This window comes from Antedon bifida, chromosome 7 (genome assembly GCF_963402885.1).
Source record: "Antedon bifida chromosome 7, ecAntBifi1.1, whole genome shotgun sequence".
NCBI lineage: Eukaryota > Metazoa > Echinodermata > Crinoidea > Comatulida > Antedonidae > Antedon > Antedon bifida.
In genome coordinates this window covers 17,845,394-18,071,397 of record NC_136232.1, presented here as the reverse complement: position 1 = coordinate 18,071,397, position 226,004 = coordinate 17,845,394, and the positions used below count along the sequence as shown (strand labels likewise).

General features: G+C 33.0%; 15 protein-coding genes and 1 long non-coding RNA gene across 22 annotated transcripts; 9 read left to right on the top strand and 7 right to left on the bottom strand.

Annotated features, from left to right (window-relative positions):
* Positions 1-15,139: 15,139 nt before the first annotated feature.
* LOC144847686 (cytochrome c oxidase copper chaperone-like) lies at positions 15,140-18,514 on the bottom strand. Of its 2 annotated transcripts, none has more exons than XM_078704173.1 (3): positions 18,319-18,514; positions 16,119-16,217; positions 15,140-15,818 (listed from the first exon to the last, which is right to left on the bottom strand). In XM_078704173.1, the coding sequence occupies exons 1-2, from the start codon at positions 18,420-18,422 to the stop codon at positions 16,133-16,135; spliced, it is 189 nt and encodes a 62-aa protein (XP_078560299.1). In that variant the 5' UTR covers positions 18,423-18,514; the 3' UTR covers positions 15,140-15,818; positions 16,119-16,132. The 2 variants fall into 2 exon arrangements, with proteins under 2 accessions (XP_078560299.1, XP_078560298.1); XM_078704172.1 differs by having other exon boundaries at positions 15,140-15,805; positions 18,319-18,513.
* Positions 18,515-18,774: 260 nt separating this feature from the next.
* Positions 18,775-24,334, top strand: LOC144848650 (transcription initiation factor TFIID subunit 13-like). Its single transcript, XM_078705487.1, has 6 exons — positions 18,775-18,826; positions 18,885-18,969; positions 21,054-21,147; positions 21,540-21,637; positions 22,925-23,093; positions 23,923-24,334. The coding sequence occupies exons 2-5, from the start codon at positions 18,931-18,933 to the stop codon at positions 23,087-23,089; spliced, it is 396 nt and encodes a 131-aa protein (XP_078561613.1). The 5' UTR covers positions 18,775-18,826; positions 18,885-18,930; the 3' UTR covers positions 23,090-23,093; positions 23,923-24,334.
* On the bottom strand, positions 24,215-42,505 carry LOC144848626 (uncharacterized protein C6orf118-like). Its single transcript, XM_078705444.1, has 7 exons — positions 42,402-42,505; positions 36,671-37,365; positions 35,605-35,730; positions 31,352-31,539; positions 26,933-27,239; positions 25,021-25,082; positions 24,215-24,733 (listed from the first exon to the last, which is right to left on the bottom strand). The coding sequence occupies exons 2-7, from the start codon at positions 37,346-37,348 to the stop codon at positions 24,667-24,669; spliced, it is 1,428 nt and encodes a 475-aa protein (XP_078561570.1). The 5' UTR covers positions 37,349-37,365; positions 42,402-42,505; the 3' UTR covers positions 24,215-24,666.
* On the top strand, positions 24,755-139,279 carry LOC144848956 (uncharacterized). The gene is made up of 8 exons (XM_078705909.1): positions 24,755-24,766; positions 136,885-136,962; positions 137,158-137,442; positions 137,606-137,654; positions 137,927-138,094; positions 138,332-138,535; positions 138,700-138,873; positions 139,087-139,279. Exons 2-8 carry the CDS (start codon positions 136,932-136,934, stop codon positions 139,277-139,279), a joined length of 1,104 nt encoding a protein of 367 aa, XP_078562035.1. The 5' UTR covers positions 24,755-24,766; positions 136,885-136,931.
* Positions 47,820-58,648, top strand: LOC144847560 (organic cation transporter protein-like). The gene is made up of 10 exons (XM_078703982.1): positions 47,820-48,341; positions 49,483-49,586; positions 52,435-52,589; positions 53,016-53,184; positions 53,785-53,920; positions 54,264-54,358; positions 54,568-54,776; positions 55,515-55,623; positions 56,514-56,723; positions 57,206-58,648. Exons 1-10 carry the CDS (start codon positions 47,928-47,930, stop codon positions 57,312-57,314), a joined length of 1,710 nt encoding a protein of 569 aa, XP_078560108.1. The 5' UTR covers positions 47,820-47,927; the 3' UTR covers positions 57,315-58,648.
* Positions 63,487-83,922, top strand: LOC144848621 (organic cation transporter protein-like). Its single transcript, XM_078705439.1, has 10 exons — positions 63,487-63,891; positions 70,996-71,099; positions 71,226-71,380; positions 77,647-77,815; positions 78,656-78,791; positions 79,949-80,031; positions 80,309-80,517; positions 81,473-81,581; positions 82,158-82,373; positions 82,722-83,922. The coding sequence occupies exons 1-10, from the start codon at positions 63,505-63,507 to the stop codon at positions 82,801-82,803; spliced, it is 1,650 nt and encodes a 549-aa protein (XP_078561565.1). The 5' UTR covers positions 63,487-63,504; the 3' UTR covers positions 82,804-83,922.
* Positions 88,170-108,979, bottom strand: LOC144848622 (organic cation transporter protein-like). Its single transcript, XM_078705440.1, has 11 exons — positions 108,952-108,979; positions 98,301-98,686; positions 97,734-97,837; positions 97,339-97,493; positions 96,832-97,000; positions 95,948-96,077; positions 95,442-95,530; positions 94,008-94,216; positions 90,199-90,307; positions 89,848-90,057; positions 88,170-89,179 (listed from the first exon to the last, which is right to left on the bottom strand). Exons 2-11 carry the CDS (start codon positions 98,670-98,672, stop codon positions 89,089-89,091), a joined length of 1,638 nt encoding a protein of 545 aa, XP_078561566.1. The 5' UTR covers positions 98,673-98,686; positions 108,952-108,979; the 3' UTR covers positions 88,170-89,088.
* LOC144848638 (organic cation transporter protein-like) lies at positions 111,612-122,784 on the bottom strand. Of its 2 annotated transcripts, XM_078705460.1 has the most exons (7): positions 122,687-122,784; positions 122,185-122,314; positions 121,797-121,882; positions 118,518-118,726; positions 114,431-114,539; positions 113,886-114,095; positions 111,612-112,199 (listed from the first exon to the last, which is right to left on the bottom strand). In XM_078705460.1, exons 1-7 carry the CDS (start codon positions 122,779-122,781, stop codon positions 112,085-112,087), a joined length of 954 nt encoding a protein of 317 aa, XP_078561586.1. In that variant the 5' UTR covers positions 122,782-122,784; the 3' UTR covers positions 111,612-112,084. The 2 variants fall into 2 exon arrangements, with proteins under 2 accessions (XP_078561586.1, XP_078561588.1); XM_078705462.1 differs by lacking the exon at positions 113,886-114,095.
* Positions 129,268-130,925, bottom strand: LOC144848957 (organic cation transporter protein-like). The gene is made up of 3 exons (XM_078705910.1): positions 130,509-130,925; positions 130,214-130,317; positions 129,268-129,322 (listed from the first exon to the last, which is right to left on the bottom strand). The coding sequence occupies exons 1-3, from the start codon at positions 130,923-130,925 to the stop codon at positions 129,268-129,270; spliced, it is 576 nt and encodes a 191-aa protein (XP_078562036.1).
* Positions 139,280-139,574: 295 nt separating the features above from the next.
* Positions 139,575-140,259, top strand: LOC144847745 (uncharacterized). Its single transcript, XR_013613781.1, has 3 exons — positions 139,575-139,645; positions 139,857-140,030; positions 140,211-140,259. It is a non-coding gene; the product is annotated as an uncharacterized LOC144847745 (long non-coding RNA).
* Positions 140,260-140,314: 55 nt separating this feature from the next.
* LOC144848955 (uncharacterized) lies at positions 140,315-150,124 on the top strand. The gene is made up of 27 exons (XM_078705908.1): positions 140,315-140,336; positions 140,515-140,896; positions 141,284-141,370; positions 141,482-141,532; positions 141,746-141,820; positions 141,928-141,963; positions 142,076-142,238; positions 143,927-144,252; positions 144,419-144,502; positions 144,621-144,704; positions 144,814-144,897; positions 145,016-145,099; positions 145,317-145,415; positions 145,942-146,049; positions 146,206-146,289; positions 146,535-146,651; positions 146,797-146,913; positions 147,100-147,360; positions 147,482-147,791; positions 147,916-148,041; positions 148,230-148,375; positions 148,648-148,727; positions 148,824-148,948; positions 149,084-149,236; positions 149,360-149,437; positions 149,627-149,721; positions 149,913-150,124. Exons 1-27 carry the CDS (start codon positions 140,315-140,317, stop codon positions 149,971-149,973), a joined length of 3,438 nt encoding a protein of 1,145 aa, XP_078562034.1. The 3' UTR covers positions 149,974-150,124.
* An 8,560-nt stretch (positions 150,125-158,684) lies between these two features.
* On the top strand, positions 158,685-165,655 carry LOC144848631 (uncharacterized). Its single transcript, XM_078705451.1, has 5 exons — positions 158,685-158,766; positions 163,661-164,181; positions 164,535-164,573; positions 164,688-164,747; positions 165,023-165,655. The coding sequence occupies exons 2-5, from the start codon at positions 163,674-163,676 to the stop codon at positions 165,649-165,651; spliced, it is 1,236 nt and encodes a 411-aa protein (XP_078561577.1). The 5' UTR covers positions 158,685-158,766; positions 163,661-163,673; the 3' UTR covers positions 165,652-165,655.
* Positions 165,656-174,183: 8,528 nt separating this feature from the next.
* On the bottom strand, positions 174,184-189,585 carry LOC144848624 (organic cation transporter protein-like). Its single transcript, XM_078705442.1, has 12 exons — positions 189,547-189,585; positions 189,068-189,130; positions 188,594-188,942; positions 178,683-178,786; positions 178,036-178,190; positions 177,611-177,779; positions 177,196-177,328; positions 176,811-176,896; positions 176,038-176,246; positions 175,526-175,634; positions 175,138-175,335; positions 174,184-174,784 (listed from the first exon to the last, which is right to left on the bottom strand). Exons 3-12 carry the CDS (start codon positions 188,933-188,935, stop codon positions 174,724-174,726), a joined length of 1,566 nt encoding a protein of 521 aa, XP_078561568.1. The 5' UTR covers positions 188,936-188,942; positions 189,068-189,130; positions 189,547-189,585; the 3' UTR covers positions 174,184-174,723.
* Positions 189,586-191,119: 1,534 nt separating this feature from the next.
* On the top strand, positions 191,120-198,263 carry LOC144848643 (transcription initiation factor TFIID subunit 12-like). Of its 4 annotated transcripts, XR_013613893.1 has the most exons (8): positions 191,120-191,274; positions 192,086-192,239; positions 193,487-193,579; positions 193,849-194,061; positions 195,494-195,571; positions 195,808-195,922; positions 196,520-196,708; positions 196,751-198,263. XR_013613893.1 is itself a non-coding variant. In XM_078705467.1 (7 exons), exons 2-7 carry the CDS (start codon positions 192,117-192,119, stop codon positions 196,642-196,644), a joined length of 747 nt encoding a protein of 248 aa, XP_078561593.1. In that variant the 5' UTR covers positions 191,120-191,274; positions 192,086-192,116; the 3' UTR covers positions 196,645-198,263. The 4 variants fall into 4 exon arrangements, 3 of the variants coding, with proteins under 3 accessions (XP_078561593.1, XP_078561594.1, XP_078561595.1); XM_078705467.1 differs by having other exon boundaries at positions 196,520-198,263; XM_078705468.1 differs by having other exon boundaries at positions 191,176-191,267; positions 196,520-198,263.
* A 766-nt stretch (positions 198,264-199,029) lies between these two features.
* LOC144847376 (lysine-specific histone demethylase 1A-like) lies at positions 199,030-215,739 on the bottom strand. Its single transcript, XM_078703677.1, has 16 exons — positions 215,543-215,739; positions 211,242-211,543; positions 210,332-210,473; positions 209,843-209,976; positions 207,751-207,829; positions 207,404-207,496; positions 207,064-207,252; positions 206,604-206,698; positions 205,934-206,085; positions 205,490-205,580; positions 204,566-204,700; positions 204,137-204,210; positions 202,404-202,651; positions 201,885-202,069; positions 200,552-200,794; positions 199,030-200,065 (listed from the first exon to the last, which is right to left on the bottom strand). Exons 2-16 carry the CDS (start codon positions 211,524-211,526, stop codon positions 199,754-199,756), a joined length of 2,457 nt encoding a protein of 818 aa, XP_078559803.1. The 5' UTR covers positions 211,527-211,543; positions 215,543-215,739; the 3' UTR covers positions 199,030-199,753.
* Positions 215,740-216,016: 277 nt separating this feature from the next.
* On the top strand, positions 216,017-225,051 carry LOC144848620 (uncharacterized). Of its 2 annotated transcripts, none has more exons than XM_078705437.1 (6): positions 216,017-216,144; positions 218,682-219,161; positions 220,037-220,177; positions 220,533-221,006; positions 221,640-222,060; positions 222,668-225,051. In XM_078705437.1, the coding sequence occupies exons 1-6, from the start codon at positions 216,085-216,087 to the stop codon at positions 222,769-222,771; spliced, it is 1,680 nt and encodes a 559-aa protein (XP_078561563.1). In that variant the 5' UTR covers positions 216,017-216,084; the 3' UTR covers positions 222,772-225,051. The 2 variants fall into 2 exon arrangements, with proteins under 2 accessions (XP_078561563.1, XP_078561562.1); XM_078705436.1 differs by having other exon boundaries at positions 220,031-220,177.
* Positions 225,052-226,004: the final 953 nt, after the last annotated feature.

Genomic DNA, 226,004 nt, shown 5'->3' with positions numbered 1-226,004 from the left:
ACAGACAAACTCTTCTGCTATTCTCTGGTCTGGTTCATCGTCAGAAGCCAGTCTACTGAAGAATTCAATCAATGTTCCTTCTGTGAACCACCAAAACACGGTACACAACACATGAACTATCGGAGTACTGCATTACCAAATGTTCATTTTATTTGAAGGTTTTTCGATCAAAGTTTATTATTAGTTCGTCGAAAAAGATCCGTACAGTATTTAGGAAGGATTTATTTAAATTTACATTATGTAATATTTGTTATTAAGTGTGATGGAAACAGTTTCTCTAGCCTATTAAACAGTGTGTAAGCATCTATTTTTAAAAAAATTTTCGGAGCAAAACCCTCCCCCGCTCGGTGCTACGCACCTCGTTTGCCACTTTCGTGGCCACCCCCTGTCAGATCCTAGATCCGCCACTGACAGTATCAATTAACTCAGTGTATAATGTTCCTATCAAACCTTAATATAAAAGTATAGTATACTCCTTTTTTAAGTTATCCTACAGTATTTCAAATTAATTACGCTCTCTCGGGATCAATGACAACCACAGTGAAGTGCCAGTACCGATATAAGCCTATATCGAATTATTTTACCCCAGGCTTTACTCACCTAAACTATACTGTGCGGTTATTGGCTAGAATTAAACCAGGCCGTCTGTAGACGAAACACAAACCCAGCTCAGGTTCTACAGTTAGTATAGTGTTTAGTTTGATTACAAATACTTACGTATTGTCATCAAGATACCCCTACTTCTTTGATCTTGACGCCGCATATTAAATTGTTGAATAGTATCTTAAATAAGCCAGTGTCCACAGGGTCGCCTTTTCGGAGGTGTCTGGCGGGACATTATACGGCGGATAATTTGTCTGGCAATGCACTTTTTATACTTAGTAGAGTATGTTTGTTAATTCTAAGTTGATTTTATTTGGTATCTCCAAAACATGATCTAGCCCAAATTTAGTGACCCCTTAGGGCGTGTCTGGCGGGGCTAATACAGTGGATAATTTGTCTGGCATGGGTCATTATGTACTCTGTTAAATGTACCTAGTCATTTAGGCCTAAACATAGTTTTATGTGGTATTTTCCATATTTATTTTTGCCCAATTATATTACAGTGTAACAGGGGGAAACTTTCGGGGGTGTCTGGCGGGACATAAACGGCGGATAATTTGTCTGGCAATGCACTTTTTATAGTTAGTAGAGTATGTTTGTTAATTCTAAGTTGATTTTATTTGGTATCTCCAAAACATGATCTAGCCCAAATTTAGGACCCCTTAGGGCGTGTCTGGCGGGGCTAATACAGTGGATAATTTGTCTGGCAGGGGTCATTCTGTACTCTGTTAAATGTACCTAGTCATTTAAACTTGGTTTCGTGTGGTACTTTCCATATTATTTTGGCCCAATTATATCACGGCGTTAACAGGGGGAAACTTTCGGGGGTGTCTGGCGGGACATATACGGCGGATAATTTGTCTGGCAATGTACTTTTTATACTTAGTAGAGTATGTTTGTTAATTTTAAGTTGATTTTATTTGGTATCTCCAAAACATGATCTAGCCCAAATTTAGTGACCCTTTTGGGCGTGTCTGGCGGGGCTAATACAGTGGATAATTTGTCTGGCAATGCACTTTTTATACTTAGTAGAGTATGTTTGTTAATTCTAAGTTGCTTTTATGTGGTATTTCCAAAACATGATCTAGCCCATTTTTCTGACCCTTATTTGGTGCTCCAGGGGGCACACCCAGCAGGGGGACCCCGGCAGACGTCCATATATTGATATATTGTGTTACGTAATAAATATTCCTGTACTCGAATATTGGTACCTTGTTCGCTTGATCGAAATGCGCTTGGCTGCCGGTCTGTAATATCGTGTTGTATAAACATGTAGTAGCCTATATATATAGTCTTCTGTTGTAGGCTAGCTTCAAAATAGCTAGCTTTCATTGTCTCTCAGGACCGTCCAATTACACGGGAAAATAATGTATTGAAATTTTTTGAATGAGGTTAAATAAACACTATTTTGTATTTTAATAAACATGTAATATCCTATTTTATTGAATTTTACAATATCGATATACATAATAATAATATATTACTAAAAACCGTAATTCTATGTAATGTCGAAAAATTGCCGGACTGAGTCGCAATTTGTTTATTTCGTTCGTGGCTAAAAACGAATTTTCGGCAATGTTTTAGACCCTATATTTTGAAAACTGCAAGTCGGATTTTCATAATTCTTTTTTTATTATAATATTGATACAAAATACTATAAACAGGCAATGTATAAATTGTTTAAAAAATTAATTTTATCCCTAGAGTATGTTGTAGAGAAATAACGCCCCTACCTTGGAATATGTAGGCCGACAGTACTAGGCCTATAGTTTATGATTATTATTTTTGTTTTGTAGAGTAGGACATACTATATTCACATTACACAAAATGTTTACTACTGATTGCTAAACAAAAATAATTGATTATCATAATTACTGAAGAAAGAACAATAATTTAAGCTGTTACGTCAAAAAGTCGAGCGGCGTTTTTGTAAGAAATATTTCTTGTTGTAAATTGCTGACAAAGAGTATTTGATGATAAGAAACAAAGATTGGTATTTAATTGTTTGGAAATTATAAATGCCGCTATAATTTTTTAAAGATGAAAAATAAAATGTTTTTGTTTATATGCTACCTCGTTCTTCTTGTTATCTTTTAATTAGACTAATGTTTGGTACTAAATGGTGCCATGAGAACAAACTTTAAACAATATCGTATTGTTGATAACATAGTACATTGTGGTTTTCTTATTATGTATGCCTGTAGATGACAGCATGAGGTCTGTCAGCCCTGGTTCATCTTAGTGAGTAACACATGTTGTCATTCCCTGATGATGTTCTTCGACTAGCCAATCTTTCTATTCCTCTTTTGTGAGACAGCAGTTTATGAGCACTTTGTAAATGCTCAGTATTGTTATTTTTATTCAGTCAATGATATTAATCATGGAGGAAATAATCTACAGTATTAATAATTATATTGTTTGGAGGTTTCTATATCAAAAGTCAATATACGATATAAAGTTTTCATATATCACAATATGCAGTTCTGAAAAGGCTTTAGGAGAAGCTCAACAGCTCTTTTCAGAATTACATACTAGCGCTAGTAAAAGTGTTGTTCCAAATAAATATTATTATTATGTAATTCTGAAAATCCGTGTTGCATACTATTAGCAGGGTAGTACTACATACATTATTTATCAAAATTAATAAAATGTTAAAAACAAATCAAAGAAAAACGCAAGCAATTATATAGCAAAAACAATACGATAGTAATTTGTACTACCTCTAAAAAGGGCACCTTGTAACCTTTAAGAGTGGGGGGGTGGGGGTGTCCGGAAACAAAAATTGATTTTTATAAAGAATATAAATTTCCTTATTATAAGTTAATATAACTATTATATTGAAAATCAATACTTGATTTAAATAGAGTTCTTTCAAATCCAAACATATTATTGTTTGAGAGCTTCGAGCTTGTCAACGAAACGGATTTCCTTTTGGACCAACAATAAATCTGTATTCTGTTTTCTGTATTCTGTATATTAATTATTAGGCCAAAAAAAAAAAAATATTGTGTTGGCCACGTTTTGGGTAAATCCTAAAAATGGGTAGGTCGGTAGGAAAAGTTTTTTTGTTTTTTGTTTTTTTTCAGACCAAAAATGTGTTGCCGGCAAAATAATAAACAATTTACACAATTGATACAAAAAGACTTTTAAACACTTTTCATCGCACCCTAGGCTCACGCTAGCTATAATTGTTTCAACAAAAGTTTAAAAAAGGTTTATTAAATAAACGTAGGCCTAGCTTTTTGAGGTAAAAATGCTTAGGCTGCTAGCCCTAGCTACCATTTTTAAAGCCAACAACAAATACAATCAAGATCGAAATAAACTATTTCCGTGTTAATGCTACATTACGCAAGTTAACATATTATTCTAGATGAAAAATATTGAGTTTTATATTGTTTTATCCATACGTAATTACACTGGCATTAAATATATAACATTAAAATGTAGGCCGTTTTATGAGCCATATTTCGCCGATTTCTTATTGCGGGGAAATTCCCCACCAGCGGCATCGATCGATCGAGGCTAGAGGTCCGGCTAGAAGCCTAGCGTGCATGCCGGAACGGATGGATTATCGCTATATAAATAACAAGTTTGAACAAAAGAGCTTACGACAATCTTAGGTACATTTTTATTAAACGTATATAGGCCTACTTGCTTGGCAAGCCCATGCCTTTTAAATCATTTAACAAGTCCGTAATCGGATCGTAGTACTGTACAGTAAAACCAAAAAACACCGCATCAACAACCAACGATCTGTTGTTCTTTTGCTGCAGATCAACATTGGTAGAGTCCATTAATTATGAGGGTGTTTAAAAATGTGATAACTATTAAAAACCTGTCTCAACCACTGTGTAATCAAAGTGTTTATTTTAATTTAAACTTGGATCCCCCAAAAACTAATAATCGCGTATTCCGGTTATCACGTGATTGATTCACGGTTGGTTGCACGCTTCTTTTTTACACGTCCGGCGGAGGTGAAATATGTTTACCAATTTGGCAAATAAGACAATATTTTTTCACCATTTGGTTTCAAAATTGCCGTTTGGCTAAAAAAAAAAAAAAAAAGAGCCGACCTTCATTTTCGGCAGTTTAGGGTCGATCGGGCGTGGCCAACACAATCATTTTTTTTTTTTGGCCTTATTAGGCCTACTATATACTAATACTATACTCTACCGCGAAATTTGAAAGACGATGCAAGCTTGTGCACAATATGTGATAATAAGGGCAGCCCTGACTAGGCCTAACTATTATAGGCTAGCTACCTACCTACCTAGGTGGTGAATACCCTCTAGTCCTAATTAGGACTTGCCCAAAATTTAGCTTATCGACGTATAAGTAGAAACTAATACAATATGGCTATTCTATAGCTAGGCCTATTCCGGATAGCCATATAGGCCTAGGTATATTATTATTACAGGTCCTGGCGTGGCATGGTATTGGTAGATTTGATGTGACGCAGTAGCTCAATACAATACTACTACAACTGGCCTATTAATGTATGTAGCTTATAGGGCTATATGCCTACAATATATTATACTATCTAGCTAGCTAGGCTGATGGGTCTTGTTATAAGTTTACACGTCCCAAAATGAAATAAAATGTAGAACTCATCATGTAAATCTATGTATCTTACTGACCTGTTGAGTTGTACAGTGTTTAGCTCTTCATTATTCATCTAGCGTGTGTAGCGTTCCGCGCTCTCTGGCACTCGACGATAGGAGCCGGACGACACATCAACGCCGTATTTATTATATACCGTAAATCTTCTAATAGCCTGGGTGCAGAACAATTAATATACACATTTGCGGGAAAAAAGTATAGGAAAAATTGTTTTGGGTTTTTCTGATAGAGTATACCATATAGAATGTCAGAAAAAAATTCCCATCCCAGGGTCTTGGGGAAAATTTTTTACGGCACTTTTAAATTTTGGCCTATAGGCCTATAACACACACAAATTCCTATTAACACACACAAATACCTATATATAGGGGATAGGGAAAATCAATTAACAGTTTTTGTTACTTGCAGTTGTGTTTTAATGATTAAAATTAGTAGAGGCTTACTTTAATAACTTTAATTCCTATACTTTTTTCCCGCAAAATTTAAGCATCAGCATCCCTCGACTCCGATTGTTCATTTTTGCTATGTTTGTAAACCGTATGCACAATGAATGTCTATAGTTATCAATTAATAATTATATGTAATTTAATTTGATTTTTGAAGCTCAACCGAATAAAAGAGAATCAAAAGACTATGATGTTGATGATGCATGACAGGCAAGCTGTAAAATTTGTACAAGGGTACGGTGGTAGATGAGACACAACTTGTCGTTTTATTTGTATGTTCGATTACACTAAGATCAATTTACAGTAATATAATTATGTTAGCTTGTGTTATATCTGAAGATAATTTTTTTAGTGATTTGTTGCCTAGGCCTTATGTGAAACTGAACATATTTTTCAGAATTTGAATTTTAAAACGTTTCAGAATTTGAATACTTCCCGTTGCGGATGATGGACGATGTGAGTACATAAGATTTAATTTGTAATAATTGTCTTTCCTCCATATAAAGTTGCAATCTTTAATATATTTTTTAAAGCAAACTTTCGTTATATATTTAATAAAAATGTTTTTACACTAACGTCGACAATCTGTATCTTTAAATTTTATCTAAAAAGGCCCTAATCTAACGAAGGTTTGTACATTTTACTTAAAGTACAGTGATAATTCTCGCATGGGACTCGAACCCAACTAGCATGTTGTGCATAACCCCTAGCTATGGAGATCAAGGGTTGGAATCCAACCCATGGTCTCCAGATCACTACCCTGGCGTTCATACCCGAGAATTATCAATGTACTTTAGTATAATGTACAAACATAGTCAGAGTAGTAGGGCAAGCTGACCAATTACACGGCTTCCTGACACACTGGGCTGCTACACAGTAGTTACAATACATACAATTATCATTAATTATACCGTATTCTATATTAACTTATTTGTATATTGGTTGATCATAATTATGTCCGGAGACAGTAGGCCTACTGCGAAATCGCCATCATGTCCTCACCCTCCTTCTCTATCTTCCGAAGAGGATTCTGATAATAGTGGTTGGTTATTTTTGCTTTATCAAGTATAGCAATTGCAAGCTATTTATTTGCAATTTATGGCTATATCAAGTATAGCAATTGCACAGCTATTTCCTTGCTATCTATTGCTATGACCAATCCTGCGCCTTAGTGATCGATTGGAAACAATTTACACATGTGACCTACAAGGATTTTATAAATACTTTTTAAAAACATTCCTAATGTGTTCGTTGTAAAGTTCTTGGAATATAAACACCGACACTGGCTGAAAGCAACAACAATCATGAAATTGGACTTAAATTTCCTCGAACTGGTCGTGTCCAAGGAGGAGTGCAAAACGCTCTCAGTATTTATGGATTTGGCAGGGATAATGTGGCGATGGCCGAGGGAAAGAGACGGGCGCTTAGAAGTGAGTAAATTTACAGTGTCTTTTGTTAAGAAAGCTGCAATCCCTTCCAAGCCCCACCTGTGAAAACTTTATGTTTTAATGTTTCTTTAAAACAACTCGTCTGTTGCAGCACTATATGAGGCCTACTGTATCATTGTAATGCGTCTTATGCATAGCTAATAATTAAACACTGTAAATAAAAACAAAAAACAACATTCGGGATTTAACCGTCGTATTGTTTTTATTTCAGCTCACATATTCAAACGCTGCCAAGATATACAACTAGAACAAAGGGAGCAAGTGTGGACCGAAATTGTTAAAACACCGGTTCCCCGTCATATCACCGAAGTTAAGCAACGTTGGGCCCGGTTGCGTTCTGGATGGGAGACCGTCTAGAAATAGCGGCGGGTGCTGTAGGCCTATACCGGAGAGTGATGGTGTAATGGTAATATCGGACTGGTATGTGATAGGCATGGGTTCGAGGTTATCTGTACCATACTAATTGCATCCTTAGGCAAGATGCTTTACTCTCATTGCTTCGTCCTTCGGATGGGATGTAAAGCCGTTGGTCCCGTGTACTTAACAGTGCACGTTAAAGAACTTGGTACACTATTCGAAAAAGAGTAGGGGATCGTCTCCCGGTGTGCTGATCTGGTAGGCGCTGCACTGCTGGCTGCCGTGGGTCCGTGGAGGGCCTAATCCGAATTTCCTCAGTTTCCAGTTAAACTTGAGGACCAGTAATAATACATTTAACATTAACATTTAACATTAAGAGCGATAAACAATAATAAATATACGCTCAAGTATTGATGACGAGATGTGTGTATTATAAATAAAAAATAATTCATTTAAAATGCAATAGGCCTATGTCGACTTCTGATTTTTTATCACAGCGAGAATCCCGAAAAAAACGATCGGGATTCCCGCCGGGATCCAGCCCGAATCCCGATGGGAAGTATCACAAATACCAGCGGGACATTGCCGGGAATCCCAATCAGTTTTTTAAAAATTCAATTCATGAAAAAAAATTACTGAAATAGGTGAAAAACTTTTTTGATTAGCACCTCTCACTAGTCTAGTTGGCCCAGAAATGACACCATACACGAAAAACAAATGATAAAAATTGCAAGCGAGCAGTGTGGTCGCATTAATTCTTGGAAGTCCGTAATGGAAATGGAGCTCAAAGTCGTATTCACTGAATAAGTCGAAGGTAGTCGGTGACGAGATGAGCGGATCGTCTGGATGGACGCCGTTTACGCAAGTTTAGGCGATGATAAAATTGCATCGATGTAGGCCTAATGAAAATTGCGTCGATGAAATGAAAATTGCGTCGAAGTGATGAAAATTGCGTCGATGAATATAGTATCGATGTAATGAAAATTGCGTCGATGTGATGAACATTGCGTCGATGAAAATTGCGTCAGTGTGATGAAAATTGCGTCGGTGAAACTTGCGTCGATGAAAACTGCATCGACGAAAACTGTTACGCGAAATTTGGGCCGGGGCCAAAACTTTTGGCGTTTTGGCGTTGAAACAGCCGCTAAAACAGGTCCGGCTAGGCCAAAATTGGTCCGGCCTTCAAAATCGCTCATTTATCCTTAAAAATGTCATAAGAAGCCTGGAAAAAGTCCAAATGGTTGAAGTAAACTATGCTTAGAGTAAATATACTAAATATTACCGTAAAATCGAAAAGAAATTATCGAAACGGAGAGATTAAAAATGGTTAGCGTAGTAAAAAATGACTTTTCATTCATTGTATTCATATATTTTGATTAAATAAGGTTTGATTATATATTCTCACATATTTCCTAATTTTATCGTTTCAAATTAATACATTTTCAGTATATCACCGGGCCGTTTACAATTTGTTTTTAATAATATATAACTTTAACTTGCACTGAAGGGTTTAAAAAAGAGGGTTCTCATATAATTTTTTTTTTTTTGAATATTCCATTTTAATCCATTTTGAGTTTTGTTTGATTTTGATAACGTCATCATACCAATGATGTGTGTTTCGTAATTTCACATATGCTACACTGTACTGTATATATTGTATATGACACATACTAGGCACAACTCAGCACTATAATAAGCGTATGCATCAGCTCATAGGATGACATACATCGACGTTTTGCCATCGTATTTTAACGTACTGCATCTGTTTTAAAATGAAATGTCAGTAAAATTATAAAATGATCACCTATTTATTCTTCAAAGTGAGGAATTAAATTTTAGTTATTTTTTGTCTGCATACATATTACAAAATTTAGATTTCAGAAACACTCATGGTTTCAGCCGATACGATAGTAAATGAACACTTTTGTTGTTTTTTTAATTAATGAGGACTACTGAGCCTGCCTTTCCGCCAAAAAAAAAAAATTAAAAAAAAATGTTTTCACTTATATTTATAAAAAGAAAAAACAAACGGTTATATTAAACCAAAAACCCATTGGCTGTTGGTACAGTTTTTGCAGGAAATCAAAATTGTTTTGATCCATTTTTGGTCAAAGTGAATAACTATTATGGAACATTACCATTTTTTCAGCGGACAATACATCATCAATACATCAACAAATGTCCCTCCTAAAACTTTAGGTTTTTTCAAAATTATTTCGCATTTAAAAATAGCTAGATTGTGTCGTTAATATGATTAAGTTTCGCCAATACTACTATGCGCCATCTATTTCGAGTACAGTAGGCCTATAATCATCTACATGATAATGCAAAATTACATTTTATATACAGTATACTTTGTGTAACTGCATAAAGTACTTAATATTTTGTATATCATTTATACGATACAATAGTAATACGTCGCATTTATAGAAATATGAATAGAAAAAAATGAATTTACCATTTGTGCCGTTGCTTGGGTAGAGAGGCTATAAACCCAGGGGAGCCCGGGGCCTCCCTTTTCACCAAGACATAAAAATATGAAGTGATCGTAGAAGAATGAAATAGAAAGAAACAAGATATTAAAATAACAGCATGGGATGATAATATAAATGAAAACCGTAAGGTTAGGGCCCACGCACGGTGCAAGTCCAAGCTCCTTATATCTTGGCTCTGTGTGCATGCAAGACGCATCATACCAAAAACTTGCATATTATTTTTATTTGACAAAACAGATTTGTGTGTTATAGCACGTCCTTTTAATGAGAGAAGTCATGAGAGTTGTTTTCTCTAAAAATTTTCTCCTAGAAATGTTCGACATCGCACAAAAAGTTATTTATAAATTTGTATACATATGTGATGCGTTTCTTTTTTGTTATATGCATGATGTATACTTTTATAAGAACCTTTAATGTACATGTATGTGTATTCATATTTATTCAGTTTTATATTTTTTTTTAAACTTATTATATTTTGTTGTTTTATTTATTTTTTACTTTTTATAGGCCTATATATTTTTTTTTTCTTAGGTGACCATCTGTTACGAGCTATGCTCTTATTGGTCTTCCCTTCGTTCACAATGCTTCTTATTTTATCACCTGTTTTATTTTTTGTGTTCGATAAATAAATTGAAACTTGAAAGTTGAAGATATTTGGCTTAATTTCACAATGTTGAAGACCTTGTACATCATACCGATTGTCAGTAAATTCACTTACAAAAATGACAGCATGTGAATCCAAAGCTCGCAGTTAGCTTCATCTGCGTAATTGTTCACAAGAGCAGTGTTTAAGGGCGTTTAAATATTTGCGGGCGAGATAGTTGCGTATTGGATGGTATGGTCTGCGGATGTACTTACGTTCCGATGTGTCAAGTAACCCCTCCTCTTGTTTTTCAACGTCCAAAACTGGCTCAAAATTAGCACAAACATTAATTTGAAAGATACACATTTCTTTCCGAAATTTCAGCATCACTATTTGTTAATGGGCAATACTTCAGCCATTAAAAATGTGGTTGATTCTTTCTTGTGCCATATTTGCTGTAGATGTAGACAATAGTTTTCGTCATTGTTGCAATTCTAAAATTTCCAACTCGGAGCCCCATGTTCCATCTTTAGACATAGCTGTATCACTTATGTATTTTTCGAATCATCTGCTGTCGATGTCTTCAAAGATACGTCTGTTTTTGGACATAAACTCTAAAATATGGTCCCTCACAATCATGGTGACTTTGGACACCAACAAGAACGTAACTAAGCGCTATAAAGAGGCAGTTCCCGTCTCCGCGCATCCTGGCTGTTTTCGTGGGTTTTGCTGCCTTGTTCATTTCTCTTTGATTTGTATTCACGTCTTGTATGATATTTTTAACGACGATTCCAAACAAAATGATTTTTCTGCTTGCCAATGTGCATCTACTGGGTAAAAAGGGTTTGTTGAACTAGCCTCGTAAGAACCACAGAATATCACATCATCTAATTGTTGATTAAGATGCTTGTCCTGTCTAACGTTTTGAGAGGGTCCCTCTTCCTTATATTTCTCAGCATTGTGGTGTTCCATTGATTCATTTGCAGCTTTTTCGGGCAGATTATTTGACAATTTCCTCTTTTTAAAAGGCAGGTTGCTTCCATTGACGATTAGTGGCGAAACGGATGGTGAAGTACTGCCGGACTTTTGAGTGTTGGGGTAATCATGTTTTGATGAAGAAGTTGGTGGAAAGATATATGGCTTCAGAAGTTTGATAACACTGTCGTCATATAGCCCTATCAGAGAATATGACCCCTTTCCCAGTTTTGAAGTAATTTTGTATGGACCTAACCATTTATTTTCCAGTTTTCCTCCCTTCCTTTTTTTCCTTCGCAGATCTTTCATCAATACATATGTTCCGCATTCGAATCCAGTTGGTCGTGCATGCCTTCTGTCATAATTGATTTTCTGTCTTTTCTGGGCCGTTTCGATGTTTAATTTTGCCTCTTGCGACACTTCTCTTCGTTTTCCATTAAGGAATCATCGTGAATCGGCGAGGTTGCCGTGTTATATGCCGTCAGATTTTCATTTGATGTTTTTCTATCCATAGTTACATCTATTGGAAGAACAGCCTTCCTGTTGAACATCAGTTCGAAGGGTGGTGAAGTGTGTAGATTCATGTTGAGATGTGTTGTAGGCAAACACACACGTGTCCAAGTATGTGTCCCATGAGGCTTGTTTCTCTTTCACAAATTTCACCAACATATTTTGCAGGGTTTGGTTAAATCGTTCGTCCAGTCCGTTTGCCTGTAGAGAAGAATGTGTTATAAAATTACTGTAGCTTGGGCTTTAAATACCCTCATTGCAAGTATATTCTGGTTGATTACTTACATTTGTTTGAATTCAAAACAACGTTGATGTAATAATAGTAAAGGTGATAAAGATAATTAAAACTCCTGCCTTCCTACCTGGTGATGATATGGAGTGGTGAGGCGGTGCTCGATGCCCAATTTTGTCATAAGCTCATCATTAAGTTTATTGTCGAACTCTCCACCCTGATCCGTTGTCAGAACCTTCGGTAAACCCATTCTCATAAAAATCTATGGATCTATTTTAGCTGAAACAGACAAACACAAAAAACGGTGACGGTCTAGAAATACTAACAAGAAAAAAAAGAATACAGTAACTATAGAGACTTGAGGCAAGTCTAAGACCAATGGTTACGGATATTTTTGTACACTGCCGCTGTATTGCAAGGAAATGATAAAGTAAAGACTAGACATGAAACTCGTCAAGTTGACGAGTTAGTTATCCGCACGAGAAACGCCACGTGCACGTCATACGACGTTGGAATATTGCACACAGAAAAAGATTATGGCATTATGACCTGAACTGAAGAATATGATATGTTGTTATTGCTGAATTCTGTTATTTTGTGTCATATAGTATACACAGTATAATCTGTTACCATATTACATACAGTGTAGAATAGGTGAAATTACGGGACTCGCTATTATGTTGACGGTTTCGAAATGAAACGCGAAGGTAGCAATTTCGGAAGGAAATTATCTCAGCAACAAAATATTAACGTTTAGAAGAAATTTAAATACGTGAAATATTGATGCGCGCTCTTTTAAATATAATGAACTATGACGCAAAAGATGAAACGACTTTTTAAAGTCAAGTGGTCATATAATGACGTCACAACATCCGATTGGCAATATGTTCACATGAATTCGTATCTACAATCCAATAGCTTCCAGAAAACTTTTTAATCGTGATTATCACATTTATTCTTACGAGCTATTACAGATAAAAATTTACTGTAAAGATGAAATTAATGACCCACGTAATTTAAATTTTTAGGCATGATGACGTCATAAAAATTAAAATATTTTTATCTCATGCGAAAGATAGTTGATTGAACTAGACAATATTAAAATGTCGGAGAAAAAGGAATACAGATAAGCGTGATGCGCTCCATTGAATGTGATGAGCAATAACGAAAGAGACAAAAATCCTATATTTTACATTCGTGTGGCCATACGATGTTTTTTTAGCCTTATTGATGCATGATCCGATATCTACAACTCATCAACTTCTAGATTTTGTAATAAAAATAAACGGTTCACGGTTTACTTTAGAAACTATGACTGTTTAAAAAAAGACATTATTTTGACGATTTTTTAAGCTTTTTCATAAAAAACGCGCGCGAATTGTCTAATTCAACGTGTTCGTATGGCGTTATTTAAACTGGAAAAGGTCTAAATTGTTTTCAAAATTACTAGGAAAGGCTTGAAAAATATAATTCGCGCGGAAATTTTTGACATTCTCAAAATGTCATGATCAGCGTAGAAATTAATTTTGCGCATTTTGAAATTTTAAATGCGCGTGCACGCGTAACTTATTGTGAAACATGCCATTTTTAATCCATAGAAAATTTGACCTTGACATGACTTAGATTTTCACCAAGTGTCAAAAAAAAATGACGCTTGGTTTTTAATCTATGATCAATCATTAAAAATCATAAAATCGCGCGTAAGTCACGTTGCGCAACTCTGACGTCATTAAAAAAAAGTGCACAACTTCACGTAAATGGCCACATGTTGTCAAAGTTATGAAATGTTATGTTTACACATTTTTAGAGAAACGCGATGCACAAAAATAGCGAGAAAGAAAGAAGAACGTATACAGAAAAAAAATATTGATCCAATACAATCACAAGGAGTTATCCGCTACTAAGCGGATAACTAATAATAAAACGAACCTTAAAGAGGATGGTAGCAACTGTTCCGGCGCATTTATTTGGTGCAGGGATTGCTTCTACCCACTTAGTGAAGTAATCGCTCAATGTCAAAATGTAAGCGTTGTCGTTTGATGACAGTGGTAATGGTCCGACAAAATCCACCCCTACATGGTACCAAGGGCTTTTGACAGGTATTGGATGCAACTCTGGTCTTGTTACTGTAATTTTAACGATTCATCTTTTGACATGTATCACAGCTAGCAATCTGAAATAACATAATGTTTATTTGAAATAGAGATACCCCATTCAGATCAGGGGCATATCCAGAAAATTTTAAAAGGTTTTTGTGAATGTATAAGTTTTATCCGAGTACTTTGCGAGTCTGGTGCCTCTTTCTTTCTTGGTTGGAGTATTTTAAATGGGGTCGAGGGTCAATTGTTGTATTTCCGGTAATTTTTTCGTAAAATGTTTCATTAGAGCAAATATAAATATGTACATTCTGAATAAGTTTTTGAAAAAATCAACTCTCTAGCCATAGTCGTTTTTTATATATAAGAACCTGTAATTTCACCCCCTAATTTGCATACTTTGAGGGTAAAACAAAGTCTCTACAGACATTTTAGTTTCATTATATATGAAATATTGAGAAATGGGGTCGAGAGTCAAATGTCATACTTCCGGTAAATTTTTTGTAAAATGTTTCATTGGAGTAAATATAAATATATACATTTTGAATAAATCAGTGAAAAAATCAACTCTCTTGGACTAGTAGTTTTTGAGATATGGTAACCCTGTAATTTCACCCTAATTTGCATATTTAAGCTAATTTGCATATCATCGGGATGAGTGACAGAGGTGTGATGCTCAGATTTTGATCTCCTCATCATATGTGACCATTTAAAAAAGAAAAATCTGTGTTTGCAATTTGTTTCACTCAAAATGATAGATTGACTAGCCTAGTGTTAGTAGTAATAAAATAAACTGTTTATTAACACAATACTAATTTACATTATTTGCATACAATTTGCATATCTAAACTATTTATTTCCACTACCTCATCTATCGACAAATCAAAGGATTTAGTACGGGACAGCCAACATACTGTACTGAATCTGTTTAGATAAGTGAAACTAGTGCTGTGTCTGAGCTTTTTAATTCCCATAAAGCAAGATAACACACAGCTAGGGACTCCAACACTTTCACTGCAAATCAATTTGTTTCAACATCATGACCAGAATCAAAATGCTCTATTTGAATAAGCTTTGAGGGCCTGAAACACCCCTGTTAATCAATTGAGACCAAAGATTATTTATGAAAGGTCTTAACCTTAGCTGCAGATTGCATATAAGACGTTTTAGTTTAGTGTCTACAAGCTACATTTCAATTAAATTATAAATATTTATGACTTTAAATAAAACAGCGGCCTCATTGAAGAAAATTGTCTAAACTCCATGTACTATTTATTGCTTTGTCATGATGTGCCATCTTCAATTCTAAATATTGAATGTTGTTTTTCATAAAATCAATACAGTTAGTTGATATTCAGCTTGCCAAGTCCCATGGTTTCGTCACTACGAGCAGAGCATCGATCATCTATTTCTGCTTCATGGCCTTCAAACACTCAGTATCTGAAAGAGAATCCTGTTTATTAATGAATAATGTGATTTAGGTACAGTAGCCCGGGAGGAGGGGGTGGAAGGAGAGATGCAGCCGACACTTCAATACATGAGGAACTTGTGCTACCCGTTTTTCTGAAAACAGGGGGATTACCAAGTCAAGTCCCCTATTCAAAAATTGTAATTTGGAACCACCACCAACCAAATCGAGTTTGAGATATAGAATCATAATGGTTTGCCTCACTTTTTGAAACTTAATAGTAAAACCTCTGGAAAACCACCTAGTGTATGTACTGTATGTCAAAAAGAAGTGAGTATACAATACCTTATTCATTTATATCAAATCTTAAATCCCAATTGCCTCATACATTCTTTATGTGCTTCTATTAAACTGGAACAGTTTTCTTCGCCTTTCTCCATTATACTACAATTCAATATCAATATATCCTTATTTAGAAGGTAAATAAAGTATTAACACACATTGTCAAGGATAATTAAACAATAAAAATGTTTTCAGATAAAATTTTGATTCAGCTTATTACTAAAAAAAAAAAGGGGGGGGGGTGGGGAAAAATAATTATGATGCTAGTCAAGTTGCCCCATCGCAAAGTCGCCCCATCGCAAAGTCGCCCCGACAAAGTAGCCCCATCGCAAAGTCGCCCCAATGCAAAGTCGCCCCAACGCAAAGTCGCCTCAACACAAAGTCGCCCCATCACAAAGTCGCAAAACATTAAAATAGTTTACAAGTGCGTAAAATGTCGCAATGATACACAAAATAACACGGAACATGTAGGTGCATAAAAGGGGAAGCCACGCCATGTAGTCTCAGGTCACACAATCGGCACGCTCCCATCAGAGAGGAAGCCCCCGACTAATCACTCTGCGTTCGCACTAATGTGCCAGATCACCAGAGTGAAACCCCCGTAATTACTCCGCCGTTGTTGCACTACAACCCCACCGGAGTCACTCTTTTACGATGATATCAGTCGCGTACGAAATTTTGGTCGTGATAAAATGATGTTACGATCTAGATTATTTTTACTTTGGTCGATGAATATTTATTATTATTATTATATTAATAATTGAATTTTTATTTTACAGATCTATGATGAGAAAGATGTGTGCCTTAAAAAGACAATTTGTAAACATAGTTTAAAGCCCCCTTCCCTACATTTTTTAGATCTAATTTAAGATCACAAACTATATTTAATGTAAAAATAATACTATATGGTCCTATTGCGATAACTTTTTTCGTCTTTAAACGGTTAAAAATGTGAAAAATAAGTCGATTCTAATAATTATAGCGGCCCGCTATAAATCCCAAAATGCATTGCGCGCGGATTGATATTTTTGTTTTTCACCTGTAATTCGCCCACTTTTCGATCGATCGTGAGGCCAAAACAAATGGAAGACTCCTAACTTTTCAGCGAAAATACCGGGTTTTCCCCAATTTGTATCAACGGAGTCTGGCAAAAATAGAAAGACAATTAATGCAGCAACTATACAACGTCAGGCTAGGTATATAGCTAGCGTACGATGTTCGTACGTTACCGATGTTTACCAGCTAGGCCTACAAAACTAAGCCTAGCTAGGCTAGGCCTAAGACCATCCACGAGAGGTCGATCGCCGCGAGCTACTTAGGTAGTGCATTGTTTCTCACTTTTTATCATAATTTACCATAAAACGTACATTTAAGACAAGGAATGACATGGTTTAATGTTTTTAAAGTGATATATATGTATTATTTTCCAAAAAACGTCCAAAATTGCAGGGAAGGGGTCTTTAAGATTATAGTATTATTCTGCATAATGTCATTTAACAGTACATAATTATTTAAATATGAAATATTTTATAGGGAACGTAGGCTACGTCTGTGTCTTTTATTTTATATGCAACAAATTACGTAAAACAATTTATTTATAAACATTCAGTTTACTATTACTTAGTATTAGTATTACGATGAACATTTGATTATAAGCCTGGAAAGGCAATCCTATCATTATCCATTATAAAATTACATCATATCACCACTATATGTTGTAAATGATGAAATCGTGACGGATATGACGAACCTCAAAAATCATGTGACGGAAATAACTTTAAGATACTGGCCGTCATCTCCGTCACAGCGAAACATTGGGAAATGTTTTACTCCGTTAAAACCTGTAAAATAAAAATTAAAACACAAATTATGTATATAATACTTAATAGGATAAACATTATAATCTATACGACATTTAGCACGACCAAAGTAACAACACGATCGATATCAAACGCAACCGATATGAATGATATACCGAAATAAAACCGTGGGCGACTTTGCGATGGGCGACTTTGCGATGGGGTGACTTTGCGATGGGTCGACCTGACTGGATCCCGTTTAGGCCTAGTATTATCAAGTTAGGCCTAGGGAGCCAGCTTTATACTAGCTAGGCTACATCCAGGAGGCCTGGACCTCTGTCTGGGGTAGGGTAGGCTATTTATTGTTCAGAGACTGAGAGAGAAACTAAAAACAGATGACTTACCAAGCATCTCTGGCTTTTTTAGTTTCCGGACAAGCACAACATGGCTTTAATTTTGGTTTGTTCTCTTTTGTTCTTTCAGTATCTTTATTACATGTATCTGGCATTTTTTGTGCGTTATAAATCAAGTTGTTGTCCTTCACTTTATGCAGGGTAGGTTTAGTCAAAAAGATACTACAGTACACTGCACCACCACAGTCAGAGTGTCACACGTGAAACCTTGAGGGCAGCACAGTAAATTAATTACGTAATATAAATTATCAAAGATCTTAAAGCCAACTTTTCTTTTTTACATTAACATATTATTAAAACTGTGACTAGGCCTATGTTTTGTGTAATACGCAGGAAAAAATACCTCAATATATATTAAATTTATATAATTTTTTTAATGATGTGATTATAAATAAATTGTAATGGATATTTTGAAAAGAATTTGCAGCTAGCATCATCAGAGAGCAAACTGTGTCGGTGGATAGGGCCGGGGGAAGAGAGTCTCCAGGCGCGCCACACACACACATTTTGGAAAGCAGGCTACTAGCCTACCTAGGCCCTACTACACGAACCACACAAAATTATCAATTTGAAATACAACTATTTAAAAATACATATATAAGCATGAATAATACTGCCACTGGTGGAGATACGTTAAGTGAAGTAAGTTGGGATTGCTCCATCGTATCGCTTATCGGATTAATTATAATATTAGTACCGCTAGGCCTAGAGGCTAGGTTTAGGCCTAGCTAGGCCTCCTACTAATACTAGGCTAGTACTAGCCTAGGCCTGGCCTAGTTTTAGGCTTTTAACTAGCTAGGGTAGGCTAGGTATAGTCTAGAGTTATTTTAGGCCTGTATGTTATCTACAGTAGGCTAGCTAGACAAGAGTAAACAGAAGACCAGACGGCCTGCCTGTGTCTAGGCCTATGGGCTAGCTAGCTTCTTTATGATGGGCCTGATCGTCTTATTTATTAGGCCTATATTATGTTGGGCCCGATTGTCTTTCTTAAACCGTTGGGCCCGATAGCCAAGGCATATGACCGGTTGGGCCGCCGACAAGTTGAGCAGCCGGTGATTTCTATGAAACGCCCAGTGCGTCGTTTACGACATTTCGCGTAGTGATTACAGTAAATACTACTAGGGCCTACGTGTATGTAGTACATTAAGTTCATGGCCTTTAGGTTTATTGTGTTATAAAAGTAATAATTTAATTGTTTTTAATCTTTTTTAAGATTGTTGTCTCTCAGGACTAATGAAGTATTGACATTCTTCGAATGAGGTTAAATAAATATTATTTTTTAATTATTTACTAATCATTTAATATCATATTTTATTGAATTTTACAATGTTAATACACAAAATATTTTACTAAAAAACATGATTTTATGTAATTATTTTACCAAAAAATAGCGTAGTTCATACAACTGCCGACTGGGGAGACAGCATGTTTATGTCGTTTTTGGCTAAAAACAATTTTCGCCGATGTTTTAGATACTTATATTTCGGAAACTATTTATAAGTTTATTAATATGGATGATATTTCCGAAATAAAAAGAAATTGAATTGAATAAGTCAGATTTTCATAATTATTTCTTTAATTGTAATATTTAATAATATTTATATTAAAAACCGTGATATTAACTTTTGAATATATATCGTTATCCCTAATATAAATAGAACTATATTAAAAAGAAACGAGTACCGGCGAAAGTTACTATTTGGCATTTCATAGAAAATAATGTTTTTCTGGCGGCGGCTGAACTTGGCCTAATCCCCCTTGAAAAGGACATATTTTTTCTATTGATTTTTCTACTTTATCATGATAAGCCTTGTTCATACTGCGAATATAGGTTCTCTTAACATCTTCATGGGTAAGAGACTTGGTAACAGGTTCTGTATGATCCACGGAATTTAAATTTTTTCGACCAAACCTTAATTCTGTTTTCAAAACATGCCCGATAAACAATGTTACACACTGGCTTCTATTGTACTGACTGACAGAGGCAGCAATTATCTGGTTTTATTCAATCATGACTTGATAATTAATGGTGGCTTTTCACATTTTCAAATTTTGCAAGCAGTAGGTACTTTTAGGCCTCAAGTTTAGTGCATGTTGCAGGCACTGCTGGTCTGGACTATATGTATTATGACTGACTGTCAGTAGGTCTAAGACAGTAGCCTACGCCAACCCTAGGCCTGGTTTTAGAGTACCAGTATACCAGTCATCGGCACTTGCCTAATAAAGTCCAAATGTCTCTTTACTTTTTTTTCTGAACAGTGAATAATAATAAATAAAAAAGTTTGGAAACTACTGTAGGCTAGGCCTACTGCAGCACTATATTATTGACATCTTGGACTCGACAAACACAGTGAAAAAAATTGATGACAATCATGTCGTTGATTGGCCAGAATCCAAAATTATTATGCGATATTTTGACAAATAGAATCTGTTTCTCATTCGCCCATCCTGCTCCTAGTTCTGTTTAAATGGTCATAAGAAATAACATAGATTCTATTTTGTTTGTCTTACTGTATAACTATTTTTATGAAGGACAATCACATCACAAAAAGTAACAAATAGATCTTTTAAATTGATGATTTTACAGAAGTTTTTCTCTAGAATTGGTATAATGTTTTTGTTTCTATGGAGCAGCAAAAGAAAAACTGTAATAGAGGGCTAAAAACTCCATTTATTGGTGAAAGTCATGTTTAATTTCTTTAAAATCATGTGTTTTTATTTTACAGACAGAAAAAGAAGGAACAGGTGTAGAAACAGAACAAAGTGGTGAAAGTTCAACTGAATCACAAGATAAGAAGAAGAGAATGTTCTCAAAAGAATGTGAGTTGACATCAATTATCAGTCAGTCAGCAACACAGAATATTAAATTTATGGCCAACGTCTGTCGCGAATGTCAGTTAGTCATACATTCACATGTAATGGATGAAACACCTTGATTGGTTGGTCCTATCATTGATCAAGTGCTTCTGTAATCCAGTGCCCACCTTGACCAGAGCCAATACATCTATTCATACTATCATCATCATGCTATTAATAATTAAATAGCTCCATGGTCTGAGGTAGATACTATATTCAGGAGCTGCCATTTTTCAAAAAAAAATATGCTCTTACTCTGTGGTACAAGAATTGGGGGTGCAGAACCTAAATAAAACTTAAAACATAAAATAAATTGATATATTCATTCAATATTGACTTTATTGTTTGCATTTCAGTACGGTGCATGATGTACGGGTTTGGAGATGATCAGAATCCATACACAGAATCTGTTGATTTACTTGATGACCTTGTCATGGAATTTATAACAGAGATGGTATGTGTAACCCTTCTTGTTCCAAAAAGATAATAAAACTCGGATTCCAAATGAATTTATATTTGTTCCGGAGTTTACTCCAATTGATGTTTATTCTGAAACCTACATACATGTATACAACATAACTAACATACATCGATTAAAACAATACAATACGGTATTAAAATTCCTATTAAAACAGGTATTTCTTGGAATATCTTTAATACAAATGTATCCTTTAACATACTAGATCAAGAGTGTAATAACATTTCTAACTAGAGGGTACTCCGAGAGTACAAACCTCCGCCTACTGTAAAATTCTCCTACATAAAATTCCCCCTGAGAATGTTTTTTTTTTTACATTTTGTTTTATTAGTTTTAATAAGTGTAAATAGGCTAACTGCACACTACAAAGTTGTGGATGAGAGTTTGGTGTAATGGTTATGTATCCAGCCTCTCACAGTTGAGATCGCTGGTTCAAGTCCTGCTGAGGTTTTTTTTTTTATTATTATATCGTGGACCTTGATCTTTGACCCTGACCCTTCAAAATTTAACCACAATTATATAATGAGTCATTGATCATTGTGGCTAAGTTTGGTGACAATCGGATAAAAACTGTGGTCTCTAGGCAGTAAAATAGTTTTTTGTTAGTTGTGACCTTGACCTATGACCTTTTCCCCTCAAATTCGAACTCATCCGAGCTGTTGGGGCATAGATCATTGTGGCCAAATTTGGTGAGAATCGGATAAAAACTGTGGCCTCCAGGCTGTTCACAGACAGACAGACACACACACACACACACACACACACAAACATACAGGGGTGAAAACATAACCTCCTTGGCAGAGGTAACAAGTGTACATAATACCCTATGAGTCATCATTCATTCATAAGAAATGCTAGCATACACTAGGGTGTATGTCTTTAACAATTTGAATTTTATATTTATTGTTTTTATAATAAGTGATTTTTAATTGTAATTTTGTTTTAATTTTTTGATTGTATGTTCTACATTTCTGAATGTCTTTTATTTTTGTATATTGCATTTTATTTTTCTGAGTGAAACGCTTTTGTTAAACTTCAATCTTTCGTTTGATTGCAATAAAGTTCTATTCGTATTCGTATTCGTATAGGGTCTAATTTCACTTAAACGTTCACCCTGTTAATATATATTGGACTATGAGTTGACATAGGGTTGTCGGTCATCACAATCAAAAGCTCACTACTACACTGTATTTAAACATGATGAAAAACATCACCAGAAAACTAGTGATTGATACTGCACTTTAATTTCTCTCTACTTTTCAGACTCATAAAGCAATGGAGGTTGGAAGACGAGGTAAAGTTCAAGTGGAAGACATTGTGTTCCTAATACGTAAAGATTCTAGAAAGTATTCTAGGGTTAGGGACCTTCTTACCATGAACGAAGAGTTAAAGAAAGCCAGGAAGGCGTTTGATGAAGCAATCTATTGAAGAAGTAAGTATAGTAGCTTCTTCCAAAACCACAATCAAGAAGACACCAGCTGTAGCAACAGTACAAAAAAAAGGTTAACTCAAATTTGAAATAGCTACTCCTACAGATTTCTATGGATTTTGTTTGTGGTCCTCTCTCTTGTCACGTTTTTTAATATCCTATTCAGGACAGGTTTTGTTAAATTATCACGCTGCTCGGTGACAACTATGCATACAGAGTAGATTTTTAAAAATTTTTCAACACTACTCATCATACTAAAAAAAATTAATAATCTTTACTAAAATATTGTTTTCCTCCTATATTTCATAATTTAGACATATTTTGTATGTTCATACTGTTTAATTCTAAGCAAGAGGGGAATAAGAAATAAATATTGAACCCAGAAAGTTTACACTGAATTGTCTGAATCTGTCCAAGAAAAAAATGTAAACATTCTTTATTGTTGCAAACAAGTTTTTCATTCTAATATGTAATTTGGTGATGGCTAAAATTTAAAATAATTGAATTAAAAAGAATACTTATAAGAATACTTATATACCTGTAGATTAAAATTCACAATGAAAGTTAAGAGATTTTAGTTATAGTACTGTAGTTATTAATTGGATGGAATTGATTGCTATATAAATGGTATTATAATATTATTTTTTAAACCATATTTTATCTACTCTCTACTATATCGTGTAGAATTTGTAGAAAAAAACCTTAAAAATCAATGCAATGTATTTTTTAAAACAACATTTTTTAAAGGTTTTTGTTGACTTTTACATTTTGCGGTTCTACAACATTCCTCTCTCATTGCCCTTTTAAATATTAATATATTCTCTTCTCACAGCTGATGGTCCTACCAAGTTAGTGTACAGATGTCATGAAACCATACAGTAAAACAAATCGAATATCAGATCTTGTACTGTATATCTCAGCTGGCCTGAAGTTGAAGTACTGTGATCCATACAATTCTCAAGTCATGTGCGGTTGTTGTTTTCTACCAACAAGTACTTTTATGACATTATCAGTTATGTTGACAATACATCTTTAAACTGGTGAATATTTATAGCAAGCATTTTCTAAAAACCATTATGAGGGAAGGGAGGGTGACACGATTACAAAAAAAATACTAGATAATATTAGGGTTAAAACAATATTAATTTATTTGTAGAAATGTACAGAATAAGAATGCAGGGAAATGAGAAGACATGACATGGATTTCATAATACAATATCTTAAAATAAATTTGGCATTAGCAATGCATTGTTGCATGCTTTATTCTTCTGTATATATGCTTTGTGATTTGTGATATATTACAGCCCCAGTTCAAAATACAGTATAGCCCTGAACGAAATCGATCGATATAGATATAGTTATTATTAAAACATGAACATGTTTGTGAACAGAAGACTCAAATTATTGTAGTGTTAACATGGATTTTAAAATAAATTCGGTATTGTCAATGTTTAATTCCAAAAGGGGATAGCCCTGAACTCCTGGTCATCAATATTGATACAGTTTATAATTAAACATGGACATTTGAACAAATTTTGTGTATATAAAAATTGATGTTCATTCTCAACCGATTATGTCATCTGGGCGTAGAATCATCATCATCTAAAGGTACAGAGAGTGTGTTGATTGCTTTCCACACTTGTCTGAAAATATAATTAAAATACATTATAATATTACTATGCATTTTGAATCCATGGCACTTTGCCATTGATGATAAATAGAAAATTCCGAATGTTACTATGGTGTCTTCATGTGTGATAGAGGGCGAAATTTCGATTAACCTAGAACATTTTACACAGGTTGGTATTTGGCAGTGTAAATACATTCATTAATGGGTGGTGAAATAAAATTTATACAGGGTTTTTTTTTGCGCTTGGCGATGTAACAAGGGTATTAGACAAAAATTATGAACTTAACAGAAGATAATTACCTGCATTCTGAATCTTCTATTTTGGTTTTTTCCATGACTTTTTCAATATCTATTTCAAGTTGCTAAGAAGTAAAGAAGAGATTTTTTATGAAATATACATTTTTCCCCTAATTTTCAACAAACTAAAACTAATTTTGCACAATACCAAAATCTAATTCCAAATGTAACATGGTGTTTTAAGAAATTACAAATTTTATGTAATTTACTTTAAATTATCATTATTTAATTAATCTATTAAAAGCATTATTGTAGTTGATTGAGTCATAATGAAGTTATAGTTAACACAATTGGTCAATAACTGACTTCTTTAATTGGAAGTTTGTATCCTCTAATAATTACACGATTATTGTAATTGTTAATTACTTATTTGCCTGTCATAAAATGTAAAAGGAACCCTGAGGACAATAAAGACAAGTAACTTGGACGCCATTACGGCTGACAATTTTTTGAAATTAACTAAAAAATAATTGGTTATCCGCACTTGGCGGATAACCCCTTGTTATTGTCAGGATCTTTTTTTTTTTTTTTTTTTTTTTCTATATTCTTCTTTCTTTCCACGAATTTTGTTCGCAGCGTATCTCAAATTCTGGCTAACATAAGATTGTATAACTTTGTCATAAGATTGACCTGCAGCTGTAGATGTGCAAGAAACTTTTTTTTATGAATTTTGAGTCACACAGCGTAAGTTACGCGCGATTTTATGAATTTCAATGATTGATCATAGATTAAAAACCAAAAGTCATTTTGTATTGAAACTTGGTGAAAATTTAAGTCATATCAAGCGCAAACTTTCTATGGATTAAAAATGGCAGGTTGCGCAGAAAGTTACACGCGCATGCGCGTTTAAAATTTCAAATTGCGAAAAATCCATTTCTAATCAACTTTCTACGCGTTTCATGTCATTTTGAGCATTTCAAAAATTCCCACGCGTGCGCAATATTTTTACGCGCACGTAGGGCAAAAACATGTTTTTTTTGCTTGATTTTTGTTTTTTCAGCCTTTTCTAGTAATTTTACCAACTTTCAAACAATTTCGACTTAAAATCACGTCATACGAGCACGTAGAATTGAACAATTTGCGCGCGTTTTTGATAAACAATTTCAAAAATTTGTCAAAATTATACCTTTTTTTAAACAGTCATAGATTCTAAACTACATGGTCAATTTTATTTTTTTTTACATATTCTGAAAGTAGATGAGTTGTAGATATAGAATCATGCATCCATTTGGCTAACCGGACATTGTGACGTCATTGTATGGCCACTCCAATATCAAATATAGGATTTTTGTCTCTTTCGTCATAGCTCATCACATTTAATTGAGCGCATCTCTACTTATCCATATTCCATTTTCCTCAATTTTGTAATATTGTCTAGGTCAATCAATTATCTTTTACATGATTTACCATTTTTAAAATTGTGATGACGTCATCATGTTCAAAAGCGTCAATAACTTTGGTCACTTATTTTCACCTATTCTGAACTGTATGTAGTACGTATACAGTATATAGTGTATACCGTATATACTTTGACGTGAAGCAAAATAGAGGGCGCACTAACATTTTTTTCAATAGCATAATCGTTTTTTCTGCGCGCAATATTCTAACGTATGACGTGCGCGTGGCTTTTGCGCTGCGGATAACCTAACTCGTCCGTAGTGACGAGTTCAAATCTAGTTAAATTTTATTATATTGTACTAAAATAATTGTTTAAAAAGCACTAATTATAATCACCCATAGAATAAGCAATATTTGTTGTTACAAATGTATGCTTGAATGGCGTCTATGGGATTACATGGAGCTTAGTGTTGTAAAATAGGACCTAGCAATTTATTCATCTATCTTGTACAGTATAGCTGCACTATAAAACTAAACTAAACTTTTGTTTGAAAAACGCCATGGCCTGTCTATTTACCTGAATAGTTTTTTCAAGGTATTCATTAGTACTGAGAACCTTTAATACAGCAATTTCCATCTCTTTCACTCCATGTTCCAGATGTTTACACACAGCACTTGGCACATAGTCACTTTGAATCTGACTTCTGGTCTCTTTCATGTCTTCTACCAGTTCCAGAATACCAACATGTAATGCTGCTATCTGATCCTCGAAGCTCTTTAGTGTTAAGTCTTTACTTTTTGGTTCATCTCGCTGGAGTGGTTTTGAATTTGGTATGGGCTCCGTTTCCAAGTTCTCTCTTTCAGTTTGAACAGACATTCGTAATCTAAAAATAAAATATCTGGAAACTGAATAGGGGATCATTAGAGCAAATTAAATAAATCATGTAGTAAGTTGAAAAATACACTGTGCATTTGAATTTTTGAATTTTGAATTTGCTAAAGGATTGAGGTAGGTTTGTAGGTGTTAAAATTGATAAACATTTAATTTGGATCAATAATAATTACGTTAAAAAAAATAATAGAAAGAAAGCAGGTATTTTATTCAACTGTTATCCACAAATGTATTAATTTTATTTAATATTTATTCAACCAAGTATTGCATGGAATAGAAGTCTGGGGTAGCACTTATAAAACATATTTACAACCTATTTATATTATTCAAAAGATGTGTATGCGATGTATTACTTTTTCTGATTGTATGACTGCGTCATCTCCATTATTTAAATATTTGAGATGTACATAGATTATACGAATTATGTTTTGTTTTCTCCAACTTAATTGGTGAATAAAGAATAATAGAATATATTAATATAATCAGATTTAGAAACTGAAAAACCATTGATGCTACTTCTTTTCATATTGGTGGTTAGAAACCTTTTAGTCAAATAAGGTACTTATTTACCATAAAATAAAATCTAAAAGCTACTTTCACATCGCACCTGAATTCGGCCCTGCAAAAAATATTGTTGAAAATGGGTTCAGTGGTAAAGCATAGGATTGCTCGATGTGAAAAAAAAGCACGCTCGCGATTTTTTTGTAAGGAATCCGGGTACAAGCTTTATGAACATATGGTTTAACTTAAGCTGGCAAATTCGATCATCTAGACATATTGTAGTTGACTGATTTGGTGACCAGGCTTGTACAATGAGCTCCTAACCTAACCCTACTGTACAATCAGAATTAAGTATTATTATAATATAATGTGAACTTTTCAATGGACAAAAATATGGTAAAAAGCATGAGATGTCTAGTTTAATTAATGGAAGCATCACTACAGTGATAATGAAACTAAGTGTTGTATAGTACACTAAACTTCTTCCTCATATAATAACAATTAATAATTTGCAATGATTATTATCAGCCAATGGGATAACAACACGAAAGTATTAACTCATAAATAATTTATGAACACTTTCGTGTTGTTTTCCCATTGCCAGATGATGATCCTGATTAAAACAGAACAACTGCATTATTGTCTAGTAACCGTATGCATCTGAATTCACCTTTTAACCTAGTACAGTAGTATCATGTAATGCAGAGTTAAAAACGGGGTAAATAAAAGTATTTTAATTTAGACACTTTCTTTGCAATTGTTGACATTTTGTAAAATAATACATATTTATTTAAAAAACATTAACCCAGGTCATTCCTTTTAAATGTATGTTCATATGGTTAAATTTGATAAAAAGAGAAAAACAATGTACCCTACTCAGAAATAGTTTGCGTTGGCCGTGCTCTACCAGGAGTGCCAAAGCCTACTGTGGTATCTTTTAGGCTCTACTCCCAGCCTAGTCTTGGAGTCTTCTGTAATCATTATATCACAGAAATAGAAAGGTATAAATATCTTGGTGTTATATCACGTTGGTATACAGATTCAGACAATATCAATGAAGTAATCAAAAAGGGAAGTAGGATTATACTATTATATAAACACATTAGGCATAGAACATTAATTCTACACCATATACTGGTGATATACTGAAATTTAATTAATTACTTTGAAACGATAAGATGAGGAAATCTGTGAGAATGAGAAAATCAAAGATTTATTATGTAAATTTGATTTAGGAAATAATTTAAATCCAGAAAGTCAATGGTTTCAGAGTTTTACACATGCCAACTCTCTAGAAAATATTAAGGAATGGTTTTAGAAGGTGCAAAAACAAAGTCAACCGAATATTTGAAATATAAACATGAACCTAAAGCAGACACATACATGTTTGATGATGAATTTTTATTCCATAAGTTTAAGTTTAAAGCAAGATCTAACTCTCTTGATTTAGATTAGATGGTAGAAAAAATACATGGTCAGAAAATGAGTCTGGTTTTTGCAAGCTATGCAACAATCAGGTCATTGAAACTACAAACTACAGACCACTTTCTACTTGAATGTTCAAACCTTAAAAACATAAGAGATACACATTTTAACTTACTGAAAAATGATTTATTGTATTGTGGTTATGATACATTTTGGGAAAATTTTGTGGTGGTAGTGGTACAATCGAATACCAACATCATTTTTTGTCATTGATGACATTTATTTAGAATTTCCATTTGAGAGAATAGGTGAAATTGTTGACTATCACTTTACAATACTTAACTGCTGCATGGAGACATAGAAAGACTACACTTAATATATAATAATAAATATAAATATTTACCCCCCAAAATATAATCTACTAACTTTTATTTTACCATTTATTTAATTAATTAATTAAAGACAATTTTTTCCCTTTTCACAATTGACTATTGCAACAAAAGTGGGTTCCTCACAGAAGCAAAAAAAATCATTATCAGCCACTTGAAATAATAGAATTTACTTGCATCCTACTGGGTTGAATTTTGTACAGGTGTGGACAACACATTGCACAACTTTCTTCTCCCCTAAGGGTCCCTGTATGTCGAGGGCTGCCACCAAATGGTGTCTGACCACAGTGATAGGGGCGGCTTGAAACAGTTTGGGGTAACCCCCTACTTTTCCGAAAGATGAACTGTACTGGGTTCTTTAAAGGCACTAACCAGATGTGTACACTGGACCTCCAGTTTTAAGTCCTTATCCGAGAAGACTTGTTCTACAAACAGAACAATGGTTGAGAATTGCCTTGAACCCAATTATTATAGTTTGCGGCGCCCTGCTTTAACCGCTCTGCCACTCAATGCGCCAACATACATTGTATGCAGAGAGAAGAACTGGCTGTCATTATGGAGGAATCTAGAAATAGTTTGGGTATAGTATGGATTTATTTTTACAACAAATGTAGTTTCTGATATAGAAGATGACCAAAAAAATGTAGGGATAGTGTTCTTGAATTAAAAAGTATATTTCTTTTATAGAGCAAGTGATTTGATTAGATAATTGGTTAAGGGATAATTGTGGTTGGTCTTGGCAGGTTTATCAGATCATTTTACTGCTTATATTATTGCGTTTTTTTTCCACATAAAAGTGGTCTCTATATTCAACTCGGTTTCAATTCAGTCCAGTTAAATCATGAGAAGATGTTTTTAAACCTCTCAGTTTGACATTTAGAGGTTTTGCATTTAGTGTAATTTGTTAACTTAATAACAGACTTGTCATCACTAATATAAATAAGATTATTTGATTTTTGTTTTTCAGACCGTGTGTGTTAAGGTACAGTAGTTGGCAAAATAAAAACTATACTGCAAATTTTGATAAAGATCAAATTAAATTTTGAAGATTCCGACATGTCTGATTTCCCTTGCATGTGCCACATATTCATAAAGCATAGGAGTATATTGTGGGGAATAGTATATAAAATTACATCGGGAGAACTGATGATAAGACCTTTTGTTTGAAATTAAGTGAAACCCAATAGCCGAGTTGTTGTGAGTAAGCTGGCAGGACTCTACTGTAGGCTATCTGTGTCCCGTTAGGACCGGGATGTGCCCATGTTGCAAGCCGTAAAACGTCTGTTGTGGAAGTTAGTTTCAAAAGATGTTTAAACTAAATAATGTATTAATTATACCAATTAGGATGGTATTTGAATAAACACCCAATACCTCCCCAATAAAACATCACTAGAATAATAATCTCCCCCCCCCCCCCACCATCTAATAAACGGCCATCCACATTTTAGTATTACACACAATATTTTATTATTTATAACACAAAATTTTATACTATTTGTAGTAAAATTCATCGGACGGTTATCTACAATTTACCAAGCATTTGTTATTCTTTTTTATATTTTTCATATACTGAAAATAAATTAGTTTCATAATTATTATTAGTTTTGACTAGCAGGATGTCATTTTTTCATTCTTCATAAAATTAAAAATGATAAACTGAAGGGCCCTATTTTTAGCCTCATTAACGATAAAGTAACATTTTCAAAAAGTGTACAGGGTTAGGTGTTTATCATTATTATGCTAATAAAGGCAATACTGTACATTTGAAACGTTTACAACTACACTGTACCTTTCGTTTTCTTCTAAGAGTTCTTTGGCTCGGAGTTCAATTTGCTGTACAGTGCTTTGCTCGTTCTTAACTTGGCCTGGAACAGATGTACCACTTGCAGCTAATCCCCGCACTTGGTTATAAAGTAATTGACTCTGTTGCTGTGGCTGTGTGTCTAACAGTGATCCAATATACACATCATATTCATTCTAAATCGTAAGACAAATTTAATTTTAATCAACTAATTGAACTGAGTTGTACAGTACAGTACTGTATGTTATAGTATGAGTTTCAACTGTAATAAAAAACGTGAGCTACAGTATCAATCAACATTCATATTCATCTTTATTGCAATCAATATATTAAAATATAAGATTGGATATTTACAATTCATTTTAAAAAGCAAAAAATATATAAATATAAAAAAGTACCGTAAAAAAAGTCACAAACAGCATACCCAACCGTGCAAGAAAAAGGCAAAGGCAAACATCAGACATACTGTAGACTTGGGGGTAATACAGTATGGTGGCAGGTAGGTTTAAAAACAAATGTGTAAATACTATACTAAAGGATGCGTCGATCCTTCCCCCTTAGCAATGCCAACTGAAAAAAATTTCATTTTTTGCAGTATCTAAATTATTAATGTTTCAAAGAAAAGACTTCCTTTGTCATGTTGTTCTTAGCAGTATTGCTGTTTGTGTTAAGAAATTAACATTTCGGATAGAGATTACTGTAGAGTAGCCAATTTCTGTCCCTGATCATTGTATGTTTTATAATTAAAAGAAATTTAATTTAAAAAGTACAATTTAGGTGCAACTAGCGATTGTCACATTTTCGAATTCACTGATGATAAATCTATAGTACTATAGTAGGCAAAATTACAAAAAATGACTAAAGTAACTATAAACAGGTCGATGGTCTTTAAATGGTGTCATGAGAATGATCTTGTGTTGAATGTAAATAAAACGAAAGAAATGCATATTGATTTCAGACAAACAAAAATGAAAAGTTCCCACTAAATATCCAAGGCAAAGAAGTTGAAATTGTTAAATGTTACAATGTTAGGTGTTCACTTTGCAGCAGCAGATGACCTTAAGTGGAATGAACATCTAGAAAAATCTCGAAATATTTCTTTCTGATGCTGATACAATTTGGTATTGTATGGTATATTGTGGTACAATGGCTGTTCCAATGAAGATAAAAACAAGTTACGGTACACATGCTTAAAAAATCATAAGCAACCATTCTATTGGTACTTTGTATGCTGAACGTTGACTCCAAACCACAACATTGATAACAAATGATCCGTGTTGGAGGGGGATAGTTTCACTATGTAGTTTAAGTTTTATTTATTTATTGTTAGCCAAAACCGTTCAATTAATTTCAATGTAAATGTTTTTTATTTACAAATGACAAAAATAAATTTACTTACTAAAGATTTAAGTGATTAACACAAATTTCCAAATTGTGTACACACCAATAATGTATGCTGTAGTCTGTATTAATTAACTAATGGCAAATGCACAACTCTCTCATACAATCAATCAAAAACAACACAATACTAATTCATTCTTCAGACTCAACTGTGCAAAAATTGAAGTAAAAAAATAAACTGATGAAATTGAAAGTGATGGAAAGTGAAGTGTACGTATTGTACTCGCTGAACTCAAGAGTTTAATTGTTTGTACACTCATTCTTGGGTTAAATGGTATTGGTACATGCTCATACACATTCATTTCTTGTCTTCAAATGCATTCAATTATTGCTACTTAATAATTAATTAATTACTACACACAGAACCATAAAATATATTTATATATATATAAACAGCATTAATTAAAATAATTAATATTTAATTAACAAATATTACTATCTGTAGTAAATTTTTCAGTGTGTAAGTAATAATATAATATATTGTTTCTCATTTTCTAATTAAGCTATTATTAGTATTGAAACAGATAAATCATACATTCAACACAAATTCTACAGTACTTTGGAAACCACTGCAGTGATAAAAATGTAAATTTTAATACTTTAAACAAAATGAAGAATTACCATAGTCAAGTTCTTAAGCAATGTTCATTATTAAAATCATACAAAATACGTCCAACAACACAGAGATTTGCAATAGAGGATACTAAAAATTAATTTTAATGCTAGCTTTTTCTACTTCAAGTAGATAAATTGGAACCTAATGTATGTAGGATTTTAATACAATTCAGTGCTTTGAACAGACTGTTTTTAGTGGTCATTAAAGATAATGGAAACTAAATCAGGCTACTTAGTATACTTTACTGTGTTTATATCAAAAATATGAAAGAAAACATTCATTACAAAAGGGAAAGTTGATTAACTAAAACCATACAGCAACCATGTAAACCAGCTCAGAATTAGTATATTTCAAGTACAATGAAGAAAATAATACAAATTACAGTGAAAATTACTGTGAACAGAATTATAAAGAAATTATAAAGATTGGCAGTTTCGCGGGAAAGTGTCCCCTTGTCCAACTTATGTGCTCCCCATTTTAATGTGTTACCCGATAATGATCTGCATAGAATACTGTATGATTTGATGCAATTTGTTACCCAGTGTACTCCTGATTGTGCTTAAACCCAATGTGCTATTCATTTGAAATAATGCGGTATCCACTTGAAAGAATGTGCGACCCGATAATCTGTATAGAATAATGTACAGTACAGTACTATATCCATTTGTTGGTGATACCTACAGTAATGTGCTATCCATTTGAAAGAATGTGCTATTTAGTTTAAAGTGCTACCCGATAATGTACAGTACAATATGTTATCCATTTGATCGCACTACCCGATGTGCTATCCACTTGCCGTATTCGAGGAATCCCGTATGTCATCAATGTGTGAGATGGATTTCAACAAAAAAGACTTACTAGAAAGAAACTAGACTACAAATACAACTCTTAAAAAAAAAACTAGGCTACAAACTATATGTATTCTAACAAATGAAATAAATAAATGCACCTTGTAATTGTATTTAAACATAGGGACTACGATCCCGTCTCCTTTTCGTCCTAACTAAATCCATTCACGCATTCATTCAAGCTAAAAAGTAGCGTGGGACATCAAGGCACTATTTTATTCATTTCGGCAATAAACATAAAATAATAATTACAAAAACATAGAAATATATATATATATGAAGTACAAGACACAAAGCCGAGGAGAGACAAAAGCATTAAACAAAACGCTGTCACCAGTAAGGTGTGTCTCTCCAACTCATTCATAATATATACAAGGCTGACGAGACTGGACAAGTTTAATGCTGAAAACCCCATAACTCCTAACAAATTCAGTAAACAAGAGGAGCTGTGTCTTTTTTTATTAGCAAGTTAGGGTTATTTTCAACCGACTAATCACAATCAATTTTTCCTCCATGTGGTTATTTAATCTCCAATACAAAGCAATGCCTTCATCTCCATCAGGAGGCCTTTTTTATTTTCGTAACAACACAAGAGCCTAGGGGAAATGTTTTTTACTACAAAATAAAAACAATAGAAACAGAAATTTGGCTGTACTATATTTTTTTAAAATAAATGCTGAGGTATGCTTTATTTACAGCAAACTATGTCATTTTGTCCTAATTTTGTAGGGTTGAGATCTGCAGTCACACAATGCATGATGCAATGCATCATTTTGATGATGGTAATAATAATAATAATAATAATAAATTCTTTATTTTTGCAATGGAAAAAACTTCTTCCATGAGGTTGTATAACATTGTAACACACAGTATTGTAATAAAAATTAAAATCAAGGTTAAAATAAAAAAAGCAAAAATATAAAGTTAGTAAATTAGACAACAACACAAGAACACATTTTTAAAATAGTTTAACGCTATTATTGTTTAGGTTTATTCCACAGCCAATATGTTAAACCATAGAGATATTATTGTGATTATTATATTATTGTTCACTATAATATCTCTATGTTAAAAACTTATTTTGTTATCTTCTGTATTTGGCTTGGGTAGGTAAAGGTCATTTGATGACCTTGTGTTGTATTGTATTCACTCTGTCTTTGTAAAAACATATTTCTTAAATAATGTGAATGAGTTAGTTAATTCATTATTTCATAATAATAACATTTTCATTGAAAATAAGCTTACCTCCAAGACTAGGCCATTTAAGTTCCTCACATGCTTGTGTACTGGAATCATATTTTGTTTTTTGTTATAATGATCAAATACTAATTACTAAAAAATGAAAATGAGAAATTTTTCAATGGGCCTTCTCTTACCTTAATAGTTTTTAATATTTTTGAAAATGTTGGCGTATCCTGAATCAAGTCATCCCATACGTTACTATGAATCTGAAGACGATGAAAATTGACAGAGTTTGTTACAATTCCCAGCTCACATAATTGCTGAAAAGAAAACAGATATATGATTCGCATCTTTTATAATTCAGTAAAACTATAGAGGGTGCTATTTAGCATTTTATGGTTATCATCATTAAGTCAAGTAGTAATGTGCAGAACTAACAATGTTAAATTGGATAATCATCGAATGAATGCTTTCTAACACATGAAGGTCAACATCAAGTAGTATATTATTATACTATTTGTTTAAATATCAATAACCAAATTGATTTTTCATTTATCTATACTTAATAAAAGTAGTACTGTAAAACCATTATTTTTTCAATAAGCAATTCAACCTAAATCACTAATTGTTATAGTGTATGAATCATAGTAGAGTAGTAAACAACACGGACAATAAATGTAAAGCTGTAAATGGGAACAAGTGTACTCCCACTTGATGCTGATCTTGCCTACAATTTCGCTGGCTGGCAGTATAAAACATAATATATAAAAATGATTATTCAGATAATAGTTACTGTATATAGCATAAGATAAGATACTAGTTACTGTACAACTTGACATTCTGCTCTGCATCAAGCATTATTGCTTACTATGACCTGGTTCAAGTTGATTACAATCAATTTTAGGTGGAAGAAATGGGTTAAGGAGATCTTTACAGATGAATTGAAGGAGGAAATAGAATTGTCTTTTTTGAAAAGGAACATTGTTAAATTGAGTGAAATCATAGAGTAGGTTTGAGGAGCAGTCATGACAAATAATATTATCGAAAAGGAATTCACAGAGAGGAAGACTCTATTCTAAGAGCAGTAAGAATATTCAATATCCGGTTGGATAGGTTTACAACATATTATGTTTTATAACACACCTGATTCATTCAACTTCATTCATTATTTGTATATTTGTCACCATTTCCTTTACTAAATTTAAAAACTGGGTCTTGAGAATAAAAAGTGATAACCACTTTTGTCTAGGCCTAATGTACCTCATGCAGTTTTCTTTCAAGATGCTGCACAGCTTGCCTTCCTGATAGTATGTCTTTCTCATGCATCTCAGCTTTCCTCAAAATTGTGTTATCAAATTCTCTCATTTTTTCAAACTGATCTTTCTTGGTAATAGCACCTAAGTGTGTTGTCACAAACTGCCGTTTTTCATACTTTTCTCTCCGCTCATTTTGAATCAAGGAATGTTCAGAAAACTGGGATTTTCTATGATCAAGGTTTCCGCTACTTGGTAGCATTAGGTCAGGCACCTCAAGTTCTTCAATAAACATGTTATCACTAATGTATGATGCCATAGAGTTTGGTCTTAGTCTGCTGGCAGTTGCCTTTTCTCTATTTTTAGAAGGAGACTTTGATTTTTTCTTTGTTGAAATGTTTGGTAAAGGAAGACTACCAGATGTACCAACACTAAAGTCGTACAATGCCTTTGACATATTTTTCTCTTTCTCTGCCGACGTTCCTGGAGATGGAAGTTTGCTAGGTTGACGTAGTAAAAGTACATCCTCGGAATAACTTTGCCATGGCTTGTGTGTTGCGATTTCTTTCGGTTTCTGTAATCGATTATGATTTAAATGTCCTGAACAAATTATGTCGATGTCATTTTTCTGGGCAATACAGAAACTTTCAAGCATATCATGAAGTTGCCTATCGTTTGATGACATTATCAATAAGTTTGAACCTATAAATAAATAAAAATAAATCAATATTCAGGATTTGAGAGAATCCATTAGCGTCATTTTAGTTAGTGTCTGATAAATACAGGTGTGTAATGACTTGACCTACACGTTCTCCGAATTTCAGGAGGTTTACATATTGATTTGACACGTTTATAACGAAATTGACGCATTTTATTAATCGTAACATACCTTGCATAATCAACATTTCAATGTTTACCAGAGGTGTGTCATGCATTCTAGCAACTAAACGGATGTAATTATGTATTCGCTTGCTCCCCCCTCTAGGAAGTGTAGACGATGGTTCTCGGAATGATAATGACTCGGGTAAAAAGGTTTTAGAATGACGTTCTACTTGTACGTTTTCTGTCGGTTATCCTTATTGAAAATGCTTGACATTCGTAAAACTAAACCTACTCTGTTTCACAGTGTCTTACTCTTAGATGATTAATAACATTTTAAAGTATAGTGTTTATTGTTTGATAAGGCCCTTATAGGGCAGAGGTGGGGAGGCGGAGTACATTTGAGGGAGGTGCTTATTCGAGGAATATGTTTAATTTAGTTTTAATAATATGGTAAAACATTTATAATCAAAACAAATAAATAAATAAATGAAGTTTATATTATCAATATCATCTAGAGACAGTTTCTCAAAATGTAGACATTTTCACTATAGGTCTATATGCCATTATCATCGAACACATAAGGGAAGCAGTTCCTGGAAGGAGAAAAACAACTGCTAACTCTACTGTGTTAATGATTAAGGTGTATGATTTTTTGGAAATTGGTTAGCAAAACTACATTTTAGGTGTAATTAGTATTATTAATATTAGCATGACCGGGCTAGTAGGCCTATTATAATGGAGATTTACAAACGATACACTTTGTCTATATAGGCAGCCTAAGGCTTAGGCCTAGTAGTAGAGTAGTAGGCCTAGTATCGGGCCCAACGATTAAGGCGATCGGGCCAAACGAATAAAGAAATGTGCCCGATCAGGTCCTACTAAACACCACTCGCAACCACGTCCTACCACTCGCTACAACGCGCAACCAATATTAATTAAAGTACATTTGGCTTATTTATTGTCTTATTATCTATAAAAACCTATTTTTATGCACAAAATGGTACTTTTATACTAAAAAAAACCTCGTTAAACCGTTGTACTATATAACATCGATAGAAACTGCGTCATTGTGCGTGAATTGTTGAATGGGACTATTGCGTCAACTATAGAAACTCAATTCCATTGGGGTGCCTTCTTCAGCAATGTAATAATTTGCATGAGAGTGTTTTTGATAGTGATGAACAATTATACTGATTTTTTTTTACTTTCTTATTATTATTATTATGTTGACATATTTTGTATTTGGAAACATAAAATCTTTTAATAACAAGTCAAAAAAAAATTCTTTTTTTTATTTCTTCAAAATATTACATCTAAAGAAATAAAATAATGGTTAAGTGACATAAACGTTATGAAAAACATTGGAATAATTAATGGCTGGCACTTGACACAAGCCCTCTATATTCTGAGTTGTTATTTCTTGCGCGAGTACTGTGTACACATGTACATCATCGTGGACGATGTTGACACGTTGAATGACGATTGTTTTTCCGTCGTTTTTTGACTAATTTGACGTTTATGTGTATAAAAATAGGTTTTTATTGACAATAAATAAGCCAAATGTACTTTAATATGAATTTCGGTTGCGAGTGGTTGCGCGTTGTAGCGAGTGGTAGGACGTGGTTTGCGAGTGGTGTTTAGTAGGACCCGCCCGATCTCTATGTATGTTGCCCCGACCGTCTGTTTACTTTATAATAGGCCTATACCTTAGGCTAGCCTTGCCTCTACTAGTCTACAATAACTAGGGTCTAGCAGGCGTACAGGCCTACGCCTAGCTACTAGGCCCCTGGTTAGGCTAGACCCCCATCCTGAATAGGCCTAGCCTAGGCCTACTAGAGGCCAGGGTTGGCATTTATCAATATTTGCTTAAATCTTTGCTTAAGCTGAAATATTTAAGAAGTGCTTAAGCAAATAACTTAATCTTATTTATCAAACCGTCTTAGCAATGTCTTAGCAGAAAAATTGTCTTAGGTAAATTTTACTTTGCACATGCGCAAAATTAAACTCTAGAGGGCAGCAAATTATGTCTTAAGACGAAAAATTCTTGCTTACGCATGCGTATTAGCTTTTTTCTCTTAGCGATGGCGGCGCTATAACATTTTATCTCCGTATTTTCACTCCCAACAAGAGAGGGCGCATTCTGGCTACTATTGTTTTTATTACTTGAAATAGAGAAAGAGCACAACAGTCGGAAATACATACGAAAATCATTCGCTCTAAACTTAAATCAAATCAACATTTATTTATTTTTATCAATGACAGCGACCCTTGGCAGCCGATACAGTTTTCTAAAAGTTAGTCAATTGGGTCGTACCTATCCCGAAAATATTAGTTTTGCTCGTCCAATTTCTAGGCCATCTTTATGAAGATCGATATCATAATTTTAGCGTCCGTAGTACAGCGGAAAACGCACTAGCGTAGCCTTTCCGAATGTTCAATGTTCCGGCCTAGCGCGCTCGCGTTGTCAAAAAAGAATGTTTCTGTTGCAGAAATGAGATAAGACGAAATTTTTCATCTTAAGGCAGGGTGTTGTTCGTCTTAAGATTTAAGACAAAATGAAGCAAATTTTTTTGCATAGATATATTGATAAATCTGACTTAGGCAAAATCAAGGATTTAAGGCAAAGTTAAGACGATTTTTTTGCTAAGCAAGTTTGATAAATCCGGCCCCAGGCCTTTAGCCTACTACTACTGGTGTCAGATGAAATCGGTCGCGCTTGAAATCGGTCGCGTTTGAAATCGGTCGCGATAAAATCAACTTCCGGTATTTTGTATGGCGTGCCACTAGAGCTATACTTTTGATGATATCGGTCGCATTTGAAATCGGTCGCGCTATTTTGTATGGATCGAGCGGGATGCATGCTAGAGCGGGATATACATTTTTCGTTTATATAGATTTAATTGATATTTTTTAGGAACTAGATTATTTATGTGGATATTTTTTACTCGGTTAATAAGTATTTTTTATCCATCATTAAATAAATTTTTTTTTTGTATTTCACAGGTCTCGGAGAAGGACTGTGTCTTTTCAAAATGGCCATTTCTAAACACGTTTAAATATTATATTTTATATAATAATTCCTCTATATGTACTGTAATTAATATATTATATAGAGAATATACGTATGTCGTGTCTTTTATTATGCAAACAATTACGTATGGTTTTAGGATATTAATAAAATATATATGCCGTTATAAATCAATCTACCGGCCTACAGTAGGACTATGATGTACAATGATAGATGTGAGAATAATAATATATGGATAATAAAGGTGGACACGATTCTCAAAGAGGTAGTCTGCACTGATATTTAAACATTTAGATTTACGAACGGCGTATGAATGTGAGACACTTAGTTGCACTTACTTAATTATTTACATTAAATGATTATTATAAATGAAGAAATAAAAGATATTCAAATTAAAATCTACAGTAGGCCTATTGCCGACGTATATACGTAAATTATATATAAATCATACTGTCAAATTACAGAAACAGTGCTTTATTCGGAATTATTATGGATTATTATTGCCTCCTTAGATTTCCACGTGTCTTGATCTTCTTACCTATGTTTTAAATGTATTTCGATTTTAAAGGCTAAATAAAGAATGAATGAATGAACATGATCTCATAATCACGTCGAGCATCTAGCTCATTGGATCGTTTCACAAAAACACATGCAGGAGGCCTATAGGGCGCCTATAGACGTTTCAAACGTATGGTTATCAGTAAATAGACGTCATCTTTACTTCGCCATGGACAACGATCGTACGTGTTTTGTCCATGATTTAACACTAACAAGTGCGTGTTTTTTAAAAAGGGGAAACCCCGTCAGCAAAATAACGTTTTGTTAGGGGAAAAAGCTGCACGATCATAGAAGGCGCATCTCCACAATATGGCTTATTCGGGGGTTTATTTCAGTAACTCGCCTTTTAACCATCCGCATATAATGATCATTTTACTAAACTATTTTAAACATTAGAAATAAAAATATACACGTGATTTGCCTCAACAATAATCATTATACACTTAATATTATCCTACATATAAATATAGAAATAAAATAGAAATAAAAATAAGGTGATCGAATAGTATGTTGTTAACGACATGGATATGATATAATCTGCCACAGTATGCATAAGTATAAAAATGGATACGCTGGCTTTGCGGGCTATATTGTAAAAATTATTGTTTTTAAATAAATTGTTCTCTTTTACGTAATTGTTTGCATAATAAAAGACACGACAGACGTATTTTCTCTATATAATAATATATTAATTACAGTACATATAAATAGAGGTAAATTATTATATTCCTAATATAACATTATGCCTAATATAATATTTAAAAGTGTTTTAGAAATGGCCATTTTGAAAAGACACGTCCAGTCCTTCTCCGAGACCTGTGAAATACAAAAAAAAAAAAAATTAATGATTGATAATAAATATTTATTAACCAAGTAAAAAATATCCACATAAATAATCTAGTTCCTAAAAAATATTAATTAAATCTATATAAACGAAACATGTATATCCTGCTCTAGCAATAGCATGCATCCCGCTCGATCCATACAAAATAGCGCGACCGATTTCAAACGCGACCGATATCATCAAAAGTATAGCTCTAGCGGCGCGCCATACAAAATACCGGAAGTTGATTTTATCGCGACCGATTTCAAACGCGACCGATTTCAGACGCGACCGATTTCATCGTAAACCCTACTACTAGGCCTAGCCTAGCTAGCTAGGGCTAGGCCTACTAGCCTAGGCTAGGCCTAGCTAGAATAGAGAGGGTATGATAAATTATCAATAATATATAGTATAACCTAGTATAGCTCTACTTCATTGTTTTTAATAAATAACTATAGCCTAAGTCTACAAAAATAACATTTTGTTTTAAAATCACGTTATTCTTACGTTAAAAAAGTTTGTCACTTGGTTACCACTAATAATTAATATAAACCAAACAGAGCCATATATATGGCTCTGAAACCAAAGATTGTATAGCGCCGCCAAAGAATATATATATCACAAGAATGAGTATTCCGCGATTTTTGCATGAGAAATTTGTAACAGAGAGCTCCAGAGAGTGATGCCCGCCCTCATAAGGGCGGATGTATACATACTAAATAAGACTTGATTTAATAGATATTATACATGTCACATTACATAGAATTATGATAATATATTTTGCAATTGTAAACTATTTTATAATACATATTTATTAACAAACTAGTGTACATTCACTTTTACAGACAATCATTTACTAACATGCTAAATTAGTTCACAAAAAAGGCCTAACACAGCAACACCAAAAATCAACGAATCGTTACTCAGCACGACCTATTCTTTACCATTGCCGCGTACTACTCTACGCCCGGTAAATTAAGTATTGTTTTTATGATATAAATTAGTATAAAATACATGTTATTAATAGGATAAAATGTTAAATGTCATTAACATTTATTTGTTTTACCAGAAACAAGTTAAATATAGGAATATTGAACTATCCTTTGTGAAAACGCGTAAACACCAACACGCCCGGTCACGCTATCTTAGAGCCCGGTTGATAAAGCGAACTGTTTATACGGCAGTTTTTACTAAATAAATTGCATAAAACGAACAATTAAATATCCAAATAGCATTTAACATTATGTTGGCATGTAGTTGAAAACATTTTTTATCATGAAAATACTACCGGTGGTCCAGCCTTTGATTAGTGAAACCGTCACAAAAAGTTGTATACATCCCAGATACATCCTCACTTATGGCGGCGCCCTACCACATGGACAATATTACTGTTACAGGGAAAATCGCGGATTACTCATTCTTGTGATTTATATTCTTTGGCGCCGCATAGTGGGAGCCCAGAAGTTTTTGTTTAGCAATTTGAGTACAAAAGGTTTGGAGGTGTGGAGTATGTATATGGTATGGGACCCAGAAATAAAAAAAAAAAATTGGATTTAATTAGCATTTCAAGTACATGGACCAAACCAATTCTAAAATGTTCTCTGACCTATCATGAATCAATATCCATAATTCTTAAGTGACCATTCCTGTGCTAATTAAGAACGCCTTTAATTAGTGCTAATTAGACATTTAATTAATCAACGAAATTCACATCACATATACTTATGAGCATACTGATTAAGGATTCATCATTCTTAAGTTTAAAATCCGGGACCAAAGCCACTTAAGAATGGGTCAAAGGTCAAAATAATTTAATTAAATTTTAATTAATATTTTAAGTACATCGACTAAACCAATTTAAAAATGTTCACTGCCCTATCAGGAATCAAGATCTATAAATTCTTAACTTAAGAACGCCCTTAAATAGTGCTAATTAGACATTTAATTATTATTTAAAAGTACATCAACGAGATTCACACCACACACACTTTTGAACATACTGATTAAGGATTCATCATTCTTAAGTTTGAAATCCGGGGCCAAAGCCACTTAAGAATGGGTCAAAACCGTTTAAGAATGGGTTAAAGGTCAAAATAATAAAAAAAATCAGGTTTATTCGTATATAGAGTAGCCTACATTGAAAACAAACAAATTATTCTAAAATGTTCTCTGATCTAATGTTCTATCAGGAATCAAAATCCTTAATTCTTAGATGACCATTCCTGTGCTAATTTAACCTAAGAAAGACTTATATTGTGCCACTAATGAATAAATGATTTACAAAAGTCTTTGTAGAAAAGTCCCATTCTATAGAATGTACAGTGTCCAGATTTATAGATAAATCAATTATTTCAGTCGTATTTCAGTCTAGTAAGTAGTAGATCTAAGTATTGGACAAACTTAGTGGAACATTGGGAAAGCACCACTGTATGATTGCAAAACAAGAGAACAAGAGATAAGAGTCTAAGAGTAAGCTCAAGTGTAGCAGGGATCTAATTTAATGGGTTGAATTTTATTAGCAATCAAACCTGGATTTACATAGTGAGGATACACTCTGACGGCAATTTCGCTTCCCTTTTGTAATCAAGCTGGAAATTTAAAACGTCTGAAAGTTCAATGTTTAGTGTACTTTACTTACAGCATTGTAAGTGCCTAAATAATAGATTCTGTTCTATGAAAGATATACCAACATCTTCCATCCACTATAAGCATATGTCGATGTCTGGTGCTGATGATGCATGAATATACATTATTTCCGCAGACCAATACTTTATATTATTCAGAAAGCTTTCCTTTTCCAGTGTATCAATTAGACTTGTTAATGTGTTGAATCTCTATCAGAATCTCTACTGATTTGGATAGATCCTTGTTGCCACGCTGATCCGTACATGTTTATCAGACGCCATGTCATCTCTTGCTATTTCTTGAAGCAGCTTCATCATTGCTAGTGCAATGAGGTCTACTGGAATGTGACTGGAATAATTGATTTCTATGTTCTCCAGATAATGAATTTACCTTAATCCATCATCTTTCCACTATCAGCAGTTCATCAAAATTCTCAGAGCCATATTCTTAGAATTAATGTTCTTTGCCTGTTGTGTTAATATTTTATATATATGGCTCTGAACATTCTGTCATGTTGCATGCTAGGTTGGCTCTGGTTTTACCGAAAGCCACTTCGCCGACAGACTACTGGTCGACAGACTATTCACCGACCGGACATTTTGCCGACAGGACATTTGGCCGAAAGGACATTCGCTTACAGGACATTTCGCCGACAGGACATTTCGTCGAAAACTATTTTGCCGACAGAAAATTGGCCGACAGACAATTGACTGACAGACACTCGACCGACAAGTCATTTTTCCGACAGGCATTTGGCCGACAAGGTTTTCTGACATTTATACCGTTGGCCGACATACAACTAATCGGCAGACAATACTCACAGGTTACATTTTGCCGACAGGATACTTTGCCGACAATATTTATGGTCATAATCAATACACTAATTATAAATATGAGTTTTGAACTGAATTTAAAACGTTTTACATGTTACGAACACCGAAAAATAATACACAATTTCTGGCACATGCAGACCTAATTAACCTTTACAAATTAATATTTATTGTATTCTCCCAAGCGGGCTAATTATTCCACAACTAAAATCAGATTTATATTACCGTATTTATTCGAATAAACACTCCGTTTTGAATAAACAATCCTCGCAAAAATGTTGAAATAAACGCTTAAACATTCATTTTATTCGTCGAATAAACACCCCTCCACACAATATTGTATTAGGCCTATAACACATTTCTATTTGTAGTAGTAGAATTTATTTACTTTTACAATTTACAAAGCAAAACTTATTTTCTCATTTCTTAAGATTACTTGGGTTGTATTTGTTTATTAAGGGGGAATTTGTCTAATTTCACCATTATTATTACACCCCAACAAATAAAGCCTCCCTCGAATAAACGCCTCCCTAAAAACTCTCTGAACAATAAACGCCCGAACGTTTATTCGAATAAATACAGTATAATTTCATACCTTATTTCCGAGTGGCGGATCAATGCATTTTAAATGGAAAGACTATTGTAAAGTAATAGTAAGTTCTAATGTCGGCTAATTGTCTGTCGGCGAAATAGTTTTCGACGAAATGTCCTGTCGGCAAAATGTCCTGTCAGCTATATTAATGTCGAAATGTCCTGTCGGCCAATTGTCTTATCGGTGAAATTTTCATCTTTCACCGAATGAAATTATTTTCTACCATGGCATTTCATCATATAAAACGTTCATTATCAAAACAAAAAGAGGAAATGTTAATATTTCGGAAGAAGGCCTAATTCGTAGGCCTGCATAGTACTTGCTTTTTCGTACTTCAGAGTACGGACGGCACACAATTTGCAAATAAACATAAGTTATAGTGTCAAATGTTATGTATTTATGTTTTTTTTTATATGCAAGAAAATGTATTGACGGTGACGGATACATTGTGTACTATGTCGCACGGTATATTAGACGTTCATTCAATTCTTTGCGTATCATGGATAGAAAATTAGTTTGTTCATGTTTAAAGATATCTACGGAATATCGAAGATGCAGATGTATTTTAAAATGCTGTGAGTATTATCGGCTAATGAATCTAAATACGCTCATAATAGAAGGGCCAATAACAAGCACAAAGTACAATCACTCTTTGTTTAAATCTAAAAAAAAGTGTAATCAATGATGCAACAGAAATGAATGTTGGTTTGTCATGTCGCGTGAAAAGTGTTGGCTAAGTTGAACAATCATCTAACGCGTTTAAATTATTATTATAAACAATTATTATTGAAGCATCCGTGCATTAACATCCATCAAACAGTGTGTAAAACGTTCGGAAACACCCCTATTCGGGAAATTTCATAATCGTCTAATAATTATCTCTAAATTTAATTAACTACTTAAACACAGTTACAAAAGGTGGTTAAACTCAGTACAGAAAGTAGGGATTGCTGACACTTTCTTGGGCATTATTGTTCCCATTAATATTATTATAGAATTATACGTTTGAGAGCGAGGGAAGAGGGCGCACACTCTAATTATAAGATTGTATTCCGCGCAATATCAATATTTAATTTAACAAGTAGAACCGTGTAACCACTGCCATCTGATCATTGAAAATGACTAAAAGGTACTGTAGGCCTACATGGCGAGGATATTATGATTTAGAAAAGACATACATTATCTGTCTTAATTAGGCTTAATTTTAGTTTGTAATTGATGAATTATGCGTTTTTAACCTGTTGATTAATCTGCCATATTCGTTTTTTATTTGCGTGTATTCAGCTTTTATTTACATGTATTGTAACTATATCAAGTGAGCCACAGGTGAAATAGGTTAAAAAACGGCCGATTTGGAGGTTTTAAATTGGGTTAGGTTGAATTACAAATATTTGTTTTAAATGCTTTTGCTGCAGCTGGTAAAGCCTACGTACATTTCTGTAGAATGGGGATGACATGAACTGACATTATGATGCTGCCTACCGCTCCATAATCAACGCCAACCTTTGTGTAATTAGGATGCATTTGTCTTATTGAATAAGATAAAGGTTTACCAGTAATTAATAAGAGCAATGTACTAGGCCTACCTAGCATGATTACTTATAAAGGTAGGCCTGTTGCAGCATTTAAATGTACATTATGAAAATATAATATTATGTAGTAGGCCTACATTATCATAATGTCTTTAATAGGACACGCATGTACTCAGCTGACACATCGTTTACCATTGCTGGTATGTGACACACAAGCATAAATTCGTATAGGCCTACACATACTAGGCATGGCACTATAGCCTAACAATGCTGCAGTATTATATTCAATACTGTACCGATAATTAATATAGACAGTGATGATGGTAAAGTATCAGACGACGAACATATTCTATACCCTGTGGCGAAAGTGGAACAGTCCATTTACTCAACAAAGTTTAGAAATTTGTTGGCCAGCAGGCAGTGAGTTAAAAAAAACTGAACATAATCGCCAGCCATGAAGTTTGATGATGTACTAACCCATCTAGGAGATTTTGGGCTCTATCAAAAGCGTACATATTTATTAGTTTGTTTGATAACAATACCATGTGCCTGGCATCAACTTGTACAGGTTTTTCTGGCAGCAGAAACGGACCACTGGTGTTCTGTAAGCGATTTTAAAAGTATTAACTGCTCGACTTTATCTTGGGACCTCACCAGTGCAGAGTGTGATGAAAGAAAGAAGAAATTTACGATACCACCTGCAGCTGATGATGATGATACCGATGATACACATAACTGCTACCGTTATTCCAATGCTACCGTTGAGTCTTTCTTGTCTGGAGACGTCTCGACCTCCGATTGGCCACTTGAAGCTTGTGAAAGTTGGGATTATGACACTTCGCAATACAAGACCACCATTATCCATGAGGTAATTTTTATTTTAGGCTTATTTTATTGAATATAAGTGTAATTGAATGAACAATAAGAACATTACATAGCCATCATAATCTTTAAAAAATACTTACAATAATATTCCTAAATGCCACCTGGTAGAATTAAAGATGCATTGTCTCCCAAAAACATGAAAAATGAAGATTAATTAAATTAGACTTTGAATAGGTTATTTTTAGTTTTAACAAATTTAATCCTTTTCATAAAAAAAAACGGGAAAAAAATAATGTTTTCTCATATAAAATGACAAAATAAATGGTCAAATTCAACCAAAAACCCATTGGCTGGCAGCCAAATTGACTATTTTTTTGGTTAAAATTACAGTTTTTCAGGTAAATACATTTTTTTTAGATTCAATTTTAGTTGAAGTTGGTAACTATTATGTGACGTTAAAATGGCATATTCAACTACAAAAATTTTAAAAAGTATTTTTTCAGGGGACAATACATCTTTAAATGAATGGGGAAAAGCCTATTAGAATTATTATGGAGGAAGTAATAAAGTAAACTTTCCTCATGGAACTATTATGTGTAACTAAGTTTACACCTTACGAACATGAATACATGAGAATTCATATGAAATTGGTCCCGATCGATATTAATCAATTTATAGCAATATTTGCTGAAAGTGAAATATGAAGACAACAATAAGTTGTATGGACTATAATAAAAAGAACTGAGTTAAAAACACTTTAAATCTTTTCATTTTTCCATTATCATTGTAGTTGTAAATTTATGAGACTATATAGTTATAGTTGTAAATTTATAAGAGACTAGTTTTTAATGTATTCCATAATAATATTATTTTACTAATTGTGAAGTAAGATTGTAGATTAAAGTTTTAACTTTAACTAAGGTTAAACTTGCTATGAAGACTAATTTTCTGAAAATCATCCTTCTAAATTCTTATTAAGCATACTATTAGTGTCAAAAGTACATGTTAGGGCCTAGTTATTGACTACCTATAACTGAATGACCTTGACAAATGCAGACTTATAGATCTCAATTAGCCTAACTAGGGTACGTACAAAGAAAACAAACGTATTCACGTGTTTGGTATAAAAGTCTATACCTACTTCATTTACCGTATACTAACTACATTTCTATTATTTTGTGTAGTGGGACTTGGTTTGCAATGACAAAACAAAACCAGCCGTTTCACAGTCGGTCTTCTTTGGCGGTGTTCTATTTGGGTCATTTTTCTTTGGTGTATTGGCTGATTGGTAAGTACCACCTCCGTTATCATCATCATCATCATCATCATTGTCACCATCATCAACATCTACATCAATAACAATCATCACTCACTACGCACAATATCATTTCTGCGAGTACTCTCTTTGGCCAACCAGGGTTGTTGTTTGCAAATCTACTTTCATTTGATTCTATTATTTAAAGTATATAGAATTAGAGTCGAGTGGCCGAACTGTTTATGGAGCACAGCAAACCATATCCATAAATCGAAAGAGGTCCAAGGATCTTCTCGACACCAAGTTGACTAAACTAGGTCATGTGCACTGTAAACAAGCCATGCATCTTCTTTATCTTCTAGTTGTTTGTGGTTGTGTAGGATGAGTGCCATTACGTGAGATCGACATAAAAGTATTCCTAGGTGAAAAGAAAGTTGTTCTCTTAAGATGTCATTATAGGCCTATAACAATTATATATGTGAATTATGGCTCAACTCTTTTAAATATATTCAACGCAATATTTTTCTTTTTAAACGTACACGATAAACGAGCCTGGATAAACACACGTCACACGTAGGCCCATTGAACGGCTTCATGTAAATATGTTTAACAATAATAATAATGCGAAATAAATTCTGATTATATAGTAACTATACCGTTTTATAGCACACACAAAACACACACTGCATTGACCTTTTTGTTACCTCTTAAGCAAATGATGTAAAACGCGGACTCTAATGTGAATCGGAAAGTATATAATGATAACATTGATATTTTTACCATAATATATAAGCGTCGCAGGCGCTAAACACACTTGATAACATCAACATATGTTTGATCAATTAAACGTAGCATTATCAAGGCCTACCCTCGGTAGCTGGTATTGCAAGGGATCCGAATGCATGCCTTCTTAAATGTAATAACTTTATAATCTTGCAAAGAGTTTCTATTTTAAAGTACTTATCCGTGCATTTTGACGTAAGCGCCTCTTCATTGCCTATGGGGAGAAACAAACTGCGGTTGGCTGGGTGTAGATTGTGGAATCGATATTTTGTTGTTGTTGAATAGGGTCATTTTAGTGTCACACATTTACTTTTACAAACAATTGGATCGAGAAAATGTATAAAAATAGTGATAAAACCGTAATATAAAGTATTTATTTTCATCCATTAGGCATACATATAGGTCTAGGCCTATGTATTATGATTTTTATTGTGAAGGATAATGAATTAAGTCACTTATAATAATGGTTATCCTATCCTCTAAAAACTTGCCTATAAATATATTTTAAAAAGTAACAAAACAACAACAACAAATTATCGAATGTTCGAATTCTGAAGACGCATATTTATTGTGAATGTTTACTCAAATGCACAAACTTGGACTGAAATCATCTATGTTAGTAACTCATGTAACATGACCTCATAACATTTACGTGTATTAAATTCGGTGTTTTCAGGATTTCCGTTTTGAAGATATGATTAACAAGGCCATATACATGGCTGCAGTCGCGTGCTCAAGTTATTGTTTACCGACCGACTTACCAACCGACCGACATAGTGAGCTGTAGAGTCGCGTTGGACGTGACTAAATTCCCAGATTATACAAACTGGTACACGTACGTATCACGCGTCCCCATGGAAATGTTAAGCTTCATGATGATGACGTTTTCGAGATGAAGATTCTGACAAAAAATGTTAAAAGTAGTTACGTATAAATATTAAGGCAATGTGATGGTAAATATCATACAAAATACAAAATACTATTAAATTAACAAATGTTATGTAGGCTTATTAGTTTTTCCTCCTTTTGCTGTTATGTTATGTCCCTGTCCTTACGTCCTGTATTTTGAATCCTATTTTTTTTAAATTTTAGTCCGTATTACCTGTGTCTGTAAACAGGTTCGCCCGTCACAAGATTTGTATCTTCTTGGGCACTGCCTACTTCCTTTTATTTATATCTGTATACTTTTTTTTTATCATCAATTGACTTGTTATATATTTTACTGGAGTTTGTTATGTTTACCTCATTTTCTTGAAGGAAGAAATAAATGTTAAGTTGAATTGAATTGAATAGTTACGTTTCAACCAATTGAAGGAATCACGATCAAAAGCACTTGAATCTCGGGAAATTACTTGTTTCCGATTTAATTGAATGTCATAAAATCATTTTTAGTACCGTCAGTAAATTGTATAGTTCGCTTCAAATTTGGCACGTTTTCACAAAAAACACAAAATAGCCTAACCGTCTTCCAAGAATATACAGTGCGGATGAAATCAGGAAGTTAGGCCTATATTAACTATCAGTACATTTTAATATGTATACTCACACACCTAAAAATAGTGTTAGGAGAGAGTTAATAGAAATGAGAAAATGGATTGTGTCACAAACGAAGCGAATAGAATCGAATAGATATTGAGTTGTTTTGTTTCCCTTTTCGTGTTTAATGTTTCAATAGTGGATTGTACGCCACGGGTTCCTGCCCGTTGTCACATGGCCTTTTGCCACCAGACATTTAAGGAAAAAAACAAACGCGGCAATTTCGGTCGCAAATAAAAATGATATGTCAGTACATTAAATTATACTGAAATAGAAATAAAGGTGAGTGAATCTCACATGTTAATTAAGAGAGAATATCAGATATACTGTACTTTATGCGATGGCCGGTTTGGTTAGAACTTGGATTTTGGCTAAAAATCACATTTGGATTTCTACTACGACATTTGACATTTTCGTTTTTAGAATGCTGAAAGTAAAAAAATTGAATATGCTATCCGAAGGTGAGTATACTAAATGCCAAATAACAAAATATAAATATGCTCTTGATGATAAACTTAAATATAGAAAAGAGATATTCACTCACAAGTGTTTATTATTCTAGGATTGGTCGAAAGCCGACGTTAATCATATCAATAGTAATTCAGTGTACCTTTGGACTTGCAGCAGCATTTTCCCCTTCTTTGACTGTTTTTATCTGCCTCCGTTTCGTAGTAGCTGCTGCCAACTATGGGGTCTTCTTGATGGCATTTATAATAGGTAAGTCTTGACCTGGCGGGTTAGGAGTATATTTGGTCAAGTCATTATTAATGGTTAGGAATACTACTTACTTAATAATGCACTAGGTCATGTGTTGATATTACTTTCATGTTATTACAAACATACAGCCGTGTGTTTTGAATATTTTAATTAGGCCTATCATTCTATTATTTTGGCAGTAGGCCTAAATAAATATGTCTATTACAACGCTTGAATTCATACATTTTGATAATCGGAACACGAGGAAAGACTATTAACCTAAGAACGTTTCCAAATAAAAAATTGTTAAAATAATGCTGTCAATCAAATATAGCCATGGAGGAACATGTTGCCAACATATTAACTGTTATATTTAAATTATGGCTTATTTAAATTTTTGTACAATGTATACTAAATTACTAAAGATTTTACGGTTTTTCTGACAAGGGACGGAATTGGTAGGTCCTTCGAGGAGGACGTTTGCTGGAATTGCGATAGAGTTTTTCTGGGCTTTTGGATACATGTTTCTAGCTGCGATTGCCTATTTTATACGAAAATGGAAAACGTTGGCTCTCGTTATATCACTGCCGGGCTTCTTATCCATTGCACTTTATCCGTAAGTGTTTTAAATTGAATACAGGATTTTCTCCAATTAAACATCCATTTGACAAATTTAAAACATAATATGCGCATGATTTTGTTTGTCTCTTCTCCAGCTTCATGGTAATAAATGTATTTAAGACTGACGACCAGACAGTGTATTAATGTAAACAAAAATGAGATTTAATATTCAATTGTCTTTTACTTCCCCATAGGCCCATATACATGCAAATGGAGAATATTGTTTTAAAGATCTGTGCTATGCATAGCAACGATCTTATATATTCATAATATTATATTTATATTATATGTTATAATCTTTTCAGCATGTTTAAAACAAAAATTTAAAATAAATTAGAAAACTTCTGCATTTTGCATATTATCAGAAAAAATGAATGATGTTTTACCACGAAAGAGCGAAAGATAGAGAGATAAACGGCAAAAGGAGACAATTTAAAAATAAATGGCGTAACTGTATACTATTTTAAACGGCGACGTATTACAATAAGTGGAACAGGCTCATAAAAGACAAACATAATAAAAATAACAATAATTACAGAGTTAATTAATTGCTCTGTTAATGATAATACTTGTATTATTGCTAATATTTTTACAGTGTTATTCCTGAGTCTGTTAGATGGCTTCTAAGTCAGAAGAAGGTCGAGGAGGCAGCAGAAATTATCAATAAAGCTGCAAAAGTTAATAAAGTTAAACTTCCAGATGGGATATTTGATGAAAAGAATTTTGGAAAGGTCAATTAAACATTTTCTTTTTATTTAATTTTTATAGCAAAAAAAACTGTGTAAGTAAGGATGACTTACAGTTAAGGGAAATGACGAGGACGAAAAATGTCTGTTAGTGTCTATGGCATATCTAGCAACAATTGAATTTGAAAATACCTCGTAAATTATACAATATCTTTTCTTTGTATGTATGTATATCTCAATTTATCTTGTCCGTGTGTAATATAAACGGGCATGCAAGTGTGAACTGTGTGTTGGCCTCTTGACATCAACCTCCGTAAATCCAGTGTATTGCTGTTCTCGTTCTCGGAAAGCATAATTATCTAATAATTTGTATTGTTACTCATTACAGGAGCCAAATAGCGAATCTCCAAAGCGAGCGACTGCAATTGATCTGTTTAGGACCTCAAAAATGCGCTTAAAAACAATTAATCTCTTATTTAACTGGTAAGTATTTTGTCATTTGTTATTTGTGAAAAATACAGAAATAAATAAAAATGTATATGATTCAGCTGTTTAAAAATAGTAATTTACAGTTTATACTTGCCCCAAGTCTGTAGTTAATATCTATTTTATATTATATATTAGTCAACTAGTCGATGTGTTGATTTGTGTCAAAAAACTAACTCATTTACTTATTTCGTTCTTTTTAAAAGGTTCGTCAACAGCATGGTATACTATGGACTGTCTCTGAGTACGTCTAACCTCGGTGTTGATGATTACATTGCTTTTCTTTTGTCTGGTGCCATTGAAATCCCAGCCTATGCTCTCAGCATATTTGCTATTGACTACTGGGGTCGAAGATGGAACTTATGCGGTACTTTGGTACTCGGTGGAGTAGCTTGCCTCCTTACTATTCTAATGCGTAAGTTTAATAAAGGCGGAGAAATTAGAGAAAAATAGAGATAATTACATGACACACTATATATAAATAAATTAAAGAACATCTAAGCTATTATTAGGCATGTGATAAGGATGAATTTATGATGTAGTTAATTGTGATGCATAGTACCTGGCTACATTTTAAAGACGCTTATTCATGAGTTGAAAGATTGACTGCTCTATTTAACGAAGTGGATTCATTATTATTCATTTGTTTTATAACACACCTACTGTTCTAAATTAAACTTTTATTCAATTAATCCATCTTGAATAATCGCCCAAGGCTATGACAGGAAGCTGGGCCATTCAAAAAGGCATTATGTCAACAGCATTGTGTGGCGAAAAGTATCGGAATTTGTACGAAAAGCTGAACGTTCATTAGTGCAAAATAATGAACGGCGCGTGATGCGTAATTAAACAATCAAATTGTAAAAGTAGGATGGATACTTAGTGTTTGTTACATTAATATTATTATGACTATTATTGAAGAAGATGTCCGACGACCAAACATCATTTTGCACATGTGTCAATATTGAGACATGTGTCCACGGCAAAGGGTTTGATGGTCTCTAGGTCCAGGCGAAGACCTCATCGCTTGATTTGACCTAGGTTGGTCGTCGATATGATTGCAATGGTAGTGCTGCTAATGATAGTATGGTATGACTACAATAGAAACCTAATAAATTGCATTAATAAACAATGTATGTATACATTTTTTCAGCATTAGGTGCATGGCGCATCACAGTGGCTATGATTGGCAAATTTGGTATCACCGCTTCTTTTGGAATTGTATACATCTACTCAGCAGAAATATACCCAACTCCTGTTAGGTGATACTTTACTTAATTACAAACAACATTTTCCATAGAATGTGATATATATGAACACAACAGAAACTAATTAAAATGAATAATCTGACAATGGTAGATATAACTTTACCTCAGCTCATGAATTTATGTATATTCCACCAGATTAGAATAAATTATGGAATCCATTCAAATCCTTTATTTTGGATTCTCTGGTACATAAAAAAATTACACAATCATGTATACAGAAATAAACTGTACTGACTAATAAAAATAAGAGAGGATGCATTTCCAACTTTGAGCATCTTTGAATTATAAGACACTATATCTACTATCGTTGACTTAAGTCTACACATCAGGCCACATATACCGATTTTCTTAAACATGTATAAAAAGACGCTGGCACTACAATATCAAGGCCTTCACAAAAACATTCTTAACACATCACTGTAGCATACAATATATCACAAGGTACCTTGATTATTTTCCGATTATAGTTGCACCTTATGATTGTACCACAATATATATTTACAAAGTATTTCTAAATAAAACACATATCACATCGTCAGAACACATGCTACATTTTCTGACCAATGAGTGGCACTGATACACAAATGTCTATATTGCCGCTTTATATCATCCAATGAATTAACATGATATGATACAGTATGAATTGATATGCGTGGTTTAAAGAACATTGTAAGTAATGTAAACAATATTTAAAACTGGCATTTTAAAGATATAACAAAACATCCCCGTTCATAATTCCTTAACGTACAGTAATGTAGGCCTATAGAATTAAAAGCTCGTAGTACTATCGATAAAATAGTTGTTACTCTAGAATATACAAAGAATATTAAATAGCAATAAGTTGATTAAAAATGTCAATCTTTTATTTATGCTTTTGATTACAGGAGTGCAGGTATAGGTATTTCGTCAGTCGCAGCGAGAATCGGTGGTATTCTTTCGCCGTTTGTCTTAGAATTTGAAAGCCTGTATGAGCATCTTCCTCTGATAATATTTGGTAGCCTATCTATTGCTGCTGGTTTGCTGGTACTGTTTCTTCCTGAAACCAATGGCAGACAGCTTCCTGAAACGATGGAAGATGGTGAACATTTTACAAGGTAAAATGGTAATTTATTATTACGAAAGGAATTATTGTTGCTGATGATTGTGATGAATCAAATTATTAATAATATATATTTCCAAATACAATCATGATATTCCACAATTTATTATTTTGAAAACGAAACATTTGAAATAATGATGATTATTTCTATATTTAATGATATATCTGCAGATGTTTATTATTCGTTTTTTCTGTTTGGGCGTTAGTATAAGATTTCGATCCCTTAAACAGTTCCTATTATTGTATTATTTATATATTCAGCTGTAAATATTGATGATGTCGATGGCAATAGTGGAATATAGAGGATGATGATTTTTGGTAATCTATGGGGAGAGTATTAACAATTAGGAAGTTTATTATGGTTATAATATATAGATTTTATGTTTTGTGGAATTGTAAGTAAGTAAAAAACTTATGTTCTGAAGTTTAAAGTTGAATTTATCCTTAACTGTCTTCATACTGTTCTAATTTTAATAGAACAATCAATGGAATGTTGAATAATATTATGACTACGCCGTCAGATGTAAAACTGGAAATCAAATCTGGAGAAGAGAACGAGGCATATAAAACAGAAGAAAAGGCGTAAACAAAATTAAAAGATACATCATTAATTTTTTATATCAAAATATTACATTGAATTGTATGTAATAATTTGTAAAATTATAATTTATCTTGATAAATGAGATAATTTATGAATAAATACATTGCATGTAAGATAAAATGGTCTTCGTTATAAGAAATATATAATAATATTTTCTTTGGTGGGATTTTTTTAGATAAAATAAAACCTGATTAGTAACCTGATTTTATAATTATAAAAATATGTACTATTTTTAGTTGTAATTTGTTTAGTTTCTTTGATTTATATTGACATTTTTTAATATATCGTCGTTATTTTTCAAAACCTCTATGTCCATTAAAATAAAAAGATTATGTACTATAATTTGTGTAATTCCATAAATATGAATTAAAATACGGATCTTTAAAATAGTTTGGACACAATACAAATCAAACTACACTACCTGGTTCTATAGCATACACATTTGTACACGTAATAATACTTCAATAACTGGTTCGTATCCGTATACGGGGATAAAATCCATGTATTACATATTCTGTGTTGCTTGACATCAATACCGTACGTGATACTGATTTTCGAAGCGTTTCGACACACGTTTAAAAAGATGCATTGTCCCTCAAAAACATGAACAATGAAGATTTTAAAAAAAGACTTTGAATAGGCCATTCCATACTGTTTAATAAGTTGATCCATAAATTCCGTAGAAAAAAATGTTTTCACTTATAAAAAGACAAAATAAACGGTTAAATTCAACCAAAAACCCATTGACTTACAATCCATTTGAATATTTTTGCGTTAAATAGGCTAAATATTATTTTCAGTTAAATAATTTTTTTTCGATCTAATTTTTGGTCAAAGTGAATTACTATTATTCATTCTTTCATTCAATAGTATGCAGGCCACTGGAAATTGAAATGGCATATTCAACAAAACATTAAAATATTTTTTTCAGGGGGACAATATCTTTAAGATTTATTCGTTGAATTAAGTTTTAAGCGTGGCATAGATCACATTTTACCAGCAAAAAATGAATTATTCAAGAAAATCTTAGTATAAAAATGTTTTAAGAAAACGAGTAAAAAAGTAAAATATGTTGGCTAAACATTGGCCGGGGCTATATGAGCCGATGGACCTAGATTAAACCTGCCTCCTACATAGTTGTAGTCCTCTAACGGTACCTAAGATGATTTTGCCCAAATGAAAAAATAGACCAGTCACTACATCAAAATATCGTCAGGATTATTCTTATAAAAAAATGTGTATACTTTCTTTTGCTATTTAGTAATCCTGGTACTGATTATTGTTTTTCATTTTATCAATGATTGAGTAATTAAGTATCAATTTAGAATGTTACATAGTGCTTTCTCTTGAAAACTAATAAAACACCTTGTTTATGTTGCCACAAAATGTTTTATTCCGTATTGTCTTCGTTTTTTCTATTTTTGAATACTATTTTTGTAGGTAAGGTAGGTAAAATGTGTTCCATCTCCATAATAGACATTTATACAAACGTTCAAACACACATACTAATTAGTTATAAAGATAGATCACAGTTAATAACTAATAAAGGAATACCTAAAATTATTACACATCAAAAAGTAGGGTAATACATTTAGTTAGAAATGTGTAAGAGAAATGTTTTAAGGTTCATAAAAAAGAAATTAGTACTACAACTTTCTATAATGAATTTTATTCAATGTGGACACCATTTCAGAAGTCTCATATTAATAGAATTGAAAGTATACAAATGAACCCTAGACCTAACCCTAACCTTACATGATACAGGCACCACATGTGATACACATTAGATGCTGTATTACCAATAGTCTTACACTTCGGAAATAGATAGTATTATATGTGGAGATACAGCACTGGGAATCGATGTTTCGAAAGTAAGGTTCCTGGGACACATCTTATTTTTATAAATTGAAAGTGCTATAATTATTATCTATTGAAGACTTATTTAAATTATATAAACTTTTATTAGTGTTGAAAGGTTACTTTCCTCATTCGTTCAATGAGTATATTCAAATTAGTGAAAGATGTCCGGGTAGGCTTTTACGTTGGATTTCGAAAGGCAATACTTGTCATAATTCTGTATTTGTTTCCTTTCCTAGGAGCAAAATACCAAATGACATAAAAGTTTCACAAATAATTTCAGTATTTAGGACTGCTCTAACAAATCACTTTATTCATGTTATGTGTAGTTTTATTTGTATTAAAATTGTTTAATTTCTTGTATAGGCCTAAGGTTTTATTTTAACTGTTTGTATTGCATGGAGTGAGTGCAGAATCTGTTCGGGCTTTAGCCTATTCGCGCTCCTGGTTATTTTTGGAATACAAGAAAGTGAATTTATTTTCTTCAAAGACTTCAAACTCGAATTGAAGAAATATGGAAATATAGTATTTATTATCATTTATATTTTATTTCTACAAAGTAACGTAATTAGTTTCTTTATTTTAAAAAGGAAAATATATTTTTAACGTAGATGGAGGAACATAGTATTTTAAAAACAATTCTTAATTGAGCTAAATTGTATTAAATAAATATTAAGACATCTGGTAAATATTAACCAAGTGTGAAATTCCTACTACACATCCTAATGTTCAGTATGTCACCAGTCGGCTTATTATAATTTCTTCTAAGCCTATAAATACATAAATTTGCAAGCGTAGATAACTTTTAAACCGGCCGGTGATATACTGTAAGTTGAATAATTTAAATTTAAACTGCTAAAATGAAGACATCTGTTAGGATGATAAAACGCCGCGGCAACCAAGATTCGAATGAATATTCAATAATAAATGTTATACGCATAGGCTATACATTTGCCTGCGGATTTATGTATTTTGGTGGCATCTGTGACATGTACCTAGGAAGGAAGGAAATAAAAACAAGGTCATGGTCAAGGTCATGCGCGTTAAATCGCGCGTTAAAAATTTAAAAAGCTCAAAATCTAGTTTTAATCAATTTAGAGCATGAATTAGGCCATTTGCGGGTTTCAAAAAATTACTGCACAAAAACGTAATTCTTAGAGATCGTAAAAAAATAAAATTATTTGTAAAAATCACATTCTACTCACAATCCTTAGTACATTCACCAATTTCGAGTCCATTCCGACTTAAAATAATGCTATACGAGCACGTTAAAAATGACAAAATGCGCACATTAATTTTAAAAAAGTGCTGAAAATGGTAAAAAATAGGCTTTTTTAAAAATGAAAATAACTCTTGAGAATGCACGATGATCCCCAATTTTTTTTATTATTCGGGAAGCTATTGGGTTGTAGATAAGAATTCATGTACACATTTTACGTACAAAATGTTGTGACGTCATCAAATGGCCACTTGAATTTAAAAATTAGGATTTTTTATTTTTTTTTGTAGAGTATAACATTCAATAGAGCTTAGGCCTATCTCCGTTATTTGAGCCCGATTTTCACTCACATTTCAGTATGTGCTTGCTATATTAATTATCTTTATCATGAGTTGCCATCATTTTATTTTAATGACGTCATCACGCGTAAAAACTTGAATAACGTAGGTTGTGTAATTTGACCTTCAGCGTATATTTGAATATCTCACAGCTTTTAAGAATTAATGGTGACCTTGATGATTATAATTGATTATGAAAGCTGATGAAATGTAGATATGAATTCGTATACAAATTAAGCCCATCGGATGTTGTGACATTATCATATGGCCAGTTGAAGCTAAAAAGTAGTTTTTAAATTTCTTTAGTCAAAGTTATACAAATTTCAAAGAGCGCTCAAATTTTCTTCCAATTGTTATATTTTATTGCTCAATTCAAGTTTATTTTGATAATGTCATCATACCAAAAAAATAGAACATGATGTGTGTCCGTACTTTCATCAATGCTACACTGTATATAGATATACAGTATATACTGTACATAATGTATATGGCATATAATAGGCACAACTCAGCACTATAAGCGTATAATGCATCAGGTCATAGGATGGCATACATCAACATTTTCCGATCGTTTGTTAACGTACGTGCATGTTTTGAACATTTTTATTTCAGTAAAATGATAAAAATGATCACCTATAATTCGTCAAAGTGACGAATTAAATTCTAGTTCTATTTTGTTTCTGTTTTTGAGGAAAACCAACTTAAATCGATATTTTGGTGTAACAAGATTACCCAAATAGTTGGTTGCTACTTTGCTGCCACCAAAAACTGGAGTAAAAAAACCATTTTATTAAAAGTTGGGTATTGTAACCCGAAAAACATAGTTTTCCCTGGCCAAGGAAACATCCACTTTCCCAAAGGGGGAAATCAAAGTTTACTCTACTAATTGGTGGAAGCCTGATGCCAGCCACTTTATGGGGTAAACTAAGCACATATTTTTTACAGTGTTCAAACTCGATTGAATAGTGACTCTTTAACACTCTCGGCGTAGTACGTCGGATCAGCACTAGTCCCTTAATTGTACGCACGCAAATGAGGCAATGAGGCTGGTGAATAGAGGGTGGAGAGAGTAAGAGTAGAAAACAAAGAAGATAGCTCGGTAGATATAAACAATTTTGGAATGGAACTAAAAAAACAAATTAAGGTGGTTAATATTAAAACTTAAATTTAGGTAGTCAATCGAATAATTTTACCGATCTGGGAGTATGTTCCTAATGTTAAGTCCAACAGGTTTTATCGTACAACTGAGGGACTAGTGCTGTTCCGCCGTACCACGCCGAGAATGTTAAAGAGTCGCTATACAATTGGGTTTGAACTATACCATGGAAGCCCCAGTGGTCTAATGGTTAGGACATTTGCATATCAAGCAGAAGGTTCCGGGTTTGAGTCTCGGTTGAGACTTTTTCTCATTCTCACAAATTTCCTCATCTTATCGTTTCAAATTAATTAATTAATTTTCAGTATATCACCACCGGGCGGTTTAGAATTTATTCAGTTCCTGTGACGTTTATTGGCTGTTTTACTTTATCGTTTTGATTTAGCTTTTCGCTTTTTTTTGTATCACCATTGAGATCCAGCCACTGATACCCACAGCATTGTCATTTTTTCAGTAATTTGCCTTTGGATATATATATATATATATATAAATCTAAAGGCAAATTACTGAAAAAATGTCAGTGGCTGGATCTCAATAGAGATACAAAAAAAAAGCGAAAAGCTAAATCAAAACGATAATGTAAAACAGCCAGAAAAATTAGCAGAGCTTTCGGGCAACACTAACCCTTCATCAGTGCAAGTGAAGGAATTTGGATAACGTCATAGCATAAATATATATATATTATATTCCTCATCTTATCGTTTTAAATTAATTAAATTTCAGTATATCACCGAACGGTTTAGAATTCATGTTCTGTGCCTGATGTGTTCCGTATTTTTTGTTAGAATTAATTCTGTGGGTTGAAATTTAAATATTATTTAGCACTACGAAATAATTATTTGAATAGATCAGAATGTTGGTTATTAAAATCCTTGTGATGATATCAATGTCAATAATATAAAGTGTACTGCTAACTAATCTATTCATTGTTTAAATCTGGACACATTTTCGAAATACGCAGAACAATACCATACGGAAAGAAACGTTGTTCGGTCACTGTAGAGAGAAAGTGCAAGTCATATACTCGCCTTATTTATTTTGAAGTAAGGGCTTTTCTATTTTGATATGCAGGGATCCTTTGATGCCTAATTTAAATTGGAGACTTAGCGAATGAATGATTTAAAAGCACTTTTTTTAGTTCTGTAGTTTCGAAACATTACAATTTACCAACCAGAGTTGTTAAACATTATTATAATGGAGACCAAAAGCAAGATATTTCAACAAACTCTTTTACAAAACATTGAGGGACTGTGCAGTAACAGTAATAATGAGGTGTATATTATTATTTTGTTTGAAAGTTTGCATGGTGAAATCAAATGTTGATATAACGTCTACGGTACACCACGTATATTATTTCTGAAGAGAAACTCAACAGTTCTTTTCAGAACTAATATAAGTGGTGTACATTATTATTATAACATTATTTAAATGTTATATATACCAAGTAAAATAACATTGATTCAATATTTGAAGTAGTACCTACAATGTCTACCCTATTTGAAATAATGAACTATTCCATAGAAAATACCAACGTTTGTTATTAGCATAGCAGGCAGTGTGTTAGTCTCTCCTAGTAGTAATCTCGTTCGGATGTTTTAAGTAAACATGAAGTTTGACGATTTAGTTAAGTATGTTGGAGAGTTTGGTTTCTATCAGAAAGCGATAATCGCTACTATGTGTTTGACTAATATTCCTGCCGCTTTTCATCAAATGGGTCAAATATTTTTTGCCGCAAATGTTGATTTTTGGTGTACAACATCAGAATTTGAAAATCTAGACTGTCCGTTTTCGTGGAATTTGACCAAACAGCAATGTGAAAAGGAAAAATTGTTGTTTATAATGCCAACGGAAGGAGAAGACTGTCTACGATTTACGAATACAACAACAGAATCATTTTTAGCCGGAGATAAACCAACAGGTAACTGGCCCATTAGCCGATGTGAGCATTGGGATTATGATAGGACAGATTACAAATCAACTATTATTCAAGAGGTAAGGTGGCGGTATGTTATTGTTTAGGTCTACGATAAAACGGAATGCATTTAAACTTGGTTTCTATTAATGATTATTCTATTGCTTGTGGTTGTTCGTGTGTTGCGTCCCGTATGAAATGTTAGCGCAATTAGTAAAGATCAGTATTTTACAAAAATTGATCTGAGTAAAGGATATTTGCAAATACCAATGGCTCCTGATTTTAAACATTTGACTGCGTTTGTAATACATGAAGGAGGACTGTTTGAGTTCAACATGATGCCTTTGGCCTAGTGAACGCTGCTGCTACTTTTAGCCGGGTAATGCATAAATTGTTAAAAGGTATAACGAAGGTTCATAATTACATAGATGATATCCTCATACGCGCTGAGACTTGGGAGGAACATATGGGAAAAGTCGCGGAGGTATTTGAATGGTTAAAATGCAAAAAGAAAAAGTAAAGGCAATTGGAAATGCAATGAGGCCGAATGAATGAATGAAAGAATGAACATCTCAACCTGGGCAACCTTTTCATAGAATTTTATAGTGTTTTTATAGAGGTTTTATAGAATAGATAGAATGTCAGATAGAGGTTATAGAGATTTAGAGTGTATATAGAATTTATTATTCAAAGTGATGTTTTATTGGAGTGGCGTTTATTCAAATAAATACCATCCTAATAATTAAAACATTATTTAATTTAAACATCTTTTGAAACTAACTTCCGCGACAGAGTGGGCCGTTTCGGCCAAAGATCCCGTCAATAAAACTCGGCTATCGGGATTTCACTCAATCTCCCTATGTAATTTTATAATACTATTCCCCACAATATATTCCGATGCTTTATAGCGTATATTTAATTTGATCTTTATTAATTTGCAGTATAATTTTTACTGTACCTTCACACGCGCGGTCTGTTCCGAAAATAAACAAAAAACTAAAATGGCTATAACGGCCAACTTAGTTGAAACCAGGTTGTTGCAAGGTGAACTCATCGTGAACCCGGAAATTACTTCGATTCGCGTAAAATTGAAATTGAGTTGAAAATCTACCGATGAAATCAGACATTTTCTTCCTAAGATAGTAATATGGAACAATATCGTACTAGTGAAAACTAATGTTATCGAATTTACATTTCACGATACATCTGAGATAGATTAGGCAGAGATTTGTACCGAAGTGTTTCCATTGTGCTCGCCTGTGTCAGAATTAACCATAATTTATATATAGATACTTATATTCAATTGTTTTACGGTGAGGTGATATTGACATATGGTATTATTGTATGGGGTGCGGAAAAATATGAACCGCCTTCTTTTGCCTCAGAAAAGAAAGCTCTTTCATCATCCCTCTTCTCAGATCTTTGTGAAAACGGGCACATTTAATATATTTGATTTGTATAAAAACAGTGTTTTAAATTTTATGTTTAAGTACCAAAAAGGACAACTTCCAAAATGTTTAAATTCTTTATTCAGTTTATTTGATACTTATCATACATATGACACTCGAAATAAAGGCAAAATATGGGTCAGCAAAGTATAGCATATAGAGGACTTAAGCTATGTAATCAACTTATTAGAAATATGAGAGAGAGTAAAAATATATCAATATTTAAAAAACTATTACTAAATAAATGCATTAATAGTTATAAAGAAACAATATATCTTTGTGAAAACATTTGTAAAAAAAAACTTAGACATATATCACATATTCATCATCTTGTATCTTTATCGTTTCAAATTAATTAATCACATTTCAGTATATATTCTGTGATGCATAACATATATTATAGTACGTTGTATTTTCCTTAATAATTTATAATTTACTACATGAAAACATTTTTGTAATGTATTTGTAAATTTATATTTTAAGTTAGGGTGCCATAGATTAAAAACTTTGCTTGCTTGTGGTTATCCTGTTTTTCACACTTTATTGTACTTTATTTCCTTTTTTTTATGTATTTTATGACTTTTGTGTGAAAAATAAAGAATACTCAATCAATCAATCAAACTATAACGCTGCTCACTCTCCTCTCCCTCTGTTGGAAGAATGTCTGCGCTACTCCGCAGTCTACACGAAACATTCTTATTTAAAGAATTTGCTCATTACCACAATTAATAGTGATCACCTGTTAGATTATTCCATTATTCTGTGACAATTAACCACCCTCTTTAAGTTCAATTTCCCGACATTTAACTCACATTTTGTTTGTGTGTTTTCCTTTTACAATACATATACTATACGTGACATAAATACTATTACTTGCACAAATTCACATTTACAATAACATGTACTTCTTGGATTGAATGTAAGTATATATTACCAATTATAAACCCATCCAATGTAATCGTAAATAAAGCGACTTCTCTTAATCATGTCTACTCATGTAGTCCGCACCCACATTGTCCTTCCCTTTTATAACTTTTTGTAATTGTTTAAGTTTTCATTAATTGAATAAATGTGAAATGAAATGAAATGAAACTTGAATCCGAACCCGAAAAGGTTGCAAAGCTATTACAATTCTGCAATTTGCCACTCGAGAATTATGTTGTTAATGGTTGATGATCGGTTTCAATTATAAATTTCTTTCAATATAGATTGAACACTCCAAACGACAGCTTTATTTAGCCTTATTTGTTTTTTACTCGCGTAAGCAACTGGAAATACGTCTCCTCCAGTCTCTTGTAGTAATGTCGCTCCCACCCCTACATTGGATGCGTCTGTTCTTAAAATAAACGTTTTGTTAATTTCAGGTAATTGTAATATTTGTGAGCTACATAACTTTTATTTTATAATGAATGGAATGATTCGTCTAACTCAGCATTCCAATTAATAACATTCGGTCTACCCTTCTTAGTACAATCAGACAGAGGGACGGCAATAGTTGCAAAGTTATCAATAAATTTACTATATACTAACTAACTAGCCCAAAAAATGATCGCACTTGTTAGTTGTTAGTCGGCCTCACTGCATTTTCAATTGTCTTTACCTTTTCTACCCTTGATATTATCACTCCCATTCTCAACTTTTCCTGCACCTCTTTTCACATCCACTCTCAAGTTATATGGGATAAGGTATGGTGAAACTATGAACTGGTTTTTATTCATTAACCACTATCTCCCGAGGTGAGTATGCTCTGGTTTATCTGTCAAAACTTCACGGTATTTGTTAAGCATAATCAAAACTTTTTTTTTTAAAATTTTGGATTAATTTTAACATCACTCACACTTTCACCTTCTCTTGGTGGACCCAACTCAAGCAAATCGTCATTGACATAATCTTTCAACTCAGAAGCATCTACAAAGAATGAACTTTGCTCTTCTTCAATTACTAAAGTGCATGCAATATCATATACGCTTTGACAACATGCCATAGGAATTGGTCTACCCTTATATTGTTTTAACATATGGAGGATTTATGACACATATTTACTTTATAGTTTAACTCATTTACCTTTCCAATCACAGGGAATGGTTCCTTATAAATCATTAAAAGTTTATTATTGTCGGTTAAAAGCAATACTTATACCTCGTCATTTACTTATTGATAAGGTTTATAATGATTCGCTGCACGTGTGAGGTTTTCACGGGCCAATTCACACGTTCGCTATACTCCGTTCTGGTTAGTAATGGATCAATATATCTATCCCAATCAGTTCTTCGCACATTATTTTTCAACATGAGCTTTAACGTTCCATTAAACTTTTCTACTAACCCGTTGCACATTGCATGATATGACGTGGTCTTTACACTTACGAACCCGTATCGGCAAGTATTTGGGAATCCTAATCTAGAATACATTGATACGAGCATTTCTGCTACCGTTACCGTATCAATATTCTCAATAGGTATAGCTTCCGGATATCGTAGGCTATATCTACCAACAACAGAATATATCGTATATATATGTCCACTTGTAGTCATGGGTTTGATTGGCTTTGAAATGGTTCCTCCATTCTAGGCATTTTACCCACGGCTGCCCTTTCCTTTAGGTACAGTTCACTGGCATATGTCGCACGACGACGTACATCGGATTGCAACCTAGGCCATTTTTTTAAATGTTGTTATTGGTTTTCTCAACCCCTAGGTGACCGCCTAATACAGATTCATGGGCCAACTGAAAAACTACCCCTCTAAGAGTTTTAGGAACAACTTTTTGTCTTACTAAATTACCAAATTCCACACTAGGAGACACACATTTTCATTATTGTCATTAAATATGTATTTAAAGTAATTTCCATTTCTAGTAATTTGTTTATGACTTTGCCAAATCTCAAACTTTTCCCAATGTAGAGTCATTATACTGGTCCATTTTTTTCAGGATTATTCGGATCCCTTACCCCTGTAACATTTCCAATAATTAAACCAAATACATGATTTTCCACACAAATCGCCTTTACCGGTCCTGACAAAAATGGGGTATTAATATTAGCTATAGGGAAACGTCTTACCATTTCATCCATCAATACACAAGTACTAAATTCCCCGTTAGTTGTTCAGGTTTCGCAAAGGATCGTTTCACCACGACACTACTACACCCAGAGTCACGCAAAACTTCGGTAATATTATTTTCTACTAAATCTTTCCACACAGGCATACCCGGTTTACTTCCATATGCTGCTGTTAGAATAGGCAATTTACGACGGCAGTTAAGAATCCATTTTCATAGCATGTTCAAAATGGGAATGAGGTCCCTCACAACCATACACGCATGACTAAAATCAGCCCTATAGCTATTGTCCCACAAAAATAACTCACTCAGGCTCACGCGAACCTGGTTGCTGACCAACTGATTATAACGAGGTTTTGCACGCCCAGCTGGTACCCCAAAATGTTGACCATGCTTTGTTACATACTTCTTACCCTTATTTGTTGTATTTAGAATCTAAATAGATTCCTGTCATTTGAATCAGATTGAATAAAAGGTAGACTTATACATATGAATACATTGAAACAGTAACATTTTTTTATAATATATTTACATTGCAAAACAATTATATATATTTGATTTTCAAAAAATTATATATACATTATAAAATGTTATATTTATTTGAATTTGTATAAACCTACTCTATTAGTAATTATGTCAACGAACGACCAAACAAAGGCAGAGATACCATACTATTTAACGTACTATTGCACGCTATGTGACCCACAATCCAATCAAATGACAGAAATGTATTTAGTTGTTATATTATGTATTAGCACAATTAACCAGTAGAATACTACCTAGAAACAAACAACAATACATCAAATAAGTTGGACACAATTTCCATATATATGTTTATATACTTTTATTGTGTCTTGAGTTACAAATTACTGTACTTATAAATAATTACGATGTATTTTATAAGAATGATGGTACAACGTATAAAATAGAATATTTTGAGTTAAGTTATATGTTAAACAATAACTGTCAATGCAATATTTGATTGATTTATGATTTGAAAATATAATGTTTGCTACATACTCTTCTATAGGCCTAAACGTGAACATTTTAAGCTACAGATCTGATTTGGTTCAATATGCACGCGCACACACACACACGCACCCACACACCCACACACATACATAATTTAAATGTTTAACAGATATACAACAACAAAAATAAATTGTTTTTAAATAGTGAAATATAGACTTTCTCAGTAGTTCAAGCTGCTGTTACCATCTAGTATTGTCTCCAGAAAATGAAAAACAGTGCAAAGAAAAGTTGATGGGTTTTCGGTGGATACTTTAATATAGTGCCAAAAAAATCTTTAAAAAAATGGGTTTGTTTAGTTTTACTGTATGTACGATCGATTAACAAATCTTTAAAAATCCTTTAATGTCTTTTTTTCTCTTTTGTGGCGCAAACACCACTTTTATTCACATTCATAATTATTATCTCATGTCATTACATAACATCATTATTATGTTTTTTTAAATTTTTGTTAATTCCTAATGTTACAATTCATCAGTAACATTTTTACATTTTTGAATTCCGTATTACCCTTTTTTCATTAATGTTCTTATATTTTTCTATACACCTTTATTTTCATTTTTGTATTCATTTCAGAACCCGGATTATACAACCTATTTATATACATTATATATATAAGATAAAACAAATAAAAATCATAATAGATCAGTACTTACCAACTTCTTTTCTTGCATTATATTATTTATGTTCATTATCAGTTGTATATTTACAGTATTATGCTACTCTGTATTTTGCTTTATTATTTGTGGAAATAAATATTATTATTATTATTATAAATGTGTTACCTGTAACTCGTATCACAGTAATTCCTTTTCTGATAAATCGAAATTATATTAGCATGATAGTATGTCTTACAGCTACCCATTATTCTATACTTGTTTCTTTATTGTTATATGTTTCACATTCAATGTTATATAGCATATTGCTTTTAAATGATCTCAATAAAGATTTACCCACTGGCTTATTTAATGCTGATAATATTTGAAGGCTTCAAATGTGTAAATATAATCTACTAGCTTATCTCCCGTTCCTAGTATTAATTGCTTAAATGATATATTATTGTGGTTTAAACTTAAAAAGCATTTTCCTCTAAAATTTTTGAATAAATCTATAACATCTTATAATTGAATTGTGCTAATTTCTTATCCTTCATTTTAAATACTTTCCGTAACCAAGTAACTTTTAATATTAATGATTGATTGATTGATTGGGGTTTGGATGTTTACTTTCAGTTATTAGAAAAGTGTTTGCCCATTATAGGTAACTATCACAAGTTTGTAAAATGACAATAAACACAATGAAGTAACTCTGTGTGTATGTTAAATTCAAGTTATTCAAGTCAACTTACGTATATATCATTATCTGGTAAAATGTTTTGCCTCACCGTTTATTTTTTTTAATGTATGTACAAAAACAATATAATGAAATATCTATCCCCTACTGATGAGAAATTTATTTTGAAAAGCAACACACACACACCCACACAGAATCTCGAGAAATATCAAGGATCAATAATATTATTGGAATGTATGATGTTGTATTGAAATGTTTGCCTGGCCTTTAAGATCACGTGGCGTTATTATGTCATTCGTTTACTTTACTGATCAAAACCGATTATTTATTGTTTCTTTCTTTCTTCTCAATTAGTGGGATTTGGTCTGTGAGGATAAAACTATACCTGCCATTGCTCAGTCTATTTTCTTTACAGCCGTTTTAGTCGGATCGATGGTTGTTGGTTCTTTGTCTGACAGGTAGGCCTATGACACGTAGCACCAAAATAGATATAATGAAATAATACCGAGAAAGGCATAAGTTTTTCGAGGTATTAAACATAATAATAATATATATTTATGCAATATTTTCGTTTGTTTTACTAGATATGGACGAAAACCAATGTGTTTCATAACAATTCTAGTACAGTGTATTGCTGGATTTGCTGTTGCATTTTCTCCCAATTTGATTACGTATCTGTGTCTGCGATGTGTTGTAGCGGCTTGTAATTTTGGAATGTTCACTTTGTGCTATATCATCGGTGAGTCCGTAAAATATGTGTTATGCTTACTTAGACTATTTTTTGAATCAATACGAGACATTTGCTTATATTTAAAATACATTAGTACATTATGCATAAACTTGCTTGGGACATCATGATATTGGAAAGATGAACATGAGCTACACACCTATCATAACATCTGTATTACAACCACTTTTTTTAAAGAGCAAACCAAAGTATCATGGAAAATCCCAGATCTCATCGATGGCATCAGCTTGATTTGATTATAACTAGGCGGTCGTCATTAAATAACTAGAAGCTATCGCAAAGTGCGTCTTCAACTTTGTATTAAAAGATATCAATTTCAGGTGGTTGATTATGTATCAACCTTGGACCAGCTCTTCTAAACCTTCCGGATCAAGATGCTACAGCCAAATAGAACACCACGAAAGAAGCAATTTACAATACAGCTACAGTATTTCTACCTCTTGAAAGAAAGAACTACAGTAGCCACGACTACCAAGTTATTGAACCAGCAATTGAGGCTAATAATGTTTAGCATACAAAATATTTCCAACTACTTGTGATGCCACACAGCGCATTGCCGGACAGTGTGCAAACATTTATATCTTGAAGATTGCTGAATCTGGTAACATCTGTCGTATTGTCGTGGTACGTGAGACCATGCCCGGATTAATTTGGAAGTTCTCTCCCCGGGTATCAAGCGTGCGAGGCTTGGCTCAAATGAATGCAATATCAAGACCAACAGAAAGACAACAAGTTGTTGATTGCCGTTACCATACCATTTATTGTGTACGAATCAACGTTACTCAGAAAATAAAGAGAACGAAGGAAAAAGCCCTGCAAATATACAAACAAGCGTTACATAATTTCAATAACAATCGGTTTATAACTTCACTTTACCACTGTATTACCAATAATCAATAATAATCAGTTTATAACTTCACTTTACCACTGTATTACCACTATACTTAAACACACTGTGTACAAACTGGTTATCATTAAGAACAATACAATCAATTAAACGTCATTACAAATGATCAATACCTGAATCAACTTGAATGATGTATTTACTAATAAGAACGAAAGATCGTACAGCAATCAACCATTTCTCTATAAATTGAAGTAAAGATTTGAGAACATTATTTGCTTTATTTAAGTTGTATGCATGCAATTTCGTATAATAAATTAACAGGCAATGATCCGTCTATCGTGTAATATAATTCGTTTTACTACTTACAATGGTAACTTCAACAACGGCTTAATAATACAACACGGTAACGAAAATCACATCTTCCTGTGTTTGCAACAAAAGCTTTTCTGACGCGCAGACAGAAAAACCAGGTAGTTAAACAAAACATCACCTATATGCAAATGCGCCAAACACAATGCTCGCAAAACAACTAGCAGCAAGACACTTATATGCAAATACGCAGAACGCACACGAACAACAACTGATCCATGACAGTATTTACAACGGTATCAAGAAAGCAGTAGGAAACTTTTTAAGAATAAGCGTGACTGCAATAGCTATAGAGGAATTTCTCTTTTGAACATCGTTTGAAATCCTAAACAGGCTACAGATACTTATCATAATGTGGTTTCAGGGCTGGAAGATCAACGACTGACATGATATTTTCGGCAGATGCAAGTTAGAGAAAAGTAGAACACAAGGTCAACCATTTTACATCAACTAAGGCTTTCGATCTTGTCAGAAATGGCATATTCAAGTTCTACAAAAGATTGAATGTCCTCCAAAAACTACTCAGTATGTTGATCTCTTTCCATGCCAACATGAAGGTATCCTTTCTATATCAACAGTGTTGTCAATCATGGCTGTGTCTTACACTTTTTTGGAATATTCTTCTCAATACTATAATTCAATCACCATCATGGCTAAACTAGCAAAGCAAGTATGGGAAAACAAAATTCTTTCTCAACATACACACATATCCGAGTTTATCAGGGCTGTGTTCTTAGCTCTTTAATTTACGGAAGCGAGACCTGGACTACTTACATGAGACAAGAACGCGTCGGAATAAACTCTCTGCTAAGGCACGTGTTTGGCATCCTTCCCTCCAGCTCAAGAGAGATCTGAAGGCGTATAATGTATTCCTCCAGATAGGTGGGAGACATAGACGGAAACCCTAAATGTCTGGCGTCAAGCGGTTAGACGTGGTATTGCAGAGGCTGCTTTGAGGAGATGCCAGTTCGTAGAGGAGAAGAGAGATAGATGGAAACGTACATCAATATTTGACAGCTCATTTTTACCGCCATCGATCGGTTAAGGAATGATCTGATTTATATCTACTAGATGGTACGCTCGCTTCGCTCGCGTACCATCTAGGTCGTGCCCACAGATGGTTCTCGAATACATAGTAATCTCAGCGTTAAAAAAACTGGCGACTTCAAATGTACATGCAGGACAATAATACATGTCGTTTACAGGAACGAATAAATAGACACGTTGATTTATGTACTCAACTAAAATTAGCACCCCGGGAATTACTTCCGAAAAAGAAACTTGTCATAAAATAAGAAACAAACTGAATTTGTGTTTTGTATGTAACATTAGGGTTGAAGGATGGGTGCAAAGACGAACAATTTTTAAATATATTCTTTATCGATTTAGTAACGAAATATTAATTGTTTTCATGTTTTACAAATAATATACCACTAAACACAGTAAAACATTTCGATTTAATACTTTGTTGAAACTGTCACCGTCATAGTCGATTGAAATAGTACAGTACATGTAACGATACATCACTAATACGACGTTTATATTTTTTTGTACAGTAGTTACATTATTAATTAATACAAACGTTCAGAAGGAACTGTCAGTAATAAAGTACACCTCTATTCGGGGCAAATCGTAAATTCGCTTTAATCGTCAATAAATAATTATCTAACTCAACTTAATTAGTAGGCCCAATGGTCAATTGTTTCTTAGAGCCAATTCATACTTAAAGATGTATTGTCCCTTTGACTAATTCCAAAAAAATAAAAAATAACAGATTTCGAAAAAAGGTGGGTCATTTTGAAGTATCTTAATAGTTATTAACTATCACCAAGAATTTTTCGAAAAAAAAAATCATTTAACTGAAATACAGACGTTTTTTTGTTAAAAAAATAACTTTGACTTCCAGTCAAAGTTTTCGATCAAAACATATCCCATAATGAAACGCGCTTGTTTGGCTACTCTGTATGCATAATCATAAAACTTCCTCACGATCTGTGTGAAAATACCTTCTCAACCGTGACGAGTTGTAAACAATCCTAATTAGCATATGCATAATGCGTACTTGTGGTTTGAAATCTTTGTTTACTTTCGTTGGCGACGATTTTCCAGATGAAATGTAATCAAACTAATTTACCTGTTAATTACGTAAACTTGTTGCTTTTGGCTGGAATTTTCGACTTAAAGTGAATAACTTTAATATTACTTTGATATTGCCAATTTAAATTTAGAATACTTTGACCTTCATTTTTTTGTGTTTCAAGGGACAATACATCTTTAAGTTGTTTTCTAACCACCAAAGTTTTTCTGCGTTTAGGGCATGTGATCCTTCGTACTGTAGGCCTGTCCTCTACTGACTTTACAACGCTACTCATGCCAGTGAGGGGGAGGGTGGTGGTGTGGATGGTGGTGCAATGATAAAGTTGATTGTACATAATAGACGGCGACTGGAAAGGCTAGCTCATTATGCGTTAAAAAAAAAGATTCCACAGATTGGAAAAAAATGGATCGAATTTCTGTTATGACTGTACTTGTCTTTACGACGCCTGAGGGAATAGACACTTGTGGAACAGAGATTGGAATGTTCCATTTATCGCAGATCAAAACATTTGTATAAACGTATATTAAATCTATCAAAATAGTATTTTTAAAAGAAAATCGGCCTGTCTTCAACATTATGATGCTGTACTCGAGCTGTTCAACCGGTTTTCAGCTATTAAAAATAATTATCGTAGGAGGAGATAGGAAAATGCGAAGCATCCTCGCAGTTGGACATCCATTAGTCAGTGTATACCACGATCGGAAAACACCCCTATTTGGGGCAAATCGTTGAACCTAAATTCGTTTTAATCGTCAATAACTAATTATCTAACTCAATTTAATTAGTAAACATGGTTACATCAGATGGTTAAAATCAGTACCAAAAGTACGAACCAACTTTATATACCATCAAGTAAAAATTCTAGAAATAAAGCGCGATTTACCGAATTTTGCCCTTACGTAAATTTATATATAGATGCATGGTGTATACAAATTATGGGCATTATTTCAATATGAAAATAATGGTACACATTACGATTTCTCGTTCGAATTAAATTAATAATTAGTTGATTTTCAGTATATCATCGGATGTTTAGATTTTTTAAAATTCTTACGATGGTTATAGTCCATGCATCATGCTGTAACTCTCGTAGCGTCTTGTGGTGGTGTATACAAGAAAATTACGACAAGGTTATTAACTTCGCAATCAATTGATTGCGGTTCAAACTGAAAATATAATAAATAGGCATAATAAAGTGAAGAAACTAGACCCTAAATACAGTAATAGTCGGGTTGAATTAGATAAATGGAGTACTATGCCTGGTACAAAACCTATAAACTAAGGAGATTAAATCCAAAACAACAAACTGGCCTGTCCGGTGTGCATGGGTATATCAGGGAGGAGTGGTCATTTCACTCTTCTCTGGGTATACTGCCTGCAATAAACTGAAAAACAAGCTCATGGGAACATAAAGAAAATGAAATGTGCATAATGTCTCAGGTGTGGTACTAAATAAAGAAAGAAATAAGTAATAATTATAAGTAATACATAAGACTCCTTATCCGTTCCCATGGATATTTCATGTGGAGTTCCACAGGGTAGCATATTGGGTCCTTTGCTTTTTTTATGTTTTATAAACGATATGGTTGTAAGTATCGACCCTGAATGCAAATTGCTGTTATATGCTGATGACAGTGCAATTGTTTTTTGGCACAAAGATCCGACTGTCGTCGCTGATAAACTTAGTAAAGCTCTTGATTCATGTAGAGTATGGCTTGTCGATAACAAACTATCTATCAATATCAGTAAAACTGAATCTATCATCTTTTGTACCCAAAAAAGGCTTCAACGTTTACGATCTTTCAATATTATTTCTCATGGCCTTACTTTAACGGGTTCAAAATCAGTAAAATATTTAGGTATAGAACTTGATAGTTCTGCCTCTTGTAACAACATCGCCAAAAGTGTAATAAAAAAGGCGAATAGTAGATTAAGGTATTTATATCGTCAGGCTAGTTGCTTGGACAAAAATACGAAAAAACTGTTATGCTCTGCCTTAATTCAATGCTTGTTTGATTATTGTGCTTCGACTTGGTATGAAGGTATTGACAAAGTTTTGAAGCAAAAACTACAGACCACTCAGAACAAATTTGTACGTTTTATTTACGGTTTCGGACCACGATCTCATATTGGTCAGAAGGAGTTATCAGACATTGGCTTGCTTAAGGTGGAAAGTAGAGTAAGATTTCTCAGGCTTTGTAATGTTCATAAAATTGTCAATAACAATGCAGCTCCATATCTATCTGAACATTTCTCACGGACATCCACAATCCACACACATAACACACGCCAACGTAATGTTAATCTGGTTTTACCTCTACTTAAAGGAAACAAACAGTCTCATTCTACTTTTTTCTTCTCTGCTATCAAAGACTGGAACGCTCTTCCATCTAACTTAAAATTAATTTCCAACATAACTACCTTCAAATCTCATATTAAAAAACATTTTGAACGCAATATTTAATATTTATAACAATTTTGATAACTATATGGTCTTGATGACGTGCAATCTTCTCATTACTTGTTTGTTTTCTCTTTAAATTTTTCTGTTTTACTGGGCTTTATTTTTTATGTATATATATATATATATTTTTTATAAATGTTGTATTTTTTATTGTTTGTTATGTGCAATTTGGACCCCATTGGAAATGGGCTGGTTTTTCCGGCCTAATGGGTGTTCCTGATGCTCGTTATTTTGTCTTTAGTCTGCTTGTTATTTTAATGTTGAGCATCAAATAAATTCAATCAATCAATCAATCAGTATTGGGGTAACGACTCTGAGAGAAAAACGTGCTTATAGACGACCAAAGTTGTTGACCTAATGTTTACTTCCACTTAAAGGTATAGATGTTGTGAAATTTGCAAAACGACAAAATGGATTTTACACGAGTTTTAAATCATTCAAAATAAATGTTTTCTTGCTTGCATAATTTTGTTTCATAGGTACTGAATGGGTAGGACCAAGTTACAGAAAAGCCGTTGCTATTTACACATCAATAATGTGGGCAACAGGCTACATGATGCTTGCTTTGTTTGCTTACTTCTTTACAAACTGGAGAACATTGGCAATGGTGACTTCTCTGTCAGGTGGACTATTATTGATACTTTATCCGTAAGTAGTAGCCTTCTAAAATATCTTGGAAACACAATTTAAACGAATATTATGTTATTAAAAAAGACAGAGAGGAATAGCGTCGCACATGTCTTCAACATTAATAAGGCTTTCCGGCCGCTTATGATATTAGATACTGTAAACGTGCAATCCAAACGTCAGAATTTTGATTAATTAATTAATTCGTTTTGAATTGATATTTTCAAAATATTATGAAATAGCAAACATTTTGTAGTTTCCATGTTTCAAGAAAGTTCACCCTCGACCTAATGGTAGCTATCCCATAATCATCATGATTGGTTTGGCAGGAATATCCGCCTAAGGCCTAATCTTGAGAGTTGGCTATCTTTATCATTGAGACTAATACATTTTCTTGCATTAAGTCTACACATCTCTGAATTCATAAAAGGATTTGAAGCTGGCACGACTGTTGGGTAAAACAAACTTATACCCGCATCAAATATATGACTAAACCAATCCAATCAATGACAAGTATATTCATATTTTATAACTATAACATTTGTCAAGACGGAGGTTGTTTATCTGTTTGTTAGAAAGATTACGTCAACACTACTAAATGCATTGTGACAAATTTTCATCATCTGCGCAATATAGATACGTGAATTTCACAACCGGAAATCATACACCATTAGGGCTCAATACACTGCGGCATATAATTATCTCAAGCACGTACGTTTTAGACTATTTTAAACATTTCATAAATTCCATAAATTCACATTTTTCGACCTAATAATCATCACGATTGTAGATCAGTTTTCTCGTTTCACCAATGGCGCAGGTTGGCATTCTCTGATTTCTCTCGTTATTCTTTAATTCTAGATTTATACCTGAATCGGCAAGATGGTTGATGACCCAAGGTCGTATCGACGAAGCGTTGAGGGCGATAGAGAAAGCAGCAAAAGTAAATGGGAAGAAATTGCCTGATTTGATATACGATAAACACAATTTTACCGTTGTATGTATTAAAATATTTAATGTTGCTCAGTAGTTAATTCTACAAATTTAGTACACAGTCAATAAAGAGCTATTCATTAAAAAAAAACCAAAAGATTAAACGTAAACTGCTAATATTAAATCTACTTTTTTTGTTTTTGGAATTTTATTCACTAATTACCGTCTCTACAGTATATAGAATCGAAACTATATTATAAGAGATATTGATGTAATAATAATAATAACTAGAATTTAATTCGTCACTTTGACGAATTATAGGTGATCATTTTTTTAATTTTAATGAAATTAACATCTCTTAAACATGCATGTACGTTAACATACGATTGTAAAAAGTTGATGTACACCATCCTATGACATGATGCATATACGCTTATAGTGCTGAGTTGTACCTATTATGTGTCATATATATTATTATTATTATATTATACTATATTCATATACACTGTAGCATAGGTGAAACATTCTTATTTGATTGTGAAAGTTTATCCTCCATAAGAAATTTTTTGTTTTAATAAATTGAAAATGGACTTAATGAATACTATTTGGACATTTGTATTATTGGTTCAACATACCTACTACTAGATAACATAGGCTTATATGATTTTTACCAAGATAAAACAATTATCCACATTTTGTACAATGAATAATAAATCATTTTTAATGAAAGCTATGGCACATAGGAGAGAAACATTGAAAAAAAACCCATTTCTACCTCTTAATGAGTTTATTTTTATATATTTGATTTTTAACAATCCGTAGAATGTGAACTTCTTAAACATATGGTAATTGTGAATCGTTATTAACTTTTTGTATCTATATAATTATTACTATGTATTATTTTTGTAAACATTTTGTATGGGTCGATCCCAGTTACAAAAATGTTACTCCGTTCTAAAGGAGTAATCACTGAATATTATTATTCCTCAACGTATCCTTATTCAAAAAGCTAAAACTATTACAATTTAATGATAATTACAAAGTTTTTAACTTATTTACGGTTTTATTAGCATCTCTCATAATAATATTTATTATTTCTATTTATCTTGACCGTATTGAAATAAATTGTGCTGTCGCACAACGAAATAGAAAAACAAACATTAATCTGGGAAAAGTGGTAGTAATGTACGTTTACTAAAAGATATTAATTACTTTCTATAGGCTGAAGATGAGAGTGGTACCATATTAGACCTGTTCAAGACGCCAAACATGAGAAAAAAGACGCTTATAATGATGTATAACTGGTAATAATAATTTTTAGACTTTTCAAACTGTTTTGTAAGTAACAGTGATTTTATTTGTTATTGTTAAAAAATCACACTTGTGCCCGAGTAAGTAAACTAAACTTTGCAGTAGCCTGTTCTTATCATTGAACCTATAATTCACAACAGTAATGCGAAGGCTACATTAATCCCATATTATATGTGTTTAAGGTTTACACACAAGCTGAAAATTGTCAAGTGGTAAAACTACTGTACAACCAGGTAAGGCAAAATTCATTAATTGTTGTTTAAATTACAGGTTTGTTGTTTCTTGTGTTTACTATGGGCTGTCACTTAGTACATCGACGCTTGGAGTTAATGATTACATTGCGTTTTGGATATCTGGCATTGTAGAAATACCAGCCTGTTTACTTTGTATGTTTGTTGTTGACAAATTTGGGAGGAGGTGGAGCCTATGTTTTACTATGCTAATTGGTGGCGTGGCCTGTATTTTGACTATTTGGACACGTGAGTTTTTAAAACAATTTTGTATATTCATAATAATTAATGGATTATAGTGTAAAGTCGTTTATGCAAAAATACAATATGGTAACATTATTATGCCAACAATATTTTGTATTGGTGTATCTATATATATACGTAAGGGCAAAATTCGTGGTATATAAAGTTGGTTCGTACTTTCACTACTGATTTTAACCACCTGATGTAACCCTGTTTACTAATTAAATTGAGTTAGATAATTAGTTATTGACAATTAAAACGAATTTTAAGTTCAACGATTTGCCCCCAAATAGTGGTGTTTTCCGATCGTGGCATACATTGTCTAATGAATGTCCATCTTGAAAAATACCCGCACACAATAATACGAGGATGCTTCGCATTTACCTATCTCTTCCTCCTACGATACTTATTTTTACTAGCTGAAAACCGGTTGAACAGCTCGAGTACATCATCATAATGTTGAAGACAGACCGATTTTCTTAAAAAAATACTATTTTGATAGAATATACGTTTATACAAATGTATTGATTCCAATAATTTGTACTCATTTTGTGACAAGTTTCTCTTTCGGAAGTAATTCCCAGGGTGCTAATTTTAGTTGACTACATAAATCAGCATCTGTCTATTGTTTCTGTAAACGACAATGTATTATAGTCATCCTGTACGTACATTTGAAATCGCCAGTTTGTTTACGCTGAAATTACTGTGTATACGAGAACCATCTGTGGGCACGACCTAGATATAGTCTACAATATTATTTATGATGCCAGAATTCACGTGTTCAATGAGACAATATCTCTCTGATTTTGTAGATATGATACTGGAAAGATATAACATTTATTAAATGTAGATACAGTGAAGCTAGCTCATAATAATTGAAAATTGACATGCGCTATAACTCATTTTCGAAACAAAATATAACCAATAATATTTGTTTGTTTGTTGTCTCTTTCTTCACAAGCAACTGGATTATGGAAGATCACAACAGCTATGATTGGTAAATTTAGTGTGACGTTTGCATTTGCTTTAATTTATCTGTTTGCAGCCGAAATATTCCCAACTCCAGTCAGGTAATAAAGAATACCAAATTTGCCATTCATTATTGATCGATACTGAACATGTTGTTTAGATTTAACTTACCAATATTACTTGCAATTTCATTTTGATTATCATGATTTTAATTAGTATAATAATAATGTAATGCTAATGATAATGCTAATAATAATGATAATGATATTCATAGAGACTATAATAATCGTCTTAAAGATGTATTGTCCCCCAAAATCATGAAAAATAAAGATTTTTAAAATCGGACTTTGAATAGGCCATTTTGCAGTTTTATTGAAGTTGTTCACTTCCATAAGAAAAAAAACGGGGGAAAAAATTATTTCACCTATAAAAAGACAAAATAAACGGTTAAATTACCCAAAAACTCATTGTCTTCCAGACAATTTGACCATGTTTTGCTTTAAATTACATTTTTCTCAGGTAAATACATTTTTTTCAGACCCAATTTTTTGTGAGAGTGAATAACTATTATGTGACATTAAAATAACATATTCAACAAAAAAATTAAAAAAAATATTTTTTTGGGGGACAATATATCTTTAACCAAGACAACTATTAAATATTTAACACATTTTTAGGGCCATTGGTGTTGGTGTTTCATCCACCTCAGCAATTTTCGGAGGAATTATTGCCCCGTTACTACTTGAATTAAGTGTGCTATGGGAACCACTTCATCTTTTATGTTTTGGGAGTCTGTCTATCACTGCCGGAATATTCACATTAATTTTACCAGAAACCAATGGAAAACAGCTTCCAGAGACTTTAGAAGAAGGAGAAAACTTTGGAAAATCAAAGTACGTGATATTATAGTGCACATTTAAAAAATGTGAACTACAATCTGGTCTCCAAATCGTGAGATTTTTAAAGAACCAATTGACACCAAACATTTACCATTCTTCTCGTCTATCAGATGATTTTAATTCAAGACCGATACCACGTTTATGAATGTAAAAACGTGAGATTGAAGATTTCTGTTAACAACGTTATACTCTTCCGGTACTGGATTATAGAGAATTAACTAAGCAATCAAATACCAAAGTACTACTTTCAAAACAGTGTTGTTGTTCTATTACTTATTTACACGTTTATGTTTTTTACAAACAATATAATAGTTAACGGATCTCCTTTTGTTTCTCTTACAGAAAGTCGGCTTGTGTCATTTCTTATAATGAACGGGAAGAAAGTGTAGACGAAGAATTGCTTGAACTCAAACCATCCGTTTAAACCATTATTAGTTGTTGTAAACGTACTGGTTCCTATTAAACTGTGGCGTAATTATTCTTATTATCAACACATCCAATATTATTCACCTGCTGTATAATTTCCACATTAACGGGTTAAGGTAAAATTATTAATAAACTTAGTATTAACTAATTGAAATGGTATTTCCTAATATAAGAAAATCATTGAATATAATTATCAAATAAAGATATATAGGCCTATATATATTCATATATTTGAAGACCATTGATTGGTAAAATCAGATGTGATTCTTATTGTAGAAGCAATTAGTAATAATATTACTTATAGCATATTATATAACGCCTAAATAAATTCCTGTTATTTGATTGGACGGTTGTGGGTCACATGGCGTGCAATATTAAACGATAGTTTAATTGTAGTTTTTTCATGTACGAAAAAAAAAATCTTGTCGCGTTTGGATAATACTTTGTTTTATACAATTGCTTTTGAAATACAACAGTGCCACCTATTTTGTACTTTCGCCGCGATTTGAATGTTATGCCTGGTTTTTCGCGATGGAAGTACATTTTCTGGATAGATATATAGGCTTATGTACTAATTTAGATCAAAAAGGCATTTAAATTAGCTTTAGATCGTTTGTAGACTTTTGATTAATTAATAGAACATCTCTACAAGACGTGGAATCTTTGGAAATAACATAATTAGCCTAGATGAGTTTTATTTTTTTGTCGAAGTTTTGCTTTTCAGCCTAGCTAGGCCTGTTAGTATTAGGCTAGGCCTAGCCTAAGCGTTTTAGAATATCTGTATCTTGTTGCCATAGTAACGGCCATTTTTTAAATTACAGTATTTTCTTGCAATTTTTCCTAGTATTGCACTGTAAACGTTGATTTCAAAAGCTTTTACACGGATTGTTGAAATTTAATTTTTTAATACAAGATGATGAAAAGCAACACATTTTTGGAATGGACCCTACCATTTATTTTCAATAGGGGTGTTCTTACTTGTTGTAAAAAATCAATCCAATTTTTGTTTGGAGCTTCACAACGTCTATGGTAACACTTGAATTGCGTTGTTCTTGATTATATATATTATATGGACCTTGTGTGAATGAATAAAAGGCAAAAAACTTTGGGGAATATATTTTTGTTATACTGATGTTGTCACAAAAGTTTGTGTTTACTTCTGATTTCAGGATTTGTTATTTGCAAAGTAATGGTATAAAATTGAACTGAATTCAAATTGAATCAATTAAAAGCAAAATGTAGAGCAGACATTACTCTATACATTGATATGAATAAATGTTTGAGCATTTTTTACTAAACCCTACCCAAAATTGTTTAATAATCTAGAACTCAGTGTTTAATTGTTATTCATAGCTATAAACATGTACATAAAGATGCTTAAATGAATCAGAGTTTATGCCTATCATATATTAATATGAGAATTTTATATATTTTTAAAATAATAGTCTTAGCATATTTTAAAATAATATTTACATGTTTTAGATGTTTTCTATTTTTCATTATTTAAAAAAACATAACCTTATGTCCTTATATGACGTCATTAATTATCTGATTACAAATAAAGAGACATTGCTCTATACAAGGAAACTGCATGTGGTCAGGGCGTTCGAAACGTACAAGTAGCCTACGTTTATTATTATTATTCACTTTTATTTCAAATATCAAAAATCGACCAAAATTACAACTCGTGGCTAAGAGCCAAATTGCGTGTAAAAATACATGTCATAGTAAAACTATATATATAAAAAATTTATAAAAAAAAAACAAAAACAAATAAGGGAAGAGCAATCGCAAGCTCGAAGGGGGGATAATTAAGAATTTCAAGCTATCAAAAATGTTGTCAAATCTATAAGTGTTCGTCCCTTATGATACCAGAATAAGATCGTTTGGCACCTGGATTGTATCTCAGAATTGGAGTGATATTTATAGCTGCATTTATACACAGAGTAAAGTTGATGCTTTCTATTACAACCTGATCACTGCTATTAATAAGTTTTTCCCGTTAAACAATATTAAAACGCACAATACTGATAAACCTTGGCTTACTCAAAATATCAGAAATCTTATTTCTGAACGCCAAAAAGCGTTTAAATCCAATAACTTATCCCATTGGAATGCTTGCAGAAACAAAGTCAAGAGGGAAATCATTATAGCTAAAGTAAAATGTAATGCTGATAGAGTTAGACAACTGACCCAGAGTAAATGGCACCAACAGGTCAGAGTTATGACAGACACTAAGAAAATTGATCTCAATATACCAGTTCCTGAAATTTCTCCATTGGACCATAAATCTATCGCTAATGTCATCAATGACTTGTTTACTAACATTAGTGCTCACATCCCTATTCTAAATAAAACTCAACTTCCCGCATTCCTTCCCTCTGACAAACCTGCACCTAAACTTTTTCCTTGGGATATTTATACAAAATTAAGATCCATTAAAGAAAACAAGGCCTGCGGACCAGATTTGGTCCCACCCAAAATTGTTAAATTATTTGCCATGGAGTTTAGTGAACCACTTTGTGATATACTCAACTGTTCTTTTTCTGAAGGCATTGTTCCTTCTCAGTGGAAAAAGGTAGTTGTAGTCCCTGTGCCCAATGTTCAGCCTCCTACTATTGACAAACTCAGACCTATCTCCATTACTTCTGTGTTTGCCAAAGTAGCTGAGGAGTTTATCACTGACTGGATCTTGCAAGATATAAGTACAGAAATCTATGTTAACCAGTTTGGAAATGTTAAGGGTTTGTCTACTGCTCATTACCTGACCCACTTGGTGCATTATCTCTGTCAAGGTGCTAAGAATAAGCACAATGTTGGTACCATGGTTCTTACTGATTTCTCCAAGGCCTGTGATCTTATCGACCATACCATCCTTGTTAATAAGATCATTGATATTGATAAACGTTTCCCTTTAAAATCGCTTATTTTCAGTCTTTTCAAAATGCGATTATCTTTTAGAATACTGATCGAAAATGTATTATTACATTACAGTATAGTCTTTAAAATGGCTTGAAGAACAAAATGTTGGCATTGTGTTTCTGCAAGAAACCCATTTTGACAATAATATTATAAGGCAAGACACACACAAAGGTGAAGCCTATCACAGCTTTGGAACAACACATAGTAAAGGAGTGTCTATCTTGTTTACGTCTAGTTTAAATGTTAAGGATATTAAACACAAATTTACAGACGAAGAAGGTAGAATACTAATTTTTTAAGCTTCAGTTATAATGAAGTATTCCATTTTTGCGCGAGTAATCAGTTCAATTACATGGTCTTTATGGGTTCCAAATGACAGCCGATCTTCTTCCGTTTGAGATTTCTTCCAGCGACGTTCCAGACGACGACAAAGACGTCTAGCTTCGTGAATGTCATTGTTATACCATGGTAGTGTTCGTCTTACGTGTAATTACAGGACAGAGCTCTTCGAATGGCTTATACGAAACAAAGCAATCTACGAGAATATTTACCTCATTATTCTCCGAAAAATTATTGAAGTTGTGGATTAGCGATAATTTTAATTGCTCGTGGTCAAGTTTTGCTATTTACATTTAATAGTACACACAACAACGTGATGATCCGAGTATTATAATTCTTTTAAATATGACATCCAGCCAAACCCAATGGAAATTAATTTCTACTGAGCTGTGGAAGTTTTGAATAAATTTAACTGAATGCTTTGAAAAGTAAAACTATTGGCGGCGTATGTCATTCCCGCTCACGATTTATTTCTCAACCTTTTAAGCCTTGGTACCCTCTTCTCCTCTCTCTCCCCGCTGTCATCAATATGGATCCTTTACAGCGAATCTTAACAGACCTGATCTTGGATTCAGTTAGTGGGGGAAAAAGCTAGCATGTAGAGGTCCGGTACGCGGTCAAGCTACCAAGCGGTGGGAATGACATACGCCGCAAATAGTTTGACTTTTTAAAGCATTCAATTCAATTCATTCAAAACATTTTATCCAAAACATTTCATTCAAAACATTTCATTCAAAACATTTCATTCAAAACATTTAATTCGAAACATTTCGTTCAAAACATTTCATTCAAAACATTTCATTCAAAATATTTTATTCAAAACATTTCATTAAAAAAAAACATTCGATTTAAAGCATTTCATTCAAAACATTTCATTCATATCGCATCATTCAATTCATATCGATGCATTTCATGCATATCTCGCGTAATAAAATTCACATCATCGAAATGTTGCGTAAACGGCGTTCCATAAATTTGTTTAAAATGGAGCTGTGTTAGCCAACAGAAGAAAAAAGAACAAATTAAACGTCGAAGTCAGTCAGGGATCACGTGCGAATAAGACTGGAATGTTAGAGGTGGGCTAGCAATAACATAGCAAAGCCTTAAACCGGTGATCCTCAATACACACAGGCTAGCAGAAACGTCGAAACAACAACCAGTTAAAAATCATTTAAAACGGCAGTAAAAATTCCACAAAATAAATTACACGATCACTGAAGACAATACAATTAAAATCACAAGAAATCGACAAAAATTGATATAAAATTGTTTTGTCCAAGCTGCCCACCTCGAGCGCTCCTATACATGTTTGTTTGGAAAGTAATACCAATATTTTGAAAAGAGAGACAATATTACTAGATGGTTCTCGAAAACACATAGTAATTTCAGCATAAAAAACCTGGCGACTTTAAATGTACGCAGGACTATAACACGTTTACAGAAACGAATAAAAAGACACGGTGATTCGTAGGTAGTAGCACCCTTGGAATTACTTCCGAAAGAAAACTTGTCACAAAATGAGTCCAAAATTTAAGTCAAATTTAAACTAACCCAATTTGTATTTTGTATGTAAAATTAGGGTTGAGGCCCGGGTTGTGGGATAGGAAAGAGGATGGGTGCAAAGAGGAACAATTTTTAAAAATATATTCTTTTATTTTATTTATTTTTTTTTATTTATTCGGTATAAAAAAATTATTCAAATAAATACGGGCCTAATTAGTATTAATCATTGACTATAATCATCGGCGCCTAAACTTCTTGTAACATTATGATTGACATCCGCGACAAAGTGGACCGTTTAGGCTTAAGAAACACATTTTAAACGGCTTTTAACATGGGCCGAATCATCCGGGTCTTAACGGGACGCGCTAACGGGACAAAGATAGCGCGCAGACCTAAACAAAGATATTCGGCCACCCGGTTTATTATGCGGCTATCGGCCCGATAACAAATAATAGGCATTATATATCATCAGTTCTCTCGATGCAGTATAATTTTGATTTTTTGCTAACTTCACGAAAATAAACAAAACAGCAAACATAATATACCTAGGCCTACTAATTGCATTGTAGTACATTTGAAATAAAGAAATAGTCAAATATATTTAGATTTCATATTTAATGTAATAGATCCCAAATCACAACAATAGTTTAAATATGTACGACAATCAGATTATATATACGACTATAAAAATCCTATTAAAAATGGCTGACTTTCACTCAAGAAAAAGTAATTAGCCTATGGTTATAAGAAGAACAATAGTACTGTTTTGAAAGAATTACGATAGAGATCATGTAGGCTTGAGATGCTACTAAATAATTCTTTTATGGAAAAAGTGAAAGGTATTTAGACATTGCATAATACTGATTGAAATAAAAAATTAAGTTACCATTTTAGCCAAAGTGTACACAAACTAGCAATATAAAATAATACTCAAACATGTTGGTAACATATTTTAACAGTATGTACTGTTAATAACCTAAGTCTATTAAAAAAAAACACTTACTATTATATAACACACTCAAAGTATATTTTATATATTTATCAAAATCAGTAAAATGATTGTTAGAAAAGTATCAATTGAGGAGGCAACTGGAATGACGCCTAATGATTTTAAAATAGTTTAAATTTTCGTTTAATTTCAATTATGAAAATATGAACAATTAATTACTATTACAGTAGCTAGAACAATCTAAACACGTTTACAGACATTTCTACAGGCTAGCATTTTAATAACCTAATTACATTTACAAAATATTAATATTTGTGTAGCTGTGATTATTGCTATTTCAAATTAAATCTTCAATTTTACAGATCTTTTATAGCTATCAATAATTTAACTTGTCAAATAGTGCAAGAAGGTGTCCACAACTGCGTAGAATACGTATGCTAACAATCATTTTAAGTATGGAAAGGATGAATTTCACAGAATTCTTCGGATTGCATAATTGGTAAATTGTATTCTTTATATTATTATTATTATTATTATTATTAATTAATTAGGATTTATTAGAAATTGGGTTCAAACTACCAACTTCTCATCGACTTCGTCATCATCAGCTGCAACTTTCAGCTCGTGTGCGTCTCCATTCGATTTATTTTGTCTTGGCTTTCTGAAAAAATTAAAATTAAAAATTTAAATCAGGATATTAAATAACTAATAGAAAATTAAAGTCGGTAAATTTTAATTAATAAGCTCCAAATGTTTTTTTGCTACTCGGAGATTGCGGCAATTAACAAACTCATAGAATAATAAATAAAGACGCATACAAAATAAGTCCCAAATGTTTTTTCGTAATTAATAGTGTTTAAAATGTGAAGAAAGCAAGATGACGATTCACAATCATGAAACAGATATTTCTTAAATAGACGGCGTACAATTAATAGTTTATTTTGACAAAAATACTCGTACCAATAAAAAAATACTGAGAATTAAGGTTGTCAAGTTTTGTGTGGAAAATCTTCAAAAATTAGTAAAGTCCTTAAAACGCATCTGGTTTCTAATGAATTATTCTGCATTCACGCTTTCCGTTTCACGGAGCGACGGGAGGTGACACCGTGTTGTGTTAATAAAAAATTGTATACAGTATTGAACGGCATCGTTTCCGTTCCGTGAATGTAGCTGAACTCTTTACCCGATGTTTAAAGCGCTTTGATCAATCCTCTTTTGGAAAATGGTAATAATGAATTGTGAGAATAATGACCGCCGAGCGTACAATCAAACACTGTATCAATGATTCTATGGTTTATCTTTTCAATACTTAATCATAATGATACTTACTTTCCAAATGCCTCTCCTTCTTCAATTGTTTCTGGTAAATTAGTACCCATTGTTTCTGGTAATAATAATCCAAGAAGTCCTGCAGTAACCGACAGAGAACTGAATAATACTAGTGGTAGCGGTTCCCATATGTCCGAGATCACAAGTGCTAAAGGTGAAATGACGCTTCCTAGTCGACCTGACATAGAGGCTAAGCCCATTCCAGCGCTCCTAAAAAAATAAGTTATATCTCCTTAGAAATCAAACATGACATCATCTTGATTTTTGTCGGATTTTGGATGACTGATTTAAAGATATTCATTATTTAATATTAAAGAATAATTGTAATGTGGTATCTAAAAATACATTTACCTAACAGGAGTTGGAAACAGCTCAGCCGAGTAGACGTAAACAACGCCAAAAGCAGCAGTAAGTGCAAATTTTCCGGACATTGCAACAGTCACTCGATATACACCCGGGGCTATAGAAATAGGTACGAAGAGTATGAATAACGATTAGTTATAAGTGGAATTAATATAATTTGTGTTTAGAATAAAGTTACATTACCTATCTAAACATACAGGTAAGAATTTATAATGAGAAATCATTTAACGTTTCACTATTTTTAGATTAAAAAAAAAATGCTATATGCAAGGTACCGCATATGAAGTTTAGTCACGGCGAGTGAATTGGGCGACATTTTCACATCATTTTTCATAAATGTTATCAATTACTCCAGGTATATTAATTGTCATCACCATCGGTGATAGTTTCACACAATAATCATTGGCATAAATTAATAAAATAATGATGGCAGAAGTGCAGGTGGGAGGCGGGATTTCACTTGGCTGACCAAGCCTTCGTACCGCGTTGGGTAAGATAAAAAATGAGAATAAGAGGTAGAGTAAGAGAAACAAGGCCATATACTAGGCTGCAGTCGCGTGCTCAAGTTAGTGTTTACCGACCGACTGACCAACCAACCGACCGACCGACCAACCGACCGACATAGTGAGCTGTAGAGTCGCGTTACACGTGACTAAATACAAAAAAGAAAAGGGAGAAATAAATGGAAAATAATAAACAAGTCAAAAATTAGTTAGATTGCATCAATTTGTAGGCCTTATATTCGTCGTCCGTTGAGAGCGCATATCATAAATACGCTACTCGTTCGCAGTTAATGTCTTGTAATCTAGCCTGATGCGTTCCAATTTCCTTATATTGTTATGAAAATTCTAGTGTTTTGGTGATTTCTAAAATATTATGAACATTATTTGTTTTTATTTAAAGCAGAAATCCTGGTTACTAGGCTGTTGATAAACACGACAAAATCAAATGTCATTCATCTCCATTTAAAAAAGGCAATAAATCTCTTATTGAGAACTACCGCCCTATCGCTATACTTTTCAACTTTGCAAACATTTTTGAGCGTGCAGGTTTTGATAAAGTATATAAATTCTTTGTGGAAAATAAACTTCTTACTCAATTCCAATCTGGTTTTACACCAGGTGACTCGACAACGTATCAACTTCTCTATACATTTATTAGAGCTTTAGGTTTAAAGAAAGAAGTAATCTCGGTAATTTTTGATATTTCCGAAGTCTTCGATATAGTTTGGCATAATGGGATCATATACAAATTAAATCAATATGGAATTATTGGTACTCTTCTAAAATTGGTTTAAAATTACTCACGCGAACAACGTGTTATTATTGAAGGAACTACTAGTCCTTGGGTGACCATTACAGTAGGAGTATCCCAAAGATCTGTTTTGGGTCCATTTTTATTTATTGTATTCATAAAATAATGATATGGTTGATAATATCAAATCTAATATTATATTTATTATTATTATTAGATGATACTTCGTTATATGATATTTGTACATATCGTAATATTTCAGAATTAAACAATTAAATGGTGATCTTAATGTAATTTAAAATTGGGCATAAAATGGAAAGTAACATTCAAAAGCTATAATTTTTAAATGTAAACATTTCTTATGTTACTGCCCTTATTATAATACACAATAAGATGTTCTACTTGTAAGCGCTAACTCAATTATTATCAAAGAGTTTTCTTTAACGTAATATTTTAAATTTTTAAGTGAAATTTTTATTTTTAGATCCGATCTTCTTTCGACTTGTGAAAATGCTTTATTGTTTTATTATGTAAAACAATTTCCTGTTAATTTTGAAAGATTTGATTGATGTTTCTGTTTTTGTATTTTTTGTATTTATATTCAGCGAGAGCCTCTCTCGTTCGGACAGGTTGGGTCACGTGACCAGTATGCTATTATTAACTGTCAGTTATTATAATTATTCCTTTCTATTTATTATATTGTATTGAACACTTTTCCAACACTTTACCAATACTGTAGAGGATTACCTATTAAACGTTACAGTTCTACAGGCTGACTACTAACTTTTCATTCTGTCTGTCATTCTACCAACCGAACCGAACAAAATATAACAGCACTTACAGACTTTTCTACAGGTCTACTGAATTTCCATTTTCAGTGGAAAATGTCAATAAGATTTTATTTATAACATTTAACTAGGACAAATAACGGTAACCATCAACTAGCTCGCTTCCAACGAATTGTCCCACTGTCCCTGGTTTTCAAAATTTTTAATAACTAGATGGTCGTGCCCACAGATGGTTCTCGAATACATAGTAATTTCAGTGTAAACTGGCGATTTCAAATGTACGTACCGCATGACTATAAAACATTGTCTTTTACAGAAACAAATAAATAGACACAATGATTTATGAACTCAACCAAAATTAGCATCCCTGCGAATGACTTCCAAAAGAGAAACTTGTCACAAAATGAGTCCAAATGTTTGATTTGGACTCATTTAAACAAACCCAATTTGTGTTTTGTATCTAACATTAGGGTTGAAGGTTGGGGATGAGGATAGATACAAAGAGGAACAATTTTTAAATATATTCTTTATATTAAATTATTCTTTAGATTTCTTTATTATCCACTAAGTAACGAAATATTTTTTTTATAGGCCTATAAATAATATACCACTAAATAGAGTAAACTATTTCCGATTTAATAAACTGTTTAATTATTTATTCTTTTTGCCTGTCTTCAACATTATGATACTGTACTCGAGCTGTTCAACCGGTTTCAGCCATTAAAAACAATTATCGTAGGAGGAGATAGGAAAATGCGAATCATCCTCGTATTATTGTATGCGGGTATTTTTTAAGATGGACATGCATTAGACAGTGTATACCACGATCGGAAAACACCCCTATTTGGGGCAAATCGTTGAACCTAAATTCGTTTTAATTGTCAATAACTAATTATCGAACTCAATTTAATTAGTAAACAGGGTTACATCAGGTGGTTAAAATCAGTATCGAAAGTACGAACCAACTTTATATACCATCGAGTAAACATTCTAGAAATAACGCGCGATTTACCGAATTTTGCCCTTACGTAAATGTATATATAGATAACAAATGAATTAATTTTGGAAACTAATTTGGAAATTAAATTTTGGAAACTAAACTAAGTTTACGTGAACTGGACGGAGTACTTATCTTAAGATAAACAAGTTCATATACATAGCTGCAGTCGCGTGCTCAAATTTGAGTTAGTGTTTACCGACCAACCGACAGACCAACTGACCGACCGACCGCCCAACCGACATAGTGAGCTGTAGTTTTCAAATAATGAATAAGATCACCGCACGCAATGTTGTAGTCTGATTTTGTGTATGTCATGTAGGCTATAGGTTAGTAAGAGAAATAAAAAAACACCAGAAATAAAAGGTTAATTCCCCAGGGTCACCATTCTACGCCTTGCTTACTCTTGGACACTGTTGTTGACCATCACTATGTACAAGCATATGCTCGGTTTATTGTAAGGTAACAGAGTACATTTGTTGTAAAAATAATATATACAATAATGTTTTCGTCTTTAAAGGTTAAAAATGTGAAAAATAAGTAGATTCTAATAATGTAGGCGACCCGGCGCTATAAAAACCGGCATCATAGGGATTGATATTTTTGTCTTGCTTCTATGTGTTGCACCAACTAAGTTTGGTGCGGTAATTGACAATATAAAAATAACTGTTACGCGGCTGCTGAAGTGCATATGAATTGATTATACAATAGAGTTGTCATTATATTTCAAAATGTATCAAAATATAACGTTGACTCACCAATAAAAACAGTTAGAAAACAGCATGCTCCACCAAACAAGATAACAAAAGCCAGTATTGGACGCCTTCCAAAGCGATCAATAGCAAATATACTAAAAATACGAGCGGGAATCTCGACTAGTCCAGACAACATAAATGCAACATAAGGGTCAATGCCAAGGTCAGCAGTGCTCAGCGAAAGACCAAAGTAGACCATGACAACAACAAACCTGAATAAAAGAATAAATAATATGTCACTTATTTATTGTTATGACCATTTCAACAAAAGACCCGTGGCCGCGTATCTTCACTAAACACACTTGTTTCCATTAAATCAAGACAAAACTCTTTCATTATTTTCCCCTTGTCACACAGATGAAAAATAAAGATTAAAACAATTCAGACATTTTGCAGTTTTAATCCACTTCCATAGTGAAAAACTATATACAGTATATGATTTTACTTATAAAAAGTTCTTTGTCTGACATACAATTTGGCATTTTATCCTTTAACTTACAGGAGTATTCTTTTCAGGTCATTTTTTTTCGATCCAAGTTTTTGTTTTGGTTAGCATGTGCATATTATCTCATTCATGCTTTAAACTTTGTTTTAATACTATAAATGACAATTTTCTTGTAACCAAATTATCATATTTTTTACACTCCTCCCCAACACCGGCTTCCCCTCCCTCTGTTTTTTCCAATATAATGCAAATAGAAAAGTGATTGAACAATAGAGATTTATGTGATTGCAGTTTTTCAATTAATATTTTTCCGCTTCAGTATTTTTCCTTTCCTTTCCCCTTACGATAAATATTTTCTTAGCCGAAGTGTGAATGGTGAATACAGCAACAGGAAACTGTTTGAGTTAGATCAAAGCAATCAAACAACAGGATGCTGAGTTCGCCTTGCCAATGACGGAAATTTTACCAGGCGTTTGATCTTATGTCTTGCTGCGACAAATATCAACAGTAACTGTAATATGTAGATACAGTATTCTCCAAAGCTCGGTGTCTGTTAACCAAACATTTGAGGAAGCCAGTTGTCCAATCAAAAGGTTTAGGGTCGTGGAACTGATGATGCCATCCGGAGCTCAGCATCTTGTTGTTAGATTATATTGGTTAGATGTGTACAGCAGCAGCCATGCAGCCATATGACCAAATCAATGTTGGTATAGGATCAAACCACTTTGGTTGTGAAGATGGCGAATAATTCTTGTTCAACCTTTAGAACATTCCTGGTACCAGATCACTCTTTGGTTAAGGTACGCTTTGACACTAATATTTATTTGTTCCTAAAGCTCATTGTTATCAGTTGAATGTCATATACTGTATGTTAGAGATACAAATGCTGCTTGGTTTTCGGCCGTTGTGACCATTAAATCACATTGAATGTAATAAAATTACCATATTTTAATATTTTGAGAATATATAATAATTTACATATTGTAACTTACCAATTGTACATAACGTTGAGCGTTTTTTTGCGAAGGTTAGGAGTACGAAATAAATCAAGTGCTGTGTATTTTCTCTCTGATTTTTCTTCCTATATAGATTTATAAGAATGATTAGTTTATGCCTAAATCTATTATTTATCACTGACAGGAACTATGAGTATATATGAAAGCTACAGTATTATTAGCCATTATGGCCTATATATATGCAAATAATTATAAACAGGAAAACATGAACTGTAAGTAAATGTAAAATGGAATGGAAATTTAATATGAAAACATTTTACTTTTAATAAAAAAAATAAATAGTACAGTAGACAGTATAATGAACACAAACATTGATTGTCGACATAAATTTATCCAAATAATACACTAGTAAATGATTATTTAATAAAACTCTATTTCTATTAATTCTCAAATTAGTTATTGAGACAGGGATGGAGGATGCACATACCTCGCATAAGAACTTCAGTATGGCGATCTCAATGTATTGATATGATAATGTTTACCTCGAGTTTTTCATCAAACGGATGTTCAGGAATGGTAACTTTACTAGCACGAGCAGCTCTGTGTATTATAGCTTCGGCTTTTGCAACTTCTCCTTGTGAAAGCAACCATCTTACTGACTCTGGCAGGAAGCTGGTAATATTTAAAATAATCATAATTGTATTTATCTTAAATGTATTTATCGAAGTTAAATTTCGTTAGTATAACATACAAAGGGATGGATTAAGGAAACGTGCTGATATTTTTTTTATCAAAGATGAGTAAATCATTCGATGTTGAAATCACAATCAGGCCTATTAATTCAAAGTGTTATAGAAATAATACCAGTGTTTTTGGCAATGTTTTCTGGTGCTAATACAGGTACCTGTATTCTATAAAGTTGGCTTCATTGTGATATTACAATGGCTGATAATGATCTGTTCAATGCATTAATCGCAGTAATTTAACTGTAGTATAATGCTATTATAAAGTAATAATAAGCCTAGTTCTATTATATCGTTACACTGATTTACCGACGTCGCCTAACATTCACTGTGATAGGTATGTAATAAAATAAACATCGACATAAAGTAGGCCTCCTGTTCAAGGTTTCTTTACCCTAATAATCGGTGGTTATTTCTAGTTTTGTTGCTTATGATTTTAATTCTGTTTATTTTGAGATGTAATGAGACAAATTCTTTTTACTTCTAATTTAATTTCTTAAAAAAAGTAGTCAAGAATGTTTCGTTATTTATGTTCTTGTTCAATGATTAAAAAAATGTATTATTGACTTATTGCATTGATACATTATATATCACACTAAAAGTACCGTTAGATAATTGATTGCTTATCAGTAATGAATAATTAGCGATATAGCGATATAATGATTAATTGAATAAATATTTACGGCATGTATATAACAGCCACAGCCGTAGGCACTGACAGCACAATCTGTAGCTTTCTCCAATCACGGATCAAGTACCCTAAAAATGCCAAAAGCATGATGCCAAGACCCCAGTAAATTGGAACAACATTTCCAGCAACATTTCTCCATTTCAAACCAACGAGTTCAGTTGCTATATGTAAGATACAAAAAGTAAAATAGATTGTTAGAATGTCCATAAACCTGACGTGTAAGAACGAAGATATAATGTGTTGAATCCTTTAAATGTACACTCTATACACACTCTATGCTGTAATAATGTAAGAAATCAATTTTTTATTTTTAGAAAACAAGTTGATCTGAGTTTCTAGAAACATGTCAACATTTAATACCCTCGTTAATAAATGATGGTTTTAAACCCCCACTTTTTGACGAATTACTTTTAATATTTTCGAATGAATTTTCATTTACCCACGTGTCTCGACACGCTTTGGAACATGGAGTTAATGGAAAGCGAGTTGAAAATCTTACCGAAGACAAATGTTATAAGGTATATGCCCATGCTCGCAGTGGCGATAAGAAATCGAAGGCAGACATAAGCAGCAAACGATTGAACAAATGCTGTTATCAGACCAAGAGAAGACTGTAACACTGCACATATGATCAATGTTGGTTTACGACCAATTCTGTTAAATAAATGAAATAATTAATGTTTTCTGTACAGAAAATATGAAAGGTGCTAGTTCCTTAAAAAACATTCAAACGAAGTTGGAAGTTCTTATAAAGCAAATTTATTATCAAAGGGTAAATCAATAAATCTTAATGAGACTAATGGTTGTGTGTCTTTTAGATAGTAAATCAATCATGTATATCATTATGTTTGATTATTCAATAATAAAAGGGTAAATAAAATGTAGAATAAATACCTATCTGCTACAGATCCAAAGAAAATCGAGCCAACCAGTAGACCAAAGAAATATACAGACTGCGCAAGTGCAGCACTTCTCTTGTGTTTGCATACTAATGTAAACTGGATAAAACAGTTTATTTATCAGGAATGTATAAATAGAAAGAACAAAAAATAATATCTGCAATCATGATAAATCTTATCGTACATTCAGACGCTAGGGTATATGTAACCAAAGATATAAGTAGAAACTGCTTCACTTAAAACAAATGTACAAACATTTTTTCAATGCTAACGTGAATAAGTTAGTTACATATTATAACCAATCAATTCAGATATTGTATTGTTAATGTATTGTATTATAATTATACGTGGTATAAAATAGGATAATCACTTTTAGAATTATGCTGGCATATTGGCTGTAAAAACATAAAATGTAGCGAAATGAAAAGACGTAATATTATCAGGGTAGAGTAAATGTGTGTAATTTCACTCTTCCCTGATATTACATTACTGTATGTTTATCCCCGATAAATACATACTAGTTAATAGGACATATGGTGGAAAGGTATAAACTTCAACTTACGTCTTCCTGTATTGTATTAGTATACTGAGAATGATCAAATTCGTAGCCATTAGTACATTCCTCCAGAGGAGCATCTTCTGTAACATTGAAGTAAGAAACATATTGCATACAATTATGTTCATTCCCGGCTGTATCTTCATCATCCACAGGAACACTGAAGCTTGAGTTCTGCAATTGGCATTCAGCTAGAGTAGTACAGTTTGTAGTGAGGGTGTCCGGAGGAGCACACCAATGGTCAGAGGCACCGCCTAAGAAGACCTGGCCAAGATGGTGGAAAGCTACGGAAAAGGCCAACATACAGTACCAGTGGTACACCCATAACTGATACGGACTGAACTCTCCAATTCGCGCCAAAACGTCATCTAGCTTCATTGTTTCTTAAAGTACTGAAAAAAAATGATACATAATTTGAGTCTGAAAAAACAATTTATCATTTTTATACTTTAGTGAAATTTACCACAACTAGATGGTACGCTCGCTTCGCTCGCGTACCATCTAGGTCGTGCCCACAGATGGTTCTCGAATACATAGTAATTTCAGCGTTAACAAATTGGCGACTTCAAATGTACATGCAGGACAATATAATACATGTCGTTTACAGGAACGAATAAATAGACACGGTGATTTATGTACTCAACTAAAATTAGCACCCTGGGAATTACTTCCGAAAGAGAAACAATTGTCAATTGTTTTGAAACAAACTGAATTTGTGTTTTGTATGCAACATGAGGGTTGAGGGATGGGGAAGAGGATGGGTGCAAAGACGAACAATTTTTAAATATATTCTTTATCCATTTAGTAACGAAATATTAATTGTTTTCATGTTTTACAAATAATATACCACTAAACCATGGAGGTACAGTACATGTAACGATACATCACTAATACGACGTTTATATTTTTTGTACAGTAATTACATTATTAATTAATATAAACGTTCAGAAGGAACTGTCAGTAATAAAGTAAACACCTCTATTCGGGGAAAATCGTAAATTCGCTTTGATCGTCAATAAATAATTATCTAACTTAACTTAATTATTAGTAGGTCTAATGGTTTTCAATTGTTTCTTAGAGCCAATTCATACTTAAGTTGGTTCCTAACCACCAAAGTTGTTCTGCGTTTAGGGCATGTGATCCTTTGTACTGTAGGCCTGTCCTCTACTGGCTTTACAACGCTACTCATGCCAGTGAGGGGAGGGTGGTGGTTTAACTGCAATAATAAAGATGATTGTACATAATAGACGGCGACTGGAAAGGCTAGCTCATTAATATCCGTTTAAAAAAATACCTATATCCAACCTCTGCAGCACAGATTGGATAAAATGGATCGAATTTCTGTTATGACTGTACAGTACTTTACGACGGCTGAGGGAATAGACACTTGTGGAACAGAGATTGGAATGTTCCATTTATCGCAGATCAAAACAGTTGTATAATCGTATATTAAATCTATCAAAATATTATTTTTTTAAGAAAATCGGCCTGTCTTCAACATTATGATGGTGTACTCTAGCTGTTCAACCGGTTTTCAGCTATTAAAAACAATTATCGTAGGAGGATATAGGAAAATGCGAAGCCTCCTCGCATTTTTGTGGCGGGTATTTTTCAAGATGGACATCCATTAGACAGTGTATACCACGATCGGAAAACACCCCTATTTGGGGCAAATCGTTGAACCTAAATTCGTTTTAATCGTCAATAACTAATTATCTAACTTAATTTAATTAGTAAACAGGGTTGCATCAGGTGGTTAAAATCAGTACCGAAAGTACGAACCAACTTTATATACCATCGAGTAAACATTCTAGAAGTAAGGCGCGATTTACCGAATTTTGCCCTTACGTAAATTTATATATAGATGTGGCATGTAGAAAGGATATGTAACAAAGGACCGAAACCACGAAATAATGTTATCTGTTTGTCCATGTCACTCTCAATACCTAAAACAAATGACCAGAATGAATCAGTAGATACTGCAGTAATGAATAATTAATGAGCTGTTATATTGTTACATCGTAATTATTAGAATTATTAATACAACATGTTGAAAATATTTAAAATGAATTTTTTAGTCCTAAGTTAATTATTTAATATTTTAACTGACCACACCATTCTAATGATTAATTATTCATAAAGATATTCTCATTGAAAACAAATAATAAAAAAACATCATTAAAATTATTCCTATAAAAATACAAATGGAAAAATATAATAATAATATAATATTATACTGTAGTTGCAAGTTGCCATCTACTAGAGCATTGCGTCTCTACAGTGCAGTATTTGTTTGAAGTAGAATACAATTCCTTTCCTTTAAAAAGAATGCAACTACTTGTTGGCATAAACAATAACGCCAATATAACAGAATTTTGGATTTAAAAAAAAAATTATACATCGATGATTATGAATATTGTCACGATGTTGTTAGAAGTTGCATCGATGATATGAATTTTTTCGCCATATGAATGAATTTTTTCCCGTAAATTAATAGACCTACCTAATGATAAATGAATAATGTTTACTATTATTATATGAAAAAAATAACAAAATGACTCTGTGACATGGTGTATATGTAATATCTAAAGAAACGAATAAGACACGCGGTACTGTGTAACACATAGTAATAGTGTCAGGCCGCAGTATATTTAAATAAATGAATATTGCAATGGTTATTGCTGTTATCAGTAAAGTACAAGTAATCGAATCACGAGGTTAATGCATTCTGCAATAAGGTCTAACAAGTATCACTATCCTACCGTATGCTAATAAATAATGTGTGTTTTATTTACAAAAAAGTAAAATTGGAACAGATATTCTTTATCTACTCAGTAACGAAATATTGTTTTCATGTTTTATAGGCCTATAAATAATGTACCACTTGATACAGTAACACATTTGCGATTTAATACTTTGTTAAAACTGTCACTGTCATAGTCGATTGAAATAGCATAGTACATGTAACGAGTCACCACTACAACGTTTATATTTTATGTAATTATTAATTAATACAAACGTTGAGAAGCAAGAAAGTACGGACCAACTTTATATACCATCGAGTAAACATTCTACAAGTAACGCGCGATTTACAGAATTTTGCCCTTACGTAAATGTATGTAGATTCATTGTTCCAGGTATGCAGCTAAAGTTAATTGGCGGATTAAATACACATGCCTAACCTATATTATCTAAATATGTAAAGTGCATAGACAGTTTATCGACTCTCAGTATGTGGACATGGTCGTAATTGGATTTTGTAAATATTAATATTTTGTAATATATTACTATCTACTTTTTCATACAGGATATGCGGTATGATTTTTGATCATCTATATAATGTTAATACTTTGAGAAGAATAAAGAAATAAATGTTATTTTAAATCAAATTGAACAATTCGTTTGGTGGTTGCGAAATTGTCTACATCTTCGTCGAAGAAGTACATGTTTTAAATATGGAAACTCAATTTACTAATGGTTAGGCCTTTATAACGTTCTAATGTTCATACATATCATCTGACAATATGTAGATAATTGTGTGCGTGTACATGTACCCATACCATGCTGTCTCATTGGACTTCACCCTACTTCATATATGTATGCAAATATATATATATATGGCTTTGTTTGTAATAATGCTGTTAGTCTATTGTTAGCTGAGTTAATTCATCTAAAATGTGGATTTACATTAGCTAAATATATAAATGATATTGCTGGATGTTGAAGATGAATTCTATTTTCCGTTAATTTGCCCATTATACATAAAATTCAGAAAATAATTAATCCCGTAATTTTACTATACATATATCCGTCTATTAATAAATTATGTTTACTCATGTCAAATATTAGTTTATCAAACGTATAATCTAAATGTATATTTTGAAAGAACACATCACTATTTACCAATAATCTAACAAACTTGTCAAAAAATGAGTCCATTTTTTTATTTGGACTCATTTAAACAAACCCAATTTGTGTTTTGTATGTAACATTAGGGTTGAGGGATGGGGAAGAGGATGGGTACAAAGAAGAACAATGTTTAAATATATTCTTTATCTACTCAGTAACGCAATATTTTTTTTCATGTTTTATAGGCCTATTAATTAATAATATACCACTTGATACAGTAACACATTTGCGATTTAATACTTTGTTAAAACTGTCACTGTCATTTTCGATTGAAATAGCATAGTACATGTAACGATTCACCACTACAACGTTTATATTTTATGTAATTATTAATTAATACAAACGTTGAGAAGCAAGAAAATACGAACCAACTTTTTATACCATCGAGTAAACATTCTACAAGTAACGCGCGATTTACCAAATTTTGCCCTTACGTAAATGTATATATAGGCCTAGATTCATTGTTCCAGGTATGCAGCTAGAGTTAATTGTCGGATAAAATCTATGTAAATTGTAAAGTGCATAGACAGTTCATCGACTCTCAGTATGTGGACATGGTCGTAATTGGATTTTGTAAATATTAATATTTTGTAATAATATTACTATCTACTTTGTCTAAGTACTCTCACTTGCGAAGGGCTAGGGCTAGTGTTGCCTGAAAGCTCTGCTACTTTTTCAGGCTGTTTTACTTTATCGTTTTGATTCAGCTTTTTGTATCCCCATTCAGATCCAGCCACTGATACCCACAGCAATAATTTGAATTAGAATTAATTAGAACGGTGTTATTATTATTGTTATAATTAAAGATACATTTTCTTGCGTATACAACAAACAATTGTATTAAGTAGTAGGTCTAGATGAATATTTAACTAATTGAATATAATATGCAATCAAGCAGGAGCTTGTTGTTCAAATGAAGTGAAACAACGTTTACGATACACAAGCAGTGTACCGGTACCGGTATGTCATTTCCTATCAGTAAACAAATTGCCTGAATATGGTTATATTACATATCAGATGTGACATTTATTCTTCATTTCACTTCATTAGAGGAACAATTTATAGGATTATCATCAGATAAGGGTAACATAATTAGTGTCGTGTACGATGCGTACGATATTACATCGATGTGTTCCATTAAAGGTTTTAAAATATTGTAAACACTTTCGGCCTACATCTTTTGTTTAAAAATTCTAAGTAATTAAACCTCGCAAATAAATAAAAAAGTATATGATATCGACAGTGTCGACAGTGTACAAAGTACAGAAGTGGGGTAAATATACGTTATCACTTTTAATCAGATATCACAACATTTACCAGTATTATAGACTGATACAAAGTTGCGAACGCTGATAAGGAGATGGGAAGCATGTCGATTATCGTACGGTATCATGAGCGACAAAACATACTGCAGTTGCGTTTCTTGTAATGACGGTATAGTAGTACCTATAAACTACATATAAATCTATAATTATACTATGAAAATACCCGATGATCAAGTTCGAACCAAGGAGAGTTACATGGAAAGTTGAAGAACTGTCCTGGCTGATGTTCATAATGTTTTTGAACTTAAGAGGGTCAGGCTAATGTTTGGTATCTGGAGAGGCTACAGTATCGCATATTATGGGATGTCAGCTATATAGACGTGATACTGCTTGATGTTTATTTTCGCTAGAAATGATACCCCTCGTGTATTGGGTGTGAATAGATGATATGCATTCGCTGCTTCCTATTAAGTTGAATGCAAATCATTCTAGGTTTAGTAATTACATAAAATGGATATAGTCTTAAAAGCGCATTGTAAACTGATATGAGTGGCTTCTCTAGCAAAAAAGATTATGAAATAATAACAAGGAGTAGCGATACAATGAATGTAACCAAATCTGCGCCACATAGTATGTATTTATGAATAGTATACTGTCTACAATCATACATATGCATAGGCCTTTGTATGATCGTAGAAAGCCAACACAAATGAAACAATATGCCTGTTTATCCTTTAGGTCACAGGAGTTGTAAGTGGCTTCCTGAATATGATGGTATCTGTAATATGTGTAAGAATGGTTTAGAAGACATTCAACATTTTTTTATTCACATGTAACCAACTCAATGGCATAAGGATTGAAGAATATACCAAATTAGAATATATGTTAATCGATATCAATCATTTAGATGTATGGGAAAATTTTATCTCTGGTGACCTGAACACCAAATTAAATCTTGTATTAGGTGGAACTGATAACTACTATCATTATATGTATGACGTCGATTCCATTAAAGGAGCTTGGGCACACAGATGTATTGTTCTAGGCGAGTAATGTTCATATCAATCAAACTAAATGATTGATATCTATCTCATTATAGTGTTAGGTCTACATTGTTGTTGCCCAATTCATTTTATATTGTACAGTTCCTACCTATTCTATATGTTTATTTCTTGTAATTTTGTATTTTTAGGTGTCAGTGGGTTTCCTGCTGCTGTAGTGTTAATTATCAATGGTATTGTAGTTACTGTAGTTGAATTGTTGACCTACGTCGACTTTTTATTGTAATTGTTATTTTCTATATCATGTTTTTTTTTTTGTATATTTCTTTTGGATGCACCTTCCATTTGGTCGAGTGCCACTGTTGTAAAAGTGTAATCTCCAAATAAATTATTATTATTATTTCTTAACTTGACTAATGTATTTGCAAATTATGTAACCTAGTTATCGACATTACTGAAATAGTCAAACAAATAGTTAAACATTACTCGCCATCTTGAATAAGATTTAGCTGCCAAAATGGCGTCTAAATACTCCCCCTTTCTTCAATTTGTTCGTTATGCAATCCATATAGGCCTACCCGGGGTACCAAAATGACCGCAATGTACTGGAAACTAAAGCAAAAAATTCTCCGGGTGCGGGGAAGGTATTGTATTATAGCCTTGAAGGGTAGTAAACTACTGGAATAAGGTGGCGTAAGGTACATAAAGATCTCTTGAGCGGATATTTCGTCTAGTAACATAAAGTTCACAGAGTCGCATATTAAGAAAGTACCAGCCTGTCTTACTGCATAGCAAATGATTATGTACATGACTACTTAACACTGATTAAGTCACATCTTAATTATAGCAATTTGAATTAAATATTTAAACATTTTCTTACCTTACACAATACCTCCTCTCGGTATCGTCTCATAAAACAAAATAAACGACACGCTTGATTTGTTTTTATACAGACAGTGCCTTGATCGTTTTATGTCAATGCGTTGCAACGCTGTTCAAATATTATATTGATAATGAGACAAAAGATAATAATTCAAGAGATAAAAGATTATTACGCCTTGAAAATGGGAACTGGAAAAGTAATAAACATTCACTTTCGTGAACACAATTTTTAATTCTATTGAATATTGTTAGTTTCATTTCAATCAATCAATCAATCAATCAATCAGATTTATATAGCGCCAGTATCCATAATAATGTACTACTACTCTTTTTCCCAAGTAACAAAGATATTATGTTATGTTATGAATGAATTAACCTGAGTATTATTAATTTTATTTGTAGTTTGCAAATTGCTTATTGTTTTTGATAAGGAAGATTGAATTAACATAGGCGTATTCGATAATTTAGAGGCTAATAATTATAATAACATACTATTTTAATTGAGATATTTAATTAGCAAATAAAGATTAGCTATGACCTACATTTTAAAGGCTTTCGATTGTATGTGAGATAATACTAAATATTGATACTTCTGTTTTACACAAGATGAAGACGGAAAACAAAAAAAGAAAGACCAATTCATATCTCTTATAATATATTAAGGATTGATTTGGAACAGAATATTTCTAAAATTGTTGCTGTATTTAAAAAATGGGATGCAGCGGTGACGTGGTGATGAACCCATTCTTCGTAGACATGTATTTATATTTAAACACCTGCTACTGCAAATGTATTTAATATCCACCGTAGGCCAATCTGATTAGATTAACCTATATTGCAATCCATTGTGTAAAAGTGATCGCCATGGTATGTAATTATTGGTATGTTACGATCCATGAGATGTCTCAGTGTGGTATACGTTTTATATATTTTTTTAATGACAATGAAACATATAATATGCCAATTGATAATTTTATAATTTGTATAATGTTATAACCTACATTTCCGTTATAAACCTCAACATTTGTTTCATCACAACGCTTCGTGTTTTAATATATAATATATATATATATATATATACACACAAGAGGCAAAGAACATTAATTCTAAACCGCCCGGTGATATACTGAAATTTAATTAATTAATTTGAAACGATAAAGATGAGGAAATCTGTGAGAATGAGAAAAATGCTTCCTATTAAGTTGAATGCAAATCATTCTAGGTTTAGTAATTACATAAAATGGATATAGTCTTAAAAGCGCATTGTAAACTGATATGAGTGGCTTCTCTAGCAAAAAAGATTATGAAATAATAACAAGGAGTAGCGATACAATGAATGTAACCAAATCTGCGCCACATAGTATGTATTTATGAATAGTATACTGTCTACAATCATACATATGCATAGGCCTTTGTATGATCGTAGAAAGCCAACACAAATGAAACAATATGCCTGTTTATCCTTTAGGTCACAGGAGTTGTAAGTGGCTTCCTGAATATGATGGTATCTGTAATATGTGTAAGAAAATGAGAAAAAGTCGCCCCAACCGAGACTCGAACTCGGACCGCCTGCTTGATATGCAGATGTCCTAACCATTAGACCACTGGGGCTTTCATGGTATTGTTCGAACTCGATTGGATAACGACTCTTTAACATTCTCGGCGTGGTACGGCGGAACAGCACTAGTCCTCAGTTGTACGCACGCGCAACAGAGATCAAATTGATACGCCCTCATCTTTCAGTATTTTTATTCACGAGGCGGGATCTCCGAAGAGATACTTTTATATATATAAACACAAGAGGCAAAGAACATTAATTCTAAACCGCCCGGTGATATACTGAAATTTAATGAATTAATTTGAAACGATAAAGATGAGGAAATCTGTGAGAATGAGAAAAAGTCGCCCCAACCGAGACTCGAACTCGGACCGCCTGCTTGATATGCAGATGTCCTAACCATTAGACCACTGGAGCTTTCATGGTATTGTTCGAACTCGATTGGATAACGACTCTTTAACATTCTCGGCGTGGTACGGCGGAACAGCACTAGTCCTCAGTTGTACGCACGCGCAACAGAGATCAAATTGATACGCCCTCATCTTTCAGTATTTTTATTCACGAGGCGGGATCTCCGAAGAGATACTTTTATATATATAAACACAAGAGGCAAAGAACATTAATTCTAAACCGCCCGGTGATATACTGAAATTTAATTAATTAATTTGAAACGATAAAGATGAGGAAATCTGTGAGAATGAGAAAAAGTCGCCCCAACCGAGACTCGAACTCGGACCGCCTGCTTGATATGCAGATGTCCTAACCATTAGACCACTGGGGCTTTCATGGTATTGTTCGAACTCGATTGGATAACGACTCTTTAACATTCTCGGCGTGGTACGGCGGAACAGCACTAGTCCTCAGTTGTACGCACGCGCAACAGAGATCAAATTGATACGCCCTCATCTTTCAGTATTTTTATTCACGAGGCGGGATCTCCGAAGAGATACTTTTATATATATAAACACAAGAGGCAAAGAACATTAATTCTAAACCGCCCGGTGATATACTGAAATTTAATTAATTAATTTGAAACGATAAAGATGAGGAAATCTGTGAGAATGAGAAAAAGTCGCCCCAACCGAGACTCGAACTCGGACCGCCTGCTTGATATGCAGATGTCCTAACCATTAGACCACTGGGGCTTTCATGGTATTGTTCGAACTCGATTGGATAACGAATCTATATATATATATATATATATATTATATAATTTAAGACCTAAAACTATCGGATCGAAAATTCTGTGTTTCATGAATAAAGCAGCTTATCCTCGACTTTCACACAAATTACTTTTAATTAAAAACAAAAAAATAACACCTCAGCTTACGTCTTTTGCTGGAAAATTGTTTTCTTGTAACCAACACTATGCATGCCTGTTAAACGTTAGTAGAATAAAACATACCATCATATGGATTTTATCTAGATCTATAAATATACATAGTAGATACATGAACGCTTGTAGACGGCAAGCCTATCATGCCGATGATTAATGTCGATAATGTTCAATTCAGATTCAAATCTTTAACTGTTTTTTTTCTTAAATCTTTGAGTTTGACATTGTTCTATATTTATTCTGTAGCTTGTAATACTAGTAGGCCTAAAGTCCGGTTTTATAGTATAAAACTGACTTCAAATAACGAGAGGCAAGCCATGATTCAACGTTTCGATCCTTATTTGATCATCATCAGGAATTTGATTTTAAAAACAATTATTTCAATAGAATATAAGTTGCCGCCATGCATGACGCGGAGTCTGTCTGTACACAATTAGGGAGATACGGACTGTAAACGACCTCTTCCAAATAAGGAAATGATAATACGATGGAAAATGATTTGTTGTATGCAGCAGGCATATTTCAGTAATGAAAACTGTATGTAACGTATATAATACATGATGTATTTACGATATTCAACAACGTTCGATGATGTTGTTGAAGATTTTGAATAAAAAATACACATATTAATTAAAGGTTATCATCAAAATGATATCTAACTTATATTTATAACTGTCTAAACAAGTATAAGAACAGATTGACTTACTGCAATGTCCCGTGCCAATGTCGTCGAGTATCCTTATCGACATCGCCTCAATAATGAGGCACGTTACGCTTGACATGTTTTATACACACAGTGTGTGTCTTACGTATTATGTGACCTGTCTACATCTACAATTACAATAATAATATTATAATAATTTATTCGGAAATTACACCTATACCTTTTAAACAGCGGCCCTCTTCGTGGAGAAAGGTTTTTCCATAGTGACTACACCAACTAACAGTGCTACATTTATTAGTAACCAATAAATAGTAGCATTTTAAACTTGGACAAAATGAAAATTGAAATATGACATTCAGTGCTAAACGATAAAACATGTTCCAAGGTAACTTCATTCCCTCCTAAATTGATTACAATTCATTTTCAATTCTCATTCTCATTAAAGAGAGATATCCAAAAACCTGTTGGTATAGATGTTAAATGTTTGTGAGTAGGCCTATCATAGGCCTTCTAGTTAATCATTCAGCAAGTCATACATAATGATCTATAATAGAATATTATGCAATGTTTGCGTTTAATAAACTTTAGTTAAACAAGATTATTTTACTATTATGTTTTACTATTTAAGAATGCACAGTTTTATTTGTACATGTTCTGATCTTCATAGTAAATATTTATTATTTATAAATTAGAGGGTCGGGTAAATTTTGTTTGTGTTATAATAATGTTATTATAATCCAATCTTTATTTTTAAGCGGAGGCTCGTTCACAAACAAAATCTGTTCTTCCATAAATGAAATACAATTATCCTAATTTCTTAAAAAAGAAGAATATTAAAGTAGGAAATAATTATACATAAAGCATTAAAGATATATTGTCTTCTTTAGTCATTTTGTACATTAAAGATATATTGTCCCCCTACATTTTTTTTTGTGTTAAATATACCATTTTAATATCACATAATAGTTATTCACTTTGACCAAAAACTTGATCCAAAAAAAAACCATTTTACACCAAAAAAATGTAATTAAAGCAAAATATACCAAAATTGTCTGGAAGACAATGGTTTTTGGTTGAAATTAACCATTTCTTTTGTCTTTTTATAAGTGAAATAAATATTTTTGAGGATTTTTTTTCTACAGAAGTGAATAACTTTATTAAAACTGTGAACTTGCCTATTCAAAATCTGATTTTATTAATCTTTATTTGTTCATGTTTTTGGGGGACAATACATCTTTAAGAGTTTTCTATTTGCCTCTGTATTCGAATAATATACTTTATTTTTACTGATTATTTTTGCTCTCCTAATTTGAAGCACTTGTTTTAGTTTATTATCAAGTTTGTTTTTATTGTATGTGCCCCACATTACATTACAGATAATAGGTACTTTAATAAATAAAGCTTACGTTAAAATAAGTTTTTTCGCGGTAAAACATGAACATAAATACGATACGGATAGTATTTATTGTCATTTAAACAACATGGTAACAATTGAATTTGATTTTTTTAATTCAACATGCAAAATAGACATAGATAATTTAATTATAAAACATCATAACCAGTGATCCTTTAAACTTAATAGGGACTTTTCGATCCACCGAAACACAATCGAATATCCCCACATGCAATGTGTATGCCCGCCCTTGGTAAACAAATTGAAATGCGCATGCGTGTTTGTTAAAAACTTTTCTAAAACCTTATTCTAATTTATTTATTAATTCGAATAAGTACACTTAAAGGCCAGGGTGCGGGCAAAAAATTTCTATTGATCATACATTCCAATAAACATCGATTTATAGTTTCCCATATGTTTCATAATTTTTGGGATTGTATTTGTGTTACGCGAGCTTGCTGAAAATAAGCACTTCTTATCAGTGGGGGATACTTCAAATTACACAGTAAATTCTTTTGTACACAAATGTTGTAAATAGAGAGGCATTTTAAAGATGTATTGTCCTTTTGACTAATTCCAACAATTTTTTTACAAATATATTTCGAAAAAAAGTGGGTCATGTTGAAGTATCATAATAGTTATTAACTTTCACCAAAAATTAGTCAAAAAAAAAAATAATTTAACCGAAATACAGACATTTTTTGGTTCAAAAAATAACTTTGACTTCCAGTCAAAGTTTTCGATCAAAACATATCTCATAATGCAACGCGCTTGTTTGGCTACTCTGTATGCATAATCATAAAACTTCCTCGCGATCTGTGTGAGAACACCTTCTCAACCGTGACGAATTGTAAACAATCCTAATTAGCATCATGCATAATGCATACTCATGGTTTGAAATCTTTGTTTACTTTCGCTCGTGACGATTTTCCAGACGAAATGTAATAAAATTAATTTACCTGTTAATTACGTAAACTTGTTGTTTTTGGCTCGAATTTTCGACTTAAAGTGAATAACTTTAATATTACTTTGATATGGTCAATTTAAATTTAGAATATTTTTTTTTTCATTTTTTGTGTTTCAAGGGACAATACATCTTTAAATAAACTATGAAAAATAAACGGTTTGGTAAAAAATGTTATCAGATGACTAAATATAGGTAATACGTTTCTAGTATTTTTTATTCAACTTCAGAGTTTTATTTTCATGCTATACCAAACATTATCCACCATATATCCACCATCTGTTTTCACCTTCTAGGGAGTCACCAGACATGTTATTACATTAGGTTACAAAATTATGTAATACAATAAGTAAACAAATGTATAATTATTTAATGAAGTAAAAAGGTTGGAAACCAACATTTCTAATAAAATGGCAATCATACTTTAATACTAACATTGATGAAAATTTACCTGGGAAAAGTAAATTAATTAGAGAAATCAAACTCAAACGAATGTAATATACGTTAAGTTATTACATAGGATAATTCCAACGAGAAATAAGTTATGTATATGGAAAAGTGTAAACACATGTTCACATTGGGAAGATTGATGAAGATTTTTATCAGTAGTAAAATATAATGAATTTGAAAAGTTCTATTTTATTACATTGAAGACAAGCAAACAATTTCGACATTTGTTTCAAGATTGAAGCAGGTTTCTGTTAATTTTTTCAAACTTAACTTAACATAAATTATTTAAAATTGCATAAAACGGCAGTCTGTTCATGGTTCATCCATGGTAAATTTGTGTAACAACGTTGAGTTTACTTGTCAAGCCTTCAATTTAAGTTATCATCAAACGGCAATTGTATTTCAGATTCTTCGTCTTCATTCTTATCATCTCTAGTTTGCAATTCGTGTGAGTATCCACTGGACTTGGTCCTCTTTGTCTTTCTGTACAGAATAATAGGTTTACAGCAGAAACAACTCATAAGAACTATTTATTATATTATTATATATTATTATTATTATTACACAGAAGTGAAAATATTGAAATTAAGTATGCACTGTGTTAGAATCTGTTTCGAGATAATTTATTTAAGAAATGTTATCAAAGCTAGTGGTATCAGCAGACTCAAATAAAAGCAAAGCTAGAAACCAAACGATCTACTGCAGTGGCATTGCACTTTGGCATAATCACTCACCACTGTATGTGCACAAATTTCATGAGCCCATTCATGTGTATGGGCCGATGAGACTTTGGCCAAACTCATGTATAGACATACGTATAATTTTCACAACACATATACGAATACGTTTGAATCTATATATATATTTTTTTTCATTTGGGCAAAATCATTAGAGGGCTAATGTAATCTGAATTTTCTTGTATAATTTATGTTTAAATTCTGCTGGTAAAATGTGATCTGTGTCGCGTTTAACAATTTACGAATACATCTTAAACGTGTGAAATGCATTCCACACGTCGAAACGCAATAAAAAAAACGGCGTCACCTACGGTATTTACGTCACGCTACACATAAAATGTGACGTATTGTAGTACGCGAGTTTTATCTTAAACTGCTTAATTATTGCTTACTTTGGTGGGATAATTCACCATACTTCACCCGGTTAAATAACTAAGCCTGAGCTAAACATACCAACAATAATGATGCTATTACTGTATAATCATAGATGAAATATATTTTATAAATTTTATTTTATATATTTTTCTAAATTTAGGTTTGTTTTTAAATAATAATAAAAATAATTGAACACCAACATTCCAGTTGGTGTATTGTAGGCACGTCGGTACTTCTATTATTTTTACCCATTCCAATGTATTTCTGAATTCTGAATGATTGCTTTCAACATTCAATTGCTTCGATCATGGCAAAACAGTAGAACCTCTATTGAGGGGACACTTTCGGGACCAACCAAGTTTTCGCAAGACTAAAATACTAAAAATCGATCTGAACTTAAGAAATTGAGAGGAATTTTTACTAATGAAACTGTCAAGGCAGAAAAGGTATAATAATTCTTTAAAAAAGTATAATTACATTAATATTTTTGTATTAAAATGATTTAAATTATTATTTTTTGTTTAGTCTTTTTGTTGTTTTTTGTGATGGAAACAAAATTGTCCTCTTAATAAAACATTTAAATATATTTAATATATTGTCCCCCTAAAAAAATACCTTTTTTTTTCAATTTTTTTTTAATATGCCATTTCAATGTCACATAATAGTTATTCACTTTGACCAAAAACTGGATCGAAAAATAAATTATTTACCGGAAGAAATGTAATTTAAAGCAAAACATACTTAAATTGTCTACAGACCATGGTTTTAGGTTAACATTTCTTTTGTCTTTTAATAAGTGAAATAATTAATTGTTTTTGTTGTTTTTTTTATAGAAATGAAAAACTTTATTAAAACTGCAAAATTGCCTATTTAAAGTTAAAAATCTTCATTTTTCATGTTTTTGGGGGACAATACATCTTTAAATTAGCTTCCATTATTATTATTTATTTATCATTCGTCCGTCCGTTTGCATTTATTTAATTTATTAACAATTTTGTTTTTAAATTTAATTTTGTTGTTTATAAGTTGGCTTGTTTAATATTTTAGACCTACTTACTTTCCGAAATGTTCCCCTTCTTCAATTGTTTCTGGAAGGCTAATGCCTTTTGTTTCTGGTAGTAACAACCCCAGGAGACCTGCTGTAACTGAGAGAGAGCTAAACAACACTAATGGTAGAGGTTTCCATATTTCCGATATCACAAGTGCCATGGGCGAAATTATGCTTCCCATTCGCCCTGCCATTGAAGCTAGGCCCATCGCAGTGGTTCTATGTAATACAATATAAACAGTGTACATTTTTCCTGCTTACACTACTTTGTAAGCAAAATGATAGATGTGAAAAAATAAAGATGATGAATTGTTTTCTAAGGTATTTTCAGTTTAAATCAGATTGGTTAAAAAATACATTACAGTAACAATAACACTATAATGTAATAACTTACATGCATGCATTGTTCACATTGTGTCACGAGGTGTACACTTAAAACAGCACTTAGACAATCTGTTGTTATGCACATTTAAAGCAAATAAAAGTGATAATAGCAATGGTAATGGTAATGAAAATGATAATAAGACTGACATAAAAATCAGTAAAACCAATACCTTAGAGGAGTTGGAAACAATTCGGCTGAGTAAACATAAACAATACTGAAGGCAGCAGTGAATGAAAATTTACCACCCATAGCAACCATAACACGATACATTCCAGGTTCTATAACAAAGAATAAATTAAAACATCAAATAAAGCTGCGTCACTCTGACGAATAAACAATATTGATTCTATCAAGTCAGTCGTTGTGCGTTTCTTTAGTCAATTACAGTATCTAGGCAAATTATCATATGCACATTTCGTCAATAGTTCTACTGAGATTTATAGAATATCCCAATGGTTAGGGACATAATGTAACATAATTTATTTTGCTGTAGGTGCTCTCTAAGACCCATCTGAACAACTCAAAAATGGGAAGACAAATTGTTAATTTGCATATAACTAAAATTTCCGTTTTCTCTAAATTTTACCCAAATATCAGTATTAAAGCATCTGATTTTGACAAATATTTGTTCAACCAAAGTCATTAAAACATATTTTTTGCAAGAAAATATCACTGGAAATGTTTAAACCTACTATTAAAAATTACAAATGACAAACATACTTCAAAATGGCCGCCACTTTTCTCAAAGGGAAAAGTTTGAGAAAGATGTATAGTTCTTAAACCTGATTTATTAGAAGAAAAAAAACCTGCATTTCAGTGAAACCTTATAGTCAGACCATTTAGGTATACCAAAAGATTATGATAATTGAATTGATTCGTTGGCACTATAAATAAGCAAAAAAAACAGCTCCTTCTTTGATTTCAGAGGCATACTTCCAACCATGATCTTCATTTTCCAACTAAGTTAACCTATCACACTTGCTGATCGCAGTAAAAGGTTAAGTCTTTTGTAGTAGATGAAAGAACCTTCAGTTTGGCATGAGGCAACAATGAACAAATACAACATGAGACAGATAAAATAATAATAAAATCATCACTTCTTTGTACAATACACTCATCTTGCCTCACCTCTTCTATTGCAACACTGTCTGGGCAGCAACAGATTCAAAGCATCAAACTCTTTGTCCATGGCTCAGTACTGAAACAACTAAACTTGACAGACTATTCAAACTCCAAAAGAAGGCAGTCCGTATTATGTACCCAATCAAATTATCTTTCACATACTAAACCGCTTTTCCATGATCTAAACACCCTAAATATCTTTGACATAAACAAATTACAGACAGCCCTTTTCATGTATCGACTTTCCAATAACACACTTCCTAATACCTTAAAATGATTTTTTTTAAAAAAATAACGAGCTTTACAAATATAATACCCGAAATTCAAACAAATACGTCATCACATTTAAATCAAAATACAAAAAAATAGCTAATATCAAAATACAAATCAACTTAATATTTCACCCAAAATTTTGACCTATTTGAAACACCTCTTTTACCCTTATTTATTTGTTTGTTTGTCTTGTCTTCGTCCATACTTTGTCTCTTGCGTAGTGTATGTACCGTCTGTAACACCTGTTTGTCTCTGTCTATGAACATTGATCCAAATTTGTTTTTATAACTTTTTTCCTGGTGGAACCTGTCTTAAAGCTCTTTGAGCTTATTTAAGATTCTCCAGATACAAGGCATTAACTATTAATTTGATTCATATTTTGTCAACATACTTTGAATTTTGCTATGTGTAAATAAAATGAATGAATGAATGAATGAATAAGAAACAGATCCACACCATCAAGCAGCTATGCCAAGGTCAGCAATACAGTACTGGTTCAGTTGATTGTTGGCGAATACTCACATCAGTTTACACAAAGGCTGTCTCTTTTCCCCTAAATTCTTTAATATCTTCTTCGAACGCAATACTGCATGAATAAAGCTCTTGCAAAACACCAGGGTACATTCAGTATCGGAGGAAATGTCAGTTCCTTTAGCATCGATTGGATTAGATGACAGTGAAGAGGAACTTGCCCTGACGTTGAACCTAGACAGTAACACACTCAAGGTGTGGCATAGAATAAACAAAGGTCATGACAAATCGCGAAAGGCCAATCTCAAAGTCTTGAGACAGTGAATATCTTGGTTCAACCATCAAAGGAGAGTGCTCAAGAACAGAAAGAAGGAATTTTAAGAGCGCCACAACCAACAATGCAGTCGCAAATCTACAAATTATTTGGAGATAAAAAAAAATTAGGTGACTCTACTCGAGTCTTGGACATTACAGCCGAACTACAATAACCTGGCATCACATACCGCATGTCACCAATGCTGCTGTGTACCCTTAAATTGCATATTTCAATAGATTTCCATATTTCATCCTAATTAGCTCCGCCAGAATGACGAGAGGTTATGTTGTCGATCGCGCGTGTTTATTTCTATAGTAGTTAGTTAGAAGGGTTAATCACACGTTTTTGCCAGATCTTTACCAAATTGAAACCACAGATAGATATGTGGTCGTGAACAACGCTCAATTACATTTTGGTTGCAAACCGAACCAGGATCGTAATTCAGAACCACGTTTTTATATTATTTATGCCGTACGCCAAAAACAAGACGGATCTTTACCACAATTAAACCACTATACAGATATTATAATGTGATCACGGAAGACAATCTGGACAACTTTTTATTATATTTAATTATTTTAAGCCATACGTCAAAACTACAAGACGGATCTTTATCACGATTCTTTTTTTACTCCTAAGGTTGCAACTCTCTGAGTGACCTTCTAGTTTCCAAGGTGTGATTTGTGGAATTCCATCTCTTTATCATATACGTGCTTGATACTTGCTGGCTTGATGTTAATGTTATAGAGACTAAAATGAAGTATCTCTACCTAGAGTAGTAATTAAACCTGTTTATTTTGAACAATTAGAGGGGAAATAACTCTCTACAACTAGCGGTTGGCGTTCTATGGATACCCTATTTTTAACCCTTAATTTGCATATTTCAGCTGAGCCAATTTACATATATGTTCCAAAGGTATGACCGAGGTGTGATTTGTGAAAATCCATAGAGACTAAAATGAAGTTTCTACCTATAGTAGTTATGGAAATATATAAATCCTGTGAAAATTACCTCTTTGAAAATAAGGTCAGAGGTTATTTCCTGTCATTTTTTTGAAAAAAATATTCCATAAGAAGGAATATATATATAATATGTTCTGAACAATTTAGTAAAAAATTAACTCTCTACAATTAGCGGCTGGCGTTCTATGGGTACCCTATATTTTTACCCTTAATTTGCATATTTCAGCTAATTTGCATATGTTTTTAATGTGTGACCGAGGTGTGATTTGTAGAATGTCATCTCCACACATATGTGTTCAATTTGTTTCAAAGAAGCTTTGTTTGCAATTTGTCTGACTTTAAATGCTAGATTGCCTGACTATACATAATATATAGAAAATACTGTAGATAACCTAATTTCTTCAACTCCTTTTTTTCTCCATTTTTTATATGTTGTTCTGATAGGTCTTTAGAGACATTTACCACAAAAAAATTATGGTCTAATTTTGTCTAGGTATACCCATTTGTTTAATCGCAGGCAAACGCGACTCTACAGCTCACTATCGGTCGGTTGGTCGGTAAACAAATTTGCTACATTGACCGGAATAAATCGAGTTTGAACAATATCAATGGTTTAATGGTTAGGACCTTTGCATATATCAAGCAGAAGGTTCCGGCTTCGAATCTCGGTTGGGGCTTTTTCTCATTCTCACAGATTTCCTCATCTTTATCGTTTTAATTAATTAAATTTCAGTATATCACCGGGCGGTTTAGAATTCATGTTATGTGCCTGATATATATCTATTTCAAAATACTAGGTGGAATAATAATAATAATAGTTCATTCTTATATAGCGCATATAAGCAAGCTCTCAATGCGCTGAACATTATTACCCCAGTCATTTCCTGATCAAACCTATGTAAACATACTCCCATATTATGCAGCTAGTAATCTGCGCAAAGTTGTGTCTTGATCTAACCGGGTTCCCAATTATACACCTGGGTTGAGAGAGGCAAACGTAAGTAAAGTATCTTGCCTAAGGATACAAGCAATGCGGCGAGAGTTGGATTCGAACCTCGGTCTAACGATCAGTAGTCGAACTTCCAACACACAGCGCCACACTGAAACTCACCAATAAAAACCGTAATCAAGCAACATGCCCCTCCAGACAATATTACAATAGCCAACATCGGACGCCTTCCAAAGCGATCTATGGAAAAAATACTAAAGATACGAGCAGGAATCTCAACCAGGCCAGACAGCATGAATGCAATGTAAGGGTCAATCCCTAGACCATCAGTGCTCAAGGAAAGACCGTAAAACACCATTACCACCACAAACCTGTAAATAAATAAACAATGTAATCAAGTTTAATTACAAAGGAAAAGTAAGATTTCGTTCATACAATTGTATATAAATATTTGTTTTTTTTCGGGTTTATTAGGCTCTCTGTAGAGCGATACTCTATTGTCAAGAATTTCATTATTTTCTAATTTTTTGTGTCTCGCAGATCTCTGAAACGACGAAAGCAGTTATGTTTTAACTTGACCAGCAGATGCACGCATATGCAAAGATTGTATAGCGCCGATACGCGGCGCAAGATAGGTAACTGTTGCCAAGCTCCTATCTTATAATACTACGCGCCCTATAGATCAATGGACGCCATTCGGGCGGACAAAATACCACATGTTATAGAGGGGTGTCTAGAAAACTCAAGATATATCTGAGTTTTCTAGATCTAGAAAACTCAGATATATCTTGAGCCTACATTTTAACGGTAACGTGCACTGTATTTTCTTTATGATTTAAGCCGTAGGCCGCTTCTAAACGTACACAGTAATCAGAGTTCTGAGTTTTCTAGATCTAGAAAACTCAGATATATCTAAGATCTGAGTTTTCTAGATCTGAGTTTTCTAGACACCCATCTATAACCAATGTATTTTGTCCGCCCGAATGGCGTCCATTGATTTATAGTTTTATAAGATAGGAGCTTGGCAACAGTTATTTGCCTTGCGCCGCGTAGCGACGCTATACAAACTTATAAATATATCTGAGATCTGGTTAATCAAAAACCAAAATGAATAACTGTGGCTCACCAAAATGGAAATTGAAAAATTTAGGCCTAATTAAATGATCTGGTTTGAAGATACGATATTTTAAAAATCTATTTTGACAAACCAAAATTAGTTACTGACCTGACTGACAGTTTCAGTGCTTTACTTTCTTCAGAGTGATGACCATATTGCTAAGCAAAACGCTCACCAATAACGCTTAATAAGATGGTCGTCACTCTGAAGAAAGTGCTCGTGAAATGAGCATTGAAACTGTCAGTCAGGTCAGTAACTAATTTTGGTTTGTCAAACTTGATTTTTAAAATAAATTTTAATTTAAATACATTAAAAAAACTTAAAAAGTCGATCCATCAATCAAATGTGCAGATTTTATCAATGGTGATCTACAAAATGACACTGTAATGTGAGCTGTAACCTTTTTTTGTTTGTAGCCAACCAGATACAAGAATCACTACAGCATCAAATAGTAGTAAGACGTCAATAAATAGAAAATCAGGTAAAATTAAAACAATCAATTAGTGCTTTCTGTTTGCTAATCTACTAAATCTATTGAAAGCAAAGATTGTATAGCGGCGCAAGATAGATAACTGTTGCCAAGCTCCTATCTTATAACACTACGGATATATGAACATAGGTTATAGAGCCTTCTGTTTTGATTTAAAATGTAAATGGTTTAAATTTTGCGGTCCGCCTCGAAGTATCTGTGGTTAACCACCTTGAGGTTTGCTTCATGGAAAAGGGAAGAAATTATGTAAACAAAGTAAAATAAAAGATTCTTTCAGATACTAACACACATTCCGATTAAGTATGTGTGTTTACATTGACATGCTTGGTTAGACAACTTCGTTCTTTGACCAAAACATCGTATGATATTGCCTTGACAACGACTTATTCCGGTTCAAATTTGTCCACCGGAATGGCTTCCATGGATTACAAACGTCTCACGCAATTAATTTATCTATACAATCTTTGGTATTACGTAGTTGTGCACCTGACTTTGGTTTAATGAAAATATGATCGCGTAGCGTAACTACGCGCGATTTTCTGAAATTCTTAAATTGAATAAATTTAAAGCTAATAGCTCTTTTAAATAAAACTTGACACACGTATGCTTCATGTCAAGGGTCATCTTCCTGTATCAACATTTTGAAGATGGGTATTTTATCAGGTACGCGCGCTTTTGAAAGTTTAAAATGCTCAAAATCAATTTCTAATCATTAGAAATTTCAGGACATTTTAAGCATTTCACAATTTAAAAAAATGTTCGCGTTGCGCGCGCCCTTTGCGCACACAGTATGTACGCAAATTAGAACGACCGTTTTTGCACTTGATTTTTGTTCTTAAAGCTCTGTCTACACTATCCAACTTTATGTGAAAAAAAAGTGATGTGCCCATATATGGACACGATGATGTCATCACATATTTGGACATATCACTACCATATTTGGGCACATAATACGCCGTCTAAAACGTACGTCTTTCTTCTTCGAAACGGCTCACTGTGTTGCGGAAGTTAGTTTCACAATATGTTTACACTAAATAATGTATTCATTATACCAATTAGGATGGTATGTATTCGAATAAACGCCTCCCCAATAAAACCATAATATAAATGATATAATTAAGCACCCATTTGTAGTAGAATTCATGGGACTGTTACCTTACCAAGCATTTGTTATTCTTTTTTTAACACTTTTCATTGATTTTATTTGATTATAAATGTTACCATATTATTAAAATAAAAAAAGTAAGCGTATCCCTCGAATAAGCACCTCCCTCAAATGAACTCCGCCTCCCCACCTCCATAAGGGCCCTACCAAAACAACAAACACTATACTTTAACATTTTATTAATCATCTAAGACACTGTGAAACAGAGTAGGTTTAGTTTTACGAATACCAAGCATTTCAATAATGGTAACCGACAGAAAACGTCCAAACCAGAACGTCTTTTCGTCATTCGGGTAAGAACTTAAAACTGGAGGATAAGTTTGGCCATGTGTACTTTAAATAACCTAGGAATCTTTCGGAAGATTAGGGGTGTACTAGTCTATCTTATCCCCCTCACCACCCTCTTGTTGTGGACAGACGAATAAGAGTCGCTTAGTGGCAACTGTGCGAAATGAATTGTCTTTGTGTGTCATTTACACATGTCTACAATTCAACACAGTTAGACTGCAAAAGACACGTTGTTTATCAAAATTTATATTTCACATTCGTTCGTTAATAAATTATGGATCGATTTTACATCCGATTCGTTTACAATGTCAATTCACGATAACAGGACTGTTGTCTCTAGGCGCACGATACTGTAAGTGAATCGGGTGAATGACTACTAACCAGTTATACATTACATTGATTGTCTTTTTACGTAAGTTAGGAGTGCGAAATAAATCCAACGCTGTATATTTTCGCTCTTTTTTCATCTGGAAAATAAAAAGTTTTTGTTTTTAAGATAAAGCAAAAACCTGATACAGTACAGTGCAATACATCCGTTCATGACAAGAATTAATGTGAGCCGCATATGTAGGCCTACATAGAATACTGAAGATCGGTAACTATTCCTGAGGTTTTGGGGGTTACAGTAGTGCAGTAGCATTGTTTGTTGCTTATCTTTAAAATAGGCCTACACAAAGTGTATTAAACTACTTTCACATTTTTCCCGTTTTACGGAACGGAAGACGCCTACGACGACGCCGACGATGTAGCTTTAGTGTTAGATGTGTACCTGTATCTTATCACCAAACGGATGCTCTGCAATTGTAATTTTACTAGCACGTGCGAATTTGTGTACAATTTTCTCAGCCTTTGTGACCTCACCTTGTGAGAGCAACCACCTTGCAGACTCTGGTAGGAAACTAAAATATGAAGAAAAAAAGTATTATATTAATTATTTTCGAAACACCATAGGGCCTACCTTAAAATAAAACACAGCATAAAAAAATCATTTTTCTTCAAATAAGTTAATATGTCAGAATTGCAGTAAATGTTTTTATTAAAACAAAAAATGCATATATTTTTGGCAAATAATGTGTCAAGCAAAAACTAAATTTGACATGTACTTTCTAGAAGACTGTTTACATTTTAACGTTTTAAATTCTATTCTACTTTTTGTATTAGTATTTATCTATCCATATAGTATGGTAATTAAAACAGATTACAGTTACTGTAGGACAAAACAAAATGTTTCATCGACATTTATAAGAAGAATATTAATCTAAAAAACTGACGGCATATATAGAGCTGCTACTCCAGTTGGCACAGAGAGAACTATCTGTAACTTTCTCCAGTCACGGACAAGATAGCCAAACAAGGCTAGTACCATGATTCCCAAACTCCAGTATATAGGCATCACGTTTCCAGCAACATTTCTCCATTTTAAACCAACCAATTCGGTTGCTATAATATAAGATTTAAAGCAAAATTATTCAAGATCAAAATTAAATGTAAGAAAGTGATTTTATATTAATAATTACGCCATATAAGGCCCTGAATACAGTAGAACATTATTCTACCGCACATAATATTCTATAAAATGTTTAAAAAAAGCTAACCAGGCCATAGTAAGCCCTTTTCAATATTGTTAAAACGTAAAATAGTTCATTTCATTGCCCAAATAATATTTTCATAATATTTGTTTTATGTTAGCAAGTTATATGTATTTATTTTACTGTACAATGAACTGATATATGTATATGTACAGTAATGTGCCATATAAGGATACATAAATGAAATTAAAAATGAATATTCCTTTATATTTGTTAAGTAATACCAGAAACTGAATATGAAATTATGATATATCTCAATCCTAATTCTCCATCACAATTAAAGTAAATGAGATACACAGTTAAGCAGTCTAGTTGATTTATTTTCTAAATCTTTAAAGAATAAAAAACAGAAAATAGGCTATATAACACAATATCACGGTAGAGTATAACGTACCCATCACAAAAGATACTAGATATATTCCTATGGTTGCCGTGGCAATGATAAATCGTAGAATACAGTATGCGGTAAAAGATTGGATAAATGATAACGCTAAACCAAATGAAGACTGCATCACAGCACAGATGATTAATGTAGGTTTACGACCAATCCTATAAATAATGAATTGAATTGGTTGGATTAATATGTTTAACAAAAGTGCCATTGTATTAATAGAAATAATCGTATAATACATTTGGCAAGTGAAATTAAAGAAAATAACTACTTTTGTTCTAATGACATACCAGAAAATATTTCTTTTGATCTCCAAGCAGTTACCGAAAACTAAGCTCATTGTCAGTAAATAAGGCAACTGGTAGTGCCATATGATTCCATCAAAATTACTAAAAAAAGGGAAACACGCCAGTGTTTCCTTTATTATTTAAGGCTGGTGATCGGAGAAATCCAAAGAATTACGGCCCGATTTCTGTGTTAAATGTTATCTCTAAAATAGACGAAAGAGCTGTATTTGACCAAATACATCATTATCTTATTTAATATAAATAATCTTTTAAACAGCAATCAGTCAGGATTCAAAAGAAATTACTCCACATCTAGGCCTATAGGAAACAAATATTACTAAATGGTTTAATGAAATTGATAAAGGTAATCTAATTGGCCTGCGTATGCTTGACTGTAAATAGCTTTTGATAATGTAGATCATCATTATATTCTTCAACAAATTAAAAATGTAAAATTTAAGTAAATATTGTATTAAGTTGTTTAAGAGTTACCTACTGTAAGTGATCGAACTCAGACTACTTGTATACATGGTATCAAATCTGATCCATTATTGGACCACTTGCTTTCATGATATATATTAATGACCTGCCAAATTGTATTTCTCACTGTAGTGTAAATGTGTTGATGATACTGCAATCTATTATTCCTCAAATTCACTTGATGATATAACTGTATGTTTAATAGTGATTTATCAAAACATAAACAATTGGCTTGAGAGCAACAAACTTAGTATTAATGTTAAAAAGTCCGAATTTATGTAAATTGGATAGGTTATAATGTTAACATTAATGGTATTGAATTATCTAGGGTAGACAATTGTAAATATCTTGGTGTCTATTATGTTAGCTTGAACTGGAATATATGCCTACTGTACACCCAAACTGTTTATTCCCCCTAAGTATCAGGTTATTGTAAATTTTAAAAACTTAGTTGGATTTGTAATATTTTAGGCCTGTGCAATAATTAGTAATAAGAATAAAATATCATCTTTTGCCTTTTTTTTCAAAATGGCCGCAAATATATATAAAGTATATAAAAACTTCCGTATTTTTAGTTAGTTTAGTTAAAAATGTCTCTGGCGGGATTCTGGTGGGTGAAAATCTGTGATAATACCATATATGGGTCTGTGGTCTTGTGGTATGATACTCGCCCTATAAGCATGAGGTCGCAGGTTCGAATCCCGCCAGAGACATTTTTTCATACAACTAAAAATACGGAACTTTCGCCACTGAGCTATGCTCGACGCGATTATAAGATCATGTTGCGAATATGAGCACTGTTTCTATAATTTGACAGTATGATTTATACATAATTTACACAGTGCTACGCAACACAATTGATTTACGTATACACGATATTATTTTAAAAACCGTTGCGTACTAAAGTTGGAATTTATTCTGACTAGTTAAGCGTCCACTGATTATGAGGGTTTGTTGTATGAGAGAATGTATCTGGTTGGTGAAAATCTGTGATAATACCATATATGGCTCTGTGGTATAGTGGTATGAAGCGAGAGGTCGCACGTTCCAATCCCAACAGAGACATTTTTCATACAACTAAAAATACGGAACTTTCGCCGATGAGCTATGCTCGACGCGATTATCAGATCATGTTTAACTGATCTCCCTTCATACATTCAGGACTCCACGGACTTTATCCGCAAAATTAACCAAATTCAAAATTTACCTAATAATTCTATTCTGGCTACATTAGATGTTTCATCGTTGTATACTAATATCCCTCACGAAGAAGGAGCCGACGCATGCATTTTAAATTACAAACAAATTCCAGGCAAAGCTAATTTACGAGAACTGGTCATGTTGATTTTAACCAACAACAATTCTTATTTTTGAAAATGACCATCAACTCCAACTTCATGGCGCAGCGATGGGCACAAAAAAGGCGCCATCTTTAGCAAAATTTTTTATGGGACAATTTGAGGCCAATTTTATGTGCCTCCAACCTAATAAACCACTTGTTTGGTTTAGGTACATCTTCATGAACTGGACCCATAGTGAAGATAATCTGGACTCTTTTCTTCTGAATATTAATTCAGCCCACCCAACTATCAAATTTACAGCTACTGCTCCCTAGCAGTTGTTATCCCCGACATCGACACTGTACTAAAAATATACCGTACAGTCAAGCATTACGTATCAGACGTATCCGTTCTTCTGATTTAGATTTTCAGAATCGTACAGAAGAACTAACCGGAAATCTCCGGAATAGAAATTACAAAAAGGAATACATCGAAACTGCTATAAAGAAATATATTCCTCGATTCCAAACTCTGACGTACAAACCACGTCAGCCAAATTCGACCAGAGTGTCATTGGTCACAACCTATCACCCCAGGTTGCCTCCATTACGGGCTATTATTGAGAAACATATGCCCATTCTACAGTCCACAGAACGTCTCAGGACTGTTTTTCCGAAACCACCCATGATTGCATTTGGTAGACCTCTCAGATCCAAATTTAAGAGTGAAATTAATTCTCATGATAGCCAAAATTTGGGCAGATCTTGCAAAACTTGTTCATTGGTTGACTCTACTGTACTCTCCGTATGAGAATGACAACACAGATCAGCTATCAAAACATTAAAGCTTGATCAACCTGTAGCCAAATATTTTAATTCAGCTGGTCACTCGATTGCAAATTTCAGAGTTATTGCAATAGACCACGATGTCAAAATGGAGCGACAAAACTTACAAAGACAAAGAAAACTACTGGGAATTACTACTTGAAACCACAAAACCTTTTGGACTTAACATTTGGGACATACTCCCAGATCGGTTAAATCCGTTGACTACATAAATTTAAGTTTCAATATTAACCACCATTTAAGCTGTTTTCTAAAGTTCTATTCCAAAATGGTTTATATCTACCAAGCTATATTCTTTGTTTTCTACCCTTACTCTCTCCACCCTCTATTCATCCGAAAGCTTTGCTAACTTCTCTGGCTGTTTTACTTTTTTGGTATCTCCATTGAGATCCAGCCAATGATACCCACAGCATTGTCATTTTTTCAGTAATTTGCCTTTGGATTTATATAATTATTATATCTATGTACATTTTGCATGACATAGATATTTTTGAATCAATCTGGTTACTGTTTGGGGCAACTTACAGGATAAAGTTGCTGTCAATGATATTTTTGTGCACCCCAATGTGTAACAGCTGCAATGCAAAAGGAATTAGCCGTGTGGCTCTTGACACGAATAACACCATTTTTTAGTGGTCACTTTGGGCTACTGTCTCAGACAACTTACAGAATAAAGTTGCTGTCATTGCTGTTTTAACATTCTATACACATATGTGAACAATGTCCGACAACTTTTATCCGTGTGGCTTTTCACATAATTAAATCCATGTTTACCTCTCTTACTTGGTGTCCCCAGGGTAAATTTACAGGATAGGACCCGGCAACAATATTGATTATTGAACCTTGGCCACATATCTACATAATCAGCCCATCAGACCTTTTGTGGCTTTTCACATGAATAAATCTTCTGGGCGCCCGGTCTATTGTGGTCAGCATGTCGTGTTCACAAGACTATTAGCATACAAGCTGTAGTGATTAGTTGATCCAAGAGCTCGCGTCTTAACCCAACAGCGTTATGAATCACGACGACATTTGACGAAACTTCTTGACTCGTCGGTGCAATCTGAGTTAATCCCGACGAGACGAGTCGTCTTGAGATAGCGTCTGGCGTAGTTTTTAGGTCGTCGGTAGAACATTGAAAACGTTTAACTTTCTCCCGACTAGTTGACTCGTCGGGCCTCGTCGCACGACGCTGTCTTAGTAGACCTAAAGCCTGGTTTCCTGTCGACGTAAGAACACCAGTTTTGTTACGACTACGACGATTTATCGCAAGAAAGTGGGTTTTTACAGGGAACCGATCGAGTAGATTGTTACGCGAAAACGACGTGTCTGACGGTAGTATCGCGGCCGTATAACTGTTGAACAGGAAATCGCTAATATAACGTCTGATACGTTTTTACGACGATTCATCCCGCATTTATAGGAAACCAATGATTTTGTACATTTTGGATGTTTTCCCTCGCGATTATTAGCCTACGACACTCCCAAAAGTTGGATTTAAGTCAACTTTCGGGAGTAAAGTTGCATTAGACCCTGCTGTGGGTGCTGGTCAACTCGTACCCAAATAATTGATCAACTCGTACCCACTATGACTCACCCGTACTCAAACCAACCCGTACCTAATTATTTGGCTACCGTAGTTGGCATGGGTACGGGTTGACCTGTAGGCCTACTGTATTCCCTGCTGTTATTATAATTACAGCGAACCATGATGATAGAATGAATGTGCCTGCTAGAGAGTCAGTGCTGTAGAGAGTATGCTAGCTCATCATAAACAATATTCAAAATTTCGCTCGAAATATTCCTGCAAAATACATCTCAGATGACATCATCATCGTTGTGACGGCCCGTGTCTACCAGTGGGTTTTTCACGCTGCTGCTCTAGCCCGCTACGTCCCATTAGGACTACTCAATCAGAAGCTAAAGCAAGCAGCAGTTATAGTATCTAAGGACGACAGAAATGCGAAAATGTAAACTCCACTATAATTTATAGATTCCAGCTGTTAGACCCAAAAACGTCTGGGAAAAGAGTCTATTAGGACATGTCATGCTAAAATTACAAATCCCAAGGCATTTCTTGTATTTATAAGTCCCATTTGACTATAATACTGACTTTTGACTGTAATTCACTGTCAGATATTCATTGAATTATTATCAAAACAGTCCATTAAAGTTTGTGTTTGTAATAGGATACTTCACACTTGAAATATCTAGGGTGATGAAGTGACCCCCAGACTTGACCTTAGCAATAAAATTAACTAAAGTGACAGAAATTGAGTATTCACTTCTGTAACCAAAAAATAAAATTTATTCACATATAAAAAGAGAAAAGAAACCCAAAAACCATTGTCTGACAGACAATTTAAGTATTTGTTGCTTTAAATTACATTTTTTCAGGTAAAATAACTATTATGTGACAATAAAATGACACATTCAAAAACAAATTTGAAATAAAAAATAATAAGCGAGCAGCGTTTTTTGTAAGAAATATTTCTTGTTCAACTTTTCGTATCAGTCGTAACAACTGGCTTTTACAGTTACGTAAAAGTTACTTACGTAGCCTGTTAATATCGCTGTTTACTTTGCAAACCAACACGGCCCAAATACGGTCGCTAATTCTGACGTTTGTGTTTGGGCCAACTTTGCGTAACAGGTAAATTAGATGCGACGCAAAATTGTTGTTTGATTTTGGAGATAAAGTCATTGATTTTAGTACCGAGCAAGTTCATACAACTTCTACAGCAAAAACGTAACTTTGAAAAGTAATCTAGATAAATCGATACGATGAAGGCAGGATAGAAAAAGCTCATGCTCATCTACTACTGTATATGATAATTAGTCGAATATCTTCCACGGTTTCAGATGATAACATAATTTATTGAATATACATTAATTTAAATCGGTGGCATACGCTCATACTCACAAGAATAACAAACGGATACAGTGGGATCATGCCCGGGAACAATAAAATAATAATAATTCAAGACGCACCGATGACTGACAAGCCGATTCGGTCCCCTGCCTTTAAAACCCCACTGCATTTTGGATAAATATAACATAAAAATTTAAATACAAATTTATAAAACGGAAATCAATAACTGAAATCGTTACATACACATCATTTATAAGCTGTCTGTAGTTGTAGAGTGTTAAGAATTCGTTTTTTCACAAGCTAATTTGAATATTGCTGGAAATGGATATTGTGTCTTTAAGTTAAGTTACCACAAGTATAGTTTGATTGAGGTATGCTAAAATGATTATGTTAAGAAATGAATACGCTAAGAAATTAATACGCTAAGTGAATGTGTTAAGAACTTAACATTTACGGAGATGTACTGTATATATTAAGTTATGAATATTATGAAATGAATATATTTTTAGTAATAAAAGAAAAAAAACCAAAATTTTTTTTTGGTACAAATATCGAGCTGGAAGACATAATAATCCTTACTATAATCAACTATGTACATGAGGCCTAGACCTGTAAAGAGTATCAATGTCTACATACAAATAATATTAGTGAGTTTTTTCAAAACCATGCATGTAGAGCTAGATGCATACAGTAGAATCTCTTCTTTGGGGACACCCTCTATTCAGGAGACACTTTCCCACGAAACAAAAGCGGATAATTATATTGAGCGGACGAGGACACCTTCGCGTGTGTCAAATGCTTGATTTACCCCTATTAAGGGGACAATATTGTGTTTTTTATACTAAACAACACAATAAAAAAAATTCATTTAGGCAGAGTCGCGAGGCATATGGTACAATTGCAATTTGGGAGGAAGGCCAGGAGAAAAGAGACGTTGTGTACAAAATGCCGGAAATCACGACTTGGTAATATGTTGAGAAACGTGCAAAGAATCATGTTTAAAGTCACATCTAATCGTTACTCTAATGTAATAAAATACAATTAAAAAATGTACCTGTCTGCTACTGATCCCATAACCACTGAACCGACCAATAGTCCAAAGAAGTATATTGACTGCGCAAATGCCACTTTGGTCTTGCCTTTACACACTAATGAAAACTGAAAATGTAATGTAAATTTGACAAATTTGATATTTGATAAATAAGTAGTTATAATAAGTTATACTTATTTTATCCATGGTTGGACTTTCCAAAAATATCTGGAGTGATATTAATATTGTATAAGCCTCTAATTTATAGTTTATAGTTTATAGTAAAATATTAAATTAATCAAAACATTTTTATACTTACGTCTTCTTGAATTGTACTGGTGTACCGAGAATGATCAAACTCATAACTGTTGGCACATTCTACAAGCGGCGTATCTTCGGTTATATTAACGTATGAAACATACTGTATACAGTTGCTTTCATTAATCGATGTACTTAGATCGTCGGCGGGAATTTTGAAGCTAAAATGTTGATACTGGCATCCATAGTTTGTTGAGTCACTGCAATTCGTATTTTCGGGAATAGCACACCAATGATCAGACACACCTCCAAGAAAGACTTGACCAAGGTGGTGAAAAGCGACGGAGAAATTCAGCATACAGTACCAATGGTAAACCCATAACTGATACGGACCAAACTCCCCAATCGTTGCTAACACGTCATCGAGCTTCATTTCCGGAAAGATGTTCTTTTCCGTACTTGAAAGTCTGAAAAACATTATTCTATTTTAATGTTTGGTTACGGTACATTTTACAAGTTTGTAGAGATATTTGTAGATATTTTTCTGTTTGTAAACCATTTATTATTTAGAAATACTTTATTATTACTTGTACCATAACTTACCGTGTACAAACTGGAGATGTAAAGTATAGAATACCTAATATAAAATGATACACACAGAGAGACATACATGTACAGGCTCTTTCTACAGTCTCACAACACTGTTCTGAACTGGTCAACTCCTGTGCGTATAAGACGGTGTCTATGAATGGAGTACGTCTGTATCACCTAAGGATCAACATTTTTCTCTGCAATCATATCGTTGTGTAGAAACATAAGAGTTTATTATAGATTAACTACACAACAGCCCTTTTTTCTAACAAACAGGCACTTGGCAAGTTGTTGACGTTGAAAATCAAGAGCTGACGGCGTCAATCATAAATAATGTAACTAAAGGATGAAGTTTTTTTAGGAATGAAATCCAAACAACAGTACTTGGATAAAATATGACATTATGTCAAGAGTCTTTGCATACTTATAAAATAACAATAATATTTGTTAGTATAAACATTTTTTAGTTAATTTAGATTAACTAAAAATGCAAAGGGGTTATAGAGAAGGTAGTTCTGAATATGTATTAATGCTATCCAAATTGGTCGCGTAATTTTACGTCTCCTTCGCAAACCGCTGAATAGTACATGCTCACATTTGGCACATATTGCTTTCCTGAATTATAGGCCTAAGTATAGGTTATATATAGATAAACACTAAAAAAGGGCAAAAACAGTAATTGGGCGTCTAAGTGACAATGTTTCGCGAGTTGTTACGTCACGTATCAACTACGCAACCTCCTCTGTTGTGTACCTCAATGGCCGGATCTACAAATCTCATGCCGGGCCGGGCCTTTAAATAAAAACAATGTTTAGTCTCGGAAACCGGCCAACCGTATCGACTGACTGTATCAATTGATCGCATCGTTGGAGTTTTAATTAATTAAACGTATCTCTGGAACATAATGTATTTCGTAGTTCACGGTTTGATCAGTGAGTAAAACTCATGGTCATTGATATCAATGAATCAATAAAAAGTATCTTTAAAGCAACAAAACAAAATAGATCACAATTTAATTACAAAAGTAAATAACAGAGCTCCTACAAAAAAATGATACGATACGATAAGCAGCTGTAGTTTTATTATTCCTATATTTCACATTATTCTTATATAAATTACCAATAATTCAATTATTCATATTTTATCATTGAAATGTTGCCGACTGATTGAAAGAGTTCAACATGTATTTCATTGTCCCTCTCATCTACTTCTTGCCCTCGTATTCATAAGTCTTAACACAATAATGTTCCATATCCAGTATTGCTTTCATTTTTCAGCTTACATATTATTTCAAAGTGAAAGAATACTTCGTGTATAATGAAATCAATGGCCGTAAATAGTTCCGAATTTTATTCTTAATACAATATGTTTTTTTTAACAAATAATTTGAGTACTTTTATCAGGGAAGAGTGAGCTTTTGTTATACTTACTCCTCCCATGCGAATTAGTATATAACCACATACTAAGCTACAGTAGTAATACTAAATATCGTAAGTTTAAAATTATAAATTTTACGCGATCTTGTCAAATACCAAACGCCCATTAGCCTGCATCGTTTAGATATTCAATATTGAACTTGACTTTGTGAGGTGTTTCTCGAATGATTGTAAAATCAAAACTGGATAAAAGTCTGATGTAGGCCTAGTAGTTATAGTATATCTGTACTACGGCGACCCGAGACACGACTTAGGCCTACTACGACTTTTAGTTGGAGAAGATGGAAACAATTTTGTTATGAAAGAGTTGTACGTGAATGTTTATGAAAAGAGTGTTACATACTTAAAATAACAATAATGTTTGTTTGTATAAACATGTTTGAGTTTTATTGGATCTTTATGGACTTTGTCGATGTTCGTTTGTCTTGTTTTTTATGTATTCCAGTCTGTAAATGGCCGGCCGATTAATGAAAACAACAAATTAAACACCAAACTGGACATAGCAATGAAAGGAAAAAACATCACTGAAAAGCAAGTTCTACAAGTAAGTGATATTATTTGTAGGGTTTTCTTCAAGAAATGTAAAACAAAATACACACTATTCTAGTTTTTATAAGCAAAATTAATTATTTTTTTTCGGTGAAAGTGAATAACTATAACTACAAAATGGTCTATTCAAAATTTGATTTTATTTTTCATGTTAAAACTTTAAAGATGTATTGTCCTTTAAAACACAAAAAAATGAAGGTCAAAATATTCTAAATTTAAATTGGCCATTCTAATATTAAAGTTATTCACTTTAAGTCGAAAATTCGAGCCAAAAACAAAAATTTTACGTAATTAACAGCTAAATTAATTTGATTACATTTCATCTTGAAAATCGTCGCGGGCGAAAGTAAACAAAGATTTCAAACCATGAGTATACATTATGCATGATGCTAATTAGGATTGTTTACAACTCGTCACGGTTGAGAAGGTGTTTTCACACAGATCGCGAGGAAGTTTTATGATTATGCATACGGAGTAGCCAAATGAGTGCGTTGCATTATGAGATATTGTTTTGATCGAAAACTTTGACTGGAAGTCAAAGTTATTTTTTGAACCAAAAGACGTCTGTATTTCAGTTAAATGATTTTTGTTTCTACTAATTTTTGGTGAAAGTTAATAACTATTATGATACTTCAAAATGATCCACTTTTTTTTCGAAATCTTTTTTTTTTTTGGAATTTGACAAAGGGAAAATACATCTTTAACTTAAATACATTCATATAAATGTGTGTAGTGCCATGCCACATTTAGCTAAACAATACAACATAGGGCAGCAAGAATTGTTTGTAATTTAAAATGGCGTAAATTTGCTAAAAACTGCCAATTGGATGTCTTTGAGCAAAAGAACTCAATTTGAAAATTTACTACTTTTTTTTTAAATCTTAAGGGAGAGTACGGCAACTTATTTAAACAATTTTGTAAAACCAAATACTTTTCAGTAACAAATTTCGTCATGGAAACTCAAATCTGTACGTTCCAAAACCGCATACCGAAAAAAAAAATTAATTTCGATATGTCAATAAGTCAATTTAAACGAACGTAAAGGCTCTCTTAAAATTACATAATTAATAAGCATAGTCCTCTGAATTATAATTAAAATGCAATATATTTATTTTTTTTAAACATATTATTTTATCCTAATCTTATTAAGATATTTTAAGTCGGTATTTTGATTTTTATCAATTTTACTTTGCCTTTTATTGGTGTCTACAATTATAATTTGTTGTTTTTTTGTTTTTCTTGAACTTATTGAAAAAGCACACATTTTGCAATATATTAATGATCGAACACGCCTTGTACTATACTGTGTTTTATATTATGTATATATTTTTACTGTTATATTTTTCATATCGAGTATAAATAAAACCATTTGAAATTTATATTACTTGTAGGCCTACAACTGGAGATGCAAAATATACAAAGTAAAAGCAATACTGTATAAAATGATACACAGAGAGAGCGAATGCGCCAGATGGCATACATATTCAATGGTCAACTCCTGTGACTGTGTATAAGATGGTCTATGAATGTATTGTATCACTAAAGGATCAACATTTTTATCTGCAATCATATCGTTGTGTAGAAACATCAGAGTTTGGAGTATGGAGTTTTGTCTTCTTTTATATTATATATATATATGCAGATCTACCGCCATTTATTATAATGATGGTCCGAGTGACTTGACAAGTTGTTGACGTTCAAAATCGGCGTCAATCATAAAATAATATAACGAAAGGATTTGCTTTTTTAGGAATGAAATCCAAACAACAGTACCTGTATAATTATAGATACAAAATTGTAATTTGAAATTTTAATAATTATCTATATACAGTATTTTAGAGTGTTTTTAAACACTTTATTTTTATATACTAGTATTTGTAAATTGCGAACAATACACAGTCTTTTCTTTACACTAAACGCGCTGCAGACAATAAAGGCCACTTATAGAATCACTGGTTACGATGCTTTATATTGTATTTATATGTGTATTTTATTGAATTCAACCAATCAAATTTCATTTTTACATGTTGTTAAATGACAATTATCGTATAGTATCGTATTATAATAATAGCTAGTGTAATTTGAATATTTATGAGCGTCCAAGGAAATAATGCCGTTGTGCAGCAGATATTGAACGGCAATTGGCTAAAAGTTATGTACGCGTGCGCTCTCTGTTGTTAGGTATCGAGGTGATACATGGCAACTTGGCCGGCCAACTAGGCAACCGACTTCACACAACAAAAATTGCGATCTAGTAAGTTGAGTTTTGTGTTTTCTCCCGCTTTATTTGTGATTATTTCTTCGAATATTTAACTTGAATTGCATTTAAAAGTTATAATATAATATGTTGGCATTTGGGATTTATATATATATATTTATATTACCATTTAAGCAGTAGGCCTACTGTATTTTTTAAAATTCAATCACAAAAACGAATTTTAAAATAGGCCTAGCCTAGGCCTAGGCCTGGCCCTAGCTAGTAGGCCTAGGCCTACCTAGGCCTATAGGCTATGTGTGTCTAGAGACTAGCCTAGGCTAGGCCTAGTACTAGATAGTAGGCCTACCTCTAGGCCCTAGGCTAGGCTAGGCTAGAATGGCAATGTGTTTTATGTCTGTCTGGCTCTGGCACAAAAGCTACATATTATTCTCTGTATCTTATTATTAGCTAGGCCTAATTAAGCTAGCTAGGCCCTAGCCTAGGCCTAGCTAGGCCTAGGCCTACCCTAGCTAGGCTAGTAGGCAGGCTACACACCCAGGCCTAGCTAGCCTATTTAGGCCTAGGCCCTAGCTAGCCCTAGGGCTAGGCCCACCCAAAAAAGGCTAGGCCTACTAGGCTAGCCTAGTTATAAGTACTACTAGCCTACTAGGCCTAGTAGTATGCCTAGCTAGGCTAAGCCTATTACTTTAGTCCGAGAGTCTCTTGTTAGTTTATTTAGGCCTAACATATAGGCCCTAGCCTAAACTAGGCTAGCTAGGCTAGGCCCTAGCTAGCTAGTCTTTACTCTTAGCCCTAGTTAGAGGCATGGCCCTACTACTAGCCTAGGCCCTATTTCTACTACTTAAACTTACTAAAGCATATTATAGGACTCTAGAGCCTGAGGCCTAGCTAGGCCTCTAGTCTAGTAGTAGGCTAGTAGGCCATCATAAAAAGACCTAGCCTTACTACTAGGCTAGCCCTACCCCCTCTAGCTAGTATAGGCCTATTAGGCTGCACCTATAATAAATTACTACTACTAGGCCCTAGCTAGTAGATGCCTGGTAGTAGGCATAGGCCTAGTTATGCCTTCTATCTTGCATAGGCTGTGCCTATATTCCCCTACTACTAAAGTAGTAAGTCTGGCGAGTGGGGCCTACCACTAACTAACTGGCTATGGCCTACTAATTAAGCGGCTACTACTACTAGCAGGGCCTAGCCCAAGTTTATATTATATTTCATAGCTAGGCCTACCACAGTGCCTAGCTAGGCTAGGCCTAGTTAGGAATGGCGTAGTACTAGTAGTTACTATAGAGTCACTCGCTATGCTAGGCCCGAGACATTGTTGTCTTGGCCTTGAACATCACCTTGAGGCTAAGCCTTATATACTAGGCCTACTAGCCTAGTTAGACCCAGAAGCCTTGCAATAATTGATTAAAAGGTCTACTACTGGGCATAGGCCTAGATTAAGAAAGGTTAATAATACCATAGGCTTCTATTCTAGTCCTAGAAATCATGATCCTTCCTGTAAATTAAAAATAATGTAAGCCTAAAAAACTCTTACCTAGTCATAGAGAGTGACTATATTAATATTATTGGTCTCTAGTCTTACTGTCGCCAAACTCTTGTCTTCTTAAATAACCATTTGATCTTCTTTTCAATTTCAGATTTAGACTTTACTTATATTGTACTTTAATTATCTGACTTATATTCAATGATGACTTCATCTAGGCTTAATGCAGAGTGTAAGTTATTTATTTTTATTAATACTGTAATAAGAGTAATGCTTTTAAAATGTTTTAACAACTGATTAATGATGAACAGAATTTATTAAAACAAAAATATTTTAGGCCTATTATTATAAGACAATATTTCTTTTAATTGAAGTAAACAAAACAAAAAAAATTGAAAACTGCAAAAATAAATGTATTGATTGACAGATGTGACATCACATTATGATGATGATCAAAAAAGCATCAATGATAGCTCGCTATCTGATGCAATTGCTGATATTCTCGATTTCTATGATGATGATGATGATAATGATGAGAACATACCAACAAACAACTCCTTCAAGAAGTCTTTAACATCAGGACAAATGAAGGAACCTGATATTGATGTCAAATATCCAATCTCTCCGAAAACTGACATTACTGACAAAGGCGAAGAAACATCTTATTCGGATGATGCTTCGGAAGATGGAGATGGAACCCCACCCATGCCAGGTTTGTTTTGGAAACATAGTAAATTATTTAGATAAGCTGCTTCTTTGATAACACGTTTCTTTATTTTCTAATACTTAATCTTATTTTGGAAATTTTAACAATAATTATATTTTAAAGGTGTAAAACTCTAACTTTAACTAACAGCAGATATTTCACTTTTTAGATATATATCTGAGCAGTGAATCTCTAAGTTTGAAAATGACATTTGAAAGGTATTCAGGAATATCAGATATCATCACTATCATCATCATCATCATCATCATCATCATCAACAACAATAATTATCACTTTCTTCACAATTAACAGTTTATAAAACCATTGTCACCATTATTACTATTTGCTTAATCAACTTTTACACAGTAAAAATGTAATGGTATCAATACAACATGAATGTATTACATATATAATATACAGATATTTATCAGTATTAAATGGTATATTCAAATGGTAATATGATGACATTCTTATTATAATATGATGGCAGGAATAACATCACACACAGTGATGAGTACTATTACAATGATGACTTTGAGGATTTTGATGACTCTGCCAGCACTGCAACTGACTACAACATCCCATCAATCTGTAGTTCTGCCTGTCCCAGCACCCATGACTTTTCAATTGATGATGATGATGATCTTCTTGCCATGGGGTTAGTATATTTAAATAATTTCATTTGGATCCTAATATTCTAGGAGAGAATTTTTCTTTTTTGTTGATCCAATAGATTGAAAAGGAATAAAAATAGTGCTTACAATACATCATTTCGCAATATCAAGTTTTGTGAAATAAGATTAATGTTTTTTTTTTCACATTTCTATTTAACACCAGCCTTAATATTTTTCCTGCAATTGGATTCCATGAAAAACGACTTATTTCTAATTTTCAGACATGTGGATTATTGGGAAGATGTTACTTGCAACCATGTAGCCCAGCCTGCTGCTGAGTTTAATTCTGCTACCCATGTCATCAAAGACCAAACAGCAACTGAGGCTATTAATGATGTTGACAACTACACACCAGATGTTGTTTCTAAAGCCATTGATACTCCAGTAACTGAAGATATTTCAGTTGTCGATGACAATCATTTAGGGTTAGTTGAAATAAATTGAAAATTAAAAACAATACAATGTGTCAAAATAAACATTGTTTAAAAGATGATATAAAGCTTATTATTTTTTTAAAGAAATGCTAATTATTTATAAGATGATTTTCTCATTCAATATTCTGAATACAAGACTTATTCTTAATTTTCAGACATGCTGATTATTTGGAAGATGTCCAGCCTTCTTACAATGCTACTACCCATACCATCAAGGACCAAGCAACAACAGAGCCTGCTAATGACAACCACACACCAGATGTTGTTTCTAATGCCATTGACTCTCCTGTAACTGAAGATATTTCAGTTGCCGATGACAATCAGTTGGGGTTAGTTGAAACAAATTGAAATCTGAAAAAAAACATTACAAAAAAAAAAACACAGAATAGGAACATTGCCTAACTATAATACATTTGTCAAAATAAACATTGTTTGAAAGTTGATATAAAGCTTATTATTATTTTTTTAAAGGAATGCTAATTATTTAGAAAATGATTTTCTCATTCAATATTCTGAATACAAGACTTATTCTTAATTTTCAGACATGCTGATTATTGGGAAGATGTCCAGCCTTCTTACAATGCTACTACCCATACCATCAAGGACCAAGCAACAGCAGAGGTTACTAATGACAACCACACACCAGATGTTGTTTCTATTGCAATTGACACTCCTGTAACTGAAGATATTTCAGTTGCCGATGACAATCAGTTGGGGTTAGTTGAAACAAATTGAAATAAAAAAAAAAAACAATACAAAAAAAGCACAGAATAGGAACATTGCCTAACTATAATACATTTGTCAAAATAAACATTGTTTGAAAGTTGATATAAAGCTTATTATTATTTTTTTAAAGGAATGCTAATTATTTAGAAAATGATTTTCTCATTCAATATTCTGAATACAAGACTTATTCTTAATTTTCAGACATGCTGATTATTGGGAAGATGTCCAGCCTTCTTACAATGCTACTACCCATACCATCAAGGACCAAGCAACAGCAGAGGTTACTAATGACAACCACACACCAGATGTTGTTTCTATTGCAATTGACACTCCTGTAACTGAAGATATTTCAGTTGCCGATGACAATCAGTTGGGGTTAGTTGAAACAAATTGAAATAAAAAAAAAAAACAATACAAAAAAAGCACAGAATAGGAACATTGCCTAATTATAATACATTTGTCAAAATAAACATTGTTTGAAAGTTGATATAAAGCTTATTATTATTTTTTTAAAGGAATGCTAATTATTTAGAAGATGATTTTCACTTTCAATATTCTGAATACAAGACTTATTCTTAATTTCCAGACATGCTGATTATTGGGAAGATGTCCAGCCTGCTTACAATGCTACTACCAATACCATCAAGGACCAAGCAACAACAGAGGCTGCTAATGACAACCACACACCAGATGTTGTTTCTTATTCCCTTGACACTCCAGTGACTGAAGATATTTCAGTTGCCGATGACAATCAGTTGGGGTTAGTTGAAACAAATTGAAATCGAAAAAAAAAAAAATACAAAAAAAGCACAGAATAGGAACATTGCCTAATTATAATACATTTGTCAAAATAAACATTGTTTGAAAGTTGATATAAAGCTTATTATTATTTTTTAAAGGAATGCAAATTATTTAATATGATTTTCACTTCAATTTTCAGACATGCTGATTATTGGGAAGATGTCCAGCCTGCTTACAATGCTGCTACCCATGCCATCAAGGACCAAATAGCAACTAAGGCTTCTAAAGAGAACCACTCACCAGATGCTGATGAAATTCTGTTGGGGTTAGTTGAAAAATAAAACACCAATATCAAAAAACAGAACAAGCAATGATGCATATTTTGAAATAGGTTTCTGTTGCTGAACAATATTGTTGTAGTAATGCTCATTATTCATTGTTTTACAGGAATGCTGATTATCTAGAGGATGTTGTTGTTTTCTTCAATAATACATCCTCATTAGTCTTACCAACTAATACAGGTCAAAATGCCTTACAGGGTAATGGTGACATTGGACACAAAGACAAGACACGTACCTTCCATGTCTTTAACACACCAACATCAGCCTCTGAGACCAGTATTGGTGAGGAAATAATAGTATACACTGCTAATGAAGATGACAATAAGTTTTCAGTTCCAAATAAAGTTGATTGTCAACAAAAAGTAATTCTTCCAAAAGACAAGATCTTTATTGAAGCATCTGCTGATGAACCCTCAATGAAAAGTTCTCTAGAAACTTTTGTGAATGAAGAGATTCTTATTGATGACATTGACCGCAATGAGCTGACACCAACTACTAGCTCATTAAACATCACTAAAGATAAATCAACATCAATATCTGAGACACCAACTACTAGCTCATTCAATATCACTAAAGATAAATCAACATCAATATCTGAGACACCAACTACTAGCTCATTCAACATCACTAAAGATAAATCAACATCAATATCTGAGACACCAACTACTAGCTCATTCAACATCACTAAAGATAAATCAACATCAGTATCTGAGACACCAACTACTAGCTCATTCAACATCGCTAAAGATAAATCAATATCTGAGACACCAACTACTAGCTCATTCAACATCACTAAAGATAAATCAACATCAGTATCTGAGACACCAACTACTAGCTCATTCAACATCACTAAAGATAAATCAATATCTGAGACACCAACTACTAGCTCATTCAACGTCGCTAAAGATAAATCAACATCAATATCTGAGACCAGTTCCATTTCTGAGGAGATTGTATCTGAAGCCAGTGATAATGAATATTTATCCATTAATGTCAGCCATTTAGAGGAATTATGTCTGTAAGTAAAACAACCATAAAAGTCTGAGAACTTTTAGATCTTACATTCTTTCACAAAAAACATTCAATAACACAGAAAAGTATTATAATTGAAACTCATTTTATTTTCTAGAAAGAGCACTTCATCTAACAGATTGATTGAAATTCAACCTGAAACTGTCATGTAAGTATAAATAAGTGCACTTTTTAGAAATATTATTCACTTTCGTGGCATCACAACCAATGCATGTAACTATTTATCTTCTAACATATGTTTGCATTTAAATCTAATTATGTTATTTTGTACCTCACCGAAAATGTTAATTATATTTTTGTATGGTAACAGTTTATCATTAAAAATAATAATTAACCAATGTATTTATTCTATTATCTTCAGCATTAAGACAGATACAATCACATTGGACGATTACCAACTTCTTGAAGAACATAGCATAACACCCACATCTGTTTTGTATGTAATATTGTTACTACTCTGAAAATGTTAGGTTATCTGGAAATTGTTATGAAGGAATGCATGCTTTTTCCTTTTCTATTAATCTAACTGTAATCTTTTTACAGAGATGATGACACCTGCCTATTCTCATCACCATTGAGGTTTGTTTGCAATTACCATATATTACATTATGCATATATGTACTTATCATTGTGAACTGGGTTAATACTGGATTTATAAACATTATTTTAATTACATAGACTTGTTTTTCAGTGTTGAATCATATATTCAGGATGATATTGATATCACAAACAAGACTGATCATGTGGCAGCTGCCATCAAACAAGTTGTATCACAGATCTTTGATGACAAAGACCATCTTAGTTCATCATCACTAAAGTTTGATTCTACTTCAGATGATGAAAATCTCTTTGAGGTATACTTTTTAAATGTTTAAACTTTTTTAAACTACCATTTTATTGTAAAAAAAAATATATTTAATTTATCATTCATTATCAATTGATTAGTGAAGTAACTTAATTCCTTGCGTTCAACAATCAAAATTAAATTGTAGTGGGTGGCTAAGATACTTGCCTTCAAATCCCAAGTTTCACGAAGTGACTCAAGATTCTTTTAACTAAACTCCCTAAGCCTCAATGAATTTATAAGCATGATAGATTACAAAATAGTTTATCCTGTGTAACTGTTGGGTTGGTCGCTGTTGCATTTTTGTAAAATAAAAAAACCTAGTAGGAATCGTATTGTAATTGTTTTGTAGGTATTATCAGCTTATTAAGTACCTATTATCAAAAAAAATTAAGTTAAAATGAATAATTTCTATTTATTAGGATCTTAAAAATTTGAAATATGAAAATATAAAATAATTGATTGTATTCATTTATTATAACAATGTAATTGACAGCCTCAACGAAGAAGTAAAACACCATATTAGGTAGGATCCTGTCTTAAAGTGCATGTCAAACTCATTTAGTTGTGTGCTGTTTTAAAACATGCTTTTGTTCACAAAACATTTAACATTGTTATTCTTTATTTCACTATTGAATGTTCTAATAATATTTTTAAATGCTATTTTACCGAGTCTCAACGGTATAAAAAAAGCCTCGGTAGTTTTAGATTTAAACTTGCCTTAAAATACAACATCAGTCAGTTAATTGTAATGTATTATAGTTTGCCTTTTGTGTTCTCACTTAAACTAATAAAGAGCAATACTATTTTTAGCACTAACATGTTGCCTTACTGAACATAATTACATTGTTTAGGCCACTTAGCCTACTACTGATTTTTCTGTTGAATTGTTATTTGTGTTAATATGGTTTTTCATTGTACTTTGTGTAATACTTTTTATTGTTTTAATTTATAACTGGATGTTGGTGTATGTAATATATGTTTTGTAAATTTTAAAAAGTGTTGCTGCTTTAATCAACTAACAAAGATAATGATGACGCAACGACTCCAATGCTTATGAAATGAGCACCATGCAATGATTGAATATGATGACAAAGATAAAACTGATAATGTTGACAAATACATTATAACTGTATAACGTTAATCCCATGATTGTAATTGTAGCTTTTGCGTCAGGGAGTTGAGTAATTAGATGTTTTGCCCTACTCTGACGTAATTTGTACTTTATACTAAGTACATTTGAGAATACTTGCGAAAAAATTCGCAAGTAGTTCTCGGATGGGATTCGAACCCACGACCTCCAGATCACTAGCCTGGCGTTCATACCTCTAGACCACCAAGCTTGCGCTGATGGCTAGTGGTTAGATTCGAGCCAAAGTAAGCAGCGGGTACTGCACCAACAGGATTGTAATTGTAGCTTTTGCGTCAGGGAGTTGAGTAATTAGATGTTTTGCCCTACTCTGACGTAAAGCTCTACTCTGACGTAAAGTTAATCCCATGTTAATGCATTTATCAACTTATATAATATCAGAATATTAAAGAATGAAACATTATGAAATAAAAGTTTAGAAATATTTTGTCAACATTGACTTGTAAAGATACCTGTAGCCTAACTGACGGTAGAATGGAGTAGTAGAAATTCTAGATAACTTTATTATTTTAATTAACTAATTCATTTTTATTTGATCTTATAAACAGGATACTGTTTCAATCCAGGACGATCGATCCTACCTACAAAATCTAATACAAGACTTGACCACTGAATGTGAACATCTGCTTAAAGACAACGAAAGCTTCAGCAAGGAAATCAAAGCTTTGCGATCAAAGTTCCACCAGTTAATATTGGAGAAAGAAAAAATCACACAAGATTGCAATGATGATTTATATGATTATTCTGAAGCAGTGAAAGAAAAAGAAGAAATAATTGAAGAACTGAATAAGGATGTACAGTGGTGTACAGATGAATCCAATGCCTATAAGGAAAAGAATGATACATTGCAAGCTGAAATACAACAGTTAAAAAAGTAAACAACTATTTATAGTTACCTTTTGTTACCATGTTGTACAAAAACGATATTTATTCTGTACAATGTATGTTCACTTTGACTTAATTATAGTTTATTTTTCCAATGACTTATCAGGTAGTCAATTAGTTGATGTATTTTTAATTTAGTAATATTTGTTTTTAAGGACTTTAGACAAACAGAAAATAACAGAAGAAAAGCTTTGTGAAGATAAAACTTCACTCAATACCAAAGCTAAGGTGTTAGAAAGGTGACTTATTTATTTTGTAATTGTATTGTTGTTTGGAATACTTAATGCCTAATAATTTACCAGAATTAAATAAAATAATGATTATCAATCACTAAAATTTATTTTTATTTTGTATTAGCGATATTGATGAAAAGAAAATCATGGTAGAAAGACTTTGTGAAGACAACGATTTCCTCAAAGATAAAGCAGAGTTGTTGCAAAGGTAAGATTTAAAATTTAGTAATAAACAAGATGACACGTATATTCATTAACATAATTAATACATAAAAAATTACAAGATTTTGTGATAATAGTAACTTTTGTTCAATTAGGACTTTGAATCAACACAAATTTAAAGAAGAAAAACTTAGTGAAGAGAATGTTTCCCTAAAAGACAAAACTGAGGTGTTACAAAGGTGAGATTGAAAATCAATTTAATAACATTAACTTTTATAATAGATATTTCTTAAATTGTGATTATCATGGAAACATAATGTAATTATGGTCTCTTAATAGTAACTTTTGTTCAATTAGGACTTTGGATCAACACAAACTTAAAGAAGAAAAACTTAGTGAACAGAATGTTTCCCTGAAAGCCAAAACTGAGGTGTTACAAAGGTGAGATTTAAAATCATATTAATAACATGAACTTGCTATGAAATAGCTATTTCTCAAATTGTGATTATTATTGAAATGGTCTCCTACTAGTACTTTTATTTTATAAATTACCAACTCTAAAAACAATAGAATATCTGTTAAGTACAATGGCATCTATTCAATACAATTACAACATTTTTAATAACAATTTTTATTTTTGTTTGTTACGATTTTTTAGCATGGTTGATGAGCACAAAACAGCTGCAGAACGATTTATTACTGAAAATAAAGCTCTCAAACAAGAACTTGAGAAAGTAAAATCATCAGAAAAAAAAAAGTATGTGGTTTTCTTAAAATTAAATATAATTATTTAAGATGCATTTTCTCAAACAAAACAACATGAAAAAGATTGTTAAAATCATACTTTGAACATGCCATTTTGCAGTTTTGATAAAGTTATTTAATTTAAAAACAAAAAGAACAAAAATAATGATTTCACTTATAAAAAACAAAATAAACAGTTAACTTTTTTTTTATCTTTCGTGGGAATCACCCACCTTTATTGTAATTTCTTCTCAGTTAACTTTAATAAAAAACTTTCTGACAGACAATTTGACTATTTTTTTGCTTTAACCCTAGAGTTTATTCAGGTGATTCAATTTTTTTTTCATTCCAAATTGGTTAAATGGAATAACTAATTCCATTATAATGAAATATTGAAAAAAGAATTGTAAACAATTATTTTTTAGAGGACAATATCTTTAATTTAATGAATTCATTAGTGGGAATTGTTTTTCAAAATATTTTTCTTGTTAAATCTAATGAAATATACATAAAAAAATTGTTGTATTTTATTAACATAGAAATAAAGTGTCTCTAATGATGGATGAGCTGATTAATGAAAACAACAAATTAAAAACTGAACTGGACATAGCAACGAAAGAAACAAAAAACACTGAAAATCTCTACAAGTACGTGATATATTTTTGGGTTTTTTTAAATCATTCCTTAATTTAAATAAAATCATATAAATCAAAGTTTATGTTATTATTTTAGTGCCATGCTGTATTAAACTATATTTTCATTAACATAAACTGTTGTGATAATTGTAACTTTTATTTCAACAGGACTTTGGATCAACATAGAATTAAAGAAGAAAAACTTAGTGAAGAGAACTTATCCCTGAAAGACGACATTGAGGTGTTACAAAGGTGAGATTGGAAATCAAATTAATAACTTTTATAATAGCTATTTCTTAATTTTTGATAATTATTACAATATTGAAATGGTCTATTAATTGTATATCAATTAACACTTTAACTCTCTTATTAAAAAGTTATTATATCCATCATCAATGTATTGGTAACTATTATGGTAGAAATGTTTTTATTTATGAAAATGTCAATATCATTAAAACATAAATGTTAATATTTTTTAATGTTAACATTAATTATAGCGACTTGGATGAATTGGTTTGGAAGCACAAAGAGTTGGAAGAATACAACCTATTTATGGAAGACATTTTTAATGAGAGTGACAGAGATGCAGTTTTGTGTAGAAAAAATAGTGAAACGTAAGGAATTCTAATTCATTTTTTATAACTTAAACCTCAGACACATCTCTACTCTGAATTATTGGGATATTTAAAGTACGCATTGATGAACACCAAAAAAACAAAAAAAAGTATATTTTTATAAAATGTATATATTTCTTTATAGTATCATTGCTAAATTGGAGACAGAGAATATTCGTTTAAGTGATCAATTTCAGCGTTTGCAATCTCAATCACGAAAAGAAAGAAAAACACATGATGTATTTGGCACCCGCAAACTAAAGTAAGTGTTAATTTTTTTTTTGTAAGGTTATTTTTAAATTTCCATCAAGTTCTAGTATCTTTATGAGAAACGTCTTACTGCTTTGATTTTCAGAGTTGATTGCATGCTGCTTTCACATGTGAAGAATCTACATTGGTGCATATAATATTTCGCTCAGTTGCTAAGTGATTTGTTTTCTTTTCTCAGAGCTATTCAAGACCTTGAACGTAAACTACTTGATTTGAGATATAAGAACAAGACTCTTAAGCAACAACTTACTGATGAGAGCTTTAAGAATGATGCCTTACAATCTACATTTGACGTGTTAGACATCCAAATCCACAATCACAGAATGAAAAGTGAGGAATTGGCTGAGGAGCTGGATAGAGCTTCAGAAGAGAATGATGATCTTCAACAAGAGTTGGTACAAGTAAAAAAACTCTTGCAAAATGCCACCAACAACCAGCTGTAAGTAGAAATGTTGTGTTTGATAAGTATTTAGTACTCGAATTAAATGCAAATGTGAGCATCTTGTACAGTATGTAGGCTATGTTTATCTTAAGGCATAACTTTTTCAATTGTTTTTTAGTTTCTTCCAACCCATGGCAGTACATAACAAGAAGCTAATGTTTCAGAACGCATCTTTGCAAGACAGCCATCTGGGATTGCCTACCAACACCATTGGCATTGATCACATCGCATTTGAAAATTCGCCACCAGATTTATACTCCAGCACAACGAATGCACTCAAAAGAACATCAAACAATGTTAATATTGCAACACTGAAAGTTGTTGAAAGCTTTGATGGAATCAGTAGCAATAGTAGTGTTATTAGCAGCACAGATGACAGAAACTCCAGCTTGCCGACAACTAACCATAACATGACACCATCACATGAGGTAAGCATTACCTTTTCGGTTTAAGTTCTTAGTAATGGAATGCCTATGTACATGTAGAAAAATGCATACAATGTATATTAATTGTTATTTATGAAGTGTTATAGTTTAACAACTTATGTTACAGACCTATGTAAACAGACAATGGCAAGAAAATATGACATCAATGTTTGGGGAGCAAAACAAACAAATGACTTTATTTAAACAGCAAGTCATGGATGACATTGTTGACCTAAAGAGACAAGTAGCAGAGGTTTGTGCTATAATGTGTGATTAGTGTTACTGTAATCTATTGTATTAATGAATACATTTCCATCCCACTCAATCACTGCCCATTAATATGCCAATTTATAGACACCTTTACTGTAACATATGTAGCTACAGTAGGTCTAATGAATTATTATTTTGGAGTTTGTACTTAAAAACACTCATTCTTTGTAGAGCATTCCAACCAACAAAACTAATTATGTAGACAACAACAACACTGAAAAATCAGAAAAATTAACAATCCTAAAAAGAAAAGTTAAAACATTGAAACATCAATTATTGGAACAGAACAAGACAAATGCAAGAAATGTAGCTTTAAGGTGTGTTTTTTAAATTATTATTTTTAAATAGGCCTACTCTTCTGTGGTGTGAGGGGTCTATGCTGCCGAAGAATAATTTACAAACATAAAAATCACAGATGTCAATTGTATAATGTTAATGTAGAATAATAACCTGCCGCCTACAAGATTGAAAGTTTGGAAATCTCCATTTCTGGGATTATTTTTCTTAATATTAAAGTTACTGTATTCTAATTACTGTTTATGTTCAAATTCAGTTTAAAACACCCATGCTATTTTTAATCTCAAAATAGTGTACAAAAGGACGGCAAAATTGAATGTTTAACTGGAATAGTGGAAGCAATTACAGCTACGAACCAGAAGCTGATGGAAGGTAGTTTTGGCTATAAAGTCTGTAAATAAAGTAATTAAATTCACTTAATACACTTACTTCTTCAATAATTTCATTTATTTTTTAACTTGTTTATAGAAAACAATGCCTGGAAAGCTTTAAAATATAAAAACATGATTTCTGCCGGAGACACAAAGCTTCAAAACAAAACAGAAACATCAAAGAAAATTGGAGATTCCAGCAATAGGCCTACTATTTCAGATGTAAGTGTGTAACAATTGAAATATGATTACATTCAAGGGCATTAACATATTCATTATTAACATTTGGAAATGCGAAATAAATGTGTATTTATTATATCTACACAAATTTTTTGTTTTTTCTTCTCCTTTTTTTAGGAATCGGCCACAACTACCAAAACAATTGTATCAAAAGATAAAAGACTAAAGGCTCTATTTGCCCATCAAGAACAGAGAATGCACACAATCATGGAGAAGAGCATGGAAAGATCAAAGACCCAGATGGACAACTTTAGAAAGCAATTCAATGAAGTAAGAACAAAGTAAAACGATGATAATGATAATGATTTTATTTGAAAAGAAAATATACTTAATGCTTAATATTTTTAGATAAAACTCCTCCAATTAGTTTGTGTATTTTTGTTTCTTCTAAAGATGATTTGTATTACGAAAGTATCAAAATCTAAAGTTACAGGCAACAGTACAAACAAGGACGACGATGACTTAACTGAGGTATGTTGAAGGAAAAATAATATTACTGTATTATAATTATGAACTCACATAAATAAAAAAGTTATTAAATTATTATTAGTATTTAGCTCAGTTAGCTCACTTTCTTAGTTTTCCTTTAAATTGTATTTAATGATTAATTTATTTTACTACTGTAACATTAACAATTTGTTACTGTTTTCTGATTTATAGGCAATGGGTGACATAGCATACTGGACTACACATAGCACAGAAAATGATACAAATGACATCACAATCAGCAGCAAACCAACTCGACAACCATCACAGTAAGTTTATGTTTATTAATTGTATACAATGAATATGCTAATAGCTAAAGGTAAAAATCTAATAAAAAAATCTTATATCTTTAAAAATTTATAATGAACATAATATTGCTTTTAACAACTTACAGGTTTTTAAAAACGGTTATTGTTTTATTATTATTCATTTATATGATTTTTTAATTTTTATTTTACAGAAAAGGTCATAGCAATGAGACTGAGCACACACATACTAAAGCATTCAGAGGCTTCGTCTGACTCTACTATCTCTATTATTTTAATTGAAATTATCAGATTTATATCGTTAGTTTATATCGTACAGCAGGTGTTACATATATACACATTTTTGAAAAGAATAATTATAATTTATTATTTATATGAACTTTTGGTATTATTTTAGTTTTTGTTAAATAATTATGTTGAACCCACAGATGTGAAAACGACCACAAATGTGAAAACGTATCACCCACAATGTGAAAACGACCACAAATGTGAAAACGCATCACCCACAAATGTGAAAACAACCACAAATGTGAAAACGTATCACCCACAATGTGAAAACGACCACAAATGTGAAAACGCATCACCCACAAATGTGAAAACAACCACAAATGTGAAAACGTATCACCCACGATGTGAAAACAACCACAAATGTGAAAACGCATCACCCATAAATGTGAAAACAACCACAAATGTGAAAACGCATCACCCACAAATGTAATAAACAGTGCCCACAAATGTGATAACGCTCACAAATGTAAAAAAAAGGAGATTTTTTCGCCCACAAATGTAAAAAAATCAAATCAAATTTAGTGCTAGACTCAAACAAATTTGATCGAGTTAATAAATTATATAATGATTATATTCAGTTGTTTCAATACTTGTGGGTTCACGAAACGTCTGCTACGGTCGTCATTAAGGCGTTGGATTATTGCTCGTGCGCGCGATATTTGCATTGTTAGCTCGTTGGTTTAATGTACGTAATAGTTCAAGACGATATTTGTTGTTTGCTGCGCACGTGCACGACACTTCAAGGTCAAACACTACAAGTAGCAATGGTATGACCTTGACCTTGTAATATCGTGTGCGCGCAAAAAAAGCATCGAACATCGACTTGGAACTATACGTACATAACAGTAAGCCAACGAGTTAACAACCAAACACTATACATACAAGTAGCAAGTCAACCTTTCATTCCTATGATGATAAGCCTTCTGTTGAAATCTAGACACAGTGCCGAGAATCGGGTGATCCACTGATAGTTGGCATTATTAGTTTTGGTTTGGTTTTATGATTTCCAATAGGTGCAGGCACGAGAGTGATATATGCAAGGAAATTAATGTGACGATTTATGCAAGATGGTACCCAATTTAACAACATCCACCAACATTTTGAATATTATGCTACACTTTAATATCGCTATTCAATTCTACATGTTAATTATTACGTACGTACGTAATAATAACACGTACGTACCTTGGCAATGATTTTTAGTCGCTCGCGTGCAACGCGACTCTACAGTTCACTATGTCGGTCGGTCGTTCGGTCGGTAAACACTAACTTGAGCACGCGACTGCAGGTATCTATATATAAATTTACGTAAGGACAAAATTCGGTAAATCGCGCGTTATTTCTAGAATGTTTACTCGATGGTATATAAAGTTGGTTAGAATCTCTGTACTGATTTTAACCACCTGATGTAACCCTGTTTACTAATTAAATTAAATTTAGTTAGATAATTAGTTATTGACAATTAAAACGAATTTAGGTTCAACGATTTGCCCCAAATAGGGGTGTTTTCCGATCTAATGGATGTCCTCATGAAAAATACCTGCACACAGTAATACGAGGATACTTCGCATTTTCCTATCTCCTCCTACGATAATTGTTTTTAATAGCTGAAAACCGGTTGAACAGGCCGATTTTCTTTAAAAAATACTATTTTGATAGATTTAATATACGTTTATACAAATGTATTGATTTGCGATGAATGGAACATTCCAATCTCTCAGACTCCCAGTTTGTAGGTAAATTTATGAGCCCTTGGTTTAACGCAAGTAGGTAAATTTATGGGCCCTTGGAGAATAAAACTTATATATAGTATTGCAATATTTTGACAATATTGTAAATACTGTACGTATTAACCATTTTTGGTCGCCATTTGAATCGAAATTGTCTTACTGTGAATGTGGTTACTGTTAGATATATAAACAAAATATACAAAGAACATTTATTACTGTGACTGTGGGTAGACAGTTGCTTCTCAACGTTTTTGTATTAATTAATAATTATAAAAAATATAAACGTCGTAGTGGTGTATCGTTACATGTACTTTACTATTTCAATCGACTATAACAGGGACAGTTTTAAAAAAGTATTATAAATCGTCAATGTTTTACTGTGTTTAGTGGTATATTATTGATAGGCCTATAAAACATTTAAAACAATTATTTCGTTACTGAGTGGATAGAGAATATATTTAAAAATTGTTCTTCCCATCCCCTTCCCCATCCCTCAACTCTAATGTTATATACAAAACACAAATTGGGTTTGTCTAAATCTAAAGGTTATATAGAATATTAATAAAGTAAAATAGTTCAAAAAGTTACACAGATTCTGAGTGACTTGCTAATATCTGCATCAGCAACAGGTGCGATTTGCTAACTTCTGCCAAAACCTCTTCTGTAACCGGTGGTTTCCCTTAGATCCGTCTCGAACGTCTTGGTTCATTACTTATTTCTTGATCCTCTGCTTTAGATGTTGGTTCAACAAGAACTGGTGAAGTAGGATTGAGTGATGATACTTGATTAGGTGTTGTATCTGGTATGTGTACATCTGCTTTATGGTTAGAAATACTCGAATCCATAGTTGCTGAGGTATTAGTATTTCCTACGTTTGGAACTTCCACATGCTCCCCTGCTTTGTCAGTAGCATGTGGTAGATCGTTGTTAACTTCTGGAGGTCTGACATATACTTCGTATACTGGATCATCCTCGTCTATGCTTTTGTTGATCGTCTCCGGAGGTGCAGTATGATTTTCGACCGGAGTGCAGTGTGGTGTCTTCCACATTGTTAACTGGTTTTGGCTGAACAATATGAACTAATTCCTTACTATCCAACAGGTCAGTCTTAATTTTCGAGTACCTACTTTTAAATATTTTGCTCAGTCATAATACGTTTATATATTCAGCAATTAAGAATTGGTATGCCCTGCCCATGATAATAAAACAGCAATTCGATTGAAAATTTTAAAATAAAAGTTAAGGAATATCTTAGAATTAGAGCCCGTGACAGTGAATCAACGGTAAAGTAATATTTTATATGTGCTAATATTAAGTATGTTTTATGTATTGTAATAATTTTTTTTTCTATTGTCTTTTATAAATTTGTTATTGAGGACCCCATTGGAAATAAGTCCCACATCGGGAATTTCATGGGCCGGCTATCCTGCAACACTTTTGAATTGTATCTTTCTGTATCATAAACTGTGTATGTATTTTTAATGAGATGCGAATAAATCAAATCAAATCAAATCAAACGTCGGTGAACAGCTCGTGTTGGACCTTGCCCCTCTACTGGTTCAACAATGTACACATTGACTCTAGCATTTGGTCTGGCAGTGACTTTGAACGGGGTATCGCACTAAGCATCTTGGATTTGGTTTCGTCCAAGTGTACGATTTCGCAGAAAAACTCGAGCTGCAATAACTAATTCAGCAGAATCAGCATTCTTGTTATTTCATTCCTGTCTTTGCAATGCCGCTCGCCAAATTAAAGGCTACCTTTAATCGTTGGTGGTGGCCATTACCCATTCTGCATTGCTGTCATCTAAACCTAATATGTGGTCGATTGGCAAGGTTGGTTCTCGCTCAAAAACGTGTGGTGGAGTAACAGTTATAGGCGTATACAAGTTCAGGGAGGAATTCGTGCCATTTCATCTTCTTTTCAGGTGGCAAGGTGCGAAGTCGGTCATGCATTGTTCAGTGAAACCTCTCACACTGATCATTTCCTTCTGGATGGTAAGGTGTATTATTCCGGGTCTTCTGTATCCCATAAACTGTGCATAACTCCTTGATAATCTTGCTTTCAAAGTTCCTCCCTTGATCACTGTGTATTTGTATCGGGATACCATAACATTTTTCACGAGCTTGATGCATGCCCAACATCATCATGTACTGCTTTCTGGATTTGTAGTTTCAGGGTCTCGGGTAACAGAATTTGCCTAATTTGTTGACCCTTGATCGTGACGTTTCTGAATATCATTCCATCTTGTGTGGATAGACGTTGCCATTGTCGGAATAATTTTCTGGTTCGTTTGTCCTCTTTTCTAAGTTTTCGTGATGTAGGGTCAGTGTACCATTTTCCAATCACAGGATCGGATTGTTATAAGTTTATTAAATCGGCTTTAGGTAAGGGAGGAATCGTTGTCGATACTTCTGCACCACCTTCTAGAGTTAATTCATCGATACAAGCAACTTCAAGGATTCTTGATCGTAAGTCTGATGATGGAATCAATATACCAGTCCCATAGTGTATAACATCTTCTTCTATGGTAATCTCTTCAAGTCTTCACATTGGTTCTTTTCCGTTCAAAGGCTTATTACGACTTGGTGTTGATTTTCCCAGGTTTGTATTTTAAAGTGAAATTAAACTGGGCCAGTTCGGCTTGCCATCTCATTTCTATGGCTCCAAGTTTGGCGGTCGTTCTAAAGTAGCTTAACGGGTTATTGTCTGTGTATACCAAATTCGGCTCCTATAAGAAAATCTCTAAACTTCTCGGAAACTGCCTATCGAAGTGCACAGAATTCTAGCTTCATGCTGCTATAGTTGTCCATATTCTTTTCGTTTAGCCGTAATCCTCTGCTTGCGTAAGCGATTACGTTTTGCTTACCATCAATCTCAAGGATAAAAGGACGCGTGAAATCTGGATACCCGAGAACAGGAGCGGTAGTGAGATGGAGTTCGTCAACAGCTTTTTTACAAGAGTCGTCCCAAGCCTCAGCTACAGGTGGCTTTGGCGTAATTCGGAACAAACTTGCGATATTATGTTAATTCGAGGGCAACGTTCTAGCCCAGATGGTGATATTAATATTTTCTTAAATGGTAAAAAGCTTGAAAATTCTAAGCACACTCGATATCTAGGTGTAGAAATTGACGAACATCTAACGTGGAATCATCATGTTAGGAATCTGTGTAAGTCACTTGGACACAAAATTACAATTTTTAACAAAGTAAGTAGATTTCTAAACAAAAGCCTTCTAGAAAAAAATTACAGAATGACTATACAGCCATGTAGCGACTATGCCATTTCTGTATGGGGTAATACATCTGAAACAACATCTGAAAGTAAAATATTTAGGTTTCAAAAACGTGCGGCGAGAATAATTGCAAAGAACCACGACTTCATAAACTGTAGGGGTGAAAACATAGTTAAACAACTATCTTGGCAAAGTTTTGAGCAGAGAAGAAATTACTTCCTTGCTACCCTTATGTATAAGTGTGTTCGTGGTGCTGCACCAGATTGACTTTGTAATGAAATCGAGATGATAATAGACAGACATAGATATAACACGGGAGCTTCTGAGACATTAAATGTTGTTCCCCTGATACCACACACGAATAAAATGAAAGAACAATCACTGAAGGTCGCAGGGGCGAACATGTGGAATAACATACATTTTGACATTCAAAATTCAATTTCCATTAATGCGTTCGAATCGAGTTATAAAAACACCTTTTTTATCTAGGGAAATACTTTTTTAAAATTTTAAATTTGTTTAATGTATTTTTTTATGTGGTGTATTCTTTTTATAAACATCTTTGTCTGGATTTTTAATCATAAGTTTTTATTTTTAATGTATGGTTCTCACATTTTAGTATTTTTAGACTGTTTAATTTTAACATTTTTTAACTATTTTTAAGAAACTTGTATTATATATGTATGTTGTAATGTTTTATGCTGGACCTTTTGAAAAACAACAATGTCCCCTTTGTGGGACAACGTTGATATTGTTATCCAGTGGAAATATGTTTATAATTAATAAAAAATAAATAAATAAATAAATATTTGGCTCCATGAAGTGCGTCCAACGCTTCTTCGATACGAGGGAGTGGATACGCATCCTTATGTGTCTTTTCATTCAACGCTCTGTAGTCAACACACAGGCGAAGCTTTCCATCCCGCTTGCGAACAAGCACGACGGCGGAGGCGTATGGACTTGAAGATGGTTGTATGACGCCTTGTTGAATAGACTTTTGGAGGTATTCTCGCACTTCATTCCACTGGTGTAGAGGAATTCGGCGATGTGGAAAACGTACAGGATGATTGTCTGTAAGGTTGATAGTATGGCGGATTTTGTCGCAATAGCCTAGTCGAATTCATCTTGGCTAAAGCGGGCATAATGTTTTTCAATTAGATCTTCTAACTCTTTCAGTTTTTGCGGGTCACTACTAACTAATTCGCTTACCGTCATCCGTTCCATTAATTTCTGATTTGGAGTAGTTGAACTGGTCGTAGAACTAGCTCCTTCTATGATGACCTCTTGCTTGGTCGGTTCTGGCTGAACATCTGTAATGGTCGCAACGGGAACGCGGCTGTAAATATATGTCCGAATTCGAGACATTCATTATTTGAAATTTAACGATTCCAGTATATGGCTGTTCCATTTGGTAGAGAGTGAGTGTAATTTTGCTCAATGAGAGAGTTGTATGTAGTTTTTGATTGTTTGGTTGTAGTACCTTCTATAGTTTTCAGACATCTCGCAGGTATAAGAATGGGCTGGTCCCCAGCTACTCGAAAATGGGCATGTACTATATTCGTTGATGCGGTTCCCTCTTCATAGAGACCCAACACATGAGCCCAATTATGTCCCTCTGCAGACACATACTTGCAATCTTCGAGATGAAGTCATCACGTAGTTCTGCATGTCATATCCCGGAAGATGAAGATATCGGGGAGTTGGATGGGTCACGTACTATAAGGAAATCTAAGTTTTTGAATGTTCTGTCAATAGCTTGGATGGAGAGCTCAATATATGCGACAAAGGGAACTGAGCCCTGTGCTCCAAAGATGCGGATATAAGAAGAGACGTCCCAAGTATCTACATCGGCGAGACATTTCTGATAAAATGATTCAGTAATCGTCGATACTTGGAGACACCGGTGGTCAAACTTTACATCATTTGCACCTCCCACACAAATAGCTGCTTCTTGACATTTCCCAATAGCTTTCCGTAAAATGGTTGAGCCTTCCACCAACTCACCTGCTGTCTGGCTCTCGACAACAGGTTCTATGTGTTTAAATCTTGTTCCTTGGAGTTTGTTGTACGTCTGGATGGTTTGTCTTGTGTCTTATGCCTAAAATTCCTGCTGATGTGACCAGGCTTCTGGCAATTATAACACACCCTTGTATCTTGAGTTACTCTACTTGAGAGCAACGTATCCAACTGTCTCTGCTGAGAAGCGACCTGTTCCCCTTGTTGACGAAGTAGGTTTAAAATGTCAGTAGTATGGTCAATTTTAACTTCGTTGATTGCAGTAGTAGTTTTCGTCAAAGTTGCCTTGGTTTCTTTTCCTAACCATTCGATGGCACGATCTCGAAGTCCAAATTAGGATAGTGCGACATTTTCTATGTTCAATCTTCGTATCTCTCGCCGAAGACTTTCATCAGCCACTGCTTCTGCGGGGTGGCTCTTTAGCGCACTTTCTCTACATCCCTTGTAGGTTGAGTTCAAGGCCACTATCCGCTCGTAGGGTGTTACTAGTTTCAAAGAACAAGCTAGGAGGTCCTCGGTAGCCAGCGGTTGATAACTTGAGTTGCGGCAAAGTGTCACCATCGCCAAACACTTTCAGTATTTTCTCCGGATCCATACCTCTTCTCCTCGTCCTGAGATTTCCTTTCTCGCATTTCCTGACAGATGATCTTTCACGAAAGCTGCTGCCTCTTTGGCTGCCAAAGAGTGAACTTCTATCCTACCCCGTACATCCACTATCCAATCTTGAATGGAAATATCTCCGGCTTTCGAAGGACGATCCTTGAATACTTCAAGTCGGCGTCTGGGAGCAATATACATCGGTTGTGCCCGTTTGTCCACACCATCCAAAAAAGTAGTTCATATTGCGCTGACTGGTGGTCCGCTCTGGCCTCCGCTGCCTTTTGCACCTCCTGGTTGAAGCGCCCCTCCATTTCAGCCAGCTGCTGTCGCAAAAGCTCTATTTCGTTTTCTGATATATCGATAATCCGTTTGGTCTCGTTCTCACATCTAACTTCATTCCAGCCAGGGGTTAATTTTCGTTACCGTTAATGTATCCTGCCGACTACGCCATATTTATTTCTGTGACACACAAAACAGGATAAGTGAATGGTGTCTGGTTCTTTTAATACATGAACAACGAGGAATAAAAACCCCCAAGCTAGAATTCTATAAAATATAAAAAGATGGATTTAGGATGAATACAGTACTATCTTGTTGCTTCTCTTCTGAATCTTGGAATGTGTAACCAATATAAAATTAGCCTCACAGGTCCTGTTGCCATGGGGATATTTGATAAAAGGGGATTAAATCATTTGTAAAAAAGGGGTTATTCTTGTGACCAAATATCACATGTCACAACAGTATACCGTAAGATTCTTCTATAAATCTTCTTCAATGTCTAATGATTCAGACATCAAGTGGTTGGGTACGAAAAATCGTGTTTTTCAGAAGAAATTCTACAAAAACATTCCCTTTAGTGATCAAAAGGTCATCAGTCACACGATTAATCATCATCAGTTCAAAATATTTGTACAAAGACTGTTATCACACGTAGAAACTTTCTTTTCCGATATTCTTGCGTTGTGTGCAAACGACGGAAAATAATGTTTAATACAAAAGGCAGTAACGGCGCACCATAGAGCGCCCACCCCGGATGTTTGTACAAAAACTCTCATCATCTCGCATCTCGCAACTATTAAGTTCTAGACCTAGGCTAGCCTAGGGCCTGCAAAAGAAAAGAAGACAAAAAAACGTTGTATATTTTAGAGTAGTACTGATATACATTCAAGGGATAAAAGGCAAGCTTTTACTAGTTTTTTCAGAAGAAGGCTAGCTGCCTAACTATAGTATAATCCTTCTCCTACCTACTACTACTGTGTATGGTAAGTAGCCTACTACACTAGGTAGGCCTAGGCTAGCTAGCCTAGGCTAGTAGAGAGGCCTAGGTAGGCCTAAGCCTAGTAGGCCTAGCCAAAGAATATCATAAGAATGATAATCCACGATTTTTGCATTAGAAATTTGTAACAGAGAGTCCTCATAAGGGCGGTATACAGACTAAAGAAGACTTGATTTAATACAAGATTTATACATGTCACATTAAATAGAAATAGAATTATGATACCTGTAGGCCTAGGCCTAATATTTTGCAATTATAAAACATTTTATAAAACATAGTTAACAACAAACTAGGCCTAGGCCTAGTGTAGGCTACATTCACTTAAATACCATGTTAAATTAGTTCACAAAGAAAGGCCGAACAGCAACACCAAAAACAACCAAGTGTTTACTAATCTACGCCTGGTGAATTAAGTATGTTTTTATGATATAGTTTGTATAAAATACATGTTATTAATAGGATACAATGTTAAATTTAATTAATTTTTTTTACCAGAAACAAGTTAAATATAGAAAAACTATCCTTCATGAAAACGTGTAAACAACAACACGACCGGTAGCAAAACTGCAAACTGTTTATTCGGCAGTTTTTTACTAAATAAATTGCATGAAACGAACATTTTAATATCCAAACAACATTTAACATGATGTTGGCATGTAGTTAATAACATGTTATCATAAAAACACTACTGGTGGTCCAGGCTTAAATTAGTGTGACCGTCACAAAAAGTTGTATACATTCTGACTTATGGCGGCGCCCTACTGCATAGACAATATTACTGTTTGTTACAGGGAAACCCGCGGATTACTCATTCTTGATATATATTCTTTGGCCTAGCTAGAAAGGAATGATTGACAGACGATCGGGGGCATGGATGGACGATCGGGGCCAGACAATCGGGCTTATTCCAAGACATGATCGGGTACCAACGCGTATGGACGTTTCAGGCCCAATATAATTATTAGAATTACTGTAGGCCCTACTAAGTACTACAGTAGCTACTAACTAGCTAGGCCCGTTATAAAAATAAAGGAAAGATGATCGGGTCCACGAAAACGAATTGAATTTATAGTTGTTTGTTATGCACTCCGGCCGCAATTCAATTTGGCTTCCTGTGTAATGAGCCGTTTGTATGAAGCGCCACTGGCTACTTTTTTATTTATGCTACAGTTAGCATAAATTAAAGTTAGCAAGAAATTAATTTTTTTCTAATCATCAATTTTAAAAAAATAAATGCTTTTGTAATACGATCTTCAGTTATCTTATTTTTCTTATAAATACAAAGAATCTCGGCAATTTAAAGTATATTATTTTTATGTGCTAAATTAGTGACTAGCTATATAGTTTCACAGCCGGGAAGTTTAAAAGTTTTAATTAACTAATTAAAGATGTATTGTCCCTTTGACTAACTCCAAAAAAATAAAAAATAACAGATTTCGAAAAAAGGTGGGTCATTTTGAAGTATCTTAATAGTTATTAACTATCACCAAGAATTTTTCGAAAAAAAAAATCATTTAACTGAAATACAGACGTTTTTTTGTTAAAAAAATAACTTTGACTTCCAGTCAAAGTTTTCGATCAAAACATATCCCATAATGAAACGCGCTTGTTTGGCTACTCTGTATGCATAATCATAAAACTTCCTCACGATCTGTGTGAAAATACCTTCTCAACCGTGACGAGTTGTAAACAATCCTAATTAGCATATGCATAATGCGTACTCGTGGTTTGAAATCTTTGTTTACTTTCGTTGGCGACGATTTTCCAGATGAAATGTAATCAAACTAATTTACCTGTTAATTACGTAAACTTGTTGCTTTTGGCTGGAATTTTCGACTTAAAGTGAATAACTTTAATATTACTTTGATATTGCCAATTTAAATTTAGAATACTTTGACCTTCATTTTTTTGTGTTTCAAGGGACAATACATCTTTAACTGTTGGAAAGAAGTGGTTAATCAGTTTACCAATGTTAGGCTAAACATTTAGAAATATAGAGATATAGAGAAAACGTAATTAAAATAAAAATAAAATAAATAAAAAATTATGAATCTTTCTCGCCCAATCTCAATTTAATATACTATTAATTATGCACTAAATATAGTGTATTTTTACATGAAAAAATATAGGAATTTGTTGTTGCCCCAAGAGCTTTGGGTTTTATTTAAATATAACATTTTTTAAATCAAGATTTAAAATGAGCCTGTACAAATCAGGCGAACAAAATTGTAAATAAAATTACGTGTGATATGCAAACAAATTAATATTTTGGGTATTGAAAAAGAACTCGAAATCGAAACTCATCGCACGTTCAAAATTTATCCATCGTATCGTGTGTATTTGCAAATTATTTGTAATATAAGGAGGGTTATTAATATTATAAACTAGTTAGTATATATTTTGAGGTATTTATGAGAAATCAAGATTTAAAATGAGAGCTATGTACAAATCCGGCAAATAAATTACGGCAACTTGCTGAGTAAAATACACTCCCATAAAAGTAAGCTTGTTTTGCAGTTTATTCATAATGTAATCTTCATATGTGCATATCACATGTTGTGACAGTGCAAACAAAACAAATGGACGCAATTGTGAACGATTAAATATTAAGTAAAATATTACCGATAAAACAAAATTCATACAGATTTCTATTCCAAGTTTTTATTTATATGGTTTATTTATTAATGACAAAAATAATATTTTTCTTCCATCCATTGGCTGTGCTATATCGCACATTTATTTTCAAATGTCAACTATTGTATTGTGTGTCTTTAATCCTGAAAGAGAGAAAGAAATATTTTTTACTAGTACTGTAATTATTGATACAGTACAACTGTACACGTCAAATATAGTAGAACTTGTTTTTTTTTTTTTCTGGATTGTTATCTTTTAAGTTATTGAATATTAAATATGAAAAAAAACATATTTGACGTTACGGACGTAATAAACTATGCATCTTGCATGCATCAACAGATATACTGTAGTTACTTTATGTCTCAATACATAATCAAGTATTTAATTAACAATTTTTGTTGATTAATTTCATACATGCATTTCAAATTCATAAATGTCCCGTCCGCGACATTTTAGGTGTTTTTTTTTACATTTATTTTAAAAGTAAAGATGCAAAAATCTTAATATTTCATTGTCTACTCCTGAGGACTATATCTCACGGAAAAAAAACGAAACTGTTACAGAAATAACATAGGCACGGCGACAGGTTACTTATTTTATTGAGAATTCATACTGTTTTTTGGATCTCCTAAAATCACCACAAAAAAAAATAGTGAAAGAAACAAAGCATATTGTATTACAGTGTGTTAATATTAGGCATAGGCCTAGTTAGTAGGGTTTACTATGACATCGATTACGTTTGAAATCGCTAGCTATTTTGTATGTGGCATTTATAGATATATTTTTATAGTGATAGGCCTAGAGCAAGATTATTTATTTTCCGTGTGTATATTTTTGATTTGGTTAAATACACTAGGTCTATCCCTACAAATTCCGAATTAATAAACTGGAAAATTATTACTTTTTTGTTAAACCAAAAAATACAGGCACAAATGGTTTACTTGACGTTTCATTAACATGATGTCAAATATTCGAGTTCCTTAATCGATATCGGCCGAGTTGCGCCTTCTATGACAGCAGCTGTTTCCTTTAACAGCTACGTTTTATCTGATGATAAACACGCACTTTAGCGTGTCAAATCATGGACAAAACAACACGTATGATTGTTTTCCATGGCCAAAGGTGTCTTCTTATTTACTAATAATCATATGTTCTGAAACGTACTATAGGCCAACCTACTGTACCTGCACATTTTTTGGTAAAACATTTTTTGGTGAGACAATGTATAACTAGCCATATCCATCGGTGATGCCATGTATGGTTTTGGATTTTATTATCTTTCTTTTAATTTATAACGTCATACCTGTATTATAATCTACATTCATTATGAAAACCATGCTCACATCAGTGGCGGACTGTAAAATTCATCATCATCTTCCTTTATTGTGCATAAACCTCATATCCACTTGTACAGTAGGCATGGAAAGAGTTTTGTAATTATTGTGGTTAAAAAAAAACATAATAGGCGCGTCTAGTATTGGTTTAACTAATTTTAAAATTATGTTAAACATTTTCAAAACTTTAAAGCTCTGGTACAGGCAGAAATTTTAAATAATATCTGATTAATTGTACATAAATCAAATATTTATAATAGAAATGAAGACGAAAAAACATGAATTACAAAATTTGGCAAAATTCTGCTATAAAAATCAGGAAGACTTTTTTCAGTAGTTAGGTAGTTTAACCTAATGTAACAACTGGCGGTCTGGTGACTCCCTAAAATATGAAAAAAAATGGTGGGTATACGGTGGATAATTTTTGCTATAGCATGAAAATAAAACTCTGAAGTTGAATAACATTACTAGAAACGTAAAATTAAAGTTATATTACCTATATTTAGTCATCTGATAACATTTTTTACCACACCGTTTATTTTTCATAGTTTTTTAAAAATGCCTCTCTATTTACAACATTTGTGTACAAAAGAATAGAGTTTTTACTGTGTAGTTTGGGGTATCTCCCCACTGATAAGAAAGTGCTTATTTTCAACAAGCTCGTGTAACACAAATGAAATCCTCAAAATTATGAAACATAGGGAAAACTATAGATCGATAATTATTGGAATGTATGATCAATAGAAATGTTTTGCCTGACCTTTAAAACAGTGACAATCTTTTCAAAAACAAAATAACATTAACAATGAAATTTTTTTTATTTTGCAGAAATTTTGCTCAAATGGCAGCTTTTGAAACTAATTCGGAGTTCGCTAAATTGAAGTCTGATCTCAGTCGACACTTTGATGGTAACAGAATTCGTTGGTTGAAATTCTGTTTATTTGACCACTTAACTATAGGGGACCTTACAGAAGCAAATTCTATTGGAAATGATTTTTTCAATAAGCTAAATGACAATGGGGATATTGCACCTAATAATGTTAACATTTTATTGGAGGTTGCTAAACTATCCAATTTGAAGAAAGCCGAAGATCTTGTAGTCCAATATATTAAAGATAATAATGCTGAAAATACTGACACAGAAAAGGTATCCTCTCATCGAAAACAGATGTTTAAAACTTTGCAAAATGCTAGCCCGGATGCATTGAAGAGGATTATTGGTCACTATGATCTGGCAATGTATGAATACACAAATATATGGGATGTAGTATTTAGATTAGAGACTGACAAACTGTTATCAGATGAACAAAACAAAAGAAACATATTCATTAGTCTTCTTCAACAAAGTGGTATGTATTTGATAATTAAAAATCCTTTATTGTGATTTTTTTAATTAAATAAAGTGGAATATTTCATCACCAAATCTTCGGAAAAATTATTTTTGGTTTACATTGCACATATCTTCCCTAACTGAACTGTGAAGTGATGACATCATCCCTATTAAATGGCTAGCATTTCCTCTATTCCTTGATAAACTGTGAAGTGATGATGTTTGGTGATCATATCATGGTCATCCATAGTAGAATCTAAACTATCTATACTTAATAAGTTAGGAATATTGAATATGTAACTTTTTTCATTAGGGCCGATGAAATTTGATTTAAATACTGTATAATTTTAAAGATATATTTGCTTTTTTTAGATGATAACGTAACATCCAATAGAAAAAGAGCAAGACAAGGTATTTAAATTCAAACAATTTAAAGTTGTTATAGCACATTTCAACTATCAAATTTGTTATTGCTGTATAAAATGTGTTTGATTGAAATTAATGTAAAAAAACAATTTTTTCCAGGGAACAGTGGGGATGAAGATGACAATGATGGAGCATCAGGTTCCAAACGTAAAAAAAAAAGTAAATTTTGATCCCTGATAAAATGTTTTTTTTTTCCTAAAAAAATGCCAGACATTTCATCAGTTTAATTAAGAGTCATTGATGCAACCTACTTGGAAATGAACCATTTTTTAAGATATCAAACTGTTCTCATCAGCACAAACAACCACTTTTGTACAAGAGAAACTCATAATACTCGCAATAATTTAAATATGTTTAGATCTATTACCTTGTCAGGTATCTTGCATGTGGATTTTGACCCACTGTAAGTCTGTTTTATTTATTTTATATTACAGAAAAGATAGAAGCATACCTGCTAAACAGACAAGAGACATTCTTCCGCAATGCCAAGACTTTTACACCGGCAATATTGAATAAGAGATACAGAGTCGACATTTCTGAAATATTCACAGAGTTGGACTTACTTAAAGAAAATGACAGAAAGAAAGAGATTCAACCAACAACGTTGAAAGATGTGTTAGCGATAATCAAATCTAAACCAGATTGTAAAGTTCTCATAGATGGAGAGGGTGGTATAGGTAAAACAACTTTATTAAAGTACATAGCATACAATGCAGCTACTGATAATTTATTTGAAGGTAAATTTTTATTTCTGTTGAACGTAAGAGATTTACAGAAAAGAGATGGAGTCTTAGATCTCATTGCTAAGCAAATCGATATAAAAGATTTTAGTTTGAAAACAGAGCTTAAAGAAGATTTAACATTAATAAAACAATTCATAGCAAAACATGATGATAAATTTGTGTTGTTGTTGGATGGATTAGATGAATTAAGATTTGAGAATAAATGTGTGATTCAGCTTTTTAGGAAGGAAAAATTGACGAATAGCGTAGTGATACTTACTTCTCGTACAGAAAACATAAATGAATTCATAAATGCATGTGACTTACATGTAAGAGTATAGAAAAGTACATTGAAAAACATTTTGAGTATTTTGGAAACCCAGAACTTGGAAAATGAGCTTGAAATTGGACAATATAGTTGGCCACCTAAACATCCAGAAATATGTTCAATGAGCAAGAATCCAATGTTACTCCTTACAATTTGTGTTATATGGGAAGATTCACAAAATATTTCTAATTATAAATCTGATCTTTTCAAAGAAATTTTTCGAAGTATTTTGAATCAGTTCATTGAAAAACAGCAACACAAATTTATTTCAAATTTTGAGGAGGCTCCAGAGGAGTATGTATTTGCTATGCTTCTGTTAGGTAAATGCATGTATCAAAGCTTGAAAATAAATCAACTTTCAATAAACAAAAAAGATTTGAAAGCTAGATGTAGCAAAAATATTGTTGATATGGCAATAAATCTTGGGTTTGTTTATGAAGATGTGCCAATTTCAAAATCTAGTTTTAAAGAGATTTATACGCCACCTCACAAGTTGATTAATGAATCGTTGGTAGGATTTTATTTATACAAAGTAGTTGAAAGTAAAGGTATTAAGAATTAATGCACTGATGATTTAAAGCTACTACTTGCACCATTGGATGAAAATGAATGGAAGGTAATACGAGAAAGTGATCATTTCAAAATGACAAGAGAGTTTGCAATAGGGTTTCTTGGTGCTGATGCTGGTAGTTTTTTAAAGCATTGGATTTCAAATGATTTATCAACATATCGATCTTTGGTTACATGCTTCAAATGTGTTAAGCATCATCACGTGGATGCTGTGGAAAAAACATTAATTAATCACATTAGCACTACAACTTTAGAAATAAAACAACAAATACAAGATATTTCTGATTCGTTAGGAATGTTCATGCAACATTTTCTACCACATGAAGAAACTAGTGAACATGTTATACATCGTATAAGGCAATTTCATTCTTTCATTGTTAACATTCATTGTGGTGGGGATGATGGTTTACGATGGAACGAATTTCTTAATACACTTTCATCTGATCATAAAGGAAAAGTTCTTGCACACATATTATGTATTGCAACTTTGTTTGAACTAAACGTGGCTAATTGTAATTTAACAGGTGATATAATAAATGCCATGATCACAGAGTGTTCCAATAAAGGAGGCAAGTTAAAAGTATATGACTTTAATATCAATAGTAATAATCTCAGCGGCATCGATGGTACTTTACTGTTTTCTTTATTGACTATTTCTCCTCAGCTAGATTCCCTTGACATGCACAATTGTAATCTATCAGGTCATTCAATAAATGATATGAGCAGAGAGTGTGCTAAGAGAGGAGGTGAATTGTCTTTAATCTATCTCAATGTGAGTAGTAATAATCTCAGTGACATTGATGGTACTTTACTGGGGTCTTTATTGTCTATGTTTTCTAAGCAGAGGCCACTAAAAATGCCTAGGATTGATACACTTGACATGCATGATTGTAATCTATCAGGTGAGATCATGAATGCTGTGATCAGAGAATGCTCAAATAGAGAGGTAATGTTAAGATTGTATGACCTCAATATCAGTGGCAATAACCTCGGTGGCATTGATGGTACTTTACTATGTTCTTTATTGATTATGTCTCCTAGACTTTGTAAACTTCAAACACATAATTGCAATCTATCAACTGATATTATGAATGCTATGATAACAGATTTTTCTAATAGAGGAGTGAATATAAAGTCCTTAAAATATCTCAATATCAGTAGAAATGATCTCCGGAACATCAATAATACTTCACTGAAATCTTTATTGAGTGTGTGTCCTGAGCTACTTGACCGTAACATGCAAGAATGCAATCTATCAATTGACGTTAAGAATAATGTGAGCAGAGAGTGTTCTTACAGAAATGTCCACTTAGCATTATAAATTCTCACCGAGGATTTGTTGGGATGATTGGTATATTACTGGCATTTTTACTTGTACGTCTCTTAAACTTGTGCACTGCGATATTAATGAGTATGAATATTAAAAAAGAATGTATTTACATTGATTGTATTGCTTCTTAATATCTTGACTTATGAATTGATCAGTTATACTCAGTGTAGTGTTTATTGACTCAACTTAACTTAATAATATATTCTTAAAAAATAAATGTCAATATCATTATAACTATACCGTAGTATTCAGTTGTAAATGTACTGTATACGTTAATAATTAATATGTTCTTTGGGGTTTTTTTTGCATGGTGCCATAATATCTTATTTGTATTTGTTTTCGCTCTGTATTTGTAGTAATGTATTGAACAATTTAAGCATGTAAAAAGTTTCACTCTCATGCAGTATAGTAAATGTATAATTATTTTTAATGTAAAATAATGCGCTATTTGGTAATCTAATAGTATTTAAGGAATGCTATAATTTATTACCCGCCGTTGTAATATAAGTAAATATGTTATTTAGTATTTGAATAAATGAAATTAAAAAATGATTGCATGCATACTGTTTATTTTGTTTAATTCTGTAATGAGTAATTTTATGTAATATATTTTATTCATCTATGTTTAGTAGGTCTACGTCATTATTGCAGAAAATGTATGGATTGAAATAAAGAAAATAATACGCACATACACTTACCCAAGCAAAATAAATAATAGCATTAAATGTTTAGGATGATTTTTATCCAAAACAACAGCGATTTCCAGGAACATTTGCTCAATATTACCGAAAATGTTTGTCATGGCTGACACATGGTGCCAACGACCTTTTGATGCTTAGAAAGTTCATGTCTCACTGAGATACTTTGGCGCAATGTTGGCTTGCTTTGTAGTCACTAGTGATTAATAACTCCTAAATCTCTTATTATTATCTCAACAGCTTCAAATTTCAATTCCATAGTATTTGCTATTTATTTTTATTTTTTATTAAACCTTATTTAGTGAGGATGACCCTAAACAGTATATGCTGACAATCAAGGGGCCCTCATATAAACATTATAAAAAAAACATATATGGAAAAAGAAAAACGAATGAACTATGTTTTAAAAAATATATATACATAAATACAAAATATAGCCTACAATACTATACAAAACGTTGAGGTTTTTCTTCTGGAATTAAATATTTTTTAGAGCAGACTTAAAATTGTTTATTGTTACCGCATTTCTTAGTTTGGAGGGTAGCATATTCAGGTATGTTGGTGCTCTATAGATAAAGCTGTTCTTAAAAGTTTCGGTTTTAGGGAAAGGGACGACAAATTTCCTCTCACTGACACTTCGGGTACATCGATGATGTAGGCAAGGCAGCCCAGTTGTAGATGTATGCGATCTTGGACTGTATGAAGATTTAAAGTGTTGTAAATGTTAGTTCGTGGTGTGAGAGGATGAGCTTTAAGGATACTGCGAAATGCTCTATTTTGCATGGTCTGTATTTTTATATTTGAGTGTCCGAAATGTGTGTATGTGTATGTATTTTTGTTATTATGAAAGTTGTTCCCAAGCTATTAACTAATGTGGAAAAACGGCATCACTTTTTTTTGGTGAAGAAACTGTAAAGTTTGCTGGCTTCAAAATTCCATTATTCCTTGAAGTGATGATCGGAAATAATGCGTCTCACAACACCTAAGATCGCGAAAGCTAAGACCCCCTCTAAGACCTAAGATCACGAAACCTAAGACCTAAGATTACAAATTCTAAGATATACGACAGCTTCAAAATTGTTTATCTATACATAATGCTAAACCTAGTAGGTTTAATGTATTAATGTTTTTTACCATAAATAATTATAATATCACAACTATTTTGGATTTTATGCCCTAAATAAAACCCAATCTTTACATTTTTAAATATCCTATCATTGTTCATTAGGTCATTGTATAAAGTCTTGTAATTTAGAAACTTATAATCCTGTACTTTCAATAGATAGAAATGAAAAAATACAGGTACTGTATTAAACATTGAAATTAAATGTCTTTTGCGATTTGGGATCGAAATCTATTTCTGATAGCAAGATAAAGACTATTCGGTAAACAAAATATGAATGAAAAAAAAAACAGAAGTCATTACTACAGTTGAAAATAATTTGGATACGAACAATTCAATTCAAAATGTTATTTCACAACAGAAAAAAGTGTATCGATAAATAAATATTAACATAATGGTTTGAGTGAAATTGGTACCCACTGTAAGCTTAATAGCTTTTAGCATGGGAAGCCATAATTTTATCAATAAACAATATTATACAGATATTGACTGCTTAGAGGTTAAATATAAGATTTGACATGCCAGAGGGAATGATATTTTGTTCGAGTGAATATATATTTCCATTTCTGAAATGAAATGTTTTCTTCTTGAGAATAAGCATTTGTTTCCTGATGTTCCTGGTGAAATTAATAGAGTTTACCATGACGTGGATGTGGGCGAGGCCAAGCCAATCAAACAACACCCATATCACATAAACCCAATAAAGAGAAAGTGATGCAAGCAGAAGTGGACTATATGTTGAAAAATGGCATCATCGAACACAGCAACAATGACTGGAGTTCTCCTTGTCTGCTCGTACCAAAAGCGGATAAGACTAAGTCAACAATGTTACCATCACAGATTCATATCCATTACCTAGAATTGATGACTGCATTGATAACATCGGTAACGCTAAATATGTAAGCAAGCTAGACTTACTTAAGGGGTACTGGCAAATTTCCCTGACTGAGAGAGCAAAACGTATATCTGCATTTGCCACGAGCACTGGTTTATACCAGTATAAACGCATGCCCTTCGGAATGAAGAATGCTCCATCACGATTTTAACGTCTAATTAATGAACTAGTCATTGATGGTTGTGACGGTTATATTGATGATTTGATCATCTACAGTAGTTCATTTTGAGAACTTTATTTGAACGATTAACTCAGCGGAACATAACTGTCAACTTGATAAAATGCGAATTTGGCCATGGAACAGTTAACTATCTGGGTCATACAGTTGGGAGTGGACAAGTCTGACCAATTGACGCCAAGATTCGATCAATCAATGAATTTCCTGTCCCAGAGAATAAACGACAACTGATGCGGTTTCTTGGAATGGCGGGATACTACCGAAAGTTCTGTAAGAACTTTTCCACAATTGCCGCACCACTAACAGCTAATTTAGCCAAAAATACACACTACACATGGTCGAAAGAGTGTGATATCGCCTTTGAACATATCAAAGAGTTATTGATAAGCGGTCCAGTCCTTCACGCTCATAATTTTGACAAGAAGTTCCTGCTTTTTGTCGACGCCAGCGGAGTCGGTGCCGGAGCAGTTCTAATGCAGAAAAGCGAGGATGGAACTGAATACCCAATATGTTATTTTTCAAAGAAGTTTTAATAGACACCAAAAGAACTACTCGACGGTTGAACAAGAATGCTTAGCCCTAATGTTAGCCTTAACTCACTTTGATATTTACTTGAACACTACCTACCGCCTGTCCCATCAGTGTACATACGGACAATAACTCGCTCACCTTAATTAAGAAAATGAAATTTAAAAATCAGAGAATTCTAAGGTGGGGACTGATGTTACAGGAGTATAATTTTGAACTTCATAAAAGGCAAGGATAATGTCTTTGCAGATGCCTTGTCTCGAGCACATTAAATTGATGCGACATATTGTATTCACTTAATTTGTTATTATATGCATGCTTTTCTTAATTTTTATTTTACTTTACCCCTAGTTATGTATATTGTCTTAGAGGGCGTTTCCCCCAGAAACTTTTTAAAACGTTCTTATGATAGGGAGGGGAGTGTCAAACAGCTGTTTACTGTACTAGCTTGTTTATGAATATATTGCTGTGTGCACTTTCGCTGTGGAATATAATTACTCCTTTGTCCACTTACTTAGGACTTTAACTATTTTTGGTATGTCCGAAACTACCCCACTTGGTCATCAATTTGACATTTTGATGACCATGTTTACCAACTTTGTACAATTATCAGAATCAGACCACTTTCTATTTTTAAATTGTGTTACCCAGTGTATTCTGATTGGATAAGTACCTATATGCAAAATACCCCCTCTAAATAGCAGCTATACCCAAAGATTGTTAGTTGTTGTGTGGTTCTTCTCTGCAATTCTGGGTAAGACTATATTTTTGTTCTTTAATTTTCACCACCTCCTAAATTGTCCAATCTCTAATATATTTTATGTTATTTTATTTGGTTATCGTTGTGTAAATAAATTGTATATATATATATACTCCAGTTCTTACTTCTTTCTGTACATGTGTTATTGAGCCGTGCATGTGACACATTAATCTTTTTGGTCCAAGAATAAACTAAGCCAGTCAGATAAAGAAGTTTTAGTTTAATGAGCTTTCTAATTTTGTATGTTCAATTTATTATTCTTGGATATTTCTAATCATTTTTCTATATTTTGTTTACCCCACAAATCCTTATCCGTCCACATACATAAAAACAAGATAACATAGCATGGATACAGAAAACTATTGCATTACGCCTAATTGATTTATGTGATAACAGTTGCCATTATTCTTTAATTTGCGCAAGGCTTTTATCTCGAATAACCATAATATTCTTCTTCAAAAACCTGATCATTATTTAGGGACCTTCCACTCAAACGGACACTTTCGGAGCCCAACAAAAAATGTCCCTTTAATAGGTATGTCCCCTGAATAGAAGATGTGTTAAGTTTCAATCTATAAACAAACATAAACCATTTAAAATGTTTTCGCCAATACTTGTCGCTTACTATTTGTAAACTTTTTTCTGTATAGATTTTCTACTGCTAATTGAAAAGGAGATAATTCTTGCTTTTGACTTGTATAAAGACAAAAATATAATTAATATATCATAATAGTATACTGAGCGAATTGTTGCCGGGCAACGCCCCTTTCCGCCGTGCGTTCTGTATGTGTGTTCTTTTTAGAACACACCCCACACAAAATGTACGTTCTTAAATTCTCGCAATTTATTTAAAGTGTATTTGATCGGTGAAAATTGCGTAAGTGTTTTTATTTATTTTTAAAAGGCTTATGCCTAGGTCTAGTATGTGTAACATCCCAGGACACTTCCTGTTTTTTTAAAGCAAAATTTAAGAAAGTTATACATTGAAGTAAAATTGCTTGGGCCTCTAGGCCTAGAATAGGCTGCAGTGTACATGTACTAATGCAAGGTCCTAGGCTAGCTAGGCCTAGGCCTAGGTCTACTAAGTACTAGGCTACTAACTATAGGTAGCCTAGGTCTAGCTAGTAAACTAGGCCTAGTTGTAGGCATAGCCTATGCCAGAAGCCTACCACATGATACCATTCTTACCTAAAAATATAAAGTGAATCCAAGGCCTAGGCCTAGGCCAGGTCAGGTCTAGGCCTAGAATGGTTTTTTTTGTTTTTTTTTTGTTTTTTTTACCATATTTAATGAGGGTGATCCATCCAGCAATTGCTGATCATTAGGGACCCTCAGAGGTTCACAAGACAAACATATACACAAGATGCTCTACATAAACAAGTCTTATTACAAGTCTTTGGGAGTGGAGTTGTAATTTTGTCCTTAGAAAAAATCCTGACATGTGACGGGACTTGAACCCAGGACCCTTGGAGTGGTAGCCAAGCATCATAACCACCAAGCCACAACTCCAATCCAAATGGTTGGCCTAGGCTACCTCTAGGCAGGCCTAGGCCTAGTCTAAGTATTTTGTTTAACTATTACTTAAATTGTATTGTGTATTCTACTTTTAACGTATTTTAATATTTTTTTATTTTATAAATTTGTATAATAAAATAATAAAACTTATGTTAAGCTTGTAATGTGTACTCTTATCTCTCTTTTGTTCCTGTATTGTTTTATTTTTATACCTCTCCCGTTTCATTGATTGCTTGTAATCTTTGTTCTTGCTATGCTTTTTCTTTTCTGTTATTGTAATTGAACTATATGAATGAACAACGTTTTAGGCATAGATGTGTGACCTATATGTGACCTAGGCCTATTTATCAGTAAGTCTACTAGGCCTATCTCTAAGTATAAATTAAAATATTGATATCATTGTATAATTATTTAATATAATAATTCTATTTTTAAAAGAGAAAACAGATATGGATGAAAATATCGAAGCCGTACAAATAGACAGATTTTTAGATAACGCCTCTATCAAAGAACTAAATAATATCCGAGTAGAAGTGCCAGAGTTAGAACATCACGGTAAACACTGGTTTCTTGATGATCTAAACGCTGTAAAGGAACGATTGAGCTACATACATTTATGGGAAATACACACTGAAGCGAAAAGAGTGGTAAAGAATTGCCTTGAACGTGCACATATGAACTATGAACATCTCGAACAGTATCACTTGCATAATCATGAAAAAATACAATCAAGAAATAAACATGGCGACCACGACGAGCGTAGATTCAGGGAGAATACTGCTGAAACGAAATATTTACAAGAACATAAGAAGGTCAATCGTGAACTTTATGATACAGCAAAAAATCTTTGTGGATTTACTGTAAATCAAGCTTTGCATGAACTATCACAGGAAAAAAACAACAGTAGACTTCGTGCGTTATTCAACAAATGTAAAACATAGACTTTTCTTTTTAATGCTGATGATCTTTAAAAAACTTCATCAATCTATGTTAAAATATCTTCTTGGAGTTGAATTTAATTGAAAGGAACAAAATGAAAGTGTCGTTGTTATTTCAGTTGTATGAGGCTCATTTTGGATACTACAATTACTATTTTGAGGCGGTCAAAATAGAAAGGCTCCAATGTGCTTGGTATGTTTACTTAACCAGTCTCATTAATTGTTCACATTTTGTTGACACTAATATAAATGGTTTAAATTTTAAAAATTATCATATAAGTATTTTAAAATATCAGAAAACGATTGACATCCCTAAATTATCCTTAAAAACATACAAGAAGTCCAAATTGTCCAAGTTAAACTCGTTTACCAAATTAATGATTAAAAAATAATCGTTTACCAAATTACTGATATAAATAACAATGATTTTGGGAGAGTGTTTGTTTAATAAAGCTTCTGCAGAGATCTTCAACATGTTGAAGTTTGATTTCTGTCTCGAACGTTTCCAGAATACAAGATCGGAGAAACGCACATCTATGCTGTCTATTTCTCAAATAGTATCTTCAGTGATTTTCTCAGTAGCTACTTGCGCCATCTCTCCAATCGGCATACTTGAATAAAATGGAGAGGAAAAAACATCAAAATTGCAAAATGTTGTTTACACAGAATAGATCGATAGAAACTTCACAAGACTATATTGATACCGTTGGCTATGCATGCCAGACGTTTTTCTTAATACAAGCACAGCAAAGCTTTGAGAGTACAAAGATGAGCACATTATGCCATTTTAAGCAATTACGTGGCATGATAAATGAATACATAAGGGTCACATTAAAAATTGTATAATTTTTTATTTTTTGTATATGTACTGTTGTAATTAAACTTATTTATTAATAACGTTATTCCGGTTTACTGTTTCCTTCGTCCGAAAAAAAACAACATTATAGTTGAATTGGTAAACTACCTGTACACGTTTATGGCCTGTGGCAGCTTCCGTCCAACAGTTTCAGGGAGAAGTAAACATGATAGGCTCGCCAAAAACGACAAGCAGCTGAAGAACAGAACGGGGAGTGGTTTCCACCAATACGATAGCAGTGGAACTAAAGGTGAAAATATGCTTCCAAATCTACCCGCCATTGAGGCAACACCCATGCCAGCACTCCTATATATTCAAAATATGTATACAGTAATTGTTAATTTAATAATGATTTAACAAGTGTATGATTCTCGAAATTGTTATATTAATATGGAACTTCATACTATTTTTCCGGACATAAGAGTGTTGGTGGTTTCTAATTGATAGCGTAATTTAAATCTGAGGTTCTCCGAAAAATGAATTTTACACATCTTACCTAACAGGGGTTGGATATACTTCAGCCGAATGAACAAATATTGAACCAAATGCAGATGTAACAGCATATTTACCAACCATGACAATCGTAACCAAAACCGCTCCAGGTTCTACAATGGAAGTGACCGAGTATGCTTAAAGTTAACACACAGAGTTACCTAAACACTTTGAGTGACCATAATATATTTGTGTCCTCCTGAACAATAATTTTTTTTAACAATGTTTTTGTTAAAAACATGCAATGTATTGCCACATAACAGGTCCAAAAATTGGATCGGGAAAAAAATTGACCTGAAAAAATCTCTTAAAAACAGAAAATGTTTAGTTTTATGTGTAACAATTTATTTGGACCTTTTATAAATAAAACCATTACTTTTGTTCGGGTTTTTCTAAGGAAGTGAGCAAATATATTAATTTTCAGAGAAGAGTGACATGTATTCACTCTTCCATAATCTTTAACCAACAAACTTGTATCACTTCGAAAATAATTTATGAATACCGGGTGATACTTACTAATAAAACCAGCAGTCAGACATGATATTGTCGACGTCATCATAAACAAACAGAACATTCTACGGCGGCCATACTTATCAATCAATATCAGAGTGGTGAAATGTGCTGGATATTCAAGAAATCCATTTATTATAAATACTAGGTAAGGGTCGATACCCAGACCAGATGTACTTATTGAGATCCCAAAGTACACCATTACAACTACAAACCTAAATAAATAAAAAAATACTGTAAAATGTATTACTAAAGGTAAGAATGTTTCACATTTATATTAATTTTCTATCAAATTCAACTAACTATATTGATTTCCATTTATTCGCTGATGATTCAAATGTATTCCATTTGTACTCCAATAACCAACTTTAATTTTAATAAAATTATTAAATGGTGTTATGCTAATTAAAGTTAACTATTAATTCAAACAAAACTAACTATTTTGTTTTTCAAAACAGAAGAAACATCTTGATCAAAATTGGATCTCTATTTATTGGAGAGAATGTAATTGAAGTAGATAAAGTCTTGTTTGTCGATTTGTTTTGATAAATTTCTTTCATGGAAAAATCATATTGATACCTTATGTAAAAATGTAAGCTTTTGAGCTTTAAAAAAATTTCGGCTTTAAAAACAAATTACAATACGCAATCATTATTTATTTTATTTCAGCACTGTCGATAAAAATCCTTATAATATTGGAATTTTTTCGGAATACAAATAACAGTAATTTGTCTTGAATTTATAAATATGCAAAAGGTTATTAAAATATGAAAACATACCAGTTGAACATAATAATCAGACTATACAATCGCAGTTTTGAATCACGAAATATGTCAAATACTGTGTATACACGTTTGGATTGTTGCTGAAGAAAATCAATATTATTCGAAGAAGTTATTTCTTAATAATGTTTAATTCTGTCTTTTGTAACTCAATTTTAAACCAACCCTACCAAACCTACTCCCAATTTATCACCTCATTACTTTTAAAGGGAAATAAAGTTAGATATAAATGTTATTAAAGTGTATATAAATAAACTAATTGCTTTACAGAAAAATATACAAATATACATTCAGTACGCCTGGACTAGAGTGAGGCCATCGAAAAAAATTTATCAAGGGAGCATGCTAGTTGATAAAAAAAGGGTGTATTGTGTGTACCTACCACTTTGGGTAAATTCAAAAATGATTCCGTAGGAAGTGAGGCGTTCTCTTTACCAATTAACTTTCTTAATGCAATCTCAGCTCTATTTTTAAAACCTCTAGAAAGTAACCATCGCGGTGACTCTGGTAAAAATCTGGATCAAGTATTATAACGAAAAAATATGATGTGTGTTTGTTATATACGTTCGTCTAAAGAATCCAAATGTCGGATCCAGATGAATTCTACATTTAAAATCCGAAATTTGTTTCACAATTTGCACACAATTCTAATGTAATTATAAATATTCTTATAATTGTTATTAAACACACAACCCTCTGCCAACCTCAGTATTTTCCTTCATTTTTATTTCACTTATTAACTAATTAATAACTTATTAACACTAATAAATGTAAGAAATGAAAGGAGTAAACTTTACGGTAAGTAAAAAAGACTGAATGCAGCAGGAACCGCCAGTACAAGTTGAATTGTTCTCCAATTTCGTACAAAGTAAGCGACCAATGTGAGTATAATTATACCAGTTGACCAACAAAAACCAAGTAGTGTTGATAATCGTGTTCTCCATTTTACTCCAGCTAATTCAGATACTAGAAATAAAGAATGAAACTATGACAGCTAAATAACCAAAACATAACAATATTATGGTACGGAGCTAGATCATTGATGTGATGCAATAGTCCGCATTGTAATGTAAAGATTAACTTTATTTGTGTGTTTTTTTATTACCCAAAAAATGAATGTCTTGTCTTATTTCGTTGTGTGTTATTATTCTATGGTATTATAAGAACTGATTAAGAATGAGCTATCCTGTAAACTTAAATACAATTTATGATTATTAATTACAAAGTGTAAAATCCACCAAAAAGATTCCCATGGCAGCAGTGGCAGTCACAAATCTTAAAAGAGTATACATCTTAAAAGACTGTGCAAACGAAGTTGCTATGCCAGCTCCACTTTGTACAACAACGCATATCATAATGGTTGGTTTACGCCCAATCCTATAAGAAGATAGATATTAAGTACATGGTCAGTTTGCCAACTGCTTTGGTTTATCCGTATTTTAGTTCGTTAGTGACATTTGTTAATTCGACAGTTAACTTGGTTAGTTTGGCAGATTCAATGATTACTTTCGTCATCGATTTGGCTTTTGCGTCAGTTGCAATGATCATTTGCAGTTCGTCAATTGTATTTGTGAGAAAAGCGTTTCTAAAGTGTCAGTCACAACAACACATTACGACACACACACACACACACGTCATTTCTCTGTTGGTTGTATCTACATTTTTTCTATACAATTTAAATATTTTGTTATTGTCTACTTTTTCAAAATCTACAACAATGTGTTTTGTTCTGTTCCATCAACGAGTTTAAAAAATTATTTTATAGACTAACTTGTTCGTTTTCCAATACATAAATAAAGAGGTGTAAAGAGATGAAATGAAATGACTGTAATTATTATATTGGTTAGAAAACATCATTTCTGAGCTTACCAATCAGCTAAAGAGCCAAATATTATGGATCCTACGAGAACTCCAGAAAAATAAACTGACTGAGCAAGAGCTGTCTTGACATTGTCATCACATACCAATTCAAACTGTTTAAGATATAGGTAAAGGTAAAGGTATTTATATTTGTCCTCAAGCTTAACTGGAAACTGAGGAAATTCGGATTTTAGGCCCTCCACGGACCCACGGCAGCCAGCAGTGCAGCGCCTACCAGATCAGCACACCGGGAGACATAGATATAGAGATATAGGCCTAATTTTAACAATCACAAAACATCAATAATACAATTAATATCATTAACTTATTTTCTTTTGTGGATTTTGTATTGTGGATTATTTGAAGTTGTATATTATCAATTATTACAAACAGTATGAAAAACATGAAAAACATCATCATCATAAACAACATTTATTTCACAAAAATGGTGGCATCACCTAGAAAGCAAAATGTTTGTGTCAGGGATTAACAATACGGACAAAGAAAACAAAAAACACACAAATAAATATAAATAAAAAAACTTAAAACATCAAGTGGTACATTTCCATTGTAGCATAAATCATAATAATGCATTTCATTGATTAATGGTGAATAGTATTAAATAATTTTAATTAATATCTTTTTAAAACTATTTTTTTGTGTGTTTTTGGAACGAAAGAGGCAAAGCATTCCAAAGTTTTGCAAAAGATTATCGAGTACTTTGCTGAAATATAGTGGTCCTGTGTTTTGGAAGATGAATATAAGAGTATGACCTGATGTTGTAATTGTACAAATTGACATTAAAGATGTATTGTCCCTTGAAACACAAAAAAATGAAGGTCAAAGTATTCTAAATTTAAATTGGCAATATCAAAGTAATATTAAAGTTATTCACTTTAAGTCGAAAATTCCAGCCAAAAGCAACAAGTTTACGTAATTAACAGGTAAATTAGTTTGATTACATTTCATCTGGAAAATCGTCGCCAACGAAAGTAAACAAAGATTTCAAACCACAAGTACGCATTATGCATATGCTAATTAGGATTGTTTACAACTCGTCACGGTTGAGAAGGTATTTTCACACAGATCGTGAGGAAGTTTTATGATTATGCATACAGAGTAGCCAAACAAGCGCGTTTCATTATGGGATATGTTTTGATCGAAAACTTTGACTGGAAGTCAAAGTTATTTTTTTAACAAAAAAACGTCTGTATTTCAGTTAAATGATTTTTTTTTTCGAAAAATTCTTGGTGATAGTTAATAACTATTAAGATACTTCAAAATGACCCACCTTTTTTCGAAATCTGTTATTTTTTATTTTTTTGGAATTAGTCAAAGGGACAATACATCTTTAAGTTTAAACATGTCGTAAAATATTTGGGGGTAAATATGATGAATACAGTTAGGATTTCAGGATATTATCCTTGAGTGACATTGGATTAAGTTCTTTAAATAGAGGACCCGTATTAGCTGTAAAAGAAGATCTTGAAATTATACGTATAACTTTTTTTTAAAGCAATGTTAATTTAGTAATATTTGATTGAAAAGTCCCCAGACTACATTACAATATGAAAAATAAAGACAGTATTATTATTATAAGGTATAAGATATTTACAGAAAGTAAACGTTTTATTATGTTGTTAAATGGGGCAAATCCTTTTCGGAGCCCTTTCATGTATCAAATGGTGTTAGACAGGGAGGAGTGATGTATCCCCATCTGTATAATATGTATATAAATGATCTTATCATTAAGCTTAGCAACAGCAAAGAAGGGCGTGAGTTAAATAATATTAAATTTAACAACCTATCGTATGCAGATGACATGGTGCTTATATCACCTTCTGCATCAGGGTTGCAACATCTAATTAAAATTTCTGAATGCTTTGCGGCCAAAAATGATATTGTTTACAATGCTAAGAAATCATCTTGTATGATAATCTGTCCTAAGTCACGGAGGATTTAATTGAAACCTATTATTACCATTAATGGCAAAAGCTTAGAATATGTTGACTCAACCACATATCATGGTCATGTTATATCCTTGGATTTATGTGATGAGTTTGATATAAAGCGGCAATACAGATCTTTGTGTATCCGAGCCAACTCCTTGGTCAGAAAATTTAGTATGTGTTCTATCAATGTGAAATGTGTTTTATTTAGAACATATTGTGTAAATATGTATTGTGTTACATTATGGTGCAACTATAATCAAGGTACCTTGCGATCTCTCCAGGTATGCTACAATAATGGTTTAAGAATGTTGTTGCAAAGGCCTCGACATTGCAGTGCCAGCCTCATGTTTACGGAATGTAGAATTCCCTCTTTTTATGAATTGTTAAGAATATCAATATATGGCCTGATGTGTAGACTTAATGCAAGCAAAAATATTTTAATCTCAACGATTATAAGCAACGTCCTAGTTAAGTCGAAGATGCTCTCCAGATGGAATGCCATCCTGAGATGAGTAGTAGTAATTTTGTTTATTTTATTTATTTCATTTATATGTAATTTACTTTCTATGGACCAGAGTTTCCGAAATAAAAGATTGAATAAATGAATGAATGAATTACCAATTAATGGATATGGTATTTCCAAGTTAACTGCTCATCATTGAACATTTTTTCTACTCTTTAAATGTCATAATTGTTAAGTAACATTTTTCAATTATTCACATCATCAGCCTTCTCTTTCTTATTACAACACATACAAAATAAAAATCTTTTAATTTAATGATAATCCACAAGTCATCATTACTGTAAAATAAATTTGCATCATCGGCATATAATATAAAGTAAAAAGGATGCGATGTTTAAAAAATGTCATTGGCATATTTTAATAATGTAAATGACATTTAAAAAAGCCTAGACCAATATTCCTCTTTGTATAAAGAAATCGTCCAACATAACTACTTTTAAGCAGACTCTAAAATCTTATCTTATGAATACGATACTGCTATAATCTGGAGTCACTCCTTTTAACTGTATTTTGTGTCTTTCTTTGAAGATGTTACTATTTTACTTATAACCTTTTAACTGTAGTCTTACTGTTGTACTGATTTTATAATTGTTTTATATGTTTATATTGTATGTATCTGTGTGGCTCTGGTTAATAAAATAAATCAATCAATCAATATAAATAATAATGGTCCTAGTAGTGAGCCTCGTGGTACTCCACATGTTACATTGTTAAGATCCGACTGCAAAGATTCATATTTTGTACACTGGGGTCGACTTTCAAGATAACTTTTAAACCATTGCAATGTAACACCATGGATTCCATTATAACATTTGTTTTGTTTATCGTATCCTATTGCATTTGATTTTGACTTCACACTACTGTGATTATTAATTATAGGTTATCACGTACTTTTTCGTTGGATAGAAGTACATTGAATGATTGTTTGGTATAATTGTTTAATAATTTATTATTATTATTATTATTATTATTATCATTATTAGAGACATAACACCTTCCTCAATATGTGTGATGTTCCCAGGATGGCCGGCATCTGATCGCTCTCTACGATGTCCGGTACATTTAACTTTTCATGCCATTTTTTTGCATTTTTTGAAATTGTTCCAAGAGCGCCAATTACGATTGGAACCACTATAACTTTTGCCCTGTGGATTCTCTTGATTTCAAAAGCCAGTTCTTGGAATTTTTCTACCTTTTCTTTCTCTCTGTTTATGATGTTTTGGTCCGCTGGCACAACTATGTCAACCAATGTCCATTCATATGTGGGCCTACATTTCTTTACAATAGTAATATCAGGTCGATTGTGTTTTAATTTCTTATCCGTGTAAACTGCAAATCTCCCACCTTGTCATGGCGCTTTCTATACTCTCTCTTAGCGAGCATCTTGCATCCACTGATAATATGTCTTACAGTTCCAGTAGAGTCTCCACACAATCTACATAACGGTGTTTCTGAAGTCTTATCTATACTGTATTTTATCGCATTCGTTCTTAAAGCTTGTTCTTGAGCAGCTAGTATCAAACCTTCTGTCTCCTTCTTCAAAAAACCATTCCTAAGCCATTTCCAAAAATCTTCTCCTGATACATCTGCTGTTTGTCGCACAAACTCTCCATGTAGAGCTTTATCTTTCCAGTCCTTGGTTTTCTCATCTTTCAACATCTTCTGATGATAATCTATAAGACTCCCTTTTTCATCTATCACTTTTTTCTTTAAAGCAAATTGCTGCATCCACTCTATTTTTTAGGCAGCCATGCAATGACTTACTTTCTTTCCTTACACAGTCCTCAATGCTGATTAGCCCTCTTCCTCCCTCCTTCCTCGGTAAATATAGTCTCATGACATTACTTCTGGTATGCATACTTCCGTTCATTGCCATAACTTTCCTATTTCGTCTGTCGATGTTGCCCAGCTCTTCCAAAGACCAATCAATTATCCCTGCACTGTAACGTAACGCATTAACAGCTTATCCAGCTGCAATATACCAAGGTATTTGTAGCCGTCTTTTCCAACCTCTCTGATATGTTCATCATCTATCAAATCTAACCCATTACAGCCAACCTATCTATCTCTTTCCATTTCTAAAACCGCACACTTTTCAAGACCAAACGACATTCTAATATCTTGTGAAAATACCCTTACAACCTGTACAAGTGAGTCTAGTTGGTCGTTTTAGATCATCCATGAACAAAAGATGGTTAACATGTTTCATGCCCTTTTCAAATTTATCACCAGCTCTCACGTAATACAAAGGTCAGTGGCAGCATGATTAAGACAAACAGTAACGGTGATAGTGCGTCTCCTTGGAAAATTCCTCTTTTGATGTCCACTTGCTCGATATCTGATCCTCTTGATGTCAGTACCGTAGTTGTTGTTGTTGCTGTTGCTGCTGCTGCTGTTGCCGTTGTTGCTGTTGTTGTTGGGAGGGACCAATTTATGTCATTGAATGCATTTGCAATATCTTAAAGTTGATCCAAAGGTCGACCATCACAAGTAAAGTAACATTTTTAGTTTGTTTTGACTTTTCTGTTTAATTAATTATTTATTACATCCCACGTTTTCGTTATGTTCGATTTAGAATTGGAGAATGTTTCATTATAGGGTTAATTTGTTAATTAGGCTAATTTAGATATTTTTACAATAGTGTTCAATATATTTCTAAACATTTTGTACTTTAACTTATTAAATTCCTAAATATTGTATACTTAATTGTAAGTACCCTTAGTCTGATTTCAGTTATTGATGTTTCTGAGAGTAAAATAGACAGAGGTTTAGCGATTCATTTGCAAAAGGAGAATTTTACGACATGTTGTGAGAAATGGACAGAGGTTTTGTATTCACTGCTGCAGTTTGGCAAGAGTTTGTGAAATGGCACCACTTATGGAGATCGAACTGTGTGTGTGGATGTGCAGAGTATTTATGATTTTGATGGTGAAGATTTAAACTAGTAGTATTATACTGTATTTTGTGAATCTGGAATTATTTTGACTTTTATTAATGGAACATTATTGATTGATTATAATTATTTTGACCTTTATTATTGGAACATTATTGATTGATTGGAATTATTTTGACTTTTATTAATGGAACATTATTGATTGATTGGAATTTTTTTGACTTTTATTATTGGAAAATTATTGATTAATTGGAATTATTTTGACTTTTATTATTGGAACATTATTGATTGATTGGAATTATTTTGACTTTTATTAATGGAATATTATTGATTGATTGGAATTATTTTGCCTTTTATTAATGGAGCATTATTGATTGATTGGAATTATTTTGACTTTTATTAATGGAACATTATTGATTGATTGAATTATTTTGACTTTTAATAATGGAAAATTATATATTATTATGTGTCTATGGTAGCATATAAGGGTGGCAAAATGTATTATATACATATGTTGTGCATTTGCGGTACATGTTAGAGATAAGCACAGTACAAAGTAGCAACTAATATTTGTTTATAAGAATGTATTAGTACTGTATAATTAGCTTCAGTCTGTAGTTATGGTCGAAAAGCAGTCCGTCACTGATGTCCTACAATGACTAAGGGTTCGGTGAAGATAGGGTCTAAACAAAGGGTCTACAAAAGCAGACTGATACTTGTCACTAAAGGAATGCTTTGATGGTTTGCAGAGTTAAGTCAACTATAAACTGACAGGAAAAGCGATGGCGAAGTCATTAATGGATCATCTAGCAGGTTCAACAAAGAAAGAGATTATTTGCAGAGACGAAAACCTGAGGGAAGACTATAATAGAATAGTGACAGTGTTAAAGTCTTAATTTTGACCAGTTTAAACAGTACTTCTCTGACCCAAAAAATCCATAACCGAAACAAAAACTATGTCGCTAGCAGATGTCAGTCGTGTTCTAATGATATTATATAGACAGATGAAAAAAGGGCTGTGGTAGAAGAAGATAAGAATGTATTGAAGAGGCTGAGAGATTATACGTTAAAGGAAAGATGTGTTCATGGTACCAGAGAAGTTTGGATTAGGAGAGAATTGAGGAGAATAGAAATGCAGCGTCAAGATAAGACATTTTAAGAGATACTGAAGGAAGTACTGGTAATTTTTAGTCGCGTGCAATGCGACTCTACAGCTCACTATGTCGGTCGGTAGGTCGGTTGGTCGGTCGGTAAACACTAACTTGAGCACGTGACTGCAGCCATGTATATGGCCTTGTTAAATATAAAGAGCCAAGGCATCAGGCCAGAGTCTGTGAGGTTTCAATTGAAACAAGTGTTCCAACTGTGGCAAAGAGACATGCGAAGTCAGACTATACATAAAGACATTGTGTTTAAGGAAGAGGCCACTAATAATAGAAAAGGTATGTAGAAAATCCTAAAAAAAGCAAGATAGAACCTGAAACAAAACCGGTGTCAACCACACAAACCTGGTAGATCGAATGATCGCAAAAATCATTGTGGTGATGTGAAAATTGGAGGTCTCGAGCTAGGTTGCGTTTTCCACACGGGTGAAGCATCGATTATACCATGGTCGTTATAACCCAATCAACTGAAAGGAAATCCTGATAACTTACAGCCCGCACCGGTATATTCATAAATGTTATTAGAGTAGGTGAAGTGAATTGTCAGAAGTTTTCTAGTAGTATCAGATCAGTGCAGTGCTGTACGCAGAATACAACGTATCCGCCTGTAACATTCTTAGGCATTTGATGAATTCGCCAATGCAGAAGAGTAAGGGCGTTGTACCAGCTATTCGGAAATACAAAGTCATGCTTGACTTAGATGAGGATAACATTTTAGTAGCATCGAGATAAGTGACGCATGAGAGTGGAGTGAAACCTGATGGCTTTCCACAACAAAGGAAGAAGTGCGACTTCGGAATTTATTACAAGCACATGAAGATGATAAAATATACCTTATAATACAACAAAATGTAAAAAGAAAGATGGCACTCCACGAAAGGCAAGTCTGTGATGTGAAGGCCCACACAGAAGAGTAAAACATCAGGGGTAAAATATAATATTACAATAAATGAAGACAGGACAGGTACAGAACACGAGCACAACAGACAGACATTCACATACAATACACACACACACACACACATACACAAGCACACGTATAACCAGGAGGAACCATTAATATTTAGAGATAAGGAAATATTTAAGTTTTTTATTGAATACAAATTTAGTGGCCAAATGTTTGATTTGTAAAGGGATGTTATTCCAATTCATGGGACCAGTACATCTGATTGAATTTGAAGGCAGTAAGTCTTGGTTTGGGTAAATGTAATTCTTGGGCATTATGAGTATTATTAAATTATGGGCCTCGTGATTAAATTAAAAAAAGATGAGATGAGGGAGAATCAGCTATCGAAGGGTCATAAATAAAAGACATTTGTTGAAAAACTAATTTTAGAAGTCTTTCTATAGATGCCTTGTAATTATTAGCCCAAACAATATTACAATTCTTTAAGTAGGTCAAAATAAGAGAGCAATATAATAAACGCAAATTTGTTACAGGGATAAAATGAGAGAGCCTATAGATATTATTTAGCAAAATTGAATTGTTTCCAGGAATGAAGGATTTGTTAGGACTATAAAAAATAATAGGACTGCATTTTTTATAATGTTTACCGAAAGTTTATTAACTGAATGTTGTACATTGCATACGGTAATGAAGATATATCTTGAATAAATCAAGTGCAATTCCTCTAATGCTGTAATGAAAAAGCTTAGGTAACAAAATGTTGTAGTTTATTGTGTCAAATGCTTTCGATAAGTCAATTATAATGCCCATGTATGATTTGTTTCCCTCTAAAGCATCTAAAATATTGTTAGTGAGCTCAATAAGTGCCATTGCCTTTTCTAAAATCGAAACTGATGCTGAAATAGGACATTATTCTCTTGAAAAAAGAGTAAGTCCAGTCTTAATGCGTTCAAGTAATTTCGAGATACGGCGGTAATTTCTTTATTTCAGATCTAGTTATTCTGTGAATTGATAATATTGAGTTCACTCAGGGAAAATGTTTTTGAAACAGAGAAATTAAAGATTGTATTGTCCCCCAAAAACATGAAAAATGAAGATTAATTAAATCAGACTTTGAATAGGTTATTTTGTAGTTTTAATAAAGTGAATCACTTCTGTCAAAAAAAACGGGAAAAAACAATGTTTTCACTTATAAAATAACATGATAAATGGTTAAATTCAACCAAAAATCCATTGGCTGGCAGCCAATTTGACCATTTTTTGCCTTAAATTCCAGTTTTTTTAGGTAAATACATTTTTTTCGATCTAATTTTTGGTCGAGGTCAATAACTATTATGTGACATTAAAATGGCATATTCAACAACAAAAATTGTAAAAAAATATTTTTCAGGGGGACAATACATCTTTAACCGGAGGTTTGATTGCTTGTGTGTGGAGGAAAAACGCACGTAAGGGGAGAAGTGGGCACGACGAGAAAGTTGCGCTGAAGTGATGTGTCCGAGTTGTGTGTATTAATTTTATTAATAATAAAATTAAAGATGTATAATACAATGTTTAAAGATGTAAAGATGTTTGCTGTAGTTTAAATTTACTTAGGATGTAAAAGTTATTATAATATTATATTACTATAATATATCATGATGAATATCGCTTCGGAGAGTAGGCCTTCAAGTACAGTAATATTATGCTATTTGAATTGAGTTTTCGTCAAAAGCAAGTACCGTATTTGACATTGTTGGATACTGTATATTTTAAACTTAATTTTTTTAAACTATCATACATCTTAGATAATCTTAGAATTAGCTTTCGTGACCTTCTTAGGTCATTATTTCTATGTACGATTTCTTTCTTGAATGTCAGTAAGACCTCGATTACGAACGTATCACAGTCCTTGAAAACAAAACGAGCGATTACTTCTTTTTCTTTTCTTTATTATTGGTAATAAATTTTTAGTTGTGTGTTTTTATCTCAGAAAAAATTACTGGTAGGATAGCAACAGCAAATATATGTCGGTAATTTTTTTTAGATGGTACTGGCAATCAGAATACCAAGTAGTTCAAAATTGTAAAAAAAAAAGCATTTTGTTTACACTTGACATATGTGTTTGTTTTTTTTTACTTTTCTTGAATATTTTCGAATACTTGATGATACTTTAATTGTATAATTACGGAATTTTATCTAATGCATTTGATGTTGTTTGTTTTTAGTCGCGTGGACGCGACTCTATAGTTCACTATGTCGGTCGGTCGGTCGGTCGGTCTGTCGGTCTGTCTGTCTGTCGGTCCGGTATCACTATGCGTTTTAGCACGCGACTTATGGCTGTTGGCCTTGTTAAATTATTGTTTCCGTATAAGAAAAGCATTGTGGACACTATAGCCTTTAATTACAAAACAAAAAAAGTAGTTTTTCTACTAGGCCTATTTCAAATTGGGTAATGTATAATTACATACACTAGATGAAGTACAGATTATTTATCACTTACATCTTCTTGAATGGTACTTGTATATCTTGAATGATCAAATTCATAGCCGCTGATACATCTTTCTAAGGGCGTATTACTACTTATATTCTCATAATTGCTGTATTGCATGCATTGGTATTCATCCACATTGGTAGTAGGATCGTCAGGCGGGATAAATGTATTATCGCTCACGCCAATAGTGGTGTTGGGCAAGTTACACCAATACTTAGACACGCCGCCGGTAAAAACTTGTGTAAGATGATTAAATGCTGTAGTAAATGCTAACGCACTGTACAACGTGTACACAACCACCTGGCAACGTCCAACCTCTCCAGCCTTTTCTAAAACACTATCTATATTCATTTCAATTCTAACAAAAGAAAAGCTTGTAATGTTAACAATAATAATACGTGACCTGTGCTTCCTTCTTTTACAGTTTAACAAATAGGCCTATATATTAGCTATGTAGGCCTATGATATTTAAACATTTCTAACCGAATCAAGTTACGTTATTGGTTTATCAGAGACTTCGTTTTGTTTGTTTTATCGTACGAAATTCTATAGCAAAAGAAAAGAAAATGTCATTTTAACAATAATACTACGCAATCTTCCAAAAACAAATACATTAGCTATCTGTATAATATTTAAACATTAAGCTGTATTGTGTGAGCATTATTTATGACATTAAAGTTTTTACAAATCGCTCATGAAAAGTTCGCATGTTTTTTACAAATCAAATTACGGTAGAGATCATGTCCACATCATCATCATCATATTTGTCACATAAAGTTTGATAGTGTAGACCAGGCTTTATACTATTTCAATGATGTTGAACAATTATTTGTGTAATAAATAGAATAAAAATATAAACTTATTCAAAAATTGCTAATTGGACGTCTTAATAAGAAAATTGTTTCAACTTACCGTAGTTTTTAAGCATTCATATTCAATAGAGGAGTCCACAATTAACTTACATTTGCGTGTAATGGTAGAAAGGGAAACAGTTATTGTTCGTCAATTAAACCAAAACGTTACATAAACACAATTGTAGGGCAATGTTATTCATTTAATTTATACATTTATGATTCATTATTATGAATATTTATCACTATTACGCGTCGCTATCCAATCAGGGGTTTGGCATGGTAGAATCAATGATATCCAATCAGCAAATGAGTATGCTGTTGCTGCACAAATAAATATTTATAGCCTTACCAGTTAGATTTCTATTTGTTTAACGATTGACATACATTTACGTAATTACATTTCTCATCAATATTTATTTTAATTTGAATCCGGATTCAGCAAGTTAAACAATATACGTAGCTGACGTTTTTCCAATTCTTTTTAGAAAAAGAAAAATAAATTACCGTATTTATTATTCTCCCAGGGAGAGTTTTAAGGGGGATTTTATTCAAGGAAGGCGTTTATTTGGAGAGGCGTTTATTTTTTTGGATGTGAAATATGGTAATAATGTATAATAAAATAAATAACACCTAGTACAATGCACCATTAATATAAAAATTAAAAATAACATAAATTGGCAGTCAATGAATTCTACTAGGGCCTACAATTAAAATTGTACCGTACGGTATTGTGTATATAATGCACATGTAGCGGAGCGTTAATTTGACGGGGAGGGGATCGGATCGTTTATTATTCCAAATGTATGTTCTATGGGGTGAGCTTATTCAAGGAGAAGTTTATATAAATACTTATTTATTTTTTCGAATAAATGCAGTATTTCAGGAGTGGATATTGAGGATAAAAGCATGCGCTTCTCCCTTTATACACTACAACTACATGATTTTTTAACTTTATTATGTAGGCACGTTTTGGGGGTCCCAACATTTGCGCGCGACAGACCTAAACTAATCGTTGCCCGACAGGGCCCGGTATCGCCAGGCAGTGATATTTCTCTTCGTGCATAAGTTGGGGACCCCTGGATAAAGTTGCTGCCAATTTTATTTCTGTGCATCCCAATGTGTAACAGTTACAATGCAAAAGGAATTATAGTCGTGTGGCTCTTGACATGAATAACATCATTTTTGAGTGGTCACTTGGGGCTACTGTCTTACTTACAGGATAAAGTTGCTGTCTTTGCTGTTTTAACATTGTATACACATGGGAACGATGTCCAACAACTTTTATCCGTGTGGCTTTTCACATGATTAAATCCATTTTTTACCCTCCCCCACCTCATTTGGTGTTCCCAGAGTAAATTCACAGGATATGACCCGGCAGCAATTTTATTGATTATTGAATATGTGGCCATATATCTACATAATCAGCCCATGAAACCTTTTGTGGCTTTTCACATGAATACATTTTCTGGGCGCCCAAATTTTTTGCTAAATAAATGAAACGAACAATTAAATATCAAAACAGCATTTAATATGATGTTGGCATGTAGTGGATAACATTTTTTATCACGAAAACACTACCGGTGGAATGTGACTCGACCGTCACAAAAAGTTGTATACATCCTGACTTATGGCGGCGCCCTATCGCATGGATAATATTACAGTTACAGGGAAAACCATGGATTGCTCATTCTTGTGATATACATAACTGTAATTTTATTCTTATTCTCGTCGTCGAGAAGTACGTTAGTAAGGGGAGACAAAAATACAGAACAGAACAGATATATATCATTCAATTATTTGTTCAGTATGCTGTAATTTCAGTAATTTAGGTTACAGGTATTAGTATTATAATTTTTTTCATGTAAAACTAAGGAAGTCCTCTTTTGGCTAGGACTAGTAGGCAGGCTAGCCTAGGCCCAGGCCTACCTAGACTAGCTAGAGGCCTACCTTTCCTAGCGCGCCTAGCTAGGTAGTAGTAGTAGGCCTAGCTAGACCTAGGAGTATTAAGTAGGCCTACTAGTAGGACCTAAAGTCTAGCTAGAGCCTAGCTTAGTAGGTAGAGGCCTACTAAGGCCTACTAGCTAGGCCCTCTCTCTTTCCTAGCTAGGTGTCAGACAAAATCGTTTGCGCTTGAAATCGGTTGCGATAATAAAATCAACATCAAGTATTTTGTATGAAGAAGGGGCCGCTAGATACGCTTTTTATCATATTAGGCATAGGCCTAGTTACATTTGAATCGTTAGCGTGACAGGCTGTCACAGTGTATGGGTCAACAGTTTTATATTTTACCACGTCCATGTCATAATTGAGGCTGTTGAAAAATTTCAACTATTGGATATGAAGGACCAACAATCGAAACAACCCAAAAATTTATCAACAGATGTGTTGTTCATGTTAGGCACTACACTACAGCTGACATGGGTAAACAGAAGACCTTATCCAAATCCTTAATTTGAGGATGAATACAAAAATGTCGTCATTCAAGTCTCAGCAATGTTTGTTTTAAGCTGTGTATTGGGTAAAAAAAATTTCTCAAGCCCAGCAGTGCTTCACAAATGTTTCTCGGCCCAAATCTGTGCAACGAAATTAGTTTGCTGTAATTTGCTAATATTTAATAATAAATGTTCAGTACTACCTTATTTTACAGATTTTTGAATAGCATTTCTTTGGTTATCATAATGGCAAACCAACAACCACAACTTTCTCTAACACAAGCTATAGGCAGTCCAGTTATAAGACCTGCACAAGCGCCACGTAAAACACTACTGGAAACAATCAAAGAGATTGAAAAACAGATTGAGGTAAGTACAGTAATGTGTGTGTGTCATGTATACTTTAGTTCTTTGTTCTGTTTCTTCCTCCTTTGTATGTTGTTTACTCTTTTTACTTCTCTTTCTTTTATGTCCACTAACACAATTTTAATGCGTTAGTTTCATTATCCTTCTTTTAGTATTCCTACTATTTTAATTTTTTTGCTGAACCATGTTTCATGAGGGAGCCCATCCAACAAAGCTGATCATTGTGGCCCTCGACAATACAATAAAAACAGTACAAAAATACATTATCATAAAAAAATTATTATAAAAACTACTAAATATAAAAACTTTTTCAACTCAAATTTTAAAATATAATACAGGTACAAGAATTCAATATTATACACAAAGGTTCAACATAATAAAGTACTGTATGTACAATTTTTTAAAATACAAGCACAATTCAAAAAGAGACACAGGTCAGAAAACTAGTAAAATTTAGGATTTGGATCTGCGTGGTTAAGATATTATTACAAATTTTTCTTAAAATTTCCTACAGTAGATTGCCGAATAAAGGATGGGAGATTATTAAGTAAGGTTGGGCTCTATAGTCAAAGCTACGCTTGTAAGTTTCAGTCTTATGACGAAGAACAGCAAATAAACTAGAGTTTGAGATCGTGTGGCGCGGTTGTGTTTAATTTTGTTGCATTTGTCATTTAACATTAGGTTTGTCAATTACATATCCTTTTGTTTCAAACAGGGTATACATTTTGTTGGCCTTCCTTAAGGCCAATTTACATAGACGAGCAGTATAAGCGGTAATTGTAAGTGGGAAAACCATGTGGCTTGTCCCATTTACACAGGGCGCAGAATTTGTGAGCGGAGTGGTGGAAAGTAGGTGCTTGTAGGCCTCGAGGCTAATGCATGTTACAGTCACTGCTGGACTGGATGTGACTGACTGTTAGTAGGCCTAGCACACACAGGCCTAGGTTTTAGAGGGACTTTTCTTGCCTAATAACGTCCTAAATGTATTTTCTTTTCACTATCCTTATACAAACAATCAGTCACGTCATAGTTTGTATTTCTGAATAATAAGAAGTTCCAAAACTAGGCTCCGCGTTCTGTGTAAATGGTCATAAGAAATAACATAGATTCTATTTTTGTGTTTTCTGCTTACCTTTACCGCTCGTCTGTGTAAATTGGCCTTACGGCTAGGTATCATTGGCCTTGCAGTATGGATCTTAAATGGATTTCAACAGAGAAGTTTTATTAATTAAGTTGTTTCCTTTAAATAGATCTTGGAAAGTGGTCCAATTTCAGGAAAGCAGGAACAAGATTTAATAAAGTTGAAAGAATTACACAGACGGGCACTTGGAGAACAGGAAAAGGTAACAATTGAATGCACTGAAAGTTTTTACTATAGGAAAATCAAGTACCGTATATGACCACCCCCTAATTTAAGCTAAATTCAGACACACAACTTTAGTAAATCCATGCAATCCTTAGCTTCAAAATTGTTTAATTGCACAGGAATATTTTTTTTTCTATTCTGTGGTTTACCACCACTTTTATTTTATTCATTCAGATAAATAATAACTATGAAATAAAAATTATTATTCTACTCAAGAAAATTTGTTTGAATATTCTATTTTGTTAGTTGCAAAATCAATGGAAAGTTTCACAGCAGGGTTCTGTAAAACCTATTCAAGTGGTGGCAACATCAAGTCAACCAGTTGCAGCATCCATGGGCATACCGACAAGCCAATTACCTGTTAATTCAGTGTCTGCAGGCAGCATTGGTGGTACACCACCATCTATTAAGGCGAGTCCTGTAGTGTCAGGGCATTCAATGGGAGTTAGTGAAGCACAGGTAAATAATTCATTTAAAGCATGTCTGACAGTTGACAAAAAAACTACAAATCAAGGATTTACTAGACCTAGTCCTCAGCAACGGCTCTTTCACCAAAGATTGTATAGCGCGGCTACGCGGCGCAAGATAGATTACTGCGTGAGACGTTTGTAATCTATGGACGCCATTCCGGCTGACAAATTTGAACCGGAATAAGTCATTGTCAAGGCAATATCGTACAATGTTTTGATCAAAGAACGAAGTTGTATAACCAAGCATGTCAATGTAAACACACATAATTAATCGGAAAGTGTCTAGATCCGAAAGAAACTTTTAATTTACTTTGTTTACATAATTTCTTCCCTTTTCCATGAATCAACCCTCAAGATGGTTAATCACGGATACTTCGATGCGAACCGCAAAATTTAAACCATTTACATTTTAAATCAAAATAGAAGGCGCTATAACCTTGTTCATATGTCCGCCCGAATGGTGTCCATGGATTTTACAAGGTGCGTAGTGTTATAAGATAGGAGCTTGGCAACAGTTATCTATCTTGCGCCGCTATACAATCTTTGCTTTCACTAGATTTAGTAGATTAGCAAACAGAAAGCACTAATTGATTGTTTTAATTTTACCTGATTTTCTATTTATTGACGTCCTACTACTATTTGATACTGTAGTGATTTTTGTATCTGGTTGGCTACTACAAAAAAAGGTTACAGCTCACATTACAGTGTCATGTTGTAGATCACCATTGATAAAATCTGCACATTTGATTGATGGATCGACTTTTAAAGTTTTTTTAATGTATTTAAATTAAAATTTATTTTGATGGATCGACTTTTAAAGTTTTTTTAATGTATTTAAATTAAAATTTATTTTAAAAATCAATTTTGACAAACCAAAATTAGTTACTGACCTGACTGACAGTTTCAATGCTCATTTCACGAGCACTTTCTTCAGAGTGACGACCATCTTATTAAGCGTTATTGGTGAGCGTTTTGCTTAGCAATATGGTCATCACTCTGAAGAAAGTAAAGTACTGAAACTGTCAGTCAGGTCAGTAACTAATTTTGGTTTGTCAAAATAGATTTTTAAAATATCGTATCTTCAAACCAGATGAACATTTTCGATCATTTAATTATAATTGTTTCAATTTCCATTTTGGTGAGCCACTTGACAGTTATTCATTTTGGTTTTTGGTTAACCAGTCTTTTGCTTTTTTTATTTATTTGTTTATTTCTGATGAAATGTAATTTAATGAAATGAAAAATAGTATGGTAACTAATTAAGATTTGCCTAAATAACAGATGGTGTACAAGTTATTATGTCACTCTGGCTATAAATGTGCTTGCTCCCCATGCACTATAATTTCATAGTGCCCTGGCAACTACTACTGTATACTAATTGCTTCTAAAGCAACATGGAAACTGATTTGTTTATTTTGTAGGTTTTGGACAAGAAAAAACTTCAAGATCTTGTGCGAGAGGTAGATCCAAATGAACAGTTAGATGATGATGTAGAAGAGGTAAGAAACTGTTTAAGCCTGTTTTCCGACATTGAAATTTGATGTTTAATGATTGTTTTTGATCAATTTTATTTTTTAAAAATTGTTAGTTATAATGAGCAGGCTGTTTCAAGTAATCAAGAAAATTACATTTGTCAGTGCACAAACTGTGTAAAAAGGGTTTATCTGGAGACACCATAAAAGGGGATTATCATAAACAATGTGAGTTTTAGTAAAGATTGAATTGTTTTTTGTAGATGCTGTTACAGATTGCTGATGACTTTATAGAAACTGTTGTAACTTCCTCTTGCCAACTGGCTAAACACCGTAAATCAAATACATTAGAAGTTAAAGATGTCCAGCTATACCTTGGTAAGTGCTTTTATTTCCTAAAAGTAGACTCTGTCATTTGATTGGAGGATATGAAGAGTGCAGTTTATGTTATATGCAAGTGCAAATACTGTATTATATCTTGTTTTACTCACCTGATCATATTCTTTTCATTTGATTGGATTAAACTACTCTAATGAATCATCATTAAGAGTGAAATTTCTGGATGGAACACATCCCAAACCTACGATCTATAGATCGCTAACCTAGATTTTTTTTCAGGTTCAGTTGAGATATTGCAACTTGAAAAGTCCCTAATCAGATAGACAACTGCAAACAAATACTTTCAAAGTATAGCTAAATTAGAGTGTTTAGTAATAACTGACTACTTTGACTCTCAAGTTACTATTTTATAGTAGTTACAATAAGGTTGCAGTACTCACGCGCATTTCACTCTTGATCACGTCATTAAGGAAATAAAACATTTATTTAATATTATGTGACCCACAAAGTGTGTTTAATAAATATAATTACACAAGCTCAGTGTCCTGTTGTTAGATTAACTTGGTATAACAGACAATTATTTTTTTTATTTCGACATTTGATACAGTATGTATATGATTTGATTATGTTTTACAGAACGTAACTGGAATATCTGGGTTCCAGGCTTTGGTGGCGAGGATGTACGAACTTACAAAAGGCCAAATGTTACGGAAGCTCATCGACAGCGTATGGCACTTATACGTAAAACTTTAAAAAAATGAAGAGATTTGAGGCTAATGTGAATAATACCTGAATGAACTTAACGTACTGATAAAAGTATTGATCGTACACTTTACTCTTATTGCTTCACAATACCTTTCATGACAGGTGTGGGGTTTATAGTTACATTAGTGTTCCATAGAAGTTTATTTTATGGCTCTAATAATTACAGAAGTCCCACTAAATTGCACTCATTTAAAAAATGTTTATTCAACATACACAGTAGGCCTACATTTTATTCATTTGAAAGGCCTAAGATTCAGATTTATTTGGTCCTTGCAGAAATTCATGACCGGCACAGTTGCTCACATAAATTCATGACCGGCACAGTTGCTCACATAAAAATACAATAAAACATACAAAATATATATAAGTAAAAATAAAGATAAACAAGTAGAGTTGGAATAAAGATACAATATACGGTAGACAACAAGGTGATTCAACAGTATTTGTCATTGAAAGCACGGATTGAAAAGGGGACGAATGAATTTAGATATCTGTTAGTTCTACATAATGTGCTACGTAGTCGGTTTTCTGACCTTAACCATACATGCTTAATGAATGGTTGGTGTAATGGATGTTATATCATTTAGTATAACGCCCTTTGTCTTTTCTAGGATGTTTGCAGTACATGTTACATCAATTGAGATACTTTCCTTAATAATACGACAGGCCTTATTATTAATTTAATTTTCAACATCCAATTTCCATAAACTACTAAACCATACAATAGAACAAAAAAGGATCGCACTTTCAACAATGGAAGAATAAAAAAGCTTCAAGATAGGTTAAGATACCTATTTTTTTTAATGACATCTAAATATATTTACCTCCAAGCCCACTGACCGCATATTTGATTTGTTTTTTGGGGGTTTTTTCAGTCTGCATTATCATGTAAATTAGTATTCATTGTCACTCAACAGAGCAAAATTGCAACCGGAGATATACTGTACTCTATTGTTGTAGTTAGGGAGGCCGGCGAGGACGTTCTTGCAGTTCCGGTCTTCCATCAACAAATAATATTATTTCACAGAACTCTCGCTGGAGTATGCGCAGAACATTGTTGCTATGCTGTTGTTAAGGGGTCATGCTGTCCAGGTTTCAATCTGAATACACAGCGATATGTGGAGTGTATTGACTTATCCCACAATTTTCCAATCAAATAACAGGAATTTATATAGGTGTTATTATTACCTAACCTATTTTATCATGATTAATTATTTATGTTTTGCTAAATCATATGATTATGTTTATACTGGAACTTAAAACTTTGTTTTAAAAAGGAGTAACATGTGTATATTAATTTGTATAGATAAGTGTGTGAGTGTTTTATTGATATTTTGTCATATCTGTTGCCAGATTGTAAGAGGGTTATGTAGTGTGAAAGTTTGATTATGTGTGGTGTGTTGTGTAATCATCTAAGTCTCAGTATTTTGTTTCCTACTGTTTTTTGAAAACAAGAAATAAAATCTATTTTAAACACGTCTTGTATAATTGTGAGTGATACCGATTGTTAAAATGACTTTACAATATTGTGTAGTTTTGGTTTTTTTTTATTAATTGTTATCCAGTACATTTTTTTCAAAGGAGTTAAAGTTTAAATAAACTTTAAAACGAAAAATTGTTTGTTCTTCTTTTCAGTTATCGATTCTCAAATAGTTCAATCCTCAGAAATATTCCATTAATTTATTTTATTTCATCAAGCACTTTGATTCAACAATTCATTTTGGAGTTTCTATTAGGTCTTTTTCAATGAACATGCTTCTCATATGCTTTCCTCTAGGTTTCTTCTCATTGAAAGTTAAAATTTGATGTTTTTTGCTTTTGTCATGTCATATTAGAATATAAATGAATATGAATGTCCATATATCGGTCGTGTCTTTTGTCAAAGGTATACAACATTATAGTTTTACTGAAATAAATAGTTTGACATGTTTCTGATGGCAAACGTATGTATTTACAAATCTAAATATTTCAATCTTTGAAACACTGATTAAATAATTATGAAATTATTTTAATATTGTGTACATTGTTCAGGGGAATTCACAGCCCAATAACAAACAATTTGGTTCAATACATACATACATTTTCTAATAAGATCAGTGATTTACTGTAACAAAAGGTGATGACTCTGAACTAAACAAATACTATTCATTAATGGTTATATGCGACAAATAATTGAGGATAGAGGGCACATATTTAACATAATATTTAATTTGAAAGGAAGACGTTTTTACATTATCACCAAAAAATAAAATGTGCTACTTGAATTTTTATAAACTATAATCAATTATATACAGTACCAGCGATAAAATGTCTTCACCGATCACGTCTTGTATAACTGATCACTTCTTGTATAACATTTTTAGAAAAAACAAAAACACAGGCACTGTATATTTTAATTTATTCAAAGACAAAAGACACTAAGACCTGTATTTACATCTGGAGTATAAACTTAATTCTATTTCATAGAAAATATTGTAGAAAAAAAGTACAGGTAGGCCTAATACCGTGATTGTCTACACCTTCAAATTTTAATTTGGTTACTTTAAATTGTACTGTTAAATATCAAATTACACTAGCACAGGGATTACAACTATACAGTTTACATATAAATAAATGTTTGAAATGATTTCATATTTATTGAACTTGAACATATGGAATACTTTTTTTTTTTTAATTTGATAAAACAAAAACATTTTCCAGAACTCTGAAAGATACCCAAGAAAATAGATATGAGCTGTAGATTTTCTGATCAGATTTTTTTAGCTGAAACATTAAATTATTTTTTCAAGAACTAAATTATTACTGTACTTATGTACTGTTTTATGTTTTACACATAATGATAATTATATTATGTTGATGTCTAAATTTGATTTGTATTAGTACAAACTAGTTTAATCTTTATGGTGTTGTAAAAACGTTGTTGCTCTATCGGTAAACAACACTCAATATAGTCTTAAAAACAACTAGACAACTCAAGAAAGTTTTGGTTACTACACCATCAATGCCTTGAAGTGCAAGCAGAAATTCTGGTACTACAGTATATTCAGTGAGTGAATTTAAAATGACAGCATTAATAAGCACTTCATATTGCTGTTTTTGACATGCTCACTTTGGAGTTGGCCTGGGTGCTGCCGGAGGTGCATAAGATGGGCCTAGAAGTTGATCTGTAATGCGACCAGCTTCACGCAGCCCACTAAGAAGGGCTCCATGAACTGTGGCAGGGTAGTTTCTTATTGTATGTTCACCAGCAAAAAACAGTTTAGGCAAGTTGGTAGATGCTGTTCCTGCTACTGGAGCTGTTGTTACCGGTGTGGCCATCAGGTCGTAGTCACTACCCGAGGAGCCAGCAGCTACATATGAGTATGAGCCACGTGACCAAGGGTCTGCCCTCCAACGAGTTACTACAGTCTCTTTGGGCTGAAACAAAAAAAAAACATAATAAAATGTAATATTCAAATAATTACTTCTTTATTATTTGTAGTTGTCACAAATGTCACATGTCAGTGGTGGATTGCAATATGAAGACCTAGGTTTTAGCTTGGCATAAGACCTACAGTAAGACCAAGAGAAGTCTCTTGTGACAAGTCTAGAAAAGTCCTAGAATCTGAAACTCTTACTTTGCTTAGATTTTATATAGCAATGGTCTTAATTGTAAGAACACAATTATTATTTAAATCCACTCCATGTAAACAAGTATCAGGCCAAAATCAAATATGAGGTGTTTTACCTGAATGATTGTAAAATCATGATATGATTTTATATACATAAAACATTTTACAATTGAAGGTGAATCTACCTGGCCTGGATAAATCAGACCTTCTAACTTGTAAAACACCATTTTCGTCAACAAAGTGTTCTTCACAATATCTAATTGTTTAAACAAAAATGATTAATATAATTTACCTGTGGGACAGCAGTTTGCCCAAACACACCTCTAAGTACTGCCAAACAACGGCCTACAATCACATCATCACTGACATTCTCCATGATCTGAGCTGCTTCACCAGCCACAAGCGCCAGTAGTACTGGTGCTTTGTACAGATTCCAAAACAAGAACAATTCACCTCGACTGGCTGTAGTACTGCCGACATGACCAAACAGGTTTACTGAGGGGTCCCAGAAGATTTTATCAAAGCACAAAACAACCTGTTGTAACAGACACAGAATTAGTTATAAAATATGAAATATTTTGCATAGCCTGCTCTGTTAGCATCACTGTTCTTCAACCTTGTTGACAATCTAGTTTAACTATAGGCAGTAGACATACAGTATGCAGTTCATGTATGTACACTTTCCTATTCCTTTCTTATCCAAATTTGTGTGTATATAATTTCCTCATCTTTATCCTTTTAAAGTTTTTTTTTATCTTTCATGGGAATCACCCAGCTTTATTGTAATTTCTTCTCATTTTAAATGTATAATAGTATAAATAATTCTGTCATTCTTAAAACGATATAGATACATATTTGGCATAAAGGTAAATAGACTCTATACATAAGGAGCTATAATAGAACCATTGATCAAATAATTAGTGATACATTATACATATTGTATAATTAAAATTGTACTGTACAGATAAATGAAAATATTGCATATATTAACAGAGAATGAAATAAAATCAAGGTAGGTTCTCTAAAATGCTAGTTTTTACATTTTTCGTCTGCTTTAATAAAATTGCATCCGTATTCATTTGTAATTAAGGATTTCAATTCAAATGCAAACAAATTCCATATCACTTTATGTTTTTTCTAATTTTTCCAAAATGCATGATTTGTAAATGCAAAATGTGAATAATGAAGTTTATTTACAACTATGTTTCGTGTACCTGTTATTATTTTATACCAATTGATAGTACCTTCTGTTGGAAAACACCTAAATATGAGGTCATTAAATTTAAGCCATACATTTTGAATTGCTGTACATTCAACTAGCATATGTAATTCACATTCAATTTCTTTTTTATCCTTTTAAAGTTAATTAATATTCAATCACCAGGCAGTTTAGAATTTCCTCTAATGCCTGAAAATTGTAAATGAATATATATTATGAATTTATTTTGGCTCCTTCCTGAATAATAGCTGCACAAAGTGTTGTTGCCTTGATACTAGTTAAAAAATAACTCATAAAATAATACTATATTTACCAAATTTAATTTCTCAATGTTTAAATTCATACATTGAATAATTATAGTACATTTCTAATTGAAGTCGACAGTACAAAATAGAGAAAAAATTACTTTGTTAAGATTTCCATAGCCCATCCTCTGGATTGCAGACGTCTTCCATTCAGGCAGTGGAGGCACAAATTGCACAGCTGGTGGAGATTGCTTAAGAACTCCGAGTGGAAGGGTACAGAGTACAGCATCTGCCTTGTATGTGTATGTACCTTGACCCTTTGATGTATTTGTAACTACCTCAACACCTGTAATATAATTAGAGTTCATTCACAATAATTGCAGTTAAGGAAAGCTCGAAATTTGGGGAGAATAAACAAATCAAAGAATGGTTTCTAAATAGTACAATGGCATTCAAACTTGTTTTGCACTTTTAAAGTATCATATGTACTATACTACAGAAACAAACTTTTAAATTATTTCTAAAACATATAAAAACAATAGATGACTGAATTTATATTAGAATATTTGATCAGATGCAAGCAACATACGATGGTCAATTTTATAAATTTCTATTCAAGCATGCAGCTTTTAGTTTTGTTTCATTCCTGATTAAAGTAAAATGTCCCTCATTAAACGTACCTGAAGTAAGATTGTAGCGCACTTGTCTTACAACAGTGTTCAGTTTTATGTCAAGCGTCTCAGCCAATGCGACAGGAACGCAAGAGTAACCATTTCTGACAGTCAAATGGTTGCCAGAGAATTCAAAATCGTCATCCTGATCCCAATGTTTAAGTGAAAGGGTAGAAAGTGGAGTGGCATTGGCAAATTCCAAGTTGGCAAAGTGCCAGTCGAGGATTTGTCTATCAATGGACGACAGGTAGACATCACTAAAGAAAGAAAAACATAATTTTAGTGAATAAATGTAATAAATAGTAAATTTTTTTCTTAACCAGACAATACAGAAATGCTAATAAAAGTCTACAATGTGCTCAGAATACTACAGAAATATTATCACACATCCTTAAAATATGCAAGTACTTTTGTAACCAATTCAACATCCCAGATTTAGTCTGAATTAAGTCACATTTTACATGTCATAGCATATTCTTTTTTGGGTAAAACTATGACGTGGATGTTGTTGTTTACAAATTATTAAATCAATTGTTTGAGGACTCCAATGGAAACTAATTCCCTGTGTAAGAATGATAGACTAGGCAATTTAGCATTTTGAGTGAAACAAATTTCTTTTTTAAATGGTCACATATGATAATGAGATCAAAATTTGAGTGGCAACCTGAATCGTTTTTATACAGTATTAGAACCTACATTTTACATACAGTATGGGGTCGAAAGACGTACGAAAATTGGGAATCACAAAATCCAGGTTGATCTTAAATTGATCCCCAAACATGTAGATCCTAGCTCAACTGATGCTGTGTTTGCCTACTTTCATCTCATAATACAGGGTTACGAGGTTATTGTGAGATTTAAGCCTTGTGCATTTGGATCTAATTAAGGCTGTTAAGACTTAAAAAATGAAACACAAGGAATGTCAAGGAATGAATAAAACATTTAATAGAAAATTAACAGAAAATAAAACACTACTGTATTATGTATTAAATTCAGTGATCTAATAGCCGAAGGCTGGATGGCAATCTTTCAATGTTATCGCAGTTCAAAAGTGATTCTCCATGGAGAGGGAACCAACAAGATGGCGGCTGCAATCGACCAATCAGATATGCCCTACGGAGTACGCACTACTACACCTGTGTTGAGCCTATTTGTGTTAGAACGATACGCAACGCAGCGCATTAAGCGTATAAACGCGAACGCATTCGATATGATCCTCGTATACAAAAAATGCTAGTTACCAAGAAATTATTCATTCTATTGCGATTAACAATAATTATATTTAATTTTATAAAAACTTCACTGTGCTTTGACAAGAATATGTGTTGTAATTTATGTGGTCTTAATGTATTATATTAGATTATTATTTTTTATATTAAATAATGTTTTTGAACACATTTACGGCCGCCATCTGGTTGGTTCCCCTCCAGTTAGAATCACTTTTCAGTCTGGAGTATGCCCTCTATTGTTCTTATTACATCTCTCTGATTAAATTACTAAAAATGATGACGTCATCGGCCATTTTATGTGTACATAAAATCTAGTTTTATGAGTACATAAAATCAAGTATGTAAACCGAATGTTCTACTGTAGATTCAAGTGTAATTTTTTAGTAATTTGAGCTGTAGGTTTGTTGACTCAATAAATAGAGTGAAAAACATTTTGTGTTTACAGAAACAAAGTGCATGCTAAAACCATGCATGTCATTTTCCAAATACTTTTCCTCATATCACCCAACTTACCTGGGTGGATTATCTGACATCTCTTGCACTTTATCATCTAGTTCTTTCTGTTTTTCCTTCAACTCATCATATTCCTGAAATTATAAATAATCTTATGGATACAGTGCACAAATGAGATCTACAAATTTTCAAATGTTTTTATGGGAACTAGGGTAATAAGTCACTAATTCAGTGAAGTAGACTTCTATTCATGGTTCACTTGCTTATAAACTTTAGGCTACCCATAGGGGATTTTTCCTTTATAAGAAACCGTATGTTCATCAGCCACAGGCGATTTTTCATGCCAAAAATACCTTGCTGTGTTTGAGTATCAGACAAGATTATGGGATAACTAACATTAGGTCGAATGTTGTTTGGAAATACTGTATTTGATTAAAAAACCTTGAATAATTAAATGCTTTTTTTTAATGTAATAAAGAAAACAAATACCTTCCATGCTTCAACAAGGTCTCTGTGTTTACTTCTGACTAAAAACTCTGCTGTTATTTCCCTCGGTAGTTTAACCTCAAAGGCATCTCGATGTTGATCATGTAAGATTTTTATTTTGTCTTGTAATGTCAGCATCTATTTAAAGAAAAGTAATCATTTTCAAGTTAATAAGGAATTAAATAAATTTAAAAAAAATATTTAATTATAAAGAAAACCAGTGAATGAAGGGATTTATAAATGGCTTATGGAATGAAAACTTGTGTAGCTACAAAGAACTTCATGTGTAAAGAAAATACTATAAACCTATGTTATTTTAAGGAATGAAGATACTGTTTTTATTTTGTATTATTCATCTAATTTCATGTATTTGTACATAATTTCATTCTGCTCAATCAATACAAAACAATCAATGGAAAGTTAATTGAAAAAAATATTGTTTTAATAACCCTTTAAATTTATTTATGGTGCTTATGATTTTATTTCTATTTTTTATTTAGTAGGGATTGTATGAGAACATTGTACATTGACTTTTTAGTTGAATTTTGAATGAATAAATCAGTTTAGCCAGTAAGACCGAGAGAAAAAAAAAGCTCTATTATTGCTTTCATTTGTTTACTGTACATAGCACGATCAATATTGCCAAGTGCTAAGTAACAAACACAAACAATTGTAACAAAAGAACATGCAATGTACTGTACTAGGAAGTGATGTCACCTTTATTAATAACATACAACCTATTAGGCCAGAACTCCGCTCATTCCTTGGGTTCGAATCCAACTTTAGTCACCAGCGCAAGCTCGGTGGTCTAGAGGTATGAATGTCAGGCTAGTGATCTGGAGGTCATGGGTTTAATGCTCACCTGAGAATTATTTTAAATTAGGAATGTAAGACTCAAAGACAATATGCATATTTAGGCAAACTTACCTTTGCTTGAATTACTTTCATCTGCTCCTGAATATTCAATATATTCTTGTAAAAATCAAGTTTCTTTTCTTTTACTTGTTTTTCTTGCAATCTACAAAATCAACTCTTTAATTAAATATTTACAAAACACATGATGAAGATTCAATTCAAGAAATGTTTCAATAGCAATTTATGCAAGATATTTTAGTTCTAATAACTATCCATATGAGACTTTCTTGATAAAAAGTTCCAATAACTATCATACTTACACTTATTTTATATGTTAAAAAATCATTAAAATAAGATTTACTTGAATAAAAGTTCCAGCAACTTCCAAGTGAATCCTAATTTATAACAATTTCTCTAGACAATTCAAGTGAGACTTACTTGATAACAAGTATGACAGTATAACAGTGAGGCTTACAGTGACGTTCCAATAACCATCCCAGTTAGATGTTTACTTACTTGATAACAAGTTCTAATGATTGTCCCAGTGAGAGAGGTTTGCTGTTGATAGAGTTAAAGTCTAGTTGATGCGACATGTAAGATGTAGCTTCTAAAAGTCTGTTGAACTCTCGCTCTACCATCTCATCTTTGTCCTTGTTTACCTGTATTGTCTGTAGATTGAATACATAGGATGATATCATTAATGCACAGCTCAATAAAATATATTCTGGCAGTTCCAATGACATTTTTCCCATTGTACAGTATTTTTTAAAGTATGTACTGAACCGTGAAGACCTTTAATTGGTAATACAAGTATAAAATTGTTTTTTTATACAGCTCCTTATCCATTTTATTGATTATTATTTTAAAAAGCACCTTGTGTTTTGTCACAACCTTTACATATATTGGTTGGAAGTTTGTAGCATTTTAATTTCTTTTTGTTGTAAAGTACATCTTATAATTTGGCCACAACCTGGACATGGCATCCTTATTTTTGGTAGGTAAAAAAACAACAAATCATTAAGAAATCCAGGAAATTTGAGCCTGCAAGTAGTGATTCTGTGATGTGCGAGAAAACAAAATTATTATATGTAAGAGTTGGCTGAATATAAACTTTGATTGAATTGGAAAGAATGCATGTTGCATCACAATTAAAAATCAGTTAAATGCAATATTATTATGTACTTACTGTGTTTCCGGCACTTTGGTACAAAGGGCATTTTTGCTTAATCTTTGCTAATTCCATATTGACCTGCTTACTGACAATTGCCATTGGATTTCCACCTGAAATTAAATCATTTTGACATGGTTTAAGTTTAAATTAATCAAACACATTTTTATGATCACATTTAGAAACAATGATGTATTGGAAGACAGAGTAGAATTTTAGTAACATTTGATTTTATTTGTTACTTGAATAATAACACTTATTAGTTGGAAGTATAGTAAACTAAATGTGGAAACAAGGCTGGACCTCAGTTACCCACAGCTGCAATGTTACAAGATGACCAAGTCAAGTAATAAACTAATCAGTATGCTACAGCCAATAATATATTTATATTAATTGAAAAATATTTAATACCAACAATAATAATGACAGTGCTAAAAATGATACTGATGATGATGATAAAAATAAGAATTTTCCTTACCAAGTCCAGTGACAACCATAGCTCCTAGATCAGCAACATAAGGACCCTTGCGGAATGTTGCAACACGACCTCCAACCCGATCTCTAGCTTCAAGTATGGTAACATCAACACCAAAAGATTGCAATTGTCTAGCAGCTACCAATCCAGAGATACCAGCACCGATAATCAGCACTTTCCAATCTTGTTTTGCTTTTAAAAAACACATTATAATGGTATAGCTTTAAATAGTAACTCACTACTATATGAGTATAATTGTTTAGCCCACCGACCGAAAGACAGACACATACAAAATGCTACTGTAAGTTTGTAATATCTGTTTTTATAGAAAATAAAAAAATACCTGGTAGAGGTTTCAGCCGTTTGTAAACTCCATAATTGATGTAACCATGACGCTCTAGGTAAGCATGCACTCGCATAATGAAAGGAACATCACCTATTGGGCAAAAAAACACAATACTATGACATTTCATAAACAATATTATGACTTTCTATTTTTTAGGAATAGAATTTAGAATATAGATTTGGAAATAATTTAAAGAATTTATGTTGGTCAAAGAATACAATATTCCAGGTATATTAAAACTATGAACAGTATTGAGAATATTAAAGAGTCGCTATTCAATCAAGTTTGAACTATACCATGTTTTTATTAAATTCATAAAACTTTTATTAATTTTATATCCTTACTATTGTATGGAGCTTCTATCTCTGGTAAGCTATTCTCAAATGTCAACTGTACTTTTGGGCTTTCCATCCATAATTGAAGCTAATGAAAAAAAAAAGATATTTTTGTTAATAATTTGAAACATTTACCTGATTAAAACCAGAAAAAAGTATATTTGTGCATTAACATTAACACTGACGTTTCTTGATGGGCCGCACATGATAGATCATTTTCCTGAATGTTAAGGATAAACACTAAAAAAAGGGGCAAAAAACAGTAATTTGATGTCTCAGCGACCATGTTTCAAAAGTTGCTACGTCACATTAACTATGCAACCTCCTCTATTGTGAGCCCCAATGGCATGGTCTACGAATGCCATCCCGAGTCATCAAATTAAAACATTGCCAACCGTGCCGAAAGATTGCGTAGTTGAAGTTTTAATTAATTATACCTATCCTTGGAATTATAATGTATTTCGTATATCACGGCTAGCTCATTGAGTAAAACGCTGTGGCCATTGATATCAATGCTTAGTACATTCAAGTCAAATCCGCGAAAAAGTTAAAAATTCGTCAAAATTATGTCTATAAAGTCATAGTTTCTATTTAAATAAACAGTGAAATTTATATTTATTACATATTCTGGAAGGTAATGAGTTGTAGATATCGGATCATGCATCAATATGGCTAAACAGACATTTGAAGACACCGTATGGTTACCCGAATATAAAATATAGGATTTTTGTATCTTTTGTCATACCTCATCACATTTAATAGAGCGCATCTCAGCTCAATTTTCTCAAGATTTTAATATGATTTTGCTCAATCACTTATCTTTCATAGGAGTTTCAAATATTTAAATTTTTATGACATCGTCATGTCTAAAAAATTTAATAACCTTGGTCACTTATTTTCAGCCTTTAGTGTGTATGATCCGCAGAGGGATACTCTTTCTGAACTGTACTTTTTTATGCTCTGTTTAACCTTTAATTTAGTGAAGTTGAACTTTTAAATAAAGTCTTGCGTATTTCCTTACCCTATAATGTTAATTAAAATTTATTTTTATTTATAACTAAAATAACATTTATTTAAATACTATCTAATTTATTATCACGCATGACTAAAAAAACAAAACAACAAGATCAGGCAAGCACATGTTATGTGTCCTCGATCCTCCTCTCTGCTGATGACGATGTTCTACTAAACGACCTGAGACAACTACTTGACCCTCCACCGATCCTCTGCTGCAGGTTGTTGTTACAATAGCTAATAATGGAGTTTGATGTACAGTTACGACAGTTTCAAGCCTGGATAATTTTTGTTTAAATGAAACATACTGACATATTGTATTAATTAATATAAATTAACTTGTAATTTAGGCCTAGCCTACTACTAATAATGGAAGGTAGTCATAACGGTCCGTCATCAATGAATTGTGTACACTATTCTGGCTGGCGATTATGAATGTACAGTCAGCAGTAGGCCTAGTTAACAAGATTTTTCGCGTCAAGCCTAGACTTTCAATTGCTATTTTCTTTACAAAAATTTGAATTTCAAGTATGTTTAATGATGATGACATTATTGTATAGGCGAAACAATCATATCATTTCTATTTATTCAAACTTTTCGTAGCCTGCTTAGCCGTCGACGATGTACACGTGTACACAGTTGAGTTTGGGGAATTCCCACACACAGTTGATCACAACGTAGGCTACGAATGCTACGTGTAGGCTATGAATGCTGCGCATAGCCTACGCATTTTGTTAATTACGCCACACGTACAGTAGACTACATTACCTATGTGTGGGAAAAGTTGCAATAGTTTTTATCTGTACTGTACTAGACGGGCCATCCGGCGCCGACCAGCGTGGTGACATCCCTATATATATATTCCACAAATTTTAATCGCACTATATAAACCCTGGCATTATTAAGAAAATATGCTGATGGCTATTTTAATAATAGGCTCTCAGGTATAGAAAGCTAATTTAAAAAAAACCAGAAAAACATTACTGATGATATTAGAACTTACAGTATAACTTATTAGGATGGCTTCAATTTGACTCATGACATTCAATAATAAATATTCCAATTCATTAAAATAAAAAAGACATACCAATCTATTTCTAATGTACAAGAATAATTTCTGTGTTTGTGGTGGACTTTGGATGACATCAGGAAAGCATGCTGCCTCTTGTGAGGTTAATTTATCTGATGGCAATCGAGCCGAGAATGCTGCTCCTTCAAGACCTAAATACAAAAATGTTGTAATTATATTTTAGTTGCTTTGAAATGTTCATGATAGTTCATATATTACCACCATTTTTAAGTTAGACTTTCGGACTACAATAGGTACAATTTTATCAATTGTTAAATTATCTTCATATACTGCATGGTTCAACCAACAATGTCATTTATAGTCGATAGTGTTTTTGTTATGCCACGTAAAACCTATGAAGTTTTGGGCAGAAACTCTAAAATCAAAATTGTGAGTTTTTGTCTAAAATTGTGTATGGATTATTAATACTAATACAATAATCATTAACCAAATTTTAATCATGGAGTATTTGTGTCAATGGATATAAACATAGAGAAAAAATGCTACCTTTTGGTTCATCCGTTTCACTTTCCTCTTTTTCTTCTACATCAGAACCTTTTTTATCTTTCTTGACATTCCGCTCTTCTTCACTATAATATTCATCCTCAGACAGATTGGCTAGTTTGTCATCCATTTCCTTATATTCAACCTACAACAATGGTTCAAAATTAAAAATGTAACCACATTTTTATAAAATAATAAGTTAATGATTAAAGGCCGATTTCTGCTGCATAAAAATAACCAGTTAAAATCGGTGTGAATAAATTAACTCCATTTTCTTGGAAGCAGAAATAGGACAAATTTGTGGTAACCGGTTAAAAGGCAGCGCAAAATACCACCCATTCAATTCGGTGTTAGAACGCCATTTAACCGGTTATTGCTGGGCAACTTTTAGCTGCAACACAAAATAACAGTTATTTGATTGACAGCTGCTGACATCAAGTCAACTACACTGCAGTAACGTTTGAATTAACCGCCAGGACCAATTGCGTTTTGGGTAATTTTAACAATTTTTTGTCAACGACCACCCACCGATTTAAACAGTTATTTTGGATCAGAAATGCAGTCTTGAATATAAAAATTAAATTTTTGAAATAATCGGTTTATTCGGCGCTATGCAGCAGAAACTGACCCGTAGTTTATATACCAGGTGAAAACAAATGTGAAGCTTCTTATTTTTTTATTTCATATGCATTCAACAGCACAAACTCGCTAATTACAGGATGGATAAACTATTTAATAATTTATCGTGCTTATTAACTAAATCTCATTTGAGGCTTAGGGAGTGGAGTTGAAAGAGTTGTGAGTTACACCCCTGGCACTACAGTAGGTCAAGATTGAACCATGGACCTTAGGTATGGAAGGCAAGCATGTTAACCACCAAGCTACAGCTCCACTACTACTCTCTATAATTAACCTTGACTCTTTTTCTTTTACTCATCCGTCGTCCACTCAATTGGTCACCAAGCGACATTGACGTTTTACTAGATTTGTGCGGATGATGGTGATGAGGACTGTCTATAGGACTTGGTCGTTCTCGCTTTTTATGAAGATGTGGCACCATGGATGTGACTGAGGAGCTTAAGTGTTTTTCACTTCCACTTTTGTACATGAGGCTGCTGTCTGCTGGGGCTGATACTACTGTAGTCGTCATTGGTATAGCTTCCCTGCTTGTCTGATCTTTATTCTCTTTTTTCTCCATTATTTGTTGAATTTAAACTGTGAAAAGAAAGTAGTGAGCTTAAAATTTTATCAAAATGTTAGGAGGTAAATTATTGAAAAAAAAAAAGGAAACCTGTAAAAAATTATCTGAAACAAAATTTTAAGGTAAAAATAAGGAGATGAACACATATTGAGAATTTGTTGTTTTGATGCCCTACCATTTTCAAGGAAATTGTTGAAAATAATCAATAGTTTGAATGGATTTTATCAAAAAAATATTAAAAACACATGAAGCATTTTTTTATTTTTCTTTAAGTAAATTTATTGTCATTTGTAAACATATAAAAAATAATTTACATTGAAATGAATTGAACAGTTTCGGCTAACAATAAAAAAAATAGAACTTTAAAACTACATGGTGAAACTATCCCCCGCCGGACACCATCCCGGTATTTCTAGAACTGGTTTTGGGGGTTGGTGAAAAACTAAACCCTGTCGGATACCATCCGGTATTTCAAGGTTTTGGGGAAGTACAAACTTAACGTAAACATGTGTCACTAATTGTATCTAATTGTATAGCATCGATCTACATTTGTGACTGTGAGACATAATTTGGAAATGATGGTTGCCAGGATGGTATGGATCATTTATGATCAATGTTGCCTTTTTGAGTAAACGTTCAGTGTACAAAGTACCAATAGAATGTAGGGGTATGCCTATGATTTTTGAGGCATGTTTAACTAACAACCTTGTGTAACTTGTCTTTATCTTCATTGGAACAGCTATTGTACCATACAATAATGGATAAAGTAAGAACACTTTCCACTATTAATCGATAGAATGTATTCATCACCTGTGATCTATACCAAATTGTCTCAGCCTCCTAAGAAAGAAAATACTTTGAGATCCTGTTTTGAAACAGTTTATCAACATGTTCTTGTTCATTCCACTTACAGTAAGATCATCGGCAAAGTGAATACCTAAGAACTTGTAACATTTAGCTATTTCAACTTCTTTTTGCCTTGGATATTTAGTGGGAACTTTTCAGTTTTTTGACGTTTGAAATCAATATGTTCTTTTTATTTATAAAATGATGTACATAACCGTGACATCAGTAATTTTACATTTAATTTATTCTCAACACAATGCATAAAATGCCTATCTAAATTGATAGTTTAAACATTTGCCGAAATACTAACGAAAACAAAAATGAAATAATGCACTTGTCAATTGTACACTATGACTCACTATAAGACCCCCGGGAGAGGTGCGTCATTTGTCCGATGTGCGTCATACAGTACCATATGAATACCATGACGCACCTGTGTGTCAAAAATGTGACTTACCTTTAGGTGACCATGACGCACCCATTTTGATGCACTGTGACTATGTTGTTTATGATATAGTGGGTGGTAAACGTGACGGACATTGACACACCATTGTTCATTGATGTTACGTACCATCTAATATTTTTGACGCACCCCTGCGTCAATAATTATTTGTAAATGACACACCTCTCCCGGGGGTCGTATAGTGGGTCATACAATTGACAAGTGCATAAACTAAAACAAAAAGACAAAATGATCAAATAAAATAATAAAATGCTGAAAACCCAATTGAAACACATACCATATTTATTCAAATAAATGACGTTTATTTTTTTGGGTGTAATAATACAGTATGGTCATGTATTACTATAACTACTGTATATAATCAAATAAATTTTCCCCTAAAAATATCAAAAGAAGTGATAAAATACAGTAAAAAAAAAATGCTTTGTCAATTGTAGATTATGGGAATTCAATGAATTCTACAGTACTAGGCCTACAAATAGAAATGTGTGTTTATGCATGTTTCATGGAAGTGAGGGCCAACAAAATACTGTACATCCTCTTTAAACTTTATTTTAGCTACCAGATAATTAATTAGGCCTTACGGTTAAGCTGAAAGATTTTTTCCTGCTCATTAAGCATAATATAAGATTGAACTTTCACCTATTGTTAAACTATAATATAGGAATGCGTGAGCCAAAAGTTCCACAAAAGTTATCCTGTCATTTGAGAGAAATATTGATTTAAAAACGACAAAAAATAAAATTTCTGCTGTTGCCATTTTCCATCACATGACCTTAATAAAGGGATTTTATATATTTAAACACATTACAGCCTCTAGTCTAATATACTGTACCTATTATCATGATGGATTATTTATACTTTATAGTGCATTATATCGGACGTGTAATGATCTCCTACTGTAGTTATCTGGTTTTATTCTGGACATTCTTTTTTTTCCACAGCATTACTTGCGTGGATATCACAATGCATTGCATATTTTGAACTATCATTTGCGATTATAATCTTAATTAGAGCAAGAACCAATCATTTGATGATAATCCATTTTGCGTATACAGGTACGAAAGATGATACCTGTAGTAGGCCCTACTTTCACTTTCCAAAAATTAAGAGCGTATCAAAGGGACTGGTTTGTGATTCGACTGAATCTTATCAAGATTTTTCATTTTCCCTTTTCACCCGCTGCCACCCACCGCTGCCCCACTGCCAATGGGGAGGAGGAGCCGGTTTGATCCCCCTTGAATCCATCTGGCCTCCACATCGCACCGATGTGTGAAGTTTATAAGCTAATAAACATCATCCATGACGATTCTTTAAGTTTGAAGTCGTCTTACCTACAGCGAGATAAAAGTTCACGATATTACACTCCACTCTGTACAGGGGTGTACAAATATACCACAATAACACTTGCACACACGGACCATTCACACGAGGAACAAGCTAGACAACGTGACGCTGGTAGTAGGAGTGTGTGTGTAATAACTTGTGGGTATTTTCCGAAGATTTTAAATTGCGTTTTGAATTCATAAATAGTAATTAAACTATAGCTCTTTCACTATGTAGGCCTATTTACACAACTATAATGCTAACCCTAGCTCTAGCCTACTCTTCTTAATTAAAAGAGTCAGGTGCGTCGAATCCACATCCAGCGACGGTCGCGGGTTGGTTGCAGAATTAGGGGGTTGGCTAGCCACCCTATTCACCCCCCCCCCCCCACTAGATCTGCCACTGATCACATCCAATCACCGGGCCTAATTGATGAAAACTGCGATCCCTGATCCCAGATTGGTTGGCTATGTATAGTTGCGATACGTCACCACTGACTCGACTACTCTCTAGCACTTGTTTCGTTTTGAAAAGTAGATGCAAGGCAAACTTAACCATGACCGTTTCGTTGTTAACGACGGTTAATTAAACTGTGTTTATTTTGTAACATTGTCATGGAAGCTTTGATCTGAAACTGATGCATATCCTTCTACTAATCCTTAATCTATGGTTGTATTGACATTGACAAAATATATTGAAATTGAACGTAGTTTCCATCAATAGATGCATTAAATATATGCATTCCACTGACTTTTTAGCCCTCTATTATAGTTGCTCTTTTGGTGCTCCATAGAAACGTCAATACTTTTTCTGTGATTCTCCATCGTAAAAGTACTTATGAGTTCTAATTCTAAGGTGTGGTATTCAGGATAAAGTTCCTTAAAAATTTGGAGTCGAAATAAAAGACAGGTGCAAAACGAAACTAGCACCCAAAGTATTATCTTTGATGAGGAACGGGATGTTGTTTCTTATAGTAATAGTAGGCCTAGGCCTAGGCTACTTTTCATGTTCGACTTAAGGCCTAAATTAGGCTTGCCTGCTAGCTATATTTATTATTTAAAATCAATACATTTTTCATTTGTTCTTTTATTAAATATAACTATCAGCAGGGACAAAATACACCATCTCACACAGAAGCCAGGCCTAGCCTAGCCTGCAATATTGATAATAAACTCTCTATTTTCTCATCGATTCATGCGTGCCGACCGCGCGTCGCTCTTTCCAAAAAGTCTTTTTGTTTTGTAGGCCTAGGCTAGGCCTAGGCCGCCGCCTCATCCTTCTTTTTGTTTTTCTAGCCTACATATAGTATTTGCTATATTTTATTTATAAAGATTCAGAAAATTCCCACACTTTTAATATAGTTACTCTTAATTCTTACCTTTTTCTTGTTATAAAAAAATGTTTGATTGACTGTTAAAGTTGCCTGGCTGCTTGCTTTGTGTGTGTGCGTGTCGTGTATTGTATGTTTCTTTCTTTCTCTTTTCTCATCATCAACAACAACCGAGTCGTCATCGAGAGTTCCGTCCCTATTTTAACGGTCCGGTCGCCGTTTCTATTCCTCTCTGTGTGATCGGTTGGTTGTTGAGTCGTCGCCCTTATCGGCCAAGTTTATAGTTGAAGATCACTCCCCAAAACACAATATTTATGTATTTTATATAATTAGTAAACAATAAAATTAAAATTTACACCAATTTAACACATTTTTTTAGAGTAGATAAAACGTATTTTGTACTGAAGTTATGTATTAATAGATAAAAATAAAGTTGAGCTTGTGTCTATTTTCATAAAAATTACCAACAAATGATTTCCAGAGGTTAATCACTGAGGTCAATCACTAATGATCTTTGTTTTGATTTGGGAGATTTGAAGCACAAAACTTTCATTCAATTTGCTCAAAAAGCCATAATACTTCATCATTTTATGTTTGCTATGGAAGTAGATTTTGTAGGATCTTCCCATCCAACAACTGAACAGATCCAGGTATGAAAATAAGTCCGCGAAAGATAGTGAATTCAAAGCACATTTTTTTGGCTAGGCCTAGCCTATAATAGAGGCCTAGCAGCCTAGAGGCCTAGGCCTAGCCTTAGTAGGCCTAGCTCTAGCCTACTAGGCCTAGGGCCTAGCTAGGCCTACTATCTAGTAGTAATCTAGGCCTACTATCTAGTAGTAAGCTAGGCCGTCCATATTTTTGATAGAATATAGATGAAGGATCGATGATGGTGGGAGGATTATTACAGTATTATTATTACCATCAGCATGATCTTCTCTCTATCATTTCAACATCGTCGTGTGTGTGGGATGTATGGAGGAAGAAGGGGTTCTACTAACAGTACTTAAACACCACCAGATACCATCCGGTCAGTCTAATTACCAAAAACAACCAAAAACAAACCGAAAGCAAAATAAAAAAGTCTAATTAAATACTGAAAACAAACTTGTATAATTTTTTTAATGTCGCCCTCTACTGATGGGTGTTTCTAAAGCTAAGACAGAGAGAAGACCGCACGCGCAAAAGCCAAGGATGACCCTACGAAATGGTAGTGTGCACAAAATACAAATAAAAATCGTACAAACTCAATGATAACACCGTACATTACTTACAGAATCTGTAAACATATATTTTGATTTTAGTATAGGAATTATATGTTCTTTCATAAGTATTTATCTTAAACGAGCGCAAGTTATTAAAATCACTGATATGGCTTGAAACTATTTTTTTCTCTTGCATTACGGATGGAGTAACCGATATTGAACTTATACCAAGTTTGAAATATTTTTGAATTCGAGAAATATTCTTTCTCAAAGTTTTTGTATGTGATTGACTATTTCCCAGTGTCAAATTAGATCCACTGGAGCACAGTGTATTAACATACGAACATTTCTTTTGAATTAAAAAAATTACTCCTCGAATTCAATATTATATTTCTTGGTATATTAAAAAAAATTAATCATTTTTTTAAAAAAAATGTCGGAATTGTATTTAACTTAAACAAACGCAAGTTATCAAAATCACTGATATGGCTTGAAACTAATTTTTCTTTTGCATTATTACGGATGGACTATTAAACCATTATTGAACATATACCAAGTTTGAAATATTGTTGAATTCCAGAGTTTTTTTTTTCGATGTTTTTGTATGTGATGTGACTATTTCGCTGTGCTCAACTGGCGCCAAATTGGATCAAACTGGAGCACAGTGTATTAACATACGAACACTGCTCCCCTGGTGCCAAATTGGGTCCACTTGAGCACAGTGTATTAACATACGAAAAGATATGAAAATTCAGTGACTTATTTCTATTTTATATCACTGTGCTCCACTGGTGTCAAATTTGGTTCAATTAAGCACAGTGTATTAACATACAAAAAGATATTAAAATGCAGTGACTTATTTCTATATTATATCACTGTGCTCCACTAGTGCCAAATTGGGTCCACTTGAGCACAGTGTATTAACATACGAAAAGATATTAAAATTTAAGTGACTTTATTTTTATTTTATTTCCCTGTGCTCAACTGAATGAGAATGCTCCATCGTCAGAAAATATACTTCCCAATAACTAATATTTACATGCATCATGATAAGCATGCCCATTTGATACTTCCACCAATTGTTTTTTGAAAATTGTTATTTTTTTTAGTGGTTATTTTAATTAAAATTATTAAAACTTTGTTTAATGAGGGTGACTCATAACAGCTGAGATTTACATGCATGATGCCCAGAAAACAAGAAAAAATTGACAAAAAGAAAATAAAAAGACCAAAAAGGATGATAACAAAATATATATATTATAGATATTTGTTATTACTAAAAGTTATTGATGACATGTTGTGTTTGAATTTGATTGTGTTTTGGTCATAATCATTGTATTTTGTAGCTAGCTATGCTTTTGATGAGTACAGTTTTAGAAATTGCATTGCCGCCATAGTTTAACCACCGGCCGGATGAACATCTAAAAAAAAATTCCCTCTAGGCAACTGTAATAATAAAGAAAATAGCGAGTAAAGCCGCCCAATTGTAGAAGATAAGTAAAGAAGGTCTGGAAAAAATGTATATATATAGTGAACCTAAATAAAACAGCAAGAATAAAATAAAATGCAACTGGTGTTATCAAAATCAATTGTTTTTTTCATAATTACTGAAACTTAACAGATTTATCTGTCATATGAAGTGGTGAATCTGCATGCACGTCATTACGCTTCATCCATGATGAAGGTCTATGACAAAAAAAGTCAAGAAAATTGTATCAATTTGCACCATTTCCATCTTGCAGTAAAGTAATAAGAATAGGCCCGCACTAAATATGCATTTAAAATGCACCCATGTATCCATCTGTTATTTTATTATTATTATTAAATGTGCTTCTCTATTAATGTACACCCTAAAACAATAATATAATATATTAATAAAATCACTGTTGCATCTGTTTCTCATGTTGCATACCGTATGTGTACACTCATAATGATAAAACAATCAATGCAAAGTCTGAGTTAAATGTTTCATTATTTTGTTTTAGGCTTCAAGTAATGAAAATGCAAGTTCTCTTTTTAAAACAAACCAAAGTGACGATACAGTTCTTATAAAAGAGGAGTTGCTTGATGCATCTACTTGTGGTTTCCAAGGGGGAAATAACAACAGAAAGATCACACACATGCATACTGACGAAATGAATCAGTCTGCCGAAAAATCATTTGCAACCAATCAAGCACAAGTTTTGCCAACATGCTCACTACCAAACCAATCAATGTTGAACCCATCACAGACACGGCGAGATATGTTCCAACCTGGTGGATGCTTAACACAGCATTCTAGCAATGGTTTAGCACAGCAAGGAAATAGCCCTTTTAATATTAGTATACTACCGCCTATATCAAGTATTTCAAGTAGTGTTCTAGGTCCAAGTCAAGGCCAAACTAGTACTGTTAGTAGCATCGCAGGCTATGGTGATAGCCAGGTTCCAGGCTATACAAGAAAATCCTTAAGCCGGTTTAATAATGTAAGGCCATCATTTATTTAGATTATAATTGTTTGACTAAAAAACTACAATTACCCCCTAGCACAACTACCCTCTAGGACAATTTTTCTAATTGTCTAATGGAATCAATTAATTAATATTGTAGGCTTTTTTAAAATCTAAAGTAAAATTAGGTTCTTTACTGTAGAATACGAATTGGAATAAAATAAGTAGAAATGTTAGACATAAACACATCATCGGTATAATTATTCTTGAGGTCCTAAAAACGTTTATTGTCCTACTGCACTGTATTTTCTCAGGGATGGGGATAACATTAAAAAAAACAATTAAAGTTCTTCTATGAAGTAGTAACAGCCAAACTTGCAGTAAACGTATAATGTCATTAAACAGCATGCAACGGTAAAACATTTGCTTTGGTAAAAGAAAAGCGAGAAAAAAAGGGCTGATATATGTTTCTAGATTTCTATAGGGCATCTTTTTTATTTGTCAAAATTGTCCAGAGGGTGTTGTTCTAGAGGAGTAGTTGTCCTAGGAGGTAGTTGTCCTAGGGGGTAGTTGTCCTAGGAGGTAGTTGTCCGAGGAGGTAGTTGTCCGAGGGGGTAGTTGTCCGGGTGGTAGTTGTCCTAAGGGGGTAGTTGTCCTATAGGTGTATAGTTATCCAGGTCGGTAGTTGTTTAGACATGACATGACCCCTCTACACATATTTATTACTGATCTGAAAATAAATTTGTAATCCATCAATCAATAGGCTCTATTAACTTTCTAAATTCCTTTTGAAATTACTTATTTGTTATATTATATTATATGTTATATTATAGAAACAGTTTATACTGTACATATGCAATATTCATTGCAAGATTTGAATCATTATATTCCCGATTTCTTTAAAGATTCAGATGAGATATTCTTTTACACCTGAGCAGAAAATGATACTTCACAAGCACTTTGAAAGTGGTATGACAGGCCAGAGTTTAGCCTTCCAGGGAAAGATAATGGAGTGTGCCCTTGAAGCTGGAGTCGAATTTGACGTAGTTAGGGTAATGTATTGGTCTTAGTGATTGTAAAGAAGACATTTTTAATAAGTAGAAAATACAGTAACTGAAACTAATCAATGTCTATGGAATGACATAAAAAGCTAAATCTCTGTTAAATGTTATAAACCACATTGTTAATTAAAGAAATATAGGTTAAATTTGTCATACATCTTTTCAATTTTAAAGTTTTGGCTTTCAATGATACTGATACAGAAGGTATCTATGTTAAAGGGTGAAGTCCAATTATCACAATCAGGGGAGGTCTTTTAGCACTGAGAAAGTGCTCTATGGGGCAAGGTTCAGGGAAGAGACCATACAGGGATCACTAATAAATAAGCAATACATGTTATTTTTATAGAACTGGATTGGTAACATGAGACGTAAGGAGAGAATGGCTGCAGCTCAACAAGCATACATGGAAAACAGAGCATCCACCTTAGCAGGTAACCCATCAATGGTGGCAACATCCATACCAGGAATGCCACCCCCGAAGGTACCTCGTATGGACATTCTACCACCACAGTCAATCTCCATGTTGCATCGGCCACCGACCGCAACATACCCCAACCAACCTGGAGTGGTACCACCTGCTTCCCAGATACGCCCAGTCGGTATGGTTCCGTTACACAGCTTGTCTGTTGTATCCGGATCATCCCAGCCTGAGAAAGCTACTGTTACCCCTGGACAACCTGGATGGCTTGGTGAAGGGTCAGTGAATGCGATGATGAATGATGCAAGAAATGGACATCAACCGTCGCATCCACCAGTTATGTCAGCAAATGATCAAAAGCAAATGCATGTACAAGCTGTCATAGAAGCCATCAAGAGTCATGTAAAGAAATTCTTTATTTAAATTCTAATTATTCTTCATTTTCGTTCTTTAGGTGGTGCGGGCTAACGTGGTTTCTATATTTAACAGTTTTATGCAGTGTTTATAAGACTAGTTACCATACATTACTCTGGCAACTGTGGATTATGTTACAGGAAACAATTTCTGCTCAATTGTCTTAAAATTTGATGGTGTTTGGTTTCTCCGCTATGTTACCATTGGTTATAAGGAATAGATTTGTATTTATATTGTGCGTTATCTAAAAAATACATACAATTTTAATTTTCCTAAGGGTCCCTTTGTGTCTAGTGTTGCCACCAAATGGCAAGCATTGTCTGTCCACAATGACAGGGACTAAGATGGACCAGTACACTGGGATAATCCCCTCTTACAAAAGATGCGCTGGGTTCCTTAAAATGTGCATAAGCCAATGTACACTGGACATCCATTTTTAAGACTTTTTCTACCACCAGATCCTTCAACTTGTGCTAATTCGATCTAAAATATAAGATATATATTCAATTATTGGTTAAGGATTTTTTTTTCATTGATACTTTGTTATAATGTCAGATGGGATTAAATTACATAGATTTTCTGTTTTTTAATTATTTTTATTTTATATTGAATATTTTCCAGATGCAAATACTACAAACTATGGGCTGTGAATGTGTTATGGCTGCTGTTACTCCGTTTGAAAACAAAGCCCTTATTGATAATCGAACACTAATAACTGGAACAACAAAGGGTGTACAGTATTTTGCTCAGATACAAAAAATACAGCCGTTTGCTGAGTTTGTTAAAGCAGAAGCTATGTTTGGCAGTGACGATGATGATCTGTCAATTGGAAATGAATCATTATCTGATGATTTTGACGATGTTAGTGTAAATATACAACAGCAACAACAACCGAAAACAAATACTGTAGATAGCAACAATGGTCAAACATCTTCAGATGGCAATGCATCAAATAGCAAGAGTAATGAAGAGAAAAAAAGTGCTAGTGTTTCATCAGAAGACACAGAGGTCAAATTGACCAATGGTCAAATTATTCATGCAGGTAAATGACTACTAATATAACTACTGATCACTGACCACTATAAAGAAGTCTAAGGTTTACAACAACATAAGCAGATCATAAGGAACCTGGACCAATTTAACAATTTAGTTCAGCTTAATTTTACAATTTTTTAGACCATTGAATCTGTCAAAATGTTAAAACCATATAACCTGCAAATCTCATCTCATAGCGGAAAGTGTAACAAACAATGGTGCATGCTCAAAAAATTCTATGGGAAATATTATTGCACACATCAAAAATTGTTCATCCCTGTTTTTTTTTGTTAAGACATAGATACTGAGATTGCTGGTGAAAAATAAAAATAGATGGCGATATTTTCATTCTTTTCTGTATCTATTATACTGACCTGCCATTGAGTGTACACATGTTAATGACCTTCAGTTCATGTTTGTGAGTGAGCTAAAAAACTGCTGAGTAAAGTTTCTGGCAAGAACAGAATCCTGTTTTACAACAAATTTTATAATTGATAATATTAACTTCTCCTCAATTACTATTTCATAAAATCTTTGTTTGCGAAACAAAGGCAAAGTAAAGAGAAATACTGCATTGTAGCATGATATTTTTACCTCTTTTATTTTTCCTACAGGTGAAGAAGTTCTTATAGTGACGAAGGATCATCATATTATTGGTAATGGCTTCCTTTTACCATCTCCTCACAAAAAGATTAAATTGAAATCAGATGACAATTGATCTATTGTTAAGTATGTAAATCTGCTCCTTGTGTTTATATCGGTCAACTAGATAATACAACTCATACATTCATATTATATACACAAAGTACCACCCATGATGATGCATTGTATTGTAACAATAAGTAACATTAACAAATTGTGTCTAGACACATTTTGTGTTCAATTCATATTATACATCCAAATTCTAGATTTCATAATACTAATAGAAAACTTTGAAAATTTAAAAGCAATATAGATTTTTTTTAAAGTAATTTAACTACTATTCAGATTATTTAAATACATTAATTTATTATTTATTTATTTCAATGTTTATGAATTTGGCTACTAGTATATAAATTCACAAAAATCGTATTAATTTGAAATGAAAATGATGTCAATTTCCTGTTATGAACGCCGCTTGATGGAGATATAACCGTGGTACAATAACTTTACAAATTATTATTATGTTGAGATGTTGTCAGGATCTGCTTCACATAATAATTATGAAATGTTATTAGACTGTACGAAGTCATTATTGTACCAATACAATTTTGTCAAAAGTTTTACTTTACTTACTTTTCTTTCACTTTTGCAAACATGATGCAAACATACATCTTGTGACATCTTTAACGGTGTCGTAATTGAATCTTAGCATCGTATCAACATAATTGTAAATTTGTCAGGTGTTATGGACACCACAAATAAATACGAATGAGAACAAATAAATAAGAAGCTGTTACAACAACATGGGACTTTAATACGATGCGGTTGCGATGGACTACACACATTATTCCACCACCACGAATCAGTGCGAAGTCTTTGAACATTCCAAATTGATGCTACATAGTGCCAATACAATTCACAATGGTCCAAAAACATGTGCATATTGCTAACAAATTTTCTAATTTGTGTTTTCATTTGTAGTCAAATTTGTGAATGAAAGGGGCATTAATGATGATTTGTCATTTTGCTGTCAGTAATAATGAGTTGTATTTTACTAAAGAAATAATTATTGATGTTTCACTTTGTGTGATCTACATTTACAAATGTATTGATTTTGGTAGATACTACATCTTCATCTTACTTGTATCTTTTAATCTTAAAGTTGATTACAGTTTTAAGTGATTGGAGACATTTATGTTAATGCTCCAGTATCTGCAAATTCATTTCAGTTTATTATGTTAATGTTTCTGTGGTATAACACTTCAGTTGAATTTAACAAAAATGAATGATACCTTCATAAATTAAAATAGCTCTATTGAGTGTTCGGATCAGATCAAAATCTTTTTATTTTTATTTCAAAGTTATACAAAGGTTTTGTGTATGGGTGCAATGTATAATCAAGGCAAGGATGTTGAGCTCTGTTAGATCAAAGGTTTTATGTGTAGCTGCAACACAATCAGTTTCATGCCCCTAAACAGAACCATGGAATGATGTACTTGGTACTGTAACTGCAACTATTGTGAATTTGTCAAAGGAGTGTTACAAGTTCCTATCTTAGCAAGGCAAGCTCAGCATCCTGTTAGATTTTTCTGGTATAATCTACCAAATTTTACTAAAAGCAAATATTACTGTATTTTATTCATTTAAAAACTTGTTGTACAGATGTACTGTAACACAGTAAAACGTAATGTATTTATTAGTGTGCTATATTTTATCAGTATTTCTGTAAAAATAAATTATAAAGTTTAGTGTGTAGTATGCAAACAATTCTGTCCATTACAATACTGTAGCATTATATTTAGCTAAGTTTTTATTTTACAAGAGAGCATTATTATACTAATTAGGCTTTATTCTACTTTCTATATTAGCAACACATTTTTTGTTATTATAAATAAATTATAAAATATTTTAAATGGTCATGGATGGAGTTTATCCTGCGAAACCACCTCTCTGGTGACTTTTTTACAATCCTTGGCTGTGTGCCCAAAAAGTAAATTGACTGGCTGATACAGCTTCCTGTCGTGTTTCGTAAAGTCCCTAATAACATTTGAACAGAACTGACTGTACTAATCTGACTACAAGAATTGTATTTTGCAATTTTGTACAAGCTCGACAAGTTTCATTCATTGTCTTTCAAAATCTAATTGGTAGAAAACGGGAGATGTCTGTACTAGAAAAAATATAATTAATAAAAATGGTATTATTATATTATACTGTATTTCCAGTAAATATGTAATTAATTTTCATTTGAACAATAATGTTATTGTATACAACCATTTCTTTAAATGAATCAGTGTTTAGAAATTTATAGTCTAATTAGCAAAGACAAATTTTATATAAAAGTTTATGTTAACAATTTATAGTCATCTTTATTTTATGCCTATTGATATAATGATTTTTTTTATATTAGTTGAATGACAATTGAATGAATTTCTCCAGTTGATAGAATAGGACATTCAGGTTTCAATGAATGAATAATTCTCCCCATTTAACGAACATACAAAACAATAATTTTATAGCACACTTTCTACTGTTTTTAAATTAATCTGCCGCTTCCATCTGAAATTGAATGTTGGCCGCTCTCGTTTTGGCAGTGGACAAGAGGAGAAGGTTATATACAGTATTAATTGGGCATTATAACCAACAAAATTCTCAAGTTTACCAAAAGCTTACTGTCACGCCGGTGTGCAATACTATACTTGAAATGGAAGAAAATGATCCACAGCATGCAATACAAAATCAACCAATCAAATTGGTGTTTATATGAGTAGTCAATAATGAATTTTCTAATACTAAAGTAACATTTTATTTTATGAGTTTTATCAAAAGGTTTACAGTCTTTTTTTTTCATGGCCAGACTATTATAAATTTATACTACTGTACCTTTATTGCGTTAGGACTTTCCATAATTATGTAAATGAATATTTAGATACTTTTTATTTCAAATGTTATCCCATATCTAATGTATTGTATGTGTGCTTTTGAAAATAAATGTCAGGTCAAGCTACATAATTGTTAGATATGGTGTATTCTTATATATATTATTGCTGGCAGTTTAGGCATAATCCTGGCAAACATAAATTATCCATTTATTTTACCATTTACATAAGTTTTAAATTTAAATTTGCAAAGAAGGTTCACGATTCAAATAATGGTCAAACTCCACTGCCAAAGACATATTTATGTGTCTTTTAATCTCGCCCTCTAAAACTTATCCTTGGTTTTCAATTACGACAAACTTCCTCTGAGTATTATTGTCCCACTGTTAACAGTGCGGTGTACACCATCGGGTCTATCTGTCCTCTTGCT

Excerpts from the sequence above, each read along its gene's own strand:
- LOC144847686 (XM_078704173.1), bottom strand. The coding sequence starts at position 18,422 with ATGCCAGATACATGTAATAAAGATACTGAAAGAACAAAAGAGAACAAA. Across the intron at positions 16,218-18,318 it reads AAAAAAGCCAGAGATGCTTG|TATAATGGAGAAAGGCGAAG; the intron begins GTAAGTCATCTG and ends ATTGAATTGTAG.
- LOC144848650 (XM_078705487.1), top strand. The coding sequence starts at position 18,931 with ATGAATAATACTGCCACTGGTGGAGATACGTTAAGTGAA. Across the intron at positions 18,970-21,053 it reads GTGGAGATACGTTAAGTGAA|ACAGAAAAAGAAGGAACAGG; the intron begins GTAAGTTGGGAT and ends TTTATTTTACAG. Across the intron at positions 21,148-21,539 it reads GAGAATGTTCTCAAAAGAAT|TACGGTGCATGATGTACGGG; the intron begins GTGAGTTGACAT and ends TTTGCATTTCAG.
- LOC144848626 (XM_078705444.1), bottom strand. The coding sequence starts at position 37,348 with ATGTCATCAAACGATAGGCAACTTCATGATATGCTTGAAAGTTTCTGT. Across the intron at positions 35,731-36,670 it reads TTGAAAGAAAACTGCATGAG|CAATTATGTGAGCTGGGAAT; the intron begins GTACATTAGGCC and ends TTTTCTTTTCAG. Across the intron at positions 24,734-25,020 it reads ATAGAAGATTCAGAATGCAG|ACAAGTGTGGAAAGCAATCA; the intron begins GTAATTATCTTC and ends TTATATTTTCAG.
- LOC144847560 (XM_078703982.1), top strand. The coding sequence starts at position 47,928 with ATGAAGTTTGATGATGTACTAACCCATCTAGGAGATTTTGGGCTCTAT. Across the intron at positions 48,342-49,482 it reads AGACCACCATTATCCATGAG|TGGGACTTGGTTTGCAATGA; the intron begins GTAATTTTTATT and ends TATTTTGTGTAG. Across the intron at positions 53,185-53,784 it reads TTATCCATTGCACTTTATCC|TGTTATTCCTGAGTCTGTTA; the intron begins GTAAGTGTTTTA and ends ATATTTTTACAG.
- LOC144848621 (XM_078705439.1), top strand. The coding sequence starts at position 63,505 with ATGAAGTTTGACGATTTAGTTAAGTATGTTGGAGAGTTTGGTTTCTAT. Across the intron at positions 78,792-79,948 it reads ATAAACACAATTTTACCGTT|GCTGAAGATGAGAGTGGTAC; the intron begins GTATGTATTAAA and ends TACTTTCTATAG. Across the intron at positions 81,582-82,157 it reads ATATTCCCAACTCCAGTCAG|GGCCATTGGTGTTGGTGTTT; the intron begins GTAATAAAGAAT and ends ACACATTTTTAG.
- LOC144848622 (XM_078705440.1), bottom strand. The coding sequence starts at position 98,672 with ATGAAGCTAGATGACGTTTTGGCGCGAATTGGAGAGTTCAGTCCGTAT. Across the intron at positions 97,494-97,733 it reads TTTGGATCTGTAGCAGATAG|AATTGGTCGTAAACCAACAT; the intron begins GTATTTATTCTA and ends TTTATTTAACAG. Across the intron at positions 94,217-95,441 it reads CTCAACGTTATGTACAATTG|GTTTGTTGTTGTCATGGTCT; the intron begins GTAAGTTACAAT and ends TCTTTTATTCAG.
- LOC144848638 (XM_078705460.1), bottom strand. The coding sequence starts at position 122,781 with ATGGTACTAGCCTTGTTTGGCTATCTTGTCCGTGACTGGAGAAAGTTA. Across the intron at positions 121,883-122,184 it reads CGTTTGGTGATAAGATACAG|ATGAAAAAAGAGCGAAAATA; the intron begins GTACACATCTAA and ends TTTATTTTCCAG. Across the intron at positions 118,727-121,796 it reads ATCAATGTAATGTATAACTG|GTTTGTGGTGGTAATGGTGT; the intron begins GTTAGTAGTCAT and ends ATTTATTTACAG.
- LOC144848957 (XM_078705910.1), bottom strand. The coding sequence starts at position 130,925 with ATGTTTTTCAGACTTTCAAGTACGGAAAAGAACATCTTTCCGGAAATG. Across the intron at positions 130,318-130,508 it reads CCAGTACAATTCAAGAAGAC|TTTTCATTAGTGTGTAAAGG; the intron begins GTAAGTATAAAA and ends TTACATTTTCAG. Across the intron at positions 129,323-130,213 it reads ATGGGATCAGTAGCAGACAG|TGGGGTTTTAAAGGCAGGGG; the intron begins GTACATTTTTTA and ends TCCAAAATGCAG.
- LOC144848956 (XM_078705909.1), top strand. The coding sequence starts at position 136,932 with ATGATGACTTCATCTAGGCTTAATGCAGAGT. Across the intron at positions 138,536-138,699 it reads GTCGATGACAATCATTTAGG|ACATGCTGATTATTTGGAAG; the intron begins GTTAGTTGAAAT and ends CTTAATTTTCAG. Across the intron at positions 138,874-139,086 it reads GCCGATGACAATCAGTTGGG|ACATGCTGATTATTGGGAAG; the intron begins GTTAGTTGAAAC and ends CTTAATTTTCAG.
- LOC144848955 (XM_078705908.1), top strand. The coding sequence starts at position 140,315 with ATGCTGATGAAATTCTGTTGGG. Across the intron at positions 144,705-144,813 it reads AAAGCAGAGTTGTTGCAAAG|GACTTTGAATCAACACAAAT; the intron begins GTAAGATTTAAA and ends TTGTTCAATTAG. Across the intron at positions 148,949-149,083 it reads ATAGGCCTACTATTTCAGAT|GAATCGGCCACAACTACCAA; the intron begins GTAAGTGTGTAA and ends TCCTTTTTTTAG.
- LOC144848631 (XM_078705451.1), top strand. The coding sequence starts at position 163,674 with ATGGCAGCTTTTGAAACTAATTCGGAGTTCGCTAAATTGAAGTCTGAT. Across the intron at positions 164,182-164,534 it reads TAGTCTTCTTCAACAAAGTG|ATGATAACGTAACATCCAAT; the intron begins GTATGTATTTGA and ends TGCTTTTTTTAG. Across the intron at positions 164,574-164,687 it reads TAGAAAAAGAGCAAGACAAG|GGAACAGTGGGGATGAAGAT; the intron begins GTATTTAAATTC and ends AATTTTTTCCAG.
- LOC144848624 (XM_078705442.1), bottom strand. The coding sequence starts at position 188,935 with ATGAATATAGATAGTGTTTTAGAAAAGGCTGGAGAGGTTGGACGTTGC. Across the intron at positions 176,247-176,810 it reads CTGATTATTATGTTCAACTG|GTTTGTAGTTGTAATGGTGT; the intron begins GTATGTTTTCAT and ends TTATTTATTTAG. Across the intron at positions 175,635-176,037 it reads TCTGACTGCTGGTTTTATTA|AACCTGGAGCGGTTTTGGTT; the intron begins GTAAGTATCACC and ends CTTCCATTGTAG.
- LOC144848643 (XM_078705467.1), top strand. The coding sequence starts at position 192,117 with ATGGCAAACCAACAACCACAACTTTCTCTAACACAAGCTATAGGCAGT. Across the intron at positions 192,240-193,486 it reads AGATTGAAAAACAGATTGAG|ATCTTGGAAAGTGGTCCAAT; the intron begins GTAAGTACAGTA and ends TCCTTTAAATAG. Across the intron at positions 193,580-193,848 it reads CACTTGGAGAACAGGAAAAG|TTGCAAAATCAATGGAAAGT; the intron begins GTAACAATTGAA and ends CTATTTTGTTAG.
- LOC144847376 (XM_078703677.1), bottom strand. The coding sequence starts at position 211,526 with ATGGAGAAAAAAGAGAATAAAGATCAGACAAGCAGGGAAGCTATACCA. Across the intron at positions 205,581-205,933 it reads TCATTAGAACTTGTTATCAA|ATTGCAAGAAAAACAAGTAA; the intron begins GTAAGTAAACAT and ends TTGATTTTGTAG. Across the intron at positions 200,795-201,884 it reads GCTATGGAAATCTTAACAAA|GTTGTTTTGTGCTTTGATAA; the intron begins GTAATTTTTTCT and ends CTGTTACAACAG.
- LOC144848620 (XM_078705436.1), top strand. The coding sequence starts at position 216,085 with ATGTTTGCTATGGAAGTAGATTTTGTAGGATCTTCCCATCCAACAACT. Across the intron at positions 219,162-220,030 it reads CCTTAAGCCGGTTTAATAAT|ATTCAGATGAGATATTCTTT; the intron begins GTAAGGCCATCA and ends ATTTCTTTAAAG. Across the intron at positions 221,007-221,639 it reads TAGAAGCCATCAAGAGTCAT|ATGCAAATACTACAAACTAT; the intron begins GTAAAGAAATTC and ends AATATTTTCCAG.